Source organism: Puma concolor, chromosome B2 (assembly GCF_028749965.1).
Source record: "Puma concolor isolate L17-30 chromosome B2, mPumCon1.1.hap2, whole genome shotgun sequence".
NCBI lineage: Eukaryota > Metazoa > Chordata > Mammalia > Carnivora > Felidae > Puma > Puma concolor.
Genome location: NC_141671.1, coordinates 134,749,801 through 134,991,947, shown reverse-complemented (window position 1 = coordinate 134,991,947; position 242,147 = coordinate 134,749,801). Strand labels below are relative to the sequence as shown.

The 242,147-nt window shown below is 37.0% G+C and overlaps 1 protein-coding gene, 1 long non-coding RNA gene and 1 other non-coding gene across 6 annotated transcripts; all 3 read right to left on the bottom strand.

Annotated features, from left to right (window-relative positions):
- Positions 1 to 69,002: 69,002 nt before the first annotated feature.
- STXBP5 (syntaxin binding protein 5) lies at positions 69,003 to 237,420 on the bottom strand. Of its 4 annotated transcripts, XM_086708080.1 has the most exons (28): positions 237,130 to 237,420; positions 235,698 to 235,795; positions 210,407 to 210,488; positions 206,498 to 206,598; positions 187,092 to 187,226; positions 184,859 to 184,922; positions 180,078 to 180,161; positions 176,665 to 176,788; positions 165,775 to 165,853; positions 147,845 to 147,999; positions 146,599 to 146,671; positions 142,914 to 143,061; positions 142,642 to 142,709; positions 142,281 to 142,321; positions 141,185 to 141,405; positions 140,501 to 140,679; positions 134,567 to 134,692; positions 132,761 to 132,912; positions 125,675 to 125,740; positions 120,930 to 120,989; positions 120,783 to 120,830; positions 108,444 to 108,494; positions 102,865 to 103,104; positions 100,800 to 101,169; positions 99,661 to 99,826; positions 89,580 to 89,691; positions 75,036 to 75,256; positions 69,003 to 73,178 (listed from the first exon to the last, which is right to left on the bottom strand). In XM_086708080.1, exons 1-28 carry the CDS (start codon positions 237,280 to 237,282, stop codon positions 73,137 to 73,139), a joined length of 3,459 nt encoding a protein of 1,152 aa, XP_086564206.1. In that variant the 5' UTR covers positions 237,283 to 237,420; the 3' UTR covers positions 69,003 to 73,136. The 4 variants fall into 4 exon arrangements, with proteins under 4 accessions (XP_086564206.1, XP_086564207.1, XP_086564208.1 ...); XM_086708081.1 differs by lacking the exon at positions 120,783 to 120,830; XM_086708082.1 differs by lacking the exons at positions 120,783 to 120,830; positions 120,930 to 120,989.
- LOC112862965 (U6 spliceosomal RNA) lies at positions 112,178 to 112,285 on the bottom strand. The gene has a single exon (XR_003223824.2). It is a non-coding gene; the product is annotated as a U6 spliceosomal RNA (small nuclear RNA).
- On the bottom strand, positions 115,751 to 118,269 carry LOC147581274 (uncharacterized). The gene is made up of 2 exons (XR_015251625.1): positions 115,962 to 118,269; positions 115,751 to 115,852 (listed from the first exon to the last, which is right to left on the bottom strand). It is a non-coding gene; the product is annotated as an uncharacterized LOC147581274 (long non-coding RNA).
- Positions 237,421 to 242,147: the final 4,727 nt, after the last annotated feature.

The following is a 242,147-nucleotide window of genomic DNA, read 5'->3' as shown; positions in this document are numbered from 1 at the left end:
GGCCAGCAGAGCCCTGTTCCTAAAAGGATGGTTAACAAATATGGGAATAGCAGATGTTTTGGCTACACCTTTAAAACTTTTCAGTTTAACAGTTTCATCAAAACCAAATTTCAGGGGCGCCTGGGTGGCGCAGTCGGTTAAGCATCCGACTTCAGCCAGGTCACGATCTCGCGGTCCGTGGGTTCGAGCCCCGCGTCGGGCTCTGGGCTGATGGCTCAGAGCCTGGAGCCTGTTTCCGATTCTGTCTCCCTCTCTCTCTGCCCCTCCCCCGTTCATGCTCTGTCTCTCTCTGTCCCAAAAATAAAAATAAACGTTGAAAAAAAAAATTTTTTAAAAAAACAAATTTCAGACTCTCTTTTAGGGTTGTTCAGCTGTCTTGTCTGAGTGAGCCCAGACACCCTTGGACCACAGTCATGGTCTTGAATACATGCTCTCAGCCAGGGTGTTCTGACCTCAGAGAACTTGCTAGTGGCCAAGAAAGGGGGTCTTCAGGGAACCTGCCCAGAAAAACATAAACGATTCATTCTTTATATTGTACACCAGGATAAATTCCAAATGGATCAGAAGCCTAAAGATAAAGATAAAATGATATACTTATTAAAAGAAAATATAAGTGTATGGGGAAGACTTTCTTAATTTTGCTTCAATTTCCAGAAAGAACGGAAAAAAATTGCTAACATTTGATTACATAAATATAAAAAAATGCATGCATGGCAAACAAATAAAATAAAAACTAAAAAAAAAAAAAAATCAACTGTCACTAGCAAAGTAAAAAGATAAATGACACCCTGTGGGAAAATATTCAGATTTGTATGACAATCAAGGACTGATATAGTTAATACCAAAAAAAAAAAAAAAAAAAAGCAAAGAAAGAAAAATAAAGCATCTAAAAATAGAGAAGGAAACAGGCAGAAGACCTATGGGGAAATGGGCCAGATAGTTACAAGCAATAATACAAATGGATATTCATTTGAGGGATTCTCCACCTTCCCCAAATAAAAGAAAAACACATTCAAACTCTACTGAGAAGCCATGGCTTACCTAACAGATTAGCAAAAATCCAAAAGCTTAGCAACAAACTCTGTTGCCGAGGTCGTAGAGAAATGAACATTCTCACAGATTGAGGGTAAATAAATGCAAGATGACAAAACCTACACATTGGTCAGACTCAGAGAAGTAAAATTCACATTATCTAATTTAATTAAAAGAGAACTGTTAACCAGGTATTGAATCTAAAAGACCAAAAGTAAACCCTGCAGTCTCACAATATAGTAATTCCAGGAAGAAGCTTTTTTCCCTAGAAGTTGAGGAAACCAAGGAAACAGGTTGGGATTCGAATACGATCACTTGGAGAAGGATCCCTGCTGAGCTGGAACCCAGAATCCTGAGAAAGTCGCACTGCCTGGCTGGTTAAGAGAAAGGCGACCTGACTGGTTAGGAGAAAAGACCCGGTGAGCTAGGATCGGACCTCTGAAGAAAGGGTACCATCTCACTGGGCACGAACCCCAAGAGTTCAAAGGAGGCCCCACAGAGCAGAGGTTTCTAGGGTAGGTTACTGACTGCCTGGGGCAGAAACCTAACAGTGGGTTCTAGGAGTGTAGAAAATCAGAAACCATATCCTCCCCTTACTGGAGGCAACAAAGCAGAAGGCAGTAAATCCCTTGTCCGTTTTCCTGATTTGCATTCTGCCTCCAGCACACTTTTACCAAAACTCAACAGGGAGCCTGCCGGTACAGCAGAAATGTGGTGTGCTGAGTTCAGGTGTCAGCGGCTTTAAGTGGAGGATAAAATGGTGGATCTGAGAGATGAGAAAAAATAACCCGCACCACACCGATGGAGGAGGATTTGGCAACATTCCCCCAAACATCATGTTCATTTACCCTTCAATTTAGCAGTCCCACTTCTACAAATCTTTCCCAAAAATACTAGCAAAGTTTCTAAAAATTAAGTATGCGTAAAACTATTTATCCCAGTACTGTTTGTATTAGCTAACTATTAGAACCAAATGCCCATCAATAAGGGACTGATGGAATAGGCTACGGAATAAGTCAGCACAATGAAGTAGGCAGCAACTGTTAAAGGAATCAGGACTATCTCCATACACTAGACATATTACTATTTGAAATACCAGGACATATTACCATTTGAAACAAAAACAAAAGAAAACAAAACAAAAACTCAAGATGGGGGAAAGTACTTATAACATGCTACTCTCTATTCAATGAAGAGGAAGTATGGATATATGCCCTATAATTTCAGAAATGGTTACCCAAAAAGAGATATATGGAAAGGATGGAAGGGTCGGGGATGGGACTTTAAATAACTTTGCTTTGTAGATTTGACTGTGAAGCCATGAAAGGTAATTATAAAATTAAATTTTAAAAGGTAACCTCCCCAAACTAGAAATAAAACAAAAGAAATATAATCGTTTGGTAGTGGCATAACTACATAGAGAGGAGCTTCCCAAGAATCTTTGAAAAGTACTAGGCTGACCCTATGACCCAGCAATTGATACAAAATGATACAAAAACACTCACTCTCTGTCTCTCTCTCAAAAATAAATAAACATTAAAAATTAAAAAAATATATATTTATAAAAATGTAAAACAATGCTTCCTTTCTTGTGAACTTTCTATTTTAGAAAATATAGTTATTTTCCATGAAATTATGGTATTTGTGTTAACATGTAGGGGTTTCTTATTGTTACTTTAAACAAATAAATGTTTTAAAGTTTCCTTAGTTTTGGGGTGCCTGGGTGGCTCAGTCGGTTAAGCGTCCGACTTCAGCTCAGGTCACCATCTCACGGTTCATGGGTTCAAGCCCCGTGTAGGGCTCTGTGCTGACAGCTCAGAGCTGGAGCCTGTTTCAGATTCTGTGTCTCCCTCTCTCTCTCTGCCCCTTCCCCACTCACACTCTGTCTCTCTCAAAAATAAACATTAAAAAAAAGAAGAAGAAGAAAATCACTTAAAGTTTTCTTAGTTTTAATTTCTAATGTGATAAATATCAGTAGATAAAGTCCACATAAACAGAAGTTCTGTGGATCCTCAATAATTTTTAAGAGTATAATGTACTCATAAAACAAAAGGTTTGATAAATGCTGATCTAAATAATGTCAATGGCTGACAACATCACCAAAAGAGTGACATTCAGACATTGTTATTACTCGTTATTACTTCCTATTGGAAATAGACACTACCTATAAAGTAGTCTTGCCAAAAGTGATACCGAGCCTGATTCTGTTCCGAGCTCTACATCTACCAATTTCTTGAAATTGTGGAAGATGCAGTCAGCAAGATTCAGACTGAGGGAAACTCTGGAGAAAAAAACCAACTGGTTTCCTTAAACAAAAATGGCGGGGTAGGGTTGGGTGGGGAGAAAAAGAGAGAGAGAGAGAGAGAGAGAGAGAGAGAGAGAGAGAGGAGGCTTTGACAAGAGAAATAACAAGCAGATCAACCAGTTTTAAAATATGGACTTTTTTTTTTTCTGGAACCTGATTCAAACAGCACTGTTGAATATTGCTATAAGAAAATGCGAAAGATGTGAACGCTGACTAAAAATTTGTTGATATTAGGAAACTACTGATAATTTTTAGGTGTGATAATAGTACCATAGCTATGTGTGCTTCCCTTTTTTTTTAATGGAGACGTTCTATAGAGATGAAAATTTTAGAGACAAAATGATATAAAGCCTGGGATTTGGTTCACAATAACCTGGAGAGGCAAGAGGTGATAATACATGAAACGAGATTAGCCATGAGTTCATTCTTGATGCTGGGAGATACTAAATCTGGCTCATTATATTATTTTCTTTACTTTTTTACCTGTTTTCAAATGTCCAGGGTAACAAGTTAAACAAATACATAGGGTATGCAAATTCCACATTGTCCTGTGGGCCAACCTACAACCCTGAGGACAAACACAAGATGGTCTATTGTAATTAAAACACACTGCTTACCGCCTCTCAGAGGGGGAGATTGACAATGACAGAGATCAGAGATACTATGTGGAGGTCAGAGTTGCAGGGGGTCAGAACCCGAAGGGTTGAAAGGAGTTTTACATACAATCTATGTTTGGTGCACCAGTAGGGTGGAACTAGAATTTAAAAATTGGGGGGCGCCTGGGTGGCGCAGTCGGTTAAGCGTCCGACTTCAGCCAGGTCACGATCTCGCGGTCCGGGAGTTCGAGCTCCGCGTCAGGCTCTGGGCTGATGGCTCAGAGCCTGGAGCCTGTTTCCGATTCTCTGTCTCCCTCTCTCTCTGCCCCTCCCCCGTTCATGCTCTGTCTCTCTCTGTCCCAAAAATAAATAAACGTTGAAAAAAAAAATTTAAAAATTGGAAAAATACTTTATGACATTATTTCTTTTGTCATTTAATATTTAAGTGCCTGTCATGTATCAAGCACTGTTCTTTTTTTTTTTAATTTTTTAATGTTTATTTATGTTTGAGAGAGAGAAAGAGAGCATGCGAGCAGTGGAGTGGCACAGAGAGAGGGGGACACAGGATCTGAAGGGGGACACAGATCTGAAGGATCTCTAGGCTCCAAGCTGTCAGCACAGAGCTCCATGCGGGGCTCAAACCCACAAACTGTGAGATCATAACCTGAGCCTGAAGTCGAAGCTTAATGGACTGAGCCCCCCAGGCGCCCTTCTTTTTTTTGTTTTAATTTTGATGTATTCTTGAGAGAGAGAGAGAGAGCATGAGTGGGGTAAGGGAGAGAGAGGGAGGCACAGAATCTGAAGCAGGCTCCAGGATCCGAGCTGTCAGCACAGAGCTCCATGTGGGACTCAAACTCACAGACCGCGAGATCATGACCTGAGCCTCAAGTTGGAGGCTTAACTGACGGAGCCGCCCAGGTGCTCCTTTTTGTTTTTGTTTTTGTTTTGGGTTTTTTTTGTTTTAATTTTTAATATCAAGTGCTGTTCTAAGCGTGGAGACACAGCAGTGCCAGAGAGAGACAGTCTCTGTTCTCATGAGGCTTGCATCAATAACTGTATTTTGGGTGAAGATAAAAAAATATGAAGAAGAATATAGAAAGGAAGAAAGAATATCCTGAAACACCTGGAGGAAGAAATGTGCGGGGTAGAGGGAACCGCAAATGCAAAGGCACTGAGGCAGCATCAAGCATCGTGCATTTGGGGAGGTCTGTGTACTAGAGCAAAGTGAAAGTGGGGGAGAGTAGTCGGAGTAGAGAGGGAGGCAGGACCAAATCACCACAAGGGCATTGGAGCGTCTTTCTTCTTCTTCTTCTTCTTCTTCTTCTTCTTCTTCTTCTTCTTCTTCTTCTTCTTTTTTAATATTTATTTATTTTTGAGAGAGAGGGTGCACATGCACGGGGCAGGGTCAGACAGAGGGGGACAGAGGATCCAAAGCGGGCTCCGTGCTGACAGCAGCGAGCCCAACGTGGGGCTCGAACTCAAGAACTGCGAGATAATGACCTGAGCCGAAGCCAGACGCCAGGCACCCCCGGAGCTTGTTTCAAATGTGATGGAGAGCCGCGGGAGGGTTCTGAGCAGGGGACCTTGAGCTGATTTATACTTGAACAGGGCTACTCTGGCTGCTCCATGGAGTAGAAACCACAGGGACCAAGCACAGAGGAGGTGAGACCTCACAAGAAGCTACTTCAGTGGGCCCAGCAAGGCCTTGGACTAGACCACTACCATGGCAAACATGATGAGACGTGTTCAGAATGTGCAATATACTAGTGGTACTTGTTGGGTGTGGACTGTTGAAAAGGGAGGAACCTAGGGGGATAAATTGTTGGCACGAGCGAATGGGGGTATGAGTTGCCACATCCCGAAATAGAGCAGACAGAAGAGGAGTGAGTTGGGGAGTGGGGGCGGAGAGGAAGCAAAGGTCTTCATTGGACACAGGGAGTTTCAGGCGCCTGATGCATCTAAGTGGAGCCATCGAGGGGAGCTTGTAGTGAGGGGAGAGCCGTTGGGAAGAAATGCAAAGGGCCGTTTCAGAGGCGGTTGCTATTTAAAGTCATAAGATGAAATAAGACTGGATGAAGGAAAGCAAAGGATGAAACTTCAGGGCACCGCAACGTGGAGAATCTGGATGGGACTCTGACGAGCCACAGGAGAGAAGCAGAAGAAGCCAGTGAGGTGGGGATCTGGGAGATGTGAACCAGGCCACTGCAAGAGGGGAATGAACAATGACTGTGGTCACTGCTGCAGAGGGATTCAGAGATGCGGGAACCAAAACTGACTTCCAATGGGGCAGTAGGGAGACCAGTGTCTGGCCTCGTGGGGAACAGTCTCTGTCAGAGTGGGCTCAGGAGAGACAGAGGGAAGAAAGTGGGCGTGGCAAAAAAAAACCCACTTGGTTCAGGGGCGTAGCTAGAAGGGATCTGACAAATGGGGCTGCGCCTAGGGAAGGAGAGTGGTGAAGGAAGGTCTTGTTGAGGGATGGGAGAAATTGCCTTATGTGGGGCTCTAGAGAAAATGACCCAGGAAGCGGGGAAGCAGGTGATGCAGGAACAGAGGCCTTGGGTGGCCGGGAGGGGAAGGACTCCAGGGCATGAGCGGAGGGTCTGGCCTTGGGCAGGAGCCCAGCTGGTTCGCTTTATTTGTTATAGGTGGGAAAGCAGTGTCTGTGGGGACAGATGCAGGGAGGTGAGTAGATTTGGTAATGAGAGAATGTGGAAGTTCTATTCTGATTGATGACCGAAGGCAAGGTCACCTGATGAGAGAGAGGAGGAAGGGAAGGGAGATGAGAGATGGGATAGACTCAGTCCTGCTAGAGCATGGGAGCGTGAGTTGACTGGAAAAATAGAGCAGGGACGCCAGCCATCCTGGGGTCATATTGGAGGCTGATGGTCATAAATTTAATAAGACCAGTCAGCGGGACTGTGTGTCCTCCTTCAGCTGTGACAGAATGCTCAGGTGTAGGTGCAGCCCTGACAGAGGGTTTGCTTTGACCAAATTTGGACTTAAAGAAATAACACGGGGTACAATACAAGACTGGCTTTACATACAAGGAATGAGAAGTTGGAATAATCAAAAAAACTTAGAGGTTTAACAGTCAGTCTTTCTGTTACCTGGGAGAAAGCAGAAGAATTGATCTAGTTAATCAAATGATACAATCAAAAACTTTGTTATATGGGATCATACATTTTTAATGGATTCGTATAAATAAAATGCCTACTCAAAACCATACTGGCAACCTTTCTGATTCAGAAGGCAGTGTGGTTGCTTGGGGTTACAATTATGAGCATCAATTACTGTACTTTAAAAGAAGTACTAGTCTTGATGTTAGAGAGACAAGGAAATGATGATTATACTTGATAGAATTCCAGACAACCCACCTTAACATTCTGATTGAAATTCCTTAATATAACCTACCACCCTGAAAATGCTACAGGAAAGGAAATCACAGGACTTAGAAATCTTTTTCCAGGGCCTGAGATTACTGGCGTAGACGGGTAAAGACGATTTACAAGTCACTGTGAGCACACAGAGACATAAATTTCAGGCACAAAGGAAATAAATGAGCACAACAGCTATAGGAAAGGAAGAGTTTCTTCTTTAACTTTTATTGCATTAATTTAATTCTATACCTAGAAGCAGTGAAAATGACTTAAGGCAATTTTTTTTTCTTTCCAGAAAATTCTGAAAGATTACACTTTTGATCGGGAGAAGGAGAATAACTTACAAAAAATACCATGAAAGATTTATAAAATATAAAAGCTATCAAGCAGACTTTTTCCAAAGACATCAAAATTTAGGATCTTGGAAAAATCTATATTCTCCAGCAAGTTCTATGAGATTAATGGAGAAAATGTTTAAAATTTTTTTTGACAAAAATCCTAGTGTGTCCATTAAAAAATGGAAAGTCTATGAGGAAAATACTAAATGATAAATAAGAATGCAACAATAAATTATGTAAACTTACAGGAAGTTAGGTCCATATATCTTCTTGTTCCTATGGAATTTCAGGTAAAAGCAGATTTCTTTGAAGCCAGGAGTGTCAATGTTACTGTGTGTTAGAAAGACCGGGTTGTGCCTTTCTTTAAAACATGAAGAGGGGCACCTGGGTGGCTCAGTTGGTTAAACTTCTGACTTTAGCTCAGATCATTATGTCACGGTCCTCTGTGGGTTCAAGCCCCATGTCGGGCTCTGTGCTGACAGCTTGGAGCCTGGAGTCTGTTTCGGATTCTGTGTCTCCCTTTCTCTCTCTCTCTCTCTCTCTCTGCCCTTCCTCTGCTCGTGCTCTGTCTCTCAAAAAATAAGTAAACATTAAAAATAAATTTAAAAAAAACATGCAGGGCTCCTACACTTTCAAAGGAGCTCTTAATTGCTATCATGAAACAAGGGAAATGGTTAATGGGTTTTTTTTAAAAGGCGCCTCACCGAGTGCAAGTAATCTATAAGCCAAGTATTTTAACATGACTTCTTTTAGCAAAATTCCATTTTTCCTGTAATAATATTACATTCTAAATTTCCCTTTTATACAGATGTTTCAAGCGTCATACAATAGTTAAGACAAAAGGAAGTTCAAAATGTTCTCTGTAGATAAGTAGAAAAAAATGTCATACACGTTTTCATATTAGTACAAATTAATGAGCTTTATCAAAGATGCCAGTGAAATACGAATTTTCAGACCCAGCAGCCCCTGCATACTCTCATTTTGAGTCTACCTCCCTGCTGTATGAGACAGTGGTCCCTTCGGTCATCCACACCTCCCGTGGCTTTGATAGCACCGCACTGATTCCCTTCCCCTTGCTGATCCTGTCTCACTGAGCCTCCCCCGTGGCCCCGATTAGGCCAACACCACCCTTCCCTGTATTGCTGAAGACACTTGTGGTCTCTCGCCCGCTCAATATACTTCCATCCATGCAATTCGCTGATCCTCGGCTCTGTCCCCAAACTATCTCTTTTGCTCCAAATCCAAAGTCCTAGATCTTCCCTGAAGGACACGTGCGCGCGAATGTCTCCCTACCAATGACATTGATCTTTTCATCCCACCTGCTGCAAATCGAATCAGCTTTCTTGGCAAGTTATAGGTCTTCTGTTCTCCGTTTGCTTGAATGCACAACCGTGTGCTGAGTGCCCTCGTGCCAGGCGTGGTGAAAAGCCCTCTGGACAGAAAAGACACTCGCTCGCCACCCTGGGGGCCCTGGTGCACAGTGGTAAGCACAGAGGCCTAAACACGGACGTTAACACAATAAGTAAGTTCTCGGCTGATTATAAGTATGAAGAGCTACAGGTGCCTTGCCGGCTCCAAGTGGAGCAATGAGCCACAGGTAATGATGAGCTATCTGATTGGAGGTTTTAGGCTGGATACGTGGACGACGCTGTGAAGGATCAGCTGGAAAATGCCGAGTATTATTCCTCCAAGTAAATAAAATGTCAAGTATGATACCTATACTATATATTGCTATTAATTGGTATATAGAAGCCTTCATGCCTTGCAGGGGAGGGGGGCGCGCACAGATTGGTTCAAAGATTCAACGGTTCCATTCTGCTATATATAGCCCCCCAGACTCTCACAATGGTCTCTAAGGATGTTCATTGCAATGTTATTTGTGATGATAGGGACAGGGGGGCAACCTGTTGTTCATCACTGGGAGGGGGGAAAGGTAAAAATATGGTGGGTGTACTGCATATAATGGAGATACGAAACAAGAAAGTGGGGGTGCAGCCCTGTCTTTCAGAATGGAAGGCACACGTGAGAATTGGCGGGTGGGGGGGGGGGAGGGAGAGGAAACTTCAGTTTGGTGTCTCTAACAAGGGCTGAGGACAGAAGGGGTGGGAGAGGGAGGCTGCTCTGTTCCTAATTTACCCTCCAGTTTGAACAGGATTTGTTCAGAGGCTAGGTAAATGTAAGTCTGTGGCCCAAAGTTCATTGGTGTCTGAAGCTAAGAATTACTCGGGAAGGTTGACATGTGTTTTCTGACTACCACCAAATCCCTGTCTTTCCAAACTCCACACTCCCCACAGTGTTTTATTATGGATCCCTGATCTGAGCACCTGCCACCCAGGACTGGAATCTCTGGGTAAAGTGGTATACAGAATGGTTAAGTCCCTGAGGTTTAGTTACACTGCCTGGTTTCATGTCCTGACCCTGAATCTCTCTCTCTCAAAATAAATAATAAAATAAATAAATAAATAAATAAATAAATAAATAAAATCTTAAAAAAAAAAAAAGTTAAACACAGTTCCCCTTGTTCCAAAGTCACTTGCTTTGGTTGTTTTGTACCATGGGTAATTTCAATGTCCTGCCTTGGAATATTTCCCATTCCTATACATTTTTGCGATGGGTGTAATCTTATTATCTTCTAAGTCAGTAACCAATAAAAATTTACTTTTGAATTAATCCATGTTACTAATGTTACTAGTAACCACTGATTTCAATGCATTTTGGCATAAACAGTTCTCTCTATGTGATCACGGATGACTGGGGCAGGAATTGACAAGCTTTTTCTGTAAAGGGCCCAGAGTAAATGTTTTAGGCTTTATGTTCTACACAAATATCCAGAAACACTCTGCTCAATGATTCCACAAAGTCCACAAATCCTCCCCTTAAAAAAGAACTGTCAGTTTTCATGCATTTTTTTTCTGTATACTTTAGACAAAAGTCTCTGATGTATATGAAGGGGCAACATGTCACATGTTTCCATGATCCACAGTCAACCTTCTTTGGACAAGCCACAAGAGGATTTTACCTTAACAACCAAGATCCTTTCACATTTGATGAGGTTTTTTTGTTTGTTTTTTGTTTTTTGTTTCTTGTTTCTTTTTTTTTTTTTTGCAAAATCCCATGCCATGCCTGCTTTTGCCCTATGATAGAGCTACCTTCATTCATTTTACAGTTGAACTATGTGGCCTGATGTTCACTAAATAAAATACAGCACAATAGATATGGCCAAGAAAGGATAAGTGACAGGCAAGATGTGACAGAGAATTCTTTTTCTTATTTGTCCCTGAGTGGTGGCAGTGAAAGTAATTTGAGGAATACCAGGAAGGGATTTGAAAAGGCATGAATTATAGGAATAAACAGAGCCACTCGGTCAATCATTAGAAACATCACCAAACCTCCTCAAAATCTTTGAAACATGAACGTTTGCAGTTCTCCCTTTGGACTCGACAAGTTCTTGACACACCTGAAAGATGAAGGTGGTTATAGAAGGTGAATATCCAAATGTCAGGTGTATTTTTCGTGGTGCCGTGCAGAACTGTTTGTTCTTTGGGATTCTGAGCGTCAGTAGAGGTGCTGAATGGGAAAGTTCAAGTTGGAATCCTAGCGGTCTCCTGGCAGCAAAATGAAATAGATGTGGTAAAAATAACACTTTTCTAACAAAGAAACATAGATTTGTAAACTCTTAAAAAATGCAGCAGGTTCCGTTCTGCCACATTGATAAAAAACAGGAAAATAGGATAAAAGCATCCCCCAGAGACAGTAAAATTGAACATAAATGTTAACTTTTCTATTACAAAGCTTGAAAACAACAATTTTACCAAGACTTTGATGAGAAAAGGGTGAAAGTACTTAAAAGCACATCAGAAAAAAAAATAATGTTTCACCTTTTCTAATTATCAAAAAATCCATATGGAAAACGACTGTAAAAGTATTAACCTGTTAACCAGGATTATTGTAGGATGATGAGGTTATGAGTGAACTTAAACTTTTCTGTATTTTTTCAACTTTTTGCAATTACAATATATGAGCCAATAAAAAATAAATAATAAATGAATAAAGAAAAACGTTTTTTAAAATGTTTATTTATTTTGAGAGAGACAGAGAAAGCAGGGGCAGAGAGAGAGGGAGAGAGAGAATCCCAAGCAGGCTCCACGCTATTAGTACAAAGCCTGATGCGGGGCTCGATCCCAAGAACCACGAGACAATGACCTGAACTGAAACCAAGAATTGGATGCTTAACTGACAGAGCCACCCAGGCACCCCAAAATATTCCTTTCTGAATAATCATGTTATCTCTGACATTACCTTTTCCAGGAAAGCTTACAAACCTTTAGAGGACCCTACTCCTCTAAAATTGAATTTGTGACTATGATAAAGAATCAGGCTTCAGTTTTGATGTCTGCCCACAGCTTTAAGCCTCACCTCTCCTTCCTTTGTGTACCACATCTTGGTAAACTGGTCAGAAAGAGGAGGTGCTCCCTCCTTTGGATCTAGCTCAAGATTTAGATCACAAACACCTGCCCATCCGCAAGAATTCTCACAACAACCTCACCCATCAACCACAATAAAAACAGGGAACCAACATTTTTCCCTTGCTCTCGCAAGCCATTTATATGGAATCCTACAAAAGGCATAATCTATATCATGATTATAGAGCACTTCATTGGTGGGCTGGGACAGATCCAGGGCTGGAGAGCAAAGTGAGAAGGAGGAACATTTTGGAGTGAGAGAAATGTTCTACATCTTAATCGTCATGCAGGTTTCAGGATGGTACATGTATAATGAAATTCACAGAATGGTACAATTCTGATGAGTGAATGTCACTAGATATAAACTACACCTGAGAAAAGGTAAGTTTTGAAAATTGCAACAGATACCTGATCAATGACAGAGCCTTCTGAGGACATTCCAAGATAGTATATGGTCCTGTGGTCTACTTGGAAGTTCATATAGATAACATTTCAAGAGGATACCCTGTTGGTTTTGACTGGGTATTCGTATAAACTTTTTAAAGAGGTGAGTGATAGTGCTAATCCTTATCTGTAAGTTTTGAATTTGTATTGTTTCTTTCCATGTACAAAGCAAGTTTTTTTTCCTACAAAAAAAATTTAAACAGAAAAACACTACCAATCTATAAAGCAAAATGGCAGACATTGAACTAAAAGCTATTACTTATCACAATAAATTATCCTATCTTTTCTCTCTACAATGGCAGTACTGAAAGCAGAAACTTAGATTGGGTTAAGAAATTTAAGTAATTAACAAAATACATAGAACAGTGAATAATAAACATAAAGGAACTAATCGATAATACTACAATAGTAGGGGGCTTTAACACCCCACTTACATCAATGGACAGATCATCTAAACAGAAAATCGACAAGGAAACAGTGGCTTTGACACCCTGGACCAGATGGATTTAACAGATATATTCAGAACACTGCATTCTAAACCAGCAGAATACACATTTTTTTCAAGTGCACATGGAACATTCTACAGAATAGTGTCATAGACTTGGTCTGGAGTTCTCTCTTGTCCAGTAAGAAAGAGGGATGCAGGATCAAAAATGTGAGAGAGGCTAATGTCTGGGAGGAGACAAGAGCCCCGAGTAAGGGTCCTTGCTCCATTTTCATTAGGATCAGAAGGCTTACAATTGTGGTGATATACGTGCACAAAAGGACAATGAAATCGTGATCATTAACTCATGGGCATGAGGGAAAGGGGGTTTTGAAGATATGCGGTGTTAGGGGTTTGGGTTAATACAAGACAAAATGCTGGCACTGGGCAAAGGTTGTTTACAGCAGATGTGAGGTGCCACCTCTGTTTACCTAAACTGGTCTAGGGGACAAGAAAGACTGAGCATGCTACCTCAGGGTCAGTAAGGCATCTTTCTTTTGCTAATTAGCTCTGCTCTGGGCAAATGTGCCAGCTGCAGTCCATAGCCCTATTTACCTGTTTACCTAATTTGGTCCTTCCTTCCTATGAAAGCAACTTTCTGCTATTATACTAAGTTGGGGGGCATTTTCACCCTGAATATCTAATCTTGTTTACCTCATCTTGGATGTTTTCATCCTGAGATTCCCTATTCCTATACCTTTGTCCTATACAATGGGCCTTTGCCCCACTTGTTCTATATTGGGGGCCTTTGCCCCATTTGTCCTATATTGGGAGCCTTTGCCCTGTTTACCTAATCTTATTTACCTAATCTTGTTTACCCAAACTTGGGTGTGTTCATCCCATGGCTTTCTAATTCATTATGCCTTGTTGATCCATCACTACAGGCTCAGGGAATTCCTAAGCTTAATCCCCACAGAATAGATCACATTTTAGGTCATAAAGCAAGCATCAACAGTTCAAAAAAGGTCTAAGTCATATTGTGCCTCTTTTCAGACCACAATCCTATGAAACTAGAAGTCAACCACAAGAAAAAATCTGGAAAGACCATAGATACCTGGAGGTTAAATAACATGCTACTAAACAATGAATGGGTCAACCAGGAATAAAAGAAGAAATTAAAAGTACATGGAAATGAATGAAAACACAACAGTCCAAAACCTTTGGGATGCATCAAATGTAGTTCTAAGAGGGAAGTTTATAGCAGTACAGGCCTACCTCAAGAAACAAGGAAAAAAACTCAAAGAACATAACTTTATACCTAAAGGATCTAGAAAAAGAGCAAAGAACAAAACTTAAAAACTACCAGAAGGAAGGAAATCATAAAGATTAGAGTAGAAACAAATTATATAGAAACTAAAAAAACAATAGAACAGATTAATGAAACCAGGAGCTGGTTCTTCAAAAAAAAAAAAAAAAAAAAAACAATACAGTTGATAAACTTCTAGCCAGATTTATCAAGAAAAAAAAGAAAAGATTCAAATAAATAAAACCACAAACAAGAGGAGAAATAACAACCAATACCACAGAAACATAAACAATTATACAAGAATATTATGAAAAACCATATGCCAACAAATTGGACCACCTAGAAGAAATGAATAAATTCCTAGAAACATAAACTACCAAAACTGAAACAGGAAGAAATAGAATGTTTGAACAGACCAATAACCAATAAAGGAATTGAATCAGTAATCAAAAAACTCCCAAAAAACAAAAGTCCAGGACTGGATGTCCTGTGAATTGTACGAAACATTTAAAGAGTTAATACCTATTCTCAAACTATTCCAAAAAATAGAAAAGGCAGGAAAACTTACAAATTCATTCTATGAGGCCAGCATTACCCTGATACCAAAATCAATGAAGATACCACAAGAAAAGAGAACTATAGTCCAATATCTCTATGAATATAGATGCAAAAATCCTCAACAAAATACTAGAAAATTAAATCCAATATTCATCACAGTCCAGTGGGATTTATTCCTGGGTTGCAAGAGTGGTGCAATGTCACAAATTAATCAACACAATACATCACATCAGTAAGGGAAAGGATAAGAACCACATGGTCATTTCAATAGAATCAGACAAAGCATTTGACAAAGTACAACACCCATTCATGATAAAAAAAAACAACAAACCATCAACAAAGTAGATTTAGAGGGAACATACCTCAACATAATAAAGGCCATATATGAAAAACCCACAGCAACCATCACAGTCAATGGCAGAAAACGGAGAGCTTTTCCCCTAAGGTCAGGAACAAGTGGTCCATTCTCATCACTTTTATTCAACATGGTACTGGAAGTCCTAGCCACGGATTCAGAAAACAGAAATAAAAACCATCCAAATTGGAAAGGAGGAAGTAGAACTTTTACTATTTGCAGATGACATGATACTACATAGAGAAAACTCGAAAGACCCCCCAAAACTGCTGGAACTGATAAATGAGTTCAGTCCAGTTGTAGGATACAAAATCAATGTACAGAAATCCGTTGCATTTCTATACATGAATAACGAAGCAGCAGAAAGATAAATTAAGAAAATAATCCCACTTACAACTGTACCAAAATTAATAAGATACCTAGGAATAAACCTAACCAAAGAGGTGAAACACCTGTACTCTGAAAACTGTAAAACACTGATGAAGGAAATTGAAGACGACACAAAGAAATGGAAAGACACTCCATGCTCGTGGATTGGAAGAATAATTGTTAAAATATCTATACCACCAGGGGCGTCTGGGTGGCTCAGTCGGCTAAGCGTCCAACTCTTGCTTTTGGCTCAGGTCATGATCTCATGGTTTATGAGATCAAGCCCTGCGTGCTGTCAACACGGAGCTTGGAATTCTTGGGATGTTCTTAAAAAGATCAGTAAAGGGATGCCTGGATGGCTTAGGTGGTTAAGCGTCTGGCTCTTGATCTTAGCTCAGGTCACGAGCTCACAGTTTATGAGTTCAAGCCCCAGGCCAAGCTCTACACTATCATGGACCCTGCTTGGGATTCTCTCTCTCCCCCTCTCTCTTCCCCTTCCCCACTTACTCGCACGTGCTCTCTCCCTCAAAATAAATAAATACACATTAAAAAATATATATCTGTAAAGACATGCCTGGTAGAATAATCCACAAGGCACCTCTGGACCTAACAACTTTTCTTGAAGAGTTGGCCTCATTTGTGCCACTTTTTGGCAAAGAAAATCCTTTCATCATGTGCCTAATTAGAATCCTATACATTACTCCAATAATTTGGAAACACATGCCTGGTGGAATTCAAAGACACTGTTAGAATTTGCAAAGGCCTCTAAGTTACCTGGCTCTCTTGGACTGTTCCCCTGGATTATTTCATTTTAAAACATTCAGTGTCTATCGTGTTTACAGATTTATAGCAGAGTGATTATAGCAGCCACAAGTTCACAGTAAAATGAAAATTGGTCTTATCTTTACTAGCTCTTCCTAACACTTTTCTAATTTATCTCTGTCCTTCCATTGTTTAAAGTTTAATGTGCTACATCGCACGCTCGTCTGCCTAGAACAGTGCCTGTACCTTCCAGATAAACTGGGAAAGAATGAGCTACTCATGTGTGGGCTTTAGAGCATGGTTGCATTTAGGTTTTTGCATAAACTTAGAATATTAACAAAGAGAAAATAGCAGATTCAATTATAGATGGGGAAAGCCTCAGAGACACTAGGAGGAAAAGGAAGACAAAGTCAGAAACATTAGAGTCTTAAAATAGTAATGTTAGTATTTCACCGAACAGAGCACTTTGAGAACTTTATCTTTTGTGGGCTTCATTCACTATAAGCCTTGAAATGAGTATTTTTATCGCTTTAAGGACGTAGAAACCGGGGCTCGGAGAGGTTGTGGGTCATTTATAGTCACATAACTATTAGGCAACAAAGGATTATCAACCCCACGTCTCACAGCTCTAAATTATATGTTCTTTTCACTGAATCAGGTGAACATACTAATCGGTCCTTGATCAAAAATGATCAACGCACCTGAAATAAACAGATATTTAAAAACATCCCTGAGGCATCCCTGTCGAAAATGGCATAAAACTTTGCCCAGATTCGGTCTTCCACAATTATTTTAATTAAAGAAAGAGGTTCAGAGGCAGAAAGTAAACTAGTGGTCAGTGTCCATCAAAAGAAATGTCAAAATAAAGTAAAAACGAGGTGCCACAAAGATGTTGATAGTGCAATAAATGTCCTCTCTCTGTGCTGTGAACATTTCTGGGGAGCAGCTGTGAACAGGGGGGGCACCTGGACTGAGGAACCTTATGAACGCTCAAAAACTGATGGGGGTGGGACACCTGGGTGGCTTAGTAGGTTAAGCGTCCGACTTCAGCTCAGGTCATGATCTCATGGTTCTTGAGTTTGAGGCCCGCATCTGGCTCTGTGCTGACAGCTCAGAGAGAGTCTGGTTCAGATTCTGTTTCCCTGTCTCTGTGTTCCTCCCCCACTTACTCTCTCTCTCTCTCTCTCTCTCTCTTAAAAATAAATAAACATTAAAGAAAAAAAAAAGAAAGAAAGGGAGAGAGAGCTTACAGTTCAGTGGGACCTTCGCAAGTTTGGCTGGTAAGCAGTCTTACTAATGTCACAATCTATGGTGCTATTTCTTTATAGCAGTCTTATAAAATATTTCAGATACTTTTTAACATTACAAAGATTTTTGCTTGGCTTTTGCCTACCATGTTTGAAATCAACGTTCAGAAAAATAATGGGCACATTATAAATTGGGACATAACCAGATTTAAAAAAGCTAAGCAGGGCTTTGAAGATGGGAAAATATTTCATTCATGAATTGATGTCTTGTGAATTTTTAAAAATACAAGACAATACATATCTTATAAAAAAATAAAGGAGCAGATCCTGCCATCGTAGTAAGTTATAGGCCCAAGACAACATCTTTCTTCTTTAATATTTCAGGGGAAAAACAGTGGTTCTAGGTGATAATAATGAAACTTAAATTAAATACAAAATCATTGTGCTGTTGATGAAAGCATTTATGATAGAAATAAGCTTTTGGGATATACAGAAGCTTATTTCAAAATTTTCAAAACAGAGGAATCATAAATTAATCATATACAAGGATAGATTGCACATTTGTATTCTAGGCATCTATTATGTCACCTGCCTGACTAGATTCTAATTATGAGGTTTAAGCTGGACGGCCTGCATCTGGCAGAACTATTGCACTTAAAGAATTAAAAGAGGTATTCTTAAACATTTGGCTTACACACTTAACTTACCCCAAGGCATCTTTCTTGATCATAACTCATATGGCTAATGTAATTTTTGTAAATGTCCGTAAATCCATTTGATTGAATTGTGTGTTCATAGCCAACGCTTGTAGATCTAGTAGAAAGGTAAGCAGTTCTTTTTTTAAAAAACAATAAATATGGTCTGTAAATTTTATCGGAGAAGTTTAGGATTATATATACTAGGTTTGAGAGTAAGTATCCTTGTCTTAAAATGGTGAATCGAAAAAATAGAAAATCCTACAAACATATGTCTGTTCTGGCTATCCTGGGCTTTTGACCACAAATAAGAATCTCATTTTCCTGGGGCGCCTGGGTGGCGCAGTCGGTTAAGCGTCCGACTTCAGCCAGGTCACGATCTCGCGGTCCGGGAGTTCGAGCCCCGCGTCGGGCTCTGGGCTGATGGCTCAGAGCCTGGAGCCTGTTTCCAATTCTGTGTCTCCCTCTCTCTCTGCCCCTCCCCTGTTCATGCTCTGTCTCTCTCTGTCCCAAAAATAAATAAACGTTGAAAAAAAATTAAAAAAAAAAAAAGAATATCATTTTCCTTAACCAAACTGTCTCTGGGAGATGACAATCATGAGAAACAATATCTTCACATGTTTGAGGTGGCTTTTGACACATTCACCTGTTTAAAAAGAAAGTACTTTTCTTAATTTTGGGAGAAATATATATTCACAGTGAAATTTTAGAAAATTAGATAATGAAGAAAATAGTACTTACTCTTAATCTGATCAGCCGCGGATAACAGCTGTGAACATTTTGGCACATTTCCTTCCCACTTTTATATGTACATATAACATTTTTTGACTAGTGTAAACAGACATACAATGAACATTTTTCACCTTCCTCTTTGTTCACCTTTTGTTAGGTTAAGTTCCAGGAAGAGGCAATACATTGCCAAAGCGGTTGATATGTACTTCTGTAATTACTTTCCACGAAGATTCTACCAACTTCCCCTCCACCAAAGGCATATATGTATTACCAAGTTCTATGTAATATAAAGATTTGTTTTCTATTTTGACGACTGAAATTAGCATATCAGTACTATTTACATTTTCATCTCTTTAATTATGAAAGAAATTATGTTTTTTCAGATATTTGGTAATAATTTATATTTTTTCAGGGTAAACTATCTGTTCATACTTGGTTCATTTACCTATTGGGACTTAATATATTCTTACTGATTTTAGTGAGAGCTTTATTTATGCATAATAGTGTCCTTCTATTAATTTTGTTTCTAATTTTTTTTAACAGAATATTTCACATTTTATGTTGTCAAATCTTTTGGTCTCCTTCTTTGTTTTTGTTGTTTTTTTTCTAAATATAATTTATTGTCAAGTTAGCTAACATACAGTGTATATATACAGAGTGTTCTCGGTTTTGGGAGTAGATTCTCATGATTCATTGCTTATATACAATACCCAGTTCTCATCCTAACAAGTGTGCTCCTCAATGTCCATCACCAATTTTCCCCTCCCCCCCCACACACCCCCTACATTAACCCTCAGTTTGTTCTCTGTATTTAAGAGTCTGTTACGGTTTGCCTCCCTCTCTGTTTGAAACTATTTTTTCCCCTTCCCTTCCCCGATGGTCTTCTGTTAAGTCCCTCAAATTCCACACATGAGTGAAAACATGTGATATCTGTCTTTGACTGACTTATTTCATTTAGCATAATACCCTCCAGTTCCATCCATGTTGTTGCAAATAGCAAGATTTCATTCATGGCCAAGTAGTATTCCATTGCATATATAAACCAGATCTTCTTTATCTACTCATCAGTTGATGGACATTTGGGCTTTTTCCGTACTTTGGCTATTGTTGAAAGTGCTGCTATAAACACTGGGGTGCATATCCCCTATGCATCAGCACTCCTGTATGCTTTGGATAAATTCCTGGTTCTCCTTCTTTGCTTTAAGATTAGGAAATCTTTTCTCCTTTTTTTAATGTTTGTTTGTTAGTTTGTTTCCTTATTTAGAGAAAGCACATGCAAGCAAGAGAGGGGCAGAGAGAGTGAAAGAGAGAATCCCAGGCAGGCTTCGTGCTGTCAGCACAGAGCCCCATGTGAGTCTCGATCTCATGAACCGTGAGACCACGACCTGAGCTGAGATCAAGAGTCAGACGCTTAACCAACTGAGCTACCCCGGCACCCCAGGAAGTCATCCCCTAATCAGAGATGAGCTAATCAGATAAAAAAAAATCTCTTTCCGTTTCTGTATGGTTTGATTTTTTTTATATCTGAGTCTTTAATTCATCTTTATTTATAGTATGTTATTAAGTGGGAATATGACTTTCATAAAAAAATAATAACTAGACAGTTTCTTATCTCATATATTGAATAATCCTTCTCCAGTAGTGTGTAATGCCAACATTTCCAAAGCTGGGGGTCTGTTTCTACACTCTTTTTTGTTCCATCAGTTTATCTCTTCCTATGACAATATCACCCTAACTCAATTTTCCTAATCTTTTTTTTTAATACGAAACTTATTGTCCAATTGGTTTCCATACAACACCCAGTGCTCATCCCAAAAGGTGCCCTCCTCAATACTCATCACCCACCCTCCCCTCCCTCCCACCCCCCCATCAACCCTCAGCTTGTTCTCAGTTTTTAAGAGTTCGATTTTCCTAATCTTTCAAGATATTTGGAATCTGGCCTGCTTTTTTTTTTTTTCTTTTTCTTTGTTTCTTTCTCTCTCTCTCTCTCTCTCTTTTTTTTTTTTTGAGAGAGAAAGAGCGTGAGCTGGGGAGGGGGGCAGAGGGAGACAGAATCTCAAGCAGGCTCTATGGTCAGCAAGGAGTCACACACAGGTGTTGGTCCCACAACCCTGGGATCATAATTTGAGTTGAAATCAAGAATTGGACGTTCAACCAACTGAGCCACCTGGGCATCCCTGGCCTCTTTCTTGGAATAAAAATTTTAACCAAGCCTATCTATTCTTCCCAATGCATTTTATAATAATGTTTTTCAGTTCCTTTAAGAAGTAAGATTTCTGAGTATTATTGCCTTAATTCAGTCTTGTAATTCAGCAATAGAATCTCTATCTCACTTTTTCCTTTAGTCATTTTCAGTAATATTTTAATATATTTTTCACATGACTCCCTAAAATTTCTGGAATGAGTCAATTTTACCATCTTGCAGCTTTTCTCTGATGTCAGCAAAACTGATCTCTCTAAAATATTAGCCCTTAAACACTATTTAATTTATCTTACTACTTTATCTCAAGTTCATTCGTTTATTTGCCCCTAATCATTTGCCATTAGAAAATGAGTTCTTGTCAATTACAGTAAGCATATTACTTAATATTATATAATATATGATAATATATTAATATATAATAATATAAATTAATTTCTCCTTAAGTAGAAGCTGCTTTTTCTCTTATAAGCCTCAAAAACTAAAGCTTAGAATAGTGTAGGTGCCTTTCTTGTTCCCATTGATTCCTTGTGAAAATAGATACAATTAGCTGAGAACCTCCCCATATAATAAAACATATCCAACCCCCTAGCTGTCCCCCTATTTCAGTGGGAGAAGTAGTCATGCCCGGAGCTCCACCCACCTTTCCAAGCTAGTAATGGCATCCCTGTCTTCCACTTTCCCTGTGACTGATCCTCAATTTTCTCTTCCCTCTCCTGCGTCAGTTTCCCCACCTTCCCTGGATTATTCTCATCTGCACACACACCTCTCTGATATTTTCCTTCTTAATTTTTTTTTTATGTTTATTTATTTTTGAGAAAGAGACAGAGCGTGAGTGGGGGAGGGGCGGAGAGAGAGGGAGACCCAGAATCCGAAGCGGGCTCCAGGCTTCGAGCTGTCGGCACAGAGCCCCACGCGGGGCTCGAACTCGGGAGCCGTGAGATCATGACCTGAGCCGAAGTCGGACGCTTAACCGACTGAGCCACCCAGGCACCCTGTCTGATATTTTCCTTCTTAAGAACACTTCTGTGACCCCATGGCCCTCTCTAGGCACCTTGCTATTTCCTACTGTTCTTTACATCAAACTTACTGGTTATCTTTACACATGATCTCCTCTTCTTCATCTTTCCTCAGCAACTTGCAGTCAAACTACTTTTCTCTCTCTCTGTTTTTTTTTTTTTTTTTTTTTGAATGGTCACCAATGACTTCCACCGTTAAATCCAAAGGCTTAAGAAAATCTTAAGGAGGAGAAAATACATGTCTAGTACTGTTCTGTATTTATTGAAAGAAATCCACATATTAGTGAACCCATAGTAGTTCAAACCTGTGTTGTTCAAGGGTGAACCGTACTTTCTTTTCTTGGTGTCTGTACCACTAAGTCATCCGGGGAAGGACACAGCAGGACGTATAGGGTGCTTTCCAAATCTGGGCAAAGAGGGATACAATTTAAGACATGCCCATGTCGCTTCCCCTCGAGGGATCACAGGATGTAGGAACAGAGCTCATCAACATCACATTTTGAAGGCTGTGACAGCTCTTGGGTAGCTGAGTGGACCAGCGCATGGCTTTGCCAGCAGCAGCGAGGCGTCCTCAAGGCCTGCAGTGCCGGGCGTGTTGGAGGCAGGGCAGGAAAAGGAGATAAATCACTTTACTTCCAGAGCCCCTCATACTGTTGAGAATAGACAGGTTCTGCTAAGACGACATTGGAGAAAAGAACTTTCAAACTTTTACTCTTGTCAAGGGACTCATTACCACCCCAACATGGGGAAATGGATCTTTAAGCCTTTTTTTTTTTTTAAGTTTATTTATTTATCTTAAGGGAGAGAGAAAGCACAAGCAGGGGAGGGGGCAGAGAGAGGGGGAGAGAGAGAGAATCCCAAGAAGGCTCCTCACTGTCATTTCAGAGCCACATGCGGGGCTCAATCCCACAACTGTGAGATCAAGACCTGAGCTGAAATCAAGAGTTGGACGCTTAACCGACTGAGCCACCCAGGAGCCCCTTTTAAGGCTTTATATATGGGTGACAATCTTACAAATGTAGGATAGAGTCACAGACTTCATCCAGGATGTCCCTGGGGCATTGGCTGTAATTCAGTTTTAAAATCTTTTACTGAAACTTTATAGTATTAGATCATCGTATTATGCTATTTATATTAGATGCTGTGATGGGACTAATATATCCTAGAAGCAAACTAATTAAATGCCTTTTGATTTGAGTAAAGTGAGAACAGTTATAGAAGTTAGATTCTAATTTGCGTCTAAAGTTAATGGCATCTCAGTAGAGTAGGTAACAAAGGTGTTGAAGGAGAGAAGCTTAGCAGGGACAAGAGCAAAGACTCCCACCTTCGCCCAAATTAGGCTATTTTTTCTGTCAGAGAGGAACACTTGTTAATTATGAAACACTCATAAATCTGCCTCAACTTAAGTGCTCAAGAGCCGAGGATAATGGGACAAAAACAATTTAAATCACATTATGTAGCAAGCAACTGAATAATGTATTTGTGTACAATCTCAGTGCATTTCATTACTTTAAGGCCACAGATTTGCTCCTGCAACTTTGAATATCAGAAGGAAAACATACTTTCGGGTTATGTTGTTCTCTATGATTCATGGGTTCTCAGCAGTAAACGGTGTTTGCTTCAGAGGATTTTTCCTTTTCAATGCCTTCTGCCAATTTACAGTTTGTTTTTTGAAGGGCTTTGACAATTTTGAATCTGCTAAAAATCTAGCTATCTCTGAATTTTATCAGAAATTGTAGGAGAATTTATGTGACCAGGAGCTATTTTAAAGAAATCCAAACCGTCTCTTAAAAACAAAATAAACAACAACAACAACAAAAATGGCTAGTATTTTTTAAATCTCTTACTTTCAAGGAGACAACATTATTATTTTAACTTTCCTGGGTACTACTAAAAATCCATGTGAAGAAACATAACAAAGTTTTACTTTGGTACATTTTATCTAATTCCTACAATATTTTAAAATGGAATTATGATAGTAATCAATCAGGTATACAGGCCCCACTGTAAGAACTCCCACTATCTGAGAGAAAATGAATAAGCCACCCAGGTCAGAGCAGAACTACAGTTTTCAGTAGAACTCTCTATCTCATCCTCGCTGATATAAAATAACTCCCTGAATGTGATTAATAACTATTGAAGCTCCTGTACAATTAGGAGTTATTGCACACAAGAGTCATGGACATTTACAGCTGAAAAGGTCCATAAAAATAATTTAGTCCGATCTCCTCATTTTTCACCAATGGAGTCACTAAAGCCCAGAGAAAATGAAAGACTTACCAAAGGTCACGCTGCTAGAGCCGGGATCAGATTCCACACCTTCTAACTTCAATTGGAGTAAAATTAAAAAGACATTAATTAGTTTCCATCGCAAGCAATATTGCAGATTAAATGTTCAGAAGAAAGGAAAATCACTGTATAATTTTGTTTGAAGTATTTTATAATGCATGGTTGAGCTGGAAGAAAAGTACAAATAATGTGCAAAAATGGTAAGAAAGTACAGATTTAAAGTCGTATGTAACTTGGGGAGAGGTGTTTGCCCTGTATTTGACATCCCTGGAGGCTAAGAGCTTTTAAAGATTTAGAGATATACATACAAAATCTGAAGCCTGAGTAGAGTGGGGATTTGGACAGCTGACCCCCATAGAAAGTGGCAGCTTGCAAAGGACGATAACTCTGGGGCGCCTGGGTGGCTCAGTGGGTTAAGCATCCAACTTCCGCTCAAGTCATGAGCTTGCTATTCGTGGGTTTGAGCCCCCCGTCGGGCTCTGTGCTAACAGCTCAGAGCCTAGAACCTGCTTCAGATTCTGTGTCTCCCTCTCTGTCTGCCCCTCCCCATGCTCTCTCTCTCTCTCTCTCAAAAATAAATAAACACTAAAAAAAAAAAGGATGATAACCTCAGTAATGGGGTAAAATAAAAAACTATCTCCACATGAAGGGAGAGAGTCAGCAAACTTATCTCCAATTTGGCTGAGTGGCAGACAAAACACAAGTGTCCTCCAGAAGATTCTGAACACTCAGATACATTTGAAACATGAATGTATATTTCCTGTGTGGTGAAACTCCACCTGAAAATTCAGTTCCAAGTGATCATGGGATCTGGCAGAAGCAAACCCACATGCTCTCTGACCATCTTCAATCTAAGCCCTACAGCATTCCTGTAAATGAAGTGCCAAAGAACTAAGCAAAAGAAGAAAGAAATCTTGGTGGAAAAGACAGAAGAGAACAAGGGGGAAAAAACACATACCCTGGAGACTTCAGATATTGAAATAACTGGATACAGAGCAAGTTCTGGATCTGATCATATATTGTGTCAAAAAAAACGTATTGCACGCCTGTCAGAATGGCTAACACCAACAACACAATAAACAACAGGTGTTGGCAAGGATGTGGAAAAAAAGGAACACTCATGTACTATTGGTGGGAATGTAAACTGACGTAGCCATTTTGTAAAATAGTATGGAGTTTCCTCAAAAAGTTAAAAATGGACCCACCCTATGATCCAGCAATCACACTACTGGGTATTTACCCAAAGAATACAAAAGCACTAATTCAAAGGGACATGTGCACCTGTGTTTATTGCAGCATTATTTACAATAGCCAAATTATGGAAGCAGCCCAAGTGTACATCGATTGATGAATGGATAAAGAAGTGGTATATATAAATGGAATATGACTCAGCCATGAAAAAGAATGAAATCTTGCCATTTGCGACAACATGGATGGAATTAGAGAGTATACTGTTAAGTGAAATAAATTAGTCGGAGAAAGACAAATACTGTATGATTTCATTCATATGTGGAATTTAAGGAACAAATGAGCAAAGTTGGGGGGGGGAAGAGAGGAAGACAAATCAAGAAATAGACTCTTAATTATAGAGAACAAACTGATGGTTACCAGAGTGGGGGGATGGGTTAAATAGGTGATGGAGATTAAGGAGTGCACTTGTAATAATGAGCACAGGATGATGTATGGAAGCACTGAGTCAGTATATTGTACATCTGAAACTAATACAATACTGTATTATGTTAACTAACTGCTATTCAAATAAAAAATGTATTTAAAAATATAGATATATCACATACAAAAATTAACTCAAAAGAGCTTAAAGCCCTTAATGTAAAAGCTAAAACTATAAAAGTCTTAGAATGAAACATAGGTGTAAATGCTTCATGACCTGAATTTAGGTAATGGTTTTGTAGGTATGACATTCAAAGTATTAGCAACCAAAGCAAATAATAAATAAGTTGGATAAGTTGGAAAAAATACAGAAGGTCATCAAAATCAATTTTTTTGTGCCTCCAAGGATACCACAAAACTGAAAAGACAATCTAAAGAGAGGGAAAAATATATTTGCTAATCACATATCTGATAAGGGACTTGTATCTAGAATATATTAAGAACACTCATAATTCAATAATAAAAAGACAAATGACAATGGGGCTGAAGATCTAAATAGACATTCCTTCAAAAGGTGGTATATGATGGCCAATAAGTGTGTGAAAAGAACCCCAACAAAAAACATTAGCCATCATGGGAATGGCTATGTATATATATATATATATATATATATATATATATATATATTTAAATAACAAGTGTTGGTGAGAATGTGGAGAAATTTAAACACTTATACGGTACTGATGAGATTGTAAAATAATGCATTTGCTTTGGAAATGAGTTTAAAAGTTCCTTCAAATACGAATGTACAGTTACCATACAACCTAACAGTTCCACTCATAGGTATATAACCAAGAGAAATGAAAACACCTTCACACCAAAAATTGCACAAGAACGTTCATAGCAGCGTTATTCATTATAGCCAATAAGAGGAAACAACTCACATGTCCATCAGTGATGAATGAATAAAGAAAATGGGTCCTATCCATACAATGGAAAATTACTCAGCAATAAGAAGATGACGTATTAATACAGGCTATGACATGGAACAACAGTATGCTAACTGAAAGAAGCCAATGACAAAAGACCATGTTGCAGGATTCCATTTCTGTGAAATGTTTAGAATAGGAAAATTTACACACACAGAAAGTAGATTAATGGTTGCCTAGGACTAGGGATGGAAGAATAGGGGGAGATAGGAGATGATGGCTAATGGGTATGGGATTACTTTGGGAGGGTAAAAATATTGCAAAATTCATTGTGGTGGTGGTTGCACACTCTGAATATACAAAAACCATGGAACTCGATACTTTAAGTAGGCGAATTTGATGGTATGCAACTTATTTATCAATAAAGTTGTTTAAAACTAAAACAACTGGACCAATGCGTGAAGGCTCGATTTGAGGACCCCAAGAAGCAAATAGTACCAGGAAGATTGGAGAAAACGACCAGAATTCAAGGTGCTACCAAACTGACAGTTTGAAACTGTTTTCCTCTGGTATCTTCCATACTGAATACAGTGCAGCATGAAACATAGAATTAGGAACTGCGGCTCAGACGGAGAACTTCAGGAGAAACCGCGTACTTCTGTCTTGAGGAGCAGAGGAAGTACAGAAATATTTATTTCTTTTGGTTCACTTCATTCAGCTGCGCTCACACCCAAGCTGACGGTCAGGTGGCACACATATGGGATTGATTTGAAGAGAACTGCAAAATCTTGGAAAGCAGAGCTGGTTGGAACACACCCTCAGAAGGCAGGTTGCACCTTGTGGCCTGAACCTAACCAGGTCAATTGTCTACTAAAATAAAAAATGCCAGCTTTCTCCATAGGATTTGAATGGGACCCAAATTCCAGACCTAAAATTGCTCAGGGTATAAAGAACAAAGACAATTTCAACCTCCACAGGAAAGGAGAATCAGCAGGTGCCAATCCTGAGACAACACAGATGTTGGACGGATGTGATGGGGACTTGAGCAGCTACTAAGCAAATATCCAAGTAGTAATTAAGAACATTCTGGAAATAATTGGAAAAATAGAAAGCCTCAGCAAAGAAACAGAAGATACAAAGAAGAATCAAGCTGAAATTTTTATTCATTTATTTATTTTTTCTGAGGGAAATCCACATTTAATTAAAATCTCTTTGGTTTCATACCTCCAAATTATTTTCATTTTCTTCATTTTTTAAAAAATTTACATCCGGGGCGCCTGGGTGGCGCAGTCGGTTAAGCGTCCGACTTCAGCCAGGTCACGATCTCGCGGTCCGGGAGTTCGAGCCCCGCGTCAGGCTCTGGGCTGATGGCTCAGAGCCTGGAGCCTGCTTCCGATTCTGTGTCTCCCTCTCTCTGTGCCCCTCCCCCGTTCATGCTCTGTCTCTCTCTGTCCCAAAAATAAATAAACGTTTGAAAAAAAAAAAATTTAAAAAAAAAATAAAAAATTTACATCCAAATTAGTTAGCATATAATGCAACAATGATTTCAGGAGTAGATTCCTTAATGCCCCTTACCCATTCAGCCCATCCGCCTTCCCACAACACCTCCAGTAACCCACTGTTTGTTCTTCATATTTAAGAGTCTCTTATGTTTTGTCCCCCTCCCTGTTTTTATATTATTTTTGCTTCCCTTCCCTTATGTTCATCTGTTCTGTGTCTTAAAGTCCTCATATGAATGAAGTCATATGATATTTGTCTTTCTCTAATTTCGCTTAGCATAATACCCGCTAGTTCCATCCAAGTAGTTGCAAATGGCAAGATTTCATTCTTTTTGATTGCCGAGTAATACTCCATTATATATATATACCACATCTTTCCATTTTATCTATTCATCCATCGATGGACACTTGGGCTCTTTCCATACTTTGGCTATTGTTGACGGTGCTGCTATAAACATGGGGGTTTATGTTTCCCTTCGAAACAGCATACCTGTATCCCTTGGATAAATACCTAGTAGTGCAATTGCTGGGTAATAGGGTAGTTCTATTTTCAATTTTTTGAGGAACCTCCATACTATTTTCCAGAGTGACTGCACCAGTTTACATTCCCACCAACAGCGCAAAAGAGATCCTCTTTCTCTGCATCCTCGCCAACATCTGTTGTTGCCTGAGTTATTAATATTAGCCATTCTGACAGGTGTAAGGTTGTATCTCATGGTGGTTTTGATTTGTATTTCCCTGATGATGAGTGATGTTGAGCATTTTTTCATGTGTCAGTTGGCCATCTGGATGTCTTCTTTGGAGAAGTGTCTATTGATGTCTATTGCCCATTTCTTCACTGGATTATTTGTTTTTTGGGTGTTGAGTTTGGTAAGTTCTTTATAGATTTTGGATACTAACCCTTTATCTGATAGTCATTTGCAAATATCTTCTCCCATTCTGTAGGTTGCCTTTTAGTTTTGCTGATTGTTTCCTTTGCTGTGCAGAAGCTTTTTATTTTGATGAGGTCCCAATAATTCATTTTTGCTTTTGTTTCCCTTGCCTCTGGGGACGTGTTGAGTAAGAAGTTGCTGCAGCCAAGATCAAAGGGGTTTTTGTCTGCTTTCTCCTTGAGGATTTTGATGGCTTCCTCTCTTACATTGATGTCTTTCATTCATTTTATTTTTGTGTCTGGTGTAAGAAAGTGGTCCAGGTTCTTTCTTCTGCATGTCACTGTCCATTTTTCCCAGTACTACTTGCTGAAGAGACTGTCTTTATTCCATCAGATATTCTTTCCAGCTCTGTCAAAGATGAGTTGGCCATATGTTTGTGGGTCCATTTCTGGGTTCTCTATTCTGTTCCATTGATCTGAGTGTCTGTTTTTGTGCCACAAGCTGAAATTTTTTAACTGAAAAAAGAACTATGATCGGGAACAAGGCAAGGATGTCCACTCTTGTCATTCCTATTGACCATGGTACTGGAAGTCTTAGCCAGTGCAATAAGGCAAGATATGGGTGGATAAATGGATGGATGGATGGATGCATGGGTAGATAGGTAGGTAGGTAGGTAGATAGATAGATGGGTAGAGCCATACATGCATACATACATACAATACTGATTAGAAATGAAGTAATGAAACCATCCCTATTTGCAGAAATCATGATTATCTACATTTAAAAAAAATCCCAATGAATGTACCAAAACACTTCTAATACGAATATGGGAGATCAGCAAGTCACAGGATAGGATACAAGATCAACACACACAACTGAATCATATTTCTATATACTAGCAACATGCTGAAAACTTTACAGTACCATTTACAACAGCAAAACAGAAAAATTTAGCTATCGATCTAGCAAAATTTTGGGTCAGATTCTGACACCGAATCTGTGAGCTGAACACCACAAAACACTGGGTAAATATGATTTCACCATAGAAGATACAAATGGCAAACAAGCACACAAAAAGTTATTCAACCTCATTAGTGATTAGGGACATGCAAATCAAAATAAAAATGAGATCCCACCACACACCTACTAGAATGGCTATCATTGAAGATAGCTGACAACACCACGTGTTGACAAGGATGTGGAACAACTGGAATTCTCATACATTGCTGAGAACAATGCGAAATTTTGCAGCCACTGTGGAAAAGAAGTTGGTAGGTTGTTTGTGTGTGTGTGTGTGTGTGTGTGTGTGTGTGTGTGTGTGTTTTACATTAAACATACACTTACTATACAACCCAAAAGTGCCAAATGAAATGTTGGAGAGCACTGTTCTGGATGACGTACACAAATATCCAATCAAAGAGCCGGATGCTCCTGAGTCAAAACAGGTAGCCAAGAAGGGCTTCGGTCTCAGTTGTGCGGGAAGGACCTGTAGGCTGACTTCCCAAGTTAATGTAGTTGAGTCAGTGTCCACCCGGAGACGATTCCACGCTACAACAATGACCCAAACATTGGGAATTCTTGATTATTGTGCTGTATGTTAATTATTCCACGATAGTTCCAGTTTAACCATTTCATTTCTTGTCAGTAATGTTTACCTGAACACTTCTCGGTGAACGGATTAAGCTGTTTCAAAACCTGAAAATTTGAGAACTCGTCTATAAGACACACCTGACAGCCAGGCACACTGCACCAACCCATTGGTCTTCGAGGTCATATTGAGTGCCGGAGCTCTTTAATCCATTGTGTCTGGGGCCTATGAACTTTTCTGGATACGATGAACTGTTTGTGTTTTTTTTAAAATGAGGGCGACTTCATATTTTGAAGGAGACCTTCTAAATCAAAGTAATTAATGCTAACAAATGTTTGACTAAGTAAAGATATAAAATATGTCAACAGACCATCTGTATCTAAGCCCAACACTTGTAAAGATGCAAGTGATATACAATATGAGCTCCAGGGAGACCTCCTTGGAGGAGTACCTAGAGCTCACAGAGATTTAAAAACAACAGACACAGCTCATTTGTTGTTTTGCTTGCAACTGTGAATAATATTGAGAAGGACTTTTCCTTAATCACTTATTCTGCCTGGGCTTCAGTTTCCTTCTCTGCCTTGTGGGTTTGAACTGTAATCCCACCAAGGTCTGTCCAGCTGTCCTGAGTTTAATGGATGGCCCAGCATCCCAGGTGCCTTTCTCAGAAGGTCTGAATCTCAGTGCTGTGATTTACAAGCTCAAGGAGCATGCAGGGGGCTACCCCATGTATCTAGGTGGCCTTGGTTCCTTCTGACCGTGGTACTCAGATTTTCACCAGAGAATCACCCGGGTCACTGTTTACGGTACAGATCCCACAGCTGCTTGGCCAGATATTTTGATTTTGTAAGCCTTGAATCGAACCCAAGAATTTCACATTAAACAAATACTCCACATCGTTCTGCTGCAGATGATCTGTTTGAAATACCCTAAAGTATCAAGGTTAATAATACTACACGCTGACTTGTATTGCTGAAGGGCCACGGGTGCCATTTCACTGTTTCCTTCGGAGAAAAAAAGACAATCAAAAACACACTTTTATGCAAGGAACTTTAAGTCTAAATTCTTTCTGAAAAGGAGTTTCAGAGGAAAAGGTTGGTTAGAGAAAAGATTTCCTAAGTAGATTTTCCCTAACTTGTTTGATCTTCTATAAGGGCTTCCACAAACTAGAAGATGTGTGTCCTAGGCTCAGCCCATGGCTCTGTTTGATAAGATCCAGAAGTAACTCTTTTACGTTGCTGTGGAAATGAGATGAAAAGCAGGAATAGTCATGAAAATGCCAAAGGAAAAAAAAAATTACATGATTCAAAGGAGGGAGGAGACCAAGGAATTAGAAGACAGTTGGTTTAGTTTGAGCCTAATCCAGACATTAGAAAGGTTTCCATTGTGGGAGTCAAGGTGGATCCGCTCATTCTGAATTCAGGTGTTGTAATTTGTCTTGAGATGAAATATCAGGAGGCAATGGTGACATTGTGGAAGAGGAATGGGTACAAATCCACTGGGTACAGGGCTACCTCTGACATTTGTAGACTCTCCAATCTGGGGCAAATCCCCCAACCTGTCTGAGCTTCGTTTTTCTCTGCCCTAGAATGGCATAAAAGTGACTCATACTGTAGGTTTGTTATAAAAAAATTAAGTGAGATAACACACGCAAATTTCCATTGTAAAATTGAAGGTTTATCAAAATTAGGAAGTCATTATTTATATGAAGTAATTTGCAGTTTACCCCAGATGAAATAATTAGATTCTATTTCCTTCTATGAAACTTGGAATCACAAGTTCTGGAACCTATGAGAAGAGTGATTTTGCTCCACATATACTGGAGATTTTAGACAGGAAACGAGAATAAATAAAATGGGAACCCTCAAGATAAGGGCTTTTGCTGTTGTTTGGGGAAAAAAAATTGAAAATTTCTCTGGAAAGCAATACCAAAGGCACCCCCCAAAAAAAATCACACTTATTATATTACTGAATGAGTGCCAAGAGTTTCTGAAAAGCCATCAAACAAAGCCATGCATTCCCATCGAGCCAAAAAGGCTTGTGTTTAATATAATGGGTTTAATGGATGGTTCTACATCCCAGTCACCTTTGTCAGAAAGCCTGAATCTCAGTGCAGAGATTTCTAAGTGCTTATTCTGGAGAACACAATTTCTATTTGACCTCAGAATGGCTTCATTTTATGAAGCTTTTTATGGCTCTCAATGAATATATTGTCTGACCAGCATTTTTATTATTGAGAGAAGAGCCTTCGGTCTGTGATTCATTCAGACAACTCTTAACAATTCACCATAGAATTAACTACAAAAAATACATATAAGCGTTCTAGTGCTACAGCACCCAATTTCAATATCGACGTGGGAGGGTGCAAAGGTTCAGATCAAGTGAAAAGAGGAAGAGATTCAAGAACAGAGGTGGGTGCATACGAGAGGGTGCTCGGGACAGGGGTGGTGATGGATGGAGCCCCCACAAGTTCCACCTCTTTCCTAGAGTAATTAGTAACTGGACCCCTTGCCATATCAGAAGTAATTTTGCAATAAATTATAGGTCACTTTAGTGAGAGATCCAGTTGGATTGTGAGTATCCTTTGCCTGCTGCGAATATTTTATATTTTTCAAGTTTTTTATTTATTTTGAGAGAGACGGAGAGAGAGAGAGAGTGAGGGAAGGGGAGGAGAAAGAGAGGGAGAGAGAGAGAATCCCAATCAGTCTCCGAGCTGATAGCATGGAGCCAGATGCGGGGCCCGAACCCATGAACCGTGAGATGGTGACCTGAGCTGACGTCAGACGCTTAACTTCAGCTACCCAGGCGCCCTGGCTGCTGTGATAAATGCAATTTGCTGAGCTTTCCTTATGCAAGCTGTGGTTTTTTTACACTCCAGTTTCCTGGCCCTTTATGGATTTTGAGTGGACACAATCCAGCCCATGACAATTGGCAACAAAATGTTTTAAAAATTGTTTTCAGAATCAGCGCACTGCAATCTCATTTAAACATGAGCCCTGAGCGGACATAGTTCGAGCCTTAGAAAGTTCATTAGGCTTTACAAAATTTTTTTCTATGTTTTTTTTAATGTTTGTCTTGGGTTGACGAAATCTATCATAGGGTTTCATTTTTGTTAAAACCAAGTGGCAAATAGAGATCACACCAGGGGGAAATAAGATACACTTTTAATTAACAATTTTCATTTCTACTAATTATAGGTCTATCAGTGTCATTCTAATTTAAACCAGCAATCCCTCCTCACTAATGATTTCTTAATGATCCTGAAACCATGAGGCTGTGTCAGTGCCTTCCAGCAGCTTCTGTTCCTCAGGGCCTGGTCTACTGGATGCATCTGGGGGAGGAGGGAGGGGGGAAGCGGGTGCTGGGGGTTCATGTGGAGGGCAACAGACAGCCCAGAAACCCCCAAAGGGCAGGAGTCTGAAAGTATAAATAAGTGGAATGTGGTCAGGCTTTTGAAATTGCAAGCACATCTTATTAATTTGAATGTCTTTAGAGTCATTAGCTCTAAACCTCATCATCTCTCATGTTTATTAAGAAAGAGTTTTCGGGGGTGCTGGTTGAGCGTCCGACTTCGGCTCAGGTAGTGATCTTACGGTTCATGGGTTCGAGCCCCACATCGGGCTCTGTGCTGACAGCTCAGAGCCTGTAGCCTGCTTCACATTGTGTCTCCCTCTCTCTCTGCTCCTCCCCTGCTCACGCTGTCTCACTCTGTTTCTCAATTTTTTTTTAATTAAAAAAAAAAAAAAAAAAGAGTTTTCGAGTACCCAAACCTATGTGAAAGTATATCTACAAATTTATAAATATCACAAAAAGAGAACGTTTAAAAACAAATACACACAGCTTAGCTTGTGTTTTCCTCTTGCTTTCCCCTCATTGTTCTGTTTCCTGGGGGAGCAGACGCCGCATTTTGGAGACTGTCACCTCCGATGCCTTTTTGACATTGGTCCAGGGGTGGATATGGATATGGATAGACATCTGGAAGGATGTACACATCACTCATTGGGAGGAAGAGGTGTGTGTGCAGATTTTCTCAATGCCCACAGGTGGATGGGACATGTGTTTCCTGGTTCTGGTGGTCTTTCCACATTTTCTTACTTTTGAAACCACATCCTAAAGCGTGGCTGTCCTTGGGAGACACGATTTCTACATTCCAAGACTATTTGCTATACAAACCTCCCTGAAAAGATAGTTCAGGACAAAAGTAGTCAGTGCCACTGCCACTGTTTGTTTGTTTGTTTGTTTGTTTGTTTGGCTAGTTTTGATTCTTACATGGTGTTTTTTGCTTTTGTTTGTTATGTTTTTGCCTGTTTTTGTTTGTTGTGTTGTTTTGCTCTGGTTTTTATGGAGAGCCCATAGAAACCATATTTCCAGACCTCTTTCACATTTAGGGACATCTACTGTTTTTTTTCTTCCTGATAAGTTGACTACTTATGATATTCCTGGACCACCCTTTCTTTCCTTTAGATCTTTATGCTTTCCAGTAAATGTTGTCAAGAAGTCTGAAGTTCACCATTTGGCATCACCATAGTCAAAATGGATTTGGGTAAAAAAGCACGAGGGAATATTTAAAATGGCAGGGTAAAGTTTGATGAGGAACAGAACATTTACACAGCGAGAAGGAAACTGTTCCAATTCCCTCCACATCCCCCCAGCTCCTTCCCTCATGATGTTAACCAGAAAGGTCTAAAGGCAAAACTCCAGGTATTTACTTGGTCTTTTCCTGCAGACTCTGGTCCTCCCACACTCAACTGCCAGGTCAGTCTTGACTTCCCACCTCGTGCCCTTTAAGATCCCATTTTGCATATCAAAGACCTGGGCCCCGAAGAGCTTCAGGAAATTACAAAGGACAGAATAAAAGGCGTATTCTAAAGCTATTAGTTGGGGTCAAAGAGAGGAACTACAAGAAAGTCACACAAATACAAGCCAACCCAGGCCTTTTTCAGGCCTTGAAGAATGTTGTAAGATTCCAGATGATTCTGATTTTTTTTTTTTTTTTTTTTACATTTTGGTCTAGTTCAATCAATTCCATGTGAAAATATGGCCTCCTTGTGACTACCGTGAGCAAGCTTCTGTAGCATCAGACCTCGCACCTTTATTTTCATCCTGATTAAAGATAAACTATCCACTTCTAAAAGTGGAACCAGGCACAGACTTCTTTTTTTAAATCACAAACAGTGGGCCTTTACAAGAGAATGTTGACTCACAAGGCATAGGCAAAACCAAGAGTGACCTTGAAGGGTGCCTCTCATCCTCCCTAGGTCTGGGAGGCAGGGGTGGGGTGGGGGAGGGGGGAGGCCGTGGGGGAGAGCCAAGGCTTCCTTTCTCACCACTCAGGCCAGTATGGCACACTGACAGTGGTGACACAGGGGTCCCGCCAGGAGCATGTGAGGCCCAAGAAGTTGAGGTTCTGTGAGTCTGGTCTAGGTCAGCATTCCTTCCACCGGCTCCCAGGAGCAGCCACAGTGTGGACCAGTGCTCATGCTGCTCCCTCAGGCTTCTCCGAGGAGGGGAGAGAGAGGGAACAGCCACCCATTGAACCTTCCCTTTCATGAGACCAGCCGGGCGTGTGTCTGTTCTCTTCAAGAGCGATCCCACACCAGAAACCGTGTTATATGCAACTGGTAAACCACGAAACTTTCTGCTTGACCCATAGGAGTCAGGGTCCTCTGAGCCCTCTTCACAACTAAGCCCTGACCTTGTGCTCAGTCCTTGGGCCAATCAGTCCAGTTTCAGCAAGATCCTGCTGGACTGGTTTAGTGAAAATCCCTCACTTTCCAAATCTTATCACCTTGGCCTGCCTTCAACAAGAATCTACCTTTCCTTGAAGTTTCCTCAGTAATCTTCCATCCACTGCACCGCCCCCCTTGGCTAATACCCACTTGTCCCTGTTGTATTCAGAGTTGAGCCCTATCTTGCCCAGTCTCTCCCCTGCAGAAAAATCCCCTTGCAGTAGTCTTTCCTCTAATAAGGTCTTTCTTTCTGACTTTCTCAAGTGTCAGGACATTCTTTTCTTTAACAGCCACCAGTTCTCTAAAAAAAGTTCTGCTAAAAGCCAACCCACAGTTATATTTCAAATATAACGGGAGGGGGTAGTCTTGTCTAAAGGGGAATTTTTCTCAAGCTCTCATCGATGTACACTTTTTTGATTCTGCCGTCTCCCTGGTGAATGCTTTCAGCATGAGAATTGTGGGGAAGAATTTATTTTTGTTTTTTATTTTATTTTCATCTTTTTTTTTTAACATTTTATTTTTTGAAAGACAGAGAGACAGAGTACAAACGGGGGAAGAGCCAAGAGAGAGGGAGACACAGAATCCAAAGCAGGCTCCTGGCTCTGAACTGTCAGCACAGAGCCCAACACGGGGCTCCAACCTATGAACCATGAGATCATGACGTGAGCCAAGGTCAGACATTCAACCGACTGAGCCACCCAGGCACCCCAGAATTTATTTTTAAAATGTAGTTCTGGGGGCACCTGGGTGGCTCAGTCATTTAAGCATCTGCCTCTTGATCCCAGCTTAGGTGTCCATCTCAGGGTCCTGAGTTCAAGCCCCACATTGGGCTCTGCACTGGGCGTGCAGCCTACTTAAAAACAAAAAAAATTGGGGCGCCTGGGTGGCGCAGTCGGTTAGGCGTCCGACTTCAGCCAGGTCACGATCTCGCGGTCTGTGAGTTCGAGCCCCGCGTCGGGCTCTGGGCTGATGGCTCAGAGCCTGGAGCCTGTTTCTGATTCTGTGTCTCCCTCTCTCTCTGCCCCTCCCCCGTTCATGCTCTGTCTCTCTCTGTCCCAAAAAAAAAATAAATAAAAAAAAAAAAAGTTGAAAAAAAAAAATTAAAAAGAATAAAAATAATATGTAGTTCTGATATTTAAGATTTTAAGGAAGGAAGTCTCACTGGATAGGGTCCTTTTTTGACTTAAGGCATTAAGTTTGTTTCTGGCAGGAGATGTGTCATTGGGGTATATTGTCATGAGCTCTGTAAACAGCATGATACTACAATATACGTATCAACTGAAAAGTCTTCAGGTTTGCAGTGTTGAAATGCTGAGTGTCGGTTTAGGGATAGAAGCAGAAATGCCTCTGCTGTCTTCTCTGCTTGTGAGATGGTAATCTGATAGCAATCCCTGGTTGTATTGCTGCAAAATAGTTTCCTTGAGTGCGTTATTACCAGATGAGAATCTACAATGTCAAAAAACCAAAACGCAACTGAGTAAATTTTAAAGATCTTTTTGGCTTCATTCAACAATTAATGAATTGGGCAGTGTTCAAAGTAGCAGATAGGTGCTCTGAGGAGCTGTACAGAATAACAGACCTTTATAGGCTGAAGGGAGCTGGAGCAAGGAAGGTGTACTAGGCAAAAAAGCCGGCTGGTTATTACAAGGTTCCTTTCTTTTAGGAGAAGACATGTGCCTATCAGGCAGATAACCTAACTGTGCCTATCAGGTGATTCCTGATTGGCTGGTTCAAGATTCCATTTTTGGGAGAGCTGCATTTTTAATCAAGTCTCGGTTTGGTGACATGGGGCTTAGCCTAAGTGACTCCATTTTGAGTCTGTTGTCTAGATTTTAACAGTAATATGGCAGGCAGCCATCAGGATCATAGCACATATCTATTTAGGGTTCTGTCTTCTGTGCTCATTGTTTCAATATACAAGTAAAGGCTCTCAGTTTATAGATGCAAAGAATTGGGATGATTGACATCAGCTTTCACAAGCCCCACACATAGCTCATAGCTTTAGGCTAAAGTTCGGAATCAGTCACTCTCATTTAACTCAATAAGTTAAAATGGCTCTCCGCTTCCTGCTGTCTACCTGCTTCCATTCTTTTCAAAGGGTTCTGTCCTCATTTCCAAATGTTGTGTCTAAGTGAGCTGGAAAGAAGGAGAAGCCAGGGTGATTCTAGCAGTCATGTGTTCTAGCTCCAACACAGAACGAGCCAGGTTGGCTGCCTATACTAGTCAAATGCAGATGCCTAACAGCAACGCCAAGTATTAAGAAACCCCAAAGAACAAGCAGCACCCACTTTCTAGACTAACAACCTCTCCCTTGAAAATAACCACCCAGCTCAGAAAGCTGTGTTCCTCAGAGCAATTGTCAGTTACTTTTTTTTTTTTTAAGCTTTTATTTCTACACCAAATATGGGGCTTGAACATACAACCCCAAGATCAGGAGTCACATGCCCTACCAATTGAGCCAGCCGGGCACCCCCACTTGTTGGGAGCTTTAAGCTATTTAAATCAGCTCAAGGATATTGCTTGACACGATCTCTTATACATAGGCTTACACACGAATCATTTGATGTATAAACTCTTTTCTCTTTTGTATCCTGTTGCTGTATGTGTTTCACTTTCATTTTTCAGTTTAGTGTTTTATCTTATTTTTAAATCCTTTATTTTAATGACAAGTTGGTATGAAAAGAACAATTTCCAAATCCAGCCTATATGTCCTTCTTCCCATCACCTGTCAGTTAGCTCCACCGACACCCTACCCAGATCCCCAAACAAATCTTCCAACTCCATCTGTTGACCTTAAAGGAGTCTCTATCTGAAGGATTCCCAGCTGCAAACCCAAGTCGCTGTTCCCACAAAGCCCCGTATAGCAGCAGGCTTCATCCCCAGAGCCTGAAATCTGTCAGAACTCAGTGGCTAAATATACCCCATGGAGGACAGGGAAGGGGGGCTGTGACATGGAGCGTCTGTCTGGGGACAGCAGGCAGATTGTACTTTATGCCATTGATCACAGAGCCCCGGAGGGTGTTCCATGGAACAGAATGCCCTTCAAGAACTGTAGCACAGAGGTGTGCAAGGGCCTGACTTTTGCCAGGAAGTCCTCTGTAAATGCTGAATGTGTAGTTACCCCTTGGTGAGGGGGTACGGCTACTGGGAAGAGAAGATAATGAGTACCAGATGGAATAACAGGGGCCATGTTCCAAATTCTTGAGATGAGGTGTGGCTCCTCAAACCCTACCTGCTCTGCCTTGGAGGTGGGCACATCATTCTGATTCTTATCACTGAAATGTGCCACCCTCATCAGCAAGGGCACATGCCTTACTTTAGGTGTGTTAGGACCTCATTTAAGATGATTTTAAGTGGGGAGTACCCAGCTGGCTTTGCAGGGAGCATAGAACACTTTAGTTGTTTCATACAGAATGGCCTAGAGATAACAGTGGCATAATAGAGAACTGTTGTAATAACCGAGGTTGAGTGTCTGAAGCAAAGGAGGTACTTTGGGAAAAGAGATGAAGGGCTTTGGGAAGTAACCCTTGAAGCAGAACCCAAAGAAACACTGCAGTTAAGATTCTCGTGACTCTAAGAAACTGTTCTGCCCTTGGGCCAAGAGAGAGAGGAAGTCCCAGTTTTTTTTTTTTTTAATTTTTTTTTTCAACGTTTATTTATTTTTGGGACAGAGAGAGACAGAGCATGAACGGGGGAGGGGCAGAGAGAGAGGGAGACACAGAATCGGAAACAGGCTCCAGGCTCTGAGCCATCAGCCCAGAGCCCGACGCGGGGCTCGAACTCACGGAGCGCGAGATCGTGACCTGGCTGAAGTCGGACGCTTAACCGACTGCGCCACCCAGGCGCCCCGGAAGTCCCAGTTTTAACTGATAAAGTTAGAAGAAGAGCACAGCTTCCGCAAGAGAAGTCCTTGATTTGGAATTGGACAGGGAGGGGGAGAGTGGGTTACGCAAATTAAGAGACTTGACTTGGCTTGACTTATGTGTCATAAGTATTCTTTACAACCCACGAGAGTCTATTGTATTAGAAGAGATACAAATCCTAATGCCTTTTAAGCCACTAACTCAGAGTATGATTTTGAAATGGCAGAAAAAGAATGTATACAAAAGGGTAGGATTGGGGCGAATGGAATACTTTTTGGACTAAAAATTTAACACATCTTTTTGCGGAAAAATTTTGCTTTTGGGGTGATAAAGTTATCCAAGAGGTGGCAAATTTGCTGAGGAGACTCATTTTATCTTACTCCCAAAAGGCACATTTCCACATCTGAGATTCTTCTTTAAAGACTCTCCTTTTGGGTGGTGTAATAATGAGGCTGAATGTCCCTTAATCCAATAGGCAACAATATACAATATTCAATATATTGAGCTCAATATATTGAATATTGTATATTGTTGCAATATACAACAGAAGCTTATGCAGTGGGAAACACTGACTCCATCCTCCTCTTTACATTTACTTATTTTTTTTTTATTTGAAATAAAGACTAATCTTTAATTGGTTTAAGTACACTCCCACGTCTGGTTCCACGAAAATGTGCGTGAGCATCCTGACAGCTTCGATCTTGCAGTGAACAGCACGAGTTCAACATTTGGCACGTCTGCAATCATTCAAACACGGTCATCTTTCATTCGTTACTGATAAATTAGGCAGGAGGACTAAAATTTTGAACCAGTTTCTCCAAAATGAGTGCCCACTGCAGAAGCAGTTCGGAAGCCTGGCCTGCAATTCTAGGGTTCTTCGAGCCTGCCTCCACATCAACGAATTACTTAAAAATCAGATGCAGCAGGACTGGATGGACCTCAGTGATCTGTGTTTTTTGTTTTTTGGTGTTTTTTTTTTTTTTTTTAAGTCAGAAAGGCGATTCTGTAGATCTGTAGGGTTTGGAAATTACTCCTGTAATGAATGGATTTGCTAATTATTATATCCGGCTAAAGAGATGAGCCCGTATTTCGTTTTCAGCATAGATCATAGATCACACATGACATTGATCATAAATCCTACATGATTTGACAAGTATGTCATAGACCAGAGAAAAAGCTTCAGTAAATTCCCTGGGGTTATAAATACGTGAATGGCAGAGCCATAGCTGGAATTCACAGTCTCGGAATTTCTAGTCCGCTTTATGAGAGATCCATGGTCATTCTTCCCATCTCTGATACAGACAAGTGAAAAGAAGGTAAAGAAAAACAAAGAAACTCCTGGGTGTCTTTTTATGCTTTTTTTGGTTAAGTGTTAGGGTACAAGTTCAGAGGCCCAAGCAGGATGAGTGCGAATAATGGAGCCGAAGTAAATATGGTTACAGCACAAACAGAGATCTACAATCTGAAGAGAAAACCACGCTTGATAATCAGGCAGGAAAGGCGACAGAAAAGTATACAACTTAATTCTAATGACTGGATACAATTACTAGCCAGAAAAGTATACAACTTAATTCTAACGACTGGATACAATTACTAGCCGGGGAACAAAATGGTAACAGTTGTGCCAAGAAGGATGATGTAAAGGAGGGATGTTCACAGGCTAAGAAAATCGAATTCTATTTGAAAAAAAGAATGACCCTACTCTGTCTCCCGCTACTCCAAATAACCAAGGCACTGAACCCTTGGCTATTGCATAGACATAAATGTCTATGGATGTGTCGTATGAATACGCACGGAGAATCTGGTAAGATTGGTGCAAAACTATTTCCAATTTCCTTGATTATGAGATGAAATGGAAGTTATAAAAGTGCTTTCGAAGTCCTTGGTGAGGAACACAAAGCTGGTAGAGCTAAACCTGGGTTTGAGGGCTTTGGGGTCCTGATGGAAGAGAAATTAGTCTCAGTAGTCACAGGACCAAAGAAGGTCTACAGCATGTATGCATGGCGAAATATCTATCGGATCCAGAGTGAAAGCTCTGCCCCTGCGGGCTGCCAACATGCCGGGGGAGCCAGAGAGAGTTCCTGACGTAATGGTAAAGTGAGAGCAGTCCTCCTGGTTTTCCATCCTCCAACCACACTCTGGAGTCTCTGGGATCCAGGCTCAGTCCAGGAGGACTGGAGAGGAGGGGCAGAGGTGTCCCTGAGCTGACCAGCCTTGAGCTGCTTTCCTCAGGTGGAGGGACAGGGAGGCGGCAGCACAGGTGAGGCCTGCTCCCAGTTGGGGCCTTAGGGGGTGAGAGCTGGTGGGGGGAGGGGGATGGTTGATTGGAGTGGGTGGGCTCCAGGTGCCGGAAGAGGCGCCTCAACTCCCCTCTGGCAATTCTGGGTGTTAGAGAGAGAGAGAAATTCACTACCAATGAGCAAGGGAAAACTATAGTGAGTGGAGTGGGGAAGGGGACACGTTCGTAAAGGAACAGCATTTGAGCGGGCCTGGGAAGAGAAGGGGTAGAAATGCACAGTGTGTTTTGGGCAGGGAGGAGGGACAGGCGAGGCAGGTGCCGGGCGAGGTTGCTTTGCATATGTCAGGGATGTGAGAGGTGACCGCATGTATTTTAACACTGTTCTAGGCATTGTGGGCCAAATAGAAGTAGCAAAACATTTACACTTTAAGGAATAATCCCTGACTTCAAGGAGTTTTTTCTTTGTTATAAAATGCTAGTAAGTATTAAACCTGTGGCTTGAATCCCACCACGAATTTCAGCTGCCCTCCGTCCTAAACTCCAGACTTGCCCTCTAGGCGTGTTTGGGAGGGTGAGTGGTGCAGCTTTAGGGGGAGGGGGGTTCTTTTAGCAAGAGGGACCAGGTGCCTTGTAAGAGTGAACTCATCCTGAGAGAAGCATCAGTCACAGCCTAAGATCTCGGGGGCTGGGGTCAGTCTACACAACTTTCTGTTACAAAAGTGATGGTGACTGGCATTCACAGCTGGGGCCTGGGGCAAGGGGCCTGGGGCAGAGCGAGGGGATGAAAGGATGGGAGGACAGCTGAGGGCAGTCTTATCCAAACTTCTGAGGGGTGCCAAGTGCTAGGTGTAGCCGGCAGGTGGGGCAGGCCTGCGAGGGCAGCTGCAGGAACTCTAATAACTTCCCAGCAGCTCCCTGAGCCTTCCGTGGGCAGCTTCTCAGGGGAGTCGCCTCAGTAAACGTCCTCAAAGGGAACTGGAGCCCCTGAATGGCTCCATGAACGGGGAGGGGAGGGGAAGGCCAGGAGGGGTGTGGCCAGTGGCTCAGGTGCACAAGGGGATATCCTTGGCAACCCTTAAACACATCTATTGGGCTTTTTATTTTTATTTATTTATTTTTATTTTTTATTTTTCTGTCGGGCTGTTTAAAAAGGGGGTGGGAAGTCCTACCGCTATGGGAAAGAACAGAGACAAAGAATGTTCTTTTCTTATCCCAGAGTTCAGCGGAGTCTGCCAGGACCTGCGAAGCCAGCTGACCCTGCAAGCAGAAGAAGGAGGCTAAGCACTGAAGCAGACAGGTGTTCTGAAGAAGGTGGCTTTGAAGAACAGGTGGAAATTTGGACTAGAGGAAGGTACAAAGGAGACTATTCAAAGCAAGAACAGCGGAACCCTGTAGTGCTCATAGTGTGGTCCCTATGCCAGCCGCAAAAGCACCACCTGGGAACTTGTTCGAAATACAGATGGCTGGACTCTACCCCAAATCTACTGAGTTAGAAACACTGGGGATGGGGCCCAGCGGTCTGTGTTTTAACATGCCTTCCCAGTGGTTCGGAGGTAGGCTAACATTTGAGAGCCACTGGCTTAACCTAAGGCCCTTATTCCCAAATACTGGGGCCTGTGGTTTGACCTACTAGACTCACCTGGAAACCATGAAAGGCAGATTCCTGAACCACACCATAGAGACTCTGCAGCTCTGAAGGTTAGAGCTGAATGACTCAGACTTTGAAAAACTTTCCCGGTGATTCTGTTATTCATTAAGGTTTAGAAGCGATTCTCTTTCTAAGACGCCGAGGTCAAAATGAATGGAAAGATTTGGCCTCATTCTACAAGGGCTTGTTTAGCGAGTTGTGGAGGTAGCATCAAGCGAGTCTAAAAATATGGATTTAGGAGTCAGAGAGACTTCGACTTAAGTCCTAGAATCAGGGGCATCTGGCTCACTCAGCGGAGCGTGTGACTCTTGATCTCGGGATCTTGAGTTTGAGCCCCACGGTGGGGATACAGTGTACTTAACAAAAAAGAAAAATGTTTTCAAATCCCAGAATTACTCTAAATATAAGTGTCCTTTTTTTTTCTTATGAAATGGAAATAAAATAGCCTACCCCAAGGAATCATTATAAAGATTAATTGAGGTAATGCATCTAAAGCCCTTAGCATGCGGCTGGCATGCTATGATGTTAACTGTTACAGTAATATAATACTATTCTTTTGAAATGAATCTGGATATGCGGTTGGGGTCAAATTAAGGAAGACTTTGAAGGCTAGATGGAGGCTGTACCTGTCAGGGTTCTCCAGAGAAACAGACCCAATAGGATACATTTTGCAGAAATACATATAAACATATATGAAGAGATTCATTGTAAGGAGTTGGCTCACGGGATTATGGAGGCTGAGAAGTCCTATGATCTGAACGACGTTGGCCAGCTGGAGACCCCAGAGTGCTGGTGGTGTTGTTCTGGTCCACATGAGAACACCTGAAACCCAAGAGGATAATCGATGGGGTAAGTTCTAATCCAAGTCCGAAAGCATGAGAACCAGGAGAGCTGATGGTTTAACTTCCCGTCTGAGGGCAGAAGACTGACTTCTCAGTTCAAACAAATAGGCAAAATTCCCTCCCACTCAGCCTTTGTTCAGGTCAGGTGTCTATTGGATCTCCGGGGAGAAGAGGCCAATCTGCTTCCCTCTGTCTACTGACTCAAATGTTAACCTCATCCAGAAACACCCTCATAGACATACCCAGAATGCCATTTGACCAAATATCCGGGCACCCCACGCTCCAGTGAAGTTAACACATCAAATTAACTTTCAAAGAGGCATCTGACTGGGGCGCCTGGGTGACTCAGTCAGCTAAGTGTCTGACTTTTTGGCTCATGTCATGATCTCACGGTTCGGGGGTTCGAGCCCTGCATGGGGCTCTGTGCTGCCAGCTTGGAGCCTGCTTGGGATTCTCTCTCTCTCTCTCTCTCTCTCTCCCTCTCTCTCTGCATCTCCCCCACACATGCTCTCTCTCTTCCTCCCTCTCTCTCTCTCAAAATAAATAAACTTAAAGAAAAAAAGAGGCATCTGATCGAAACCACTGGATATTTGGGGCAGCTGAGCGATATAGGGAATCCTGTGTCAAGAAAGATATTGAATCAGTTAAAAACAAAAAGCTGAAAAGTTAGCTTGAATGCAATGGTACTTTAAATTCATTTAAAAACACACTATTAATAACAAAAGAAATCATGCATGCTATTGAGCAGAAGTGAGATACAGTATGTGACAAGAATTGGGTGGGACTATAGTCATACGAGGGGCAAAGTACAATTTGTGCAATTTGCTCTCTGGCAGCTCCATTAGGAAGAAGCCCCATCAATCAGCAGGCGGAACGCAGGACGTCAGCAGAACCGAGACTCCACGAGACATTGGAGGGCTCAACAGTTCACGGTAGAAGATGTAAGAATTGTCAAGAGGCTCAGACAATGAAATGCATCTCATAAAGGATCTATTCTTAAAGGGACGGATGTCATCCCTGAAGATAAATGAAGATTGTGTACTTTTATAGAAAGAGGATTAGAGAAAACATTTGTCTTCATTTGTTATCTGGACTTTAGTGAAATACTTTTCCATTATCATTTGGTGCTAAAGAAACAGTTTTGGTGCCTCAATGTGCATGAAGTACATTGAATTCAAATAACATTTAGCTTTATGGGGATAGCTGAAGGATTGGGGAATTTCTCTTTTCCCAAAAAGAAATACGTATTAATGAATTTAGAAAAATTAGGCCCGGGACTGGTGACCTGGAATGGTGATAGTCTCCCAGCTGGACAGTGACAGAGAACCCTTGGTCTCTGATTCTGACTCCTTTTCTCTTTCTACTGTATCTTTAATTTTTTTTTTTAATGTTTATTTATTTTTGAGAGAGAGACAGAGTGTGAGCGGGGGAGGAGCAGAGAGAGAGAGGGAGACACAGAATCCGAAGCAGACTCCAGGCTGTCAGCACAGAACACGATGTGGGGCTCGAACTCATGAACCTGAGATCATGACCTGAGCTGAAGTCGGTCGTTTACCAACTGAACCACCCAGGCACCCCTTTACTGTATCTTTAATAAGACCCTTGGAGTCTAGCAAAAACTCACTTGGCAGACAAACTAGATGCTTTCACACACGCTTTTCTCATTTGGTCTTCATAACAATTCTGGAAATCAGTGGAATTAGGATTTTCATCCTCCTTTTACAAATGAACAAACTGGCATCCAGAAGAGGAATGATTTGGGCCCACCCCCCGCCGGGGGTGGCTCGTAGGTTGAGCGTCTGACTTCAACTCATGTCATGATCTCAAGGTTTGTGAGTTGGAGCCCCGCATCAGGCTGTGCACGGACAGTGCAGAGCCTGCTTGGGATCTCCCCCTCTCTCTCCCCCTCTCTCTGCCCCTCCCCTGCTTGCGTGCTCTCTCGCTCTCTCTCAAAATAAATAAATAAACTTAAAAAAAGAGAAAGAGGGAATGATTTGTTCCTGGGCATGCATAGCTAGACCTACGACTAAGATTCAGACCCACATCATCTCCACTCTAGCCCTTAGTTCTGGTGGTGTTTTAGTTACCTTTCGGGGGGGGGGGGGTGGGGTGGGGGGTGGGGATTAAGTTACACTTGGAGACAGATTTAGCTTTACTTTATCTCTGCTTAATGGTAACATGACATTCATTTTTTTCAGTGTTAAGATAGACATAAGGCCTTTAATTTTTGCATAATCAACGCAAAAAAACATTTTTAAATGTTTTTTACATGTATGAACTAAGTAGTTATGGTAATAAGAGTGTTGAGAATAGACTAAGACACCCCAACCGTCCAACTGCTTGGCTAAATTTTGTAATCCACCTTGGAGGAACCAGAAGGTCACCTGCTCCCTTCTGGTGACCCAGAGATGATGATGGTGGTTATTAACAAGGATGCTCAAAATGTAAAGGAAAGCCCCACCTTTAGTTTTAGCTGTATGGTGACATGACGTACGTTTCCCCCTCGATTTTTGTCCCTTTTCATTCTGCGTAGTTTTAAAAAACAAAATAATCATGCTTGCCGCAAGTGGAACAATACGAAGAACAATCACGTCCGGTCTGAGGTCTCTGCCCCCTTCCCTATGCCCGTAGACCTGCGAGGACCGGCAGATCTGGGTTTTTGCCAAAATAGAGTCCTACTGTGTTCATCACTCTCTGTGTTTGCTTCTTTCCTTTGACAATTTTTCATGGGCATTCCTCCAAGTTAGTTTCTTTGTGAACATACATATTTTATATAAGTGGAATGTTATCATGTCCTTTTTTAATTTGATCTGATTTGATTTTTTTTTGTGTGTGCATGTCTACCCTTTCCTCACCCTTTCCTCCAAACACAAGGCCTCCGGGCTGCATCAACAAACTGTTGGGTTTCTTTTCTGCTTTCACTCAGCCATGTGCCACGTGCACAAGCCGTATGGCATCAGATCTGAGTGGCAAAGCTTTTCCATGTTTTAACATTTCTGGAAATTGTGACAGGTCTTGCGATCCTAGCCTTAAGGAAATATGGTATGCATTCATATATTTGACAGCCTTTCCTCTCTTTGTTTGCTTTATTAAAAACACAATCGTGTCTGTACTTCTCCTTTTTCTTTTACTTTGTAGAAATCCCTCTAAGAAAAATGGGAAAACTCTCATCCTTTTCAACATATTCTAATACATTCGATATTTCTCTAGTGATGGGCCTCTATTCCCGGGGTTTTTGTTTTGTTTTGTTTTGTTTTTTAATACTGCAACAAATACTGTTTAAATACTGTAATCAATATGCCTGTTCATATATCCGTACACGGGTGCTTTTGTTTCCCCAGGATAGATTCCAAAGAGTGGTATTTCTAGTTGGAGGGGTATTATGTTTTTTTATTTTAGTAGTGTCGCCAGGTTACTTTACTTAATGGTAGCAGCAGTTCGTCCCTGTTCTGCTGACAAACCACCGATAATCTTAGTGGCTGAAAACCCAATTTAACACAATTTATTTAGCACCTACTATGTGTCTGGGACTTTTGAGTTACTGGAGATATGGGTCTACACAAGACGGATGAAGTCCCTGCTTCAATAGTTTACTGCTGTGGTCTGAATGTTTGTGTTCCCACAAAATTCGTGTTAAAATCCTAATGGCCAATGTGATGGTATTGGGAGGTGGGGCCTTTGGGAGGTGCTTCGGTCATGAGGGTGGAGCCTCATGAATGGGATTAGTGCCTTACAAAAGAGACTCTACATCGCTCCCTAGCCCATTCTGCCATGTGAGGACCCAATGAAAAGTAGGCAGTCTCCAATCCAGAACAGGGTCTTCATGGAGAGTCTTGCAGGCTTCTTTTCTTCTTCTTCTTCTTCTTCTTCTTCTTCTTCTTCTTCTTCTTCTTCTTCCTCTTCTCCTTCTCTTCTTCTTCTTCTCTTCTTCTTCTTCTTCTTCTTCTTCTTCTTCTTTGGGTATTATGAGAATCCATTAGATGCTTTATTTTTTATTTTATTTTTTTTTTAACGTTTATTTATTTTTGGGACAGAGACAGACAGAGCATGAACGGGGGAGGGGCAGAGAGAGAGGGAGACACAGAATCGGAAACAGGCTCCAGGCTCTGAGCCATCAGCCCAGAGCCTGACGCGGGGCTCGAACTCACGGACCGCGAGATCGTGACCTGGCTGAAGTCGGATGCTTAACCGACTGCGCCACCCAGGCGCCCCAAGAATCCATTAGATGCTTTAATGAGGGTGTATTATAGTTTGATCTACAGGTTTAGGACATCAAGTTGACGGCTATATGGAGAAAGCACTAGAGAGACGCAAGAGTAGAGGCAGGGAGACTAATCATAATTGTAGGGACAGGTGGTTGAGGCTCCCGTGAGGGTCGCCTCAGGGGAGATGGAAAGAAGTAAACTGGTTAGAGAAAAACTTTGGAGGTAGAAGTGACAATATTTGCTGATGATTTGGATGTCAGGGGAGTGGGAAGGTGAAGAAGGGAGGGGTGCATTTATTAAGACAGGGAATTCTGGGGAGGACTAAGTTTTGGTGTAGAATGAAATCAAAAGTTGCGGGCCTTCTGATTTTTTTAAATTGAGGTCAAATCCCCACCACATAAAATTAACCCTTTCAAAGTCAACAATTTAGGGACTTACAGTACATCCAATGTTGTACAGCCACCACCTGAACCTAGTTCCAAAATATAAAAGTTCTTTTCTGAACATGTTAACTTTGTGATGTCAAATGGATGATTCCATATGTGATTCTGTTGTTCACGGAGAGATCTTGGCTGAAGACACAAACTTTGGAGTCATGGGATTCAAGCCATGGGACCTAAACGAGATCACTTAGGGAGGGATTGTGAGTAGGGAAGGTGTCCTCTGTCTCATTGGAGAGAGGGAACTAACAAAGAAAACTGAGGAAAAGTGTACTTTGTAGAAGAAGGAAAGTTGGGAGAGAGCAGCGTTCCAGAAGCCAAGAGAAGAAAGTACATGGAATGTTGCTGAGAGTAGAGAAGACTCCATTGGATTTGGCACATGGAAGTCACTGTGACCCTGGCAGGATTAGGCAACCTTTAGTGAGAGAAGCTTGACCAAGGAGAGTTAAAGACAAATGAGGTGAGGAGACTGAGTACAGATAACTGATCACTTTGCTGATTATTGGGAACGTAACTGGAAAGGTGTGACATGGGGGTCAAGGAGTGTCTGTTTCAGATGTGAGAGATACTAGAGTATGTTTACGTGCTGATGATAATGATCCAGAGGCAAGAGACATAAGGATCCAGAAGCAAGAGACAAATTGATACAGGGAGGGGAGGGGGAAATTGGAGGCAAATCCTTGAGGATGGGGAAATGATGAAATACAGGGCACAAGATGGGGAGGGTGGCCCCTGAATTCTCCTACCGAGACACGGGATGGCAGGGAATCTGAGCGAGATGCCCGTAGGCTGGTAAAGTTTGTGTGGGATAATGCAGAAACGCTCATCTAATTGTTTCTTATTAAGGAAGGAGAGCAAGCAGGATAGTTGCTCCATTTCTAGACCCGTAGGGACTTGGAACAGGAGGGGAAAACGTAGCTTCTGCTTAGAGATCTGCAGTGAGAAGTGTCATCAGGACAGAGAGAGTTAGGGCAACAAAGTGAATGTTCTGAACACTTGGAAGAGTAGGGACATCTGCTAAAGACTCTGACTTTTAGGGGACACGAGGAAAGGCTTGGGAAGGTATGTGCTTGGGGACGGGGGTACCTGTGACAGGAATGGGGGAAGAAGCGTGGACAAAGAACCCTGGTGACGATGGAGGTCTGGCTCTGTCATCACGTGGCAACAGAGGCAAAATGCTGGAGTGATGGATTCGCCCTGAGAGCGTCTCGGGAAGACAGACCACTGGCTCCACTCACTCCAGGCATGGGGCCACTGAAGGAAGTTCCCTGCAGGAGCTCACGGACAGGACATGCAGCCTCCAAGGGCTGTGGGTTCCTCACATACAGGGAGATTCCGTACTCTCTCAGGTGCTTTCCAGTTCTGGAATTCTAGACTTTAAGAAATTGTCCATCAAGGGATCGCCTATGTGTGGTTTGAAACACTGCACCGAGTCTTCTAGAGGACAACCAGTAGAATTTGGACGCTTTTATGTAAACTTCAGTTTTGTTACTAGAAAGAAATGTTATGGAGGCAGCATCACATGAAGGAAAGACTAGTGGAGTTTTGGAATCCTATAGGTTCTGTGCCTAAATCTGCATCTTGTCCTCGGCTCTACAACCCTGGACAAGTTACTAAATCTCTTTTCTTTTTTTTTTTTTAAATTTTTTTTTTCAACGTTTATTTATTTTTGGGACAGAGAGAGACAGCGCATGAACGGGGGAGGGGCAGAGAGAGAGGGAGACACAGAATCGGAAACAGGCTCCAGGCTCTGAGCCATCAGCCCAGAGCCTGACGCGGGGCTCGAACTCCCGGACCGCGAGATCGTGACCTGGCTGAAGTCGGACGCTTAACCGACTGCGCCACCCAGGCGCCCCTAAATCTCTTTTCTTAAAGCCGAAGCCTCCTCGTGTGTTCAGTGATTTATTTCTTGGAGAATAGTCTAGAGCACTAAAGCGGGACCTTGGAACACATCTGGCACGTAATGAAGGTAAGTTGGTTTCTCTACTCTGTTCCGAATGTGGAAGTCAGAAGGGATTTGTAAAGACAGGAAGGAAAGAAAGAAAGGAAGAACGAACCATACAGGAGTAACTTGTCTCCGAAAAAGCTTCTGGAATGTTCTGAAATGAGCTTAGAAGGGGGGAAGGGGCCCTATCAGGGCTGCTGGCAGGACAGAGGTTGGAGGATGAGTAATGGGCTCAGGGAAGCATGAAAGAAGAGGCACTGAAGAGGTAATTGTGCAGAGGAAGCTAAACATACACATATAATTCAAACCATAGCCATTCATTTGGGAAAGTGAAATTGAAACGGGACCCATACAAGACATTAAGACTGGAGTGACCGAAGCGAGAAAGGGAGGTCTGATGAGAAGACACGCTTAAGGTCAAAGTCAGAGTGACCCCTGCCAGGCGGGCAGAATTAGGAGAGCAGGACACCCGCTGTGTTTGAAGACACACGGCTCCATGGCCAGACCCGGGGAAGGCAAGGGGACTCTAGGTGGTTCCAGGGGAATTGCTATGATCCACTGAATTTATGATGTCTGAGCCCAGGGAAACATAGTAGTAACTGATCTGAATATTGGGACTGGAATATGATTTCTTGTTTATCTTCAAAGCTGACAGGTAAAGCTGATCACTATTGCTCTTGGATTTTTCCCAGTCGGCATGGCAGGGTAGTTAAGCTGTTGTCACAGCTGGGGAGTTGGAACACGAGTGCAGGTCTGGGGGAGGTTTACTCCCAGCCCACAGTCGTGAGGCCTGAAGGAGAGCGGGACTGCACAGCATCCTGACCCGCACACGCCGCGCCCCAGAATGCACAGGACGAGCACTGTGGAAGCCACCAGGACAGAGTCTTCTCCCAGCTGTCGGGGAATTAAGTGCCAGAACTAGGAACAGGACCCGCCGAGTGACCAGGCTTCAGTGTCTTGCAGACGCCCAGGGGTCTTTCTCCACGGTGCGCTCTACCAGGAGATTCTTGGCGGGAAGACACAAGCTGTAGTCATGTGCCTTTCAGAGAAAGACTGCTTGAAGGGAAAGATGACTGGCCCACTCGGATAACCTGTCTCTTCCCTTCTCACGCACATAGTGGGGCAGCCGGGACATTCTCTCTCCATTCTGGGTCTCAGACCCCAAGGAAAGCGTCACGATGTACGCTCTTATGTAGGGTAGCTTCAAAACAAAGCATGAGCCTCCTGTCAAACGGTTGATGGTGAAACTCTGGCGCAGGTGGATAACAGGCAAGAAGAAGAAGATTTCCCCAGAGGAAGGGAAGGGCGTGTTGAGAGAAGGCAAGCAGGCCAGTGAGATGTCAAGTTCAAGGAATGGCCTTCTCCCAAGCCCACGGGACTGTGTCTGAACCTGCGCTCCAGGGTTGAGAATAGAAAAGAAAGGAGCCATCGCTACTACAAATTCTGTAAGACTTTGGGGCACCCGCAGGCAGTATGTGGCCTCATTCCAGCATCTTGTGCAAAAGAGGCAGAGCGAGAAGCAGACCGCTGTACAGACTCTAGGGGGCGCTACCATTGGGGCCTACGGTGCAGTTTTTGGACGGTTGGTTCCACGTGTTATCAAATTGACCCAAGTTGGAAGGAAAGAAAATAACAGGTGCTGGAAGGAAGTCTCGTGACTTGCTTTTGAGATACCACTGGATAGTTCAAGAGATAATCCGGGAGAGGAAGAGTCCATTTTACAGGGGCCTGGGGACGTCCCAAAACAGTGGTCAGAGGCAAGTTTCAGTGACGTTTATTTATTTTTAAATTTTGTCCTGTTTTGGTTTGAAACTCTATTTTCTTTTGGAACCCTGGTCTCGTGGTCCATGCCAAAGACATCATAATGCTTGAAACATTTATTTACTGATCAAAATTCATACTGAATGCAACTTTAGTCCTTAAGCTAAGTCCATAGTAATTTGTTGCCAATGAACAGAAATGACCACCCTTGGAAAAAGAGCCATGAAAAGAAGCTGAATTTTCCTCTTGAATCAGACAAAAACTATAGACAGTCTGAGGACGAAAGAAGAATTGTGTTTTTGTTAACTAAGATTTGTAAGGGTAGTCAGAATTTCATCTCATTAAAGCAAATAGTAAAGGGTGTCATTTAGTTTTGGGGGGCTGGACAAGAAAACAATTAGTGGCTCTCAGAGTTAAGCTACTGGAGGATCTGGAGTAGACACCTTTCTTTGTTATTTTTAATTTTTATAACGGGCATCTTTTTTATTTAAAAACAAAAAAAGGAAGAGAAACTTAATAAAGAGAAATATCAAAGGAAAGAAATAATTTTTCAATGAAAACATGTAAATTGCCATTTACCAAAAACTTTAAATGTATATTTTAACTAATTTTAACAGAAAACAAACTAAAGCAACAACGAAGTGCCATTTCTGGCACATCAAACTGGAAACTAAGTTTTTAACCCTAATAAGTAGCCTGGATGAGAATATCATGAGAGAGATAGGCACATTTTTCCCCTCACTGGTGGTGGGAGTTTATACAATTTACATTGACACCCTTACTCAGAACAATAAAGGCAAAATATATTTGAATCTTAAAAAAGTTTCACTTGTCTATTTTACTCACCAATTCCAGTTCTAGAATCTATGGAAGGAAATAATTTATAAGTCAACACCTTTCTGACTTAAATATTCTGAGCCTCAGTTTCTTTGTCTCTGAGATGGGAATACTCATATTACCTATCCTGCGGTGTTATTGTGAACAATTAAGTAAAATTGTGTATTTGAAGTGCTTAGCCCACTGCTTGGCACATAATAAGTACTGAATAAATATTAACAGTTATGGCATAACCCTAAAGCCTTCACCACTATCCTTGCTTAAAGCTGCCCAGAGATGAAAAGCACTGACAGGGCAGATGATCAAGGATACAGGTAAGTTCACTCATTACTCCTCAGACTGGTGATTTCCTCAAGTAAAAAGATCTGTATTGAACAAGACTGCATTTCTCAGAAATAGTCTCTTCACTGTCCATTTTCTTCTAGGTTTTAAATTAAGTGGCAATCTTCTGTGGTCCTCTCGGACATTCCCCCGATTAAGTGAGATTAAGGGAGACAGCGTAGATGGAAGTATGGGGATCTACTTCAGTTTTGTTTCTTCTGTAAGTGGAAACAGTGGATTGCCCACACAAATGACCTCTTCTTTGATGAGTTTCTGGTCCTTCAGGGAACATTGAAAACAGCTGCCGGATTGTTCTTTATACCCTTTTAACTTTTGTGTCTGTGTCCATGAGAGATAATTGTCTATAGTTTTCTTTTAATATCATTGGTTTTGGAATCAGCGTGTGGTTTAATTTCCAAAGGTTTGGAGATTTTTCTTGTATCTTGCTCTGATTGATTTCTAGTCTAATTACATTAGGGTTAGGGAACACATTTTGAATAAGTTCAGGTCTTTCAAATTTATTAGGATTTGTTTTAAAATCAAGGATACAGTCTATCTTAACGAATGTTCCATACACTCTTGAGGAGAATATGTATTTTGCTGTTCCTAGGTAGAGTGCTCTACAAATGTCAGTTATATCCAAGTCATTAATGGTATTTTTCATTCTTCTACTTTGTTGCTGATTTTCTATTAGTTCTATTACTGAGACAAGCATGTTGAAATGTCCAATAATCATTATAGATATATCTATTTCTTCTTTCAGTTTTGTCAGTTGTCTTTATGCATTTTTGAAGCTCTGTTGTTAGGTGCATGTCCATTCAGGATTATGATGTCTTATTGGAGAATCAACTCTTTTATGATTATGGAATGTCCCTCTTAACCCTTAATGATTTTTTTTCTGCTTTGAAACCTATTTTATCTGATATTAATATAGCCATTCTGTTTTTCTTTTTTTTTTTTTAATGTTTATTTATTTTTGAGACAGAGAGAGACAGAGCATGAATGGGGGAGGGTCAGAGAGAGGGAGACACAGAATCTGAAACAGGCTCCAGGCTCTGAGCTGTCAGCACAGAGCCCGACGTGGGGCTCGAACCCACGGACCGTGAGATCATGACCTGAGCTGAAGTCGGCCGCTTAACCGACTGAGCCACCCAGGCGCCCCCGTTTTTCTTTTTGACTCATGTTTTACTTTTAAACTTACCTTATCATTAATCTGACGTGTCTTATGAACATGTTGTTGAGTCATGTTTTTATCCGTCCTGACAGTTTCTCTCTAAATTTTCTCTAAATGGTGGTTAGACTATTTATATCTATTTTACTTTTTTAGACCATTTACATTTAATGTAATTATTGATATGTTTGGGTTTAGGACAATTGTTTTATTAATTGTTTTTATTTGTTTACCAAGTTTTTCCTTCCCTGTTGTCTTTGCTGCCTTTTTGGGGATATTTTAAATAAACTTTAGTATTCTGCTTTATGTATTGTGACTTTGATTATTGTTTCTTTGTATTTAGTCATAGCTCTAGGAATTACAATGTATATACCTTACTTTTATCAACATACTAGAATTAATATTTTACCATTTCAAGTGTAATGTAGAAATATTACCACCTATAGATCTTTTTCCTTTCCATTCATGTTATCATTGTTTTATATATCATTGTTTTATATTTAAATATTTACGTTTCTATTGCTCTTCTTTTATTCCTGATGTTCCAGGTTTTCTTCTGCCTTATTTTCCTTTACCTTCAGCAATTCTTTGAGAGGAGACCTTCTGGTATATGCTATAGTTACTTGAAATGCTATACTTCATTTGAAACATTTGAAAATGTTTTTTTTATTTCATGTTCAGTCCTGAAAGATATTTTTCCTAGATATTGAAATCTAGACTGAATTCTTTATTGTAAAAATTGGATTACTTCTACTTTAAAAAATGTATTACTTCTGAAAATTTTAGTAGAGTTATCACACAATGTTACATTAGTTTCAGGTATACACCTAAGTGATTTCACAGGTTTATACATTATGCTATGTTCACCACAAATGCACTTACCAACTGTCCTGGATTATTTCTATTGCTCTATGTCCAACTTCACTGATTCTTTCTTTTATTATTATAATTCTCTCCTATTCATCCCGATGAGTTTTCTGCTATTAAATTCTTTAGTTCCTTAACTGTTGGTTTTTTATGCTTTATATCTTTTTGTTGAACTTTTTAAACTTTCTTTTAGTTTTACGAGTGTTCGTGATTATTTGTTGGAGCATTTGTGTAACAGTTGCTTCCAAGTGTTCATCAGATGAGTGTTTCTCTCCATGTTCTTGCTTCTCTCCCAGTAGTGGACTGCTGTTAGTTTTTACTTGATGGTGGTGTTGCGGGAGTGGTTGTTACTCTCTCTTGTACTGGTTCAACCTCAGTATTTGGTAGGCTTTGTGTCTCTAAGTGTCTGGGGTAGAAATTTCCTAGTGACCCTGCTTCTCCTGCAGCTATAGAGAACACCAAATGGCCCAAAATGATTTCTTGCTTTTTCTGTTTCCTTCTCCCAGATGCAGTGGGTTTTCATCTATGCCCTGATCAGGATTTGGTGACCCTTCCACACTTCTTGCCCACATGCATGTCAGCCCTATCTTTCTTCCACCTTCTGCCCCAGGGAAGTTGGGGTCTGACTCCTGTCTCTCCTTGAAAGTTACTGTGTTTACTCAGATTTCAGACTAGTTGGTTGCCCTATAACCTTAGCTTTGATGGGTTCAAGAAAAGTTACGGTTTTGTAGATTATGTGTCTTCTTTTATTATTAGGGTGGGACATACTCTTTCCAGTTTCCCACATTCTTAGTGAAATCCACATTTTACACACAGCCTATAAAATAGGCTAGAATTTCATACCGATGCCAGAGTAGCTTTTATTTTCTCCTATATTGAATTCACTGGGCAGCTGCAGTGGGCGAGTTCTGCCGGTAGGGGCGCCCCTGAACACCTGAACTCCTGAAACACAGGTGATTTGTGCAGCAGCAGGCAGATAGGCATGATCTTTGGACAAATAAGCAATTTTAGGAGACCCTTGGGTATATTTGGCAAGCTAAGCTCTAGAAAAGACTGAATTCCTTATAATCAAGGCAAATGGAAAATTTAGGGTTACTATCATTTGAACATTGAAGAAAGTGTGGCTGTGAACCTTGGTGCCGCTGTTGGAGGTGTTTATGACTGGCTTCTGATCTGGATTGGGCTGGTGCCAGTCCCAACAGGATGATGACCTACCCTCCCAGTTGCACTTATTTTGAATATGGTTTAAGACACACTCACGTCTCTTCGCTACATATTGAATGCATTCTTACCTCTTTTGTGTCTGCATGCCTTCTGATTCAATGTAGGAGTTAAGCAGAGGTGCCAATTAGCTAAGAAAATAGGAAAAGGGAGACATCACTTTTTAACATGCTCTCAAAGTCATGGTTCCATTTAGGTGACACATAAAGTAAGGGGAGAGTTTTTCAGGATTTTTCCATAAATGAAACAAAAGTTTTATAACTAGCAGATCAATTAGAGCTCTATATGAATTCAAACCTTTAATTTTATAGATGGGGAAATGGAGACATAGAGACGAGTTTGCTCAGGGTCACTTATGGATATGTTCCTGTTTAAAGCAATTTTACACACCTTATTTGCTTTTTTTTCCCCTCAGCAGCCCTGTAATAGGAGGCATTGTTGTCTCTGTTCCAAAAGTGAGAACAGCAACTCACCATTTGTGACTTGCTCAGAACACAAAGCTTTTTCTTCTAATTCTAAGCCCAACGCTCCTTCCCTCTCCCAGTTAAACTGAATCAAAGAGATCTAAGTTCATCAGTGAGTAGGACTGACTTGTGTACATGGCCGCATTCTGGGTTTAGGAATGAAGCAAGGAACAATATAGCCCAAACTCCCGCAGCCATGGGTCTTCTGTGCTCTTAGAAGAAATTGAATAGGTTCCCTCATAGAGGGTTGACTTGATAAGGTGAGGGAGGGCGGTGCATGGTGAGGTTATTTTAGAATCTCAAGTTCAGACACAATTCAAGAAAGAACCTGTTTGGGGAGGTGATATTTAAAAAAATTTTTTTTTTTCAACGTTTATTTATTTTTGGGACAGAGAGAGACAGAGCATGAACGGGGGAGGGGCAGAGAGAGAGGGAGACACAGAGTCGGAAACAGGCTCCAAGCTCTGAGCCATCAGCCCAGAGCCCGACGCGAGGCTCGAACCCGCGGACCGCGAGATCATGACCTGGCTGAAGCTGGACGCTTAACCGACTGCGCCACCCAGGCGCCCCAAGGGGGAGGTAATATTTAAACCAAGACCTGAGAGATGAGGAAGGGCCAGCCCTGTGAAAAGAATGTTCTGGGTGAAGGAACAGCAGGTTCAGGAGCGCTGAAGTGGATTGAGTTTAGCATGAAGAGCAAGGGGTATTGGAACCAGAAGAGGCTGGTCTGGAAAGCCTTGTCTGCCATGGGGAGTTTGGGTCTGAGAAATCCTAATCTTAGCTCTGCCACCAACTAGCCCTGTGGCTCTGGGCATATTACTCAGAATTCTTTTGACATCAGATTTTTCCAAGTGTGAGGTTTGGAATCCTACGTTTACACAGCTGCAGAGTGATTTTCGTTCTCCTTGAATTAGTTGTAATGACATCTAAGGTATGGTTTAAAAAATTAGGTTAGTATTAATTATAATCATAATAACAAGTCAGCCTTAGGTATGGAGAGAAACCATCAAAGCATGAATTTCTTTTAAAAAAAATTTTTTTAATGTTTATTTTAAAAAAAAATTTTTTTTCAACATTTATTTATTTTTTGGGACAGAGAGAGACAGAGCATGAACGGGGGAGGGGCAAAGAGAGAGGGAGACACAGAATCGGAAACAGGCTCCAGGCTCCGAGCCATCAGCCCAGAGCCCGACGCGGGGCTCGAACTCCCGGACCGCGAGATCGTGACCTGGCTGAAGTCGGACGCTTAACCGACTGCGCCACCCAGGCGCCCCAATGTTTATTTTTTAGAGAGAGAAAGAGTGTGAATAGGAGAGGGGCAGAGAGAGGGAGACACAGAATCCGAAGCAGGCTCCAGGCTCTGAGCTGTCAGCACAGAGCCGGAAATGGGGCTTGAACTCCATGAACCATGAGATAGTGACCTGAGCTGAAGTGGGATGCTTAACTGACTGAGTCACCCAGGTAACCCCGCCCCCTTTAAAAAATTTTTTTTAATGTTTATTTTTTAGAGAGAGAAAGAAGAGCATGAGTGGGAGAGGGGCAGAGAGAAAGGGAGATGAATTTCTTTTTTTTTTTTTTTTTAAGTTTATTTATTTATTTATTTATTTATTTATTTATTTTGTAATCCCTCCACCCAATGTTGGGCTCGAACTCACAACCCTGAGATCAAGAGTCATGTGCTCTTCTGGCTGAGTCAGCCACGTGCCCCAAAACATTAATTTCTTAAGGAACTGTGTTACTACTTAGATTTTCAGACACCTGGATTATGGAAAATTTTTCTAGTCTGCCAAAGTTACCTTATATTATGACCCCCCCCCCCCCCCCCAGTGCCAACCCAGAGAATAGAGCTGAATTTAGTCACTTGGGAAGTTGTGATTTGTTAAAAGGGAGGTATCTTTAACCTAGCACATGATACCCACTTTTTACTAGTTTATTACATTTCTCCCTTTCTTTAGACTGTAGTCTCAAATGAGATCTCGAGTGTTTCCACATGAAACTACTTCACAGATTAATGAAAAAAAATACAATAAGACTAAAATGATTCTCCTGTGGATTATTATACTATTCTAATTTTTCATCTAAAAAGCTAAATTTAAATGTTCTTCTCTGAGAATTAGTGATCATGAAGCAAAATGAGGGTCTGATTGCTTACTTCAAATTGTCATATCACTTGACTAGACATCGTGTAGATTCCTGCCTCTGACTCACATATTTGACTTGTGTCTTATTAACCATGTAGGAAATCTTATTTAAGTTAAACAGAGTATTAAATATAGATACACAGTACAGAATATAAAGTATTATAGAATTAATAATAAGCTGTCAGAAACCAGTCAGGGTTTCAAAACTGTCAAAACTATAAAAGCCTTCAAATAGAATATTAGTGCATTTGAAATAAAGGCAATTTTATATTTACAGGGAAATTTCAAAAGAAATAGCAGCAGCGATGAAACATTTGTGGCAGTACAGACATACTAAAACTTAGATAAGATAGGAGATATATAAAATATATGTGAATTTGGGGTTTATATGAACGCTTATGCATATGTATAAATATATGTGTATAGGTATACATAAATGCTTGAGTTTTGTCCATTTAGTAACAGGTATTAATTAACATCTCCTACTTAACAGGTAGAATGCCAGATACCGGAGTTACAAAGATAGATAAGACAGTCTCTTTTCTCAAGGAGCTCCTAATCTAAAGAGATAGATGCATGAACAAGTAACTGGACCCCATTGTGATAAGGACCCAACCAGTGGTATGAGGAATGGTTATTGTAGCAGAGAGAAGAGAGTAATCAATCATTCCTGGGGGCATGGAAGTCTTCCAAGAGAAAATGACATTACAGCTTGGCCGTAAAGGATTAGTATGATTTTTCCAGGCTAAGAAAGAAAGGACGCATGAACAAGAGTACACAGAGGTGACAGCACATGTTGTTAGGGCAGGAGGTAATTGCAGGAAATAGGTTTGGAATGGTAAATGGTACCAGAATTACGGCATATATTGGTTAGACTGGTGAGCAGCCATATTGCCATATTAAAACATTGCAATTCACGGTAGGTGGTTAGAGGAGCCTTTGAAAAGTTTCGCTTAATTTGAGCTGGGACATACTAGAGAGGGAGGAGCCTTAAAAGGGTGTGGGGTTAGGAGGATAATCAGCACCAGGAAGCTGAAGCAGAGGCTGCCCCTGAGGAGGGAGGAAAGAAAGAGGCCATGTTGGAGAATAATTTGTGAGGTAATAAGGACACATGGGTGACAGGTTAGATGTGGGTGTTGACGAAGGGAGAAGATTAGGTGCTTAATGAATATTTATGGTGGGAGAATGTTGCAATGTTTTAAATGATATATTTCCTCACCCCGCATATAAAATTCCTATTTTCACTTGCTCAGGTGGCAAAGGCCTTTCAACTTCCTTGTCCTCAAGTCAGGACCATTACTGAGGCAACAGACAGAAAGGAAAATGTCACTGTCACTGGATGTAAACTCCAGGGCAGCGTCTCAATTTTGTTTGCTTTTCTATTTCCAATATTTGAAAACAGAATCTGACACGTCTTGGTGTCTAATTAATATCTGTTGAGGTTTTTTTTTTTTAAGTCTGTATATGAATTTCAAAATGGAATTTTTGAGTTCATGGTACAGATAATAGCTTTGAAGCAAAAACAGAAAGGAGGTTGTTTTGTTTTGTTTGTTTTGTTTGATTATTTTAGAGAGACAGAGAGAGCACGCTCATACCCACGGGAGGGACAGAGGGAGAGGGAAAGAGAGAGTGAGTGAGTACGAGCTAGGGACAGGAGCAGAGGGAGGGAGAGGGAGAGAGAGAGAGAGAGAGAGGGAGAGAGAATCTTAAGGAGGCTCCACACTCAGTGCGGATCCCAAAGTAGAGCTCAACCTCAGACCATGAGATCATGACCTAAGTGGGACACTTAACAAATGGACCCACCCAAGTACCCTAAAATGGAATTTTTGAGCTCATGGTATAGATACTAGCTTTGAGGCAAAACAAGAATAAAGATTTTGAGTAAATGACAGCTTGGGCATAAGAGCTGAGGACTGGTCCAAAGAAGAAGCATGCAGAATGACTTTCTCTTGTCTGTCCAGACAGGACAATAATCCTACAGGCTGGAGTGGAGGAAGACAACAGGACCCTGAGCCACACACCCATCAGGGATCAGCTCCAAGGAGGATAGAGGAGTAATGGAACTCCCTGAAAAGTTTGAGGGTCTAAGAGTCGGGAGGACGAAGGTTCCATTTCCCTGTGGAATTCAAAGAACTTGCCCCCTCACGACGGCATGATGGCAGAGATGCCCAGGTGGCATGGCTAGGCAGAGGGACTGAGAGAGCTCCCCAAGTGTCCAGCAGCCCGGACTGACACAGGAGAGCATCTTACCTGAGACTCAGGATGGGGAGAGAGGACTTAGGTCATTCTTCGAGCTGAGTCTAAGGGAAGAGAGGGAGAGAGCATACTGAAGGTTTTGGCATCTGAAAGTCGCAGAGAATATGAGGCGATTAAAACTTCAAAAGATTGAATGGATATGAGTGTGTTTGGGGGCTACAAATTGAGTTCCTTTTAGCATCTTCTGAGACAGTTGAATAAAGAATGAGATTCTTCTAAAATTAATTTTCATCTTGTTGTATTATATTGTATTGTATTGTGTTATGTTGTATTACGCTTCCCGAAACACCACCTTACCTATGATGGAGCCGTGTGAGTTCTAGCTTCAGTAGCTTCACATTGACAAGACCTGTGCCTGGGAAAACACTGAAGAGAAGGAGTTTTAGAAGTTCTGTCCTTCAAGGTCATTAATCTAGGATTACATGTGGTTGAAAGTAGGCAGAGGGGGTCTCATTTCCTAGTTTTCCTAAAAATGGTAAACATTTTGTGTGCTTACCACGACATTTCATCAATTCTTAGACCTATTTTCATGCAGTTTACATCTTGAAAATCAGGATGCGTTTTATAATTCTCAGCATTTTTGTTAGTGACACCAATAATGGTATGTGTTACTATCGGTGACATCTTTAGCTTAAGAAGTGCCATATGAATCAGATACTGTCTTGAGCATTTTAGATGTACTAACTTAATAATCACTACCATTTGGCAGACAAGGAAACTGAGGCACGGAGTGGTTAATCAGCCGCTGAAGTTGAGTAACGTGAATATCATGGAGCAGGGATTTAAAGCAGTCTTCCCTCAGAGCTCCTGCTCTCTGGACGCCATGCTGTCGTTCAGGGTAGAGTGCAAAGGGCACCCTTATAGCAGGGTCCCTCGGCTGAGTTTCATGGTATCCTTAAAACACTCATAAAATTGGTACTGCTCTTATTTCTGTTTAATATCTGAGGGAAGTGTTTAAAAAAGGTTAAGTAACTTAGGGTCATACTGGTGGTAATCAGCCAAGTAAAGGGCTTGGACCTTGGCCTGATCCAGTCTTTTCCTGGCTAACTAGAAACAAAGTCTTTTAAAGGTAATCTGCTCTGTAAAAGAACAGGAAAGCAACACGCTAAATTCAGACAACTTTTATGTTTATTTAGAGAGAGTCTATCACTGACCTTTGAAAAATGTCAACTATACTATGACTAAACACCAAAAAGTATTTACTTTCTATACGAGAGAGAAAAAATTAACATTTATAATTTTGCATGTATTTATTATCATTATTTTTTAAATTGCCAGGCACTGGGATTACGGTTGTTCTCTTTTGAAAGACAACTGCATATTAATTTTAATAAGATCTTATATCTTGATGATTGTTGGCAATAAATCATCCTGAAATAATAGACCACAAAGATGAAATTCAGTTGAAACTACAGGTTATGGAATTCACATTTTAAATTCACTGATGTCCATTAATTACTTTATTAAAGACAATGTATCTGGGTTTTATCTTCATTCTAGCACTTTTAATACTCCCTGATTTGCTGATCCTGTACAGGATCTGTTACTTGTTTTTTCCTACTCAAATAGATTTCTGATTCACACAGCTTCCAAGGGACTGATATTCTTTAGATCATAAAGCCTTGTGTTTGTGGGCTAATTTGTCTTCTAATGAGTTTCAGAGGTTATATATTATTACATCTTACATTAGTAAGGTAAGGTTAAGTAATAGAATCTTATACATGGATTCACTATTTTATCAAGAGGAGTTTTTGTTAGGAGAACGACACCACACCAGCTATTAAGATTAGTGAGTTTCAGACACAAACGTACAAAGAAAAGTCCTGTTCTCTCATCCATTCTGACCCGTTCAAAAGCATGGGTTAAGTGAAAGGGAACATGAATTTACTAGAGGACTTCAAGCAGATACATGAAGAATCCAAACTAGCATGTAAGTCTTCTTTCTAGACTTTCTTATAAACATTATGGCATAGCATTTATGAACATTTTCTCAACAGCCCCCCTGGATGTGAAGATATGAAAAAGGATGTGTCTTACTGCTGGGCCAACAGTTCACACGGTAAAGGGTGGGAGGAAGTACTAGGAGGGGAGGGAGGTCACTCCTACTGGGCGTATTTTGGAAATTTGGGAACTCTGTTGTTCTTCTAATGTGTAACCTTGGGATTTACATACTGAAATCCATTTTTAAAATTATTAACGACACTCATTTCATACTGGTGTATTAGGACATACCAATTAAAAACATTACAGGTATAGGCAAGTTATATTATTATCTAGGAGCTTCATTAGAGAATAGTAAAGGAAACATCCAAAATATCTGTGCTATGAAGGGAAAACTGGTTCTACAGAATTGCTCTAGATCAGGGTTTTCAAAGTGTGGTTTGTGGAACACCAGCACCAGTACCAGCTGGGAACTTGTTAAAAATACAGATTCTTGGGTCCTACTCCAGACTTACTAAGAAACTCTGGGGATGTGGCCCAGCAATCTGTGTTTTAACAGGGTTTCTGGGAGATTCTGATGCTCAGGTTTGAGAACCCCTGCTTAGATGAATGGTATCTGTGGTAACATTTTCTAAAATGTGGGCTTCTTCTATATCCATGCATATATATATATATATATATATATATATATATATATACACACACACACCGATTGAGTGTCTGCAGGTTACAGCAAGGAATAGAGATAGCGTTATTTTTTATAAAAATTATTTACAAATCCACCCAGTATTTGGGGGGGGGGAACCCTCTGAAAACTGTAAAGAATTATAGTATTTCCCCCTAAATTGGCAAAAGTGCTTGGTTAAAAGAAACACCAGAGGAAAGGGATTTGGGGTGACAGGCACTGGGGTTAGGGACAGAACTGAACTGGAGGAGGTAGGGACGGAGGGAGGAGGAGAGAAGATTCAAAGATAAACTCCGTCAGGGAGAGATGCACAAAACGGTCTTCTGTTTGGGAAGACACACACTCATTTTGAAATTATAAAGATGTTGGTTAATTGTCCCTCAATATCTGTTAAGCAGAACTTTAGGTCTTCCATGGATGGCAGAAAATTGCAACAGACATGAAAATGAAGAACTTGAGATTTTTTTTAGTTTGCTAGTAACAACATATTCTGTATTACCTGCAACTTTGTTTTTATTAATGAAATGTGTATTATGTTGGCTTAAAAAACTGTTATGAAAGGCTATGGTGCTTTGCTTCTTAAAATAGTATAAAATTAGGTCATATGACTAAAGCTAAGGGTTGGAATATTTATGTAAGTTTTGAGTCAATAGAATATAGAGTATTGATTTTAAACAGATAAAATTTGAAAAGTAAAATGACTTAGAGAGGTTTCTTAAGAAGAACTGACAAAAGTGTGATGATGTAGCAATCATATTAACTTTAAAGTGATGGAAAATAACCAGAATCTTCCTACAGATTCCTATGAAGAGTTACATTGACAAGTATCCTTCCATCTAAACAGTGGATGGCACTGTACCATTTACACAGGACACACCCTAATTGCGTTTCTTTAAAAAGACCATGAACAGAGATATGAAGACAATCTGTCTTTAGTTTCCAAAATTTTTATCACTTTATACCTAGATTTTCTGGAAAAACACTAAAAGTTTTGATAATAAACCAGATTGTTCTACCAAATGTTCTATATCACTTCATAACAGATAGGTTAGGAAGACATTTTGTCTGTCCCATATCCAAGACTTTAATAATTCTCCAGATAAAAATTAATTATAATGAAAATTAATCTTTGCAACATCTGTGGTTTTCCCTTGTTACATGCTACTAAGCTTTGGTTAAAGGCTCAGACAGTAAGGTGAGACACGACTGCCACCATGTGGACAGTATAATTAGATTGCAAAACTAAATAAACCTTTAACAAGAGAATTACTTACTATATTCTTTACTTGGAAACACAATGGATATGATAAGGAAGTCCTGTTTGGTCTTGAGTTATATTATTCTAGATCCATTAATGTGATGTCCATTCTTGGTACAAGTCGTTGAACACTACTTAACAGAATGCCAGTTATGGAAATTATCTACAGCCTTGTTGCTCCAACTATGTTCTGCAGACCAGCAGCATCTGTATTACCTGAGAGCTTGTCAGAGATGCAGTCGACCCCACCTCAGATGCCCTGAATCCAAAAATGTATTTTAACAAGATGCCCAGGGGATTCCATACACACTACAGGCCAAGCAGTGTTCATGTACAGCTAAGTACCTACCTCCTCCACTCTCACCCTCTACAAGCACCCTCACTCCATGAAGGGAAGGCGACTTTTACCAAAAAGCTCACTTAGTTAAGAAAAATACAGTTTGTCTTACTTGAAGTGCTTGATTAACTTTATCTTTGCAAATGTAGAAATCTATTTTATCTACCATTTGCTTAGGTTTAACAAATTGATTAATTCCACAATTCAGAGAAAAAATTAAAACAGATTTTCCAGAAAAAAGGGCTTGTTTAGTTTCAGGAGAGATTAGAGTATTTTATTTTGCCCAATCAGAGCCCTTCAGCATAAAGAGACATTCATATACATATATATGAACATTTTCCAGAAACATTATAATACATTTTTTTAAAATACCAGCTTATCGGTATTTATTTACAAAAATATTTCATTACCTAATTTTAAACCTTTTGCTGTGATGACATTTTGTAAAGTACAGGAATGCAAAATAACTACAAAGTTTAACACATTTTTTAGTGTTTGCAATAGTGCTTTTTTGTTTTTGTTTAAAATGAAACAGTACACAGAGATTTTTTTTTTTTTTTTTTTTTTACCGTATTTAAAATTCATACTCCAGCAATTACCTTTGAGATAGTTACTGGACTGAGCAAAATTAAAAAAAATAAAATAAAAAGTGCAGCAAACTGAAAACTGCCTGCGGGCACGGTTTAAGGTATACACAAGCTAGAGCTCTATACCAAGCATGCTTGCCCCCGAAGTGGACAATGTTAGAAAAACTTATCCTTGCTCTTTTTAATATTGTTTTGGTGATGCATTTACAATGAACCAATAGTATACCTAGAAAGAAATGTTTTTCTGGTTCTAACTATCATATTAAGCAGAGGTCACACCTAAAGTATCACAGTACCGTTTATTTACAAAAAAAAAAATAAATAAATAAAAAATTTAAAACATGATTTACCCTCTTTGCATTGCTTTCTACTGACATGTTGAGTCTATGTTTAACTCCTCACATTGTCTTCAGTTGAAGCAAAGTTCAAACAACATGAAATACTTAGCAAAAGTATATTTAAAAAAATGAAATTCCCGAACAAATTGGATTCCATTGCCATTAGCCTATGTCCATTTTAAATGCCTGAACCAAACAACCTTCAGTAAATGAATACTGACTTATTTACATCTCATACACTATAAAAATGTTGATAACTATGATCCTCATTGCAAAATACTGGCAAAACTGACATTCATGATTTTTCTGATGTAAAGAGTGCAATAAAAAGCAATCACATGTAGTCCTGGACTGCACTCGATTTGCAAATGAATTGTGCCTAGTAGTTTAAGACTGTATTAGTAACTGAAGAAAGCCATGTGAGAATCCTGATAATTGGGAAGTTATTAAAACCATTTAATTCAGCTGAGAAAGGTAAACTAAAGTTTTCCCTTTAATTTTTGTTGTTGTTGTTGTTACAACCATTTTCTGTCCACAGAACCTTTAAAACTCCTGTGGCAGTAAGATCACTAATATTCACAGGAAAAATAATCCCCATAGCACTTTACAAGAAATTGATCCGTGATGAAAAGTGTAATTAACAAAAGCTGTAAACAGTATCTTCACATTCATTTGCAAATGAAAAAAAATCACTTATGGGCATAAATTTCAATCCAAGAGAACAAACACTCTAAAAGGGAAAAGAAAAAAAGGTGGACACTTAAGATAGAGAAGTGCTCTTTTTCAAAGTAAATACAGATTAAAAAGTCTAGGAATATTGATCAAGTATCAAACTGATAAGGAACAAATTCTATAAACTACAAAATAAAAACCTTCATTGACAAAAATACATAAACTCTGTTTTCATTTTTGGAAATTTATTTTTAAAAAAGGTAGAAGAAAATACCTGGAAAACTATTTTAAATATATATATATTTTAAAACAATAGTTAAGGTAGGCATCCAACAGCAAGCTGCAGCTAGTGAGAAAGATCTTGCAATTATTGTTGTGGGCATTTTCCCCAAAATAAAATTAATATTTGAAAATGCTCAATAGAGGGTTTTTTTTAAACCATAGTAATGATTTTCTTTCCTGTCAATGTGTGAAGACGTTTGAATAATGTATGATTCTTTAAAATTAATTGTATCTCGATATGAGATACCAATATTTCTTATTATAAGCGTAAAACATAACTTTTTGTATGGATAATATACATACTTTTTAAGTACTTCGACTTAAACTTAACAAGTTCACCATTTTTAAAATTAAAGAGTACATTTATAAAAATTTTATTTTAAAATTAAAAGTATATTCTCTAGCCATATGTATAAATATAACATGTTACTGTATGATCTGAAAACAAATCTGAAAGTGTTGCAATATTTAAGACCTAGAACACTGAAACGTACAGCAAATGATCTTACTATTTTTTTTATAATTGAAAACTATATAAAGCCCTATTAAAGGTTTTAAGACTATGATCAGTTTAATTATTTAAGGTGCAGCTAGCAGCATAGTCATGATTTTGGTATGTTTTATACATATGTATCACTTGATTTTAACTGAGAAATGTGGATTAACTGATAATAAAAAGTTTTCATTACCTAAAAAAGTGCAGAAAAAATTCAAGTTTAAAGTTCAGTGCTCTTTATTTTGCAAAAACAAATAAACGAAATCCCCAAAGTTAAAATGTAAAATAAATCTTTGCCACAAAAAATTTACCTTTGGATATAGCTTTTCTAATGTCATATGAGAAAATGCCTTAAGCAAAACATATATGGAATATGGAACTCAGGGTAAAACTTTGTACTCCGTGGGGTCTACCACGTGTTTTCCATTCCCTCAGCTGTCTCCCCACCACCCCCTGTAACCTAAAAATGTGTAACACTTTCAGACTTGTTTATAACACTCACAAATCTACAGGAATAACTTCAGAGAAACCTACAATTAAGAAGTTCTAAGCAAAAGAAAAGCTTCTTTCTTTACTAGAAAGTACTGTATTTAAACTGGGATATACCACACATAACATAGACAGGTAGCAGCATTTTTTCACATCCATAAAGAAAATTGAATTAAGAAGTTAATAACAGCTCAGATCAATAACCATTTTTGGAAACGCTCCGTACAAATGAAATGCAAACCCAGGGGATTAAGATGATGCAAAACTTCAAATGGATGTAATACACAGAATTTGTCAGAGTGTAAGATTTCAAATAACTTTTTAAGCAAATACATATGAATTTTAGCTTGAAGAGTGAACTGGATATATGGCACATAAGGCAAACAACTTCCTATTGACAAACTGCTAATCAATGAATACTTCAATGGCTTTAGAGCCAAAGACACATGAAACAAAGAATAATGTCCTCAAATGAGGATATGGAGGTATGGAGGAAGCACACACACATCTTTCACTTTTCTAATATTTTTGACTTTTTTTTTTTTTTTTTTTTTGGTTTATTTTCCTGAAATCCTGGCTTGCTGGTGACTGTTACTTTTTGCGCTTAAAAAGAAAAAAAATAGAGATGTTCTCTCTCAAATTACAATAAATTCCCTGGGTTAGTTATTACTGCAGACTGTCTCTTATCTACAGACTGAATCAAGTATAACTCAGAGAAGCTATTTCCTATTCTCAAAAATACTTCAAGCCTTCTAATCCTAAGTGAGTTTCTAGTTTGCTGTGCATAATCTGTAGATTTAAAAATGAAATAAAATAACTCAAAATATTGATTTAACATTTTCTTATAAAGTCCATCTCCGATAAATGTATCTACTTCTCTATTTGAAAATAATTACAGGATTAGCTCATTTTATATACAACAGGAAAAATGACAGTAAAAATAAAGTTGATGTACAATTAACACAAAATAACAGCAAATTAAACAGTTGGAGCTAATATGCCCTTCTACGAAATGGGGAATCGTCAGTTTATTACTTTACTTAACGCTTCTCAACTTCAAATCCTTTCACTGTTGATATAATTGAGGACACTCTTAAAACTGTACCTTTAAAAAGGGCCTAATACTTCCTGTGACAGATCATGGAACAAGGGGTTTATTAGATAATACAGGATACAAATTAAGCCATCTGTAAACTCCTGAATGTTCATCATATAGCTGACATTAACTAAACAGAAATATGTTATCTGTAGGTATTTTCTACAAATTCAAAAACTTTTGAAAATGACTTCTGAAATGTTTTGGCTTGATCAATTATCTCTATCACATATATTTAGTCCCTCCATAATGATATTTAAAGTAAATTTTAATGTAAACTTTTGTATCCCATAGTGCACATTATAAAAATGTAAACATAAAAGCTTTATTAATGAAAATAACCAAGAGGAAAAAACGCCTAACAGACTGTGCGAAATTAAGGTGTTCTACGTATACCTTTAATGATCCTATGGGATAGCAAAACAACCATCAAGTTTGCTATCAATTTGTGCTCTGATTCTCTCTTACAGAAAAAAGGAAAACTGTTTTAAGCAATTTTTTATAGAAGAAAATATTTAAATTTTATTAACAGTAAGTGTAATGCTTCTATTTTGCTCCTCCTTTGTTGCCTTAAGAACAATCGGTAATAATCTCAGATGAGCCTGCATTATGAGATTACTTCCTTCCAAGCCATCTCGTTCCTGTCTGTAATGCTCTTCTAGGAACCAATCATTTATTGTCCACTGACGGTCTCATTTGTATTATACTCCAATACAGAAATAATTTAGTTACCAAAATGCACATATTTTCCTTTCCTTTTGGCTTTTTAAAACCTTGAAAGGACATGTACAGATTTATAGTATATTTCTACAGAAAATATTTTGTAGGTCATCAGACTAGACTCTTATATAGATAATTATTGACAAGAGATGCTTGTAATTTTCCATGCGACAGCATGTGCACTAAGATTTAATTGGCTCATCACCTGGGTGTACTGGAACTGTTAGCAAATAAAGGGCATTTTAAAAAGGGAGCTGAGCATTTTAGTGAAATAAAGAAACTTTTTTTTTAAGCAATTTTAATTAAATAATGCAAAGGTACATTTGGTTAAACATTTTATAAAAATTCAAGCAAAATTAAAAATTTAGCCAATTTCAACATTTCTACAAAGGTAACCAGTAACTATTTTGGTCAAATCCACCTTTAGCTGAATTAATGAGAACAAGGACAAGGGACATTGAAGTATTCTCCTCACCACAATGGAGGTTTTTCTCACTTTCCACACTGTATAGCCACTACATGGAAACTCCCAGAATGATGAGCAGTTCAGTCATGCTCTACACTTTTCTTTTCAATGAAAAGTGATGTATCACCTTGTTTTGCTTTTGACAAAATATGGACTAAACACAAATATACAATAACAAGAATCCAAGAGTAGCCCATACACAAGTCAACTATGTGTATGTTTTTATTATTTAAAGCCCACCATTCAGCTTATCTGTCTAAAGATATGGTAACAAACAGTTTGTTTCTTTTTCACTAATGATACTGATGACCAGTCTGTTTAAGGAAGGGAAAGTCCAAGACAGCGGTTCATAATTCAGTCAGTGACACAAACATAACTATTTCAGCTTCAGGACCTCTGACTTATTGCCTCTCCCTCAAAGAGGTCAAACACTGAAGGCAGATACGACAGCACAGACTCTTTTGGCATATGCAAGTTTAATACAGGAATGATCCAGGAATAGTCCCTGCCAGGTCTCCTCGACATCCCCCTTTGTTTCTTCGTCTGTAACACGTGACCTGCTTAGTTCCCAAACCGTCACCTCAGAGCTGGCACACACCATAGACTCCACTTTGAGTGTCTGTGGACACTCCTCCTCAGTTAAAGCCACATGACTGAGGGAAAACAGTGCGTGATTGTGCTAGGAAAGAGCAGTATCCAGTGACGAACATCCCTTTAATGTTAACTTTCCTAAAGTGAAACCGATAAAATAAAAAAGGAAAATTCTTTTTCCTTCTGGCTGACGTTGTACTTAGTTGGATTTCTAGCTGTCAGAACTGGTACCACTTCTTGTCTTTGTATTTCAACATCATCTAGAGGGGAGAAAACACGAAAAACATTTTTAAAAAATGCCAGAATGACAACATTTATGTTATAAATCATTGCTATGTTTTTCCAAAATATATCATTCGGAAGGGTTCTACAGTGTTACTATGTTGCTTACTTCAAATAATTTTATATAGAAAGCAGTAGGAACTGTTCCATTTAGAGGAAAAAAAAAAAGACCGTAACCATTAAGAACTGTAGCCCAGAAGGTCCTCTTATTTCTTAGAGATGGGACATAATTCAACTTTGGCTCAGTAGATTCTTTGGTGACCTAAGGTAATACCTTACAAATAAAGTAATTTTCAGTTCTCTGGTTTGAATTCAAAATGAGGTTAAAGAACCTGGGGAATGAGAGGTTGGAAACACTACTCTTGCTCCCATCCGAAATTTCCTGAGCCCATAGTCTTGAGCTAGGCACTATACAGCAGTCTTTCCTGACACGACTTCATCTGGTTCTCACAACTTTATGGGTTAGAGATTATTATTTTCCTTATCTTATAAAGGAAGAAAATGAGGCTCATATGGGTTACCCAAGGTAACACAAAAGTGAAACTGGTATCTCAGCACACATAGTCTTATACAAGAACCCATGAGCTTAACCACCTCAATGTATTGTCTTCACAGACTCTTAAATACGGCTCACAAACAACATTTGGTACAAGGGAAAAGCTAACAGTTTGAGACAAAGCTCTTGGCTAAATATTTAGAGTGTGGATATTGTGAAATCAGCTCAAGTGTTATATGCATTAGAGATCGCAGTCAGATGCAGGGTTATGCCAACAAAATTCTTGACCTAGATTGAAGGTCACGAGCCTGTATCTGAGGTGTGTGTCAGCACTGTGAAAGCATCTCCAAATCTCTTTGAAGCCCTGGACAAATCTCTCCCAGGTCAAGTTACCTCTTTCACGCATTCCAGATGTCAGCATTCTTGAGCAAGGAAAAGATGACTTTTGAATGAAAAATTTAAAGAGCTACTGCTGATAGATTGGTTATTCAAATATAAAAATAATTTTAATAAGGTTTCTTCAGGTAACAAACTAAAAACGTCCTCAAGGGCTAGGCTAGGAACTCAATGTGTACAGCAGCCCAGTGGAAAGCATCAAGGACAGGCAGACTATGTGTCAAAATGAAGATGTAGAGTCTACCGAAGGGGCCTTTAAATCCAATTTTTTAAGTGTTCTTATGCTGGCCAATAAAGCATATTTGTAAGAAGGCCAGCTAGGGGTCCCTTCTTAAAGTATCTGTTTCTAAGATCCACCATGATTTCTGAATTCATCAAGATGAATTCATTGTAAAAATCCATCTCATTAGCCCTGTGGATGAATTGGTCTACAGACAGATTTAGTATTGTCTACTTGAATAAAAATGGTTGCCAATTTTAGTTACTTAGATCTAAAGAATCAAGAGAGGCAAATTATTTCCTTTTCTAGAAATTAGTAGTAACATCTGAGCCTTCTGCATTCTCTAAAAACAGTTGCAAAGCCATTGGTTTTATTTACAAAATTTACAAAAAGCCTGAAGGTGAGCAGGTTCCTTCAAAATTTATAAACTTCAGTAAGAGAACAAAGGCTACTGAGACATATCCTTGTCGTGGTTCCCTCTGGTGGCAAGAATCAGGAACTTGATTGTACAGAGAATAAATGAAAGTTCTCCTGTAGAAATATAATAGCTATTAAAAGAAAAAAAAAAAAACAATTTTCATACTTGCTTCACCTAGATTATTTTGTTTAAATATTTGTCTGCTCCTGTAGAAATATAATAGCTATTAAAAGAAAAAAAAAAAACAATTTTCATACTTGCTTCACCTAGATTATTTTGTTTAAATATTTGTCTGCTAGACATACCTCATGAGCATGTTTAGAAAACGAATCTGCACTAGACAACATAGCTGCGGTTCTTTCTTCCAGATCACCAAGCTTCTGCCCTCTTTCATCTAGGGCCAACCTGGCTCGTGCTAATTCACCGACGACTCCAGATGCCGCCCCTTTCACACCTTCGATGCCACCTGGGCCAGGGATATGCTGTGCAAGACTCCTTGAAGCCTTTCCTGAGGACGATTCTCCAACTGAATGATTTGATAAATGAAAGAGTAACTTAAGAAATGAAAATTTTATTAATATATATGATATTAGTATACATGATAACATTAAAACACAATTTTCAGGTTGATATTGACAATAAATTGAAATATGTATATATTCACTTTATGTTTTTCATAATGATTTTAATAATTTTTTAGTTTTTTAAACATGTAAAAACAGAATGTACATTAATAGTGTCCTCTATACTAGTTTATGTCACAAAACTTGTGTAAAAAGGTACTAATAATTCTTTCTTGCAATGAATAATAGGTATACTGATACTAGTTTACATAACAGTAAAAATTACTTAGGTGTGCAAAAAATTAAAGATAAATTAAACATACAGATTTGATTTAGTTTCTTCCATGCTTTCTCATCCTTTAAATACTGTGCTTAGGTTTAGAAGTAGAGGAAAATGCAGAATTCATTTATTATTCTACTTTAGTCTCCAAAAGTGTAGATACGCTGAATCTCTTTCTTTCTCTCCATTTATCTTGTCACTTGCAAACAGACCAATTTTTTTTCCCTTCAAAAGATCTCAGGAATTCACTGCTTCCTTTCCCTCCATAATCCAGACCTTGATTCCCTAATATCTAGGTTACTGTAAAAGTCTTACATTATGTTAAAGACTGAGGTCAGATTTCCCCTCTTCCCTCAGCATACATTTCTTTCGCTGGAAATATAATTCACATACCATAAAATTTGCCCCTGAATAATTCAGTAACTTTTAGTTTATTTAGAAGGTTGTTTAACCACCATCACTAATTCCTAACATTTTCATGACTTCAAAAAAATAAATAAAACAAAAAAACCAACACCAAAAAACAACCCCATCCTTATTAGGAGTCACTTTCCATTCCTGCTTCTTCTCAGTCCTTGGCAATCAACAATCTACTCAGTCTTTATAAATTTTACTATTCTGAACATTCGTATAAATGGATTCATACAATATGTGGTCTTTGTATCCAGCTTCTTTCACTTAAAATAATGTTGTCAAGGCCCAACATGTGGTAGCACACATTGGTACTTCATCCCTCCTAATGACTGAATAATATTCGATTGAATGGATATATGACATTTTAGCAGTTCATCAGTTGATGGACCTTTGAGTTGTTTCTACTTTTTGGCTATTATGAACAGCTGTTAATGAACATTTGTACAAGTTTTTGTGTGAACATATATATTCAATTCTCTTGGGTGTACATCAAGGAGTGGAATTGTTGAGTCATGTTTTAACTTTCTGAGGGACTTTCAGCTCTCCAGAGAGATTACAGCATTTTTATATTTCTGCCAGCAATGTAGGAGATTTTCAATTTCTCCACATTCTTGCAAACATTTATTTTAAATCTCTTAATGTTTTATTTATTTTTGAGAGAGAGAGAAAGCAGATACAAGCGGGGGAGGTGCAGAGAGAGAGAGAGAGACAGAATCGGAAGCAGGCTTCAGGCTCTGAGCTGTCATTGGAGAGCCCGATGATGTCGGGCTGGAATTCGTGAACTGCGAGATCATGACCTGAGCCAAAGTTAGACAGCTAATGGACTGAGCCACCTAGCTGCCCACCCCCCTTGCAAACATTTATTATTGAACAGATTTTCAATGACAGCCATTCTAGTGTGAAGTGGCATTTATTTGATTTCCACTTCCCTAATGACAAGTGATGATGTATATCTTTTCATGTTTATTGGCCATTTGTATATTTTGTCTGGAGAAAAGTCTATTCAAACCCATTTAAAAACTGGGCTATTTTTCTTTTACTGTTAAGTTGTGAGAATTCTTTATATATTTTAAATACTAGACTCTTACCAGATTCCAGATCTGTCACATATAGGATCTGTAGTATTTTATTACTATCTGTGGGTTGTCTTTTCATTTTCTTGACAGCGTTCTTTGATTTTTAATTTTAATGAAATCCAATTTATTTTTTTCTTTGGTTGCTTGTGATTTAGATGTCACATCTAAGAAACCGCTGGCTAATCTACGGTCACAGATATTTATACCGATGCTTTTTTCTATCACTTTTACAGTTTTAGTTCATACATTAAGGTCACTGATCCATTTTGAGTTATGTATGGTATGAGGTGGGGAAACAACTTTATTCTTTTGCATGTGGATATCCAGTTGTCCCCACCATCTGTTGAACAGACCATTCTTTCACCTTTGGATTTTCTTGGCATTCTTGTAGAAAACCAATTAACCATACATGTATGGATTTATTTCTGGATTCTCAATTCTATTCCATTGATCTATATTACCTGTCCTTATGCCACTACTGCACTATCTTGATGATTATAGCTTTGTAGTAAATTTACAAATTGAAACGTGTGAGTCCTCCATCTTTTTTCTTCTTTGAACAATTTTTGTGTATATGTGGCTGTTTTGGATCCTTTCCATTTCCATGTAAATGTTAGGAACAGTTTCTTTCTTTCTTCAAAAAAAATAGTTGCGATTTTGACAGGGATTGTGTTGAATGCACAGATCAACTTGAGGAGCATGGCCATCTTCCCAATATTAAATCTTCCAATCCATGAACATAGGATGTCAATCCACTTATCTATGATTTAATTTCTTTAAATGATGTTTTTAAGTTTTTAGTGCATTTTACACTTCTTTTGTTAAATCATTCCTAAGTACTTTATCTTTTTGATATTATCAGAAATGGAACTGTATTAAATTTTCAGTTTCTTCACTGCTAGTATATGAAGAAAAGCAATTGATTATTTACATTGATCTTGTACCTTGCAATCTTGCTGAACTTGTTTATAATTTATATATACATATATAACATATATATAAAAATATAAAACATACACATATAAAATATATATATAACATATACATAAATGCATATAACATATACAGATATATATGTATATATATTATTTGGGTCTTTAACTTCTTTCAACAAACTTCTATAATTTTCTATTTTCCCTATAGAGGTCCTAAACATCTTCTGTTAAGATGTATATCTAAGTATTTGACCTTTTTTTTTTTTTTTTTTTTTAATATGATTGTGGTAGGTAGAATAATGTCCACCACTCCTCTCAAAGATGACCATAATCTAATTCCTGGAACCTGTGATTGTTACCTTACATAGGAAAAGGAAGTTTGTTGATATGATTAAGTTAAGGACCTAGAAATAGATTATCCAGGTAAACCCAATGTAATCACAAGCAAAGAGCTTTTCCTAGCTATGGGCAGAGAGAGAGATGTGGCTTCAGAAAAATAGATGCAACAAAGTTGCTATCTTTGATCCTTTAGGGCGATTACATCCTCTTATCCTTTGTTATCTTCTTTTTTTTTCTTTTTTTTTTTTTTTATTTTTATTTCTCATAGTGTTTACTTGTGCCTTCCTTTTTTCTTGCTCAGTTTCACCAGAAATTTATCAATTTTATCAGATTTTTAAAGAATCAACTTTTGATTTGGTTGATTTTTTTCTACTGTGTATTTATTTACTAAGTCATTACTGTCTTATTATCCTCTATTTTCTTTGGTTTATTAAATGCTGTGTTTTCTATCTTTTTGAGACAGCTGTTCAGTTCACTCACTTTTATGTTTTCTTTTCTTAATAATATTGTATATATACTAATCAATATATACATTTTAAGTGTTTATTTATTTTTTGAAAGGGAGAGAATACAAGCAGGGGAGGGGCAGAGAGAGAAGGAGACACAGAATCTGAATCAGGCTCGAAGCTCTGAGCTATCAGCACAGAGCTTGACATGGGGCTTGAACTCATGAACTGCGAGATCATGACCTGAGCTGAAGTCGGACAATTAACTGACAGAGCCACCCAGGCGCCCCTATAAATATCAATATTGCTTTAGATGCTTACCAATGATTATGAATTGACACATGGGTTATTCAAAACTGTATTAATTTTCAAACATGGCATTTAAAATTAGCTTTGTTACTAATTACAAGCATAACTGCATTGTGATTAGATCACAAACAATTAACTTTAATCCTTTGAAATTTAATTTTTAAAAAACTGTCTAACACATGGTCAACTTAAAAAAAAAAAACAAGTTTTTAAAATGGAAGTTTCAAACATAAAGGAAAGTACAAGAACTGTATAAAAAACATCCATATACTCATTATCTAATTTTGGTAATAGGTAACATTTTTTGACATATGAGTGTCCATATGTAAAATTTTTGAATATTTAAAATTCATTATAGACATTATGACATTTTACTCAAAATAATTCAGCATACATCTGTAATTTCTCTACAAATACATTTTATGACCATTCTGTCTGTGCTTAAAAATAATGTATTCTGCAATGTTCTGTATCTCTTCATTAGTTTTAATTTCATTAATTGTTTTGTTCATGCCTTCTATATCCTTTACTGACTTTACTGCTGTCTGCTTTTGTATCTCAATCAATAGGCATATTAGCAGTTCCCACTATGATTGGGAAATGGTCTCTCTCTTCTAATAGTTATATGAATTTTTTTAAATATATTTTTTAGTGAAATTATAAGGTATGGGGCACCTGGGTGGCTCAGTCGGTTGAGCGTCCAACTTCGGCTTGGGTCATGATCTTGCTGTCCATGAGTTCAAACCCCGCGTCGGGCTCGGTGCTGACAGCTTGGAGCCTGGAGCCTGTTTCAGATTCTGTGTCTCCCTCTGTCTCTGCCCCTCCCCTACTCATGCTCTGTCTCTCAAAAATAAATAAACATTAAAAGAAATATATAAGGTGCACTCAATGAATGCACAAAACGGATGGGATAAATAGAAAACACATAAAGGATGGCAGACTTAAATATGAATAACCATAGTAATTATGCCCTTAATTTAAAAGGCAAAGATTGGGGTGCCTGTGTGGCTCACTTGGTTGAGCATCTGACTCTTGACCTTGGCTCAAGTCATGACTTCACAGTTCAGAAGATGTGTCAGGCTCTGTGCTGATGGCATGGAGCCTGCTTGGGATTCTTTCTCTCCCTCTATCTCTGTCTCTCCCCTGCTTGTACACACACATACTCTCTCTCTCTTTCAAAATAAATATTAAAAAAAAGAAATTATAACATGCATCCTTAGCTTATTAAAAACTGTTAGATACTCTTAAAAAATCTCTTTAAAAATGCGTCATCTCAGATCACCTTAAATTCAATTACTCTTTGTGACTCTCTTGATTTTATATGATTTTTTGTGTATTTGTGTATTTTTTATGAGTGTACTATTTTTCTTTGTGTTTGTATATTGTATACACATACCATAAGACTTTGCTTTACAGTTGTAAAGATTATATTCATTATATTTATGCATGAACTTATTACTTTCTTTCCAAAACATTGTTTCCTGCATCTCTGACATTCCATGGAGGATTAGTACAGCCTTTAGAGTTTCCTTTAGTGTGGTGGCAAGTCTTATTCATTTATTTGCCTAAAAATGTCTCATTCCTGAAGGCTATTTTCTTTGAGTATAGAAATCTACATTAAGTACTGTCTTCTGTCAACATACAGAAGATCATCCCATTATCTTTGGTTGTTGAGAAATCAGTATATAGCTTGTTAAAGGATACCTCATTTTCTTCTAGCCACCTCAAATATTTTCTTTTTTGTCTTTGATATACTCTATTTTCATGTGACATATATAGCTGTGAATTTTTTAAAAAATATCCTTGGAATTCATTAGGTTTTTTGACTGTGTGAATTGGTATCGTCTATCAATTATGAGAGATTTCCAACCATATGTCTTTATATATTGCTTCTTCTTCACATTCTTTCCTCTTTCTTTCTTGAGAAGTCTAAACACTTGTTAAAACTTCTCACTGCAACTTCTATTTCTTTTATCTTCTTTGTATTTTACATCTTTTTGGTTTCTCTGTGCTACATTCTGGATCATTTATTTTGCCTATTTTCAAGCTATGTAATTCTCTCTTCAGTTGTGTAAAACTGGTGGTTAAATTTATCTACTCAGCTTTTAATTTCTGTTTTTGAATCTTTCAGTTCTAGAATTTCATTTTAGTTTATACATTTGTTGTGTTGATTTTTATAATTTTCAGTTATCTGATAAAATGTTCAGGCATGGTACTTATGCTTACAAACATAATATACATAACTATTTTATAGTTTGTGTCTGATAATTCTAATATTTGAAGTATCTGTGATTCTGTTTCTGCTTTTTCTGTTTCATTGTTCATGGTGTTGGTCACTAGTGTTGCTGGTTAACTTGGATGACATATTTGAAAATTATTTCTAGAAATAATTTGAGGATTTGCAATATGTAACCTTCCATTAGAGAACATTTTCATTTGCTTTTGCCAGATGTTGAGCACTTGAGCAGTCTGCAAAAATACTTAAATAAGGTTGAAAGTTTTCTGGTACACTCAGATAATTTAAAGCTAATCTGTCTGTGTGTAGGAGGGCTAATTTATTTCCAGATCACCTTTAGTCTTAAGCTGTGGCCTTTTGGTTCCTTGCAAAGAGAAGTTGTTTAATAAGATCCCCAGTCTTGAGAGGAGTGAAGATGGCAGAGAAGTAGGGGCACCCTGAGCTTTCCTTGTGCCTCAAACAGAGCTGTACTGAGTCAGATCACCTGGAATACCCAGGAAATTGATCTATGAACTGGCAGAAGGATCTCCATGGTTGGAGGGAGACAGTGTGGCAGGTGCGTGGAAGTGAATTGGGGGAGAGAAAAATGGTGGTGCATGGAAGAATCCTTTCCATGGAAGACAAAAGGGAGAGAAAGAGAGACGGGTTGAGACAGTGTGACACTGGGTTTGCACAAGAGGAAAACCATTCTGGACCATGGACTGGGGAAGGAGTGTCACAGGTTGTTGTTTGTTTGTTTGTTTTTGCAAACAGCACACGGAGCTCACACTCTGAGGTTTCTGAAGTGTGCAACTTTCTCCAGAGCAGAGTTGTGGTGCACATTCCTGGGGAGAAGGAGGGAGCTGGCCCCGGAGTACACAGCGTGGTGTAGGTATCTCCTGAGCTGGGGCGCACTGGGAGAGAACAGTCCCCTTCTTGGACTACTTTTGGAAGAGGTTATATTGCTTCTCCAAGGACAAAAGACCTGTAGGCACCAGCAAAAGGTGCCTTCATCAGCAGGGGACAGAGGTACACCCAGAGGGCATATAACCTTGTTGCTGCTTTTAGTGGTGCTGCACCATAGATTCCGTGCACTGTGCAGGCATGGGATTGTCTTTTGGAGACAAGGGACATCAGACGCAGCATGGAAAGGCTGCGGTGCCAGATCCTTTAGGATTTTGAGTTTTGAATCCCAGGTGTGTGCCAAAGAAAAACGCAGGACAGCTGTGATGCAGGGTGAGCTGACTGCCCTTGCTATTCTGTGAGGGTTGCCTGAACAGCAGAGAGTGTGAGATCCCCCATCTGGGGACAAGAGACTGGGTGGTGTCATTATCCCCAAAACACCAACGCAGTGGGACATCAGAGAGCAACACGGTGGCCCCCAGTGGAGGTGGGACCAGTTTACACCAGACCCCCACCCACTGTGCCTGGCCACTGTTCATTTACTGGGGCAAGACAGTGATTCTGAGCCAATCAATGCAGCAGGCCTCTCCTCCAGGAGACCAGCACAGACAGCACCCCCCCTGCACCAAGTGCACTGAAAATGAGGTGCTTCAATACACCTGCAGATCTGATGAAAACAGGACCAGGCTTACTTTTTTTTTTTTTTTTCTTCTTTTTTTTTCCTTTGGAATCAGGCTCATCGTTTTTTGTTTGCTTTTTTCCATTTCCTTTTCTCTTTTTTAATTGGATCAGTCTTCTTCTTTTTTTTTCTTTTTCTTTTTCTTCCTTTTTTCACTTCTTTTTCTTTGGAATCAGGCTTATAATTTTTTCATTATCTGTTTTTTTTCCCATTCCTCTTCCTTTCCTTTTTGGGATCAGGCTTTTCCCCCCTTATTTTTCAGGCTTATTTTAACAAACAAATCAAAGCACACCTAGTTAAAGGCTCAAGTACTCCCCACTGCAGGTAAGGAGGACTCCTATAGAGGACTGACCAGTGGGAAAGAGCAGCCAAAACACAACAGCAGAGTGCACACAGCATATACCAGAAAAACTTCCTGAAGTGCTAGGCCCTGGACAGTATATGACCCCTTTATAATACAGCATTACTCTCAGATACAGGTAACATAACATACTTTCAAAACATGCAAAAGACAGAAACTAAGCCAAAGTGACAAGATGGAGAAATTCTTCCCAAAAGAAATGTTGAGAAGAAATCACAGCCAGGGACTTACTCAAAACAGAGATAAGCAATATATCTGAACAAGAATTTAGAACAACAGTCATAACACTACTAGTGGGCTTGAAAAAAGCACAGAAGACACAAGAGAAATCCTTGCTACAGAGATCAAAGACCTAAAAGCTAGTCAGGCTGAAAGAAAAATGCTATAACTGAGACGCAAAACCTACTCGATACAGTCATGATGAGGACTGAAGAAGCAGAGGAGAGGATAGGTGATAAAATTATGGAAAATAATGATACTGAAAGGAAGAGGGAAAGAAAACTATTAGATCACAAGGAGAGACTTAGGGAACTTAGTTATTCCACAGAGTGAAACAGTATTTGTATTATAGGAGTCCCAGAAGAAGAAGAGCGAGAAAAAGGGCAGGTTTATTTGAACAAATCTTAGCTGAGAACTTCCCTAATCTAGGGAAGGAAACAGACATCCAAGTCCAAGAGGCACAGATGACTCACCTTAAACAAAACAAAACAGAACAACAGGTCAACACCATGACATATCACAGTGAAACCTGCAAAATACAAAGATACAGAGGGAATTCTGACAGCAGCTAGGGACAAAAGGTCCTTAACCTACAAGGGTGGACACATAAGGCCAGAAACAAACCTGTCCCTTGAAACTTTGCAGGCCAGAAGGGAGTGGCAGGAAATATTCAATGTGCTGAATAGGAAAAATATGCAGCCAAGAATCCTTTATCTAGCAAGGCTGTCATTTAGAATAGAAGGAGAGATACTTTCCCAGACAAAACTAAAGGAGTTTGTGACCACTAAACCAGCCCTGCAAGAAATTTTAAGGGGTATTCTTAGAGTGGAGAAGAAAAAAAAAAAAAAAAAAGACCAAAGCAACAAAGGCTACAAATGACCAGAGAAATCACCAGAAACATCAACTCTATAGGCAACATAATGGCACTAAGTTCGTATCTTTCAATAATTACTTTGAATGTAAATGGACTAAGTGCTCTAATTAAAAGACATAGGTATTAGAATGGAAAAACAAAACAAAACAAGATCCATCTATATGCTGGTTACAGGAGACTCATCTATCATGCTAATGAATGTCAAAAGAAAGAGTAGCCATCCTTGTATCAGACAAACTAGATTTTAAAATAAAGACTGTAACAAGATTAAACCAGATAGACTGAACAGATAGATTCAGACATTTCATCCTAAAGCAGCAGAATACACATTCTTCTCGAGTGCACAAGGAACATTCTCCAGAATAGATCACATACTGGGTCACAAATAAGCCCTCAACAGGTACAAAAAGATCGAGATCATACCATGCATATTTTCAGATCACAATGCTATGAAACATGGAATCAACCACAAAAAAAATTTTGGAATGTCTTCACATACATAGAGGTTAAAGAACATCCTACTAAAGAATGAATGATTGGGTTAACCAGGAAATTAAAGAAGAAATGAAAATATACATGGAAGCAAATGAAAATGAAAACACGACAGTTCAAATCCTCTGGGATGAAGCAAAGGCAGTCCTAAGAGAAAACTATACTGCAATTCAGGCCTATCTCAAGAAGCAAGAAAGGTCCCAAATACACAATCTAACCTTACACCTAGAGGAGACAGAAAAGAAACAACAAATGAAGCCGAAAGCCAGCAGAAGGGAAACAAACAAAATTACAGCAGAAATAAATGACAGAAACAAAACCAGTAAAACAGATCAAAGAAACTTAAGAGTTGGTTCTTTGAAAGAATAAACAAAATTGATAACCCCCTAGCCAGACTTATCAAAAAGAAAAGAGAAAGGACCCAAGTAGATAAAATCATGGATGAAAAGAGATCACAACCAACACCACAGAAATATAAACAATTATAATAAGGGAATACTATGAAAAATTATATTCCAACAAACTGTGCAATCTGGGAAAAAATGGACAAATTCCATTTTTTTTTTTTGGAATTTGGAAACTCACAAATAACCAAAACTGAAACAGGAAGAAATAGAAAGGTTGAACAGACCCATAACCAGCAAAGAAATTGAATCGGTAATCAAAAATCTCCCAACAAACAAGAATCCTGAGCCAGGTGGTCTTCCCAAGGGAATTCTACCAGACATTTAAAGAAGAGTTAATACCTATTCTTCTTAAACTGTTCCAAAAAATAGAAATGGAAGGAAAGCTTCCAAACTCATTCTATGAAGCCAGAATTATTTTGATTCCAAAACCAGATTCCATTAAAAAGGAAAATTACAGGCCAATATCCCTGATGAAACTGGATGCAAAGATTCTCAACAAGGTATTAGCAAATGAAATTCAACAGTACATTAAAAGACTAATTCATTGTGATCAAAAGGGATTTACTCCTGGGCTGCAGGGTTGGTTCAATATTCACAAATCAATCAATTTGATATACCACATTAATAAAAGAAAGGATAAGAGCCATATAATCCTGCCAATAGATGCAGAAAGTGTTTGACAAAATACAGCATCAATTCTTGATAAAAACTCTCAACAAAGTAGGAACTGATGGAACATACCTCAACATCACAAATGCCACATATGAAATACCCATAGCTAATATCATCCTCAATGGGGAAAAACTAAGAGCCTTTCCCCTATAGACAGGAACAAGACAAGGATGCCCACTCTCACCATTACTATTTATTTAACATAGTATTGAAAGTCTTAGTCTCAGTAATCAGACAATAACAAGAAATAAAGGGCATAAAAACTGGCAAGGAAGAAGTTAAACTTTCACTATTTACAGATGACATGACACTCTATGTAGAAATCCCAAAAGACTCCACCAAAAAATTGCTAGAACTAGTACATGAATTCAGCAAAGTTGCAGGATGTAAAATCAATGTGCAGTAATCTGTTGCATTTCTGTACACCAATAATGAAACAACAGAAAAAGAAATAAAGGAATCAATTCCATTTACAATTGCACAAAAACAGCAAGATACCTAGGAATAAACCTAACTAAAGAGGTAAAAGATCTGTACTCTGAAAACTATAGAAGACTTATGAAAGAAACTGAAAAGAACACAAAGAAATGAAAAAGCATTCCATGCTCATGGATTGGAAGAACACTGTTAAAATGTCTATACTACTCAAATCAATCTACACATTTAAAGCAATCCCTATCAAAATACCACCAGCATTTATTGCAGAGCTAGATCAAACAATCCTAGAATTTGTATGGAACCACAAAAGACCCCAAATAACGAAAGCAATCCTCAAAAAGAAAAACAAAACTGGAGGCATCACAATTCCAGATTTCAAGCTATGTTACTAAGCTGTAGTCATCAAGACAATATGGTACTAGCACAAAAACAGACACATAGATCAATGCAACAGAAAAGAAAACCCACAAATGGACCCACAACTATATAATCAACTCATCTTTGACAAAGCAGGAAAGAATATCCAATGGAAAAAAAGATAGTCTCTTCACCAAATGGTGCTGAGAACACTGGACAGCAACATGCAGAAGAATGAAACTAGATCACCTTCTCTTACATACACAAAAATAAATTTAAAATGGATGAAAGACCTAAATGTAAGCCAGGAAACAATCAAAATCTAGAGAGTAACACAGGCAGCAACCTCTTTCACCTAGGCCGTAGCACTTTTAACTAGACATGTCCCTGAAGGCAAGGGAAATGAAAGCAAACATGAACTATGAGGACTTCATCAAGATAAAAAGCTTCTGCACAGTGAAGAAACAATCAACAAAAGTAAAAGGCAGCCTACAGAACAGGAAATGTTTGCAAACAACGTATCTATGAAGTATTAGTATCCAAAATCTATAAAGAACTTAACAAAATCAACAACCAAAAAACAAGTAACCCAGTTAAGACATGGGCAGAAGACATGAATAGACACTTTTCCAAAGAAGACATCCAGATGGCTAACAGACACATGAAAAGATGCTCAATATCACTCATACTCAGAGAAATAGAAACCAAAACCATGATGAGATACCACCTCACATCTGTCAGAATGACTAAAATGAATCACACAAGAAGCAACAGGTGTTGATCCCCCTTTCTCCACATCCTCATCCTCTTGCACTGCTGGTGGGAATACAAACTGGTGCAACCACTCTGGAGAACAGTGTGGAGGTTCCTCAAAAAAACTAAAAATAGAACTACTCTACAATCTAGCAATTGCACTATTATGTATTTACCCAAAGGATACAAAAATACAGATTTGAAGGGGCACATGAACGCCGATGTTTATACAGCAGCATTATCAACAATAGCCAAACTATGGAGACAGCCCAAATGTCCATTGACTGATGAATGGATAAAGAAGACATGGTGTGTGTGTGTGTGTGTGTGTGTGTGTGTGTATACATATATATACGTATATATATATACATATATATATGTGTATATATATATACATATATGTACGTATATATATATATATATAATGTTATATTACCCAGTCATCAAAAAGAATGAAATCTTGCCATTTGCAATGATTTGGATGGAACTAGAATGTATTATACTAAGTGAAATAAATCTTTCAGAGAAAGACAAATATATAATTTTTACTGATGTGAAACAAAACAGCTGAACATACGGGAAAGAGGGGAAGAGAAGAAAGGGAAAAAAACCCACAAGGGACTCTTAAGGACAGAAAACAAACTGAGAGTTGATGGAGGGACATGGGTGGGAGATGGGCTAGATGGGTGATGGGTATTAAGGAAGACACTTGTTGTGATGAGCAGAGGGTGTTCTATGTAAGTGATGAATCACTGAATTCTTTTATTTTTTATTTTTTAAACATTTATTTATTTTGAGGGAGACAGAGAGACTGTGAGCAGGGGAGGGGAGAGAGTGAGGGAGAAACTCAAGCAGGTTCTGTGCTGCCAGTGCAGAACTCGATGTGGGGCTTGAACCCACAAAACTGAGAGCATGACTTGGAGCTGAAATCAAGAATCAGACTCTCTACTGACTGAGCCACCCAGGCACCCACTGAATTCTACTTCTGAAACCAATATTGCACTATATACTAACTAAAATTTGAATTAAAAAAAATTGAAAGTAAAAACTGTAAAAAAAGGGGAAAAAAAAAAAAAAGATCCCATCCTTGCCTGTTCTAGGAGCCTGCCTAGCTCATATGAACACAGTTTAGTATCTCAGCCTCCTGCTTCAGATTAGCAAAGCACTCCAGAGGAAGATTGGCTTCAGTTTTTTAGGCTCAGCACTCTGGGTTCCCATCCTTCCCTATGAATAGTGTTCTTTACTATACCATTAGCTCTTTGATATTTTAAAGAATTAAAAAAAATACATTTTTAAAATTTTGTGTTACTCTATCAATTATCCTTGGTGAGACTGTTATTCCAAATTATCAGCTGCCCATAGCTTGAAGAACAGTCTTCATTTTTCACAATGAACTAAAACTGACTGATTCCCAGCACCAAGATGAATGATCATCTGGAGAAGTCCTGAAAGTTAAATTGCACTGCACTGCAACTTAATGATATTTAATCTTATAGTTTTTCTAATTAGTCAAGCAAGCACAAAAGGAAAATTCTAACGTTATCTTTGCAAAACAGAAAGAGAATAAAAGGAAAAAAAATAAGGATAGATAACAGCTATTTGAAAGAAAGGTCAAACATTCAAGGATTCATTAGCTCATTCAAGGACCAATTTCTACTCTGTGCCAATTATGTGGAAGGTAATAAATGAAGGAGATTTTGCTATTTTAAGTAACTTTTTACTGCAATGAGAATAGTACTAGAGGTTTCCTAAGATAAATGTTTAGGTAAAACACTTTTTCAAAGTTAAGGTCACCAAATAAAGTTAATAATAGAATTGAAATAATAAAAGATCATATTTAATGAAAATAAAGAAAATCCTTTCTAAATTATTCATTAAGTTGTGAATATTCATTTTTAACCACCCAAACCTATTCTGATCTTGGTTCCCTGAGCAATATATTCCCGATACTGGTTAGAATGACCAAAAAAAATGTCCTTTTGCTAAAAACATGGATATATTAATTGTTGTGACAAAGAGAAAAAGGTGAACATAATTTATGCATGTAAGAAAAGCCTACATGGCTTGAATGCTTCAGTTTTACAGATATAATATCCAAATTAAATCAGTCAACTTACACAGTTCTTCTCTATCAAGAGATTGTGCACCACCTCCGAATAAGCCTTTAAAGAATCCCCTGTTTGGTGCTTCAGGTGTTTCTACAGGAGTGAAGAGTTCGCCCAACATCTCCTTTAAAATCAAAACAAATTGTAATTGGTAAAGTTACAGGGAGACTAAACTATAATTCACAAAACCATCACTGCAAATTCTGCAACTTAAGCTTATAACATTACCTGTTGAGATTCAGAAACAATTAATGAGCATATTTCAAGCGATCAGATCTAGTACATACTTAGTCAAACAGTTAAGACTAAATTGACTAAAATGAACTTGCTGTTTGCTACTTTGTCTAGATTATTTTCATCACACTTCAAGCAAAGATGATATTCCTGCTTAAACTGTAAGAGGATTCCAATCTTTATGACAACATTATCCCTTAATTCTTAATATCAAGAATTGATAACTGGATTAATAATTAGGTCTTCCTACATTAGAAAGAAGAAAAGCTACTAGTAAGATGAGAAGTTTAGTGTAATGATGATACATGATTTTGGAATTATCACTTTCAGCTGAGTCAGAAAATTAATAACTTAGAAAGACACATCAACTTCTGTTTTCATAAATATAGCCCAGGAAAAGAATTATGCCAACATACACCTGGAACTCCAGAATTCTGGTAGGGAGATTGAAAGGCTTCTTTCTGCCTTGTCTGAAATTACTGTCACTACTCTTCAGAGCACAGAAATGGTAAAACTACCTCAGGAGACAAGAAAGGTTGCTGACCTATTAATGATTTTGTAGATAAATAGAGAGGGAAGAGGAAGTTCTATAAAAGAAGGAAAGCAGCAACATTATTTATAAGGCAGCTCCGGGAAGCTTTAAAAGCAAGATAAAACTATAGTGAACTTTGGAGGCTGCACTTCTGCCCACTGATGAGAAGTAGCTATGATAAAAAAGACAAGTACATTATTGGTTCCAGGTAGGAGTTCTGCTGTATCTGATTTTACACTATTATAGTTGAAAATGAAGTATGTATTTTTTGATTTCCTTAGGGCTGGGCTAAGAAAGTTAACGATGAATGTCCAAAGACTTTACTTTTAAACATATTCATATTAATATTGTCTCTCCAACCAGATTATAAACGGAAGAGAGAACTGTTAACACTATATAACACAGTTTCACCTACAATGTTGAAGTGGATTGAAACCTATATGTTTTAGTTTTCTTTCCTCCAAATTTCTACAAAGTGGAGTACAACTGGAATGTAAAATTTCCTTTAGTCAATAAAACAAACTTGTTAAAACTCACCATAGAAACTGATAATGATTATTTAATTCAAATTTATATTAGATGATATAACAAAGGTGATTTCCAATCATTTTTATACTGTGCTATACAGATTCCCATTTAAACTATATTTATTAAATTGATACAACAAAAAATGGCAAACAGCTACCATTTGAGTGTCTTTTATGCTAAATCAAGAGTAATATGACATAAAATGAGTGACAGTATAAAGATATGCATTTTAAAGTTTATTTTAAAATTATGGTTTAGAATTCTGAATTTATTTGGTGCTTAATAAGCTTACAATTTGATAAATATAAAGAAATATAAAAAAAACCAAACAGATTATAGTTATAAATGAAGAGTCACTTATAGTGGAGAAATGACTGTTTGGAACCAGTATAAACTTTGGAACCACATAGACTTGGGTTTGATTCTCATCTCCGCCTTTTACTCACAGAGGAATCTTATGCAAATCAATCTCTCAAAGAACTGGTTTCCTCAACTTTAAAAAGAAAAGATAGGGGCGCCTGGGTGGCGCAGTCGGTTGAGCGTCCGACTTCAGCCAGGTCACGATCTCGCGCTCCGTGGGTTCGAGCCCCGCGTCGGGCTCTGGGCTGACGGCTCGGAGCCTGGAGCCTGTTTCCGGTTCTGTGTCTCCCTCTCTCTCTGCCCCTCCCCCGTTCATGCTCTGTCTCTCTCTGTCCCCAAAATAAATAAACGTTGAGAAAAAAAAATTTAAAAAAAATAAATAAAAAGAAAAGATAATAACACTTACCCTCAGGAATGTTATCAAGATTAAAGATAATGAACAACATATAAAGGGCCAAGAGTAGACACTCAATGATATAAACACTAAAATTAGAGAAAAAACTCCTTTCACACAATTAAAGATGAAACAAATTATAAAATACAGAAATTACTTATCAAGAGATCAACAATATGAATAGATTATCTTTAAAGGAAGGTTAACAGGGATTTCTTAGAGTCTGCAGTCTCAGTATTAAGATTTGGGGAGAAACACTGATATTAAAAAAGTATATATTACAAAACTATTAAATAGTATCTGTAGATTTTTTGCTTGTGCTTAAATAAGGATTTTACTGGGGAAGTTGGATGGTTCAGTCGGTTGAACTTCTGACTCTTGATTTTGGCTTAGGTCAGGTCATGATCTCAGTTTTGTGAGTTCAAGGCCCCTTGTCAGTCTCCATGCTGACCCTGCAGAGCCTGCTTGAGATTCTGTTTCTCTCTCTGCTCCTCCCCTGCTCATGTTCTGTCTCTCTCAAAATAAATAAATGAACTTAAAAACAATTATAAAGGGGCACCTGGGTGGCGCAGTCGGTTAAGCGTCCGACTTCAGCCAGGTCACGATCTCGCGGTCTGTGAGTTCGAGCCCCGCGTCGGGCTCTGGGCTGATGGCCCAGAGCCTGGAGCCTGTTTCCGATTCTGTGTCTCCCTCTCTCTCTGCCCCTCCCCCGTTCATGCTCTGTCTCTCTCTGTCCCAAAAAAATAAATAAACGTTGAAAAAAAAATTAAAAAAAAAATTATTAAAAAAAGTAAGGATTTACCTATGATTAAATTTACTATTTAGAATGATTAATTTTAATTTCTAGTGATGCTGGTGAAATCTAAATTAGGTTTGTATTTCCTATGATATCTTTCTACATCTAGTAACAGCAAATTAACTATTGTTAGATTCATTCATAATAGTGTTATCAACAGTTCACTTTTTTTTTTTATTGTGGAGTTGTATTCTACTGTATGGATATACTATAATTTGATTTTTCATTCATCTGTTGATGGACACTTGGGTAGTTTCTGGTTTTTTGGCTAGTGCAAATAAAATAGCTATGAATATAATTTCCTTTTCTCTTGAGTTAAAAAACTAAGAGCAGAATGGCTGGGTCTTTGGTTTATGAATGTTTAACTTTTTAAGAAACTTCTAAGCTGTCTTCCAAAGTGGGTGTACTGAAGCAGTGTAGACCTTTTACATCCTTGTGAGAACGTGGCATGGTATTCTTTTTACAGCCTTTCTAGTAAGTGTTTAATGGTGTCTCATTGTGGTTATAATTTGCAGTTCTGTAAGGCCTAAGAATATTGAACATCTTTTCATGGTGAAGCATCTGTTCAAATACTTTGCCCACGTTTTTATTGGGTTGTTTTATCTACTTTCTGAGGACTTTTACAGACTCTTTTACATATTCTGGATTTAAGTCCCTTATGGATATATGTTTTGTCAAGGCTTTCTTCCAGCTTGTGGCTTATCTTTTTATTTCTTAAATGTCATTGAAGAGCAGAAGTTTTACATTTTGTTGAAGTTGTCAATTTGTTCTTTTATGGGCAGTGAGTCTGGTGTTGTAGCTAAGAAATCTTTGCCTAACCCAAGTTAACAAAAATCTTCTCTTATATTCCTTTTAAAAGTTGTATAGTTTTAGGATTTACATGTAAGTCTATGATTCATTTTGAATCAAATGCTGTATATATTGTGAGGCACGAATTAAAGTTCTTTTTTTTAATTTTAATTTCCAATTTTTCCAGCGTAATTTGTTGGAAAGGCACTCCTTTCTCAGGTGTATTGCCTTCATCAAAAATCAATTGTCCATATATATGAGGGTTTATTTCTGAACTCTATATTCTGTTACATTGATCCATTTATCTAATTTGATGTCAGTATCATGTTCTTTTTATCACCGTAGCATTATAACTCCTAAAACCAGGTGGTGTAAGTCCTTCAACTTTATTCTTTTTCAGAGTTGTTTTGCCTATTCTAGGTCCCATGAATCTCTATAGGAATTTTAGAATAAACTTATCAATTCTTATAAAAAAAAATGCTACTGGTATTTTGTTTGAGATTGCCTCAATATAGATCAATTTTGGGAAAACTGGTATTTTAACAATATTGAATTTTCTGACCTATGAACAAAGTACATATTTCAATTTATTCATGTCATTAAAAATTTCTTTCAGTGTTTTGTGATCTTCAATGTACAGGTCTTTGATATTTTTTGTCAGATTTATCCCAGTGTAGTTCATATTTTTTGTTGCTATTATAGATGGTGCTTTTTAAATGTCAATTTCCCAATGCCCATTGCTAGTATAGAATTTTTTTTTTTTTTTTTGCATATTGATCTCATACCCTGCATCCCTGTCAAACTCACTCATTATTTCTAGTAGGCTTTTGGATAGATTTCCTAGATAGATGATCATGTCATCTATGAGTAACAGCAGGCTTACTTTTCCTTTCCAACTGAGATGCCTTTTCTTCCTTTTTCTGGCCTGAATGCACTGGCTAGAACCTTAAATACAACAATGAATAGAAGTTTTGAGAGTGAGCATCCTTTTCTAGCTCCTGATTTTAAGAAAAAATAATTCAGTATCTCATCACTAAATATAATGTTAGCTGTAGATTTTCCCTAGACGTCCTTTAAACTCCCTTTTATTCCTTCTTTGCTGAGGTTTTTCTTCTTTTAATTAAGACATGGATGTTGGATTTTGTCAATTGCTGCTAGCTTACTAATATGATGAAGTTACACTGATTGATTTACAAATGTTAAAGACAATTTTACATTCCTGGGATAAATCCCACTTGGTCATGATGAATTATGACCAGAATTATCCTTCGAAATACTGTTGGATTCAGTTTGTTAAAATTTTGTTTAGAATTTTTAAACCTGTATTTGTGAAGTATATTGGTCTATATAGAATTTTCTTGTAATGTATATCTATTTTTCATATCATGTTAATTGTAGCTTCTAGAATGAGTATGGAAGGATTTTTCCACTTTGAGTTTTGAGTTTTGTGTAGAACTGGTATTTTTTACTCCTAAAAATGTTGACAGAAATCACTAGTGAAGCCATCTGGGCCTGCAATTTTCTTCTCAATTATTCCAATAGATATTCTTCAGGTTATCTATTTTTGTTTGTTTTTTTTTGTTTGTTTTTTTTTTAGTGATCTTTGGTAATTTGTGTCTCTCCAGGAATTTGTCTGTTTCATCTAAGTTTTTGAGTTAATTGGCATAAAGTTGTTCATAATATTTATTACCCATTTTAATATTTGTAGAATATAGTAATGCCACTTCTCTCATTCTTGACACTGGTAATTTGTAACTTCTCTCTTAATAATCGACTGGCCTGAGATCAATTTTATTGGTTTTAGAGATCAAGTTTTAGTTTTATTGATGTTTTTCTACTGTTTCCTTGTTTCTATTTCTGTTTACTATTTTCCACTTGGATATTTATTATTTTCTTTCTTGTGCTTACTTTGGGTTTAAGTTGCTTTTCCTTTCCAGTTTCTTATAGTGGAAACTGAGGTCACTGATTTGATGAGGTTGTTTTTGTTTGTTTTTTTGTTTTTTTTTTTTTTAATATAAGTGGTTTAGTGCTACAAATTTGTCAAGTTTAAACACTCAGTTGCTTTGGGGCACCTGGGTGGCTCAGTCGATTAAGTGTGTGACTTCGGCTCAGGTCACGATCTCATGGTTTGTGGGTTTGAGCCCGGCGTCGGGCTCTATGCTGACTGCTTGCTCAAAGCCTGGAGGTTGCTTCGGATTCTGTGTCTCCTTCTCTCTTTTCCCCTCCCCTGCTCGCGTGCTTACTCTGTCTCTCAAAAATAAATAAATGTTAAAAAAAAAAAAAATTAAACACTCAGTTGTTTTTTCTACTGCTGTTTTCAAGTTACTTAATCTTTTCTTCTGCATTGTCTAACCTGTTGTTAATCCCAACCAGTATATTTTTTCATCTCAAAAACTACAGTTTTCATCTCTAGAAGATTGATTTTGGTCTTCTGTACCTTCCATGTTTCCACTTAACTTTTTGAATATGTGAAATATTATAACTGGTTTGATGCCCTTCTGTACTAATTCTAATGTTTGTGTCAGTTCTGGTTTGGTTTCTTTTAAAGATCAATTCTTCTCATTATGGATATTTTCTTATTGATTTGACTGGATGCCAGACCTTTTGATTTTTATCTTGTTAAGTACTAGATATCTTTCATTTCTCTAAGTCATCTTCAGCTTCATTCTGGGATACTAGGAAACATTTCGATCCTTTTGGGTTTTTCCTTTTATGATTTGTTAGGCAGGTCTCAAGCAGTGATTATTTTAAGGCTAATTATTCTTCAAATAATGTGCCTGGACCGCCCTGAGTACTCTACCTAATTGCTCACTGAAGTAGTCTGAATATAACGGCCATCTAAAATATCAGGTTCTAATCCTAGGGGCACCGCAGTGGCTGAGTAGGTTAAGTGTCTGACTTCGGCTCAGGTCAAGATCTCTCGGTTTGTGAGCTCAAGCCCCATGTTGGGCTCTGTCCTGACAACTCAGAACCTGGAGCCTGTTTCAAATTCTGTGTGTGTGTCTCTCTCTCTGCCCCTCACCTGCTAGCACGCTATGTCTCTCTCTCTCAAAAAATAAAATAAACATTAAACAAAATTTAAAAAATAAAAACGAGTCCGACACTCAAAAGAAAAATGACCCTCTCTACACCTTGATGTTGGCTTAGTGAAAATTATTTCAGATTTCTGACTTCCCAAAGTGTGAGAGAATAAATTTATGTTGTTTTTGGCCACCAAGTTTGTGGTGATTTGTTATAGCAGCTCCGGGAAACTAACACATTCATGAATTATAAACTTTTATAGCTTGGTTGTTGAGAACGGACACTTGTTTCTGGCCCTGGGACCAGGCACAATTCCCTCTAATTCTCCCCTCCTTTCAGATGGTTCTTTCCCAGGCCGGAGAGTTTATCCACGTGCATGTGCTCGATAATACTCTACTGAGTACTCTCAGTGGACCAGGGTTCTCTCTATATACAGCTCTCTCCTCTCTGGTACTGTCTTCTAAGAACTCTTAACTTACTTGGTCTTCCCAGACTCTTGGTTCTGTCTCCTCTACATGGGAAGTTGTTCAGACTCCGCCTCAGTACCTTCCCTCTATGCCATGCTCTGAAACCTCTATCAAGGCATTAAAGCTGGGGCACTTCTTTGTTTCTTGTTTCTCGGGGATTACTTTCCTCCACTGCTTAATGCCCAGGATTGTGAAAACTGTTGTTTCGTGTTTATGTCTGCTCTTTTTGGGTGGCTTTAGGCAGGAGGGTTATTACTCTGGTCCCTATTATTCCCTGTGGGCTGGAAACTCCATTAATGTTTGTAGGCATCTTCTTTATTTTTTTGGTTAAAGCAAAATGAATGCACAATGTATTAGGGCATTCTGGAAACCAAGGATTAGTGTTTATAAAGTTCATGGTATTTAAATCAGACTTTTACCAAAGCATTATTATTATTTTTTTTTTTTTTAAACGTTTATTTATTTTTGGGACAGAGAGAGACAGAGCATGAACGGGGGAGGGGCAGAGAGAGAGGGAGACACAGAATCGGAAACAGGCTCCAGGCTCTGAGCCATCAGCCCAGAGCCCGACGCGGGGCTCGAACTCACGGACCGCGAGATCGTGACCTGGCTGAAGTCGGACGCTTAACCGACTGCGCCACCCAGGCGCCCCACCAAAGCATTATTTTTAAGCACTGAAAACACAGAAGTAAATAAAATGTCAATAATGTCCAAAGAGAACATTCTATCACAAACTGCTTAGAGTTCATTTATTTCATTTATATCATGAAGGCAGACAGCAGATAGTTATTAAAATAAATTGAGTGTACTACTAAATGACCATTTCATTAAAAAGTAAATGGGTAAAGTTTACTGCAGCTGTTACTGATTTTTACTGAAATAAAACACTGACCAAAGAATAGATTTGATTCCCAAAAAGTGATGAAGTTTAAAATTTTGAATAGTTGAATTAAGGCCACACTTCAGATGAAAATGAATTAGGAATATATTCAATTGTCCATTGAATTAATATTGTACTTAATACTGTAACAATTTTACTAGTGAAAGAAAACTAAAGAAAAATTTTACCTATCCCAGGAAAAGCAAGAGTTTAGTTCAGAAACCGAGAAATCTTTGTAAAAACAACTCCACCCAAATGTGAATGGAAATTTATATCTAAAATGTCATATATGTAATTCTATTTCACTCTCAAGGTTTATAATATCATTAGAAGGACATTTCCAGGACAGTCTAGCTTACTGAAAAATACTAACATCTGACAGCACCAACTCTTTATCAAGCACGATGCTAAGCCCTTTATGTGCACTGTCTTCTTTAACTCACCCCATATTCTTTGTAATCCTATTAAAATTTTTTTTTGATGTTTTATTTATTTTTGAGACAGAGAGAGACAGAGCATGAGCCCCTAGGGGAGGGGCAGAGAGAGAGGGAGACACAGAATCCGAAGCAGGCTTCAGGCTCTGAGCTGTCGGCACAGAGCCCGACATGGGGCGTGAACTCACAAACCGCGAGATCATGACCTGAGCCGAAGTCACACGCTTCACCAACTGAGCCATCCAGGCGCCCCTGTAATCCTATTTTTAAAGATGATGAGGCTTAGAGGCAGTAAGTAACCTGTCCAAGGTCATATAATTGTGTAATTATTATCAAGAATGGGACTTAAATTCAGTCTTGACTCTAAAGCTCATATTCGAAAAAAGCCACAAATTTAAACTTACAAATAAATAAAACAGGGCTAATTAATTGTAAAATCTTACATTATAAAGTTCCCTTAAAAAGAAAAGTTCCCTTATATAAGGGTTTCCTCTAAATATCAAATAATATTTTAGCTCAGTATTTCAATAGCATTTTTATTTTAAAATGTGAAACTAGATGGATCATTTTTAAAAATGTTTATTTTGAGAGAGTGCACCCATGAGTGTGCACAAATAGGGGAGGGACAGACAGAGAGGGAGAGAGAGAATCCCAAAAAAGGCTCTGTGCTGTCAGTGCAGAGCCAGATGTGGGGCTCGGTCTCATGAACAACGACGTCATGACCTGAGCTGAAATCACAAGTTGGACACTTAACCATCTAAGCCCCCCAGGCGCCTCTAGACTGGTCATTTCTAATATACAGTTGACCCCTGAACAGTGTGAAGGATCAACTGCCAACTGCCACGTACAGTCAAAAATCCACGTATAACTTTTGAATCCCCCAAAACTTTGCTAATAGTGTACTGTGGACCAGAAGCTTTACTGACAACATCAACAGTGGGTTAGCACATATTTTACGTATTATATTACATACCATATCCTTAGACTGAAGTAAGCTAGAGGAAAGAAAATGTTAAAACCATGAGGCAAAGAAAATACATTTGCACTACTATACTGTATTTATCGAAAAAATCTGTGTATTTAAGTGGACCTGTGTGGTTCAAACACACCTTGTTCAAGGGTCAACTGTATATGCAAGCACATAAGGCACTTGAATATTAAAACAAGAAACAGTTTTGTATTTAAACAATGTCAGATCAACCAAAATATTCAGAGAAAAACTATAAAACCTTATTTTTTCTTTTACGTATATATATCCTTGTGAATAGAGTATATAAGAAGGGATGACACGATTAGCCATAAAACAGACATAATTATTTTCACATTAACCTACTTCCTTCAAAAAGATTTTCCTGTGTGTATAATAGATATTTATTATACGTGGAGAGTGTGTATAAAATGTATATAACATTTCATATTTCTTTGCCATCACTGGAGAGAAAAAATACCGATCAATGAGAGAAGTCCCTCTTGTAACAAGAGTCTGATGAAGATACTTTATAACAAATCTCAAAGCATATGGTCTGAAAGTCAGGCTTTGAATTTTCCTATGCAAATTCATTTGTATACTCCTGAGAGTGTAAGAGATGAACAAAAATAAGGGACCTTACAGAGTATTTCACCTCTGAAGAGATTATAGCAATATTTTTGTTATTTACCTGAAGATTTTCACAGGTCTCTTGACTGTAAGTCAGTCTCTGGATCTCTGTAGGTGAAACAAGATATAATGCTTGTCCATTGTTGGTGAAGCAGAATGTTCTGGCTATCCGCATGTTGGTGAGGGGCAAGTAATACACATCCAGTAGAGGTCTTAAACTAGGCAAACTTGAGAAAAATATTGAAAAGTCATTAATAAGAAACAAGGTAGGTTTTGGAAAACAGTATGGAGGGTCCTCAAAAGGTTAAACTAGAACTACCTTATGATCCAGCAACTGCACAACTGGGTATTTACCCAAAGAATAGGAGAACACCAATTCAAAGGGATACGTGCACCCCTATGTTTACAGTAGCATTATTTACAGCAGCAAGATATGGAGGCGGCCCAAGTGTCTATTGACTGATGAATGGAAAAAAGAAGATCCACATCTTCTTCCAAATATTCTACACACACACACACACACACACACACACACACACAAATATTATTCAGCCATAAAAAAGAATCAAGACTTGTCATTTGCAAGGACATGGACAGAACTAGAGAGTACAATGCTAAGTGAAATAAGTCAGAGAAAGACAAATACCATATGATTTCACTCTCGTGTGGAATTTAAGAAACAAAACAAACAAGCAATAGGAAAAAATAAGAATGAGAGAGACCAATCAAGAAACAGACTCTTAATTACAGAGAACAAACTGATGGTTACCAGATGGGAGTGGGGTCAGGGGAAGGGTGAAATAGGTGACGGTGATGAAGAAGTACACTAGTCATGAGGAGTATCAGGTAACGTATGGAAGTGTTGAACTACCAGGGTGCACACCTGAAACTAACAGAACACTGTACGTTCACTAACTGGAATTCAAAAAAATAACAGAGTAGGTTTTCGACTTGAACAGAGTATTATAGAAGACAAAAATGGCAGGATCCTGCAAACCTGATGATTTAGTATACTTGAGAGGGAGATAAAATTGATTTGTATTCCTCATAAAGTTGTTCACAATTAAGTGAATAACAATAAATTCTCAGTGTATAAGACCGTAAACAAAAGCGTTTCATTTCAACGGAATATAACTCTGTAATGTTATGTTTTAAGGGGGTATATGCTCTATTTGTGTTTTAGGAAAATGTGTAACTCACCTAAAAGTCATAATATGTCCGTTGGCGCAAAAACAGGCAAGGCAGATACTGTTATTCAATGCTACGATGTCTCCACGAAGCACAAACGAGGTCTCTGTAATGTTTTGCTTGTAAGCGCAGTTCTGAGATGGCAGTGAGATGACTTTTGCTTGCTTTTCAGAACATATCACTGCGTACTGGTTTTCACAAATTTCCTGAGAAGAGGAGGGGGATACGGAGACAGGCCGTCGTTTCTTTGATTTCTCCTTTTCATCTTTTTCTTCAGGAACATTGTGTTCTCTCCAGGATTCATATGCAGGTGGTACTAAGCAGCCTGTGGTATCCAGGAATGCCATTCTCAGGATCGCTCCTTTCAACCTCAATATAGTACCTAAAATACGTAAGTAACAACTACTTGAATCGCCACAGCAAATGTATTTACTCCAACTCTGACACACAGGAGACACTCAAAAACACACAGAATGGACATGAGACTGGAACTGTACACCGGCTTCCCGAAGGGATTCAATCTTCAAGCATGTAGCTGAATCTGGAAAATGATATCAGAACTACATGCCCCGAAGAGACACACGGTATGTCTGGAGCTATGTCTTCTCTCCTATCTGGCAAGTGTACTACCAACAAGTGTGAGAGCAGGTAGGTGACACCTAGAGCTGCATTACTATGGCAGACACCGTGGCTACAAAGTCCTTGAAATGCGGCCTGTCCACACGGTGGCACACTCTGAGAATCAAACACACATGTGCCGGTTCTGAAGACTTAGTACAAAAAAAGTTAAAAGTAAAATACCTTAACAACTTAAAAATACTGATTACATGTTGAAATGATAGCATTTTGGATACATTAGGCTAAATAAAGTGTTATGAAAATTAATTTCATTTTTTAAATGTTTTTAATATGACTACTAGAGTACTTAAAATTCTTTAAGTGGTTTCTCTTTCCAGGTTTTCTTCCTGTACAGATATTTGTTGTTTACTAATAAGAAACAAGATTAGTAAGAAGATTATCATTATGGAACCTTTTCTAACAGTGAAGCATATAGAATATACTCAAATATTTATTGAGTTGAATGAGTAAATCAAACTATTTCTTTGGTATTTTACAAATTATCATTAAAATCAAAATTATGTTTTAAATTTCAAGTAATGTTAAAGTCCACTGTATAAACAAGGGATACACTAATGAGCTCAATCATGTTTTTTTTCTATCTAAATCAGCATAAATTAGTAATAAAAACCAGGTTTCTCGGTTATTTCCAGGTCTTTCAGATTTCACATACATTTGATGAAATTCAATCTCATTTTCAACATATGAAGATCATAAATATTTTCTTCTTAAAATTTGCTATTAAGTCAGCTTTTCCTAATAGTTCAAAGGAGAAAAATAACCTATTTTAAGAGTTCACATTTGGGGCGCCTGGGTGGCTTGGTCAGTTGAGTGTCTGACTTCGGCTCAGGTCATGATCTCACAGTCCGTGAGTTCGAGCCCCGCATCGGGCTCTGTGCTGACAGCTCAGAGCCTGGAGCCTGTTTCGGATTCTGTGTCTCCCTCTCTCTCTCTGCCCCTCCCCTGTTCATGCTCTGTCTCTCTCTGTCTCAAAAATAAATAAACGTTAAAAAAAATTTAAAAAAAAAAAAAAAAAAAAAAAAAAGAGTTCACATTTAGAGATTAAAAATAGCCAACTGTATGATGTTTTAGAAAACGCTTTTTGCTTTTTCTCCTAACTACGGTACCATCCTTTTGCTTACAGAACACAGTATTTTAAGGTATCCTACAATGCATTAGAAGAACAGTTTTTTTTTTGTTTTGTTTTGTTTTTCATTTTCTTACATAGTAATCATTATAGACATGATTCTAGACTTAAGGGGAAAAAAAAAAAGCAGCAAGACCAGAACGGCTGTATAAATACATGATTTTCTGGAACTTTATTCCATGTATTCTGTCGCTAAAAACACAAGACTAAATTTCTCCACTTAGAATTCTTAGATCAATCCCAAAACGAAGAACAAGGGCTTCTACTAAAAGTCTGATCTTTAACGTAAGTACAGCGTGAAAGCATACATACCACTTGGAGACACAATGACTGGCTGAAGAAGTCTTTGCTCTCCTCCGGGTGGAAGGTTCAGTGCAATGACAAGCACTGTTCCCAGAGTAGTACCAACCCATAAACATGGGGAAGGAGATGAATCTGCCTTTCGAGTAAAAGTTTCACAGAAATGAAGAGCAGAGATGGCTTCTCGGGATTCTTTATCAATGCTGGTTACGCTAGAACTCCGTGATCGGCTGAAGGAATTATCTTTTATATCTGAAATGATTTAAAATGTTGTGAGATCGTCCAAGTTATAAAGCATCCTATTTTTTTATGTGGTATAAATTTGGCCAAAGAGTTAATCTGCAAAAAGACAAAACCTATAGCATGTTTTAATTAATTTAATTAATATTTAATTATTTAATTAGTCTCTTTTAATTAAAAAGAAAAACAATTCACTTCTATGCTAATAATTATTTTCCTTTGCTGAAATATAAAATACAAACAGATAAATTCACACTTCTTAGAAGCGAGCTGGGTGCAGTCCAGTGAATTTGTGGATGTGTGATCTGTACGGGTTTTGGTGCTGTGCTTTGTTGGTATCCTGGTTGTTTTTCGAATCTTGGCCCTTACCAGCACCATCTTTTCTCTTGATGCTGTTTCTTCCTTTGGTGATACAGTGTCATGGTTTGGCAGAACTAGAAAAGCATGGTTACTTTCAACTATTTATAATCGAAATTATAAATCCTGTTCTAGGGAGCAACGCTTAAGATGCGTTTCATTTTGGTTACTCCCTTTCACTTTACCTACATACATCTGGTGGGATGCCAAGTCCTAAGTTATTTTACCCCAGTGTTGTTCCCTTCTTTCCATTACCAATCGACTTCCATCACCCTTCATTCAGGCTTCCATTACCATTCATAGACTACCGCACAATTCCCAAGTAGTCTCCCCACCCTCACTCTTTCACTGCTCTAACATAACTCAATTGAGTTTTACAAGGTACAGTCATAATTCTATCACTTCTATTTAAAAACTCTTCGGTGGCTCCTCTTTATTTGAGCATGCTTAATATTTTACTCAGGTTTTTAAGACTCTCCACAAAATATTTCCAACTCTCCTTGGTGGCCCTATCTTCCAATGCTACCCTGCTTTCAGAACCTTGAGAGAACAAAATGAGTCATTCGTTGTTCTCCAGACCTACCTTGCACTCACCTACTTTAGACTTTTGCTTGTGATTTCTTTCTGACTGGTTCTTGTGTCTCACTCTTTTCCCTACCTATCAAGATCGTGCTTATTTGCTATCTCAGGTACTGTCATCTTCATGAAGTTTATCTTGACCCCGAAAATTGTATATGGTTTTTCTCTTTTTTGAATCTCGATAGCTTTTTCTCTCCCATGGCACTAAGAGTACATTTGTTCTGTAGTTCTTTTGGGCTTGTCTTAGGCCTCACTCTCAAGTGACTCTGAGTTTCTTGAGTACAGGTGCTGTGCCATTTTGATGCCCTGTAGGATTTAGCATAGTGTCTGGCATATACTAATATCCAACAAATACTTGCTGAAGACAGATCTGTAGGTGAAAGTATCTAAAATGGTATGTGCTGGTGCAACAACTTTGGGATATTAAAACTTCTAGTACTTTCTACTGTTCATATCTAATAAATATTTCCTCCAATTACATAGTTTCAGTGCTATCATGAAAGAAATGACTTCATATGTCATGAAAAATGAAAACACATTCAAGTCTTTTAAAATGTATTTTATTAAATAAAAAACGTATAAATGAATCCTAACTGTACCTCCTCTAAAAGCGTTTGTAATCAAATTTAGATTCATACATTGACAATATTTCCCAAAATGGTAATTATATACAACAGAATTTTGATTATCACTGGCCTCTGAAAATAATAAAGCTACTAGTTATGGCAACAGGATGGGCAATCTCTAACTATAGTTCCTAAACATGTCTCTTTTACCTGTATACCCTGTTTGACACAGTAAAAAAGAACTATTTCTTCCTGTAAATGTAACAACTTTCCATAAGCAAAAGCTCATTAGCGGATGAGTGTGGTAATGTTAAATATATAAATTGATTCCAAATGTTAACTCTGAAGTTTTCAAAGTTATTTTAGTAAAATAATAGAAATTTAATTATTTTATTTAAATTTTAAGTGACTGCTACATCCAATGTGGGGCCCAGACTTATAACTCCGAGATGAAGAGTCACATGCTCTACCAACTGAGCCAGCCAGGTGCCCCAAATAGTAGAAAATTTAAATTTAGTAGATGGCTGATTGTGATGAGCACTGGGTGTTGAATTTAAGTGATGAATCGGAATTCTACTCATGAAATCAATATTGCACTGTGTGTTAACTAAAATTTAAATAAAAATCAATCAATAAATAAAATATTTAACGAAACATACACATGCAAGGTGATTGGACATATATTTTCAGTTGTGACCTAGTGTAAAGACAGAAATCCATAAAAATTTGATAATATAAGAAAATCTAATATAAATATACATTTGATAAGAAAATTTGATAATATAAATTTCATTATCAATTAATCTGTGTAAAATTTCTTACTGTTATCTACTGTTAAAATTACAATAGATGATTCACAACATATCTATACTTCAAATGTTAATTACAGGACAAATAAACAGTGTTTTAATTTAATGGAATAATTTAACTATATTAAATTCATAAGCTACAACTGCATTTGTATTATGACTTCTCTATAAAAATTAGATCACCAAAGAAACTCTAAAAATGAACTGAATCAGAATCAATATTTAACTTACAAAATCCTTTTTTTCAAGGTTATTTATTTTGAGAGAGAGAAGAGTGCACGGGCACAAGAAAGAGTGGGGAAGGGGCAGACAGAGGAGAGAGAGAGAGAGAGAGAGAGAGAGAGAGAGAGAGAGAGAGAGAGAATCCCAAGCAGGCCACACATGGTCAGTTCAGAGTCAATACTGGGCTCCAATCCACGAAGTGCAAGATCTTGACCTGAGCCAAAATCAAGAGTTGGATGCTTAACCTACTGAGCCCCCCAGGCATCCCTGAACTTACAAAATTCTATATGCCCAGAATCGTTTGAAAACCAGTTAGAATTTTTAGCAGTTCATGAATTATAATTTATACTATTGTTAAATCACATGTTGTCGATCTTTGTGGCTTGAATCTTAGAAATTGGGCAAGCTAAACAAACGGAATAGAAATTTTATTAAGAGCAGAAATGAAAATAGCTATCGCTAAGCAAGGCCTACCATAGGATACATACTCTCATTAACACTTTACATTTATCATTCTATTGAATCCACTTAACAACTGTGAAAAGTTTTATGACCACAATATAACAAATAATAAAACAGACACTTAGGTTAAATAACTTTCCCAGGATGACAAAGATAATTAGTAGGAGTCAGGACTTGAGTCATGTCCAAGTCCAAAACTTTCTTAGGCAACTCCATATAAACAAGGGATTAGTCATACCACCAATATACAAAGGGAGGGTTTGGATTATTATTGAGAATTAAAGTTCAGTCTTTAAATACAAAAAATATATTTAAACATGGGGTGTTTCTGGAAGATCTAAACTCAGATAACATTTTTCATTAATGCCATCCAACTGTAGGTGTTATAATCATGTCACAAAATTATTGCTTTCATGTTACTCTGGATGCTTAGAACATTCTACCTATGTATATTCCCCTCTCCTTCCCACATAGAGCTTTATGTAATATTTTATTCCCTCCGTCAAAACATAATGCCAAGAGATGAGTTTGGTCAGGGTAAATTCTAGGACCTAAAACTAATTCACATCAAGGTATAAAAGTCTAATTTTTCCCCCCCTCTGGTGGTTGACACTTGAAAAGTAACATCAGAGGTCTAACAATATCACCCATGGTTCCTGAGACTGGGCCATAGAATATAGGATGGTGAAGATATAGTACAAGTGCAATGTTGCACAATTTCCTTATAAGCCAAAGTGAATTCTAGTCACAGAAGGTTCCAGAGCTGCAGGAATAGTCCCACCAGCTTCAGCTGCTTTGGGAACATCTGACAGTTTGAGCCTATCAATAGAGTTGTTGTTCCCCATTGACTCCCCAGCCAATATAAAACAATTACCAGCTAAGAATCTCTAAAAATAGTTTAGCAGCACAATGACACGAAGGGAAGTTACTTAGGTAGCACAGAGACTGTTCCAAGGTATGTAGCAATCAGTTATTGGCTTAGGGCAGTGAAATACATGGGCATGTAAGCTAAAACATGAACTTCATAAATATGATCTACAAATAAGTATGGAGTATACCTGCTGATTACATTACTTACATAATTTATAAGTGTGAATATTCTTTTTAAAAATAATTATACTCTTTTTATGAATTTTAAAAGTACTTCTACATATGTCGTCTCATATTTTTAAGATACTAGAAAAGACAAAAACATTTTAACTCACAGTATTTAGTGTTAATGAAATTATGGGCCTCTTAGTCTGATGAAAACTCTGCCTCTCAGATACACTTGGTTTCAAATTACATCTGTCATTTATATAGTGAAGGGAACTATTCCCTTCTCAAAACATATGTTATCCTATACTCTAGAATTAATTCTGGTTCCCTTAACATCAGTGTTAGTACAGGATTCTACTAAACTGTTTTTCCTTATGTTCAGGAATGGAACCTTGTACTCTGACAACGGAAGATATTATGCCTTCTCACTAATAATCACATGCTCTCTATCAGTACAACTGAGATAAGACTATGACGTGGAAATGCTAAAATTAGAATGGTGAAATGGGCCAATATCTAAGTTTGTATTACTTAAAAAGATAGTCAAGGAATCTAAGGAATAAATAGTGAAAAGATAATGGGTGTGAGCAAATGCAAGGGAGGAAATCTAGTTATTTCTATGACAAAGATGGGTGAAATCACCTTCAGCCAGTCTACTTTTTATTAAAAATAATTGCAATTTCTGAAATTAAAAAAAAAGGTGAGTTATTTAAAAAGAAATGTTGCAAGTTTATTTTTATCTTTATTGGAATGTCATTTGTCCCTATTCTGTGATGTCAGGGAGCTGTTTTTGAGCTGGTATAAAGCAAAAGGAATGTGTGAATGAATTCATTCTGTTTACCTAGTGCATTAGTTGTAAAGAAAGTGCTAAAGAAAAAGGAATACTTCCCAATTTATTATCACCAAAATTAATAATGATTCTTGATACGAGAAATTCAATGTAATACAGAAAACTAACTTACTGTGAAAATGTTGTAAGTTTATAAAGTTCAAGTAAGTTTTCAGATAGTTAAATGGGACATAATAACTTTTAATAGAACTTAATCTGAAATTGCACAAATTTCAATCTTATACTAAATTTTGTTTAAAGTATGAGAACTGAGAAAATATATTATTTTGATTTGCTTGAAATTATAATCTTTTATAATTTACAGATGACATTCTAGAGGCTATTAATCCTTAAACTTCTTACTCCTTTTAAACTTGATTTCTGATAAAAATCTAGTCTATCGTAATTTTAAATCTTCTGATTTCCTGGTCTTCCCCTTGAAGGGAGTTTAACTACTGTGGATTTTATTCATTTATTTATTTTACTTACCTAAGTCAGGCTTTAGGTCAGTAGGCAAGCTTAACTTCCTTGACATCTTTGCTGAAAAATAAAACGCATTTTTAAAGTTCTGAAGAGTATATGATTCATATTTATTAATACCAACTGCTCTTCCAGATAGAAGTGAATACTTTTATTACTACATCTAGATGCTAAGATAATTAAAATATGATTAATAATATTATGGGTGGAAAGTAAATCTTATTTTCAATTTTTTAAGAAGTTTGTACTTACTTGGTACACTATCTTTGTGTGTGTGAAGCTCTTACTTCAAGAAAGCTTTTTAAATTCTAACTGTTAATTATTTCTCAGGCTCACAGGAAAGGGTTAGGCTTTTCTAAGAGAAGCAAAGTCATTTCTTAGTAGGAAGATGCAGATAAGGACAACAGAGGCAGAAGACTGAGTTTGGGTAATCAATATAATAAAACCTTTCCAGCTCATCTTCATAGCCACTGAGCTCATTATTTTTTAAGTTAATCTTTAGAACATAGGACAACCTCTATCTAACATTAAATTTAAGTGTTTGACTATAAAACTATCTGGGTTCACCTATTCTGGATATACATTAACACCGCTATTTACATGTCAGTGAAAGACGAAAGTCATGCTCAATCTAAAATTATGGTATTTACAAAAATATAAACTCTGTGTATGTCAATTTCTAATTTAGCATCAGAATAATAAAACAGCCTATTATAAACTTACTGGAATTCACTTTCCATCCTCAAAGTCAGTTATTGCCTTAATCTAGGAAGTGACTTAAAGTTAGGAGTTCTTTATATCTATTGTGTTAGTGGCAATGCATGCATAACAGAATAGTGCTTCCTATGTAAAATACCAAAAAAGCACTTGTTAATACATGAATGCATATATTGGGTTAAATTTTGGGCCGTTAAGAGATACTTAAAGCACAGACCCTGCTAGTCCATAAGGGCGCCATGTAAACAAAGAGAAATCCAGTCATAGTATATAACTTCCACATCTAAAAAAATGACAAATCCAGTATTAGGCAAGAGGCATTAGGCAAACTGGGAAGGGGTGGGGGAAATCAAGTTTTCATTTCCAAGTTTCATTAATCATCATCTTTTAAAAAATAAAAATGAGTCAAATATAAAATCAGCCCTATCCCATTTTCACCCAGATGTAATCAATGTCAGTTAAAAGATAAAATTTACTACAAAACTAGCCAGTGAAACCTACAGTTAGTTGATTTTATATAAATGGTTGCTGTTGTATTTAATATCCAATTCCCTAAAATTAGAAGATATTATACTCCCAAAACCATCTTCTAGAATATAGTATTAATACTTTCAAAAGAATTCAAAGGTTTTCACCAAATATCATAGGTACAATGTACATAGACTGATAAATAACATCTGTATAATATACATGTTATCTGAAGTATTCAAAAAATCAGTCTGGTAGAGTATAAAGATATGACTCGGATGATGCCGATGCCTCTCTAGACTCCACTACTCTACTCTGACCCAGTTATTCTTTCAGGCCAATGCTTATCCAAAACTTGAATGTACACACCAATCACCTGGCAAACTTGTTAAATCAGATTCGGATTCTATACTCTTGGACTAGGGCCTGAGATCTTACACTTCCAGCAAGTTCCCAGGAAATGCCAATGCTTCTGGTCTATGAACCACACTTTGAGGAACCAGATCCCTAGACCAAAAGAAACTTCAGGAGAGGAACCAAAACTAATTGAGCAAACCCAGTATGCATATATATATGTTAGTTCACTGTAAACATCCCCAGGACAAGCTTCAATACTTAGTTTGTAAAATGTAGTGGTTAGGACTTGATTAAGCATCAGATCAAACCTGAGATGGAAGCCACTTCATCCAACTACCAAGTGTGTGTGACCTTAGGCCAATTACTTTGCCTCTCTAAACCTGAAATTTCCTCATTTGTTAAAAAAGGATAGATAATAATGCCAATTTCATAGCTGTGAAGATTATACAAGATGATGTAAGCAAAGTGCTGTGCGTGACACCTGACACAAAATACGGATTTGATAAATGCTAGTTATTAATAATAAACAAATGCAATGATTTCTAAATAAATTGTAAAATGCTATCCTAATGGGCTACTAATATACTTGTAAACTACCCAACATTCCTTTAGTCTAATTCTGTGATAATGTTCCGAGTAACTAAAACAACAAAATGGAAAACAAAACAAAACAAAACAAACAAAAAAAACACTTTAGGACATAAGTATGGAACAGTAATGCACCACTGAACTTCAACATCTTTTAAGTTTGTTTCAAAAACTAAATTTAATATATAGCTAAGCATAACAAAAAGAAGGGACTTGAATAATTTACAAGCTATATCATTCGTCCTCATTAAATTAAAATGTATTAAGTAACTATTTTGTCAATTAGAAATGTATCTGTTGAAGTTTTCACTCAATAACCATATACATATTTCTGCCAAAAAATTTCACTAGCATGAAATTTCCTTCTGAATTTCTTAAGTGTATGTTTTCAATCTCCCTCAGGATTTTCTACTAGAAATCCTTTTATGTAAAATTCTCAAATATTTAAAAACTTAAGTTACTCTTTCCCATAAAATACAATATTTTTTTGTCTAGCATTAATTTATCATGTAAAAAAAAAATCTCTGAATATAACTAACCAACTTTCAAATAAATCTTCCGTTGGTCTAACTTTGACATTTTATTGAGGTTAGAACCACACAATAATGACAAGGCAGTTTTTTTTTTTTTTTTTTTTTACTGTAGTAACTTTACTATAAATGTCACAAAATGATTTAATTATAGTGTCTAATATTTCCTCCTAAAACACTTTGCAACTGGAGACCCACAACCTGACCACAAACTCAATCATAGTTTTCAAAGACAGATATTTAAGCCACACTACTGTAACATTTTGATACAATTTTAAGCAAGCCCCTTGAACAAACAACTTGAAATAACAAATGTTAAAAGATTAACTTTGCTATTTTGTTAATTCCACTTACCAATTAATATTATAAAAAAAAAGATACAGAACTAATAATTGTAACGAATAGAATAGAGAAACATTTTTGTTACAGGTAAGAGGTGGGAACAAGGGCCGAGGGATACTTATTAACCTATTAAATATTTATTGGGCACACGCCAGCTACGTGCCAGAAGGCAGGGATTTCCTGCCCTCCAAGAGTTCACAGTCCATTCGAGGTATGAAATGAGTCCAGTGCAATGTCGCAAGTATTAAGAGAAGCAAGCACAAGGTGCTAACTAGAGTACATTGAATTTATAACTATCTTATTACTCTGGAATACTTATCTAAGACCATAGGATATGAGGATAAAGCCAGCAAGGAGTAGACTTTGTACATTTTCACAAAACTATTTGTTCCCCACCTTTTTGTTGGCGGTATTTTTTTTATGTAAAATTTACATACAAATGAATAGATCTTAAATATATATTGAGTTTTGACAATGTACACACCTACATAACTCAAATCCTTAACAAGATATAGAAATTCATCATGATCCAAGAAAGACCGTGCATATTCTTCCCAATCAATTCCTGTCCTTGTCCCTAGAAATAACCATTGCTCTGACGTGTTTTCCCCACCACTGATCAGTTTTGCCTAGTCTAGAATTTCATATGCATGATATCATGGCATAAACTCTTGTGTAAGTCATCTTTCACTTGGGACAATGTTTTTTTATCTTTCCCCAAAATATTCTATTATTATTTTTTAAAACATGGAAGCTTCACAAATTTGTGTGTCATCCCTGTGCAGGGGGCCGTGCTTATCTTCTCTGTGTCGCTCCAATTTTAGTAACATGTGGTGCTAAAGTGAGCACCTTCCCAAAATATTTTAAAGGTTACATTCTTTCTTCCATGTTTATAATTAGAATTTTTAGATGAAAAAGTCTCAATTAATAGATTCACAGGCATTATCAGATTAATCTCTTCTAACTGTCCCCCTATACACACGGATCTAATTTTTTAAGGTTTGAATTATGTGTTCTTTACAGAAATTTTGGAAAATATACAAACAGAAAAATAAGGCCATCATGAATTCCCACAATCAAGAGACAAAATTTTCCGTATTTCCTGCCACTTAATATAAATTTTTATTTAGTATACAAATCTGTATCTTGCTTTTTTCCTCACTATTAAAAAAAGCATTTCCTTACATCAGTTGTTAGTATATTTTAATGGTTGCATATTTACTTATATGAACACTTACTCAACAATAAGGTATTTTCCAATACATATAGCAAAAATGTACAAAACTATTTGCACATATTTTGATTATATCCTTAGAAGAGAGTTCCATAAAGGACAATCATTTCTAGTACAACTGTCCCCACATCCCAAGGTCTTCTAAAGTATGTCTTTAAGTAGCAGCTTTTTTTTTTAAGTTTAAAAGAAAGGCATATAAACATAATCTTTTACAAACTTGTTAAAAAAAAACATGAATCAGAGAAAATCCCAATTCACAACTCTACCTCCTCAAAACTCAAGTTGCTCCATTTTCTTACAGCTTTGCATGTAGCTACATAGCTAAGAAATCTAAAGCCAGATTATCGCCTACCTTTTAATGTAACTTGTCTATCTTTTGGCAAGGGGAAGAGCAAAAGGAGGGGGAAGGGATTTAAATCTTCAGCATTGCACACTGTGTTTGTATTTGTCGTCAGGTTCCATAGCCTTTCTTCTACAGTCTCTATCCAGTGATACTGAACTCATCCAGGTAATTTTATGCATCAGATATCGAGCTTTACAGTACTAGACTTCATTTTATTCATTATAAAGTTGTTATTTTCTCTGCTGATATTCTCTCTGTTCACTCTTTATGGACATTTTTTTTTCTTCTCAATATTAAAACATACTTTAGCAGCTGCTTTAAAAATCCATAGCTGCTAATTTGTGCATCTAGTTCATCTTGAAGTCTGTTTCTAATTTCTTCTTTGCTTTCTTTCTTCCTTCCTTTCTTTCTCTCTTTCTCTCTCTCTTTCTTTCTTTCTTTCTCTCTTTCTTTCTTTCTTTCTTTCTTTCTTTCTTTCTTTCTTTCTTTCTTTCTTTCCGTTTTTGAGAGAGCAGGGGAGGGACAGAGACAGAGAGGGCAAGAGAGAATCCAAAGGATCTCAGAGCGGAGGTCTTGTAGGGTTTGAATGCATGAAACATGAGATCATCACCTGAGCCAAAATCAAGAGTCGGGTGTGCAACTAACAGAGCCACCCAGATGCCCCAACTTCTTTATTATGGGTCACAATTTCCTACTTTTGACTTTGAATCTTTATTTCACATGCCCAGGAACTTCTCATTGATTGAATGCTGGACAGAGTGGATAATATGTTGAAGGGAGTCTGTATTGTGTCATCCATCTTCACAGGTGGTGAGCTTTGCTCTACACCTTGCCATTAAACTACCGGAGAATCCTTTGGTTTGATCAGGCTTCACTTTATTCTTTGTTAGAGCAGGTCTATTTCAGTTTGAACTTAGTTCTAGGATATGGCTTTTATGCTAAGAAGTGATCCTTACTCTTATGGAGGGCCTCGCTGGGATATCAAGAGAATCACCAAGGTGCTCAGCAGGGTCTAATGTCAACAACTCCCAGAACTGGGTGACTGCCGGTATCCCTGTCAGCTCTCAGCCTTAGAGCAGGTGGCTGGTGCTAGGCCTTGTGACGTACGGTCTAGCTCAGGTACAGTGTTAGCCTGGAGTTGAACTGGAGGCGAACCCGCACACAGACCTCTAGGAGTCTCCCTCTGTGCGGTTCCTTCCTCTCTAGCACACTAACTCACACACTGCAGCCATGTTAGCAGCCCAGAACTCTAACCTCTGCCTCCCTAGCTGGATGGGACTGCACCTTCGCCTGAATTCTACCCACCCTGCACTGCAACAGGCAAGTGTTCCACGGCAGAAACCTGGAGAGGTTGTGGGGCTCGCTTCATACTTCCCCTTCTTTCAAGGGTGGCAGCCCTACGCTGCCTATTGCTCAACGCCTAGAAAGAAGAGCTCATCATCCAGTCTGACTAGCTTTACAGTTGTGGAAGGCGAAGTCCCAAACCTAAGGTCTAATGTTGAAATTTAGGCCAAATGTTTTTATCTTTGAATTTTTGTGACTTCCGGGAAATATACTTGTTTTCAGGTCTGTTTAGTCAACCTCCTTGATGGCAGGTCCACAAGCAGCAGATCCAATCCGGAGAACCTCTAGTCAGGCCACCTGGCCGACACTCTGTACCCTGGGATCATTCTGTGGATGAAGCAGTCACAGACTATCCAGGATTTTTTGATGATCACATTTTTACTTCTCAGGAGTCTCAGAAGCACTTGCCAACCCAGTTACCTTGTCAGCTGATTTCACTGCGTGTATACAGAAACTTCCACGCATGCTTTGAAGTTACTGAACTTCCATCGCAGCTTTCAAACTGAAGACATAATTTGAATGAGTTCTTGGAAGACAAGTTGTCTGCTCCTCTCATGTTCAACTGTGCATTCTTCAACTCTTGCTCTTTATACCCAATATCTTCCTTGCTTTGAAATCTTTTGTCACTGGAGAGTATAAACCAGATCTCTTTTTCTATACTTTTGTCCACAGAAGAAATGATAAGAATGACAATAAAGTTTCTTCAATCTGAAGAAAAGTGGTATCAGAGCTGTGTCTTGGCAGGATATAAACCTGAGTCTCTGCTCTCCTATGAGTGGAAACCACTCTTTTCAAGCAAAATGTTCAAATGTATGCATATTAAATAAAAAAACCCCGTAACAATAAAGAAACTAAAACTCAACTTATAGGATATGGCAAAGAAGCCAAGGGAAAAGGAGGACCAAGAAGTAGAGATTCTCACCACTTATCACACATTATTTTAATAGCCAACAGAGCTAATAATATCAATGTCTATCTCCCATGTTGAAATCTAAATTCCATGAGTCTGGAAATAAAATCTATCTTGCAAAATACTGTGTCTGTGTATGTGTATAGCACTTAATGTTTGGTCAATGAACATGGTGATGAATGAGTAAATAAATGAATAAACAAACTGTCACTGGAATTTTACTTCTACAGAAAGCAGCAGAATTTTCTCACAAATGAAATAAAGAGAAAAAGAGCGCAAATTAAATACGGGCCTATTCATCAAAAAGATGACATTTGAAATTATTTCACTAATTTAGCTTTAGCTTGGACTGATTTTATGTTATGAACCAAACAGGAAGTTACTTCTAGAAGATCATTTTACATTCTTCCAATGTAAGGAAAAGACAGTTCTATGGAGAAAGAAATGCATACACAGGAAATACTGACAGAGAAAAGACAAACAGACTTTGCTGAGATTTTATTATGAAGTTTGACAGAAAATACATTCGGAAACAAAATGAAAACCCAATACACACTATGCCATACTCTTCAGATTTTAGTCATCCTGAAAAAGAAAAAGAACTCATTAGAAAAACTCAGACATGTATAATAGTTTCAAAGTACCTAACTGTAAACAATTTAGTTCTTCACAAACTGAGGAAGAGTAATCTTACCTGCACACTTGACTCGTCTTTCATCTTCTCTTTCAAGATGAGCTTCTAGTCTTCTAAAAGCCACATGAGGGATTAAATATAAAGATGAACTTCTACAGAAGTAACAGCCACACATTTGAGATTCAATATTGGGGAATATAATGTAGAACTATCAGTACTAATTTGAGTTTTATCATGAATTAGAATAACTTTGTAACTTAAAATTCTACTTCATTAAGTTGGTGCATACCTTCGTATTCACATGGCAAACTCCAAATGGGCCTCTGAGAATTTATTTTTCAATGTAAATATAAAAGAATTCGGAAAACAGCACAAGAAAAAGAGGCCAGAAAGCATAAGAGTGAAGACACGCTATAGGTAAAACAAGAGTTCAAGAGACCTGGATTCTGGTCCTGACTAGGTCATTACTATGGGACATGACTTTAGATATGCAACTTAACTTCTTTGAGGCTCAATCTCTCTTCTTGAAAAATAAGGGAGCTTGAGCAGATTTAAAATTATAGAATTTAATGAGTTAGTGATTTAGAATATAATGATTATGAATCCATTTAAGTTGGGTTAGAACACTTTTAAAGAAGGAATCACTGGGACTCATGTAAAAAAGAACTAATGAAAACAATACTTGGACTAATGATCATTATTTTCATTGATCAATTGACTTCAAAAATTAGTTTTTGCTAAAAAAGAAAATCACTCAGGGGCGCCTGGGTGGCTCAGTCGGTTGAGCGTCCGACTTCGGCTCAGGGCATGATCTCGCGGTCCGTGAGTTCGAGCCCCGCATCGGGCTCTGTGCTAACCGCTCAGAGCCTGGAGCCTGTTTCGGATTCTGTGTCTCCCTCTCTCTGACCCTCCCCCGTTCATGCTCTGTCTCTCTCTGTCTCAAAAATAAATAAACATTAAAAAAAAAAAATCATTCATTACCCAAAAAACTGCTAACCTAGAATCCGAGAGATTAAAAAGAGCTACAATCCTCCCTAGGTTAACAAATACAACCTGAAAAATATCTATAGTGTCTGGAACGGTGCTCATTAAATGGAGCTTTGATTTCTATCTGTTTTGGCACAGCACTCATTAAGTCACTATACTTTTGTATCTTTATATTTTAATTTCTAGTTATTATTTCCCCCTCACAGTTTCATGTAATCATTCCTTCTGTATGAAAATTAGTAATAATAGGGAACATGGACAGGATCCAGCTAGAAATCTATCTTTCACAATGAAAGAGAATCATAATGAAATAGAACTAATAATCTTTAGAAAAGGTTGATCATGTAGTTTCAAAATCTACCAAACAATGCTAGCATCTGGATCATATTTTATTCATAAGGTACCATGAAAAATTTGATTAACACTTTAACAAAGACATACATTTTAGGACTTTTTATACAAACGTAAGATAACAAAAAGTTTTACAGAATTTTGCATTTCCAAAGCTTTGTAAAATATAAATAATAAGCAAATAATAAATTGATAACCACTCTTATTTTCTAAATGATTTACAGAAATGGTTACCACTACAGGAAAGACTGATTTTGGAAATACTGATCATTAAGATTTTACTAACAAAAATTAATCATCAAGTATGAAGAGGCAAAACAAATCACTATCTGTGTATTACATACATGTAACCTTTCTTTAGGGATGCTGCAATTGCATTATATTCTGCTGTATTTTTGCTGTTGAACTCCTAAGGCTAAAGTTATGCCTTTTTAGGCTGCTGTTCTTATGCATGAATAAGGAAGTCACTGTCCGTATCATTTACCTGAGTTAGCTGTCAGCCAGGAAACAAAGAAGCTGGGCATTGTGTAGATGGGTTAGGAGACTCTACTGTTTGCTGTAGTTACTCTCCTTGAGTCTGAATTTTGAGAAAGGTAAACTTCCAGGCACTGTATATTACGTTTGGGTGAGAGGCACCAAGATGACAACCGTGATCTGGTACGAGGGCATAAGTTAGCATGAGTCATCCTTTTTTCTAGGTTACTATGTGGATAGACCAGGGTCATAACCAGAATATCTAGTTACAAACCACATAACAGATCTGTTTTTGAATCCTTCCAGACTCCAGTAAATTGTCTTAAGAGGTAATACAGTACAGTGTTGAAAGGACAAACAGTGAAGTCAGACTACCTGGGTGTAAACCCTGGCCCCATCATTCACTAGATATGTAACCAACAGATACATTACTTACACTCTATCTCTCAGTTTCCCCTTCTGTGAAACAGGGAAATAGTAAGTAGCTCAATGCAGTTACATTGAATGGGTTAAATAAGAAATATTATTTATAAAGGGCTGGCACAGTGTCAGAAAAATTGTAATTTTTAAGTATATATATATATATATATGTATATACATACACACACACACACACACATACATATTTAAAATACTGTTATCATCTCAGCTAACTCTGCTGTTCTGTTGGGCAGTAAAAAAAAAAAAAAAAAAGGGGGGTTGATTTTCCAAGCTTGGGTTAGACTATTTAAGAATGACATTTTGCTCCCTACTCCTCCAATGTCGGCAGCAGTTACTTTCAAAGAAAAGGTAAAGCTTCAGAAACAAAGTATCAGAGCCAAGACATTCAGTCAGTCTCCCATGCAAGGAGGGTTTTTTGTTTGTTTGTTTGTTTTTTTTAACCAGTGTCAATCTTAGGGGTCTAGACTTAATTCTTAATGCCTTCTTTTATGAGGCCACTTCATAACTTCCTAAAGTTGAAGCTATAAATGTCTGTAGACTGAGGAAGAAAGAGGTGGTAATTTGATGAGGCCCAGGGAACTTCAGAGCAAGTACAGGACTGCATGATAGGGAACACAGTGAGCTCAGAATGCTCAAGGAATCCTAGCACTTTTGACACCATAAACTTTACGCAGAAAATATGTCTTGACAGAGAGGTCTTCAGGAGATTGTAGGAGTTTCTCCAACCCCCCCCTCCGCAATGTTTCACTGACATTTTATTGTGCTTTCAATAGCATATTTTATGTTAACTCTTATTACAAAACTAGACACTAATGTAGGAAGATAAACTCCTTTTTTTTTTTTAACTGTAAAAACTTTACAGTCTAAAATGGAGCAGTCTCCATTTGAACAAAGGAAAAATTGAGAAGAGAGCTTTTCTTGTAAATCTGTTGGGATTAAAACCTATATTGGAAGATTACCAAACAAAATTACATATAAAATAGGAGCAGTAGTTTCTGAAGATGTAAAATAATTATGTATAACTGTAACTAACCTAACCGTTGAAATGGTGAATAAAGTTAATGTGTTTCCCCAAAAATGTAAAAACTGGCATGACAAAAACAAAAACTTGCCAACAACATAAAAAGCAAGAACATTACCAAAGAACTATCCTTCCTTCTAGTAATGTTCTTAATCCTAAGAAATTTGTTAATTGAAAACTTTCAAATATTCAAACTCAGATATTCCATGTCATGTGTTCTATTCACAACAGAAAAAAACAGAGGAGCTAGTCAACACATAGTTAACAAAGCAAATACAGGATCAAAAATCAGACAGAGAAATTATTCAAAAAAATGTAATCATATACAAAGTTCCTTTTATGTAAGGTAAAATTCCTAGATAATTGATAGATCATAAAAGTTCTTTGCAAAAGTGTATGTAGGAAGGTCGCTTATAACTTTTTACATTATATGACAGTAAGTACTATTAAGACAAAATATAGTATAAAAAATTTGGTTGAAAAGTATTATGCGATAGTGCTAGTACATAATTAAAGCGATTTAACTATTACCAACTGATTCACTATAAAACCACAAAGAGATAATCAATTCCCCATATATGAAGAGCCCTTTGCCCAAGAATAAACCATCTTATTTAAAAAATGACCAGACGTGCTAACAGTCAGCCAACGTTAACATGACTAAACAGGGTTCAATTTACAATATGCAGACAATATAGACGCTACTTCTGAGAATTTTGGCAATTTAATTTTACTATATATTAAACTTTATCAGTTGACCAAAGGTAAATCTATTTCAGCTGCCTAGAAATGCTCCTCATTTAATATAATTCAAGGAACATGTGATAGGCATTTCAGAGGAAATAAATAACAAAAAACAGTATAATAAAAATTGTGGGTTTAAATCGAAGATTAAATTTATTCTTTTTGTAAAACAGTACTTCTCAAGCCTTTAAAAATCTTCAGCGAATACTCAGATTTTTATGATGAACTAAAAATCCTAGAGTTTGATTATATCCCCAAAGTTTGATTATGTATTTTGTTTTCTAATTTTAAACTTTGAAAACCTTAGACTGGGTAATTCAATTCAAAGTATACTCATAAAAACAGCCAAAGAGATTAATATAAAATACTCTCCATCACTTAGTTTTACTTGTGGGGATTGGGGGGAGAGTCTTAAGAAAATTCCCATTTAACTCCAGGGCAGTGCAGATTACAGAGTCAATATTTTAGAGAACCATTGAAATTGGGGATTGTAAAAATTTGAGAAGGATGGGAAAAAGGTAGGAGAAAATACAAATAAAAACTATAAAGGAAAAATCTCAAAATTTGGTATAAAACTGTACTATTTACGACATAAATTGAACCCTGCTTTATTTTAAATAAAGCCAAAATAAAAACAGAATAATTCACATTGTAAGTCAGGAAAAAACTGCAACACCAATTTAACTGATTTTCAATAATTATTGCCCCAATGAGTTTAGAAGAAACAGCCCAAGAGATTATTGCTTAGCATAGAAATAACAAATTAATATATACAAAATGCAATGCATTAGATCATTTTCTGGTGTTGAGTAACACTGCATATAGCAAGGATTAGAAACAAAAGAGAAATTTCTATTTCCTACCTATATCACTGGCTACCATCTTGGAAAACTTTCTGCTTTTGGTCTTCACTGAAAATAATATTTTGATATAAAATGTCAAAATCTATTCAAAGTAAACTAAAATTAAACATAATTAAAAGAAAATGCTTTAAAATAAAGATACTATACCCTTTTCTATAAAATTATTCATTTTTTGTTCATCATCTGAATTGTGTGGTGATGAAGAACCTACACGAATCAAGACAATGGAAGGAACAAGCACATAGTCAGTCACAAACACGAGTTGTCACAGGGAAAAGTACAACCAAAATAATCTGGTAACCTCTAAGGTAAGTTTCCATACTATTAGCCACGAGGAGATGTCATGCATATAATCAATAACAATTTTCATAATATTAAAGTAAGAAAAGTAATCAGTAGTTCATTATCTTTCATGGTAGAGAATTCCTTAATATATGTAAATATTAACTCTATAATGATTTCTCCATAAATTACAACCATTTGGAAAAATCTTGGTATACATTATACGTTAGAGAACAGGTAAAGAACAATATAAGCAGCAATAAACAGTTTCTGAACGAAAATGCAAAACTTCTTCGATATTAGTTAACTGAATAAGGTTGGTTCATCTAGAACTAAGAATCTCGGGCAAGAAGTATACTGACAAAATTTACTTCAGAGTTAGCTTTCCAGATACCAATGTTAAAATCATATATAAATTCTACTATTACCATAGAGATCTTTTAAAAACTGAGGATCATACTTATAATTTTAGGTATGTTCAAATACTTACTTATGTTTAATGAGGTAAGAAATAGTTAATTTTATTCCAGCTGCGACTTCTAATATAAGGTTATCTAATATTTTTACTGTTAAGATTTTATTTGCCTTTTCCTTAAAAAAAGTGTTTCTAGCTTTTTATATTTGATTTCTGACATTAATGTTTCATTTATAAATGTACTACTAAGTAGCACTCTAGTTGACAACTTCTATTATTAAATGATCTATTCTTCATAATAGCACATTTCAAATGATAGCTCATCCATAAATTTCCAGTCTCCTCGATATAAATCACTTCCCCCCTTTTGAATTTCAACAACCCTTTGTATACTTCACCTATGATGTGTACTTCACTTAATACCTCATATTTTAAGTTCACACACACGTCTTTTTCCAACTGCACTGCACTTCTAAAACACCGGGCCGTTTTTCTTTACTTTTTTTTCTTTTTTATCCCAGTGAAAGTACTGAACCTTAATAAATAAGGTCAAACTGATGCTTTCTTTGGCCAAGTGGAAAATATCTTTGAAGTCTCTCCAAGGACCAAGTAAAACCTGTCAACATTGGCAGTATCCAATTACTTCTATAATAGTCTTAAAAGATTATTCTTAAAAACCATGTTATTTTTGTTAAATAGCACTTATGGATCCTTATAAATCCTATATCAAAAAATATCACATAAGTAACACTGAACTCGATGGAACATTTTCAGGAGTAGAGATGGATATACTTGTTTTTCAAAGAAGATAATGGTTATAAGAGGTTAGCCACAGGAATGTAAAAAAAATTATTAATACTTATGTGATATATTTCATTTTAGAGCAATAGCTAGGTAACATATCAAACATGAATATCAAATCATAAAAATGTTTTTTAGTTATTTCCAATGTAATAGGCAACAGAAGCCATAAATGTAAAGCAAACGGATTTATTTTTCCCCTAACTGAAAATGCCTATCATTGGTTGTCAGAATTTTTGTCAAAGTTCCAAAAATGTTTTCAGCATATCTCACTTGAATATATTTACCAAATAACTGTGATAAAATAAACACTGAACTTATCTACAGTTTTTTTTTTTTTTTTTAGGGTACATGGAAACTCCTGAAGGCACTGTTTATATCATGGTTAATGTGGCCCTGAGCCTTCTTCAACCTGAAATAACCTAACAGATGTTTTTATCATTTTCACATATGTGTAGACACCACACACACACACACACACACATACTCTTTTGATGCAGTACTAAAACAAAATTCCATGATTAAAGTGCTCAGTAAAGAAATCTGAGTTCTTTGAAATAGAGATCAAGTGGAAATGGAAGAAGTGATTTCTTATGTTAATTCAAGATGACAGAATTAATATTCGACTTCAGAGAGACTCCTGGTTTATTTAAAAATAAGTGGAAAAGGCAAACTATATTCATAACTTGGATATTCTCAGTATGCTTTTTGAATAGAGCTTTGATATTGACCAGCCAAATTGTTGGGATCACCAATTTTGATCATGGATTGAAATGTTTTTCAAAAAAGTTTTTCCTCATCTATATTATTATTTTGAGTAAACACACTGATTTTGCTAAAGGACATATGGCTACTTTTTACTTCTATAATAGTGGTTCTTCTAGTATTTATGAGAGACTCACTAACTTCCAACCCACTTTCATGCATTTCTTTTTCTCTCATAGATACACTGTTTTCTATTAACTATATTGGTTTTAATAGTCTATATTATATCACTTAACTATAGATAGATAGATAGATAGATAGATAGATAGATAGATAGATAGATATACACAGATAGATATCCTATCACAATGCAGGAAGTATTTGAGGCTAGTAATTTAATTACTACTTTCCATGGTTTTAATAACACGATTGCCTTGTGGTTCCTCTGATTCACCTCAAACTTACCCCAACCATTTTTTTCTTTTTTGACCATTCTAAACTAAAAGAATTTTCATGTACTGGGGAGAGGAAGGATACTAAATTATTCCTTTATTGGGGTTCTAAAAGCAATGAAGGCAAAAAAGTTACAAATGTGCAAAGAATAAGACAACTGGCCCAACATGGGTAGCAAAAATTACTATTAGCTATTTTAAAATGGACAAGTAGTGAAAGACACAGCTGTAAGAAAAAGTGTCAAAGGGTTAGTTTTCCAGAATTTTATTCTAGTTTCTACTGTATGTTTTAGTATGTATGCATGAGGGAGATCTATTTCCTGCTCTATGAAACACGTTTCAGGCACAACTACTATCTACTAAAATTTGATATGTTTTTTTGTGAAAGCAGTCTTTCCTCATATGCAGGAATGGATATAATTCTTCAGAAATTCTTATATCTTTCAGAGCATAGTCAAAGACTAAACTAAATAAATTAAGTTTTATATCTAAGATAAGAATTTGTGATTTATCAATGATTTTTTCAGTCACAATGTTTACTTTGCAGTTCAAACTCACTCGAAACAATACCCAGTATCATATCATCTGTATGTTAAAACTATACTGTCCTTTCACATGGACAAAAAAGCATAATATATTTGAAAATGTTCAACAATGTTTGAGTTCCTCAGGTACAAAAGGAGCTATTTGGAGAGTTTTTACTTTTATGCACTTTTTATATTTATATACTTATGAGATTTTAGTATACTTAAATACTTACTTATAAATACCTCTTTTTGGTTATTCCGAACTGATACACACACACACACACACACACACACACACACACACACACACACACATATATACACACACCTGTACACCTGTTGAAAATTGGGCTTAGGATAATGAGGAATATTAGTTTACTTGGGTTCTATATTACATATCCAAATCATCCAATTTGGCTTACAGCCTTAACACATTGACAATGGCATTCACATGGTCTTTGGAGAGAGAGGTGAGAAGACCAGAACAGTATTGTAGGTAGATGGACACAGAACAGCAGTAATGAAAAGATATTATAATTCTAAATTCCAAATTCAGAAATCACTCTAGGTCTGTCAGATCAGAAATAGAATTACTTGCTCCATATCATTCAAAGTTTACTGTACCAATGTGCAGACTTAGCAGTAGGTGCTAACTATGTAATTCTGATGGCTCCATGTTTCAATAATGAGTGAATTTAATTATGAAATTTAAAGATTAAGAAAACCAGAAGGTGGATATATCTTAAGAAAAGCTATAACTTATGTAGTATTAGGAAAAGGAATTTCAAAAAGAAAATTATCACAAAACTTTTACAGTTCTAGGTCTAATAAAATGCTAAACTGAAACATGAGGGAGTGAAGTAAAATGCACTTCTCAATATTTCCCATGCTTAAAATGATTTCTGATGTAGGAGAACCAGCTATGGCAGGATCCAAATCTATCTAAGAACTGTGTTACTTTATGCTAAGAACAATCTTTCCAGTACAAAGCTGACAAATATTCCCAGCCATAATGATTTAATATGGTAGTTAAAATTGTGAAGTTGATCTTAGTAAAGACTGGCAAAGTTTCTACCCACTGAAAATAATAATAATTCAGGATCCTCTTAATCTTAAGGAGACTGAAAAGGTACCAAAAATTATGTTGCACTGAAATATTTATATATACATAGATCACATAAAAACCTATATAATATGGACAAAAAGCTATAATATAGCTATAAAATTATATCAAATATCACTTTGACCAAAACCAAAAACACATATGGCCTACAATTATTTTGTCTACAGTCACCACTGGATTATAAATGTTAAAAATCTTTGGTAATATTTAAGTGGACATTTTTCAAGAATTAGGGCACTATTCTACCAGATGATACCAGGCATGCCTAGAGCAGAGACAAGGTTGCAGATTAACCCATCTGCTCCAATGGTGAGGAGTAAAATATATTTTCTCTAAAAAAGTGTAAATATTAGAAAGCCAGTGAACAGCTATAGGACTCTTAGCAGGTAAGAGCTGTGGATTTTTGTCTAGTACATTTCTTTTCACTTAATGAGAATGCAAAGAAAAGTTATGATTTTTAGAATAAATATGTAACACAAAAGTTTCTTATAGGTGTTATTTTAAATACTTATCTGTAAAAGGAATTTTGATACACTACAATGGTTTCTGTAGATTATAATTCTTAATAAAATAAAAAAACAAATTACCAGAAGTTGGAGATTTGCAGCGATCCTCTGGGACTGCAGTCCCTTCACTAATATCACATAGACCTGCTAAAAAAACAAAACCAAAACCCAAATCACAATACAAATTTATGTAAGAGCAGTTTCATCCCTATTTACAGCACACATTTAACGACTGACCATTTTTAAAAAAGCAGATGACTGGAGCGTACTGGCCTTGATACCATTGTGCCTGTTAATCTTGAGACAGGAAATAGGAACATTTGATATTAAATCACCTCAAAATAATACAGTAGTCATCAGTTAAGCAAAAAGAAAACTTCCAAGATATAATTTGCTATTCTTCAAGGACATTAGACATAAAGTAGAACGTTGTTGAAAAACAGTAATTTGAGGGGCACCTGGGTGGCTCAGTCGGTTAAGCGTCCGACTTTGGTTCAGGTCATGATCTCACAGTTCATGAGCTCGAGCCCCGCATCAGGCTCTGGGCTGACAGCTTAGAGCCTGGAGCCTACTTCTCATTCTGTGTCTCCCTCTCTCTCTGCTCCTCCCTCGCTCATGCTCTGTCTCTCTCTCTCCTTCAAAAATAAATACCACATCAAAAAAAAATTAAAACAAAAAAACTAATTTGAGAGTATATGATGGACTTATTGGACTTCTCTTGAGGGAAAATAAGTACTTGGTAATAAATTTGGTAATTTTTTACATCATAGGAACTCTCAACTCAAACTTCAAAGTGGTTTCCACTCAGTATGTCTCAAACACATGCCTTGAATATTTATGAATAATTAAGAAAATATTTTGTACCTCCACATTTACAATATTTAAAATATTGTACATTACTCCTCTTATAGGACTATACCTCTTAATAATTAAGCCATACATTTTTAAAAGGAGCTCTAAAGAAATACTTTCTTTTCATAGATGTATATGAATTACATAGAACTTATCTTAGGGGATGGCCTAAATTCTTAGGAGCAACTGTAACAAGGTATTTTATGCTGTGGACAAGAATTAAAAGACATGGTAACATGCAGAGTAAACAATCAGTATGGACAGTAAGTTGTTTAGTGATTGGAATGAAAAGAATTTCTGAAAATTCTTTGAAAATTACAAACACATGTCAAGAGTTTGGGATGGCTGGGCAACACACAAGGGGCTACATATCTAGACCTCAGAAATCAGGTATCCTGTCAACATATGTACATGTGTGGCCAGTATCTACTTTACCAATCTTTTGGTAAAAGACATAATGTCACAATCCAGTCACTAAGAAACCTTTTGCAATAACATTTTCAGAGAACACAGAGTATTGAATTGGGTTTATAAAAATGTTTTCTATTTTGAATTATATATTTTTCTTCATTAAGTAGGAACTTTTTGAATGATAACCAGTTTTTTTTCTTTTTACACTTATTACACTAATTGTTCTGGAAAAACAAAACAAAACAAACAAAAACCCAAAACTAGTTTTTATACTTCAAAGATGATGGATGTAATAGGTATGAATTTAATCTTTCACAAAATATTCGTTTATATAAATGAACTCCTTTAAAAATGTTTTTAATATTTATGGGGACACGAAATCTGAAGCAGGCTTGAGGCTCTGAGCTGTCAGCACAGAGCCCTATGTGGGGTTTGAAGTCACGAACCACGAGATCATGACCTGAGCCGAAGTTGGACGCTTAAACGACTGAGCCACCTAGGCAGCACTTTTCAAAAATTTTTAAATGTTTTATTTATTTTTGAGAGAGAGAGAGAGAGAGAGAAAGAGAGTATAAGCGGGGGAGGGGTGGAGAAAGAAGGAAACACAGAATCTGAAGCAGGCCCCAGGTTCTGAGCTGTGAGCACAGAGCCCGAATGAACTCTTTTTGATAAACACTAAAACAGCAGGTCTTTATTTTTATTTATTTATTTATTTTTTTTATTTATTTTTGGGACAGAGAGAGACAGAGCATGAACGGGGGAGGGGCAGAGAGAGAGGGAGACACAGAATCGGAAACAGGCTCCAGGCTCCGAGCCATCAGCCCAGAGCCTGACGCGGGGCTCGAACTCACGGACCGCGAGATCGTGACCTGGCTGAAGTCGGACGCTTAACCAACTGCGCCACCCAGGCGCCCCAAAACAGCAGGTCTTTAAATAGTAGTGATATACAGAAACAATCTAAGTGTCCATCTATGGATGAATGGATAAAGAAAATGTAGGCTTTATAAAAAATGTGGGGGATACACACACACATATACATTCGCACACACAATAGATATATTCAGTCATAAAATAAAATTTTGCCATTTGTGACATGGATGGATGTCAAGGATATTATGTTAAATAAGACAGAAAAACAAAACTACTGTATGATATCACTTGTATGATATAGTGGGATCTAATCCTGCAGCCCCCAAAATCCCCCAAAACAACAATAAAAAACAAGCCTATATATACAGAGAAGAGACTGGTGATTGCCAGAAGCAGGGTATGGAGGGTGGGAGAAATCGGTAAAGGCAGTCAAAGGTACAAACTTGCAGTTACAGAATAAATAAGAGATATAATATACAGCATAACTACAGTTAGTGATACTATACTGGATATCTGAATGCTGCTTAAGAGTAGATCTTAGGGGCGCCTGGGTGGCTTAGTCGGTTAAGCGTCTGACTTTAGCTCAGGTCATGATCTCACAGTTCGTGGGTTCGAGCCCTGAGTCGGGCTCTTTGCTGACAGCTGAGCCTGGAACCTGCTTCAGATTCTGTGTCTCCCTCTCTCTCTGTTCCTCCCCCTCTCATGCTCTCTCTCTCTCTCAAAAATAAATAAACATTAAACAAAATTAAAAAAAAAAAAGAGATCTTAAAAGTCCTCATTACAAGGGAAAAAATATTTCGTAACTATGCAAGGTGATGAATGTTAACTAGACTTACTGTGATCATTCTGCAATGCATACAAATATCAAATTGGTATGTTGCATGCCTGAAACTAAAATAATGTTATGTGCCAATTTTACCTCAATAATAAATAGTGGTGATAGTAAACTCTAATATACTCTAGCACTACAGTGAGCCTAATACTGAATAAAAATAATCAATTTTGAAATTTTAAGCCTTCCATTCCATCTGGCTTAGGGTAAAAGTCAAAGTCCAACCCTACATTAATTGATATATGTGATCCTATGGCATATACTATGTGACTATGGTATATCATTTAGGTTTATGATTTCTACCTACCAATATCTTTATGGGTATTTGCTCTCAGATGTAGTAGTTATCCTTTAAGGACAACAAGCATAATCATGTTATTCAGCATTCTATATCTACTGAGGCACACCACAGAAATTAGTAGTAGGCTATAAATTGACCCACTAAATAGATACCACGGTTTAGTCCATGGATTGGCAAATGTGAAGGCCTAGATTGGTTTTAGGGCCAGCTAAGCAAGGATGATGTTCTAATTAGCAAAAATAGCAGTGGAAGAGATTTGGCCCATGGGCCATAGTTTGCTGACTCTGGTTTAATCAATCTTGCAATTGTTGGGGCGCCTGGGTGGCGCAGTCGGTTAAGTGTCTGACTTCAGCCAGATCACGATCTTGCGGTCCGTGAGTTCGAGCCCCGCGTCAGGCTCTGGGCTGATGGCTCAGAGCCTGGAGCCTGTTTCCGATTCTGTGTCTCCCTCTCTCTCTGCCCCTCCCCCGTTCATGCTCTGTCTCTCTCTGTCCCAAAAATAAATAAACGTTGAAAAAAAAATTTTTTTTTTTATCAATCTTGCAATTGTCAAACTGAACTAGGTTGCTTCCATCTGCTCGGTTCATAAAAAATATACATGGAATTCTTTATCAAATATCTGATTAACTTCAGGAAACATTAGGTCAACAGGCTGCCATAAACCATTAACGTAGTTACGAGATTAAAAAAGTAACACTGATTTTTCGTACTGTTAGTGAATTCCTGTTGGTTTCAATTGACAGTTCTATTTTCAGTATGCACACAAGGCATTTCAATATGCACACAAATCATTTGAGAATTCTGACTGATTTGTACATCAAATTTAATGACTTATAAAATATCTGACCTTTGAAAACTTGGAAACTGTTTACAAATTTTCTTCACAAATCCTCTTGAGATCTTTTTATTACCTTATTACTGTTTATTACCAAGGTCTGTTTTGCATACATAATGTAGCTTAGATTTTCATTTCTCTTCATTATTTTTCACTTTCCAGAAACATAAATAATTTCTCATTAAGAGAGTGTTGAGAAACAAAGTTATTTAGCTCTACATTCTGCTTTTCAACTATCATTTCAACTGATCCCTAGAGTCCTAATCCTTTCTTAATTATATTTTCATTGAAACCAAACATTTTGCTATTTCCCATTTTTTGAAAACCTGCCTATATTCAACACAGTAGTTACTGATTTATGCAACACTTATTATGCATCCTTGATTATATCCCTCATTTCTTATATAGTGTTTTGTTTCTTACAACACACACATGCACAAAAATATCAACTAGTATTACTAGGCTCCATAGCTATTTCTCTTTTTCTATCCTACTGAGAATATTGAAGACCTGAAATTAACTACAACTTTGTAGCCCAAATCTTCATTTTCAGAGACACTTCTCCAAAACTTTTGAAAATATGTTTCCTAAAGTCAGGAACAGCTTCGTCCCTCTAATTCCCTTCTTTATAATTATCAACTTCCAAGACTAAGTAACTTATTTCTCATGGGTCTATCATGTTCACATCACTATGCAGATCTTTTTAGGGTTTAAAATTATATTCAGAACAGAAATTTCCCTTTTTTATCCTTCACAGAGTCAAAAAGTGGTCAGCAAAACATGACACATACTAGCCTGTCTCACTTTTGTTATAATTAAGACTTTCAGCAGACATACACAGGTGGTTGAAATACTTTATCACTACTTGCCCCTGTAACAGCCTCATAATTTTTATTATGAAAACACTGTACATATTTTAGTTGTGGGTTCAACTATATTTTAATACAGCTGTATAACCCTTAGACAGTAATGCCTATAAAATAATTTCATCAGTGACACCTTACTTGTTATGAAAACGTTTTAGAATCTACTAGTATTAAAACATTTTTCCAAACTAATCTTTAAAAAAAATAGAAGAACCTGGTGGTATTTGGGCTATACTTCCAGAATATATTGTAAAACACACCTTTTTTGCAAGAATATAATTTTTATCAATGCAATTAAAGAATTTTAGTATCAATTATCTCACATTTAATTTTATTTGAAATATAAATAGTTACAGTATTTTAGAATTAAGGCATAAATATCCTTAAAATGTTAAATCACATTCTAAAATAACTTTCTTTTAATTTTATTTAATACATAATCCTCAATGTTATTACTGCTGAGCTTAAGTATCTTAAGATGACAAAAGAAAAATTCAAATTGTTCTCCTGTGCCTAAACATCAAATAATAATATAAATAATATTACAAGATTTACTCTAGAATAAAATAAGATGCCATAGAATTTAAGAAAGAAATATTTTTGAAATCAGACGGTAAAACTGGTTTCTATCCTTGGATTAGTTTAGGTATTTAATTTCTGGAAATTTTATGAAACTATGATGAGGTATCAGGAATAAGATAAATGAATTTTAGGAGCAAGTTTTTACTTGCTCTGTGGTAAAACTGCCAAAAGTACTTGTCTTCTCTACCATGACAATGTTTTAACTTTCTAACATTATAAATATATATTAGTCTAAACTAAATATTAGTTTCTTTTGCTTTATTAAAAAACTGGATTCGGATGCAAACATTTCAATGGCTATTTTCACATTCATATTATAGATGAATTCAAGTAACGAGGACGAACATTTAGATATGTAATTTAGAAATATAATGCTGTTAAAAGCTCTTTTAAAAATAAATGAGAAAAAATGATTTTACATACAACAAACAAACATGCTGTGACTTAACTGATATGGAATAAATAACTTACTTAAGGAAGAACGGAGTTTTTTCACAGATTCAGAATATAAGCTAGAAAGGCCGCACATGCAAGAAGTCACAATCAGCCCACCTTAGTGAAGCAATGAAAAGCGAAGAAGAAAAAAAAAAGGAGACAAAGATACTAGAATGGTATGGTTGGGAAAATTTCTGCTGAAGATAACGCGAGACAAAATGATCACACACAAAAACAAAAATGGAAAAGAAAGTTCAACCATCAAGCTAAAGTGACAGTAAGGTCTATATCCCACCACCTTTTTCTTCTTCTGTCACGAACTGTGATAAAGGTAGCACTAGCTAATTATGTCATGAGAGCAAATGAGAAATGAATCTCAGGGAGAATTTTAATTCGGAGAGGCTGAGTTATAAGTATATACGTGAGCTTCCCAGCGTTCCACTGCACACTGGCATTCTGCAAACGGGCTAAGTCAGCCAGAGATACTGCTCCCCTTAATCTGGTCCAGTGGAACAGGTCCTGAGGAGACTGGAACCTGTAGGCCAGTAAGTGCTGCAGGCCTCACTAATATACCCCAAGTGCCAGAGATCCAATACTATGGGGGTAAAAAAAAGTGGGGGGGTGAGGAGTACTGGTATAGATAACCAACCAGACATATGAAAACATTTAAAATTAGATTACTTATGCAGAAAACACAAAAGAGTCCTACCAAGAGAATTCTTAATGGGTTTGGGTTTGCATTGAATCAAGGCTACCTAAAACACTGTATTTTCATAGAATTCAAATTCACTTTTGCATTTACATTTTTTTCACATAGGAAATGCTCCCTCTAAATTAAATAGTTGGAACAATGAATTTTTGGTCTCACAATACCAAGTAATAAAGGGGGCAAAACTTTGAAATTAACTTTTGTTTCACAATAATGAGACAAATTTTCATCTCATAATTTAGATGAAGAAGCTTGCCACTGTGGTTCTTTCCCAACATTAATTAAAATCCTAAAACAAAAGCAAAATCTAATAATAATACAAAACAAAGAAGGCTCTAAACTTTTACTAGTTTTTGACAGTTTATATATATAGACTAAGTCAGACAAGCTATTTATCTCACTGAAGTACTTATATTCACAGAAGTAGCTTTAGTATTTATAGAAATCCTAAAACTCAGGACTTTTTCTTTATACCTCCTGAAGGTTGTCGAGATTTACGAGGAGACCGGGGTTCTCTCCGATAAGGATCACTGGAGCCATATAATTCAATAGTGCCCAGGTTGAGGAGTACTGCTTTCTGGAGGTAGTCTACCATAGCAATGCCATTACAATTGCCAAAAACTACCCTGGGAATAGGAAAAGAGCAAATACTTTAGCATAAACAAGTATAAGGATACGTACTTGTAGTCTTGAAGGCTGAAAAAGAAGAAGGATGGGTTTTTCACAAAATTCCTCTCTGAAACTGCAGACTATCAGAGGCATGGAAACACAGGTTACACATTACGTATGCCTTCTCATGGAACTGTACAGATCTTCTGCAGACATTAATGATTACAAATCAATATCATTAAAAAAGAAGTTGGCATAGGAAGTGAAACATGATCATAGTCATAAACCCCTATCCTAGGAAATGTGACATGTATTTTTTTTATTTTTTATTTTTTTGACTTAAGGGCATTTTGAGCAGCTCAAAAGTTGTGGTAATCTCTACAGTCAAGAATAAAACTAGAAAGCATTAAATCTTGGAGGTCTCCCTTTGGAATATTCCAAATACCTTCCCTATTATAAGTCAGGAGCTACAAACCAAACAATTATGAATAAAGAAATTTTACTCCTTTAAGATGTCTTAAACCAGGAGTTGAAAACTGAAATGTATAGAGGGAGGGGCTCTGTAAGTAATACGAACGGGCCAGACAAGGGCTAGAGTGAACTGGAGAGTGTATGACCCATCTAAAGAGAAAAAGCTTCAACTCCATTTCTGCTGACGACTGTTAAGGAGGAATGGAGACATGGGCCAGATGATCAGGTTTTTCAGTTGAAGTTCTAAATATGGATTGCATAGTAAATTATCTTGGCAAGTAGTTCAAATGTCAAAAATATACAAAAAAGGGCTAAATGCAATGTTAACTGTGAGCCCAATGAGCCTGTGATCAACTGATGTGCAACTTCCTTTAAAACTTCCTACTAGTTATTTTTCTTATTCCCTCCTTCCTTTATGGTTGTGGGCAGTGAAATATTAACAAGGAGAGGTTTGTGTTCTTATATTGTGGGGCAGCAAACCAAAGACATGAGAGAAAACCAGCTCAGACTATAGCCAATTTTAGCTAGGTATACATCCGCAAGAGACAGACTGAGTGATGACAGAGGAGGAAGAAGAAAGATCAGTGAGTCCCTAGGACTACATCAAGGAGACCCACATACCAGTAAATGGCCCTGGGACTGCACAGTGAGTGTGTGGCTTCTCTGATACCACAGTGCTGATTTTTAAAAAAACAAAAATACTCTATGAGTCTACCAAATTATAGTAAAAAGTAAGTCTAATTAATACTAAATACTTGTAGGCATGAATTGATAATACACCTGCAGTATAAATACTTCAATAAACTATTACTATGCTTTTACAATTTATACAAGTGAACTTTGAAAGTGGCAAGAAGACATTATATAGGTTTGATTCAACATTTACAGAATCAGCTCAGCACAAAGTCTTCTGCGTTCATGTTGTTAGACCTCCATTATACTGAGTATTAATAAGGAAATCATTTCTGAGAGTAGAGCCAGGAGATGGTATATTGACTTCAAACCTTTATCCCAATTCATTAGGAAGCAGTATAAGCATACTCAGAGTAAATTATCTGAAACAGAATTATATTCCAGACAAATGCTGAATTTGATCTGAAATTAAAGTTATACAACTTTTTAATTGATGCTATAATGAAGATCATCTTTTCTATTTTTAAAAATAAAAGAATGTATGAGAAACACATAAATTATACTCACAATCCATAGGAAGAATTGACTGCCAGGCTGGTTATTTGTTGTGGTGGTTCTCCACTCACCCACACCAACTGAATAACTAGTTCTGTCTGATAACCTGGAGACTGTTTAAGTGGTGAATTTTTAACTCTGTAATAAAGGATAATATATTACCTTTTAACCCATCTTCAAGGATCTTATTAGCTCATGTAGCTATAAAGTCATGCATAAATAACTATACAAAACATAACTTTATATATGAAATTGTACTAAACACATGAAAAAACAAACAAACAAACGAATCCTGTTCTCTAGAGGCATTTAATGTGGTTAGAAACAAAACCCGTATGTGAAAACAAAAATAAGAAATCATATGTAAGTTCCCATTATAAATTCAGGGCTTAGAAGTGGGGATGGAGAAAACGAGAATGAGTAGGAAGGGGAAGGAGAAATGGGGAGAAGAATGAGGAGAACGAGAAGCCCAAGAATTAACAAGAGGGGGAAAAAATCCAGTTAGAAAGAAAAAATGGAAGTTAGAAAAGTGCCTAAAAAAACGGGGGGGGGGGGGGGGAGTAAAAGTATACTTAAATATATAGGGCACCTGGGTGGAACAGTTGGTTAAGCGTCTGACTCTTGATTTCAGCTCAGGTTATGATTTCACAGTTTGTGGGATTAAGCCCTAAATCAAGCTCTACACTGACAGCAGGGAACCCGCTTGGGATTCTCTCTCTCCCTCTCTCTCTCTGCCCCTCCCTTGCGTGCTTTCTCTCTCTAAAAATAAATAAACACTTAAAAAAACATAAAATCAAGCTGTAAATATATGGCTTAATTAAAAGTGGCCAAAACAAAATGAGTTAAATGAGTAAAAAAAAAAAAAAATTGTGAGAAATTTATTTTTGTGTGCATGACACTTTAACGATTAAAAAAGTACTCTGAGTTTTGATTGCAGACTCTTTCCCCAATAGTTGCCGAATAGGTGTTCAAAATATATTGCTTTTGCAAACATATGCAAACAAGGAGGAAACCCTTAGTCAAAGATTAACAAGTGTGGAAGTTTGTCCACAGTGGAAGTGTGTGTAGTAACAGTGAGCAATCAGTACAGCAGGATAGGCCAGGGTGAGAAGTTAGAGGGTCTTCAGCGCCTCACCGCAAAAGTCTGATATTGGTACAAAGAACTGAGGGCTTTTGAAAAGCTAGCATTTAAGTCCTGGCTCTGCCATTTTCCAACTATCTTCTTATCTAAAAAGTGGGAATATTACTACCTAATCACAGTACGGAGACATTTTGAGTGGCTATGAAAGAGCTGTCAATGGTCAAATTACACAAAAGTAATATATTTTTATTATTTTAAGGAATTAAAAGCCAAATGAAGGTTTATAAGAAATACTCTGGGAAGATTAATTTGGTGGAGATTTACAAGATGAAGTAGGATCGGAGAACAATTAGGAAGTACCTGTAATTCTGAAGTAAAACAGTAAGAAAAAGGTAGATTTGGAACATATGAAGTAAGAATTGAAAAATGCTTCTAAACTCCATGAAGGCAAAAACCCTGCAGTTACTTTTAATACTAGCACAGAAGAGGCACTCAATATTTACTGAATGAATGAATGAGCTGAAGGTTCATCAGAGGTAGATCACGGGAGAAAAAGAATACAGAGTGATTGTAAGTTAAGGAAAGGAAGGCATGAAGGAAAGAAGGAAGAAAAGAAGGAAGGAAAGAAGAGGAGAGAAGGAAAGAAAAAGAAAAGAAAGAGAAAGAAAATAAAATGTCAGAACGAAGAGCTAGTTTTACAGGAATATGTGCTAAGTTTGAGGTGATGGTAGGATTTTCAAGTGAACTACTAGTAAAAAAACAAATGTATTCCCAAGCCTCACTTTATTGAGTAAATTCATAGAAAATTTTTTACAGTACTTGTTACACACATGTCAGGGGGAGTGAGGGAGTGGTTTATGAGTCGGAGACTTTCTAAGGCACACAGTTACTTAAATACCATACCTTTAATACGCGTACCAGGAAACTTCAAGTGGATTTGGAAGATAACATTTTTTTTCCTTTAATGTAAGTAATTTATTTTTGTGGGTGATTACTATTTAAAAAAAAATCTACTTTGACTTTAAGGTGAGAACATTTTTTGATTGCTAAGACTCCTCCAATAACTGCTCTTGTGAAACTTAAGCAAAGCCTGGTTACTTCAGCAATTTTTGAGGCTTCTGCCTTGGAGGGACAGTCTCATGGAAGAAGGAAGGGCAGAAAGAAAACTACTCAATGTTAAATCTCCTATTACCAATCTCAGAGGTAAGGATTCCTTTGAGTCATTTAGTTGATACTTGTAGTGAAGAAGACTGTCACCCCCGGTCTTTAGGGTGTGTTAGCCAAATTTTAGGGTAAACATGAATCACTGAGGGTCCTCCAAATATGAACCAAGTTACAGTTGCTTTTCCCTATGCAAAGTCTGTAAGGCAATACACTCGGAACTGTATGCTGGCCGAGGCAGAAGTTCTGGCTTTTCTCAGGGACGTACCCTGAGAAGTGTACAGTGGCAGCTGTCCATCTCGAGATAGAAATGAAGACAGAGTATTTTTCTGAATAGAAGATTCTGAGTGTGTTATTTTCTCCTTATATGAATTAGGTAAGCTTCAAAGAAGTCGAACCTAATTACCTCATGCCGGCATATTTAATATGCACATTAAATCAGAACCTCAAGAGCAGAGCAAGCATTCACGGATAATATTACAAGTGCGTATGTGGGCACATTTAAAACTTCAGTGATAAAGACACACAGAATTCACGGAATTCTTAAATTACTTACAAGAGACCAAAAAAAAAAAAAAGTTATTAAGCAAAAATAAGCCATGCAAGCCTGCTACAAAATCCCTAGTTGGTAAAAAATTGGAAATTGGATCAAGTAATGACAGGATAGGTTAGATTTAAAAATGCAAAATGAGGGGTGCCTGGGTGGCTCAGTTGTTTAAGTGTCCAACTTCAGCTCAGGTCATGAGCTCACGGTTCATGGGTTTGAGCCCCACTTTGGGCTCTGTGCTGACAGCTCAGAGCCTGGAGCCTGCTTCAGATTCTGTGTCTCCCTCTCTCTCTGCTCCTCCCCCACTCACGCTCTCTCTCTCAAAAATAAACAAACTTAAAAAAAAAAATTCAAAATGAGGGAAAAAAATGCAAAATGGGGATGGGTGGGTGTAACATTTTATGTCTATAATGATTACATGCAAGTTATTTTAATGATTTTAATATATGTAAATTAAGGTTTACTTTTTAAAGACAAGGGGTTGAACCTTTGTGAAAAGCTCCATAATTTGTACAAATGTATTTTATTTATTTATTTATTTTTTTAAATTTTTTTTTTTTTCAACGTTTATTTTATTTTTGGGACAGAGAGAGACAGAGCATGAATGGGGGAGGGGCAGAGAGAGAGGGAGACACAGAATCGGAAACAGGCTCCAGGCTCTGAGCCATCAGCCCAGAGCCCGATGCGGGGCTCGAACTCACAGACCGTGAGATCGTGACCTGGCTGAAGTCGGACGCTCAACCGACTGCGCCACCCAGGCGCCCCAAGTACAAATGTATTTTAAATGTCAAAATAATGTTTGGAGGCTTTGCAGTTTCAATTGTTTATCTGCTTTGACAAACCGCAAAAGCACAATTAAAATACTAAAAACATAAATTTTATTGGTAAAGGGAATAAATCAAATAGCTTTTAAAATGATTCTTCAAAGGAACAAGTACATACAAAAACATTTTGTATAAAAGACAAACAAAAAACTCGGGGCACCTGAGTAGGCTCAGGATAGCTCAGTGGGTTAAGTGTCCAACTCTTGGTTTCAGCTTGGGTCATGATCTCACAGTTGTGAGTTCAAGTCCTGCCTGGGGCTCTGTGCTGACAGTGTGGAGCCTGCTTGGGACTCACACACACACACTCTCTCTCTCCCTCTCTCTCTCTCTTTCATGCTCTCTTTCTCAAAAATAAATAAACTTTAAAAAGCAAAACGAAACTCAGTATTAGTTATTTTAGTATCAGTTTAGTTAGATCTCTGACATTTAAAAACCGAATTTTGGGACTGTGGACTAAAACAACGTGAAGTTACCAGAAAACTATTAAAAAGAAAAAATGAGGTAGAACTCAAATTGCCTCCAAAAGCAGTAGTGAATATGTCGATTTTAGACAAAAATCTCAAAACTCTGCCACCAAAAAGGTTACCAAAATAAACGTCAAAGACAAATTGTACTATACAGGCTTATAAGACTTACATTTAATAAAAGGCTGGAGAAATACACATTAAAATCAGAAGAGCATTAATAGAAATTTTACAAGTTTAAGTTTAAAGCAAAATAGTACTGAAAAAGTAAAAGGGAAGAATGTAGAATTCTGTATTTCCAAGTCTCATTCTAGTTAAACATGTGCCAGAACTGGAATTGTGTGCATGTATGTACATGAGAAAGAGAAAAAACATGAGGCCTTTCTAAGAAATGCAGTTGCTTAACCTCGATGCTTGTATGTTTTCGATCAGATCAGCATTTCTCATTGCTGGCATCAGCAGCCTTCTGAGCTGGAAAGTTCTTTGTTGGGGGCACTGTTCTGCGCACTTGAGCATCACCCCTGGCCTGCATGCACTAGATGCAACAGCACCCTGTTCCTACTGTTGTGACAAGTAATAACGGCTCCGGATATTGCCAAACGCGTGCAGAGGAGCAAAATCATCCCTTTTGAGGATCGTTAACACAAAACACATAATCTAAAATTTATATAAACACATAAAAGTATAATTTTTAAAAAGTCTATACATTTTAAATGATGATGATATAAAAAAAATCTGCCCTATGTTTGGGGTGAGCGCATTTTTGGGTACCAAGACCTTCTCCATAGTAATTCCTTCACGAAGCGAGGAGACGCTGGCAGATCTAAAACAAAACCAGGACAAACCTGGTTCTTTCAACTGACGTAAATTATCTCTCAGCAGCCATCTCTACCTTGAATCTACTAATCTGGGCTTTTGCTCAACTCTTACACTGAATTTTTGTTTACATTTTCCACAATGACAGTCATTACCCTAACTGACTTCTCTGTAAATGTAATTAATCATAGTCTTCATAAAATTTTTCAGTGGTCTTAACTCTTTCCTCATTGTTTTATTTCTCTGCCATATTTAAGGCCCATACCCTTGAAAAAGTTAATACTCAGTAATATAAATTATATAGAAGAAAAAAATGTTTTATCTAATTTATTCCTATATGAAAGCAAAATGTATTCAAATCTGGAATGCCACAATAAAGGCATTTAAATAATGATACTGTTGTGCTAGACAAGATTCAGAAATACAAGAAAATGATCACAAAAAAACTGAATCTCTAAATATCAAAAAAACAGAATTTTCAGAGTGGTGGAAAGCACTCTAAATACACATTTGAGGGGCACCTGGGTGGCTCAGTCGGTTAAGCGTCCGACTTCGGCTCAGGTCATGATCTCGCGGTTCTTGAGTTCAAGCCCCACATCAGGCTCTGTGCTGACAGCCCAGAGCCTGGAGCCTACTGCAGATTCTGTGTCTCCCTCACTTTCTGACCCTCCTCCACTCATACTGTCTCTCTCTCTCGAAAATAAATAAGCATTAAAAAAAATTTTTTTAAATATACATTTGATCCATCTATGAATCCAAACTAGAAAACATCCAAGGATTTGGAGGATTGAGCTGCATACACAGGAAAGATCCATGCTGTCCTACCAGTATTGTTTACAGATCAAATCTTGGCACTTCAAAGACAAAATCACAGAATTCAATCATATTCCTCTTGTTGCCACAGAAAAATAAATTGGATTAACCACAGCAAAACAAAGAAAGAAATGTTATGTCATTTTTCTCTATCACAGGAAAATATTATTCTAGTAATATTTATAATTTACTTAAACGAAAAAACAGTTTCCAAAACATCTGCATTATTTTATAACTTACTTTAAACAAGGGACATTATCACGAAGTCCGTCAGATGAACTGCTACTGGTAGAAGGATGAGACTGAGGAGGAATGGGCTGAGGAGTGGCGCCCCCTACAGGTGTTGGCAAAGGTGGTGCCTGTTCACCCTCGGGGGATTCCACATCACTTATCTCATATAACAATCGAACTTCAAGCATCTGTTATAAAAGAAAGACAGTTCACCTACTACTAATAATTATTCACTTTATTACGATTCACACTCATACACACATACACTTCAGTGGAAACATGTTGTAAGGGTAAAAATTTAGCCACGATTTCTAAAGGTAAAGATTTAGGAAAGAAAAAAAAAATGTTTCTGACTCAGCGTTTCAAAAATGATTGTGTGTCTGTGTGTGTGTGCGCGCAAGAACACACGATGATTTTAGAATTCACAGCATGCCTGTTAGTACCAAATTAGAGTATGCTCATATTCATATTAACTTTCCTTAAATGAAACATATAATATACATAAGGATTTAAATGCTCACTAAAAAGATATAGATTAAAATACACTATTTTCCACAAAAGACAGATGGCAATGTAAACACTTAAGTGTTTTTAAAAATTCTAGAAAAAAACGACTGCAAATAATCTCCTAAATAATTAAAAAAAAATTAAATGTTAGACATCTGACACTGAAAATAATTAAGAGACTATTACCGGAATGACTTCTGTAATCACTTCTTGTTTGCTGAATCTATAAATAATGACATGAGCTGAAACTCCAGCTATGCACAGCATTCTACTTTCCGGACACCAGGAGATGATCTGAATGGCATATGGATCTTCATCTACAATATCTGTGTTTGGCCTGTCATCTTTATTTCTTGACTTTTCAAATACTTTAGATGTCTTTAGTTTATATAATACTTGCAGAGTTACTAGAAAAAAAGATAATATGTGTTAAACATTTTAATATAAAAAGAACAAATATAAAGTAATATTTAATCACTCATATTATCTAAGGAAAATAGCCAATATTTATTCGAACCATATTTTTATTCCCAGGTCTACATTTCTCTATTATTCTTTTAGATAATGCATTCATTGGACCTACTGACCAGAAGAAAGGTGTACCTGTATTCACTAAAAACAAAAACAAAAAAACTCATCATGATGATGAATTTAGATAACCTGAAAAAAAATCAATGACAAAAATATTTTGTGAAAAGAAAAAAGTATAAATATAATGAAAATAAAAAACATTTTTGCTTTCTAAAATGATTTTCTACTTTCACTACAAACGGTGCTAGTACATCTCATATTTCTATATGATGAAACACAAAATATCCTGAGTTAACTGGAGTCTCACTGCTTGCTATGTGTATTTTGCAAACATTGATGATTCAAAGCATTCTTTCCTTTTTTGCTATTGTGTAACCAACATGTATATTCCACAAAGAGAATACAAATTACTGTTAGCCGAGCATCAGGCATTATTCTACAGATTTCTGTTGATTTGAAACACATTCTCACTTTTCCTAATTCTGAGTTAAAAAGAGAAGGTTTGAAGAAATTTTGAAGAAAGGATCTGATTACTTCTGCTGAGAATTTTTCTTGACTGACTAGACAGTATCCTTAAAAATATCTTATGTCTATCAAGAATTCTAAACTCATATACTTGATAAATCAGTTATTAAACCAATAGCTTCCAAATTTTATACTAAATGTTGATTATGCAATTATTATAAAACAGGTTATATAAAAGCAATGATTATATAACAAACATATAATAAATAATATTCAAAATACTTACTTGCAGAAGCATCCCAGAACTTAACTGATCCATCAGCATGCCTATGAAAAGGAAATGAGTTAAAACTGTGATGATACAAAGGAAAAAATATTACATTTTTTCTTTCTTTGAAGTATACTGTTATTTGCACATGATCTTAGCCAAAAGGCCGAGAAGCGATGAAGTATACTGTTATTTGAAAAGTTAGCCACCAAACGAGGAAAGGTAAAAAATTCAAGGTAAGTTGGCAGGTTCCAGACAATAACATTTTTTAATACACTACAGCATAAAGGAAAGCACTACCTGCCCAATTAATTAACGTCCATGTAGTCTTTGTATTTAGCCATTATTGGTTTAGTGGTGAAAACAGGCTTTTACTTACCCTGTAATAATTATTTCTGGGTAACTTTGAACACCTAAGCCCCAATTACCTCCATTAATGGGCCATTCCTATAAGAAAAGATTATAGTATAAAGCAACTTTCAAGCATCTTCATATATATATTTCTATGATAACAGTAAACAATGCATTTTGCTCCAAAAAAGGATTTTCTATATATTTTCTCTAGAAAAGGTATACATTATCAAATATTCCAAGGTGATAAATATAAAATACTGAAATGCAACATTAAATACTAAAACTCATGTTCAATACCTTTTTGCTGTAACCTTGACGTTTCTGTCTAGCTCCAACAGAATAAAGTGCAGGAATGAGGTCCACAGGACAATCAGCAAAATATTCGCAACATGTGACAGGGGATTCGTGTATACTCAAAGGGTAGGGATTTTCAAATATAGGATATCTTTAACAATAGGAAAAGAAAAATATTTATGTATTTAATAAAATTAACACAACAATGAAAACTTTTAAAAATTATTTACATCTTTGGAACAAAAACAATATTTAAAATTTGATTAAAGATAACATTCTCTGAAGGCCCATATAACATATTATCTAAATTTATATTTTAAATTTTGGAATACAGTGCTCTTCTCCATATTTTTGGAAATTACATACATTCTGTCACAGAGATTTAATAGATTTAATTTATGCAAATATGTAAAAAATGACATCTTCTATAATGCAAGTTGCTCAGTTAGACTAGTAAAGAGAAAAGCTGCAGCTGGAATTACATACCATGTGGCACACACTGGACTAAGTGCTTTATATAGACATTTATCTTCTTTACTTCTCACACCACACTTACGATGTAGAAATTTTATGGAGGAACGAAAACAGAGTAATGTGCCAAAGGCATGGCAGCCGGCAAGGAGAAGCCAAATTTTTTTTTTTTTTTTAATTTTTTTTTTCAACGTTTTTTATTTATTTTTGGGACAGAGAGAGACAGAGCATGAACGGGGGAGGGGCAGAGAGAGAGGGAGACACAGAATCGTAAACAGGCTCCAGGCTCTGAGCCATCAGCCCAGAGCCCGACGCGGGGCTCGAACTCACGGACCGCGAGATCGTGACCTGGATGAAGTCGGACGCTTAACCGACTGCGCCACCCAGGCGCCCCCAAGGATAAGCCAAATTTATTTATTTATTTTTATTTATTTATTTATTTTTTTTTTCAACGTTTATTTATTTTTGGGACAGAGAGAGACAGAGCATGAACGGGGGAGGGGCAGAGAGAGAGGGAGACACAGAATCGGAAACAGGCTCCAGGCTCTGAGCCATCAGCCCAGAGCCCGACGCGGGGCTCGAACTCACGGACCGCGAGATCGTGACCTGGCTGAAGTCGGACGCTTAACCGACTGCGCCACCCAGGCGCCCCAAGGATAAGCCAAATTTAAACTATGCTCTTAACTGTAAAGTTCTCAATCAACAGATTCCTCATTTTTATGTCAAATAACACAAATTTGCAGTTCTCTTCTCCATCAATGTAATGCCGAGTGCAATATTTAATCTAGAGATGCTCTCTTGTTTTAGTGATAATCTAAATAAAAGTCTACCTTAAAGGTTTCCTAGATAGGAAATTATTTCATTAAATAAAGCAAAAAATGCTTTCAAAAATCTTAAAGTAAAATCCTAACTAAATGTACAATGATATTTCTTTTCTGGTTTGAATTCCTTGAGAATGGTTACTTAAAAATATCTAGAAAACCAGCAACTGGCCCTAAAAAAGTCTCAGAAGTTTAGAGTGGCTCATCTGCAAAAATTGTATGTATTCATCAGTCTACCACTGACAATAATTTAAAAATTAGAAAAGAATAAATTCAGAAAAGCCCTTTCTAGATTTCAAAATGAAGCGAACTGTCATCACTCTTTCCTCGAACACACATAAAAACACAGAAGAAAAATTCAAACAAAAACATGAATTAAAAAAAATGGCAGGTAACTTTTTTCTCTTTATAAACATACTTTATAATCCTTAGGCACAATGACTCTACTATTACCATACATTTAACTGATACGTTTGCTAAATAAAATGCCTAGTCACAGGTTATTTGGACAATATTTTCTTTAACTTAAATACATATCAGTATAGACCACAGGCAAAAAGTCCCACTATTTGAAAACTTAGCTAATGAAAAAAAAGTCATATTTAAAACAAATTTTTTTAATGTTATTTATTTTTGAGAGAGAGAGACAGAGACAGAGACAGAGCATAATAAGCGAGGGAGGGGCAGAGAGAAAGAGGGAGACACAGAATCGGAAGCAGGCTCCAGGCTTTGTGCTGACAGCTCAAGCCCACAGACCATGAGATCATGACCTAAGCCAAAGTTGGGAGCCTAATGGACTGAGCCACCCCAGGTGCCCCCAAAAATAAAATCATATTAAGAATAAGTTATTCCAAGACTGCCCTTTAGAAATACTGTTTTCAAATTCCTTTCCACTATAGTCTTGTAATTTTCAAAAAGGAAAAAAAATAATTATTACAGGTAGTACATATTAAGTTGATACGAATCTAGTAGTACCTTAAAATAAGGTAAATAATACTGTTGACTTATACTTCCGGGTTTCCCAATCCAGGTACTATTCACATTTTGGATCAGATAATTCTTTATTATAAGGGACTGTCCTGTTCATTGTGGATGTTTAGCAGCAACCCTGTCCATCACTAGATGCCAATATCATCTAGAAAAGATGTTTACACAGATACAATCAAGTATCTTCTGGGGGGGGGGGGGAATTGCCCATAATTGAGAAACACTGAGATCCTAAATGGGTAAACACAATTAAATTTTCATGATTATTTCAAGAGACACAAATAAATAATGTAATATTCTTGCATTCAAAGAATTTATCATCTATGTTGGAAAAAGGAGAATATGGCAAATACCACAAAAAGTTGCAAAGGAGCTATGGTGGCAATTTATACACCAGGTATGATATATCTGGTTAAGAGAGAGGAGAAAAAGTTTAAATGTTTATTTAATTTTGAGAGAGAGAGAGCAAGAGCACAAGCAGGAGAGGGGCAGAGAAAGAGGGAGACACAGAATCCGAAGCAGGCTCCAGGTTCTGAGCTGTCAGCACAGAGCCCACATGGGCTCAAACCCACAAACCACGAGATCATGACCTGAGCCAAAGTCAGACACGCAACCCACTGAGCCACCCAGGGGCCCCTAGAAGAGGAAGTTGAATGAGGAAAAGAGGACTGACTTTGAAAGTTATATGGAGTTTTGATGGCAGTGAAGCAAGTGGAGTTTGCAGCCACTGGGAACTATATAAGAAAAGACATTGAAGTATGATGTTTGTTTAATACACAGTTCAGTTTTTCTAGGGAATAAGGCACCTGTAGGAAGACAGTGAGAAATCAAGTCAGAAAGGTATCCTCAATTCCTACTGTGTGGAGAAGCAGGCTGAGAAGGTGCTTTCAAATAATAAAACAGTAGAGATCATAGTGGTTTAAAGAGGAGAATAACAGGGCACCGGTTGGCTCAGTCAGTAGAGTATGGGACCCTTGAAAGAGAAGAGTGACAAGCTGGGTGCTGCATGTAAAATTACTCTGACAACGGTATTCATGACAGTGCCACAGAGAGTGCATGTGGGGAGGCCACAGAGCTTATCTGGAGGTAAACTGTGATGGGATGAATTCTGCACTTATTTATTTTGTGTGCCCCCACAGTGTCCAAGTATTAGGTTGAATTATATGAAATTTCAGAAATTCAAGAAATTCTGACTTAAAAAATAGAAATTCTGTGTGAGCAACATACTAGCGAAATCTGGCAGGTAATTAGAAATGTGTGTCTGAAACTCTAAAAGAGGCCACCATTATGGATATAAATATAGAGTTTTCAAAAAAAAAAAAAAAAAAGAAAGAAATAGCCAACCCTATGCTAAAAAGAGTCTTTTCTACCATATACTAAAATAATCTCTCACCAAATTTTATTCTTACCCATTCTGTGCAAGGTCTATAAGTACTAAATCCTTTTCGAGAAGAACCACCACAGCATATGGTTCCTGAAAATCTGGAATAGGAAAACAATGCATAAATAACAGTTTTAAATATGGAATAAGACAGCAAATTAGATAATACACATTTGCTTTTTTAAAAATTTTTGTTCCATTCTCTCAAGTATGTAACAATCTGATCTTGCACTTCATGTAATTTAAGACTACTTGGTTTTAAATGAGATAAATCTATATAACTCATACAAAATTACTTCAATTTTGTAAAGACGAATAAAACAAGAAGTTCACAGTAACTTCTATGGTATTGCAAAATCCAAGGCAGGACATGGGCAACAAACCCAAAATTTAAATCTGAATATCCATAAGAACAATTCTTATTCTTGTCTCTCATAGGAACTCAGTAGAGTATTACTACAATATTATAATCTCTTTCTTAGATATTTTGTATGCACTTGTTAATTATATAATGTGTTATAGCTTTACATTTCAATTAGCTTCAAATGAAACAAAAAAGATCCAGATTTAAATTCCTCTTGAAAGGATACACGCTAGCTGTTACCGTTAATTTTATGTGTCACTAGTCTCTGATTTGGTGCCCACTTGTTTGGTTAAACACCAATTTAGATGTTGCTGGGAAGGTATTTTTTAGATGTGATAAACGTTTAAATCAGCAGACTCCCAGTAAAGGAGATTATCAGGTATAATGTGGGTGGCATTCATCCAATCAGTTGAAGGCCTGAAGAGAGAAAACAGGCTTTCTAAAAAGGAAGCAATTCTGCCCCAAGACAGCAACATCAACTCCCAAATTTTCAGCCTGCCATGGTGCTTGATCAATTTGATTTATCACCCTCAATTGTGTGAACCAATTTCTTAAAATAAATTCCTTATTTCTCTCTCCTCTCCTTATGTGCTATCAGTTCTGTTTCTCTGGAGAACCTTGATCAATTAATACACTAGTGTTTTATAGAGTTTTAAAATGTTGCTTAATGTGGGCAGTTCTGTTTATCCTTCAGTAGCACTAACTACTACTATGTCATATTAAACAGATAAAGCTTATTAAACAAAATTAACTTCTGAAATAAAACTTACAAAGTTATGAAGACAGAATCTCTCCCCCAGAAGAGTGACAGCATACTAGGATAAGGAAACTATTTAGAAAACAAACAGGTCTTTGTTCTGAATAGCAGATACCCACAGAGAATACGTTTTAAAGATGCAAAGCTTATTACCATTTGGGTATGGTGTTTCACATAGCGTTAGAAAATCCACAATTGAATAGTCCATTTCCAGCACAGCAGTACTTTTCCCATGCATAACTGTTAAGCAGGGTCTTCTTCCTACAGTATCATAGGACAAACCTCCTGATAAAATAATAAAAGGTTCCCTGGAAGTAAAATACATAGGTGGGATTATAAATACCATAATGAAGACTACTTTCTTGCTGTGTTATACATTTTTTACTTAGTGACATAATGAAATCTTAAATTCTAACATTTTTATGTGTGATTTAATTGAATAATCACAGGTGGGTTTTTTAATTGCATTAGGTAAGACCCAGGTGAATTCATGAAAATTAACCTACAGTAAGAATGAACATTGACCATATATGACGCTCTCATACCTCCCCTTGATCCCTAAAAATTTTTCCTTTACCTTCTTTATATAATTGTCAAAAAATTCTCTCTGGGTTTCTATTGGTGAAGTGTCTTGAATGCACTGCTTTTATTTTCAATCCTGATAACCAGGCCTTCTCAACAGAAGGTCTAAAAGAGAATGTTAATGACCCATGGCATCCACTGTATGTAATGAATTAACTTCTCATTGATGTATCAGGAATATACTAGCTATAAGTCACCCTTGAGAAAACAGTCACTCAAAATCATTTTCTGTAGGGCTCCCTTCTGGAATTTTGGCTGGTATGCTCCCAAACCACAGTGCCCGTGTACATCACCAGCTGTCAGCCTGCCACTCCTAATCAGCTCTACAACTCTGTCTCCCTATCAGTCATTACTTCATGATTTATCTAGACCCACTTTTTAAAACTCCTAAATATGCAAAACACAAAACATCTTTTTGTATGTTTTGACCTGTGTGTATTTATCTTTGTCTTGCTTATTCATGTTTTTTGTCCATGTTTTCATTGGATTAGTAATCCTCTTCTAATGGTTTACTAAGAGTTCCTTGCATTCTAAGGGATTAGCTCTTGATCTGCCACATGTCTCACCATTTATAGGTGGGGAAGTTATTTACATTAACAGAGGATTTCAAAAATTTGATACAAGATTTTCTTGAATCTTTTCATGTATGATTTTTAGGTAGTTTCTGAATGTTTCCTCTAAGGTCAGTAGATCTATCTTCCTCCTCTTTACATCTGGTATAAACAGTATATAATAACATGTAGTGGTTAAAAGTGCTAGTTCTTGTATTGAACTTGAAGCTTGTTTGTTGTTATATGGCTGTGAATAATGAGACAATAAGATTAAGCAATATTTTATTACTTAAAACAAAAAAGTGCTAGTTCTGGAACTAAACTACCTGAGTTTAAATTAAATCTCAGCTCTGGCTTTACTTTCTGTGTGATGTTGGACAAGCTGCTTAACCTCTTTGTGCCTAGCTTTTGCATCTATAAGATGGAGTCTGAGTGGTAAGTATCTACCCTCAATCACTGAATTAATATACACAAAGCACTGGGGTCAATGTCTGTAACACAGTACACCTTTGGTAACAGTTATGTATTATTATTACTAGTAACAGTTATCTATTACTATTATCATCAAATCACCATTATCATCCATTGTGAAAGTTTTCCTTCTTTTGATATGTGCAAAGAAACATTAAAATTTCTAAATTATATTTATTTTTATCAAAACAAGAATAAACTCCACTAATAGAGTAGGAGCACAAGTGTGTAATCTATACTAAATATAAAAAATATAAAATATAACTAAATATATATAGTTAAATATATATATTAAATATATACTAAATATACTAATATATAGTAATATAGTAATTTAGTAAATATACTAAATATAACTAAATATAAAAATATTAAAAAAAAACAGTATTAATAACATAAGAACCAGGAAAAAGGGAGATGCTCTGCTACATTACAGAATAAAATTTCCATGGAAACCTGGCTAGGTTTCCATTAATGACCAGGTAAATCACCAGTTTATTAAACTGTTAATATGGCATTAAATAACACCATGGCAACTAGGTAGGTTTATCCTCAAAGGCAACTAAGTGTGTATTCAATGGCCTTGTCAGTTGTCTGTACTTCTTTTCTAAACTTAGGAGAAAAAATATACAATGAAAAAAATAAGAATAAAAACATATGAACAAAAAAATATGAGTAAGAAATAGTTTCAAAGACATACCAAGGTAATATTCTTTTTCATAATAATAAAAGTTTCCCAAGTCTAACAATAAATGCGCGTATATATATATATATATATTTAAAGATGTATTTTTCCTTTTTTATTTTATGTGCTGTTTAAAAAAATCATCTAAGTTTGCAGGTTATATTTTTTTCCATTATAATGAACCAAACTTTGAAGAATAAATATTAATGAGATGAATGTTTTATAAGAAAGTAGTCATAAATACAATGATAAAACAGGTTAAATATTTTAACACAAGATAGTGAAAATTATATAAATACAGAGTCTTGTTGGCATTTGGAATTACATAAAAACTTCTACAAATCTATATTATTTCTAGGTAAAGTAAGAATTATGGAGGTGGAGAATACTGTTGTTTTTAAACAAAAGGTTAGCTTTTTTGATGTTATAATAAGGCTTGGAGATAATATAATTTTTATCTCATAACTTTAAGATTTGAATTTGAGTAGAATTTCTTTCAATGATGTTGGGTTCTCTTCAAGACCATTTTTGAAGACACGCACATTTGAAAGGTGTCTGGACATTTTATAATTTTGATTGAAAATTTTAAGAGCCTAGACACTTCTAACTCCTTTATCCTTCTGATTAACCTCCCCCAGGCTGGCCTTGACAAAGGGTTTGGCTCAAGTTGGTTTCCATATGAACCATGCTTTATTTAAGGAGGTATTTCTATCTAAAACTCCATTTGTATAACTAGTTTGCTCATCTCCGTTCTATAACATTCCCCATTTTCTTTGAGCACCTGTATTCCTGTGCTCCCACATCCAGTCTACATGAACAAGCACACTGCAACAATGTTCCAAAGAAAAGAAAACAAAGTGAAATGGTGGGCTGGCTGTGAGGAAGGGGATAGGGCAGTTACTGTAAGAGTGGTCAGAAAAGATCCCTAAGTAATGACAGATGAGCGGGGCCAGAACAGTGAAGAGCCAGCCACTCAAAGAGCCTGGGGTTGGGGGAAAGGATGTACATTCCAGGCAGTAGGAATGACCATTGCAAAGACCCCGGGTCAGGAATGAGGTTGGTATACCTGAGGAACCAAATGGCCAGTGGGGCCACAGCAGAGTAAAGCAATCCATGGTAATAGAGGACATGACTCCAAATCTTATACAACACATCCTGTTTTCTCTATTAGGATCTCAAGAACTTGTCTCCTCCATTTCATCCCCGTAATTACTTTTATTCTGACCCTAGTAACCTATAGCTGAAATTATTACAATAGCATTTGCACTTGTTTATTGCCTGAGATATACTTCCCCTAACTTTCTGTTGACTCTAAAAATTTTTAAATTTGAGTAGAATTTCTTTCAATGATGTTGGGTGCTCTTCAAGACCATCATTTTTGAAGGCCTCCACAAGAGAAAGGTGTCTGGACATTTTATAATTTTGCATCATTATCTCCTCAGAAAAACCTTCCCTGACCCACTCACCCTGATTGAGCTGGGTGCCTTTCCTGTGTTCCTAAGCATCCTGCGCCTACTTCCCTTCAGCACTTACCACACGGAATTGTCATTATGTTTATTTATCTAAGCTCCTTCAGGACACATAGTGTATAATTTACCTCTGCATTCCCAGGCCCTATCTAGACCAAAAAGTGACTGCCAAATAAATATTTAAATACCACGAAATCTATTGCTCAGTTGATCACCAGTCCTAGGACTTAACAACGAGAAATGCTATAGGAGGAGCCCATGGCCAGATACGGTAATAAACGCTGTCTAAAGAAGTTTGAAATTTAACTGTTATGCTATTCTGATAATCTTTCTATATAATTAGTACTACCAATTGTATTATTCACTACTAAATATATTTTTACAATTGAAATTTAAGCTCTAACTTATCCCATATGTAATTGTACATTACTAACCTTATCGATTTCTCCAACTTTTTTCAAATGGAGATATGCCATTCTATTTCAGAGAAAACAATTAACTATACATTTGGTAAGCAGAATTATACCTTAGCTCTTGAAAGCTAACTAATACCTTATCTTTACCACTCTAACCCCAGTGCTTAACTTTCTGTTGAATGAACACGATTTAAAAAAAAAAAAAAAAATTATGTTTACTTATTTGAGAGAGAGAGAGGGAGAGAAAGAGACAGAGTGTGGGCAGGGGAGGGGCAGAGAGAGAGGGAGATACAGAATCCAAAGCAGGCTCCAGGCTCCGAGCTGTCAGCACAGAGCTCAATGAGGGGCCTGAACCCACAAGCCGTGAGATCGTGACCTGAACCGAAGTTGGATGCTCAACTAAGGTACCCAAGTGCCCCATGAACGTATGATTTTCATGAGACCTCTACATCAAATTTCTAAGATTCTCAGTTCAAATTTCAAATGTAAATTCTAATTATCTAATTTGAATAGTTTAATAGCAACCTATATAACTTGATCTCATATTTGGTGTCAAATTGTTGACTTTTCACATAAAAGCTTAAAGTTTAGATTTTGCTGATTATGTGCTAATTATTATAATAGGTTCATCTGCATACATGGTTAGAGTGGAAAACAAACTGTGAAGCACACTCAAAAAGTAATAATGAGTTCTTAGTTCTACTAAGTTTTTTGAGCTATCAAATCAAAATGGAATAATCAAGAACAAGGGTTTGAAAAACTTAAATGTTGAAGGGCTGGGAAATAAAAAAAATATAAAATTTAAAACATAGGGAGTTGAATTAAAAGTACCCTTCTAATCTTTTAATGTTAGTTTCAAACAACGCTTCTTGAACTATCTATGGTCAAGAACTAATTAAAAAAGTTTTCGAGTCATTGAAAATCTGTGCTTTTGTAAGAAAAACAATTAAATGTGTGCACAGATGTTGTAGTAATGTCAAATGATATTCAAATTTCCATACTCTTACTTTTGATTTCTGTACGTATTTTGTCTCAGAGAGTTAGCACACTGGAACCATTCATGCATCATACTCTGAGTAGCACTAGTCTAGAAGACAAAAAGTTGAGCCATCTAAGGATACCATTTAACCTACCCTATCATCATCAGGGGGAAATGTGAAGATGTCATTGAAGATCTCACTTCAAGGCCCCATACATACCCCCTGACACTCTAAAGTTAAATCAGAAACCACAGAACTCTTTAGTGGGGCATGTCTGAGTAGAGAGGAAGATCTCCAAAACAACTCTTTAATAAGAGAACTACTGCTTAGTTATAACAAGTTTTCACCAGGGACCTTTTAGAGTAAACAGGAAGATAATATGGTAGCCTAACAATAACTCATTATGATACTGAAGAGTATACAGAGATGCATAATGGGTCATAACCCAAGTTTTGGAAGAAGACATCTATGTTCAAATCCTAACTCTATTACTTTGTATCTATAAGGACTGAACAACTTACTTCAATTTTGATTATCTGAGCCTCAGTTTTGTCTTCTCTAATAGACACCTCACAGAGTTATTGTAAAGATTAAGTAACACAATATACACGTTGCTTATTACAGTGCCTGGTACAAAATACATTCTCAGAAAGTGACTATTACTTTAGCATCATGATGGTGATATTCCAGTGCCTTTCTAATTCAGATATTACCTTTGCCAATTTTAAGACAACTCTCTGAGAATCAGAGTAGCCATCTCCAGACCATATTTCACTAGTGACTAACCCTAATGCTCTCCTTTGCTAACACGGAGAGATAGAAGTTTGGGGAAAAATAAAGGAGCATAATATATTTAGACAAGTTCCTGTTCACTTAATGATCAAGGTAACAATGATACAGCTTTAGTAGAGTAGGTTTGCATATCACAGTATTTGAGTAAAGTGTTAAGATTTTAATATAATTTGGTTATTTTTATTGATATAATTTTTATGTAAAGTTGTTATAGTAATCAGACTTAATACATATCCTTTTAGTTATCAAAAATGTGGAATCTCAAAACATTTCCATAAATTGCCTTACAGTATACAACAGTGATACTCAGAGGGTGGTCTGTGAACCCCTAGGGGTTTTCAGGATCCTTTACTGTGAAGATAAAGCCATTTTCATCATGATATTAAGACATTATTTGCCTTACACTGTGCTGATATTTGCACCGATGGCACAAGGTAATAGTAGGTGGATTAAACTCCTGGCATCTCAGCATGAATCGAAGCAGTGGCGCCAAACCGGACCTATTCATTTTAGTCCTCATTTTCATACATGGAAAGAATTTTTCTCCTGCCACTTCATGTCTTTGTTGAAGCAATAAAATGACTAACTTTAAATCTTGACCCTTAATATGTCTTTTTTAAAAAAATTTTTAAAATGTATTTATTTTTGAGAGAGAGAGAGAGAGAGAGAGAGAGCGCGCGCGAGCACAAGTGGGGGAGGGGCAGAAAGACAGGGAGACACAGAAGCCGAAGCAGGCTCCAGACTCCCAGCTGTCAGCACAGAGCCTGATGCGGGGCTCAAAGCCACAAACTGTGAGAGCGTGACCTGAGTCAAAGTCAGACGCTCAACCAACTGAGTCACGCAGGTGCCCCAATATGTCTTTTTAATGTTGTGTTAAGAAAATAAAAAGCATACACAAAGCACTTCTGTATACTGAAATGGACATTTATTTCCAGAAAACCACTTGTACAATTGTTTGAATTGTGAGCTAAACTATTTGCTATTACTTTTGCTGAAAGGATGACTAACAAGTTATAATTTAGGCTGAGGTAACTGAGTCATTTTCTCAAAAATGAATGAATCTGTTACTTTAAGAAAAACAACTGACAATATTTGTTTACAATGATAAAATCTGACCTTTCAAGTGAAAATCAAGAGTTTGGGAACTTCTATCCGCCATCCCGGATTTCACAGTTTCCCAATGCTTGAAAACTTTCCTGATGACATCAGTGGTGGTATCAGTGATTTGAAAATATATAATGAAATGTGTCAGCATTACAAGATACAAATGACTCACTCAATCAATGTTTTCCAATTTACCAGTGTCATGATGTTATAAAAGCATGCAAGAGGAAAAGAGGCACTGAAAGTGCTGACACCCCAAAGGATTTTCAAGAAAACAGAATAGGAACGCTTTTCTGAAAAGGGATTCAGCTCTCACACTGCTGAATCTACCACTTGGTAAGTTTTGGTATAGTATCAAGGAATATTTATCATTATTTTAAAAGTCAAACTACAAGGGTGCCTGGGTGGCTCAGTCAGTTAAGTCTCAGTCCGACTCTTGCTTCTGGCTCAGGTCATGATCTCACGGTTCATGAGTTTGAGCCCCACGCATCGAGCTCCATGCTAAGAGCGCAGAGCCTGCTTGGATTCCTGGTTTCCTTCTTTCTCTACCTCTCTCCCCTGCCTGCATATTCTCTCTCTCAAAATAAATTATAAACATTTTTTAAAAATCTATTTTAAAAAAGTCAAACTACATATTTGTGCAAAACTGAATTTTCTTCATATGCCTCATTAAGAGGACATATCACAAAAGATGTAGAAGCAGATATGAGACTCCAGCTGTAGTCTTTTATACTCAACTTGAAAGAAATTTCCAAAATAAACAATTCCGCTAGGATGTATTTTTAGAAAGAAAGTTATTTAAGACCTATCCTAGCCATACAAATTTCAGAAAAATTATGCTTTGGGATTTCAGCGTATTATAGTTTCATAATGCAAGCTAGTTAGGATATAGAGGATTAACTGTAAGGTCCCACAGCAACTCATACTAGCCCCTTACTTTTTTTTTTCCTAGTACCAATACAAATGAAAGAATTTATGTAACAGGCATTATTTTCAAACAAGAAATCTAAAACCTTCAATGCAATCTTTGTCATGTGATTTTTGTGATTAAATAAACTATATATGAAGTTCATAGTGTTACAAGTATGATTCCTAAGCTTATCTATGAAAGAACACTGCAAAGTTTTCAAAATCATTTACTGCAGACAAGGTCTTAAATGGATTTGATCTCTGTCCTCTAGAAAAACATAATCAAAGCATATAAGCTGTCATCGGTGTATAAGCAGTCAAGTAAAAGTACCAGAACAATCAGTGAACCATCACTAAGATAAGACATTTAATCTATGTACACATCAGAAATGGAAACATTTTAGAGATGGAAAAAAAAAACCAACATACATTAGGATGAATAACGATGGAAAATCTATCCTTAGATTAATTCGAACAAGCCGTAAAGCTTTAAGGATTAACAGAGAATCAATTTAGATGATGAAGAAGGGACAGCTCTAAAAGAAAAAACTCTAGAACGCTCAGAATGAACTTCAGCAGTAAAAAAAGTAGGATCAATAAACTAGAGGCAGTATAAGAAATATCTGAATAGCCTCAACAAGTAACAATTTTGAAAACAATTAGGTGTGAAATGAAACTGTGCCTTTTTTTTTTTTTTTTTTTTTTTACAAATAAACACATCACAAACTACAAGGTTAAAAAAAAAAAGTACAAGATTTTAAATTCTACTTTAGGATTTCAGAAATGGAAGAACTGTTACCAAATGAATATCAACCACTAATATACTAACTTTTGTTAAATTTATCAGATAGTTTCTAGATAAAGGGGCATGGATAAGCATATAAATAATTTTGGTCCCTGCCAAAACATAAAAGCTCAGCTGGATGACTGCTTGCAAAAAATTAAGTTATAAAGTTTTTATGAAACATCACTTTGTATGCAGATGAAAACAAATTTAACTTCAGGTCCCTATTATCACAGCAGGTTGCCTTTTCTGTCATAACAGCACTCATTTAGGAGTTCACATTTGTGGTTATAGTATTTAAGATGATTCAAAAGCATAAATGCTTACTTTTAAGGTAGGAAACTAATAACATAAAAGCATCTCACATTAATGAGACTGGTGACACTGTTGTATTTTATACTCAGTTCTTTAAAAGGATACACAGATACTTCCAAGAAGCCATGTGGGAATTTATCAAGATTCATAAAAATCTTTTATCTTCAAAATTTCACCACTGGAAATTTGTCGTAAAGAAATAGTACAACAGTAAAAACTCTGTTGAGTTATCTACAACATCAAAAAAGAGAATCTGTTCACTACTATATTTTTACTTCTAATATGAAGAACCTGATTATAATATCAAAAACTAAATGTTCAGCAAAAGGGACAATAGTCTGAGTGAAGTGCATAGCCTTTATGATGAATTATTTTAAAAAGCTGATAAAAACCAGTAAGACTTTAGACATGTTAAGAAAAAAAAATATCAGACTGAATATGCTCTAAGAATACAATTAAGGAATGTATCTGAAAAAAGACTGAAGGAAAATGAAAAGAAAAAAATTGTTTTAGAATAGTGGAATTATAGGTTAATATGCTTTTGTGAAGATTTTATTTAATGTTATAATTAAAATAGGTACTTCCAAAAACACTTCAGAGAAGAAGATAGTAATAGTGGTTAAAAATGAAACTAATACAGGTGCCTGGATGGCTCAGTCGGAAATGCATGTTGACTCCTGATCTCGGGGTTGTGAGTTTGAGCACCATGTTGGGTGTAGAGATTACTTAAAAATAAAATCTTAAAAAAAATGAAATTAATATAACAATTGTGACCAATTATACTTTTTTAAAAAAACTGCACTTTTCCTATGAAATACCATAAAAATATTTTATCGATTTTTCATGTCATTTCTGTTATCTGTCACTACACTTTGTATTAAAGTACTATAAAACGTAGCTTATGCTGAAGAATTTTCTGCTCATAGGCCACTCAAGAGTAACTACACAAATTAAGTTAGAATATTACTATGATTCATCCACTCAGCAAGCATTTACCAAGTGCTTAACCGCACTGCTCCCTGCAGGAGGGGCCGAAGAGTCTCCCATCATTTGATCCTTCCAGCCTCACTCGTCTTTGCCCGGCATACCCCTCTCTACTACTTTGCTTTTGATCCTGGCTTTCTACTTTGCCAATTTCAGTGGTCTATTTCAGGACTCCAAACTTATTTTAATCCTAAGACTTTTGGCTCTGTGGCCAAAAATTTTTTTCATCTCAGTTTTTTCAAGGTAGTTTAGCCAAGCAATTGTTGCTGGCAGATCTGCAGGTATAGCTATAATCTTGGGGACTGTGGTTAATGTGAACAGAGAGTAGGTTTAATTAAAAAGGAAATACAATGTGGTTAAGAGTACAGACTTCATTAAATCTGGGGTCTTCTGCTTATGATTTGTATGACTTTGGGCAAGTTACTCAACCTCTCTGTAACAGTCTCCTCATCTGTCATACCTGCCTCATAAAGTGGTTGCTAAAATTAAAGAAAATATGTGTAAAGCACTTAGAACAATGTCTGGCCACAGTAAGCACAGCATGTGATTATGGATACTTTATATATAGTTAAAAACAATCTACAGTTGAGAAGGAAAAAACATACCAGAGTGAGCCTGTGTTCTGGGGATAACAATCTTTTTGCACGAGGGAGTTTGTTTTGGGGCTTCAGAGAGCTGGGATTCTCTCATTGGATACAGTTCTAGCAGCTGTGGGGGAAACTCAGTGGTAGCAAGTTGTGGGTGTTACTGAAATAGACTTTTAGATATTTTCAGGACCAGAATATCACAAATGTACCCTGAGTTTTTATTACAATCTGTGTTTTTTTCATATTCCCACACAGGCAATCATCCTACAACTTTTAGTGCACATATAAAAAAAAATTCTTTTTTAAGAGAGAGAAAGCACACAAGCACAAGTGGGGAGAGGAAGAGAGAGACAATTCCAAGCAGGCTCCACGCTCAGCATGGAGTTCGACATGGGGGATCTCACAACCCTCTGATCATGACCTAAGCCAAAAGCAAGAGTTAAATGCTCAACTGACTGGGCCACCCAGGTGCCCCCCACCACGTTTTTTTTTTTTTTTTAATTACAGAAATCATCAGGGCTACTGGGTAGCTCAATTGGTTAAACACCCGGCTCTTGATCTAGGCTCAGGTCATGAGCTAATGGTTCCTGAGATCAAGCCTTGGGTCAGGCTCTGTGCTGATAGCCAGACAGCATGGAACCTGCTTAGGATTCTCTCTCTCTCCCTCTCTCTCTGCCCCTTCCCAGATAGCGCTCTCTTTCTCTTTCAAAATAAATAAATTTAAAAAATAAAAAAATTAAAAATGTTTATTTTTGACAGAGAGCATGAGGGAGGGAAGGCAGGGTAGAGAGCAAGGGAGACAGAGGATCTGAAGTGGGCTCTGCGCTGAGAGCAGAGCCCCATGGGGGCTCCAACTAACAAACCACGAGACCATGACCTGAGCTGAAGTCGGATGCTTAACTGACTGACCCACCCAGGTGCCCCCCAAAATAAAAATAAATTAAAGAAATCATCTACTAAGCTACTTGAAAACGAATTCAGGCACCACTGGGTGGGGGGCAACGTTTGCTTATAGACAAACTTAAATACGTTATATGTATGTACATGTGTGCATATCAAGGGAGTTAGCAAACTATAACCTCTTGTCTGTTTTTGTATGGCCTACAAACTAAAAATGATTTTTACATTCTTAAATAGTTGGAAACAAATACACAAAAGAATATATCATGACACATGAAAATTAAAGGAAATGTAAATTTCAGTGTCTGTACATAAAGTTTTATGGAACACAGCTGCATTCATTCATTTATGAGTTGTCTATGGCTGCTTTTGGGCTACAACAGCAGAGTTGGATAGCTGCCAGTTGAGACCTATCCAGCTTGCAAAGCCTAAAATATTCTCTCTGGCCCTATACACAAAGGGTTTGCCATAGTACGTGTTAGAGGAAAGGGAGTAAATTAATCTCTTAGATGTGGTTCTCCAAATGTGACTAAACTGCCATTTTTAACTATGATAACATTCACTTCTAGGATACTGAACAGAGATGCTTCTCCCCCAAACTGGTGATTCTTTGAGTGGTAGCAAATTCCTTAAAAGACACTAACTCCTGCGGTGCCTGGGTGGCTCAGCCGGTTAAACATCTGACTTTGGCTCAGGTCACGGTCTCACGGTTTGTGAGTTCAAGCCCCGCATCGGGCTCTGTGCTGACAGCTTGGAGCCTAGAGCCTGCTTCTGATTCTGTGTCTCCCTCTCTCTCTGTCCCTCCACAGCTTGCACTCTGTCTCTCAAAAAATAAATAAACCTGTTTGAAAACTTGAACCTATCCAGAGTTCATTGTTGTTGAAAATTTGGCCCTGCCTGTAACTTGTTATGCAGTCTATCAGCAAAACAAAGAATGCAGAAGTAAAGGAGAAAAGGAACTACAATTTACCAAACATGTACCATGGGCCAAACACATACTATTTCTTTCAGGTCTCTACAGCACTTTTATTAAGTGGGAACTACTGTCCCTATTTTGCCAAGGTAAGGACAGAGGTTCAGTGATGTTAAGCAACTTGCCAAAGATTATACCGTCACTTGAGTGGCAGAACTGGGCTTGGAACCTAAGTCTAAAAGTCCGAAGCCTCGGTTATTTCCCCTAAATCAGGGGCTCTCAAACATGATGATCTTGGGTCATAGTACGAAGTGCATTTTACTTCACGATACAGTATACAGATACGTAAGTACATACAGTTGAACAAGTTTCATGTGAACCAATACTTAACCTGAAACCTGCAGTGCACTCTATATCTTATTCTAGTCCATAAGTTAAAAATTGATGTCACAACCAACAAAAGTATTGTCGTAACCCACTAGTAGATCACCCTTATCTAATATTTAAAAACAAAAAAAATCAGGGGTGAGGGGGGATGGGCAAAATGGGTGAAGGGGAATGGGAGATACAGGTTTCCAGTTACAGAATGAAGAGGTTGCAGGGATGCAAGTTACTGCATATGGAACAGTCAATGGTACTGTAATAGTGTTGTACGGTGACAGACGGTAGCTGCCCTTGTGGCCAGCACAGCATAATGCACAGAGTTGTTGAATCACTACACTGTACAACCAAAACTAATGTAATATTGTGTGTCAAACAAACAAACAAACAAACAAATAATGTAATGTCATAATGTTTCTCAGAGTGGAATTCTCAATCCAGGGAAGAATATCAGTGAGGCTCCTTACTTATTATAGTTTTGCCAACCTTACAACTTGTACATCTGCTCTGAGAAAGCAAAATCAGAGATGCCCGTCAGGGCTTATCGAATGCTGTTCTGAGACAAGAGGTATGCGAGACAACCGGTTGAAAGGGTATGTTCCAAGTGCTTCATGTATTTAATCTTCGTAACAACTCTATAAGGCAGATACTATTATTGTTCCTGCCTTACAGATGAAGATACAAGCACAGGGAGCTTAGCTATGTGCCCAAGATGGCAGGGCTCTGAGGAAGCAGTGGACCCAGGCGGGCCGGCTCCAGAGCTCACACCCTTAATCGCTTTGCTCGAGCACCATCTGCTGTAGCACTACACACCTGGGTCACGCCAGTGTTTCAAAAAACCAACTTCAACAGAATTGACTTCACATTTCACTTTGGATTAAGAACTGGCCATGTAAAGAATAGTTCCATATTTTTAATAAAAGTGCTATTAAAATATTCTATTAATTATACTGTCACCATTCACTATGTTAGGGAAAAAATCTGCTCCCTCCTGGTGCAACAGATGCTTTTATTTTACTAGGAAACAAAAGTCAGATACAACATCGTGATTCCATTTTTTGTCAGAGTGTACCTTTGCTTCAGAAACAAATTATATGTTATTACTGATCTATAACAGTTAATTCTTCACGGATACACTTTTCGAAACACCGGCCTATGTTCTTCTTCCTCATATTCAGTAACACTATGCTAGGGCAATTAGAACTGAGACAGGTATGTCCCATGCTTTCACTGAGCTGAATATTTAAGAGGGAACACATGCATTAAACTAATAATTTCATCATTAATGACAAGTAAAAATTCTAGAAGGGAAAAATATAGCATGCTTTGAGAATATATTACTGCGGTCCTAATCTAGGCAACATGGCCAAGACATCCACAAAGCAGTGATATTATTGTTGAGTTATAGCGGATGAAAGAGAATCTTTCTCCTCAAATGATTTCTAGGCAAAAAGAAGAAAATGCAGATCTTGAGGAGGGAAGGATGACTCTTCTAATAAAATCTGGTAATTTGCCAATATTACTTGTTGCCAACCTGACAAACAACTTCAGGTAGTACCTGCTCAAGACACTTGCTAGGAACAGGAAAAGGGGAGAGCTGACTGGCTTTTACTTAAAGGAGGGTGATTCTGGTGTAGGTGGAATAGGGGTGCAGTTCTCAATGCTGGTTGCACACTGGAATTCTAAGGAACTATCTCAAGTTTCCAAAGAGGCCATGCACTAAAAAAATAAATAAATAAATAAAGAAAGAAAGAAAGAAAGAAAGAAAGAAAGAAAGAAAGAAAGAAAGAAAAAGGGGGCGCCTGGGTGGCGCAGTCGGTTAAGCGTCCGACTTCAGCCAGGTCACGATCTCGCGGTCCGTGAGTTCGAGCCCCACGTCGGGCTCTGGGCTGATGGCTCAGAGCCTGGAGCCTGTTTCTGATTCTGTGTCTCCCTCTCTCTCTGCCCCTCCCCCGTTCATGCTCTGTCTCTCTCTGTCCCAAAAATAAATAAACGTTGAAAAAAAAAAAAATTTCAAAGAGGCCATGCACTGTGAAAAAAAGAACCTGTTTAATTTACCCAATGTCCTATGCCAGGTGAAAAAAGAAATTGTAAAGCTGGTGAAGATCATTATCAGAGGGTGATCCTATTGATCAATTTACAGGTATCTACAAATGCATACAAAGGAATGAGACTTTTTTTTTTCATTTCTGATCTTAAGAAAAAGTATGGCTGCCATCCTGAAGAAACTGGAAACATAAACATTATCATTATAAAAGAATTGAAAACAGGTGGGGCACCTGGGTGACTCAGTTGGTTAAACGTCTGAGTCTTGATTTTGGCTCAGGTAATGATCTCACAGTTTGTGAGTTCGAGCCCCGCATCGGGCTCCTTGCTGACGATGTGAAACCTGCTTGGGATTCTCTCCCTACCACTCTCTCTGCCCTTCCCCTGTTTGTGTTCTCTCTCTCTCTCTCTCCCTCCCTCTTCTCTCTCTCAAAATAGATAAGCTTAAAAAAAATTGAAAACAGTAAAGCACAAATAGAAAAAAAAAAAAAAATCCTCCCTGGACATTCGCCTTTGTTTCCAATCAGTAGACAACAGGCATGGTTAATTTAAATGTGTATACAATTCATTTGATGTTGTATTGTAAACTATAAACACAGTTTTTTTTCTGGCTCACCCCACACACTTTGTTTTTGTTTTTGCTGTCATTGCCTTTCCTTACATTCCTTTGCCATAGGACAAATTATGCAAACAATTTGGTAGTAGGCAGTAGGACAGTTGGTAGTAGGAAGTTTTCTAGTAACAATAAGAGCAACTATTCATAGGAAGTTTGTTATGTACCAGGCACTCTGTGAAATGCTTTCAATACATGACTGTCTCTCACTTAATTCATCACAACCACCTTTTGACCTATTATCGTATTCATGTAATAAATGAGAAAACTGAAGTTCCAAGAAGTCAAAAAACTCTATGCCAAAGGTCACACAGTGAGGGATGCCACAGTCAATTAAACAGATGCCATTCCTTTTGGAGTTCATTCAACCTCTTGTTGGAACCAGTGTATCTTCCAAATCCCACAGGAAGGCTGATGAGTATCAAGGACAAGTAACAGCAACCTTATGATTCTTCAGCCACCGTCTTTCTCAAATGAGAATAGGGCTAAAATGAATACGATTAGAAGACGAGTAAATCGAGGTAAGCGGACCACAGTTATAACAACCAGTGGTTATAAGCTGGTATTTAAAAACTGGGGCACCGGGGTGGCGTAGGCAGTTAAGCATCCAACTCTTGATCTCGGCTCAGGTCATCATCTCGGCTCAGGTCATGATGTCACGGTTTGTGAGATCAAGCCCCACACTGGACTCTGTGCTGACGGTGCAGAGCCTGCTTGGGATTCTGTCTCTCTTTCTCTCTGCCCCTACCCCTGTGTGCTCTTTCTCTCTCTCAAAATACATAAACTTAAAAAAGAAAACATATGCCAGGGTTCTAAATTTCCATGCATCAGAATCTCCTCTCAGTCTAATTAAAATACAGATTGGTTGGCTCCACCCACAGATAGTTTCTGATCCAGAAGGTGTGGGGAAGAGTCTGAGAATTTGCATTTCTAACAAGGTCTCAGCTAATACTGCTTTTCCAAGGACCACAATTTGAGAACCAATGCTCTGTATACACTACATAAATTCACTCCCTTACATGCTAGTATCCAAAACCTATAAAGAGCTCACCAAACTCCACACCCGAAAAACAAATAACCCAGTGAACAAATGGGCAGAAAACATGAATAGACACTTCTCTAAAGAAGACATCCGGATGGCCAACAGGCACATGAAAAGATGTTCAGCGTCGCTCCTTATCAGGGAAATACAAATCAAAACCACACTCAGATATCACCTCACGCCGGTCAGAGTGGCCAAAATGAACAAATCAGGAGACTATAGATGCTGGAGAGGATGTGGAGAAACGGGAACCCTCTTGCACTGTTGGTGGGAATGCAAATTGGTGCAGCCGCTCTGGAAAGTAGTGTGGAGGTTCCTCAGAAAATTAAAAATAGACCTACCCTATGACCCAGGAATAGCACTGCTAGGAATTTACCCAAAGGATACAGGAGTGCTGATGCATAGGGGCACTTGTACCCCAATGTTTATAGCAGCACTCTCAACAATAGCCAAATTGTGGAAAGAGCCTAAATGTCCATCAACTGATGAATGGATAAAGGAATTGTGGTTTATATACACAATGGAGTACTACATTGCAATGAGAAAGAACGAAATATGGCCCTTTGTAGCAACGTGGATGGAACTGGAGAGTGTGATGCTAAGTGAAATAAGCCATACAGAGAAAGACAGATACCATATGTTTTCACTCTTATGTGGATCCTGAGAAACTTAAAAGAAACCCATGGGGGAGGGGAAGAAAAAAAAAAAAGAGGTTAGAGTGGGAGAGAGCCAAAGCATAAGAGACTGTTAAAAACTGAGAACAAACCGAGGGTTGATGGGGGGTGGGAGGGAGGGGAGGGTGGGTGATGAGTATTGAGGAGGGCACCTTTTGGGATGAGCACTGGGTGTTGTATGGAAACCAATTTGACAATAAATTTCATATATTGAAAAAAAAATTCACTCCCTTACATAGCTATGATAAATAAAACCACACACTCTTCCTGGGGAACTAGAACATAAATAAAAGGCTTCTTTCAGGGGTTAATGAGGTGGAATTTTCTAGCAAACATTTATAATTTTTCCCTTTATTATACATTTAAACATCTGGTACATATAAGAAATACAAAATACAACTGACAAACTTCCTTTAATATTTAAACCGTATGTGTTTTTGTATTTGCCAAATATTCTCATGATGAGATTTGTGAAAAACACACATAACTTTCATAATTAACATATATAGTATAAATAGGTTAAGTTTTAAATATTTTTTCACTGCTTGTTCCAGTTTTCAGTAGTGAACACTACTGTGAATAGTAGTGAATAGTAACAACCATTGTTGCTAAAGAGTAACTGAACTGAATGTATAATGTTTAACAAGAAAGATTATTCAAACTTTCCAAGATACATTACAAAACTACCGAAGACAAAGAGAATACAAAGAAATACTTTATCCTAAACTTACCAATTTTAGTTATTTTATTAAATAAGGCATGCATAAGATTTAAGACTGGGCTAGAACATTCTAAAGTAGGCTTTAAAACATAATGATAAAATAGCCTTTAGTGCTATTTTAGTAATTATATACAATGAATATTGGCAATGAAGTAAAATCTTACCCAGATCTAGTCGTTTTGAATTCCACCTTGAGGATAGGTTTGCATGGTTCTGGCTTCTTCCCATCCTTTAACTGTTTTCCTAAAATATATTTTCCTGCATTAAATTCTAAAATTCTAAATTACTCTAAATTCTTAAATTGATAGTTAATATATAAAATGAAAGTAAAGTATAATGAAATCAACCATGAAACATTTTTAAACAATTTTGAAAGAAGTTTTCAATATAAAATATTTAAAATGATCAAGTAATTTTTACTGTTTGAAATTCAGTGCCGCAAAGTAAATGAGTAACTTAGTACATTTATGTGACAAAATTCTTCAAAAGAGACATTGATAGACTTTCCAATGTTCTTAATTACAGATAAGCAAACGGAATTTCAATTTTGTAAATGAATTCAAGTTTTAAAATAGCTAGATTTAAAAAAATAAATTAAGCCATATTTTACCCAAGGGTGACAGGTTGCAAAATTAAACCCTATGCTAATAACTTCATTTATATTTATTCTAAAGTAGGATCCATCCACTGTAATGTCTGAAGAGACTGCTAAAATAAACCAAGCTCTATAAAATGTCAGAAACTCATACTGTGAAAGAATTTTATTATTTTAAAAAAAGTTTTATTTCTGCTATTTCTACATATTCATTGTAGAAACAACACAGAAAAATATAAAGCAAATAAAACATATTCCCCTTCTTAGAGATTAATCATTCTCAACATTATTGTAATATTCTTGGGAGATCCCAAACACATGCCTCTACCCCATACTTCTCTCCCACCTTCCCCCTGCCTCTTGGCACACCTGCTCATTCTAATAAACTTTGTTTAAATTTTATTCTTGTTTGCCTCACCGACAAGAATGTAAATGCCATGAAGGCAAAGGTTTTAAGTGTGTATGTGTTTCTGTTGATGTATTCCTGGTGACAAATATTATTTGGCATAAAGTGGGCACTCAGTTACTATTTAATGAGTGTGTAAATTGATGATTTTTCCTAAGGATTAATTCTTAGGAAAAGGGATATGTGGGTCAAACTGTCTTCCAAACAGGTTATACCAATTCATACATCCAACAGCAGTGTAAGAACATAGTTTGCCACACTCTTCGCAAACAATGTTTTCTTTTGTTTTGATTTTGTTAAGTGGAAAGGGTATCTCATTTTAATCTGTGTTGTTTTAATCTCTAACTGGGTATTCTTTGCCTTTCTGGTCATCTGTATATCTTCTTTGAAAAATACCTTATGTCCTTTACCTATGCTTATATCTTACCTTCTTTACATTTAAAAATGCTAATCAAAGGTCATTAACACTATATCCATCATATATTACAGGTATTTTTCCTAGACTCATTTACGACTGAATTCTTAGAAAATTTAAAAAACTGCACAAAAGTATACATTTAAATAATCAAGTCTATCAGTCTTAATCATGTGTCCAGTTAAGAAAACTAAAAATCTTAAAATGCCAATTCTTCCAAAATTAATTCACAAATTTAATGTAATTAGAATTCCAACAGCTTTTCTTGGATTTGCACAAAATGACCTTAAAGTTCACATGGTCGGCTCACTACCTATGAATAAGCTAAGGAAAACTAGGAAAGGAAGGTGACTTCCAGAATGACAAAGTAAGGACCTCTGTGAACTCGCTCTCCCACAAAAATTGAAATACTAGCAACTAAAGTTAACCACTTCAGAACTGTGAAGTCACAAAACAAGTGGAACATTGTCTACCCAACAGAATGATGGAACCTCGGGGTGGAAGGGGGGGGGGATGTTCTGATGAAAGGCTATTCCCATCCTCCTCACTCCCCAGCTCAGTGACTGGGCAAACAGGAAAAAGCAATAATACATGCCATCACAGAGGGTTGAAATTTCGCAATTCCATCAAAACCAGCTTTGTTAGACCACAATCATTGATATTTTGTCCCAACTCACAGCTCCCTGGAAACTATTCCCAAGATATCGTGGCAATTTCATTTGACACAGACATCAGCTTAGGGAGACAGAAGGTCTCATACCTGCAGGGCAGCACAGATATAATAACAATTTGCTGGTGGTATCACAGTTGCCTAAGGTAAGAGCCTGGGCAAGAATTTAAAGAAAATCCTGAAAAACTAGACATATGCTAGGACTAAAAGGTTGTATACAGGTGCAAGGTCATGTGCATGCTCAGAAAATTCCTAGGAAAGAAGGAAGTCACTCTTGGATTGATTTTGAAACCTTGAGCAAAGAGGAAGTTAAAAAAAAAAAAAAGGAAAATGCAGAAGTAAAATGGGCTATAATGTCTACTGTTAGCAGGAATGTTGTAAAAGTACTCATACATGGCTGAAGGAAATGTGTAATGGATATAGTCTCTTTGAAAGGCAGCCTGAGAACATTAATTAAAAGTAGAAATACTTATAGGGTGCCTGGGTGGCTCAGTTGGTTAAGCGGCTGACTTCAGCTCAGGTCATGACCTCGCGGTTAGGGAGTTTGAGCCCCACATCGGGCTCTGTGCTGACAGCTCAGAGCCTGGAGCCTGCTTCGGATTCTGTGTCTCCCTCTCTCTCTGCCCTCCCCGACTCATGCTCTGTCTCTCTCCCTCTCTCTCTTTCAAAAATAAACATTCAAATTTTTTTTTAAAAAATACTTAAAACTCTAACCCTTAGGAACAGCAATTCTACTCCTAAGCATTTATTCCATAAAAACAAAAGGACCAATACCCACCAAATATGTACAAGATGGTAATAACAACATAACTTGTAGCGTATTTTCAAGAACTGAAAATAAAGTGAACGTCCATTATTTTGGAATGGCTGAACACTGGGAAAAACTGGGACACAAACAATTGGCTATTACATGACTATTAAGATGAAGGAATTAGAACTTTGCCAGATGACACGAAGAGACTTTCCTCAAGTACGCTGGATTCGGAAAACATACAAAAAAGACTAATATAATTCTGTTTTTTGCAAAACAATGCCCAAACCCTCATATTTACATATATACATGCTAATATATATAATTTTAGAAGTATATTTATTTTGGAAGAACACCTGTAAGATTTTTGACAGTGTACCTAGTAGGACAGGAAAGGGGACTGGGCTGCTAACATGGGGAAAGGCTGAGGGAGAAGGGACTGGCAAGATATGATCACATTTATGGGATCCTTGGTTTCCCTTCCTTGATTTCATGCTTATTAGGAAGTTCTTCCCTGCCCCCACATCATTTAAATTTCTTTTTGCAGTATCTTATAATTGCTTTACAGTCTCACTCATTACATTTCATTATTTTCTGAAGTTTATTTTGGCACAGGGAAAGTATTTTTCCTCTAACAATTTCAGAGCTATTTTTATAGTTCTATTGAGCTGTAATTGCCAGACAGCAAAGTGCACAGATTTAAAGTGTACAATTTGAAGAGTTGTGATAGAGGTATGCACCTACCAGCACTATTTATTGAACCATCATAGCTTTCCCACGGATTCAAAATGTCACCCTTATTACATTAAATTTTTATAAATACACACCTGCCAACTGGTATCAGAGCATCTAATCCTGCCTCAAGATCCCAGGGAATCATCTCTTCCCCTCTTTGTATGAAATGACAATGTAATGAAACTTGAACCTCTGGCATCCTAATTTACAAAAACCAAGTGGCCGGTGACAAAGTAAGCAGAACACCAGACCGAGGGACTGGAAAGGACTGCTAGGAGAGAAGACTGGTTTACTGAGTGGGGAAGGGGAATTGAGAAAAAAAGAAAGGCAGAAAAAAAGGACACCTAAATCTGAAAATTAGTCCCTCACACTGTACAAGGAACACAGAATTTTAACCACTATTTCAGTATGTTCAGAAATATAGGGCCTTTCAGTAAGTTAAATGTCTGCTCTGACAGCCAGCATCAGGCCTTTATTCTCCTTCTACCCCCCAAAGTTCTAATGAAAGTGTCAGACTGATAAAACTTGAGAATGCGACATAAATTTTATATTTATTTTCTCAAAGGTTACTTTTGCATACATTTTGCTTCATGAAGTAAACAATTATGGAACTGTAACTCAATTTAATTTATTTCAATATTCACCACCACTCTTTCAGTGGCTAGGATGAGTTTTAAAGAAGGACATTGGGTGGTGTATCTACTGAATCCTTACAAGTTGGAGCTTTTATATGTCATGCACAAAACATGGCTAGGTACAAAATTCTTAGCTTTTGTCTTGCTCAATAGTCTTCCATGTTGTTCCACCAAGTCCAGCATTTAAACTTATAATGAAGTTTAAAGCCAGTCTGATTTTTATTTCTTTACAAGTAAACTTTTTTCCCACCCCCTATAAGGATGCTACAGAGTAGTTTCATTATCTCCCTAAGTCAAAAATGTTGCAGTTTTTATAGTCACCTTTCTTCATTAATCTTGTGTGGACATTAATAAGTCCTTTTGATCAGCATAGTCTGTTTTTTTTTTTTTTTTCCAACTCAGATTTTAAAAATTATGTCACCAATCATTGCTTCATTACAGAAAAAATTATTCATCTGTAATCCTAGATTAACCATTTTCTAAATCAAGTAAGTAACAAGGCATAAGATTTAATACAGCACATATACAGGATGTTTAGAGGATCACCTGATTTCACCACTAGGTGTCATTTTACTTCTTACTTGCTATGTCACCTGAGCAGCAAAAATCTGTGCTTATTCAGCTTGTACTTGTTCAAATACCTGTGAACTGCCTTGATAAGTTGTTGAAAAGAGCTGGTTAATTATAAAACAACTTAATAAATCATATAAACCTCCTTGTCACATCTGATTTCTTATCTCTTACTATGCCCTGCTCCCCATTCCTGTAAACCACCCAGCCACAAAGAATTGGTCTAAGCCCTGTAGATTAAATTCCAGAATTGTATTCACGTATGTCCGTTTCTTCCCATTTGTTGTCACAATTGAAATCTTCATTATTTATTGTTTATAAAAGCTTCTTAATTGGTCTCCCTCTTCTGCCGCCAGCTCAACTGATGCACTACCATCAAAGTAGTATTTCCAAAATATAGATTTTGTTTCTCATTGTAAAATCATTTAGGTCTCCATCACAAAGTCCACCGTGGTAGCCACCACTCATACACGGCTACTGAACACCTAAAATGTGGCTAGTCCAAGATGTGGTATAATTGTAAAGTACATATATTTCAAAGAGTATAAAAAAAGAATGTGAAATATCTCAAGTTTGTATAAAAAAAGAATGTGAAATATCTCAAACATTATTAAAACTAATTTGACCTTTTTCAACAGTTACTGGTATAGATACTAATAAATTTAAAACTACACATGCAGCTTGCATTACATTTCTATTGGACGGTGATGTTCTAGAAAATAAAATGATTCCAACTGGAGAATCACACCGTTAACAATACTAGTCTGAAATGGGGAGGGTGTTCTTTCTTTAATGAGTGTGAAGACACCCCAGCTGGACTGGAGATATCTGAATGTGTAGTTTGAGTGTTGGCCAAGGGCAATGGGAGTTATGATATGCTTGTTCAAGTTCCAAAACGCCCCAAAACTCCCCTGGTAATCCCGAGTGTAACAGTTTTACTGATGGCTGGCAATGGGCCTAATTGGTTTGGCAAGACTGGCTTGATCACTGAAAGGGTAAATTGAGTTCCTCAGAAGTCAGATGGTGGTTGGAGGGAGACTCAGCACGATCCTTGTGTACATATAAGTGCCTGTGGGAGCTTGGATATGGGACGTCTCTCAGAATGCTTACCTGCATTATGTTTCTCCTGCTGCAGGATGATATCCTTTGCCTTGAAATAAAAGCTTTATTTGCATATGCTCTGTGGAGTCTGGTAAGTCCTTTCAAATTCATAAACTGAGCAAAACTTTGTAATGAACTATATAATGAACTGCAGTATGGTTTTATTATTTATTGAATGTTTTATGCTTCAGGTGAATCTTAACGGTAGACTAATACAATTTTTTGCATGTCATATCTTTAAGATACTGTATTGACTTTTACTTATGTAAGATTTTATTTTCTCTTCAGTGACACTTAACAGAATTAAAGTTTCCCAACCTTGGTTTATTTCTTAATAAGTAGATTAGACTGTACCAATTAATAAGCTTTAGGAAATAAATTTTAAAATATCATGTCCTTTAATGGACATCTATTGATTTTAACCATCTATCACGTCTATCTCCTTTGAGAATCATCTGATTTTGATGAAGGTGACAATCAGAAAAATCTCACTCTGATTGACACACATACCCAGGATTAGAGGGGAGATCCTGTGGTGCCCCGAACCAGCAAATCATAGAATCCTTATGATTGCTTCAGGGTAAATATGTGAGCCATTCCAGGACTATCAAGTTCTTCCCTCCTAAATTATGAAAGCTTGTCTGTCCTAGGAGACAGACAGGTAAAAAGAGAAAAGCAGAACTCACCCTTAGGCTTACCATATGAAATACAGCATTTATAGCCCACCAAGATGAAATGACTTTGCAGTCAGTAGATGGAACAAATACTGCTTTATTTCCACAGATTCACAAAACTTTACACCTTAAAAATCACCTTGTTCACCTTAGATGACACTAAGTCCCAGAGAATAGTAATTACCTCCACAAAGTTATTTCACACATAGCAAAGCTAGAGTTACATTCCAGGTTGTCTGATTGCCAAAGAAATGTTCTCTGCAATTCATAAAAACTAGATTAAAGGGAGCTATCACTGTTTTAGTCAAAAATCACCTGTTAAGTATTTCAGACACACGAATGAAAACTTTCTGAAAAAATGTAACTATCAACCATCTTTATATGCATTGTAAAGTTATCCAACATTATATCAAAAAATTATCTTGAATGAATTCAAATTATTTTCCTTTACTGGACATCTGATCGTTACTATCTAGATAACTGCTGTGCCCCTCAGAAGAAGAGTCCGGCAAACAACTTTAGCTATGAAAGATATCATCCAAGGGTAACTGGAACATAATAGCTAACACATTTGGAGAACTATCTTACGATTCAGTTATAGTTCAAGCCCATCATTCCCCAAAGTGTATTTCATAGAACACTAGAGAACCACAAGATGTCCTCCAAATAAAAGATACTAAAGTCAAATAAGTTTGTGTAAAGCCACATAAAATAAATGCATTTGTAAACCGTATAAATAATATATATAGGGATGTACCTATATGTGTGTACGTGTATATACGTATATACTCTTAGAAATTCATAGCACACATTAAAGGTTATGAAGTATTACAGTGAAGAAAATGCTCAATTTTAATTCAGCATTTCCTAATCTTCAACTATAACATGCTTTTTCACCGAAAAATTCATTAACGTAAGAAAAATTTGTATTGTGAAATATATTTTGGGGAACAATACTCTAATCTAAAAATCTTTTGGTACTATCCTATCAAATAAATACCAGACCCAGATTTATAATTATTATAATCACATATGTATAGCACATCACAGTTTTCAGGTACTTTCACTTATATTTTGTTTATTTGATCCAGGATATAGAACAGTGCCTATCACATTGTAGCCCCAATATTTGCTGAATTTAAGTAAAAATAATCCCCACAACAACCATGTCAGAAGGCTAAATTCATTTATTATCCCCATTTATAATTGAGGATGTTGAGGTTCAGAAATATTAACTGACTTCCCAAAGGCCACAGACCTAGAAACTAGGGAACCAGGGCTTGACCACAAATCTTCTGACTTTAAAACCCCATGTTAGATTGATTACGTCTTCTGAACAAATTCTTCAAGGACATCTCAAGCTATTCCTTACCTTGAACATCATGTAATAAAAGTACTGGCAGAAGTCTTAAAGTACAATCATTTCCTGACTATCAAGGTAATGCTTACAAATGCTTTTTAAGAAGAAGATACCCAACCATTAAATGGGTTTAAATATAAAAAAAATCAAAATGGACAAAATTTTAAGTCTAGTATATTTAAAGTAATTTACCATAACTGTTAGAAAGTAAAAGCAAGAGACCACAACAGAAGACACTAATGAGAAAATAACCCTAAATTTCAATCCATCAAAGCAGACATTTAGTACACCCAAATTATACACCACAAGTATGGTTATATATGGAATATATGACACCTTGTTACGGCATGAAAAACACATTTTTCTAGTTTAATGTATAAAAATGTATTTAGTTTTGTCACTGAAATCAGTTATCAACATAAACTTAACTCTGGTAGGTTACCTACCCTTAGCAATAAGCAGTAAACATTATTACTATTGAAAATAATTCATATTTTATTGAGAGTACTTCTGATCATATACATTTTTAGACTGCTATTATATGCAATAAATGCCATCCTACTTTTTCACACCTGCCACAGAAAAAACTTATTTACACTTTATTTGGATTCTAATTTTGAAAAGAACATATTACTACAAATATTCTGTCTTATTCATTTAAAAATAATTTTAGCTAGTGACTTTGCTAAGATACTACAAACTCTATGGAAACTTTATGCCACTTCTGAAAATCTGCTCTCAAAGAGCTAAGATTTTGGCATAAAAAGGGATCAAGATTAAACAAGAAAGTCAACATTTGGCAATTATCACAGTAAAGTTAATCCAGCCAAGAAACAACAATGGGTGCTAAAAACAGAGGGTATAATTTTGAGGAGGAACAGTATGTTGATACAGTCTCAAAGTACTGCCTTCAAATCAAAATATTTACTGATTACAAATACAAGTTAAAATAGTTATCAATTTCAAAGGGAAAACGAATGCTGTAATAGAGAGCTCTAACAGAAGTTTAATCAAGGGACCAAGGTATAAAATACCATCAATGTGGACAAATCAAACACAACTTCCACTTGGAAGGCAGCAAAAAGAAAGCAAACCTTTTGAGAGAGTGCAATCTGAATCTAAGCATGAAAAAACATCAGACAAAACTAAATGCAGGCATGTTCTATAAAATAACTAACCTATAATATTCAAAATTTGTCAGTTATGAAAATCAAGAAAAGGCTCAAGAACTGTTCCAGTTGGAAAGACACTGAAGAAACATGACAACTAAATGTAATCTGCATATAGACCCTTTTGATAAAAGGCAAAAGGTGGTGATACAGGAGAATGTTCTTATTTGTAAGAAATAGATACTGGAATATTTGGGGGTGACTGAGCAGTATGTCAACTACTTACTCTCAAACAGTTAAAAAGAAAAAAAAGTACCATTCTTACATAAAAAGATAAAAATTTAGATAAACTTAAAACTGCAAAACCAATGTCGTATATTTCTATCATCTTTGATACTAGTTTCATTTTCTCCTGGATTTGAAATGAAAGGTTTGAAACTAATCATCTACTTTTTGGTTTTCAGGATTCTTAGGATGTAGAGGTCTTAGGAGATCCTAAAATTTAAGGGAATTCCTAGGAGTATCACCAAGTCTAGAGAACTAGGCACTAATAAAAAATGAAAATATGTTAAGAAAAACTGGAACCTTAATCATTAAGGGCTATCCTCTGGATGCACACATAAATAGACCTGTTGCAAATTTAAAATAGTTTTCCTGGAAGACTGCTACACAAAGCAATGGTAAAGTATATCACAATGTGTGGCTTTAAGAATTACTATTTTTTTCTAGAAAACAACTCTAAAAACCCATCCTGACACAGGTAGATAAACCGTTAATTTTACTGTTTCTTTAATTTCTATGTTGCAATAATTTAGATTAATATTTTTTTAAAGTAGGAACTGATCATTTTGAAGCAAACAATAAAATATTAGCAATACTACAGGATATTCTTCAATATTCTACCAAAAAAGAACAATTCCTTTAATCTCCCTAAATTCACTGGTTAAGAATCTCTTAGGGTGGTTGGAGAATGCAGATTAATAAAGAAATACAAATTCCTAAGCTTCATTCAAAACTCAAAGAAGGCCTTCATAATCTCTTCATAAACACCCTAATAAAACCTTCCTAAGAGGTTCTGTCAGTAGAGCTTGCGCAGAAAAGAATTAACACAGCAAGCTTGAGACTGCTATCCCTAGAAAGGTTGGCTTGCAGGGTTAGCTCTTGGTTGGCATCTGGTAACTGGCTTTTGAGATGGTTTCCACAATTCCGATTCTGATAAGGGTGACACAGTGTGCCTAAGCTGTCTGTATGAACAAAACAATTTATGACGAATCCCTGCTTTCTTTCTGGGCATCTGAAATTTTGGTATGCGCTAAAGCAGAAAGTGTTGGTGGAGAGACTCCAATAAAAACTCCGAACCCCTGGGCTCATATGAGGTTCCATGTTAGACAACATTTCACATATCTGGTAACAACTCATTGCTAGAGCAAGTAAACATGTCCTGTGTCACTTCACTGGGAGAGGGCTATTGGAAGCTTCCTCCAGACTTTACCTCATGTACCTTTTCCCTTTGTTGATTTTACTCTTCATCCCTTTGCTGAGTCCTGGGAGGCTCACTAGTAAATCATCAAACTTGGGGTGACCTTCGGAACCTTTGACATAATTCTTCAATGCATAAAATTACCTTATGTAGAGTTCAAAGTGTTTCAGTACACACACACACACACAACACACACACAAGCTGCACACACACAAGCTGCATGCAACTTGCAAGTGATAACTTTAAGATGAGAAAGGCTTAAAGTAAGTCCTATATCTTTCACAAAATTATTCACTTTTTGGACTACTGGACAAACAATATTCAGAAGACAATGTGCCATTCATTTTCTCAAAGTTCAAATTTTAAGTATCAACTGTAAATACACTTAGAGAGTTTATTAGCTGGTTGTTACATTTTATTTCCATATGCGTATATATTTTTAATTTCCTTAAAAAAACCCTCACCCTTATCCTCAAAAACAAAACAAAAAATCCAAATTCAAAACAGTTTAATGTACACAATTTTTGTAGCGTTCAAAGGGATACATTCTTACCATGTGGAGTGATTGTCTGTACAGGTTTAGCTGGGGACCTCACATTCCATATAGTCAAGGTGCCGTCTGAATGACTGCAAATAAACTGTTTTCCCTCATGATGCCAAGCAACAGAGTGAATAGCCTATAGAAGAGGGGTGAAGAATTCCATTTTTAGAAACAAAATCTCAACACCAAGCTATACACAATCAATATTATAATTTTCAACTTTAACCTTTTCCTATTTTCCAAGCTAAAGTCAACATGTTACAACCTTTACATTCCCATTAGCCCTCTTATAATGCAAATGAAATCTAATACGGTATTGACACTGTTTTAATTCTTTTTATTCCTTAAGCCAGCATGAGGATGATATAATAGTGATGTATGTATTAGCGACACATTCATGAAAACAATGTATTCTTATAGTTTCTCAGAATAAACTATAGCTAAACTTAAATTATCAAGTAGTTACAATCAATATCCCATCAGAAAAAAACTGGTTGCATTAGATTAGAACAGATTTTTTTTTTAAAAACAGATTCTTTTTTTTTTTAAATTTTTTAACGTTTTTTATTTATTTTTGAGACAGAGAGAGACAGAGCATGAATGGGGGAGGGTCAGAGAGAGAGGGAGACACAGAATCTGAAACAGGCTCCAGGCTCTGAGCTGTCAGCACAGAGCCTGATGCGGGGCTCGAACTCACGGACCGCGAGATCGTGACCTGAGCCGAAGTCGGCCGCTTAACCGACTGAGCCACCCAGGCGCCCGTAGAACAGATTTTTTAAATCAACTAAAACTCTAAGACAGAAACACAGATTTGGAACTAAGATCAACTAAAAAAAACAACCTCAGACCGAGCTCCAACATGTTACCCATCTCTCACAGTAATGAGGTGATTTTTAAAATCTGGAGAGACCCTTTTTTGATTAGAAAGTTATTTTATACCTCTGAGCCACTTAAAAACTATCTGAGAAATATTTTTATATGACCAAAGTATGTAACCTTTCAATTTTTGTTCTAATATTATTCTGCCTGCAAAAAAAAAAAAAAAAAAAAAAAAAATTAAAATCACTCTCCTAGGTCCTCTTTAAATAACTTCTCAACTCAAGTTGATAACACTCCTAGTTCTTAATGGTCAATTGACTTTAAAAGCTGCCCTACTGGAATATGGCAGAACTGCTGAGTGCAGCACAAAACCACATAACTGAAACTTAAGAGCTCCACTCATATACAGGTCAACGTTTACTATTATCTCATTCAATTTAATCTTGAACTATTTTAAACTATCAATGTTTACTATCATCTCATTCAATTTAGTTTTTAAAATCTGCTCTGACTTTAATGTAGAAAACAGATTTACAGGTCAAAACTTTCAATGAAATTATAGGAACCTTCTATTAAAAATATTTTTTTTATACTTTCAACAAGATCTTGATTGAGCCACATGCTGCTTATAAGTAAAAACTTAAAAAACTATGAAAAAAATAGACACAAAGGATGCTGCTATGAAAACAAAGGAAATTCTCTTTTAGTTCTGCTTACAAAGATACCATGCAAATATTAATAAAGTATTCCAAGTATTACTATAGTTTCTCAATGTCATCTGCTATTTGAGTAACTGAAAGCATCAATACGAAGACATGACATATTTTATCTTAAAAACAAGAAAAACCACTTATACACCTCCTAGCTCTAGTCATTGAATTAGAAATCATGACCCTTACTAATCCCCAGATTACAGTTACTGGATACCATTTCACACTGACTGAGCCACATTTCATAAGAAAAAAATCCTAAGTTTGAAACAAAAATATGCAAAATTAATAGTTACACTTTGTTATAATAATGGCAGGGAAGCTATCCATGGCTATTATCACCAAAGAATTCAGGAACCAAAAAGGAGGAGGTTCACTGACCAAAAATGGAACAATCTGAAAATCAGTAAGAATAGTAACTTCAACGCGTCAAAGGAGAGCAAACATGTTTAAATCCTTAAGTACATAGTGAAACTAGAAGCAAGAACAAATTGGTCATCATTGAGATTATTAGAGAACAACCCCTTTAGAGTAAATATCGAAGTAAAATGAGAGAATCATTGATGCTTTTCTTAAGAACTGTACTACTATTAACCAAATAGTAGATGAGAAGAAGTTTCTCTTTACACTCAAGTGTCTGAGTTAATAAGTAGAGGAGGAATTACAGAATTACACCGTTTTGCAACCTCTATCCATTAATAAATCTAGGCCTTGAACAACACTGCCTGCTCACCTCACAGACACTAATACTCCACCTAACAGAAAAGCATCAGCATCATTTATGAAGAAGTCTTGCTAAAAATGAAAAATGAATCTGAATTCGATAAAGCCTCAGCATACTATCCATTTTATAGGAAATCTAAGGGCAAAAAAAAAAAAAAAAAAAAAGTTAAACACAAGAGGAACGGAGCCAGAAAAATCTAGTCTTTGGGAGACTCTACCTTTAATAAATAAATGGCCATAAAGAAGGAATGCAGGAGCGCCTGGGTGGCTCGGTCAGTTAAGCGTCCGACTTCGGCTCAGGTCACGATCTCACAGTCCGTGAGTTCAAGCCCCGCGTCCAGCTCTGTGCTGACCGCTCAGAGCCTGGAGCCTGTTTCCGATTCTGTGTCTCCCTCTCTCTCTGCCCCTCCCTTGTTCATGCTCTGTCTCTGTCTCAAAAATAAATAAACGTTAAAAAAAATTAAAAAAAAAAGAAGGAATGCAGTAAGGAGGGAAGGCAAAAGGTGAGGAGAGGCCTACAGTTTGTGAGACTTAAAAGACATTGGTCAACCACAATCAATCTTTATTTGGATCTTTTTTTTTTAAATTTTTTTTTTTTAACATTTATTTTTGAGACAGAGAGAGACAGAGCATGAACGGGGGAGGGTCAGAGAGAGAGGGAGACACAGAATCTGAAACAAGCTCCAGGCTCTGAGTGGTCAGCACAGAGCCTGACGCGGGACTCGAACTCACGGACAGTGACATCGTGACCTGAGCCGAAGTCAGACGCTTAACTGACTGAGCCACCCAGGCGCCCTTCTTTGGATCTTAAAACAAGTGAAACTATACTTGTCTACAGTTTACTATGACTTGTATACAATAAAAAAAAAAATAGGATACATTTATTAATTTGCTGGTAAATGACAGAATACTTCTAGGAGAACCAACGAGATAAACGGCTGATACTAGTCCCAGGGGTAAAGGGATTAGAAGGCCAAAAGACAGGGGTGGAGAAGAGATTTTTTTGTTTTTTAAATGTTTTAAGCTATGTGATTATCTGTTTTATATATTTAAAAAGTGTTACAATTACAAAGGTTGCCTCAACTAAAATCACCAATTAAGTTCTTAGAGAAGCTGTTCTGAACTAGAAAAATGACAAAAATAACGTTTGAGTAGCAAAACTAATGTTATTACCTCATCATACGTGTATCTATAGTCAGCTTTCTTTGATTTGAGGTCCCATAACACCACTGTTCCAGATTCGAAGCCAATCAAAAGCTGTAATAAAAGAAAATGCCACATGACCTAGGAATGGTATTAATTATGTGAAACATTTATTTGGTGACAATAAAGATAAATATTATCATTCACGTTTTAAGTATAAAATTATAATTAAACATCTTCATTGCTAATCATATGAATGATGAGGATACTGCACTGCAGTATATTATATATTATATATTATATATTATATATTATATATTATATATATATATTAATATATATTACATACATGTATGTTTGATGATTAGTGACTCAACATATATAACTAGTTATTGAGAAAGAAAACAGTACCATTTTGAAGTCTGTGTACATTTTCATTAATTAATATAACATAATAAATTACTAACTAAAAATTAACATTTGTAGGTGCTTTAGAGTTTACAAACTCTCCTAATTCAACACATTTTAGATAATCTCACTTACTCATCTACCTATTGATAAGTTCCAAGTTATATCCAGCCTAGATCCTTCTCATGAGATGCAGACTCATAATTCCAGTGGTCACGGCTCCCTTTACTAACTCCGTAAGAGCCTCAAAGTAAACGTGCCCAAAAGTGAATTTGTTATTTTCCCCCTACACTGTGTGTCTCTCTCTATTTCCTGTCTTAATGTGCATTAAGTTGCTCTAACAAACACCTGGAGGATCATCCCTAACTCTAGTCTCCCTCATCAGGGAAAATCATCCGGTGATTTTAAAATTACGTTCTATTATCTCTCCACTTTCCCCCACCTCCAATACCTCTCTCCTGGTTCAAGACACAAAGTTCTTTTTTCTGGTCTCCCAGTCTCCCGACCCCAGTTTTGCTCCTTTTTAAACTCATTCCCTATTGTAGCTAGTGTTTTAACAGTTCTAAAACACAAACCTGATTATGGAAATGCATGCTTTTATTTAAACTTTTTTATTGTCTTACCATTGCTTTTAGGATAAAGTCCAAACTGAGTAATACGACCTATAAGATTTACTATGGTGTGACTGCTGCTTACCTCTCCAGCTTCGTCCCTTGTCACATCCCTCTTACCCAATACACTCCAGCACATCTCTCCGTTCATGCTCTCTTACCTTTGCCGCCTTCCCACCTGGGCCACATTTCAATGTCTCCCTCTTTGCCTGACCAATCCTACTAACATCTAGATGTTGTTTTAGCTATTACTTCCTCTGGGAAGCGTTCCTTGACCTACCAAATGTAAGTCAATCCCATTCCTATGTCCTCCAACAGCACTCTGTACATTACATTTTTTAATCTGAAGGATCGCTACACAATAGTGGCCTTTTCCTTAGCTGAATTTTCTTACTGACTATAATACTAGTCTATTTAGGCAAGGACTGGTCTTATCTTGTTCACCACCACCGTAAGACACTGAGCCTGACTGATATGTTGTAGGTACTTAATATATTTTGGGAGGGAATAAATAAATTCCAGAATGGAATGCATGTTCTTGCTTTACAGACTGTCCACTGTCTATCAAACCTCTTCTGCCCACAACCCCCGAACTTGACTTTTTCAAATCTCAGTATTCCCTTTGCTTGAAACCTCCTTCTCTTTTATTCTCTGAGTGATCTTCATTTTTAAGTCTCAATTTAGTGATGCTCCCTTGGGTAAGACAACCCCCCATTTCTCTAGATAGACTAAGATCTTCCTTCTCCTATGCCAACACGTGCATTTTCATCTATATGTCTCTAATATCTATTATATTGCCTAGTACACAGAAGACAATAAATATTTGTTTAATAAACACATAAATGACTAGTAGGTAGCTAATAGTTGTAATGTAATCTGGGGATATGAACAAAGTCTGGGGCGGTCCCAATAATTTTAATGAAATAGCAATTTTGTGGGTTTCAGACTTCAGGGGTATCTGGAAGGACAATCACTGAAGCTAACAAACTTTCCCCCACCTTGTCAGGAAGTATAGTTAATTTTGCTAATACAAACTGTTCTTTTCTAGACAATGTGAGATACATACTCCTTCTGGAAAAACTGGTATTTGTTTCCTTTACCTTCTCCTAGTCCCTCTAAATACCTTAAGACATGTAATATGGCATTTTCTGAGGGGGAAGTAATAGAGAAACTTCAGGAATAAGAGATGGAAAAGGATAAAACTTAAGAGTTGATATACAGTGTTAACAGCACGGGATTGCTCAAGACATAGGTCACTTAAGCTCTCGTTTTAGATTTGTTACTTAGTAGCCATTTAACATTAAGGAAGTAATTTTATCCATCCAGATGTTAATAACATAAGAGGGTTATAGTAAGTTTTAACATCTCTAGCCTGCTCTAACATCCTAAGAATGTTAGAAATCTGTGTCAACAGGTTAGACTTTAATCCCCATAATCTCCTAAATATTATAAAAATAGAAGAGCTAACTTAAAAGATATGGTATTTAAACACAGAAAATTCTTTCAATATTAATTCCCCCTAGAATCTTTTCTCAGAGATGTTAATTTACATACTGTTGAGCAGTTTCCTTTTATTTTCTTCTCTCCTAAAAAAATTAGTGGGTACACTCAATATGAATGGGACTCTCTGCAACATCAGTAACTCTGGGGATGGGATCAGAACGATCAGTATTCAAAATTCCAGCTCTATCGCTATCTAGCTTTGTACCTCTGGAACACATAATCACACCAAGTGTCTGCCTCAGCATCTGTAAATTCGGGAAGACAACTAACTTACAAATTGTTAAGAGGATCGAATAAAATAGTGCATATAAAGTAGAAAGCACGGTGCCCAAAATAAAGCAGAATTCAGTAAGTGGCAGTCATTACTGTTACTATCCTAAGTAAGTTTACACTAATGCCTAACCTTCCCTAGCCAAGGCCTTTGCTTACTGTGGTGGCATCTCCTATAAGGTTAGCTTTGAAGGAATCTGCCCCGTGGCCTTTCTTTAGTGACACAATGTTACAAAGATCTTTGGAAACAGCAGAAGAGTCACTGATACAAAGTGGGCTTTTCTATCAGAAATCAAAGGTTAGACAATATAAACCAGTCTAGTACCTTAATATTTCAACAACGTTTAGATGAGATTAACTCTGGAAACTAAGGAGAATAACATAATGCCAGGTTTCAAAAAGTGAGGATGATACAAGCAGCTATACATAATTTATTTATACAATAAATTAAGTATATACTGAGGAATTACTATTTCTATGTCAGGTGCTATGGGAAACATAAACCTTTGTAAATCTCTCTATGCTAAAGGGGTCTCTCGAGTGCAGGGGACGTGAGATATGGCCATATTTCTAATACATGGCAATATGTGACAAGTACTGTAAAACTTGCACAACTAAGGTGCTAATGGATTTGAAAGTGAGAGAAAGCATTTTTAGTCAGGATTAACAGCAAAGATATCATGAAAGATATATATTTAATCTAAGCCTCAAAATGTGGGTATGAATTCAGCAGACAGCATTCAGTGGAAAAGCATTGCATACAAAGGGACTCCCATACAGGAGGCAGGTAGGCAGCAAAGAACAGCTCACATCTGGGGAACAATAACTATCTGCTTCAGCAGAGCATTCAGGCGAAGGTGTTATGAAAGACAGTGGAACCTAGGAGCTACTGTATCTTGTTAGATACTGCAGAACCACTGAAAGCTTTTCAACAAGGAGAGCAATAACATTAAAACAGCATTCTAGGAAGACTGATCTGGAAACGACTCATGAATGGGATGGAACGCTTGAACTACAGTGGCCGTAATGAGGCTGAATAAAAAACAGACACTGCAAAGAAATGATTGAAATGACTTAGTGACTGAATCCAGAAAGAAGGGAGGGAAGTTTTCAATTCTCTTGCCATGCCTCCCACCTAAAGGCTTCTAAACAAGTACCTTGTATCAAAGAAAATAAAGTGTAGATATAGGTTACTGTAACTTGCTTCCTGTGAAGTTTCTCTCAAAGCATACATTTGTATGATTACAAGCTAACTCCAAACAGTAGAGCTATGCCTTTGTTTTCCCAGTAGCAAATAAAAGAATATTATTATACAACACACAGGCTAGACCACTCCCATTAGTTGAGGAAAGGAAAAACCTTCACAAAATCTAGAAGTTTCATTTCACTGACTTTTGATAGTGATAAACTTCCTGGCATTTATGTAGGATATTATCATAAAATTATTTAAGTAAGAGATTCATGGAAAAGGAATTTTTATTTTTAAATGTATTAACAAATCTAAACAATAGCTAGATACTGACTATATGAAACTGGTTTTGAGTATAAAAAGTGAAGTAATATTTTAAAAAATCTCTACATTATTAATCTAAGCTATCTATGAAGAAAAATTGAAGAGTGAGGAGTACAGAGACACCTCTAACATAAGGCATTATGTGATAAATGCTACAAAATTTGTATAAAGTGTTAAAAATAATTCGAAAGCAAAAGAAAACAGTTTTTTTGCCAGATTTCCACAAAATCTTAATATGCCAAAAATAAATAACTTTGAATTGTACTTATTACATTTTATTTGTCTTAGGGTTTTTTTGTGTTCTTTAAAATTATAAATGATTCTAATTCTTGTTCTTCATAATATTTAAATAAACCAGTAACTGTCTATGATGGACAACATTTGTTAGAAATGTCAACTTTGCAAGATAAATACATGTGGCACTAGAACAGTTTATATATTTTTTTTAAAAAATACCAAGATCCATGCATTTAAGTAATAAGTCATTTTTTAGGAAAAAATTCTACCTTTCCTTCATCCATTGGGTTATCACTTATATGGACAACCGGTCCTGGGTGAGATTTAGATGACCTAAAAAAGAAAAGTTAGCAAGACTTTTTTTTCTCAATTAAAAATTTCAATACAACTATATATTCATTATAATGAAACCAATGAATGGACAATAAAGATGTATTTATAAAGGGTGAGAACAATTCAGTAAGTAATCGGTAAGAAATGTATAGTTCTTAATATGGATCAAAATAGGAATCAGAGGAAAATTTGGGTGGGGGATGAGTTAAATAGGTGATGGGGACTAAAGGGCCACTTGTGATGAGCACTGGAAGTGCCCAATCACTATACTGTGTAGATGAAACTAATATTACACTGTGTGTTAAGTAACCGGAATTTAAATAAAAACTAAAAGAAAACATAGCAATCAGAGGAAAAATAGTGACATTGATACAAATCCACAAAATTTACAAGTACACTTTCTGTATAGGAATATTCAATTTAGTATTTTAGCACACAAAAAAACTCTATTCTCATGGTAGAATTCTCAGAATTAATATTTTTAAGTAAGCATCATCTAAAATACTGCTATCTTATTTTACTCAACTCTAGCCTCCAACTGGGGCATCCATAGTTCCATAGTTCACCCACAAAAAAATAGGAAAAATTCTATTATGGTTTTTAACACAACAACAAAACTAATGCCACTGGACATGCTCAGACAAAAAGAAGTCATATAGATAAGAATGGAGCTGAATTTATGCCCATAAGTAGGAATGAGCACCTCCCTATTCATAAATTCCAAGGGTTGAGACACCAGCCCACTTCATGAGACCTTTGTGAAACCATACAGACATCTATCTGCACCAGGCCAACCTAGTGGGTGTTGTGATCAACTCAGAGAACAACCACAAAAACCCACACCTTGGACCAAGGCACTGAGATATGATAACATTACTGCCACAGGAAGAAAAACCAGGCTTAGTACATTATAATAGTTGACCAAGACATTGCTTAAGAGTGATGCCACAAACTTATCCTTATGTCAAATTCTGTGGAATGCAATAATACAGAACTATTTGTTTAAAAACAAACAAAAGATGGGGCACCTGGGTGGCTCAGTAGGTTAAGCATCCGACTTCGGATCATGATCTCACGGTTTGTGAGTTTGAGCCCCGCGCCGGGCTCTGTGCTGACAGCTCAGAGCCTGGAGCCTACTTCGGATTCTGTGTCTCCCTCTCTCTCTGTCCCTCCCCCACTCATGCTCTGTCTCTCTGTCTCTCAAAAATAAACGTTAAAAAATTTTTTTAAAAAAAAGAAACATCGAAAATGAATTTTGTCAATGTCCATACATTTTTATTTTTATGTCTAAACAATATGAGAAAAAAACCTGAGATAAGATATAAAGATAAGAGTTGGGGCGCCTGGGTGGCTCAGTGGTTGAGCATCCAACTTCGGCTCAGGTCATGATCTCACGGTCTGAGTTCGAGCCCCGCGTCAGGCTGTGTGCTGACAGCTCAGAGCCTGGAGCCTGTATCAGATTCTGTGCCTCCCTCTCTCTCTGGCCCTCCCCCGTTCATGCTCTGTCTCTCTCTGTCTCAAAAATAAATAAACGTTAAAAAAAATTAAAAAAGATATAAATATAAGATTCTAAAACAAAGTGCAAAGTTAGTGCTAAAGATCCTTAAGGCCTTACAGCTGAACCCTGTTTTTGTTGCTATTGTTAAATGAAAACAATCATCATTATATCAAAATTAACAAATTGTCAAATTCTGCAATATTATATTGTAAACATTTACATTGTATTTGTCAGTTATTTAAACATATCAAGTACTGGTTTAGATCAATGTTTTCTAAACACTGGTGGCAACCCATTAGTGGGTCATGAAATCAACTTAGTGGGGTATGACTAACATCTGAAAGAAAAATAAACAGAAGATAAAAGTACAGAAAAAAAAAATTGGGAGTGTTTTCCACCTAATAATTGTTTCATTAAACTTGTGCTACAATTGGTACATACATACACAGGTTTATATATACATATGATCACATATCTATCTATCTATATACAGAACATTTAAATGTACAAACTGTTAATAGTAAATATTTAGAAAAGGCTAATAAATCTGTGTTTAATATCAAGAATGTCTGACATATTTAATTCCACACGGATTTACTCATTAGCTATTATATAAAGATATCATACATGGTCCTGATACTTTCAGATATGGAATATTTGCTCAAACTCACAGTTCAATGGCTTTATTCCACATAATGACGTAGCCTGAGAGTGTGAAGGACTCCACATTGACAATATGTATATTACCTCGTTCAGTGCCCACATAGAGCCACTTACTCTGGAAAGGCAGATGGCAAAATGTAACCCTGCAAGAGAAAATATAACCAAAAAGGAAATTAGAAAAACGTCTGTAACTTTTGTTAATTGTATTAGAGGGTTAATCGTGATGTCTAATTTAGGAAAGGCAAAAATGATATGAAACCAGATTTATCTACTCATTGTGGTTAACATTTTTTTTAATTTATTTTTTTAAGTTTATTTATTTATTTAGAGAACATGAGTGGGGGAGGGGCAGAGAGGAAAAGATAGAATCCCAAGCAGGCTCTGTGTTGTCAGTGGACAGCCTGACACAGGACTCGATCTGAGATCACGACCTGAGCTGAAATCAAGAGTCAGATGCTTAACTGACTGAGCCACTCAGGTGTCCCTGTGATTAATATTCGACATACAAATTCAACTTATATGTCAAACAGAAGGCCTTATAGTAAATAGACATGATGGCTTGACAGAAAGAAGATGGGTTTTAAACTTACCATGTGTTTCAAATCTGGCCATGTCATCCACTGTGTTACTTTAGGCGCATCACATATTTAATCATTAAACCACAAACCATTAATACCCACATGACCCTAGGTATTATTACATTCCTCAGGAGTTATTAAACACACTCATCTATCTCAGTACCTGTGTTTACCATTCCTTCCAGGCAAAAGGCTCTTCCCGTTCATATTTTTCTTCTATTCAAGATTCAGTTCAAACACACCTTTATTCAAATTGATAGCCCAATAATTTTTATCTCTATCAGGCTTGCCTTGTTAAGACAGTTAAGGTCTACCTTCTTCAGTAACTTGTAAGCCTCAGGGAGTGCAGAGATCCTCTATACTCACACTTAGACAATGCTCTTCTCCTATGTCATAATGATATGACAGGACTTCATTAACAAATTATAATTTACATGCACGTATTAAGGTTTATTATCATTCCAGTAATTTCAAACACTTTCTATTCTTAGATCATTTGACTTCAAGATAAAGAATGGAAACTATCTTGTCCTTTTTGTAGCACTTATTTTTAGCCTCCAAAAATTAGTATGTTATGAAATCATATAATGCTCATTTTTTTAGACTACCTATTTATTGTGCCTCTCAAAATATATTCAAATTTTCAATAGAACAGCACTTCAAATAACATACAGTAATAATTAGTACTAGACCATCAATACTGGTACTGGGTTTTAAGCAAGATATAGCATACACAACATTGTTATTCCCATGAACACAATTTCATTACAGAAAATTTTCAAGATGAAAATACTTATCAAATAAATGTACATGCAACTCATGGCCTACCTCCTAGAGGGAATGTTCATTTAAATAATTATTTAAGGTTCATCATCTGTATTTCTTGTTGAGGGTTTTATATAATAACATGTCATATTTCTAAGGGATTTTCTATATTAAACAAAGCACAAAAATGTCTGTTGCATCAAAAAAACGTTTTATAGTCCCATATGACTTCACAAAATACTAAGCAGTCCACAGTACCTTTCTGAAAACTCCAGGGCCATATAGGTTTCAGAATTCTGAATTTTCTGGATTTCAAAAAAATATATAATGCAAATTTTGTAGATCACCTAAAATGGCAGTATCTCACAAACGCATTAAATATTTTTAAGGTATGATTTTTGGCAGTTTTTTTAACTGAGATATAATTCACATGTAATATTATATTAGTTTCAAATATATACAATGAGTCGATATGTGTGTATATTGCAAGATGATCACAGCAAGTCTAGCTGAAATATTCATCACCACACATATAGTTAGAAATATTTTTCTTAGTTTAGAACTTTTAAGATCTCCTACTCTCCAAGCAAGCTTCAAATATATAAAAAGTATTATTAACTATAGTCACTGGCAGTTTCTTAAAAAGTTAAACATATACCTACTGTATTTAGGTATTTACCCAAGAGAAAGGAAAACATAATCTATACAAAACGTGTACACATGTTACAAAACAGCTTTGTAACAGCCAAAAACTGGAAACAATCCAAACGTCCATCAACAGGTAAGTGGTATATATTCATAACAGAATACTATTCAGTAGTAAAAAGGAATAAACTACTCATACATGCAACAGCATTGATGAATATCAAAATCCTTATCATGAGGGAAAGAAACCAGATAAAAAGACATATTGTACGATTCCATTTATATACAACTTATATGCAATACGAAAGGCAAACTAAACTATTGTAATGGAAAGCAGATTAGTGGTTACCTGCAGATTGCAGGAGCGGAGGCTAGAAATAGAAGAGGGGAGGGATGAGGACAAGGAAATATTTTGGGGTGACGTGTATGTTTGTTATCTTGATTATGGTGACAGTTTCATCCGCATATGTATGTGTCAATTTATCAAACTGTACACTTTATGTGGAGCATATTATATGTTTATTATACCCTAAATAAAACGGTTTTAAAATTTTGTGTTTTCAGAGATTTATGGATTTAGCGATTATGCATATAGATTGTGATTCTGATAATACATAGGCACAAGCTCTGGAATTAGACTGCTTGTATTTAATTTCCAGCTCTGTTACTTATCAAGCATGAGACTTCTGGTAAACCACTTAATCTCTCAGAACCTCAGTTTCTAAGCAGTAAAGGACATCTACCGGACAGTGTTCCCCTGAGTCTCCAATAAGACAAAGCATGGTATATGCTTAAAATGGGGCCTGAAGCAGAGAAGTGTTCAATAAATGTTAGCTAATTATCACGTGATAGTCTACCAACTAGAAGTTATAGGCAAATTTTAACTACTTAAGCTACGTAAAAGTACCAACAGCAAGCCAAATATAAAATGAACGATGCAATAAACATCATAAAAACAACCACTTCATTTGAAATGTGTTATAAACTAAAACATGAATAGAGCTAAATGTTTTGAAAATTCAACAATTTCAAAATAACTAAGCCAAAATAATGATTGGCTCACAAAAAAAAAAATCAGAAATATCTAACTTCCTGTCTTTTCCACTATTATGCAATTCTCCTTTATTCTTCACTCTAGAAAAGCAGTAACTAATGACATTGCTAATACAATGACATGACCCATCTTTGATTTTAATACTAACAAAATTGTTTAAATAATATGCTTAAGAAATTTAAACTTATCTTAAGGCCAGAGATTTGTGATGTATTCATACAATATTTTCTGTTCCCAGTGCAACAGCATACTGTTTCTTAAGTATTTAAAGAAGTAAGTATAAATTTAAAGAATAAGAATAAATAATTAAGAGTAAATAAAAAAGAATAAATAAGCCACCTGGGTGGCTCAGTTGGTTAAGCATACGACTTCGGCTCAGATCATGATCTCACAGTTCATGGGTTCCAGCTCCACATTGGGCTCTGTGCTGACAGCTCAGAGCCTGGAGCCTGCTTTGGATTCGCTCTCTCGCGCTCTCTCTCTCTCTCTCTCTCTCTCTCTCTCTCTCTGCCCCTCCCCTGCTTATGCTCTGTCTCTCTCTCTCAAAAATAATTGTTAAAAAAATTTTTTAAAAAAGGAATAAATTCTTCAATGTTCAGCAAAAAATCTAGAACTTTTCCCTAGATTCACCTTTTCAGTATTAGCTACCATCATAAGTTTTTTCTCAATTATAAAACCAACTGACACTGCTGAAAAATTTTAAGCATCTTTGTTTTCAGAAGTGAAAACTACTACTTAACATTTTAAGAAGGGACTTAATTAAAATGTTCACTTAATGATCTGGCACCAAGGCTTTAATATGGTCCCTAGAATGAGTCTTATATAGAAATAATGGGAGTGTATTTGTACAATGTACCAAATTTAAAAATTACTCTGTACCATAACTACCCTCGTTATTTGACTCATTTGAGAAGGAAGAAAGTCAAGTCGTTTTTATCACAATTAAACTGACAGTTTCTTAATTAGCAAATTTTAACGGCTCTGAATATGTGGGAATAGGAACAGTGAGAAAACTAAAATTCCATGCAACCAAACAAAATACCATGCCACTGATTTAGGGAAAGGCCAACTGGAGCACTTAAAACTATATATACATATTATGTGTGTGTATATATGTACATGTGTGTATGTGTGTATATACATATAGAGAGAGAAGAGAAAGATTTGTTGTTAATCTTTCTAAGAAAGTGGTCCATGATAGAAATCTACTATTTTTCAGTAAAGTAGTCATGAAACAAATGGCACTGAATAGCTTTCAGACAAACAGATTTCAAATTTAAAGAGTCCAGATCAACAGACACAAAGAAACACTGAAAACAGGAAAGTTTCATCAATGAACTAAGTATCACTACATTACTATAGTAATGTCCCTCAAGAGATCTTCTCTCTCCCCCTGTATCCCGCCCTTTGTATGGTCTGTCCCAACACTGACTCTAGGATCTTGTGACTTCCATTGGCCACTGAGACACGGGCAGCTGTGCCACAAGCAGGAATTTGAAAAAGCACTTGCACATTCGGCCTTGACCTGTTTCTTGTGCTTTTAGAACCCAGGTGCCGTATGATGAAGCCCAGTGTAACCTGTTGGGAGAATCTGGCCCAGCCCACAGCCAGCACCAACCACCAGACATGTAAGGCAAGCTAGATCACCCAACCCAGTAGAGCAGCCAGATAACTGTGGTTGCATAAGTGACTACAGGGAAAGACTGCTTCTGCTAAGCTTGACCCAAGTGCTGACCCACAAAATTATGAGCAAACAAAATGGCTGTTATTTTAGCTTCTCAAGTTTTGCGATGTTTTGATATGCAGCAATAGATAAGTGACCTGTTATTTAGTACAATCCACTCAAATAAAATCTTTTTACTTGAAAAGCTATAAAAACATAGAGGAAAACAAATTCTATTTCTAGAATTAAATTAAAAAGACCCCAGGAAAATTTTAAGAATGCCAACAGTGCATTTATCATGAAGCTCAAACATTACCTTTGACTGAAATTAAATTCCTAACTATTGTTGTTCATACGCTTTTATTATAAAGATTTTTAAAAAATTTTTTTAAATGTTTAACTTTTATTCTGTTTTGAAAGACAGAGAGAGACAGAACGTGAACGGGGGAGGGGCAGACAGAAAGGGAGACACAGAATCTGAAGCAGGCTCCAGGCTCTGAGCTGTCAGCACAGAACCAGATGCGGGGCTCGAACCTACAAGATGTTGATTATGACCTGAGCCAAAGTTGGATGCTGAATCAACTGAGCCTTCCAGGAGCCCCAAGTGTTTATTTTACTTTTGAAAGAGAGAGAGGGAGAGTATGAGCAGGGGAAGGGCAGAGAGAGACTGGGAGACAGAGGATCTGAAGCAGGCTCTGTACTGACAGCAGAGAGCCCAATGCAGGCAGGACTTGAACTCACAAATGGTGAGATCATGACCTGAGCCGAAGTTGGACGCTTAACAGAATGAACCACCCAGGCGTCCCAAGATTTTTTTTCAATGTTCATTTCTTTATTTTGAAGGATGGAGAGAACATGCACATGAGCACATGGGGGACAGGCAAAGAGAGGGAGAGAGAGAATCCCAAGCGGTGTCTGTGCTGTTGGCACAGAGGCTGATGCAACACTCTACTTCACAAACCTATGATGAGATCGTGACCTGAGCTGAAATCAAGAGTTGGGCATTTAACTGATTGAGCCACCCAGGCGCCCCTTATTATAAAGATATTTATTTTAAGGTGATATAGATCATAATAGATGACAGTGACTTCAGTTTTTACTGATACCAGGAGAGCAAGTAAACTTTATGTGCTGACATATTAAAGCATAATGTTATAGTGAAGATAACTAAAATGACATAGTTGAGACTCATGTGAAAAACATTAAAACTCAGTAAACAGTAAGGTCAGATATTATGAAGAGTGGTATATTAAATTAAGCCTGAAAATGTACCTTAAAATAAATAATATGGAGCCAAAAAAAAAAAGCGTGACTGAAACAAATGTATTCGAGACATACCAATGTTCAAGTTGAACTCCCTCAGAACGTCACTAAGTAGAGTTGTATTCTAATTCCCTACACAGCACTTAAACACAGATACACTTATTCTATACAAAGTGTTACTAGGAACACAGTAATTTCTGTATATACTTAAGGGACTTAAACAACGTGTAACATATTAAGTGGCAGGAAGTAATACATACATCCTATTCACTATTTAGCTTTAGCAGCAGTCTGTCAAGTGTTATATAGTCAACAAGCACCAAATCTGGAAGATTTAACTATTACCAATCTTAACAGAAGAACACAGTCTAAGTAATGTTAAAATTAATCATCTATAAATAAGTGTATAAACACAAATTTGTATTTAAGCCATAAAGACATATGAACCAATAAGCTCATCTACATGCCTATATCACCATAAAATCAGCTCAACATGACAGGAAATACGTCATCACTTCTATATTCTCAGCAAATCTTTTACTAAATAAGTACTTAATTCATTAAATAAACAAATTAACTACATAAAATGTGAGAATTTATTACGTTAATAATCAAATATTCCTGAGTTGCTCCCTCTCTATCCTCATGACTTAGGCCTAATTTAAACCATTATTACTGACTGTCAAATCAATTTCTTTTTTTAAAAAAATTTTTTTTTTCAACGTTTATTTATTTTGGGGACAGAGAGAGACAGAGCATGAACGGGGGAGGGGCAGAGAGAGAGGGAGACACAGAATTGGAAACAGGCTCCAGGCTCTGAGCCATCAGCCCAGAGCCCGACGCGGGGCTCGAACTCACGGACCGCGAGATCGTGACCTGGCTGAAGTCGGACGCTTAACCGACTGCGCCACCCAGGCGCCCCATGTCGAATCAATTTCTAGCTGCCTCGAGAGTTACCTTTTCAAAGACAAGAGAAATCATATCATTATCTTACTTAGAAGACTGTAACAGCTTCCTATCTTCTACCATAATGCTTCCTAAACAATATTTAGTGACACTTGGTGGTACATGTATCTGGGAAAACGGTGTAGAGTTACAGTGGGGATTTGGTCAACTAGCACTCAGCAGCCTCTTCCACATTCTCCTATATGCCTTCCTGTACCACAGATGCTAGAAAGCTAAAATTTCTATTTCCCAGACTCTTCCATGGCTAGAGTTACAGATGAGACTAAGTTTCTACAAACTTGAGATTTGCAGGTAGAAGTGAGGCATAGACCATATTTCTGTTGCTGTTTCTGCTGACAAGGATATTCAAGGAAACCTGAATGGCAAGAGGTACTTATGGCAGCAGTGGGGACCAGCCACAGTATTGTCTGTGCTAAGAGGCAGGTGTAGGGCAGTTATTTTTTAACACAACAGTTCTAGAACCCTTCTCAAAGTTTTATAAACTGCTACATCCCTGAAATGAATCCCTTTATGCTTAATGCCTACAATGGTTTCTATTCCTCCACTGAACACTTATTCATTAACCAAGATATGTACCAATCTGCAATACCCACTTATAATGTATCTTGTTCATATGTTATTCATTTAATGATTTAAAGTTGAATAAAGATTGAGAATATAAATGTCTTATGTTTCCATAAAAGGACTTTCATGAATAGACCTTTTCTATTGTTCTAAAGTTAACCTCTCTGGACCACACACCTAGCCATGTTTAACAGATGCTGTGCCCTAACATGAAATTTCTTCATGACTGTGCATCTGAAATAATGGAAAGTCCCTTTGCCCTTTGTCAATGTAGGGAATTCCCACCAATCCTACCAATCTGTTCACATGGGCTCTTTGGTAATGCTTTACCTAAAATTCTCAAAACATGGTGATACACTGTTTTGCTGGTTAATCTTTAAAATTTCATAAGAAAATTTCACTACATATTATATCACATTTTCTATTACATTATGATTTGCCATTTCATCTCCCTTAGGCAGGTATAACTTCCATGTCTCTACAGAATTTATCACAGTATTTGCATGGACCAGAATCTCAATCAATGTTTATGAAATGAATTAATACACAAGAAAATAAAAAAGAACATATTTGATATTTTTCTTAAATTAACTGTACCGGTTAATAGAAGAAAACTTAAGTTTGCATTAATGGATACAGAAATGTATTAAAAATAACAGCAGGGTCAGCTGAAAGCAATTTATAAATCTGTTCAAAGGATTTCCTTTCTATTTGCAGTCTCTTATCTTTCTGGATAAACTGTCATGGCCACTTTAGAAAAATCATCATATCTATATCCCAGCAGTACAATGTAACAAATGTTTTTCAAAAAATAAGCTTCAGAGGTTTTTGAAGGTCATTTTATATTTGTATTGATTTACTGTTTTATTTCTTACATTTCAGTTTTTATAAAACTTTTGGAAAGATGTCCAAATAAATGATATTAACCTTTCCTGTAAAATGACACCTTAACATCATCAACGACTATGGAAAAAACTGAGTATCAACTGAATATCAGTAAGTAAAACAATGAACATCAAATAGGAAAACAGTATGTATCAACTACAGAACCAACAACAACATCTGAAAAAACTGTCCCTATTACATGGGTGATTGCTTAAAGTTCTGTTTTTAATGATCTTACCTTGAGGAATGAAAATGCCAGAGTGTTTTACATAACGAATGTTATAATAAACAAAAGCTGCTGATAGTCATCGGCAACTGTTAACTACACCTCTTTGACATTTTTATATTAGACTGTCCTTTGTTGTATGGATAGGTGTACTCTAAATATCTTCCAGTCTACGGCTATGTCTTTTTAATTATTAAAGAAGTTTCTCTCTCTCTCTCTATTGTATATAGGCAGAATAACACATATACACAAATATGACCTTATTTATACATTTATACAAACTTACTATCTCAAATAATTTTCTAAAGATTTTCTTGTTAAGTAATCTGTATACCCAACATGGGGCTTGAACCTACAACCCCGAGAACAAGAGTCACATACTCCACTCACTAATAAGTCAGACAGTTGGCCCTTCAAATGATTTTTTAATTAGTTTTATCATGATTGTGTGCCTCTCCTCCAAAATATACTCTCTATAAATCAAATTAATAGACTGGTCAACATATCCTTTCATATTTTTTTCTCAATGTTCATAAAATGCATAAGTCATGAGGAATTTGGGGAGGGGAGGGAGTTGCTATTTTTAAAAAGAATATTGTGCAAATTATTCTGATTTTTGTGTTCTTATCCAGCAGTACCTGGTAGATGGGGTTTGCCTTTTAACTTTATGGTAAATGTGTTATACAGAACATTTAATCCTTTCCAGTACACTTTGTGCTTTTCCATGTATGTTGTTTAAGCACAACCTGCCTGGATCTTACAGATCCTCCTCCCTGTTTTAAGTTTTCTGTGGTCATTTTACATTTAAGTCTTTAACTGGTTTGCAATTTATTTTGTTATGAAGCACTTTTCCCATTTAGATAAGAGTTCTCCCAGTATTTTTTATTTACTGCACCTTTTTTAATTTACTGCATCCTTTTTTATTTGCTGCATCATTTTTTTGTTTGCAAAGCCGCCTCTGTCATATATCAAAAGTGTGTGTGTGTGTGTGTGTGTGTGTGTGTGTGTGTGTGTGTGTCAGTTTGCTCACTGTTTTGATCCATTTGTCTTCCCTTTGTTTTTGTTTGTTTGTTTTTTGGGTTTCTTTTTGTTCTTTAACGTTTATTTATTTTTTAGAGAAAGAGAGAGACACACAGACACAGAGCACGAGCAGGGGAGTGGCAGAGAGAGAGGGAGACACAGAATCTGAAGTAGGTTCCAGGCTCCGAGCTGTCAGCTCAAAGCCCTATGCGGGGCTGGAACCAGGAACCATGACCTGAGCCGAAGTGGGACACTCAACCGACTGAGCCACCCAGGCGCCCTGGTCTTCCCTTTGTTATTACCAGACCATTTTAATTTCTACAGCTTTCCAATATTTTTTGATATCCAAAAAAATAAGACTCACCATCTTATATTTCTTTTTCAAACATGTCTCAGTTATTCTGCACCTTTTTTTTCCCATATAAATTTTAGGATCAGCTTATTAACTTATATGAACAACCCTGTTAATATTTTAATTAGAATAGCACTGAATTTATAAGGTTAATTTGGAAAGAAGTGACATTTTAAAACTTGAATATTCCTTTTTCTGAAGCTCTCCATTTGTCTAAGTCTTCTTTGATTCCTTCACTAGTTTTAATATTTTCCCCACATAGATCTTATACATTTTTGCTAGTGTTACTTCTAATAACACTGTAAATTTTGTCATAAGATGTGTGCTTTTTCCCCTTTTTCTTTCCACATACTTCCAAATTTTATGTAATTAAGCTTGAGGTATATCTTTTATAAAAAGTTTAGTAACTGCATTTTTTTAACTGAATCAAAAATTTCAAAATTTTAACAAGTGAATTTAGTATATTTACAATGATTTTGATTACTGATATAGCTGAACTATTTTTTCCATCTTTAGCCATATTTTTTCTATTATTTTCGCTTTTCCTGATCTCCATTTTCATTTCCTTTTTTCTTCCTCTAAAAGTTTAATAGTATGTATTTTGTATCCTTCTAGTAGTTATCCTTACACTAAGACACATTCAACATCGTTGCTTTCTAACAAGGTCTGAAAGAATGATTATTTGGGGAAGAGGAGGAATTTCAGATGATTACTGTATTTTTTGAGTTCTTTCACAGTTGACAATGTCAGAATATAATTTTTAAGGTATTTTTAATTCCAGTATGTCAGCAGTTTTTGGAGCATTCTTTGGCCCTAACAATCTAAAGATATTTTAGCTAGGGGCAGTAGCTGGGTGGCTCAGTCGTTTAAGCATCCAGCTTCGGTTCAGGTCATGATCTCACAGTTCGTGAGTTCAAGCCTCGTGTTGGGCTCTGCGCTGACAGCTTGGAGCCTGCTTGGGATTCTGTGTCCCTCTCTCTCTGCCCCTCCCTGGCTTGCTGTCTATCTCTCTCTCAAAATAAATAAAAATAAAAAATAAATCAAGATATTTTAGTTCCACCAAATTTCTTTATACCTTTGATCACTACTTTTCTCTCCATTGTTCTGCTTTCTCCTGTCTTCATCACCAAAATCCCTACAATTCTTAGGTTCAAATCTCCATCCTCTGACTTTATCTTATAACTGTCATGCCCTAAAGTGTTTTAATTTTTAAGCAAGTTAAAATAAATACGTTTTACTTTTAAGTCAAGAGATTAAAAACAAAATAGGAGAGAGAATAGAGATAAAAATAAGTTAGATATCAATAAAAGATAAAAATAAAACAAATCCACAAATGACTACATTTAAAAGACAATTAAATACAAAAGCCTCTGACAAATTATATTTAATACTTATATGATAAAATAGAGAAAGATGGTATGAAGAGTATAAAAATTAATATAAGCACACAATACAGTAAGATACAGCCTCTAATCTTAATGAAATTGATGATATTCTGAATCATAAAAAAATTTCAAGAAAAACAAAGGATCAGTAACCACAGATGAAATTGATGTATCTAAGAATTATATACAAAAAAAATCCAGTTCTAAAAAGTTTAAGTATACTCTGAAAACATTCTGCAAACATGTAATTCCTCTATTAATTTCTCTATCTGTTCTAGAACAGGAAGAAAGAAAGAAAGAAAGAAAGAAAGAAAGAAAGAAAGAAAGAAAGAAAGAAAGAAAGAAAGAGAAAGGAAGAAAGAAAGAAAGAAAGAAAGAAAGAAAGAAAGAGAGAGAGAGAGAGAGAAAGGAAGAAAGAAAGAAAGAAAGAAAGAAAGAAAGAAAGAAAGGGAGAGAAAGGAAGAAAGAAAAAGAAAGAAAGAAAAGGAGAAAGACACAAAAGTTACTCAATTCATTGTATGAAGGAAGTATCTGCCCTGATCCCAAAACTGACAGTTACAGAAAAAAAGTTATATTCTAATCTCACTTTTGAACAAAAGTTCTAAGAAAATATTAAGAACCATATTTAACAATATAATAAAAGAACTATCAGTACTATTCCAAAATTTTCACAAGCATACAAGAATGCTTAGTATTGGGAAATCTATTAATGCCATCCAGAAAAAAAGGTGAGAAATCACACAACAATCTAAAAAGGGGCTAAAAAGGCATCCAATTAAAATTTAATTTCCATTATTGACAGCCAACTCTTAAAGGAAAAAAAGGTTCAATCTTAAACCAACATCCTATGTTATGCTTAATAGTAAAGCCCTAAAGGCAGTATTATTAAAATTATCACCAAGAAAAATATACTTGCTATCAAAAATATCATTGAACACTGTTCTGAGAATTTGTGTTAATACAGTAAGGGAAAAAAAGAAAAATAAAACCTTCATCTTAAAAATCACTGTCAAACTATTCCAGATGGAAGTCTGCTATACCTCCCAGGCATGCTGGTTCAGTAAAAAGAAAGCTACTGCTCAAAGCTCTTTATTCTCCCAGCTCACTCTTTTTACCAAAAAAGAAAAAAATTTAAAAGCCTTGCTGTGGGCCAAGGACCAAATAGCACTCCAAAGATAATCAAACAACCTAACTAGTTTGGGATCTATTAGTGGAGGAATAAAGATTATACAGAAAGCAAATACTCTCATGTTTTTCTGTTTGAAGACTTTACTTCTTAAACCTATCTCCCAGGTAAGGAACACAGTCTGTGGAGCACCATGCCTTTTACAGAAGAAGAGATTCCCCTGTTTCTGCAAAGACAATGAGTTAACAACCAATCCCCAATTTTTTAAGCATTTACCAGATGTCAGGCATTACAATTCCAGATTACTGCTGGAAACAGAATAATAATTAAAAAAAACATATAGTTTACATTCTAATCTATAAGACAATCAAGGAACCAAGGCAATTACAGTAAGCACGGTATGTGCTATTTTAGGGAAAATGCATCATACTATGCCATAATACAAAACCGGCACAAAACCCACGCTAGAGAATTTACAGAAAAATCTGTAAAAGAAATGACAAAGACAAGTTAACCACGGAAAGAGAATCTTAAGTGTGTTCTAAGCAGGGAGATCAGCTCATACAAACAGGTAGGAGAGAGGATCATTCATTAAAAAAAATATTAAAAGTCATGAGGTGCATGCGTGGCTCAGCCAATTGAGTGTCTGACTTCGGCGCAGGTCAGGATTTCATGGTTCTTGAGTTCAAGCCCTGCATCAGGCTCACTGCTGTCGGTGCAGAGCCCACATTAGATCCTCTGTCCCCCTCTCTCTCTGCCCCTCGCCCTCTTACTCACGTGTGCGCTCTCTACCCCCCTCCCAAAAATAAATAGAACATTAAAAAGTTTTTTAAAAATGAGGTCAAGGAGACTATATTATAATGCATAATGAAAGGGAGAAGCATAGCAAAATGAATTATGGTAATAAGTAGAATCATAGACCTTATAATACCTTTTAGGGGATGCTAAGTATTTAAGTGTATCAACTTCATTTTGAAAGCAGTTAAATATAATGGATATTGGTTATTTATCTACCTAACATCCATTCCTCACTCCACTCCTTCCTAACATTATTCAGATATTCATTAGAGTACCCATGTCTTCCTCAAGATACCCATATACCTTTGGAGGCTGAGTTCCAGAGGTGAGCCAAACCAACCAGTGTAATTCCGCTCACTTGCTGCCATTTTAAGTCAGGTAATCCAAAGTTAAAACCAGTTAGATATACTCCATGTGTGACTGGTCAACTTCTTTAGGATCTCAATTACATTTGTAAAAATCCCTTCACAGCATCACTTTGATTAGCATTGGTTGAATAATTAGGAGAAGGTGTATGTATACCAGGGGACAACACCTTGGGGAACCATGTTAGAATCCTGGCTCTAAGTCTGCCCTTTAACCTCTGAAGATTCACATTCCTCCCAAATACAAAAAACATTCACTTGATCCCTACATCTCCAAAGTCTCAACCAATTACATTATCAAGTCCAAAATCCCCTTAAATTATCATCAGCTAAAAAATCCCAAATCTCATCATCTAAATTTGCTGCATATGAGAATCCCAACTGGAATCCATTAGATATAGCTCTTGGGCACAATTACAGTCCATCTGTGGACCTATGAAACTAAAGACACAAATTATCTGTCCCCAATACTCTCAGCATTCAATGGTGGGACAAGCATAGGATAACAGTTACAGAAATTCCGGTTCAAAATTGGGAAAAGAGGAAGTTAAAAAGGAGTCACTGGTCCTTAACAGTTTTGAAATCAAACGTTGGGATTTTCTTAATTAGGTTTCAAGGTCTGGGAATAATCCTCTGTAGCTCTCAGCTCCACCCTCTTAACCATCCTTCCTTTTTCATCCAATATAGCACTTGCCTGGAGTAGGTAGTTTTATCAGACTGCTTCTGGCTGGCAGCCTCCTTTCATTTTGTACTATCTCTTTCAGGCCAAGCTGGCAATATTCTGCTATACAATTTTCTCAAACTGTGCATCTTAAAGCATTCTAGAGGTTCTCTGGTTTTATTAAAAAGATTTGCAATCTCTTAAAAGAGCTCACTGTGTGACTAAATACTTGGACCTTTAGTCATTAGATTTTTAGTAAAATGTTGTTCAGCCACACCTGCATGTTTTTTCTCTATGCCATACTGAGAAATATTTTTTTTTACCAACTGGATCAGGGTAAGAATTTCCTAAATCATCAAATCCTGGTTCCTTTAATAATTCTTTTTTCAATTTATTTTTCTCCTCTTGCATTTTACTCTAAAGCAGCAAAAAAAAAAAAAAAAAAAAAATCAGGTGACACCGTCAACCCTTTCCTTGGAAATCTCATTAGGTAAATATCCAAGTTAATCACTTACACATTACCCAGGAGACACTTCTGTTAAGCTTCCCACCACCGCTAAATAACAAGAAACCACTTCATCCAGTTTCCAAAAAGATGTTCCTCTCTCCCTTCTATGTCCTCATTGGCATAGAACTTCTATCACATTTAGACTTTTAGATATCATTTAGATATCTAGATATCTAAATGTGATATCTATCACATTTAGACTTCTAGATATCATTTAGATATCTAGATATCTAAATGTGATATCTATCACATTTAGACTAGATATCATTTAGACTTCTATCACATTCCTCAATTTTTTTCAACCTCTATTCACTGCCCAGTTCCAAAGCAATTTACACATTTTTAGGTATGTGCTACAGCAGCACCTCACTTCTAGGTACCAAAATCTGTATGTTTTTTTTTTTTTTTTTATTGCTGTGTAACAAATTACCACAAAATTAATACCTAAGAAAACACTCATTTATTCTCTGTTTCTATAGGTCAGATGTCCAGGCACTGCATGACTCATAGCCTCTATTCAGACTCAGAAGGCTGAAATCCAAACATCAGCCAGGAGACATTCCTGTGTCCCCTTCTGGAGGTTCTGGGAAGAATCCGCTCTGAAGCTCTAACAGGTTGCTAGTAGAAATCAGTCTCATGTGGTTGTAGGACTCAATATCCCTTGCACTGAATCCCTGTCATGCCCTGAACCCTGTGCCAGGAAGAATCTAGTCCTTTTCAAAGGCTCAGTTAACTAAATCAGGTTTGCTGAGAATAACTGCCCTATCATAAGGTCAATTAATTGGGATCTCAATGACATCTACAAAAAAACCTTCACCTAGAGTTAAGTAGTGTTTGTATAAATAACTAGGAGTTGGTGTGTGGACATGAGGGAGCAGAAATCTTGGGACCCATTTTAAAATTCTGTCTACCCCACATATATGTTTAGGACAGGAACTGTTGGGTTATGGAATTTGTGAATACTGCAAAACATTTTTTTGAAGTGACTAAAACTTAACACTCCCAGCAGAATATGCAAAGTTCTGATAGTGTCTCATCCAAGCCAACGTTTTAGCCCTTCTGATGGATGTGTAGTGATAATCTGGTTGGTTTTAGTCTGCACTGTCCTGATGACTGACTTCTATCTTAAAAGAAGTCAGTATATCTTTAAGATGAAAGACTGAATTAGTTATTCTATCCTAGGTTTTTAACATAAACTTCTAAAATGACATTTATCCACATTATGTCATACTTATTATATGTCTGGGCTCTGATGTAAGCTATTCAAGCATTTTATTCATCTTTCTTATCCCAATACCTAGCACACAGAATGCACCCAATGTTTGCTGAACTGAACATCATTCACCTTCTAAAGTGTATTTTTTTTTCATTTCAAATTTAAAGCACTGTTCCCACTCTATATTCCTCCTAGGCCAATCAATAATGGCACAGGAGCCAACCCTTTTTAGCAGTCTAAGACATAATTTGTCTGAGCCAGTATTGCATGAATACAGTTAGAGGAATAATATATGCCCCGACTGTACCAATCATTAATCTACCTAGCTTTCTTGCCCTCAACATAAAAAGTAAACTGTTTTCATTCATTATTTTGTCTTTGTTATTTTTCACAAGCCTTAGGTCATTTTGCCCATTAAGAGAGAGAAATTATTCTTATATTCACCTTTGATTATGTGTCCCCCTCCTTCCATACAATCTTTTTATACCTGAATACATAAGGCCCTTATGTAACTAGACCAGTCTCTTTGGATGTCTCTCCGAACTTCCTTGTCAGAATTTCTTAGTTATGGATAATTTTCTTCTAGGAAGCTATCCAACACTTCCTGACCATCTTTCCTTTTACAGTCTCAAGGTCATCAAATCACAATCATCTTCCCTCTAAATAAACACTGACAGTTTCCTTTTTTCTTTTTAAATTTTGTCTCAGGACATGGTTCTCTAATAATCCCTGAGATGACTCATCACTTCCACAGAACTCCAAGCAATTCTCTTTCCTGGATTAGAATTAGGTCCAGAATAGCAGACCCTCTGTCAGGCTTCCTAACAGCCTGCATTCCATTCCATTACTGTGTTCTAGTCCTCAATTTCATCACACAAAATCACTCTTATTTCTAATGCTTGTACACTTTTCATTAAGCTACTTAAAAGAGAAATATTTTGCCAATATGACACAATTACTACAAAAACTATAATTCTAGATTTCTAATTTGTTGCAATATTATGATTATTTTTTTTTTTCTTATTCAGTATGTGCAGTGAATTAATTCAAAATCTTTGGAAGACCTGTACAGATATTTTAAGGGCTGGTAGCTAGCCAAATATTCTTTTACAGCTATGCCCTGTTCATGTTTATACTGAACAAATTATAAGCCTCATGAATATGCAAAGCACAAATTTAATATTTTAATTAAGAGTATAATGGGATAAATCAGTTTTTGTTTCTACAATAATTTATTTTTTGCTACTAAGAAAATCTAACGCTACAGCAGCAGTCACTTCCTGAAGTACCTTACAGGCATCAACTCCTCCACTGAGGTCCTAGTATCTGAATAAATTACTCCATCTCTGAAATATTTTCTTTTCTTAAGGACTTTGGACACTGATAGACCATTGATAATTGTTAGGACGAAATTTTTTATTACTAATGTATTCCATAGAATATTGCATTTTGCTAACCATTAGAATGCATGCATGCTTTTTTTAGTCTCTAAACCAGTACTTGTATCTAATAACAAATGAATAGATATAAATGTGTCAGAATAAAAGAAATATATCTTAAAAGAAATACATTAATTTCAGTATTAAAGACTCAGCTATTCAGGTGTCTAACATATTTATGGAGAAAAATTCTACTCTTTGAAATTTCACTTGGGGAAATTTTTCTTGACCCCAGAGACTAAATAACATTTATGTGAAAGTGTTTTATGAACAACACAGAATTATTAGAGATAATTATTAGAGATATAATAATTAGACAATAGAAGGTTTTAAAGAGGAAATCCCAGATCTATAATTTAGTCTTCAGTCTTAAAATGTTTCATATATTTTTAACTGCTCTAACATGGTTGAGAATACTGGTCACGTTCAAGGCGATAAAAAACTAGCAGAACAGATAGTTGTAGTTGCTTATAAATCCATGAACTCCTCCCAATTAAACTTCCTTAAAATAAATAAATAAACAAACAGAGAAGCTAAATGGAACATACTCTAATTAAAACAAAAAAACCTACCAGACAGAATTTTACTTGTCAAATTCTCATTTTCCACCAAAGCCAAAGAATCTCTCTGTTACATGTATAAAGCCATGTAGAGCCAATATGCAACTCCTGGGTGGCTCAGTCAGTTAAGCGTCCAACTCTTGATTTTGGCTCATGTCATGATCTCACAGTTCATGGAATTGAGCCCCAAGTTGGCTCTGCACTGACAGCATGGAGCCTGCTTGGGATTCTGTCTCTCCCTTTCCCCCACTCGCACGTGTTCTCTCTATTCCTCTCAAACTAAATAAATTTTACAAATTAAAAAAAAATAAAATATGGGAGAATGTTTAATCAAATTAGGGTGGAAAAGGTCTAATATACAGTAGAATATTACTGGGCCATAAAAAGGAACGAAATCTTGCCACTTGCAACGACATGGATGGATCTAGAAGGTATAATGCTAAGTGAAATAAGTCAGAGAAAGACAAATACCATATGATTTCACTTACATGTGAAATTTAAGAAACAAAACAAATGAACAAAAGACCAAAAAACCAGACTCTTAACTACAGAGAACTGATGGTTACCAGAGGGGAGGTGGGTGAGGGAATGGGTAAAGTAAGTGAAAGAGGATTAAGAGTACACTTATGATGAGTGCTGAATAATGTACGTAAGTGTTGAATCACCATATTGTACCCTGAAAACTAACATAACACTGTGTGTTCATTATACTGGAATTAAGAAAGTAAAAAACAAGGTCTTACTAATCATAGCACAAAGCTCACAAATCATATACGAGATTCCTGTGACCAAACTGTTATACTTCTACGAATTTACCTTACAGATAGACTTGAATAAATGGATGAAGACATATATGTAACATAACATCACAACACAGCAGAGGAAACGAACAGCAGACCGAAAAGGATATAAATGTCCATTGATGAAGACTAAATTAGGGTACTTCCATACAATGGAATATCATGCTGTTGTGAAAATAACAAAGGAAGGCTGGCCTGTGTCCAATAGTTAACAATCAGATATATTATTGAGTGAACACAAATTATAGAAGGAATATATGATGCCTTCCCTTTTATGCAAAAAAAAAAAAAAAAAAAAAAAGGAGCTATATACAGAGATTTTTGCCTACATGCACAGACTAAGTATTTCTAGAAGGACACAAAACAAATTTATGTGGTGTCTCTGGAGAGGGAAATGGGTCTGGAAAGGAAGGAACCTTGCTTTTTATTGTATATCCTTTGAAGTTTTTGAATTATTTTTTAGATTGTGCATAAAGTCTATCACAAAAAAATAAAATCAAAGAATAAAATTCAAAGAAAACATTTCAAAATAGAATAACAAATATCTTATATATAGGATAACAAAGAATTCTTACCTTTCTCTGCAAAATTTAAGTGAATGTAATATGGCAGGTCTCTTTTGACGTAAATTCCATAAATGTAAGGTGTCATCAGCCAAGGCACTCACGAGAGCTCCCTTAAAAATACAATGTAATACATTTTACACAGAATATATTTTGCAAACACTAAAGCTACTAAAGAGCTGCCAAAAAAATCTTCCCAGACTTCAAAACTTTCTGCCAATAGGTTTAGTTTAGAGAAATATTTGCCTCACCCAAATTCTAAACAGCAGGTGTAAAACGGTGTGTTACATGTGTATGTATGTGTAAGAAATGTTTTAACTTCAATAAAGTATAATTTAGTATCTTATACACTACAAGCATACTAGAATCTAGTTGGATATTAAGGTTGATAATTAGCTATATAAAATTAGAGGTCAGACTATTTGGGTGGCTTGACCACTACCGTACATCTTCCTTGGGTAAAAGAAAAATACAATATGAAGGAACCTTCGCATTTTATTTGGCTTAAGACAAATTCTTCTCAATGTACTATGCCTAGATCCTAATTCTACTACTAGAATGATACAGAAAATAAAGATAGCATTTAGCACGCTCTAACTTCAATATTTAAAGGGTTGAACAATCAACCAATTTAGAAAGTTAAAATATCTGATAGTATTAAATCCTGTTAAGCATGGAGAAGAAAATCTCTGGTCCTAGGTGAGAATCACACAGGAAGCTCAGTCTCACCTGTGACCTGACAAACCAGAATTTTCAGAGCAAGGACCTCTGTATATTTATAAAAATCTTCAGAGGTGATTCTGATGTGTGAACAGGATTAAGAATCTCTGGACTGAGGCTGATTTATTAAGACATGCGCATGTTTTCCTCAAAAGAGTCAGATACTTTTCATCTCTACTGACAGAATAAATTTTAAAAAATGTAATATGAAGAATTTATGTTAATTTCAAAAAGGATTTGCAGTTCTAATCATTTAGGTTATTATGAGAAATTTTAAAATCTCCTTTTTTAACCTAAGAGTTTCTCATTTATCAGAGAGGATTAAAATAGCTCTAAAGGCAAAATTTACATTAAATCATCTCTCCAAGGCCTTTCCCCTTTCGCAATTCTATGGAGGCTACTCTATTGTGTAATTCCTACTGCTACATGACTACCAGTAAGCAGAAATAAAGTCCACATACTCTCCCTTTCACTAGAAAGCATCGTCTTATCTAATATCACTTTGAAGCAGGGATGCCTAGTGGCTCAGCTGGGTGAGTACCCGACTCTTGATTTCAGCTCAGATTATGATCCCAGGGTAGTAGGATCAAGCCCTGTGTCAGATACCACACTGGGCACGGAACTGCTCAGGATTCTCTCTCTCTTTCCCTCTGTTCCTCTCTCCCACTCACGCTTTCTCCCTCTCTCCCTAAAAAAAAAAAAAAAAAAAAGATAAACAAAAATATATAAAAAATACATCATTTTGAAGCAGTGAAACTCAAAGGTTCAGAGTATCAAAGATCTGTACTCTTCATTCTTATTTCCACCATAGTTTCACAGCATGTCAACTTCTCTCTCATGATGTACACACCGTTTTGAAATCTCAAGAAGAGATGTAGAGCCAAAATGGCAATAACAGCTTGACTACCTCCTCTGATGGCTCCTTTACCTATATATATGGTTTACTAAAAACAAAAGCAAATGCCTACTCTCAATGATCAGATTTCCATATCTAACCTCATTTAAATATTCATATTTTGAAAAGCATTTTTAAAACAGTAATAGCACCTTCAAGTACTCAAAAAGTAACATTCGAGCATGTAAAATAAAAAGTCACATCTAAGAACTCTATGATGACTCCTATTAAAAAAGAACCCTGTAATACAAATGACAACATAAACTACTTAAGATTTCTAAAATTTAGGTGTATAGGCAATCTGCAATATGTTATTTACATTGGTTCATGTACAGCTTCTTTTTTTAATGTTTATTTATTTTGAGAGAGAGAGAAAGCAAGTGAGCAGGGGAGGGGCAGAGAGAGAGGGAGAGAGAGAATCTCAAGCAGGCTTCGTGCTGTCTGCACAGAGCCTGACACAGGTCTCAAACTCACAGTGAGATCATGACCTGAGCCGAAATTAAGACACTAAACTGAGCCACCCAGGTGTCCTGGTTCATGTACAGCCTTAAGAAATAATCTTAACACAAGTATAAAGATGGAGAACAGGTTACTGGTTGCCAGGGATTAGGGACTGAGAGCAGGAAGGGGCATAATTATAAAAGGGTAGCCTTAGGGAATTTCTTTATGATGATGAAACTGATCTGTATCTTGTTCAAGGTGGTCATTACACAAATCTATGTGTCATAAAACTGCACAAAACCACACACACACACACACACACACACACACACACACGAGTGCATGTAGAAACCTGGTGGTGAAATCTAAATAAGGTCTATAGTCTAGCTAATAGTAGTATATGGATGTTATTTTGCTGGTTTGAGATCTTACTGCTGTTATACATAATGTTACTATTGGGGGAAGCTGGGTGGAGTACACACAGGACCTCTTTATTTTGAAACTAACTGCTAATAGAATTATTTCATAACAAAAGTGTTTTGAAAACAGGAAACTAATCTTGAGTCCTCCTAAAAGGGTTCCACAACTTTCTATATTATGATTTCTTTTGTACTTTAACATTTTACAATACACCTATTACACAATTCTACACAGAACACTGAAGTTTTTAAATTACACTTCTGACCTTGAAAAGCCTAAACAATTGCATATTAATATTCTGATATAAATAAAAACATTTTACATAAGGTTAGAGGTATCAAGTATTGTTTTCTTCCACTCATATATATTTAAGAATTTATTCCATGGAACCTAAGGACATGAGGGCAAAAAGAACGTCCACAGACTATCACCATATCTGAAGATAGAAGAGACTTTTCTGGAGTAATTTCTTATGACCAGCTTTTCCTGCCCATCACTGCATACAATAAACATCATTCTCAGTGTTGCTCATATTTTTAATTTTTTAACTTTTCATTATTCTTTTTTAAATTCCAGTTAGTTAACATACAGTGTTATATTAGTTTTAGGTGTACAACATAGTGATTCAACACTCCCATACCTCACCTGGTGCTCATCAGGACAAGTGCGCTCCTTAATGCCCATCACCTATCCCCCATCCCTACACACCCTTCTCCTCTCTGATAACCATCACTTTGTTCTCTATAATTAAGAGTCTGTTTCTTGATTTGTCTCTTTCTATTCCTTTTGTTCATTTGTTTCTTAAATTCCATGTATGAGTGAAATCATATGTTATTTCTCTTTCTCTGACTTAGTTCACTTAGCATTATACTCTCCAGCTCCATGTCATGGCAAAAACTTTTTTTAAAACCTGCAAGCATGCTGTCTACACTGCTGATAAAATAGTATTTGTTTCCTGAGCTCCTTCCTAACTTTATACTCCATCAAAAAGAAAGGCATCATCAATTACTTGAACCAGTAAGTGACAAAACAAGAATTTTGGACAATAACCAGTTTCTAATGGATTTTCGTTTCCTGGTTATATTTCAAACAATTTATTAGAGAAGTACATTTTGTCGTTTATAATAAACTCAGTCGTTTATAATAAACTCAATCTCTAAAAACAGTTTTTTAATACAGATTTTAACGTTACATAACTTTCAATATCCATGAAATAAAACTTAAATGTAGCACCTTATTCCATTCTATTTGCAACACTGTCTTGAGAAACATCTTACATTATTTATGTAACTTCCCATGATGCCATAAAGTGAACTATTAGCTCTGATCTTTAAGAAATTCACTCTTGTACAAATATTTAAATATGAATGCATGCAAGAAATCTGAAAGACCAGATGTGCCCCTATTTCATATATAAGTAGGACAGATTAAAGCAATTCACTAACCTCATTAATCAGGAACTGAAGCTGGATTACTGCAGCTCCACTGTCATGTTGACAATAACATTCTACTCCTGGACGACCAAAGCTGTGATTAATTTCATTAAGGAGTCTATGGTATGCGTGGGCTTTTTACAGCAATTGCTAAGTTATATAATAGACCAACATTCCAATGACCTGATATTCAATTCAGGCTTTTTACTGAGATTGAGATTCAGAGTTACATTTATTACACATCAATCAAATCAGCTAGCTTCTGCTCATAATCAGAAGTCTCAGAGATTATAGGTCTAGAAGAAATAAGTAGCTGTTCTTTCTAGAAAACAAAAGAACTATCAAAAACAACAATATACAGAACACAAAATATATTTAATACACTTTACTCGGGCTCAGGTATTTTTTTTTTCTTTCCCTTAAAACAAAAAGAGAAAAGATAGTTGATCTGCAGAACATCCAATTTTGCCCAAGACAGCAAACAAATCTGAAAAGCAGAGACATGTCATTTTAGAATAATGCTTTTGGAGCCAATCTTTTTAGTGGCATTGTTCACACCTATAGTGTTATTTTTCAATAGTGTAAGTTAATATAACCACGTAACTATGTTTGCAATTGTGGCATGTTATATTACCAATGAACATATCAATCTTTTACAACAGGCTTGAATACAAAATATGCAAACTTCTATTAATTTCCCCATGATAATTAAAATAAACACACATTTTCTGTGTCAGGCATTATACTAAACATGTCATATATATTAACTCATTTAATCCTCATAATCTATGGAGAATATATAGTTTCTGCCCTATGAACAATAAGAAACTGAAGCACAGAGGAATCAAGTAACTTGTAAGTCACACGACTAGAAAGCAGCAGAGGAGCGATCTGAATAAGCAATCTGGCTCCAGAGTCTATACTCTTAATACTAAGGTAGCTAACAACAAAACAAAAAATCCACTTATACAACTTACTATGTGCCAGACATTGTTACATGCTTTTTATTTTCATAAACTTGAAATAAGAAATTAGCCATTTTAACATACTGCTAATCTACTTTTCACTAGTTAATAAATATTAACTGAAAATAAAAATTTATATTTAAAACTAAGATATGATGGGATTTCATAAAATTGTTAGTAAATATTAACTGAAAATAAAAATTTACATCTAAAACCAAGATATGATGGGATTTAATAAAACTGTAGCTCTCTTTATACAATGCCATATTCAGGTATATAGACTATTTCCTATATTCTATTAATACATGCCCCCTAGGGTTCTTAAGTAAAAATAATCACGCTAAAAGTTAAATTCTTATTTTCTATGCACCTTTTCCTTCTGAGTTCTAGAAGTTTTTCTAGGAGATATTTATTTTCCAGGGATTTTGTTCATTTTATTGCCAGCAATTAATTGCTCTAATATTTCATAAACTAATAGACTAATCATGCATGTTTAGCTTATAGTACCCTACTCTTTAAACATCTTTAAACTTTTACCATCACCATCATCGTCATCAGTATTAACAGTACTATTTTCACTACAGCAATTGCCCAAAAGCATCTACAGGAAGCTAGATTTCAATGGCTCTCCTGGCACGGTACCAAATCACACCTGTTTGGCCGAAGAAAGAAATACCTACATCTCTGTTCATCCATTTCTTTTGTCAGGATGACAGCACAGACTCTGCCTTTTTAGCTAGCAGAGTGAGTCTAATTCTAATCCGTCCAGCTAAATTAGTCTTGCTGGCACCAATCAGCATATTCTAAAATTCTCATTTTACATGGAGTAAAACTTCTCCTATTATCAGATGAGAAGTTAATGAAAAATGTGAGCTATTATGAAAAATCATACAAATTCTATTTACCTATATTTTTCAGAAATCATATATAATTTTGCATATCTTGTGATATTATCCCAACACTTCTATATATTTTTTTTAAGTGTTTAATGTTTCCTTGTTTTTGAGAGACAGGGCGTGAGCAGGAGAGGGGCAGAGAGAGAGGGAGACGCAGAATCCGAAGCAGGCTCCAGGCTCTGAGCTGTCAGCACAGAGCCCGACACAGGGCTCAAAGTCACAAACCGCGAGATCATGACCTGAGCTGAAGTCAGACACTCAACTGACTGAGCCACCCAGGCACCCCTAAAGTATTCTTTAACTGAATACTAGAGTTCAGAATTGTTTTTCTTAAATAAAACATAGCTATAACTACCCCGGTATAGGATTTGTAGTTTAATATTTTAAATGGAACTTTAAAGATACTGGCAATGCATTCTAAGTGTAGCATTCACATAGAATCTATTTCTTTTCTGATCATTTACTGTTATACACACAGCATCAGAGAAATTTTAGGTGGCTGACCTTCATGAAGTCCAACCCTCTGGGGCGCCTGGGTGACTCAGTTGGTTAAACAGTGGACTCTTGACTTTGGCTCAGGTCATGATGTCACGGTCTGTGGGATTGAGCCCCATGCCAAGGCTCTGCACTGACAGCACGGAGTCAGCTTCAGATACTCTCTCTCTCTCTCTCTCTGCCCCTCCCCTGCTCATGTTCTCTCTCTCTCAAATAAATAAACTTAAAAAAAAAAAAACCCTCCATTTTGTATTCACATTTCATCAGTTTATATATTCTTAAAGTGAACTAATTACTTGATTATAACATCAAATATAACAGGCACAAAGAGATGTGGGAATACACAGAATCGATTCTTGGTTAAGTAAAGTATAAGCAAACAGCTCTGCTAATTAGGGCCCTATGGTTTGAAAACTTCAGCATGCTGTGAACGTCAATCAATATTTTATTCATAGAGACTGGAAAGTATCTGTAAGTCCAGGTTACATGGAGGTCAAGAAAGGTTTGTTCTTACTCTATGTATGGCCAGAAAAACTGCACTTTTTTATGACATTAATATTAATATAGTCACACCTAAGATGATAAATATACTTTAATAAACAAGAAGCACTTACTATCTACTAAGTTTTAGGTTCTGTATCTTAAATACATAACTGTACTTAATCTTCACGGTAACTCTGAAAGGTAGTTATTATCCATATTTTACAAATGATAATTCTGAGGCTCAGATAAGTGCTTTTTCTCAAGGTTACTACTGATTTCTTTCCTTTTTCCTTTGGATAAGGTAGTACTATGCTGCAGCCAGCCCTGAAGGATCCTGATCCTATAAAAGTCCCATGTGTTGGGGAAAAAATCCTAAGTCGTTACTTCATTGTAACAAAAAGCTTAAAATAAAATTTTAAGGAATGGAAATTACTTACATATAATCAAAAAATATTAGTTTGAAAGACTGTGAGTTCCAAAGCAAGTAGCTCTCAATCCTGGCAGTGCGTCAGAATCACAGCTCGACTGCAAATTTACTAAACCCAAATTGCCTGAGAAGTAGCCTAATTAGGTATCCTTTTTTGTTTTGTTGTTGTTGATGTGCCACAGGAACATCTGAGGCACAGTGAGAATTAATTAAGACACCTACTTTCAAGTCGGTTCATATGCCGGCTCCACCAGTACTCGCTGTGACCTGAGAATTATTACAACGCTCCACTTTCTTATCTATAAGATGCAGATACCTATGTAGCCTAGCTTGCAGAACTACGATGAGAATTAAAACCACTGAGAGTGTACTCCCCAAATGGTAGCCATTATCATTATTTAACTGGTGTATTCACTACTTTAACAAGAATTAAAGATACCCTACAGCTGACATATCATAATGTAAGAAAAAAACTTTGACTATATTAGATTCCTAATATAGTTATACCTGTAATTATAATGGTGTCTGCTCCTTTCTATATGCAGCAATCAATTATAAGACAAAGGCAAACTGTAAGGCTACATTGAGTATTTCCTGGTGTCAATATAGCTTACCTTATAATTCTGAACTCCAGTGTACTCTTTTTAAAATGGTCTTATCTTCCTATAATGGATACCTTTAGTCTCTTTTTTTGTTGTTGTTTTGTTTTTTGTTTTTTTTACTGCTCGCCTATCAAGAGCTAGGGTATCTACCTAATCCTACTGTCATCTTTGTCTCTGGAGTAAACCAATTCATTTATATGGCCCATGACACAGGCCACAAACTGCGTGCACAACTACTTATGGGTTTTGTCCAAACAAGCACCATCATAACTCCTGAATAAGAGCTGCAGAAGACAAGACTAAAACAGGTTGAAATCAAAATCTTTGAATTTAGGTATGAACCTCTAAGCAACAGGGAGAAAAGAAATACTTAATGAAAAAAAAAAACAAAAACAAAACATGATGAAACTAGCAATTACTGAAGAATAATCAAAAAGAGGTAATTGGAAAGATAAACAGAAAAAGAGACCAAAACCAGTTAAACCTTCTATAACATTATATAATCAAATTCAAATTCAAAATAAACATTCATTCAATTGTCTAAATGGGTTTTTTTGTTTTGTATTTTGGAACAGGAGGAAGAAAGGAGGAATTAGGGAGCCTTTAAGTACATCATCACAGTAATTAACATTTATTAAACACTTAATATGTATCAAGTACTATATATGTATTAGCTTACAAGAGTACCTCTACTATAGGCTCTGTTGTTTACAAAAGAGGAAACTGAGATACAACAAGGTTACTTAAGGCCATCCAGCTACTTAATAAAGAAGCTGGGTTTGAACCCTGGCAAGCTAAATCCAGTACCCACACACACATATATGCATACAAATATTTATATATAAATCACCAAGGCTTAATTCACCAAAAAAGAGCCAATTTTCACATATTAAATGAGGACTTTATCTCCATTTTGACCTTAATCAGTACTTTGTTAAGTTCTTCTTTCCAGATTATCTTCTAACTCAAGCAAAGGACCCACCGGGCAAAGCATCCCATGATGGAACCAAAACTACCCCTCGAGCAACAGGGACTGCCCCAACACCAGCAAGAGCTCACAGAATTGACCCTGAGACGATCAACCTGACCTTTACTGCCCACCTGCGTGTACCCACTGAGGTTTGTCCCACATTTTCCTGAAGTATTTTAAGCACACTGAAGACAGTCTGAGACTCCAGCCTGCTGTATTCCCTGTGGTAGCCTCATGGAAATAAATTCCTTTCCTGTTTCACCACCGCTCGTCTCTCTGCTTTGATTTTGTCAGAAGAGAGTGGTCGGACCTGGTCTGTCTGGGACTCCCAACAGCCAGGTGGCTTTTGTATCCATGGGCCTTGGTTAGAATGTAAATGTCACTTCCCGACTTGCTTTCACTTATTTTAAATTTTTTTTTTCAACATTTATTTATTTTTGGGACAGAGAGAGACAGAGCATGAACAGGGGAGGGGCAGAGAGAGAGGGAGACACAGAATCGGAAACAGGCTCCAGGCTCTGAGCCATCAGCCCAGAGCCTGACGCGGGGCTCGAACTCACGGACCGCGAGATTGTGACCTGGCTGAAGTCGGACGCTTAACCGACTGCGCCACCCAGGCGCCCCGCTTTCACTCATTTTAAAACCAGGGAATGAAAACAGAAGAAACATCTGTAATATTTTTTACCTGAGTACAAAATAAAGTCAGACTGGTCTAAAACTATAAAATTAGACCAAATGCAACTTTTAGTGGCAAGTAAACATTATAAAGGCAACTGGGCAAAAGCAACACACCAATCAAAAAATGTTTTCCAGGGACAACCTGGGTGGCTCAGTCCTTTAAGCACCTGACTCTTGATTTCCACTCAAGTCATGATCTCACTGTCCTGGGATTGAACCCTAGCGTGGGGCTCCGCACTGACAGCATGGAGATTGCTTGGGATTCTCTCTCTCCCTGTCTCTGTGCCTATCCCCAGCTCATGTACTTTCTCCCTCTCTCAAAATAATAAACACTAAAAAAATTTTTTTTCAGACTCATTCCTCATGTTAGTTCACGGTAACAAATACCTACTAATTTTAATAGTAGAACACTATAGCCAAGCAGAATTAGCAAAAAGCGGAGTTCTCTATTCTAATTATAGTCAAAATTTTGAGACTGCCTCCTTACAAATGTTTTCATGTGTAAAATGATCAGCCTACAAACATTTTAGAGACTGAAGCTACATGAGAGGAACTGTTCTTACCAAATTACGCAAGATATTAAAATGAGTAAACAACCCTATCCTTCAAAAGCCCATAGAATCACAAACTTGTATTAGTAGAATAAAGGACAAAAATCACATGATCATCTCAGTGGACACAGAAGAAGCCTTTAACTAAATCCATCCCCCTTTCATGATAAAACGCTCAAGGAAAATGGAACTTCCTCAGCCTGACAAAGGGCATGTATGAAAAACCCACAGCTCACATCATACTTAATGCTGAAAGATTCAAATGTATACTTTCCTGTTAAGCTCAGGAAAAAGACAATGTCCACTAGTGCTCACCATTTCCATTCAACATATGCAGGATATTCTGGCTGGGGAAAACAGGCAAGGAAAAGAAATACAAAGTGTCCAGACTGGAAAAGGAAGAAGTAAACTAAAACTATTCTACTCATAGAAGACATGATCTTGTATATGGAAAATTCTAAGGAATTCCCTAAAACAAACAAACAACAACAACAAAAAAACCAAATGAACAAATAAAGGTTGTGATTGCACAATACAAGACTACACAACACAAGATCAATATACAAAAATCAATTGTACTTCTATACATTGTCAATAAACAATCCGAGAAGTGAAATGAAGAAAACAATTCCATTTACAGTATCTCAAAGAATAAAACACTTAGGAACAAATTTACTCAACAAAATGCAAGACTTGTAAGCTACAAAACATTGAAAGCTACAAAACATTGTTGTTTTGTCTGTATGCTACAAAACATTGAAACTTTGTATGCTACAAAACTTTGTAGCTACAAAACATTGAAAGCAACAAAACATTGTTGAAACAAGAGCGAAGTGAAAAAAACATCCCATATTCATGGAACAGAATAATATTCATCAAACTGATCTATAAAATTAACACAGTCTGTCAGAATCCTAGCTATTTGCAGAAATTGACAAGTTGAGCCTAAAATGAGATTAAAATTAATGTGGAAAGGGACCCAGAACAGCCAAAACAATCTTTAGAAAGAAGAACAAAGTTGGAATACTCACATTTCCCCAATTTCAAAACTTAATACAATATTACAGTAATCAAGACAGTGTGATATTAGTATAATTAGCTACCGTATGGCTAGATCAATAGAATAAACAGACAACCGAGAAATAAACATTTATGATCAATTGACTTTGACAAGGATGTCAAGACAACTCAATAGAAAAAGAATACTATTTTCAACAAATGGCCTTAGGACAACTGTATATTCACATGAGAAAAATGTATTTGGACCCCTATCTCACACTATATAAAAAATACTAGCTCAAAATGGAGACCTAAATGTTAAGAGCTAACATTATAAAACACCTAAAAGAAAACATACATCTTTGTGACCTCAGATAAGGTTGTGGTTTCTTAGATACAATACCAAAAGCATAAGCCACAAAAGAAAAAATAAACTGGACTTCATCAACATTAAAAACATTGTGTGTTTCAAAAGACACCGTCAAGACAATGAAAAAAAAAAAATCCACAGAATAGGAGAATTTATAAATCACGTATCTGATTAAGGATTTAATATCCAGAATATAAAGGGCTTTTACAATTGAATAACAAAAAAAAAAATCAAATTTAAAAATGGAAAAAGGAGGGACTCCTGAGTGCCCCAGTCAGCTGAACGTCCAACTCTTGGTTTCAGCTCAGGTCATGATCTCACAGTTCGTGGAGTCAGGCCCTGTGTCAGGCTCTGCACTGACAGTGTATATACCCTGCTTGGGATTCTCATCTTCCCTCTCTCTCTTTCTGCCACTCCCCTGCAAACACACTCTCTCTCTCTCTCTCTCTCTCTCTCAAAATAAACCAACATTTAAAAAATAAAAATGGAGAAAGGATATGAATAGATATTTCTGAAAAGAAGATACACAAAGAGCCAAAATATAAATAGATGCTCAACATCATCAGTCATTTGAGAAGTGTGAATCAAAGCCACAATAAAATACCACTCCACCTCCTCTAATATGATTATAAAAGACAACTACAAGAGTTTGTGAGGACGTGGAGAAATGAGAATCCTTGATTACTATTGGTAGGACCACTGTTAGATGGTGCAACCAACTTTGGAAAATAATTGGCAATTCCTCTACGTTCAACACAGAGTTACCATATGACTCTGCAATTCCACTCCTTCAGGAATATAAACAATAGAGATGAAAATATACATACACACAAGACTTCTACACAAATGTTCACAGCATTATTCCTAAGAGTCAAAAAAGAGGAAAATCCAAATGTCCATCAACTGATTAGTAAATAATAAGCAGTGTATTTATACTATGAGATATTCAGCCATAAAAAGAAAGGAACCACTAATACATGCCACAATATGGATAAACCTCAGAAACGTCATGCTAAGTAAAAGCAGCCTATCATAAAAGACTACATATTACATGATTCTATTTATATGATATGTCCAGAATAAATCCATAGAAATGGAGAGTAGGTGAGTGGTTGTGAAGGACTGGGTGAAGAGGGTAAGGCAGGACAACTGATACTAAGTATGGGGTTTCTTACTGGCATAAAGAAAATGCTCTGAAGTTAGGAAATGCCAATGATTGCATACTCAGGGGATATGAGAAGTCCTGAACGATATACTTTAAAAGGGTGAATTATATGGTATGTAAAAATAGCTCCATAAAGCTGTTATACAAAAGAAACAATCAGCTTGTATGAATGATAAATGATAATACAAATAGGCAAAAACAAAAGACAGAATTTAAGGCAGGAAATATTGCAATTATTAATGGAATAAGTTAAAACATTATATTCTTTTTTTTTTAATGTTTTATTTATTTTTGAGACAGAGACAGAGCGTGAGCAGGGGAGTGGCAGAGAGAGAAGACAGCAAGACACAGAACACAGGCTCCAGGCTCCGAGCTGTCAGCACAGAGGCCAATGCGGGGCTCGAACCCACAAACTGTGAGATCGTGACCTGAGCCGAAGTCGGTCGCTTAACCGACTGAGCCACCCAGGCGCCCCTAAAACATTATATTCTTAATGTTTTAAGAATCCAGTCTTCCCTTTAACTAGGATTTAAAAATATCTTTTAGAAGCAATGAATGAATTTCACTATTCAGCGACCTAACTGAAATGCAGCACAAAAAAAGGAAAAATAAAATCACACTACAGTTTAGCATTTTTGCAATTAAGCTCATTTCCTTCTGTCCTGCACTCAATTTTCAAACATTTTTATTTCGTTCAAGATTTAAACACAGAAAGTATTTAATGGATGAGAAACAACAAGAAAACCCTTTATAAGCTTTTAAAATTCCATGAATCTGTAAGGTCAGCTTATTCATTTTATCTTTCGATCATTTGTGAGGCTGGTATCACCATCACAACAAAAATTTCTCTTACTTTAGTCTTCCTCCTGGGATTTCTACTGTGCTATCAGCAAAGCCGAATAAAAAAATAGTCAAAGAAGCAGGCAATGGGACCGTAGCCCGTGGTTAAATTCTTAGAGGACAGCTCCTAGGCAAGTTTTCACTGCTCTCACTATTGCTGTGTATTATACACATATTTTGACAACCTCTACTTTTTATGAAGAATGTGAAAATACTAAGACTGGTATATACTTAGTAAATTATTAAGATCTTTCAAGATTATATATCTTTTCAGAGAATCTGTTCATCAATTCCTGTCTTTGGGAAAAAAAAAAAAAAAGGAAAGTACTGGCATTATTCCAACCTCTACAGGAGTGACACATTCACTTTTCCAACCTACGACTGGAAGACTGGAAAACATACAAAATGGCGGAAAACAACTGGAGAACTCTGATATGCTGTGCAGTTTCTGAAAATACATTTATATTCTGCAAAGTTTAAAGATGAGAATACGGATAATTAATCTTTCTATGAACCCTTAAGTGACTAATAAATTATCCTGCAGTATTATACATTTAATTATATATTATTGTGTGAAAGTAACTTCCATTGAACACATATTCTGCTGACAAACCAAAAACATTCTTTAAAGTGTAAACTGTTCATCCCTGCCACAGTAAAATAAACCCAAGAGGATATTTTAATCCATCACAAACTCTGACGATTTCCACTAACCTCTGTTGCCATTTCTTTTAGCACATTCGTGTACTTTCAGCAAACAGAGTAATTCACGCCTCTAGTAAGCCTTCAAGGTGTTGCTACTCTCAACTGGCTTAACACTCTGAATAAAAGCTCAGTGGATGATTTTTATTTGTAATGGCTTAAGTCTTGAAGAAACTTAACCATAATGTGATTATAACAAAGTTAAAATCTAAACACCACCATAATGTAGTCAAAGAATATTGATGAAAGCATTCTAAAAATGAAGAGAAGGAGCTTTAACATCAGACCAACTCTACCAGGTAGTATAAAAATAAACAACAATCACTTAGCAGCTGAGAGATTTCATTTCTTTGTTCCACACTGTTATGAGGAATGAATGAAAGTCAACAGATAAAAGCAGTACATCATACGTGTATCCTCCTCAAAAAATGGAAATACGTCAGATGAGCTGTGATATATAAGGCAACCTATGTGTGCTAGTTTTCTCGTCAGTGAACGCCTCACCTGCCTCCTCCACCTGATCAGCGTGATAATCACCTGCAAGACTAAACTTTTTCAACTTCCTATTAAGATTACATGGACTTTTTTTTATTGCTAGTCCCCATGTCCAGTGACATAAGGCTAGGATGGGGAAACACTGTAATTCAATCCTGCGACTCCAGTTCGTTCCCACCTTCATAAATATGTCCTACCAGCTTCACAGCTCTGTCTCCAAAGGCAATGGTATAGCAAAGTGTCAGCTTACACACACTGCCCAGAACATGTTTCTTATCTACCATCTGCCTCACTAAGAATACCGCTACCCTATCTGTCGAACATTTGGCCAGTATTTCTCAATTCTGGCTCTACATTATAAGCATCCACAGAGATTTCACATAAACATGCATAGATGTCAAGCCCCACTCCAGATTCACTCAATGAGAATATCTACAGAAGAAATCCAAGTAAATGTCTGGGCATTGTTTGTATATTTTATCTTTTTCAGCTCCACAAGATATTCTAACAGATAGCCATGGTTGAAAAAAAAAAAAAAAAAACTGGAAAATCCTATGAGCATAAATAGAATTAAGCATTATCTTCCATAAAAATAAATTTATATATGACTGATTCAATAAGTAATTTCTCAGACTTCCTTTCTTCAAATGGAATAGTCATGAATCCCCTTAATATCTGATCAGAAGTACATTTTCCAAACTTCTAATAATTTGCTACTTTTATCTGAACTAGCTTCTAATCAACTTGATAGGAATGTGGTCAATGCAAGAACTTAGTATATCTTTACCAAAGTTTAACACAGTGAAGAACATTTCATTTTGTATTTTTTAGAACTATTAATGTATTTGCAGTACAAACAAAACCTTAGTCAAATAACAATTATTCACACTGTTATAGTAAAGTACCCCTATTCTTTACTTTCACCTACTTGACAAACATCAAATTTAAACCCTCTTTTAGAAGATCATGTATTTTTTTCACCTATAAAAATTAATACAGACTTTCAGTTTCCGGTCCAACACGTAAGAAATTTGAAATCTGCCACTCCATCCTAACAACAAGGGAAAAGCTGAACAGACTAAAAATCAACAACTCTTCTTAGATCCCTAGGACAAGTGAGGTCACAGGGCAAAACGCTTCCCCCAAAACTGCAAAGACAGGCCAACACCATGAATCACAACTCACCAAAACGAACCAGCCAGTAAGACACCTCCACAGGAAACAGTGCCTGGGTAGGAAAATCCAAACTATAATGGATGAAATGCTGGGATCTTAAAGTAGAGAAGTCTGAAAGTCACAAATCCCTGGGCACCCAGTCATGAAGGAAATGGGGGGGAATCCTTATACTTTCGTGAGTTTTACCTCAAAGAGCTCCACCAAGTTCCCACAGCAAATATCTAAGATCCCCTCCTGCTTCCAGGGGATGGGTGGGGGGAAAAGCAACCATTTTTTAAATACACTGGAGCACTCTGTTCTTCACAAGATCTGCCCTCTGAAGATACAAACCAGAAGCCTAAACTGCTAGGGGTTTATCAGAATAGCGCTATGAACAATAAATAGCCAAATTATGGAAAGAGCCCAAATGTCCATAGACTGACAAATGGATAAAGAAGACGTGGTGTGTGTGTGTGTGTGTGTGTGTGTGTGTGTGTGTGTGTATACAGGAATATCACTTGCGATCAAAAAGAATGAAATCTTGACATTTGCAACAATGGGGATGGAACTAGAAGGTATTAATGCTAAGTGAAATAAGTCAGTGAGAGAAAAACAAATATCACATGATTTCACTCATATGTGGAATTTAAGAAACACAACAGATAAACATAGGGGAAGGGAAGGAAAAATAAAATAAAAACAGAGAGGGAAGCAAACCATAAGAGACTCATAAATACAGAGAACAAACAGAGGGTTGCTGGAGGGGACGTGGATGGGGGATGGGCTAACTGGGTGATGGGTATTAAGGAGGGCACTTGTTGGGATGAGCACTGGCTGTTATACGGAAGTAATGAATCACTGGATTCTACTCCTGAAACTCAATACTACACTGTGTGTTAAGTAACTTGAATTTAAATTAAAAAAAAATAAATTAAAAAGAAAAAGAAAAAGAACTGAACTGACCAGGTAGAAGGGAAAGACCCAACTCGAACCCACTCTAGCCACCCTAACTTACCTGGGTCACCTGAGATTCACTTGTGAAGTCCACAATCCAGAAGCAGAGGCTCACTAAAAGACTAAGACCTTCACACCTTACCACCAAAAATGAATCTAGATATAGACCCCACACTCTTCACAAAAATTAACTCAAAATGGATCACAGACCAAAATGCAAAACTAGAAAACTCCCAGAAGATAACATATGAGAAAACTTAGGTGGTCCTGGGTATGACGATGACACTTTAGGTACCAAGCCACAGGCACCATCCATGAAAAAATAATTGATAAGCTGGATGTCTTTAAATTTCAAAACCTGTGCTCTGTAAAATACAAGGTCAAGACAATTAGAACATAAGCCATAAACTTGGAGAAAATATTTGCAAAAGACATCCAAAATATACAAAGGACTGTTATCCAAAATATACAAAGAACTCTTAAAACTTAACAATAAGAAAATGAACAACCCAATTGAAAAATGGGCCAAAGACCTTAATAGATACCTCACACAAAGACATACAGTTAGCAAATAAGTATATAAAAAGATGCTCCACATCATATGTCACCAGAGAAATAACTGCAAACTAAAACAAGGATATACTGCTACAAACTTATCAAAACAGCCCAAATCTAGAATGACAACATCAAATGCTGGTAACAATGTAGATCAGCAGAACTCCTGTTCATTACTGGTCAGAGAACAAAATGGTATGGCTGTTTTAGATGACAGTTTGGTAGTTTCTTAGAATACCAAACATACTCTTAACCATACGTACAATCTAGTAATGACGCTTGTTGGTATTTACCCAAGGGAGCTGAAAGCTTATAGCCACATAAAACCTGCATAAGGATATTTATAGCTGCTTTATTCACAACTACCAAACTTGGAAGGAGCCAATACGCCCTTTAGTAGGCGGAGAGCTAACTAAACTGTAGTACATCCAAACAATGGAGTATTATTCAGTGCTAAAGAAATGAACTATCAGCCATGAACAGACACAGAGGAAACTTAGATGTTAAAAGTGAAAGAAGCCAATCTGAAAAGGCTATACATACTATATGATTCCAACTATAGGGACATTCTGGAAAAGGCAAAATTATGGAGACAATAAAAAGATCACTGGTTTCCAGGAGTTAGGGGAGAGAGAGAGACGAATAGGTGGAGCACAGATTTTTAGGCAATGAAACTACTCTGTACGATATTCAATGGTGGATACAGGTCATGCATTTGCCAAAACCCATAGCATATACAACAAACAACAAGAGTGAACCCTAATGTAAACTGTGGACTTTGGATGATTATGTGTCTGTGTAGGCTCATCAATTGTAACAAATGTACGACTCTGGTGGGGGATGTGAATAATAAAGGAGGCTATGCTGAGTGCAGATAGGGATATGTGGGAAATCTCTATTACCTTCTGCTGAACCCAAAACCTGCTCAAAAAAGTCTATTAAATAATTAATATATTAACAAAACCCCAAAACTGTTCAAAAAATAGCCTATTAAAAATCAATATATTAATAAATGAAGTTAGCCACATTCTCATGATAATAAGGGTGGACATACTTAATTTTACTGCTCACTCACAATGTTAACATCCTGCTAATCTGCTATTTAAGCAAAACTATAATGTGCACTATTTCTGCAGTAAAAATTTAATAAAATGCTATAATTAACTGTGAAAGATATATAGATCAACATTTAAAACTTCCTTTATTCAACACAATTGTAATATTTTGCGGTAAATGCCCAACAATATTTGAAAAATTATGTCAGTTAATTGCTTTCTTTTCATGTGAATCAGAGGAAGATCAAAACAAAAAACAAATTGTAGCATCCACACTAACTTACAATTAGAGTATTCACCAGGTTAAAAGACACCTCTAGTTACCTCTTCCGCCATTATTTTGGTAAGAATTTTTTATTATTTGTAAGCAAATTAAGGTTGTTGAAAAATATTCATTCTTATTATGTCCTGCTTTGGAATCAGGATGGTCTACAAAGGGGTCAAAATGAATTATATTTATTTTCACAGGGAATTATGTAGAATAGCTTTTGGTATATAAATACACTCTTAAACGAACCACTTGTTCAGTCTACAAGAAATACAGTCATAAATACTGGTCTGGGTTAGAGAAACAAAAAAGAATGTGTATTCTGACATATCAAGTAAAAACCATCTTCATCCCGGCACGCATTCTCAGATGCTTAATGGCTAAGTTCTTTTCTCAAGTACGGCAAAGTGAATTTTAAAGAAAAATACAGCCCATTATGAAAAATATAGTACAAAGACTGAATAGATGGAAAAATCTGCTCCAACACTTTTTCTCCTTTTCAAAAGACAAAAAGAAAAAATACACAAAAGGAAAGCAATTTAGCAGAAAGTACTGCAATAGCTGATGCCACTGGATTTATAGTCACCTTTGGCAGAGCACTGCCGTGAAAAAGCAGAGGTACCGCTATTACAAGAAAAGATTACGTACTTTCAAGAAAGGGTAGGATTAATCACTCTCCAACAGACAACCTCACCAGGAAAACTTCAAAAATTCTAGATAGCATTTACTGAAAGGGAAACAAACAAAACAAACCAGGGATATAAAAAAAAAAAAAAGCAAACCCTAATTTAAAATAAAAAATCTCATCATTTAAGAGTAACTACCATATAATTTCTAAGACTATATATTTTATAAATTCCATGTGCTAAGCAAACCTTAATTTTCAAATGAAGAATTATAAAACCAAAAATATCAGCGAGTTTTTAGTTAAAAACCCTATATTTATCACTGTAAGGGAATGTAAGTTACTCTTGATCAACATTCATTTTTAAAATCATAGCACCAATAAAGAAGAACACTCATGGGGCACCAGGGTGGCTCAGTGGGTTGAGCATGTGACTATTTGGCTCAGGTCAAGATCCCAGGGTTGTGGGATCAAGCCCGCATTGGGCTGCACGCTGGGCATGCTTAAGATTCTCTTTCTCTCTTTCCCGCTCTCTCCCCCTCACTCCACCCTCCCCCTCCTGCGTGCTCTCTCAGAAAAATAAAAGGAAATATGCTCAGCATGTCATCAATTCATTTATTTGTCTTATATAACAACCTCCAAAAGGACTAACACCAGTTGGAGAAATGTAATCAAGTAGAAATTAGTTTTATTTACTGAATAAAATGATATCTACACTTAGTGCTACTTGACAATGATCCAGTGAGCAACTATAAGAAATTTTCAAAAAGTGGGATCTAATTTCAGTTTTCAATTAAAGTATCACACATTCTTCCCAAGGGACATGCAATGTATTTAACTCTAAAGAAGGTAACCATGCACCCGAATTTGCTTCTAGGGGTTTTATGAGGTTTTTTTATATGTTATTTTTTAGGTTGTTTTCTTCTACTAATTTTTTTATTCAAAATTTGCAGACATCTACGAAATTGCAATATTTTAATAAAATGCTTACTTTCACTTTTATCTTTTAAAATCTAAATATTTCTACATCTCTGTATAATATTAATGAAAATATAAGAAAAAGCTACAAATGCAAACATTTTTAATTAAAATTAGGTAGTAAGGGTTCAAACAAGCTGAATACTTCAATAGAATTGATGACTGAACTGCCCCCAAAAGATGCCCAACTAAGCATCTTCATTATCATATTAATTATAATTCACACACACACACACACACACACACACAAAAGGCCTCTTCTACAGATCAAATATTTGTGAAAGTAACTTAACTTAGCATACAGAAGTACTATATATCATTAAGAATTACTTTTTCTTAAACTGCTTTCTATTTATGACTAAAAGATTAAATTTAAACTGATACTGCAAGTATAATTTTTGAAACTTTACTATAAAAATGTCGGTAGTAGTTCCTTCCTTAGCATTCCTCTCCACTAATGACTTAAAAGCAAGGCAGCCTGATGAATTAAAACAGGGATTGGCAAACTTCAGCTTGTGGGAGAAATCCAGTCCCCCATTTTTAGAACTAAAGTTTTATTAAAACAGATCTATACTCCTTCCTCCCCATGTCTGTGGATGCTTTTGTGCTAGACTGGTAAAAAAGCTAATATACTTACTATCTAGCCCTTTACAGGAAGTCTGCTGACTCCTGAACTAAACGTATAGATTTAGATCCTCGTTATTTTAAAGGCATGCGAGCATACAAACACACCCATATCATAGTATGATCTTTCGTAGACAACCTATGAGGTTGATCATTTAAGAATCTGTATTTCTGGGGTGTCTGGGTGGCTCAGTTGGTTGGGTGTCCGACTTCAGCTCAGATCATGATCTCACAGTTCCATGAGTTCAAGCCCTGGGTCGGGCTCTGTGATGGCAGCTCAGAGACTGGAGCCTGCTTTGGATTCTGTGTCTCCCTCTCTGCTCCTCCCCAACATATGCTCGCTCGCTCTCTCTCTCTCTCTCTCTCAAAAATAAACAAACATTAAAAAAAAAAAAAAAGAATCTGTATTTCTTCTGTTTTATAATTGTATACCAACTACTTTCCAGTTTCTGGACTCTTGATAAAACAGAGGATACTGGTTAATTCTGATTTGCATTGCTTTCGACTCCACCGCATATTTTCACATGCTATAATGTTTCTGACAGTTTGTTTTAAAAGAAAATACCACTCAATGTTATAATTTCACAAGGTCTAATTTTAGCCATTTAAAATATAAAGAATGGTAATGTAGAAATTTAGATTTTAAACATTAAGAAGATGGCTAGATGGGTGGAACTGGGGATGAAACTACATCAAATATACATCACAAAGACAAAGGAACTGAGCTTTAAAGATAAGAATTATTTTAACAGGATGAAATATATTCTAGACTTAAGGAATTGCTGAACACATGGTCCTTTGTGAAAGAGTGAGTAGAAAGAAGTAACCTGTGTCAACAATTCTTTCCCCTACTTACCTCCACAGCCAAAAAAGGAAAAAAAAAAAAAAAAAGTTACGCAGTAAACATAACTCATGTCCAAAATCTCTTTAAAATGAAACACAAGAGTGAAAGATTAAAACGACTGGGATCACTAAATCGAAAAGTGGGTAACTACTAGGCATTTAAATTCACCAAAAATGTTAAAAATTATAGAATATGGGGAAGATAACCAACTTATCTTTCTTCTGTTGCAGATAAAAATTAGATATACTGTGGTTCAAATTAAAGCATAAGTTAATTAAGTTATAAACATAAACATCTTTCTACCTACGAAGAATTCTGAGTAAATCAGAAAGTGCTATTTCTTGGAATGATTTATGTCATACGTGACTAAAGGAAGAGAGGTCTATCAAGTACCTTCTGGTAGTCTTTCATGAACTCTTAGTTTATTGCACATAAATCAAGGCAAAAATCACCTTGTTTTACTTCCTAAGAAATTCTGTAGTACTGTATTATGTTTAAAATCTATCTGAAAATCTATACTATTCAAATATAGTAGTATATTTAAATACATAATATTTGAACACAAATAAGGTGGTGATATAGTAAAATACACTTTTTCTATATTATTCTCTTATATTCTAGACAGATTTGTGTAGCTCAAACCAAAAACATTTCATTAATCCGTAATCCTAAAATACGGAGTATACCTTCTTATGATCATAATATGCCAAATCACTGAAGAAAAATTCTCATTTAAACATTATAAAACAAAACAATACTGACACTCGTTATTAATTTTCTTCTTGTAAATAACGTGTCACTTTCAATGCATGAAGTTAAAACCAAAGACAAACAACCAAAGCTTACCTTTTAGCAAAACTACACCATCATCCAATTATTTACATGTATATCACTAGTTACTACTACCCCAAGTAACCATATGATTACCATATTTAACACCCAAATTACATACCAACAATTCAATAGTCTCTATATTCAATCTCTTATATAAAAATTAATAAAATCACATGATTAGGAACTGTGAAAATTAGTAATGGGAACCCTCACTAAAATGGATTTGGGAGGTTTTGGCAGGGGGAGCTCATATCCTACCACTCATCATCAACTGCAGACCTAACAGGAAGAGATGGACTTGACCTTGCAGTCCCCTCTATTCCACTACTCCAACTGGAGGTGACAACTTTTCTCATCCCCCGCCAGGCAACAGCTCCACCAATGAGAAGTCCCACAATTTGAATTCCTGTTTTACTCCAACGGACTGGTAGATCCTAACTGCCTTCCCAACGTCCTTTTCTGCTTAAAAAAGGGTGTCTGTCCTTTGTTTACCTGCACTTGCCTATCGTTTTATATGTATATGTATAGATATACATATATATATTTTTTTTTTTTTGAGAGAGAGAGAGAGAGAGAGTAAGTGGGGGAGGGGCAGAGAGAGAAGGGGACAGAAGACCCGAAGCATGTTCCGTGCTAACAGGCTCATGGCTCGAACTCATGAACCATGAATTCTTGACATCATTGGAGTCAGACACTCAACCGACTGAGCCACCCAGGCACCCCTGCCTACCGTTTTTAGCAGCTTGTTTGTCCTGGATTGCAATTCTCTTTTATTCTCTAATAAACCCATCTGTTCCTATTAAAAAACTTACAGTTTTACTTTTAAGGTTAACAAAACCCAGTAGTAATTTTATGTAATTTCATTTTAATTTTTTATCCTTACTATTTACACCCAAGAAAGGAAAGTACACTGTTAATTTTTTTTAAACGCCCCAGTTTACGTCATAACGAGACCTTATCCGTTATAGAATAAAAATGCAACAACCTAGTATCTTAAGTATTCAACGTGAGTTTTCAACAACAAAAAAAGTGCATGTTTTTCATAGGTTCCTTCCCACTCCATTTTGTAAACAAAGGTTTACATTTGTGCATCTACCGACTTGGATTTTGAACGTAATCAATGGACACAAAGTAAAGGGGCCCACAATGGGATGGAGTCCAATACTTCATCCTCTTTTACACGTCCTCGAAGCAGCCCATTAGACAGAAATGGTTCAGAACATTCCCAATCCTCTACAGAAAATGAAATTCTAAGATCCTAGAGATGGAAGGACTCCAGATATCACACCCCCAATTTCCCCATTTTACAGGAAAGGAGACTGAAACCCATTTCAGCTGGCTTAACCAAAATTAGTCTGAAGACTAGAACACTTCTAACGATAAAGTCATCCTTCCAAAATTCCTTTACCCTTTTCCTCTAGGATGGCAAAGTCAGGTTATAATTTTAAAAGTAAAAAATACTAAAAAACAAATGGAAAACAAAGAATATGGAATAAAAACCTATCTAACTTAAGGCAGAAAGGCTTCCTAAGCAGACTTGACTCCCTACTAATTAACTTATCCCTTTTCAGTTCCATTCAGATTCTATCACACCTTGTTTCTCTTGAAAAGAAATTCATTGCAAAGTAACTGCTTCCAAGCAGGCACCATTTCTAGTTGTTTCTAAAGTAAAGTGCCTATTCCTCCTGCTGCAGTAGTTCATGCTGAGAATCACAACCTACTGCTGACACAGTACTCGTTCTTCCTTTTATACAAAGTCCTCTTTAATAAAGAACTAAGAGTTGAGAAGTAAAAGTATTTCAAAGTCCTCGTTTCTCCTCTGGAGCTAGAATTCCAAATGACTAGAATTCTTCCATAGACAAAAAGGATGGCAGGGGAGAAGAGGAGATAAAAATGGGGCTTAATTCTAGCTACACTGTTTCCCTTTTAACTACTCTGAACAAAAATCATTTCTAAATTTTTCAGGGCTGTAATTATGTTTTACAACATAAGCAGCAAGTCAAACATTCTAATACTATCTTACAAGTGCAAAGTCACTAAATAATCATTTAATGCCTACTATGTGCAAGAAACTTTCATATCTCAATAGCAATTTTGCAGCCTTATGATTAAGAAGAGCCAGTTCCATGACTCTTAAAGAAAAAAAAAACAAACAGTACTCTTACAAGATTTTTTTAGGACTGTACTAGCAACAAAAATAAATGAAAATAAGGCCTTCCTAAAGAGTGTCTGGCACTAGTTGCCTTTCAACAAGTATTTGCTGAAATAAACTAATGAAGGACCTGAAAATTGAAACTACAGAAAAACTCTCACAGTATCGTATACTGAATATTCACCAAAACAGTCTCTGCATGGTCTTAAAAGCTATACATAGACATTACTGCACTTAATTGTGATGCTAACTGCATGACCCAAGTAGGATTATTATCCTATTTAACTGAACAACTTGGGCATAGTTCAGTGGAGCACACAGAACTGTACGAGTTAAGGCTGCCATATACTAACAGCAGGGGCACCCTACCATTTACTAGGTGGAAGCCAGGGATATAAAGTAGCCTGCTACGTGCTGGATAAACCCACAGAATTATCCAGTCCAAAATGCTACCACTATTGAGAGATACTGATCAAGAATACGTAACTATAATGAATCCTAACCAAATAACAACGAGATAACTCAGGTGAACATTCATGGTTTTCCACCAACTGGCTCCTATTTCTGTCTCCAACTCAATTAGGATCATTATTCCAACCTCTCTTTGGTATTCCTCTTAACTATCATAATTTGCTTTTCTCTGCTTTTGCCCATATTGCTTGCCTAGAATATTTTCCTAGTCCTTCCCTGCTACTCTGAATCCTTATCTACTAATGTGTAGCAACATCATCAAGTGCAATGACTTTGCCTATAATCTGACTTTACAGAATGTCAGTAGACTTCTAAATAATTCTCTAAATTCAATTGTTTAACAAGTTCTAGTCTTTTAGTTAGGACTGGAAACTATATGAAGAATCACATTTTTCATTTCTTTTGAATACTCCCGTAAAACAATACATTGCCACTTGGAATTACAGAATTATTTCTCAAGGAAATAATCTAATATAGCATGTTCATTTTAAAAGAATAAAAAAATAAAAGACACCTAATTCTTTAACAGAAAGAAAAGAACCAGAATTCAGGCCACAGTTAATGTTATGTTATTATATATTCAGGCCACAGTAATGTTAATCTAATGTTAACGCTTAGTAAGTGTTGGTTAAATGAACTCCAAGGTACAAAAATCACCTTGTAAGTTGGCATTCAGCAAAATTACACTGTAGTTTAAAAGACAATCCATGCTTTATCAGAGATTGCTTATTTTACTGTATCTTCCACAAGTCAAGAAAACAATAAATGAGATTTTTAAATAATTTTGATAATTATAACAAAAACTCACATTTTTATTAAAAAATTCAATAAACTTGAGATGTCAGTTTTCTGCTTAGTCCTTGAAAGAGTAACACATAAAATGACTTTATTTCGAAAAAAATAGCTTACAAAGATCAGAGTAGCCCATGGTTATAGTAATTCAAAATTATACTAATCTAGACAAGGAATCTAGACAAGGACAACAGCAGCATTACTAGAAATGCAAACCTTTTTTCCCTTTCTAGATGTTGATATGAAAATAATTAGATTATTCTATCCCAATAGTTTTCATCCCTAGATTAATCATAAGAACCAAATCATACTTACTTCTACATGGCAAAAAGAGAATTAAAATAATTAAATCATGTCACTGCTATATATGATGTATTATATAAAATTATGCTTTCCTGCTTCCCATCAGTAAGTATATGCCAACCTCACATTCTTTCTAGAAGCCAAGAAGTTCAAACATAAAGCATGTTTATAATATCATTCACTTGCTGTAGACTAATGCAGGAAATACATTAAATTCATCTTGCCTCATTTTTGGTTAGAAATTTTAAAATTCAGATTTTCCCTATTTCTTGTAAGCATTTGATATCAGATGTAACTTTCTCATCTAGTTTTTTTAAAACCTCAAAGTAGATTAATTTCATATAGTCCAACATTTAAGAAGACATTCTATTAGTCAAATTACATGTGCATTGGGGCGCCTAGGTGACTCAGTCAGCTGAGCTTCCAACTTCGGCTCAGGTCATGATCTCACGGTTCATTCGGTTCGTGGGTTCAAGCCCTGCATCAGGCTCTGTGCTGACAGCTCAGAGCCTGGAGTGTGCTTTGGGTTCTGTGTCTCCCTCTCTCTCTTCCCCTCTCCTACTCACACACTGTCTCTCTCTCTCTCAAAAATAAACATATATATATATATATTTTTTAATTAGATATGTATTACAAATTCTAATAGCTCAATCCTACTTCGGAAAACATTTCCTACTTTCTCCTCCACAGTCAAATGAAAGAAGGCAAACCAATCTGTTACTCTGGAATATTCATTATGCATCTCATTAAAAAGTAAAAACATGTTTGGTAAAGAGTCTTCCTGACTTCATTCTAAATACAGTAAGAAAGATTCTAAAATTAAAAAAAAAATTATAGCTGTAAACGTCTAATTACGTGTTCACCTTCATATAGCGTTCAGCTATTAGAATGTATTAGCAAGTCACATACAAGTGAGGATTTGGAACACCCAATCTTTGCTTTTATTTGGCAATTAGTATTAGGCCTATATTTTAACTCCTTTGTGTCAACTTGTTCATTACTCAAATGCATTAAAGGTAACAGTGTTGCCTAAAGAAAAATACTTGGTTTTACAAAACTGGACTTGCTGGTGGTACTCATTAAAAGTACAAGGAGCAGGGGCACCTGGGTGGCTTGATTGGTTAAGCGTCCGACTTCGGCTCAGGTCAGGATCTCACGGTCCCTGAGCTCGAGCCCCGCGTCGGGCTTTGTGCTGACAGCTCAGAGCCCGGAGCCTGTTTCAGATTCTGTGTCTCCCTCTCTCTCTGCCCTCCCCTGTTCATGCTCTGTCTCTGTCTCAAATAAATAAACGTTAAAAGTACAAGGGGCAGACTGGCTGTTAAAAGAAAAAAAAAAAGTTGAGACTACATTGAGAAACAGTAAAAGCTGAATCCATTTAAAAGAAAAGCAAAATCTAAAAATAACTGATTTAACTTTATTTTTTTTTCTTTTAATCCAGTGATGATATTCTTCCGTTGGGAACAAAAAATGTCTGCTTTTAGTTCCAAACAGTCCATCTAGATCCAACAATGCACTATTCTTGTCACTACATGGAGTTTTGCTGAATAGTTTGAACCCATACTGACAAAATTAAATTTTAGTCCCATCTTCAAAAGACTAAAACAGGAACCCTAAACTAGAAGGTAATGATCACTGGGTTTAGGAATAAAAACATATAAACATTTGTAGCCAAAAATAATTCTAGTCTCAACTATCTAGACATTTGGGCAAGAGCCCTTGAGACATACTCTTGGAAATTCAGATTCAGATCTAGCCTGGTCAGATTTTACCATTTCAACAGGAATGTGTGCACGACTGGTATTTACTATGAAAGTAGATTTCACTCAATAGTACATATTAATGGCCCATCTGAAAACTTAAGTTTTTTGAAAGATAACACACTAATCACAAATGAAACTTGAAGCATATCCTGATACTATATACAGTACTGCTTTGAAATAAAGATTTTAAAAGATTATAAGGAAAATGCAAAGCACATGTTTAACTAACTTAGCAAGTTTCCTCCGCTCTTCTCAGGAGCCAGATACAATCTGAAAGGTAAAGCTCCCTCCTTTTTTTTTTTTTTTTTTTTGACAATAGTAATTCTTTTGTGATCGCCTTGTGATTTTTTTTCTTACTACCAACACGTTACTTTAATATGTATAAGGAGATATCCTAAAGATGAATAAAGCATTTGCTTTTAAAAATTTTAATATTTAAAAATAAGTGTATTTTAGTTAAATATGGTTAAATTTCATGATAAAAACAATTTTATTTCAAGTTAAATAGTATAAAAGTGAGAGGTATTTTCCACTGTTCAGAATTAAAAACAAAAATGATTCCGAAGAATGAGTAGGTATTCGGAAAAACTATGCTATGCTATGACAAGACTATTATAGTTCATGCATAGTCAGGAAAAATAATTCTCCTTATATTAATAGTTCAGAGTACGTGTACATAACAAATGTGACTACGAAAGGGAAAACACCAAGAGAATACACTTATCCATTTGCATTATACTAACAAAATGATCTAAAACTTCTAGAAATATCAACCCTTCTTAACTGTTTATATAAAATTAATTTACACGATTTATTTTCTAATTTCTTTTTCCAAAGGGCAAGTCAAACAACCAAATGAAATTCAACCTCTAATTCATTAGAACAATAGGTCATAAATTCACTATCTACCAAAGCAGTTAAGGTGCGTCCTATGTTATTGTCTTTAAATCTCATTCCAAACCATATTGCATTCAATATACCCCTAGTATAAGCAAAGAGATTTCCCCTTAGAAACTTCTAGCTCCTTGCAAAGACAGTAGTTACTATAGCAAAACTTTAGAACTCTATGTGGATACGTATTTAGCTACCATTAACAGAGAGATGAGAAACACCCCAGCAACCTATAGACTGAATAGATGTAGAATTAAGAGAAAAGCGAACACCACATGATTTCACAAATATTATATACTTGATCATACCATTTTTTGGAATTTAAACAGAAAAAGCAACCACTCAGCAGTAGAGAAAGACTGGGGAGATACAGCAAATGTGGAAAACTTTCAATGAAAGGATACAGCCTTAAAGCACCAGTCTGAGTTCCGACGGCCAGGATCTTCTGTACAGGATCAAAGGCCAGGGCTGAAGGTTGATAGGGAAATCCATGGCGAACAGTCTAGGGATGGGCAAATGACATCACAGCAACCAAGGCAGCAAGCAGAATTTAAAAACAGAAAAGTCAGTAGAGGCATTAGCATCTAGAACCAATTATAACTGATGCAGAACACATACACATGCACTCACTGCCTTAAAAAAAAAAAAAAAACCAGTACAAAACGTACATCAACAAAACTTATGCACACAGAACCTGAAACCAAAAGAAGTGAGTGTGTGTACATGTGTGTGTAGAGCACACCACACACACATACACAAATACCTCCCAATGTGACACTTTCATTTCTGCCCTTCCATAATACTGGGATTCTACGGAAGAAAATTTCTTAACACTCTATACTATCAAGTCTCAGACCAAAATACCAAAGTTTGCGGTAGTAAAAGAGATCTGTAAATTAATGTAAAAATGCAGTTCGTGTTTTATTTCAAGTGTGATAACTTCATCGTTACTTTATTTGGATCCTAAATGCAAGTACTGCTAAAGAAAAGCTGTCATACAATTACTTTCGTCAAGGGTCGGGAAAGCAATTATCAAACCTCTATCCCCAAATTTTGCAATTGTAACAGAATGAAAATAAAGTGCAACATATTATTTTTGAATTTTGCTGTTAAACCCCGAATTTCAGGGCATTGGGGCAAAAATGTGCATGCAGCCATTTTTAAGAAACTGACATATGAAAGCACGGTATTCATAAGGCAGGTATTAACATCGAGACAAGTTTGTATATCTCACTGAGCAGCCAGTGAACTAATTCGCTGCATCATTCTTTCCCAATTACAGACCGCTATGGCAATTGTGCCATTAACAGGCAAAAATCTCAGTACCAACTTTTTAATCAAACAGAATGCTGAAAGGACCCTGTGATTTCGTATTTTAAGCTTCCGGCCACATTTTAAGGGAAAGGTGATAAGCAACTATCCAGTTGAACAGGTCTGGTTTTTTGATGAACAATATTCATTCGAAACTGTTTCCAAAGGAAACTTCGAAGTGGGTGAATTACATTAAAATGCGTGAATGTAAAGGCTGTAAGGTTATTGACAATACAAATTAAAGGTCGGTGAAATACGTGAGAAGCAACCTTGAAATGACTGCTGCATGTGAAAAGGAGGGGGGGGAACCCCAAAACGAAAAACCAAAAGGAGTAAGATGATGTCAATCTCCAAAATAACCCACTAAGCCAATGCTTCCTTGGGCAGGAGCGAGCCCTCCATCCGAGGTATAATTAATACTGGCGTTCTATTCCCTGGCATTCCCGGGAAAAGCCCGAGGTGCCCCCCCCCCCCCCCCGCGGAAAACGACCCCCCAATTTTCGCGGGGCTGCGCGCTCCGCTCACCTTGCAGAGCTGAAAGTGCTCGGACTGGAGCGTTTCCTGGATCTCGGGCTCCCGGTTCCCAGCCGGGTGCTGCTGTTGCTGCTGCTGCTGCGAGGCCGAGGACGAGCCGGCGGTCAGGCCGTCCAGCACCTTCCTGATGTTGAATTTCCTCATGGTCTCGGCGGGGCTCCCCCGCAGCCCGGCAAGGGGAGGCAAGAGGCGTCCCCCGGCGCGGGAAACGAGCCCGGGCCGAGGGCAGCGTCGACCGAGGACACGGAGGAGTGGGGCAGAGCGGGGGCGCGAGGGGAAGGAGGCGGCTGAGAAGCGCAAGATAATCCAAACAGGAAATACGGCGACGACGAGAGAGCAGCCGCCACCAGAACCCCGGGCGGCGACCCCTCTTCTTCCGAGGCCGCCGCCGTCGCTCGCCGCGGCTGCTGTGGCGCCGCTTCAGCCGCCGCCGCCGCCGCCTCGCTCCGCGGCCCGGCGGCACAGCAGTGGCGGCGGCGCCCGGAGCCCGCGCTGCCCAGCCTCACCTGGCCGCGGGCTGACTCTGCGCCGCGCCGCCGCCCCGGCTCGCCCCCGCCGCCGCCGCCGCCGCGTCCATGGCCCGCGGCCCCGCCGCTCCTCGCCCGCCCCGGCCCCGCAGTCCCTCGGCGCTTCCTCCCGCTCCTGCGCTTCCTCCTCTCCTCCTCCTCCCGGGGGTCGCCGGCCCTCCGGCGGCGGCCGCCGCTCGGCCTCCCCGCCTCTCAGCGCCGCTGCCCGCCCAGCATCGCACGCAGGGCGCCCGGGGTGGGTCCCCGCGCTCTCCGCTCCGCTCCTCCGCCGCTGGACCAGCCCGCCCTCGCTCCTTCAGAGCCCCCGCTGCCTTCCTCAGGCGCCGTCGCCGCCGCCGCCCAGGCTCTCGCCCCGCCGCTCCCTCTCGCCTGACAGGGCACCTCGGCACACGACACCAACGCCCGCCCAGAGCAGCAGCGGCAGCCGCGGTTACAGCGCCGGCCGCGGTGGTGGCGGCAGCTGGGCCTCCGCGGAGCGGGGCTGCTGAGCATGCGCACGCGCACCGCATTCCCCCCCTCCCGCTCGCTACCACCACCCCCCCTCCCTACGCCCCCTCCACGGGAGTGGAGCTGGGGCTTAAATTACCTTCTGCGAAAATCCCAGACCATGGTTAAATTTTTCCCACCCCAATCGCCCGGCAGAGTATGCAGCTGCTTCTCCTGCAGCTGAGATAGTAAAAACGTGGAAGACTAACGAGCAGCAGGAAGCCTTTATTTTAAATTCGGGGGTTTATGCTCTCACCCTTTAATGAGGTACACGCTCCTGGCTGCTGGCTGCAATATCGCTCTACGGATGGGTTTTGTTTTGGATTGATTTGGATTTGAGTTTTGCAAAAGCTTCTAGACAACGATTATGTCTGTGGTGAAAGGATGACAGACTTAGGTACTAGCAAAGGAAAGAAGATAAACCGGGGGCGGGGATATTAATTATTTCCTGAATCTGGTACTGTGGGTCAGATTAAAGCGTGGCCGTGGCAGGTAGCTGCTGGAATGGAATAGGCTGCCAGAGGGGAGCCGTTCCAAGGCTGGGTGTCTGCCCGGGCCAGTGACACACCACCCCTGGATTCAGTCCGCACGCTAGGGTGGGTGGGGATGGAGGCGGGAGCAAAGATGGAAGTAAACACCGCACCGCCACTCATTTTCAGAACCTACAATCCGCCTTGTAATTCTGATTGTCCACTAAGTAATCCCCAGTAGCTTCTACACTCTTGCGAGGTGAGGGGAGAATGAAGTGTTTGCTCAGACTTTTCCGCTTCTTCACTGGCACAATCTCACTTGGAGACGTAGAGAGAAATGTCTGGCTCAAGTTTGAAAAGATTGAAAGATTCATGCCAGGGGCACCCTCCCGGAGAGTGTGTTCAAGAAAGAAGGGCGGATGTGAAGCAAGCAGCATTTGATTGGAAAGGATGTGGAAACTGGGAAAAACGTAAGGAAGGATAGAAGCACATAAAGATTACTTTTAATTCGTAGGGTGGGGGTGGAAAGGGAGGACACCCTCTCAGGTTAATAACTCTTTGCCCCTCATCATCCTGTGTACTGGCAAAGAGATGCAAAGGGTTTCCTGAACCGAAAACAGAAGTGCCCGCCCTCTTCTTTATGATTGGCCGCCTCCTACGGCGTCCAGGGAAATTCTCGTCAAACTACTGGTTGATGTGACAGGCCTTCAAGGATATTCTGCGAACCAACAACCGGGGCTTAGGGATTTCGGGAAATGTAGTTCTCTGCGGGGCTTCCGCGTCCAGGAACTAGTCTTAGGCTTAGAACCTAAAAAATTGCTTCCTGGCTTAGTATTTATTGAATTACTTAGTTAATTTACTGGGTACAACAAGCAATAAAACACGTTGGAGGGTCTTCTTAAGCTATTTCCAAGTGGCCCTGAAATTTTGGCTTACTAATTTAGTTCCCTGAAACACATTATGAGTTTGAGTCCTTGTGGTAGGTAATGAAGACCCAGAAATGCAACGTCTGCTTCAAACAAGCCCACCACAGCCTAAAGGGGGCAAACCTTACATAAAAAGTAATTGTACAACAATACGATGGATTCATTGATGGAATCATGCACAAGAACTAAAGAGAGCAATTTAACTGGCCAGAGAACACCTAGGTATAGTGATACCATAGTTGAATCCAGATGAAAGGAGTTGAACAGGTGAAGAGGAGGAAGACCACTGGACAGCAGGTGGAAGTTGTTGAAAGTATCTGGAGAGCTTTTTAAAAATACAGACACCTTCATTGGGGGCAATTGCAAAAGAAGTCACTTCCCCACAGAATTTTTTGATGCACCTTTTCATCTAAGCTGGAAATAAATTTTAAAAACTCTCTTCGGAGAAGGGACAGCTTATTGCTGAGAGGCCTTGTGGAGCAGTGGAAAAATCCTAGGCTCTGTTGTCTGCCCGACATGAATTTCAAGGCCTTGGTGACATGTGCAACATTGAGCAAATTCCTTAACTTTTTCTAAGGGTCAGATTCCTCGTGTGTAAAACGACATTAATACTACTTTCTTCCTAGAGTTTTGTGAGAACAAACAGAAACAAATGTAAAGTTTGCACTACATTGCTCAGCACTCTATAGAGTGCTAAATGTCAATTTTTCCATTCTACTATCAGGGTCCTTGAGGTGAAAGGGACTTCAAGAGATCATCAATTTAAGCCAGTCCCCCATTTTTTACTTTAGGATATTTGTTTTGAGTTTCCTACCTCATCCCTCTCATCAGATTATGAACTCATCCTGGCCTTTCCAAAAGTTCAGTTCATAGAGGACATGGGACATTTAGCATGAATGTGGAGCATATCTGCTAATGGAGGCTAGCTTTGTGAACTTGCAACCCTCCCTCTCCAAACTCAGGGAAACCAGGACATATCCAGAATTCTGTTCGGTAAAAAACAACAATACCCCCAAATATCTACCTTTATGAGAGCAAAAATGATGGATCCTCAAACTCATGGTTTTTCTTGTAAGTCAGTTTCAATTGATCAACAGATTTTTATTTATTTATTTATTTTTTAAACGTTTATTTATTTTTGGGACAGAGAGAGACAGAGCATGAACGGGGGAGGGGCAGAGAGAGAGGGAGACACAGAATCGGAAACAGGCTCCAGGCTCCGAGCCATCAGCCCAGAGCCCGATGCGGGGCTCGAACTCACGGACCGCGAGATCGTGACCTGGCTGAAGTCGGACGCTTAACCGACTGCGCCACCCAGGCGCCCCAATCAACAGATTTTTAAAATTAAGATAGGAAAAAAAAAACTAAGGTATAAAATTTAGGAATCAATTAAAATTAATTAAAAATTTAAGTTAAGAATAAAATGATGAATGGGGTGCCTGAATGGCTGACGGTTGAGCATCTGACTCTTGATTTCTGCTCAGGTCATGATCCCAGGGTGGTGAGATTGGGCCTGGTGTTGGGCTCTGAGCTGAGTGTGGAACCTGCTTAAGATTCTCTCTCTGTCTTTCTCTCAAAAATTAAGTTAAATTTTTTTAAAAATATGATAAAAATAAAAAGGCAAAAAAAAAAAATCAACATACAAAAAGAAAGGCAGTTCATTAAGTTATCTGGTATTGAAAGCCAAAGACTAAAGATTCATATATTCCAGCATCTGCCGGTCTTCATTACCTCGTTTAAAGGCTACCAAGCTAAAGAAGGCTCTGTTAGTAGTCTCATAGGGGCAGCTGGATGCTGATTGAGGGGAATAAAGTAGAGATTGAAAATAAAAATTTTAATGAGAAATTATGTTATCAGCAAACACTTTCTGGAAGGTAGACCAAATCTACCTTACCTGCTAGCATTTATTTATATCAACTTCATTTCAATTTATTGACTCCCAAAGGATGTATGTGTGACAATAATTGATTCACTACACCATTTAACCGAATATTGAATTTAAATCATTTGCAAATTGCGGCAGGGATATTAATTAGTTAGTTTGCCTAGTTCAGGCCCCCTTTTCTGAATGGGTCCCCTGGGTCTTACTGAATTGCTGGGCTTGTAATTATGTGTTCTGGTGCAATCTGATTAAATCAGAGGCAGACACCTGAAGTCAGCCAAGCCAAGAGATCATCTTGTGGGAATTTGGAGTTGAATCAGACCATGCTAATCAGTCTGCACTAGGAAGTCATGTGGAGCCGGGGTTAAAGCTAAGTATGTCCAGACTTAGTTGGAACACGGGAGAATGAAGCAGACACACAAACAACATCAAAGTGGCCATAGAGAAGTGGAGAGCAGACTCTCCATTCCTGACCTTCCAGCTCCCAGTCCTCATCCCTTGGAAATTCTGGCTACACTTTCTTTCCATCTTTGTATAAATGAGTTTGAATGGGTTTCTGGTTCTTGCAGCCAAATATTGTGGGAGAGATTTAGACACAACCTGCTCCAAAATATAAAGGAATGTAGAAGTACTGCAGCCATCTTCCACTGCCCTTTTTACCTTCTCACAATTCTTCCTATAGTTAAGTAGCTGTCGCAGTAATCCCACAAGGAGTTGG

What these genes read in the sequence shown, in the direction of transcription:
- STXBP5 (XM_086708080.1), bottom strand. Translation starts at nt 237,282, where the DNA reads ATGAGGAAATTCAACATCAGGAAGGTGCTGGACGGCCTGACCGCCGGC. An exon ending in ATAGACCTTGCACAGAATGG is followed by an intron (nt 143,062 to 146,598) that starts GTAAGAATAAAA and finishes CTATTGTTAAAG; the next exon opens with ATATCCTATATTTGAAAATC. An exon ending in GTTCTGGGATGCTTCTGCAA is followed by an intron (nt 141,406 to 142,280) that starts GTAAGTATTTTG and finishes CTTTTTTTCTAG; the next exon opens with TAACTCTGCAAGTATTATAT.